Source organism: Diadema setosum, chromosome 9, assembly GCF_964275005.1.
Source record: "Diadema setosum chromosome 9, eeDiaSeto1, whole genome shotgun sequence".
NCBI lineage: Eukaryota > Metazoa > Echinodermata > Echinoidea > Diadematoida > Diadematidae > Diadema > Diadema setosum.
In genome coordinates, this window is record NC_092693.1 from 17,392,560 (window position 1) to 17,680,917 (window position 288,358).

At 37.8% G+C, this 288,358-nt stretch overlaps 6 protein-coding genes across 6 annotated transcripts; 3 read left to right on the forward strand and 3 right to left on the reverse strand.

Annotated features, from left to right (window-relative positions):
• The first annotated feature begins 42,025 nt into the window (after positions 1-42,025).
• On the forward strand, positions 42,026-209,199 carry LOC140232905 (uncharacterized). The gene is made up of 46 exons (XM_072313016.1): positions 42,026-42,288; positions 56,170-56,270; positions 59,130-59,188; positions 81,299-81,366; positions 92,638-92,743; positions 93,032-93,126; positions 108,562-108,673; positions 111,588-111,679; positions 121,788-121,931; positions 131,460-131,722; positions 135,003-135,148; positions 139,448-139,561; positions 141,546-141,656; positions 142,374-142,613; positions 142,929-143,066; positions 144,286-145,823; positions 146,073-146,205; positions 146,462-146,509; positions 147,337-147,375; positions 148,073-148,141; positions 149,931-150,431; positions 150,899-150,991; positions 151,865-152,005; positions 152,752-152,925; positions 156,834-156,908; positions 159,191-159,247; positions 162,514-162,588; positions 165,616-165,675; positions 168,514-168,585; positions 169,464-169,541; positions 170,576-170,638; positions 171,549-171,608; positions 172,435-172,500; positions 180,425-180,661; positions 181,539-181,706; positions 182,241-183,323; positions 189,567-189,733; positions 191,892-192,074; positions 192,939-193,064; positions 195,755-195,916; positions 196,602-196,717; positions 197,510-197,584; positions 198,433-198,625; positions 199,068-199,191; positions 201,168-201,320; positions 204,346-209,199. Exons 1-46 carry the CDS (start codon positions 42,124-42,126, stop codon positions 204,432-204,434), a joined length of 8,172 nt encoding a protein of 2,723 aa, XP_072169117.1. The 5' UTR covers positions 42,026-42,123; the 3' UTR covers positions 204,435-209,199.
• Positions 209,200-237,504: 28,305 nt separating this feature from the next.
• LOC140232906 (vesicular inhibitory amino acid transporter-like) lies at positions 237,505-248,012 on the forward strand. The gene is made up of 4 exons (XM_072313017.1): positions 237,505-237,629; positions 241,124-241,284; positions 241,753-241,907; positions 246,924-248,012. Exons 1-4 carry the CDS (start codon positions 237,505-237,507, stop codon positions 248,010-248,012), a joined length of 1,530 nt encoding a protein of 509 aa, XP_072169118.1.
• Positions 248,013-258,000: 9,988 nt separating this feature from the next.
• Positions 258,001-263,513, forward strand: LOC140232907 (uncharacterized; the record flags this gene model as incomplete). Its single annotated transcript, XM_072313018.1, has 4 exons — positions 258,001-258,319; positions 258,612-261,348; positions 262,508-262,601; positions 263,432-263,513. Coding segments are annotated over 4 exons (3,156 nt in total), but the record flags the coding sequence as incomplete, so codon positions are not given.
• Positions 263,514-269,709: 6,196 nt separating this feature from the next.
• Positions 269,710-270,627, reverse strand: LOC140232908 (muscarinic acetylcholine receptor M1-like). Its single transcript, XM_072313020.1, has one exon. The coding sequence runs from the start codon at positions 270,625-270,627 to the stop codon at positions 269,710-269,712; it is 918 nt and encodes a 305-aa protein (XP_072169121.1).
• A 6,936-nt stretch (positions 270,628-277,563) lies between these two features.
• On the reverse strand, positions 277,564-278,577 carry LOC140232909 (muscarinic acetylcholine receptor M2-like). Its single transcript, XM_072313021.1, has one exon. It carries the CDS (start codon positions 278,575-278,577, stop codon positions 277,564-277,566), a length of 1,014 nt encoding a protein of 337 aa, XP_072169122.1.
• A 5,944-nt stretch (positions 278,578-284,521) lies between these two features.
• Positions 284,522-285,556, reverse strand: LOC140232910 (muscarinic acetylcholine receptor M2-like). Its single transcript, XM_072313022.1, has one exon. It carries the CDS (start codon positions 285,554-285,556, stop codon positions 284,522-284,524), a length of 1,035 nt encoding a protein of 344 aa, XP_072169123.1.
• Between the last annotated feature and the right edge of the window lie 2,802 nt (positions 285,557-288,358).

The window sequence follows — 288,358 nt, forward strand, 5'->3', positions numbered from 1 at the left end:
AATGTCTTCGTCACCAATGTCGAAATGATCATCAGTCTGATGGTCTGGAACTACAAGAACAACAACAACGAACCGACCAACCAACCAACAACTTACAGAATAACAGCTCTGTCCGTAAACAGCTGTGGTTAACAAAACTCACTCAAATATCTGCAGAAAAGAGATCTCCGTCATGAATAGCACACAAGCAGCGGACGCCGAGTTCGATGGGCCAAGGTTTACTTATCAATTTCTGATCAAAATCATGCTAGCTGCCGTGACGACATCCACAAACGTAGTTGTTGTGATGACCTTTGCCTCAGAAAAACGATTGTGGATCTATCCCAATTACTACGTTTTCAACATTACTTTAGCCGACTTGCTGGTGGGCGCCGTGATCATCCCGATTCGCACAACAATCGACCTGTACGATAAATGGGTCCTAGGACGAGAGTTTGGACTCATCTTCTTGACTTCGGAAAACATCAGCCTCGGGGTCTCTGTGCTGGGCGTGGTGGTCATCACCATCGACCGTTTCATAGCAACCATGTTTCCGATGACTCATTACACCAAAAAGAGCAAGCGTGTAGCGATAGTTATCAATGTCTTCACTTGGTTAGTGCCTTTCATCCTCTGGACCTTCCTATGTGCAGTGTGGAATTTTGTCGACCCCACTGGGATTACCACTGGCTCTGGACTTCCCAGAACTCGATACGCGTCAACTTTGACGTGGAGCCTCCTGGTATTTTGCATCCAATTTGCCTGTCCATTTCTGCTTATAACTGTGCTCTACTTTCTGATATACCTGAGGATCCGATCAGTTCCAAAGCGACCGTTATTAAATGTTTCGGCCATGTCTGGTCGAACCGAACTTTCCGATATTGGCGCAGGAGAAAGTGGCACTTTGAATACCAGGCAGTCTAACGCTGTGAAAGGAAACAATTCAGGCGGTTCAGAAGGCCCTACTGTGGTGCCCAGCATATCCTCACTGGTTGTAAAGAAAACAGCCGAAGCTTCTGATCAGTCAGCCAGGTGTGACGGATATGTTACTCGGACTGTGAGACAAAGGAGAGATGCCCCGAGGAAATCGGCAGATCGCAGAGCTTCAAGAAAGATTTCAGTCCATAGACATTCACTGGCCGAGTCGGCTAGGGAAGGCAATAAGGCCATGCGAACTCTGACCTTCATTATTTTAGCCTTCGCGGTCACCTGGATACCGAACGTCACAAACCTCTTGCTGTACAATATTTCGCAAAATTTGTACAACGAATTAGCGAGGAAAATACGATTTAGCGAAGTAGGTAGGTGGACATTGTTCTGCAACAGCATGCTCAATCCAGTCGCTTACGCCATGGCGCAACCGTTAATTCGTCAAACTGCTATCAACATATTTTGTATTAAATGCCGCTGAAACCCTAATCGATGTGACTCCCCATATTCTTACCCCTTCCTCCTTCCCCTCCTCCTCCTCTGATCCTGTTACTTGTCCTCCTCCTTCTCTTCCTCTCTACACTAGGTCTTCTTCTCCTCCCTCTTCCTTTGCACTTTCAAAGATATACAATATACCTGTTTATTTCGGTTTAGTGCACCACCACATTCTTGTATGACAAATCGTGTTCCATGTCAACTGTTTGAACCTTGTTATTAACAATAATGCTATTGTTTAAAACACCAGTCCATACGCTTTACTATAGCGGCTGTTAACAGTAGCCATCAAACTACCACTTTGCTCAGCTATTACTTTACCAGAATCGCTGTGATGCTCGTTGGATCTTCTTCTTTGACTACACGTATTTTCTGTCTTCATGCGCTTTTAACGCACGAGTTTTGCACGACTGCAAAATTATCCGTAGTCGTTGATTTCTGTCCCATATCAATCAATAAGTTGCGATGCTACTATCCTGCAAAGTGTTATTAACGACGTAATAACCAAATTCAATTTAGTATCAATAAATTATTGCTACATCTGTAGCGACTAACGATCCCCTTACATTTATCATGTAGTTAGTTTTGATTATGTAGAATTAAATGTTATACCATAACTTTCTTGACCTTTTCTTGAACACCTTGAATGACCCTTCTATGTATTAAGATATTGGGGTTTTTTTGTCACTTCAGTCGCAACAGCTGAAAGAGTTATGTTCAATTTAGTTTAATTTGGTTTAATTTAGTTTAGTTTAATTCGATTGTATTTATGCATTATTAAAATAAGGTATAGGGCCAAGTGACAGAGTAATTAATTAAGTGCATTAGGTGTAATTCAAGAATGATTGTTACTCTGCAAGTGTTGATATCAGTTCGGTTTTATTTTTGCATTCCCTTGTTAATACAACATAATAAAATAATTATAATGATATGAATTATTTCTATGCATTAATACATAGTATGTAGTACAGTGGTAGGGAAGATGTATAACGAGAGAAATAAGACATAAAGCAATGTCAAATAACCATGTAGAAAACGAAAGGGAACATTTCGAGTAAAGTTTTGAAGTGCTGCGATAGTGATGATGTTGATCTGGAGAAGAACATACTATCTATGTTAATGTGATGTTGAAAATGTATTGTAACATCATTGCTTCAAACTCATTGTTTAGAGTAAACGCTGTGGCATAGTAGATAAGACTCCAGACTCCATATCGGAGGACCAGAGTTCGATTCCCGCCCATGTGCTTACGTACTTAGACAATATGTTTTTACCCACTATGTCCCTCTCGACCCAGGTGTATAAATGGGTACTTCGCAACGCTAGGGTAACAATAATGACAGGGCCCTCTGGTACAGCAGTCGCAACAATAAAGAGGCTACCCTGGGTAAATAAGACATTATTATTATTATCATCATTTTTATTACTAACATTATTGTTATTATCATTGGAACGTAAGGTATGCGTTTATTTGTCAAATTCCAGATATCTTGTGATACTTAAGATATTTTGTGCTATGATAATAATACTGGTGTTTTCAAAATGATAATCAGACGAATGACGCGTTGGGTATGAATAAACTGCAGAGTTTGCAGAAGAAAAAAAAAGCTTTGATTGTGTATTATTATGTATCATTTCATTATATTTCCACGGGGGTCTTGTTTCAGCCACATGGTGTTCTTCCACACGTCCTTGTATCTTTAAAAAAAAAAAAGAGTTACATGATATGATACAACAACATATAAGAACATAATACATAAATCAATCATAAAAAGTGGCATATGCAATATGAAAAATAAAATAGCTTCAAAGGACATCATCAGCTTGCAGGCTACAAATTACAATCCTGTGTACCCCGACCCCCCGCGCACCACCATGCAAACACACTTAAGTGTTTTTAATTGACGAAATGGGAGTCAAAAGGGTTGAATAAGGGGATAAAGTGATTAATCGCACGGTAGCCTTCTGCAGGATAGTAATTGGATTTATTTAAGTTTAGCCACAGTTTCCCAAAACAATATTGCAGTATGCATAATGCACTGGAAAGCATTTCATAGAATAATTAGGAAATTTGTACATACAAAATATTTCAGTCAATGTAAAATTCCATCTTTTATAGAATGTGTGAATATTAATTGTGAATACAATCATTTCATGTTAAATCGGAATCAATTGTAATCTTTAAGAATTTGATGGATATCTCACTTCAGTTAGAGGCAATCAATCAATACAAATATCATAATCCATGTTATATTCAGTTTGTGAAAAATATATGTTTAAAATGTTATTTTAAGATTCGATTTTGAAACGTTTAGAGACGAACTAATGCACGTAAACCAATGGGAGATTTCTTCTGTTTCCATGTATAATATATAATCTAAATTTTAAAAAAAAAGTATTATCAGCAAGTATAGCAGTTAAAATTATGATTTCATATCATTGACATACGAAACAACAAAGGATCAATGTTTGATCCTGAGGATCGCAACAGTATACAATATTAGATTTCCGGGATGTGCAAGATTGGAATAATGGATATTATAAATTTAAAAGCGTTCACAAGAATCTTTTTCCTTTAGACAAAAGAAGTTAAAAGTTTAGACATGTTCGTTTTCTTATCTCATGCTACCTTCTGTACATCAAGTGCATTAGTAATACTGTCTTACATTTTATTGAAATTAATATTTGGATGACATACCAAATCTAATCATTTAGAGTGTGACCACGTTTGATACAGTTATCATCATTGTTTAATCTTAATCAACGGTTTTGGAATTGCAAATGAAGATGTCCCATATCATGATCGCTTTTGTCAATTGAATTAGATGATGATTAAGAACCCTCTGGTAATAAATACAGTTCATAGAAAATTTTGATGAGAAAAGAAAATTTATCTTCATCCGACCTTGGTCCTCAATGCAGTACTTTTACAATCGATTCGAGACTTTTTAAGCTCCATTTCCTTCATGGAGAGAGAGTACAGGCAGAATTCGGATATCGTTCATCACATGTGAATGCTTTCGGAAGAACTTATCATGCGCGCGCGCACACACACACACACACACACACACACAAAGTGTTTGAAAAATCAATTTTCCTCAGATAATTGCTCCAACCTTCAATGCGACACACTCATGAAAAAAAAAAAGAATACACAAAACACCCGTAAAATGAATTAATTTGTGCAGTCGCGGATTCAGAGGGGGCGCACCGGGCGCGCGCCCCTCTTTATTTTTGGTTAAAACAAAACATAAAAAAAGAAAAACAATTTTGTAAAGGCGCCTCCCCTTTACGGAATTCCTGGATCAGCCCCTGAAGTGTGCATCGCAGAATGAAAACGGAAAGTAGAGAGCTCATCAAATTGAAACGCGCTCTCTTGAATTATTATCCCGGGGCTTTGTTTGCCAAATTATTTGAATATCATTCACTCAGCAGCTGACCTATTTATAAATCAATTTGATTCAAACACAGTGAAGATCGAAACACATTCACCAGATATAACTTCTTCTTCTTTTTTTTTTTGTGTAGCATAATACCAGGAATTCACTCTTTTTTTCCTTTTAGCATTAAAATGTCCAACCATTTTCATCGTTGTCTATTTTTACTTTGCCTGTGTTGAAAACAAAGTCAATTTACTTTTGCATGAAAAAAAAAAGAAAAAAAAAGATGTCATGATATCTCTCTACTTGCTGTCGTTTGCGCTGATGTGGACGTATTGCTGCTGTATAAAGATCATTATTGGCGGAAGCGGTATTTATGTCGACAGAGGCACGGCTCAGTCCATGGTGAACCACTTTTCCGCCAAATTAGCTGACACGTGACAACGGGTAAGCATTTCCTTCGAAATGTAATAAATACAATGTTTAAAATCCTTTACATAATTTTTAAATCACATTACATAATAAGTAATAAAAAATAACTGCTATGTAAAACGGTGTCATGCTTATAGTTCATCATCATTCATTGCTCTTTGTTGTAATTTCGTAAATGCCTTTGTCAGTACCATTACCACGATTTCTATTCTTAACACACGATATGTTGTTTTTCTGAATTTCCGTCATTCGATTTTAGGCAGTAGAAGCCTCCCTATCAAGCTGTCTGAATATAAAATGCAGTTATTTTAATCTGTACTGTACATAAACACGTTCACACCATGCCTGCCAACAGTACGACAATACACCAAAGGTGGACTGTACTGAACAGGAAGAAGAAGAATTCCGTTGCTATATTATTTCTATCGAAACGTAGATTTTTTCCTTATTTCACAGTTTGTTGTCATAATTGTAGCTCTTCGTGTATCATGGAATATCAAAACAATGTGTTTAGATTATTAAGAAACATGAGAAGTTTTATGAGTAGTCGCCATAAGATGATTTAAATGTACTATATCTATCTAGTATAATCATGGTATATGATAATTATTCACTAGTAACCCATTAAATCTTCGGCAGTTTTGCTGCGGATGTTATCATTTCTCTTTCAATTTATTGGTACCTTTGAATTGAATTGAATTTATGTCTTTTATTGGAAAAAATATTAAAATGTGATGTTGGTTACATTCTTTAAATTTGCACAAACTTAGAAAGAGACTCGCTAATGAACGTTCTAATCTAAGGGACTCTAACCCAGCCAGAGAAACATGGTAACATCAGCGATTATCATTCTAAATTTGTAACCAAAACAACAGTCGAATACGAAGAGTATGAAAGAGAACTTTCCCCAACTTCCTGAAACAAATTAGGGGTAAAACGTGTGGCAACAACAAGAAAAAAAAAATGCAGCATTGAATCACAGATTCGTGGACTTTAGTTAGGTACCAAAATAAGTTTCGCTTGTGGAATATTTCTATAGTTAACAGGTTAAGTTCACGAATAGCAGCCAAAAATCCTGCAACTTGCACTTTCAATAAAAAGGCTAAATACAGATTCTCTAAAGCTGTGATAATCAGTGCAGTAACTATGACAATATCCAATAATTTACCAATTACTGTGGCTACTGGGGTTATTCACATCTTTCAATAAATGCAAACATTCATACACAACTGGACCATGGTTGGAGAATGACCTTGACTTACGAGTGGTACACAATACACAAGCATTACATTTTAGTGGACCTCTCGGTTCCCCTTTCCCCCTATAGTATAAATATAACCTAGTATTTTGGCGGTATGTATGTATATCTCAATTTCTTAATCATCGTTTCGCATATTCTTATGTATATATGCTTATGATATAATTCCTGTTTCATTCTGTGTTATGTTTTCTTGGAAGAAAAATGAGAATGAACAATAAAGTTAATGAAAAAATGAATGAATATCGTTTGACCTTGTTGCAGAGGTCAAACACAGAAACATTGATGGCATTTCCGGCCCAACTATAGGTTTAGAAGTGCATCAAATCACCTTTGTTTTTAAAGGACCCGTCGCTTTTCCACTCCACGGAAGTCACACTCGACTAAACAGATTCATCTTGTGCAAGATTGTCATACAATAAAAAGCTGTAAATCAAATGAACTGACATATAAGATCCAGAAACGCCGCTAAACAAGGAAGAGAAAAAAAAAGACGGCCCTTTTTGAGAGACTTTCCCATCATTAACCCAAGCAACTGCTCATGCTGTGCGCGTCAATAATACATAATGACTGTTCACTAATTGGCTGGATTTCTGACAAATCATAATCTACTCCGAGGTATTTGAATGAAGGCCTTCAGTAAAAAGGACAATGAGCGAAATTCAAGGAACACTCTTTTTCGGACTCGGTCTACAGCAATTAAACTTATTTTCCGGAACCGATATCAAACCATTCAGAAGATTGGAGGCCAAAAGACTATCCTTGCTATGGCATATAAATCACTTGAGATTATTATACAAGAGTATCAGAGCCAAACTTGCTTCCTATCTGCGAAAGAAAAAAAAAATCAATGGAAGGGCGTCTGCAAATATCTGCCTTGTCAAGCATTGAGCACTGAAACAGCAGAGGCCGATAAGATCAATTTGCATTTGATCTCCATCAGGTACAGATGAGGTGTTGCAATAGTAACTGTTAATTGGATTACGGGTCGGAGAGCGTAATCTGCAATTAAACCACGTTGAAGGTTTTAACACCTTGCCTTCTGGAATAATTTTCCACTTTCGAAACCACATAATGGCTGACTTCATATAAACCTTTCGCGGAAGTGCCCCCGAGGTCCACAAAAGCATTTGATAATCTCCTTTGGAACTTGATATTCTCAATCTCAGAAACAACACACATTCGGAACTGAACTGATGACATGCCAAAATATGAAGTGTATCAGGAAAGTACTTAGTAAAGCATTTTGTTTTTGTTTGTATTTCATTTGCTCTGATAAGTTATCGTATTTGAATATTGTATGGCTGTATTATGTACTGTTTGTGCTGGTTATGTAAGAGCGCCATGAACATCATTCTTGATGGACTTCAGCGCATTATAAGAGGCCACTATTACTATCATTATTATTAGTCGAATACAAATTATTTATCTTGACTTACTGTGACTGAATGTACTGCCGGAGAAGGGAAATGATTGAAAGGTATTTATTGGGTAACATCAATTGCAGCCCGCAGGCTGAGTTGCGGACATTTTACATGAATCAGCATGAATACATTCAAATACATACAAACATAATAATTGAAAATATTAACTATTGCACAATAAAGTTAACCTTTACCATTAACGAAACAAAACAAATATTACAATTACAATTTCAAACACCACTATTCTCCTTTTCATAAATAATTATTATTGCTTGTACAAATAACATTACAAAAATTCAACTTCTTTCTCATCTACTCATCTTCTTCTTCTTCTTCATCTTCTCTTTTCCCCTCCTTATAAACTTTACCATCCTCTTCTTCACTTCCCCTCCTTCAACCTCTTCTTATTCCCTGCAACAATATTCAAATTGTCATTATCATAATCACACATATTTTTCATCATAACAATAAAACTATCATTTACTCTATTACAAAACAACAATCGATATTACATTCATCAAAAATTTATTATTACACAAAACACTGGGTTTATATCAATAAAATTGTTTAAATATATCAAATACATGAAATACAAAACGTTATTTTTCACATGACACAGAGCATAGGAACATGATATGGCAATCAAATTAAGATAAGTAAAGTTTATTTAAGATTAAAAATAAAAATAGACTCTGAAAATCAAAGTTAAATCTGGATTTAGCACACATGAAAATTCTTTTTCGATATTTACAGTAGCAAAAAACAAAACTAAACGAAACAAAACGATCTGAAGCAAATTAATAAGGTGCTACCAGTCCAATGTCCTTGCCTGTACATGTTAAAACCATCTTTTGAAGTACTGTTACGAATGCTCGAATAGCTCCTAGATATTGTTCTAGCACATCAACTTAACAACTGATAGGATACTTAATGTTATTTTTATAATGTAAATTATTGCCAGAATATTGTTGGATTTTGATATGTCCTTGTGAGAGAAACCTTCAATTCAATTCAATATCTATTGATATTCATTCAGCTTAGAATGAAACAAAATACAAAACATACATTACGCTATCATAATATTGTTTAATCATAAGAAAATTCTTCAAGACGTATTGCAAAGTTACTTTCGAGATGTATTGCAAAATTTACACCTGTTCGTCAGTATTGTGAAATTTCTTCTCTATCATATCTTATCTCTTTATCATACCGAGTCATTTATTTTTAGCTTATTTGTTCGCTAAATTTTGTGTACGGTTTTCTTGTAGTTTAATTTGTTCACGAACAAGTAATCACTATAGAATTATTTCACTATATTGGGATATAATTGTATTTCTTACCTAACATACAGTTTAATCCTACATGTACATACAATTTGTTCTCACAATTTGGGTGCCATCCAAACATTCGTGATCGGCGTTTCTTCTTGTCCGCTCAACTGATATTTATTTTCGAGAAACCAAAACAAGTGTAACACTTCCGATACCCCCGCAATATAGATATTCAATGAATGAGCACACAAGACTATGGTGTCACAGGATGATATAATACACATATTGAGTTTCTATTGCTGATTGAATGAATGTCAAAATTATTTACATTACCACCTTTAATACATCGAAACTCTTTTAAAAAGAGACATACACTCGAAATGGGTTTACGCGACCTGATGACGCTACTTGCTGTATTTATATACTGAAAATAGACGAAAAATACATCGAACCTGATTGTTGCATGTTGGATTATTGTCGAATTGCAAACTGAAGTCATTGTTGTTGTTGTTGTGGGGTTTTTTTTTTCACTATTCGTCAAGCATGCAGTACTAAATTAATCCATGGGATCGGTTCATTTATATCACGTGCAGTTGTGACGCATGCAAAATGATGGTCAAATTCTTAGTCAGATCTAATCATTTCAATGTCACCGCGTCATCACATTCCAAAACACGTCCTCTTTTAATGAATCCAGCCTCGAATTCAGCGTTTTAGCGGGATAACAGTGATATAAATCATACGCTCATCCATTATCCTAACTTGCGTAATTGGTGGTCAAGTACCAACAAAGCAATTAAGAGCGCATTGATTTTGTCGTGTAATCGTTTATTTTCAGTCTACATCTTCCGGTGGAGTCCATTAATTCCCTTCTGTTCAGCGTCGGTATCTACTTCTTTGCCACATTGACATTGACGAACTCTAATTAATATACCGCAGATATATATATTTGCCCTATTTCAAGACCAGTGATCTGTTGTATTCCAGTTATTGCTGCTCTTTCTGTTTTTTTTTTTTTTTTCGTCTTCTTCAATTCATTTCCCGTCTCTACTTGAAAGTATAACAACTGTGGCTAGTAATGAAATAACTCTATGCTTTCGATAACACGTGGTCTTCCTCTCTCTCTCTCTCTCTCTCTTCTTCTCTTTTTAAAACAACAACGTGGTCTGTGTGCTCAGACTATATACGGGCCACTATATAATAGCAATCAGACATTCCTCGGGCTCAAGTTCAAATTTACTGAAATGATGTGAGTAGGCCCTCTCTTGTTTGGTATGTGATAGCTTCGACTGAATGGCCTGTAACCAGTAACTTAAACAATGTCTTTAAAAACATGCAGACCATCTCATTTGATATAATTATTGACACTTTGAAGGTGATAACACACACAAACACACGCACACGCACACACACACACACACACACACACAGAGAGAGACAAGTATGCATAATGATATAACATAAACTGTAATTGGTTGAATTGACATTGATGTCACGCTACGTGACATCAATGTTTTCGATACAGTGCAATGTAGGCATTTATGTGAAATCGAGCATGGAGAGACAATGGGCCGAATACATAAACGCTAGCAATTGCTTATGCTAGCCTTTTACTCGAATCCGTATGCATAAAAACAAGCAATTGCTTGCAAGCAGAAGCTTTTGCTAGCAAGCACAAGCTATTGCTTGCTGCCCGCAAGCAATTGCTTAGAGACCAAGCATTTGCTTAAAAACGTATGCATAAAACATACCATTTGCTAGTTCTTGCTAGCAATTGCTTACGATTTTTCAAGCTCCGTAAAATGAGCTTGAGCTTTTGCTTGAACCGGAACGTTCCCTTTTAAGTATCATTTTCATATTTATGAAAAAAAGACCACACTTGTGAATGAGTGGTATAAATCTACAAGAAATTACTCATAAGTAGTGTAAGAAACTTTTTTTTTTCATTTCAACAACGAGAATGTCCGGTGGCTAGCACGCAAAATGTGATGAAAAACAGGTAGGATGTCTGACTTCGGTGGAGAGCGAGGAGACCTCTCTCCACGTGCGATCTGGCAGATCCGGGCTGCTGTAAGCTGCAGTGATGGGAATCAGCCAGTAATACGTGTGTGTGTATAGATGTGTGTATGTGTCTGTGTGTGCATTTCATAGCTCTTCTGCTATGTCAGGAAATGTTTCCACACACACATGCCCTTTCAAATACATGCTGCCGCACTCGTCTTTGTTCTTGTGTTCGCACAGGCGTGACATCCCTTTTGTTGAAAACGCAAGCAATTGCTTGTGCGGGACAAGCAAAAGGTATTGGCATAAGCAAAAGATTATGCATATGGATTTGAGCAATTGCTTGAGCTAGACCTTTTGCTAGACGAGCTTCTGCTTTTGCTTGAAGCAATTGCTTACAAGCAATTGCTTGTTTTATGCATTCGGCCCAATGAGAGAACCACAGGTCATGTACTGAACACTAACAAATTTTGCATGCTTTGTTAGCGCACCATTCTAATTAGCCCAGCGGCCGAGTGAAACATTATTGTTCATATTTGTCTGAAAGCACAAAATTCAGCACACATGTAGACTGACATACTCTAAACATAATTGATATATTGTACTCATCAGAATTCTGACGTTTTCTACCGTTGCCATGTTAATTATTTTTTTATTTGTAAATATATATTATATTCTGACATCCTCTCCCGTTGCCATGGTAACGATTTGTTTTTGGAAAAACCCTCATATTTTCAGTGACATTATATTAAAATGTAATAAAAGTGATTATCTTTTATTTTCAATTTAGAATCGCTCATTCAGTTGCAATTAGATTTCTAGTCATTCCATGAGACATCTTCTCCGTTACCATGGTGGCGATTTTTTTTAAATGACACAGTATTAAATATGACACAAATAATTCAAATTGTAGTCTCAGGATTACCCATTCAAATGCAATCGAAATCTTATGTCATGTATAGGAATGGTAAAACAGAATGCCCGTTGCCATGGTAACACTCGGCATTCCAGAAACTAACATTGATAATGGAATAATATCAAAAGGAAATAATAGAAGTGCCTGAGAATGTCTATTTCAAGTTAAAATCATCTTGATCAGTCACAGCCACATTTTCTCTGGTATCGTCAACGACTATGCAAAAATTGTTGTTGGAGGAATAAAGGCATTTCTGTATCAAAACGAAACACAAATCACTTAATGCACAAAGTTCCAACTATGGCTTTTTACAGATTAGATATTCTACGTTTTTAAAGGTAAAGGTCACGCCTGATAGGACAGTTGTCATGGCAACAGAATGATAGAAAATTTAAAGTAGACAAGGCCTTTATGCTGGGCTTACAGATCAAGTGCTAATGCATTTCTAAACTTAACCACTCTCTTAAAAAAACAAACAAACATTAAATATGCTTTTTGTTAAAACCTAGTTGACTTTACTGTCCTTGTGTGTCTTGTTGCTGATAATTGATGGTAGGTGGAAGTCCAAGAGATGTTGTCATGGTTGCAGATCAATTAGATAATTAAATTATTTCTCTAAAAGGAAATGATTGCGCTTGTGCGAAAATAAACAACACAAAAACATACTGGGATTTACAATGCATATTTACCGTGATTGTCAACATTTCTTTCTTTCAAGTAAAATTGCAATCAGGTTCCTTAAATTTTTACAACACACTGTTGCTTTTATCAAACTATCAATGTCAATGCTGTTGTCAGAGTAATCTAAAAGTTAAGGTATTATCATGGCAACGGCCATTGTTGAGTGTAACTGCGATCTTTGATAACAGATTTTATTCGCATTAAAATGTGTTACTTGAAAGAAATACATTTTGACAACTGCATGCGGCATGTACCGTGTACATGCATTGTAAGTCCCAGTATGTTTGTGTGTGTGTGTGTGTGTGTGTGTGCGTGCGTATGTGAGTGTGAATGTATGTAAGTGTGTGTTGTTGTTGTTCAATCTCACACATGCACAAATATTTCTTTTTTAGAAAATAACTTCATTATCTAATTCATCTGTTACCATAACAACATCTCTCTGTGATTTTCACCTTCCATCAATTTATCAGCAATAAGACAGATAAGCATAGTAAAGTCAGCTAGATTGAAGAACATGCTGAATGATGCTGTATCAGGGATTTGTAAAATACAAAAATACATTAGCACTTGCAATTTTAATTGATTTGTAAGCCAGGCATACGTACCTGAACGTTTCCATCATTGTGTTGCCGTGGCAACTGTCCAATCAGACATGACATTTACCTTTACCTTGAAAACATAAATCTATATTGTGAAAAACCATGATTGGAACTTGTGTGTACTTGATAATTAGTGTTATGTTTTGATATAGAAATGCTTTTATTTTTCCAACAGCATTTTGCACAAGGTCGTTGCCATAGCAACCATAACCTTTTTAGAGGAAATATGACTCTGACTGACCAAGATATCAATGGAAACGAAGTTTTAACTTGAAATAGGCATTCTCAGCCACTTCCATTGTGTTTTCCCATTATTTCATCATGAATATGCTTTCATTTCTGGAATCTCAAGCGTTACCATGGCAATGAACTTTTTTCTTACCATTTCCATGACCTCAAACGACAAAGGTGTCGATTGCATTTAAATGGGAAAATATAATTCCACAAATTTAGCCAGTTTTGGTCATTTTTGATACAGTACTATTAGAAATATAAGCTATTTACAAAAAGTGATTTGTTACCATGGTAAAGGGAGAAGACGTCACAGAATGACTACGACTTTAAAGGGGATGGCTAGTAACCGATCAGTGGGAATCAGTGGGAATGCTCAGGGATGATTGTTCCAATCCTTGTGGGATTTATCTAAGAGTACATTATATATCTACTGTTGTGTGAAAATTATTTGCTTCAGAACGGTCTCATATTCAAGTAATGTGCAGATTAATGCCCCGTCACTGACCAGGGACGCTTACCTGGAAACATTAAACTGCACATTACTTGAATATGAGACCATTCTGAAGCAAATAATTTTCACACAAGAATAGATATATAGTGTACTCTTAAATGAATCCCACAAGGATTGGAACAATCATCCCTCAGCATTCCCACTGATTCCCACTGATCGGTTACTAGCCATCCCCTTTAATTGGAATTGAACAAGTAATTCCAAATCTACAAGTTTAGTTTTCTTACATTTACGTATGACGTGATTGGAAATAATTCTTGTATGCATTAAAAAAAATAATTCGTTATATAAATGAGAAAACATCAGTATTCTGAAGGGCTCAATATCCAAGTCTGCTTAGAATGATAAATCAGTCTATGAAAAATGATGCCAAATGTGGTGCTACCAGACACAATTTGTAACAATATCATTGGTCTGACATTTTGGGCTGTGCCGCTGGACTAATAGACTAATAGACTAATAGAACCCTCGTGCAGTCAACCTGCATCTCCTGCATCTAATCTCTATTAATCTCTTCTACAGCGCTGTACATTCGCAGTCACACATTTTCTTTGAATATAATATTATTAAGATCTATCGATTCAGATAAACCAATTAAAGGCCTGCATGTGCAAAAAACAAAAGAACACTCAATTCACACAAAACCAACAACAGATGCCGCCGAAATGAGTACATGATAATGTGCACGTCTGCCGAAGAAATCAAGACCATCAAATCAGCAGGACTCATGTTTAACAAGAAGACCCAGCAATGGCAAATGGATTGAGATAACCGAGGGTCGGCTAATGCGTGCCAGCATGAAGGGTACCCGAGGTTTGCCACCGGGCAATTCATCAAAGTCAACACAGAAATGCGGCCGTTCTTATTCTGGAAGATACTCGGTATTTACTCTTACCAGTAGCTCCATGCTTTTACTCATATACTTCATCCAAGGTGTGAACGTGATACCGTCCTTGCTTTTCCTTTCGACGGGCTGTCTATTAGAGAAGATGACTTGAACAGGAAGTCAATTCTTTGTTTGAGAGTACGATGGTTGACATACACTACGATATTCATGTGTATTGCATGAAAAGGAGGAATAGAAATCGAGAAAGTGAGCGAGAGATAAAATGTAGAAAGAGAGGTCTACAGAGAGAACAAAATAACAAGTGTGTTATGTGATGATTTAAAAAAAGAATGGTGAACATCCGCACTTCGGTCGTCTTATTGACAGAAACGTACTTGTCAATGGGATACAGCTCCTCTTTGACAAATAAAAAGAGGAAACAGAAAAAACGCCAACTCATCCAAACTGAGTAGTGACATAGATGAATATATGAGATACCTTCTATCGAATCAATCAGACTACTTTTAAGATCTCCTTTTCAAGGTCGGCAATGTCTTAAAGGTACAATAACGACTTCAGCTCTGTAAAAGTACATTTTGATTTCACCTTAGTTTTGGTTCAGATAGGGATGCAGATTTCCAACTTTGTGTGTGTGTGTGTGTGTGTGTGTGTGTGTGTGTCTGTGAGATAATGAGAAGCCTCGAATGAAATATGAAAGAACATACAATTCATAAAGGAATTCACAGTTTATTCGATGATATATGGTCTTGAAATGGCTGAGATATCCCAAAAAGGAATCCTAATAAAATGCGACAGGCCACGACTTTTATTAAGATTGCTTTATTTTACCCTCTTTTTCTTTTGGATATCTCAGTCATTTCAAAACCGATTTTCATCAAATACCAATTTCAATTCCCCTTAGAATTATTGTATGCCCTTTAACATTTTATAGAGTGGTTTTTAAATATCTCGCAAAACGTTCAAAGCTTCAAAGCTAAATCCTCACCTCAACCGACACTATGCAGTCCCTTTAAAAGAAAATTCGTTCAATCATCTAACGTCTGTTCGTGAGTAGTTACTTGTAAATCCATTTCTGAAAGCCTAGTCGTGCGACCTAACCTGATGAGCACGAGATCTAGACCCGCGTAACATAAATCAACTCTTATCTTCTGTTTTGTTTTGTTTTGTTTTATTTATTTTTTTTTTGCTTGTTTGTTTGTGTGTTGTTTTGGGTGTGTGTGTATGTGTGTGTTTTTTGTGTTTTTTGTGTGTTTTTTTTTTTTTTTTTTTTTTTGGGGGGGGGCATTATTCAAACATTAAAGCAGCTTGTTGATCTGAATTAAAAGTTCAGGTTGTTACAACAGTAACGATGAGAAGGCATGAAAATGATATAAGGAAAAAAAAAGCACCTACAGAATGGGGTGACTTGAACCAAGACTAGGAGGGCGACTCCTCTGATTTGATATGATATATCAATTTTGAATTATTTGCAATAAAATGAAAATAATATAGGGTAAAATTTGGAAATTTAAAGAAATTTTATGAATATAGATTTGGCGTAAATATTCTTCGAGGAATGATAAACGCCAAATAAATTCAAATAACAACAACAACAACAACAACAACAACAACAACAACAACAACCACGCCAGTAAAACCAAAACAACAACAACAACAACCATTCAACACTGATCGACTCTTCATAAACCCCTTTGGCGTTAAACTCCAGCAGTTAAACGTATTCCGGCCCTCCTATTGGTTGAGCGAGCACAATCTTAAATACATTGGTCATTGTTATCCACAAGAGTCAATTCCGTCTCCTGAATGCACACAAAGAAAAAGAAATACCGGTGGTTCAATCATACACCGTAACTTTAGTCCTGTTTGCATTTATCTGCATTCTCATTTTTACATAGAGACATTAAAATGGCCGTTAGTTGAATTATTAGATTTCAATTAAGTCTCTCAACCAGCTTGTATAGAACTATTTTCTTGCTCAATTCGTATTCACTTGGCATGAATAACATGTCAGATTCACGACGTATCTTCAATAGATCTTGGCATTTAACGCAGCTGACACAAAGAAATCTATCTGCGGGGTATGACAAAGAACGCTTTCATGGGGAATTTGATGGCATTACTGCCTAATGGCCTTTTCATTCAAAAATTCAAAACTTTTTAAACGACAAAAGGGAACGTGGCTGTTATTAATACAAGTCATGATTTGTCGTTAAAAGTATTGCATTCTTTCTTTCTTTTTTTTTCTTTCCCGCGTTTGTCAAGAAAGACTCGAACTCTCTTTTACACACACATACACACACACACCCTTTATTTCATAGGTATCTTTATTAAAACCGTATTACTCATCACATTCTGAAGAGGGCGAATTATGCCACAGTAATGACGAAGTCATACAACTTTACCTGATAGCGTCCATTGAAAAACTTACTTGGAATGAGACCTTCTGACGCACAAATGGATATCAGAATCTGATAGAAATTGAGAAAAATATCGAACAAGAAAGAAAAACCATCAAGGTTATCTTTAAAGTGTTCTTCAGACGAATATCAATATCACTGAATTTCCTGTTTTTTCCGTTAATAAAGGTATAGGGAGGAAATTATGAAAATATGGGTGGAGGACTGATAATTAAAGTCAAAAATAAAAAGACACTGAAAAGCTCACAAGCTATGGCATAGAATAAGACTGGGAAGAATATCAACTTACGAAAAAGTTAATCAATTCACTACTACACACGCACAAATAATACACGCACACACACACACACACACACACACACACACACACACACACACACACATATATATATATATATATATATATATATATATATATATATATATTATACGTTTGTGTTTGTGTGCATATGTATGCATAGCTTTGCCATCAATAAGGGAAGCTACCTTTAGAATGATGGTTTGGGAAATTTTGATTAGAAAAACAAACAAACGAATAGGCAGACAGTCCAAGTATAACTCTTTCAGTAACATTTTTTCTGTATCTAAATTTTGTTTTTATATATCTCTCGGTAAACTAACATTAGAAATAAATTTTGTTGAAGGAATAGAATGCCTTACGGCCCCAATTCCACATCACAGAGACCTTTGAAAGACCACTGAGAGACCTCATATTGGCAAGATTCATCAGCAGTCTCGAAGACCAGATGAAAATAGTAGTGTGTATACGGAATAGCTCTAAAAGACCGTTGAAGGATCGTGGACAGTAATTTCCAAATCACCAAAAAGTAATTTTACAGCAAATTTCTCAGAGATTTCTGTGGGACCTGGAAGATTGCCGAAAGCTCACGGAATGACCAATAAGACTATATTGCGAGATCACTGAAAGATCAACGTCTAGAATACTCTCTGAGATCTTTGAGAGATCGATCAAGATATCTGAGAAACTAGTCTTCCAATGATCCCTCAGTGATCTCTCAATAATCTTTCCGTGATCTTCCCCAAATATTTGGCAATTCTTGAGAGACTGTCCGAAAGATAATTGAATGACCGTTTTTTTTTTTGAAACAGCGCTGAAAGATTATTTTAAACCATTTCAACATGTTCTGTTTTGTTTGTTTGTTTGTTATTTTTGGACCGCGGAGACCATGAAATTCACTGAAAGACTCTTAGTACTCATGAAATTAAATTTCATTAAGATCATTAAATGTTCATTGAAAGATTATTGAGAGGTCAGTCAAGTTTTACAGTCTTTCAGTGGTATTTCAGTGGTCTTGCCGTATGAGTAATGGAGGTTTATAATTATACCACTTGTTTCTATAGACCATAATGAGATATACGCTTTAATGCACAAATATGAGAAAATTCTCCATTTCCCGGAATGTCCCATTTTCAAGCACATCCAGATACAGGCAGTAGATCTTCCCTTTATGGGATGAATGTGCTAGTTCTGAGGGTACATACTTGTAGTCATACGCATTCTGAAGTAGGGCCTAGTTACTTTGGAACAGTCTTGTGAACCGTCAGGATGATAGTAAGCGATGTAAAGAAGCTGTAAAACCATAGAGGGAATAGATATTTCCCCTGTTAAAAGGATATATATATATATATATATATATATATATATATATATATATATATATAATTTGAAAAATAAAATGGTATATCAATAGTTTAAATGTTGTCATTCCTCCCACCTTCAAGTAAATGTTAAATTTAACACTCAAAATGTTGGACTTTTCTGAAATGGGACGACATTTTAAGTGTGCATATGTAAATCATCTCATTTTAGGTATCATATACATACATACATATATATATATATATATATATATATATATATATGTGTGTGTGTGTGTGTGTGTGTGTGTGTATGTGTGTGTGTGTTGTCCATATATCTAATCATAGCTTAAACTATCATATTAACTTATGTCATTTTAGGTTCTCATTCAGAATTAAGGAACTGGCACAAAATCGATTTGGTTAAACGACATAATGTATAAAAGGAAAACATTAACACTCGTAACAATTTATTTGAACAATTTACTTAACTTGTATAATTCATAAATATACTTTTGCTAAAATTCCATCCTTAGCACTGTAATCTGTAGCTGACGGTAGGCTACAGTACTGACATGTAACTGAACCCGGGATCGTCCATGAATAATCTGACACATTGCTAACAAATTTGAGTGCCACAGCTGTTCTTAATCGATGGTTTAGTCTCACACAGTCAACATATAAACCGGTCTTGGGTATGCTGTTAGACGAGGGTACGTTTTTGTAGACCTCGATTATAGATATTGCGCATGCGCCATCTATCCCAATTACTAAATTTCTTGCGTACGCGCGCCCTCAAATCACCACACACATCCCCACACAATATCATCTCCTTCTAGTTCGTTTTGAAGAAAGTCACCGCATAAATTATAACGAAACCAGACGAAGCTCTTTCAAAATGATATTGCATGATAGTGAACAACGCGTTTTGTAGAAACTGATACAGACTACCGGCATATTTTCAGCTTGCTCCACGATTGCCTGAATCTTTTTGAAGGAACACAACCACCAGGTGAGCTCTGCATGGTATACCATAGAAAATGAAATATTTTTGCACGCACATATGCAGTGTTGTTTTAATCCCAAATAAATTTGTCATCCTATCAGCTAAGACGCTTTCTTTACATGTTCCGATTGTTACAAAACCAACCAGTATATTTTGTAGAATCCGACAAGTCTGTGTTTAAGCGATTTTAATGTGGTGTCTGGATTTCATCTTATTTTCATGTTACCACAAATTTTGATGGTACAGTAACATGATTATCTATATCTTAGTGTTTTCATCAGTGTGTGGTGTTAAGAAAAATAATCACTTCGCACAGCAGTATATGACTTTCAGAATAAGAAAAACAGACTACTAGGTTTTATTATCTAAAGAAACTTAAGTTTGATTCGTAATCGTTATTATCCCCAGTGTCTTGCATACCCAAAGGAAGAGAGAGAGAGAGAGATAGAGAAAGATGGTTATACAAAATAAGAAAACAATTTTATTGTGCAATGTAAAGTGAACATAAAGTGGCACTTTGACAGTGTTTGTTGAGTATGTTTATATAGTTCATTTGTTTGTTCAGTTTCGGATTGAAGCCATAAAAATTTGGCAAATTCAAAGGGTTGAAGGATGAAAAAAAAAAATAACAGTATGCAGATACACAGGAAAACAGCTATTACTCAAACTAAGCTGTGCAAATAAAATCTTGATGTTTCGTCGGAGTACATAATCGCATATTCATTAAAATATATGACTCATAACGGATAACGGCATGAATGACTCCTGCAACTTCTTTTCCATAGCCTAACGCCAGACATCTGAGAAAGTTACCTTTTAACAACATCTTTGGTGAAGTTCTGTATTCCACCTAGTTGAGTTTTGATGATTTGTGATCTTTTTTTTTTCCTGCCAAAAACAAGAAAATAAGAATATGAATTTTCAGTCAGTGACCGCACATTTATACTGCTGACAGGGATTACTGTGAGGAATTAAGAAGATCATAGACATTCAGTATATCAGAGCACATAATCATCATAATTATGTCAATCAATATCTATTGAATTTGTGGATTTTTGAACATGGCAGTAACTGTAATTGAAATTACTTCCTTTTACGATACTGCGTCTCTTCAGACCCATGTGAAATTAGGTTATACAAGATACTTAGTAACGACTGGACGTTAGTGGAGCATATATTTTATTCTGTACCAGATAATGAATATCTACAGGTGTAGATCACGTGTGTTTATGTTCATGCTTTGGCCTTGCCCAACACGATAACATCAATTTTGACGTTTTGATACACATGAAAACAAGAAAATTGAAAAGAGCAGATGAAATGCAGCAGCTCTGTGTACAAAATGTAATATCTCAGTCTTTTTGGGACAAACAGCTACAATGCCAAGTTGTCTAAAGTTAACTTGAACTTTTTAGAAAAGAAATTCACATGAGGCATACAGGGAAAAAAAGAAGGTTAGAAAACCTAAGTTTTGTATATAGAAGTCTTTGGTGGAAGAGTTCACAGCATTCATCCCAGTACACAATTAAAATGTTGATCAAAGAAAGTATTCTTCCCAACGTCACTTATATAAAGGTTTATAAAAGATGTAGTAACCCACAGATCAGAATTTCATATAGAACATCATGTTGTTCGAATTCAAACCTGAGCAAAGCAATGGCAATGTTGAAGGTAAGCTTGATGTTATTTGAATAATCTTTACCAAACCTTCTCATCATTTCTCTGTTCTTACAGATAACATGGATCCGTTCGTCAGCACTACTGATCACGACGAATTTTACGACTTTGAGGAAATTCTGTCACCCAACGTCTCAGAGATCGGAGGACCGAAATTGAGCTCTACATTTTTGGTGAAAATTTGTTTGAGCGTATTGACCATAACAACTAATGTCGTGATCCTTCTGGCCTTTGCCTGTCAGAAAAAGCTCTGGTCTTACAACAATTACTTTATCTTTAACATGACTTTGGCCGACTTGTTTGTCGGTGCAGTGATAATGCCCATTCGTTGTACGATTGACCTGTACGGCACTTGGGTCCTGGGCCATGCATTTGGGGTGATCTTCCTAACAGTGATGAATGCAAGCCTCGGAGTTTCAGTGATGGGCGTGGTCGTCATCACCATCGACCGTTACATAGCAACCCTGCATCCGATAACACATTATACCAAAAAGAGCAAGCATGTAGCAGTGGTCATCAATGTTGTCACGTGGATTACTCCACTCGTCATCTGGGGTTTTCTCAATGCGGTCTGGGACTTCATGGACCCCGTTGAAGGTACGACGGGCTCTGGTCTCCCAAGACCACACTACACGGTCACCTTACCGTTGAGCCTTCTCGTGTTCTGCCTCCGATTCGCCGGTCCATTCTTCATTATAGCCGTTCTGTACCTTCGGATTTACTACCATATCAGACTAACTCGAAAGAATCCCTCCGAATTGAAGAACTTCAGGGTTAGAACAGGAAGCCTCCCAAAGTCAGTCAGCGGACGGCCAAACGGAAGTGGTGAAAGTGACCTCTCCCGTGCCTTTAAAAAGAGATGCAGTGAAGATGCTATCGTTTCAGAAGGGGCAAAGACAGTAGAGAGTATATCTTATCTGGTCTCAAAGTCTACACATGGCAACCCGCGTCGAGGGACAAACACTGACATTGTGCAAAAGCGCCATCGCAAGCATGTACGCGATGTAAAGTCGGACGAGACCTCAACGGGTTACGTACTTTCGGTGAACTCAACAATACCCGATAAGGTGCGGGCTCGGGATCGACCTGAGAGGGAGTCCTCAGTGGAAAGTCGGAAGGCAATGAAGACGCTGACCTTCATTCTCGTTGCCTTTGCCGCCAGCTGGATACCCAATGTCACTAACCTCTTGTTCTACTGCGTGTCACCTTCGTTCTACGACTTTGTCGCCAGAAAAATGGGATTCAACGAAGTTGCTCGATGGATAACTTTTCTCAACAGCCTGTTTAACCCGGTTGCTTACGCAGTGGCACAACCGTTGATACGTCAAACTATTGCCCGGATGTTCTGTTGGGGGTGCCGATGAATCTGTAGTGTATAACTTATACCAGAAGTGGTGCTTGGTCATTTACTTCATTTATCGTAGAAGATCTTATCAAAGTAGCAACGAATTAATTATTTACTGCGTTCATTTGTTATAGTACCACAAATTAAACATGTTGGAAATAAGTATTGAAAGGGCATCGCAAAATGTTCCATGAAATGAATATGAGACGGAATTATCATAAAAAGCGGATTGTTTTACACACATATTTACAGGAAGAATCCCGAAAGGACCAAAGCAAGTATATCCCTCAAAGTGTTGCATATTAAAATGGTGTTGATTAATTTTTACGAATAAAGATATATACACTACGAATTCATCCAAGGTATTCTCTGTCAGAAGATAGCTCTTTCCATGAACATTCTGCTTATTTTTATACAGTTCAAAATTAGGTGAAAATACTAATTTTGTTTAAACTAATGTAAAAGCATTATTTGCCAATTTGCTGTAATTGCATTTTTTAAATGATTTTTATATGAAGAGCTTGCTTCCAAAAGGCGCTAAATCCATCATAAAGGCGCTAAATCCATCATTTTTCAATGGATTTAGCGCCTTTTGGAAGCAGGCTCTTCATATATAGATATTAATATTGTATAATATCACCCATAAAAAGTCAGTTTGTAATGATATTCAATGCGTTCTCTGTACTAACAGAGTCAAGCAGTCAAAATTTCTGCCTGGAATTACTGTTATGGAATTGACGATTACAGACCCCCTATACGGTGTATTCCCGTTATAACTATAAGTCCTCGGGACTGGTGATTTTCTTTCGTTATAACGGAATTTCATCATAACCGAACAGCATAGTATGTAAAGATATAGAGACGATAATTTCAAGACGTGAATTTTGATTTCGTTATGCACTGTAGGATTGCACTGCATAAGCCTACTGTGATAAGCCTCACATGTTTATTTTTAACGATGATGCCTGAAGCTCTGCAAACATTAAACATGGTGATATGTCATTTTATGCATCTTACAGGGAAAAATTACACCCTCAGTGGGTGTGTTATACCAGTCGAAGACCCTATGAAAAGACTTCAATAACGCCGACGGTTAATACCACCGTAATAGTGCGTACGATCATGAGCACAAGGTCTCAACACCATTAGATGTTCGTTTTGTTTTTTTTTTTCTCATCCCGCACATGTACATGCAATAAATGAACATCCAAGAATTCATGGCATCAAGCAGTAATGATTAAGTCAATTCATTATTCAATGAGGCGGCTTACCTTTATTTCGAGGTTTGTAAATCTGTACATTAAATATTGTGAAGTTGTCCCAGAATTATGATTATACTTATACTACAAATATTATACGTACATACGTTTCATAAGTCCAAGCAAAGAGAAAAATTGTAGATCAAGATACATACACAACACCTTTTTTTTTTTTTTTCTGTGACACCAATGCTCAATAATTGTTAACGATATTTAGAGATAATATTGACCTGTTCTTGGAAAACATTAGATGTCTAAAGAAGGCAAGCTAACATAATACTTCGTATCTCGGGAGAAAAAATAATGATATAATGATACTATTGTGACGGAGGTGTTTGCTATATCCAACTAACATGCAACTTTTTCGTAATGATTATGTTCGTTTTATATATTTGTTTTGTTGCATTGACCGTATATTTGCTATCCTCTCTATCCTCCTCTCTATCCTTTCTTTCTCTCTTTATCCACCCTTTTTCTCTCTGTCTTCTCTTATTCTCGATTGACGGTGACTGTCCGACTCTTAAAGAGGAAATCCAGTCCAAAAATAAGTTAGTCTGATAAAAAAAGAGTAAAATCTTACTAATTCACCGGTAAAAATTTGACTGAAATCGGATGAAAAATAAGGAAGTTGTGAAATTTGAAGTTTTGCTAATTTTTGCAAAACAGTTCTTGTACAGTGGATATGGATATGCAAATGAGTGAGCTGACATGTCATACCCTCACAATTTTCCATTGATCGTGTACAAAAAAAAAAAAAAAAATGACGAAAATTCAATGTTTCTGTCATTGAAGTCTGAAACATGGTATTCCTGGTTGAATAACTTCAGAATAGTTATCAGTTAGATATATCAGGATTTTAGCCTCGGGCATAATTGCGTTTGAATGAAAAACTGGGAATTTCAAAATTTTATGTACAAACTATAGGCCTATGGCAAGATGTGAGGGGATGACATGCTCACTTTGCCATTTGCATATTCATATTGACTGTTCGAGAACTGTTTCCTGAAAAATTAGCGAAACTTCAAAATGTTATAACTTCCTTATTTTTCACTCGATTTCGATCAAAATTTTACCGTTGAACTCGTAATATTTTACTCTTTCTTATCAGACTAACTTATATTTGGACTAGATTTCCCCTTTAAAAGACATCGTAACCCTTTTATCATTATTTCCACTATGTTGTTGATGTTGTGTTTTTGTTTTTTGTTTTGTTTTTGCTTTTTTTCTTGGCTTGTTCAAACTACACATGCAATGAGAAATCGACGATTGTAGATTTCAACTTAATAAACAAAGAGCTTTCGAGGTAGAGGTCCAAGATTTATTTTGGTGTTAAAGAACCACACTCTTCCCACTGTACCAACGATCACAGTTATCACGGGACGGAGCTAACTCAATATTCACGCAGCCAACAAGCACTCACTGACTATGCAAAGCTTTAATCGCGTTTTTATTGGTCGTAAGTGCTCGGCGCATGCGCGCCAGTTATGAGCTAAACAAGGGGCGCCCCGTGGATTCCCGACATTTCTGAAATTCCTTAGATTTGTAAACCTCGAGGGGAAAGCCTGCAGCGTCATTTCACGGGGGAATGTGCATTGTTGCGAACATGTGTAAGCAATGTGCAGGTAATCTAGTGTAGCTTGTATTGGCTGTTCGGAGAGCGTTGTGTCAGCAAAACAATATACAGTGTACGTTTGTGTAAGAGTCTCGTAAAGTTGATTAATTACTCGAATGTCTTAGAAATGAATTTGCTTGTAATTTAAAGAAGAAAAAATATGGTAGCGAAAGAAAGAGAGCGAATGAAAAGAAAGAAAGAAAGAGAGAGAGAGTGAGAAAGAAGAAGAAGAAGATGTAGAAGAATCATGTAAGCAGGGTTCTCTATAGAAGAGCAGGCACTATATATCTCTTAAAGATAATGCCATGTTTAAATAAAACTGAAACAAAGCAATGAACAAGAAGTGGAAGAAAAGTTGTTGGCTTGTTCTGGGAAATTAGGGCACAGGTTAATTGTAGTTACAACTTTTAAATGTTTTTAGTAGTTTTTTAAGTTAAATATACAAAACATCAGAGGTCGATTCAGCAAGATGAAAATAAATGTATTAAAAAAGAATCATAAACAGTGACATCAGCGACTGTGACGTAAGGTGTTGTTTTATTTGTCGAAAAGAAGTGCTTCGTAGATTTACATCTTGTGCTGTTGAAGCGTCAATTAAACAGTAAAAAGATATATAATGTCTCATTGCTCTCTCGCTCTCTCTCTCTCTCTTTCCCTTCTGTGAACGTACATTTACTACATGATTCTGGCTTTCCCCTTTATTTCCTCTTATTCCACGGCTCTCATTGTCATTTTGTCGACATGCCTGTTTTCTTCACAGTTAACTTATGTTGCCCTTTACGATGTCCTCCTTATATTAATGTATTCGATGTAATATACCGCTCTTTGTATCACTCTTTTTTTTTTTTGCGGTCCCGCACCCCTCATCTCATTCTAGCACCTTCTATGATGCCCCCCCCCCCACTCTCCTCCCCTTTATTCTTTTTGTGTGTCTCCCCCTATAATCGGTACTCTCACTGACAAGACGTTCGTGTGTGGAGAAAAGATGGCATTGCCGGCGTTGCGCGATTAACGTGCAGTGTGATTGTGTTCCACGCTCTAACTCTGAAACACATGCACCGGGCAACTTTATACAGGACATATCGCCATTATTTGTAGCGACAGGTCAAATAATGTGTTTACTCTAGACCCAGTATACTCCATCACGTGTGTAAAAAGCTGTAATGGAGGTTTGACTTCTATGAGTGATGGGGCTTGGTCAGTCGATCAATCTTGTTGCGTGGGCAATTACCGCGGAGAGTTAAGACATCAAAAGTTCTGACACTTATTTGCCCCGAGAAGCCTGCCCCATATTCTCTCCGCAGCATCCATGGATGATGCATACCGTCCCCAGTTCGTCCACCCTGGAGGAATGCTGTCTCATCGAGATGCCGTGGTGGGTCGCGACATCTTCCAGTGTTTATTGACATCTTCGTGATTATCAGCAATGTGCTTTATCAGGGGTGGCGTGGAATCCGCGGATTACCTAACTTTTGTTTGGATGTTGCCGTGCTCGTGCGGGAGAAATAATGTCCTCGTACAATATTGAAGAAAGGCGCAGAATGAGAGCCGAACGTGAAAAGAAGAGACAGGTAAGAAAATGGTGGGATAAAAGTATCCGTTCGTATGTATGGATGGAATTATCATTTCTTTCGGATCCTTACTACACTTTTAGAGTTTTTTTTTTCTTTGCGTGATTTTTTTTTTTTTTAGCCGAATGAACGCAAAACCCGGATTGATTTATACTTGTACTACTCCATAAAATAATGTATGATTCAGCCTGCAGAAATAAATGAATGCAACCCACAATTATATTTCCATTTATTCAGCAAGAGATTAATTTTCATAAATCATAATCAAGACCATCAAAAGAAGCGCAGTAATAGAAGCCAATAATGGACGTTCCCATGATACTGTTTACACATTGGCAATTACATTGCGGTGCAATGAAAAAAAAAAAGAAGAAAAAGCAAAAACCGTCTTCAGAAGTAATATAAAATAATCAAAATATTCTTATGCCCATCTTATAAATCTAGAGAATAACAAATCCAACGATGATTGGAAGGAAAGCTTCCCATATTGTCTCCATATGAATTCTATTTAACTTTGTAATTGTGTGTGTGTGTATGTGTGTGTGTGTGTACCATGCTTCATAATAAACTTGCAATGTCAACGATACACTGATTCGTTTCGCAGAAACAGAGCTTGTCTCCTATATACAGACACGCTTGGTTCTCTTTTACCGTTGTCACCAACATTCGGGTCACCAGTATTGTTGGGCAAGTTATAGGCCTTAAAGGACAAGTTCACCTTCATAAACATAAGGATTGAGAGAATGTAGCAATATTAGTAGAACATATCATTGAAAGTTTGAGGAAAATCAGACAATCTGTTCAAAAATTATGAATTTTTGAAGTTTTTGTGCAGTCACCGCTGGATGAGAAGACTACTGCAACGTATGATGTCACATGAGTACAGCACTATAAGGAAACTATAAAGAGAATTTAATAAAATTTCATCTTTTGACAAAAGTGCACATTCCCTTGACTCCTTACTGACATATATTATGGGTAATATTATTCCCCCTGCCTTTAGAAAGAGGCAAGTCAAGTGCTCTTTTATTATGTGAAAAAAATGAAAATATGTTGAATTTTCTTTACATTTTCTTTATAATGTTGTACTCATGTGACATCACGAGCCTTAATAGTCTCCTCATCCAGCGGTTCCAATACAAAAATTTTAAAAAATTCATAACTTTTGCATCGATTGTCTAATTTTCCTCAAACTTTCACTGGTATTGTGTTCTACTAATATTGCTGTATTCTCTCAATCCTTATGTTTATGAAGGTATGAAGGTGAACTTGTCCTTTAAGTGATCATTCCGATACACTGCATATTGAGTTTGATGTTTTTGCGTGTGCACGCACTGTTCATAAGCTGTGAGCATGATAGACGTTGTATAGCACACAAACCCTAACACACAGACATGTAAACATGCAGATATAGATGTAAATTAATAGATATATGTAATACGTATGTTGCTCTTACCCTCTTTAAAGAGAATAAATCAATGTAGGCCTACTAATTCGGCATACGTACTAAGCTAGCACCTATCCCAGATATCGAAATGTAACTCGCACAAGAGTCAGGTCGTGGAGTAATTATATCTGGTAGAGATGAACTAGGGTACTTTCCTGCAGGTTTGCTTTTATTTTTTAACTCGTTTCATTACGTTTGGTACATTATGAGCAGAGAATGGCGCAAAAGAAATAGGAAAGGATTGAGGTTGCATGACGAAATCTTTGTGACTTGTTTTGTTCGCTCCATGATACTGCGGCCAACAGGGGGCTGCTTGCGGCGCTGTTTGCAACATCATGTAGTGGTAACATCTATAGGGTTTATTCCTTGGTATATTCCACAGCTATATGTTCAGCTTACCGCCTCCTAAAAAAAAAAACAACCACGACAACCAACAAAAACACACAAAAAACACAAAAACCAATCAATCAAACACACAAACGAAAGTTTTTCTCAATTCTTGAATAAGGCGAATCTCTTTGCCTTCTCACCCTCAATAGTAGTCAGTTTCTTAAAAATGTACGGTAAATATATCCTTTTTCCTTACTTTCTTTTTGGGATATGAAATGTATTTGCCATTGGTTTGAATGATATAAACTGAAATTAAAATACTTCAGTATCACATCATGTCAGTGTTACCCTTGATCATTTCCAATCACATTTACATGTACCCCACGAATGTTATTTCAGACACGCTTTCCATCGTAAAAAGTCCCTTGAAAACATCGATGCATAACGTTCAATCCTCCACAAGATTACAAGGAGGCAACTGCTGTCAATATAGAATGTTCCTCACCATGTGAGAACATTAAAGGGACAATTCATAGTCATGTTCAGGGTGACCTCGATAAATTTATTAAATCCAAACGAGTAGAATGGTAGAGATTTTCATTGGAGTTGGACATGATAACTAGGAAGCTATGAAATTTTTGTAATTTTGGTTGCATCCACACAAATTGAAAATGATGACATAAACTCACAACTCTCCCATTTGTTTGTAAATTTGAAAATAAAAAAAGTTATCGAAATGATGTTTTTGATTTTTTACCCAAAATATTTCACGACTCTTTTCATCGAAACAGTCATGTACATAACTATCCTACGCGACGATCCAACGAATTCCATCTTCCATTCATGAGAACCGTACATGCCCAAAATACATTTCTGTATACCGGACCCAGACTTTAGAATAATCTAGATAATAGCTTAAAAGACTCACCCTCATTCCTCACATTTAAATACAAATTCAGAAAACATTTGTTATCTACTTATAATTCTAGATAATCTGAATTAATTGTTTTAATTTATGCTTGAGGTTTCACCTGTCCTGATGTCGCAGCACTTGGCGTGTTCTGTATGCAGACCTCTCTTCTCTCTTTATTCTTCTTTCCTCTTCCTTCCTGTCTTTGTTCCTCGTAGACTTGTATTGTCACCGTCTTCTCTCTTCTCGGTACTGTCTCGCGTCGTATATGTGTGTGGGTAACTGAATGTCTGTACGAGTGTGTCGTCCTTATATTTTCCAGGTACACCAGTTCAATGAACACCGTCTGGGCATTAGCATTGATACTTATTTCCTATTATTGTCGAAGCCAGCGTATAGCTATATTTTTACAAACGACTTAAGTAATCTATATTTAATATAAATGCTGTAAGAAAATAATAAAACAAACTTGAATAATATATTGCTTACTCATCAATTATCTAGGGATCCACGTCCTACAAGCTTTGCTTTTTTGTGGATCGCTATTTTCCAAAATTGAAGTTATTTTCTGAAAGCTCGCGAAGTATACATGTATACGCATCGTTCCTTCTGATTATTGTACATATGTTGATGTATATAATTTATTTCGTATATTACATGAACCTTTTGTAAAAGTGTAGACAATATCATTTTATGATATGTATACTTTGCATTACGTTTTGATTTTCTCTGATTGGAAATAAACTATGATTGAACTTGAACTTGATTGATTAATGATTAAGTATGTACAACCCCTTTTCGTCCTATAAAAACCGTCCAACAAGGCCATCGAAAGACTACAATGATTTGATCGAAGGGAACGTATTGTTCTCATTGAGATCACCACAAACAAAAAAACGTCTAGCGATGATGTGTAGTTCAATTAGAGGCGTCGTAAGATAATGGCATCGTTACCTCTACAGCTATTTGACTATTATGTAATTATAATTCAAAAGAATAAAACTGCATGGCTTTGTTACTTTAATTATATTTTTTATGAAATATCTATCATGCAGTCTGCTCGTCTGATTTAAAAGAAAATATTAGGCCAGTTTGAGCATGATGTTGGAAGGTACTTTAAAGTCGGTGACGAGCAGTTATTACGCTCTGAGGTCCAACAAGATGTCGGATTAAGTGCACCCCATTAACGTTTAACGACCTACCGCGAGCTAAACGGTGGAGGGGGGGGGGGGTAGGGGAGTGGTAGGGGGAGGGACCCTGAAGTGTCAGAAGAAACGGGGATTGGACTATGTTGTACGATCAATACGGTCCGGCTTCTCTCCTATATGTATACTTCTGCCCTTTCACGGCTTCCTATGCCTTGGGAATATGCAATTATACCGTAAATGAAATGAAAAAAGTGCCTCATGTGGTATAGTATAGTATGTATCATGTATGTTTGTGTGTATGTACGTATTGTGGACATTTGATTAATTATTGCTGACAAATTGACTGTGTCGCTGGAAACTAGTGTAGATATTCAAAGAGAATATCTCTTTTCTTCTCTTCGTATGATGTATATAATAATGATTATGTGCGAAAACCATGTTAACTGAACTATATGCATCAATGTATTATAGTTGAATCCATGAAGAGTATAATAGTGAGCATCAGGAGGAGAAATTTGATCTTTTTGCCAGCTTTGGATACCTGTGTAGTCGTAATGATTCGAACAATATTGGGAATCATCTTTTATTTAAAGATTCATTTTCTATTACACCGTACGTATTTTTTATTCATAATATTCATGTTCTCGTAGCTCCACACACACACACACACACGAATGCACATACACGCACGCACACACACAATCACACACACGCAAACTCACACTCACACACACGCACACACACACAACATCACACGCTGTCATGAATTTTGCTCTCGGTCTCACAGAGTCAAAACTGAATGGTCACGTTGTAATCCGGTATGTCTATATCTACCGTAGACGAAAAATATATCATGAGAAATATTATGTTATTAAAACATTCTTTTTCGTTTTTTATGTCGCTATAGCTCACCGTCATATACTGGAGTACCTCAAGAAGGTTTGTGTGTGTGTGTGTGTGTGTGTGTGGGTGTGTGTTTGTGCGCGCGTATATATACATATATATATATATATATATATATATATATAATGTATATACAGTGTATATATACGTGTATATAATTTTATGTAGGCCTGTATGTGTATATAACCATATATACGTGTATATAAATATGTGTGTGCACAGACTTTTTTCTCGTTGTTGTTGTTGTTGGTATTGTTGTTGAACTTATTTTAAAAGAAATAATTATTAGGAGAGGGCGTGATCGTTCTTCCCCATGACGAGATCTCACACGCGGGGTCCGTCAGGCATGGATGCCGCCTAATGGAAGGAGGTGGGAGACGGGGGTGACAAGACCCAGCTGTTTAGCCGAATGACAACATGTAGTTCTGCAGATGAAAAGGCTGCGCTGATTGATACCGCGAGATAATAGGTGTGACGCCATTAATGAATACTGCCAGGGATGTCAACACAGTAGTCTTGCCTCCCAGTCGTTTCTCGAAAGAAAAAAAAAAAACACAACCAGATACAATGAACAAACGTTATGCGCCTTTAACACGTTTTTATTACTTATAAGCAGGGAATGTGCAAAGTCTGACAAATTGGGTAATTCGCTGGAAATACTTGAAACTGGGAACTTAGAATATCTTTCTTTGATACGATATAGAAAGAAAATTGTAAATGTTTACGGTTGCTTATACGTTTTTCTAGATTCTATTCTGAAATACACATGGTATTATTCCTTTTGTGTTTTAAGATTTGCATGAAGTGTTATTAATTGCCATGAAATTCCATTAATTGTCATATATGATATTACATGGCCATTTTTTCTGTGACGTTTTCCTTGCATCGTATTCATACTTACACGTGAGGTACAGCCTTCATTACTAGAAAATGACATTGATATTTCACACTTACATCATAGTAATGCTGGCACGGAACATTGCACAACGGATTGGTGCAACCTCTGCAATGGAAGTGTTGCCCAACCTTGTCGTCATGGAAACGCCTCGGCACAAAGAAATTAAAAACTTTCTTCATCATATCGCGCTGTTTCTCTGAAAAAAAAACTATAGGCCTACTCTAAAATTGCACAAACTTTAGATACACGTAGCTTGAAAACTAAATGTAAACCAGTCTTGTAAACGCTTTAAAGGGAAACCGCAACCAGTGTGTGTTCAAGATGGCTTTGACAAAAAAGATTTGACTCAAATAAACGGGACAGAAATGTTTTATTGGAATCCCACAGAAAATCAGAAATAAAAATCATGGAGCTTAGAATCATCTGACATGTTTATGCGAACTACAGAGATATCAGTAACAGTCGTGATATTATGTCCCATCATGCTAAAGTTGCGAAATCTAAATCAGGTAAAAATCAAGGGAGTGTCATCAAATATATGATAACTGTTATCAAGGCTCCTATCTTATTGCTAAAAACCATGTACTTACTTTTCTGAAGATTTTTAGGCATAACGACCTGCTCTAATCCATTGAGTAACTTCTTGCAAATCGGAATTTATGGTGGGCACGAGAGTATTTGGATTTTTGTGGACAAGGAAATGATTTGAATCATCTGCAAAGAATATAAATGAGAGGATACCAAGTGGAACTCCACAGTAATGTCTTTTAGGATCATTTGTTTATTCATTTATTTCATATTCAAATCAGCAACTCATGGGTCCCCTCTAATTTACCAAGTCATCATTGTTGAATCTTTCAATTTCTAGTACGATTTGATCTTTCTGAAGGGTATTTCTCTTCTTTGAAGTTGAAATATCGTGAAAAAAGAAAAGATAAGTAAATGTTTGTGCATCTTAGTGCAAGATGACAACGAAAATATAATAGCGCGAACTATTTCCCTGTTCTTACTCAAGGAATTGACTTGACATATCGAATTGAAAATTGGCTCAGTAAGTAGAGCGGCTGCCTCACAATCGGGAGGTCGTGGGTTCGAACCCCGCACTGCAAAAAGTCCGGTGTTAAATAGTGAACACCGAGCTGGTGTTAAATTTCCGGTGCTCATTTATGGTGTTAAATTAACACCTCCGGGTGTCATTTCCAAATTTTAAACTGTTTTTTGAAGAGTTTCTTAGTAACTGCACTTCTTGTTGATTTTTGATTTAAACAAGATGATCAAGAATTTTACATTAAAATACTAGATTTTTGAAAAAATGTGAAAATAAATTTACACCAAAGTAACACCAGCTGGTGTGGTCCTTTATTGAAGCTGGACGGGTGTTAAACCATTGATATTAACACCAACAAATATCAAATCAACACCATGTGGTGTCATTTTTGAATTAACACCAATACAGTGTCAAAATAACACCAGGTACAGTGTCAAATTAACACCACGAAGTGTCAAGTGAACACTTTTCAACACCATCACAGTGCATTTTTAACACCTGTGGGTGTGGTCCTTTATTGAAGTTTGATCGGTGTTGGATTTAACACCCGTGGTGTTAAATCTAACACCCATGTTTTTACAGTGCGGTCGCGTCATACCAAAAGACGTTAAAAGATGGGAGTTGCTGCTACCTTGTTTGCCGTTCAACAGTTGAAAAGGTTAGAGCAACGTCGATCTGGCGCTGCTCAGTGGCTGCCGGGCCCACGATCAATTGGGCAAAAAAGAATTTTCATTTTCGGACAATAAAATTTGGAGTTTATATCCAAAACAATTATTAAAAAAACAAAAACTTAGTGTACAGTAAATAATGATTATTTCATAGAATATGGCCAATATGATACACATGTATATGCAATGATGCAATGTGACCTCTGCACCTTCTACATAATGGTCAGACATTGTGGAGACATTCGTGTACTGGTCCTCACTGACCAAGTAGTCACATCAAATAACAGAATCTGTAAGTGTAGCAAAAATGACAATTGTACATCAAAAAGTACATCATCTCACGCTATAATGGGTAAGCTGTAAGCTGCAAAGTAAACATTCGTCTTTATATATATATATATATATATATATATATATATATATATTTTTTTTTTTTTTTTTTTTTTTTTAAATCGAACAATGTTTTGGTGAGTGACACAGAAAAAAAAAGTGAGATCAGACGCACAATTCCCCCGGTTCTCTTATAGGCCTATACTCTTTCATTTGATTTGTTATTCACGATTTTCTTGATTTCACAGCTCCATCAAGACTCCTGATGATTGTATGACGCATGCTCAGAACACGATGCAATTTCTAATGTAGGTCTACTCTCTCTCCACCAGTAATCAGGCTCGATGCGTAAAGCACAAAATCAACGATATATACAATGTAATGTCAAGGTTTGTTAATGATAATTGTTTTATCCTTGCGGGAAACACTATGATGCTTGTTTTTGGTTTGTTTGTTTTTCATATATTATTATTAGGAATCATGATGAAGAAAATAATTTTGTGCAAGGATGTTCAGATTACGTCGCCACAATAGAACATGGTTGATTGCATTACTCCGGTGAGGTTGTAAGTGCAAGCATCAGATAATAAAATCATTACCTTTCAATGCCTTTGAGCCCGATGAGTGTACGGAATACTGCAGTATACGGATAGTATGCTTCTGGATACGCATGACTGTTTGTAATAGTTATTCTGTTTGTCCGTCACTTAACTGCAATGTGTTGCGAGTTACTCCACATTACATTCAGGATGAAATCTTTCCTTTCGAGAAAAAAAAAATGTATACTGCATTAAGATTACCTTTTCCTGAAAAATCAATATTTGCATGTAATCATCTTAAAGAACCTACATTTAGCCCTATATCACGGGACTTTCTTTTTTCCAAACTCTTTAGCCCTCCATGGACTATTTTATTATCTCCATGTCAACATAACAAAAACTCAGAACATTCAACCATAATCTCCTTTTTTTTCTTAACATTTCTCTCGTAAACATTTACACAAACAAAATGTTGGAATGACTGTCACTTTAAACCGAACTTGTTGAGAGTACCCGATACAGAATAAATATATCTCTCATCTGCATAATATTCGATTTTTTTCTTCCATAGAGTTAAACCTAGGGACTTTATTTTCAAACAGTTGTTGCCTCATCAAAATCACAACACAATTTAGAGCATTGTTTCTCTTTTCTTTAAAACCAAAAATATTTTCCAGACGAAATTTCATCTATGCGCTAGAACCTTCATTTATTCATTTTTCAGTTTCATTCCAGATTGACTTACTAATAACTATTTCACATTCATAAAAGAAATGTACAATATCTTCCAATTTTTCTTTACAAAACGAACATCTATCACGGGACTTTGATTTAAAAAAAAAAAGAACCGCATGGCACATAATCAGTCTCTCAGTTTTAAATTGGGCTATATTTCTTCTTTGAGGCTGGATGATAGGCTGAGACCCGTCTTACCTGGTTATAAATATATATTCCTTGAAGCCGATGTGAATGACGGTTCCATGACATTTGCTCCTGCGACAAATATTGCTCCCATTAAATATCTGCATGCTAAGCCAAACATAGATTATATCCACAATCCCAACCCTTGCATCAAACTAAACCTAAAACCAAATCACAACCCTAACCTTAAGTCCTTGGAGAAACTAGGACGGGGTAATACTGTCGCAGAGCAAATGACATGTGTCACCGTAGAGGACAGACTCGTTTTGCTAATAATTGGTATACACAGAATGTTCAATGTCTCCGCAAATTGCATTCAGTTTTACCGAAGGAGGGCAGCATTGCACCTTCGTGTCGTGAATGAAAAGGTACTGTATCTGAAATTCTGGGCCTTTATCATGCATAGTTGCATGCCTTCATAACTAATTCATAGAACTTTGTTTTGATATGGCTGATACAACGAATATTATGCGTATTGCAGCCAAGCCCTTGGAACCCCAACTCAAGGCATTTAATCTGAAAAAAATAAAAATAATAGTTTAAATTAAAGAATACGAAATGACAGCATGGAAAATAATACACTGCCGTAACAAATAAAAACTTTGTGTGCGGCCAGTGAAAGCAGTCAATACATCAAAGAAAAATTCTCCGAATCTCCACGCGATCCTTATAGGGCTTACATTTTTCGTTTATTTAAGTCATCAGACGGCAAGGAATGGTAGCAAAGGGTTTTCCCATAATTCCCCTTTCCCATTTTAAACCTATTCCATGGATATCGGGTAGAGTGTCAAGTGACTTGTAATTCTTGTTCGTTTGTTTATTCAACTGTACACGAAGAGTATATCTTGTCTGAGATTATGTCTGTACAAAATGCAAATTTACGATAATTCACATTAAGGGGACAGCCATTACACTATGTAAATAATTCATAGTGCAACGGGGACACCCATGACACTATGTATTGCTACGTCAGGGGTGGATCCCGGAATTCCGTAAAGAGGGGCGCCTTTACAAAATTTAAGAGGGAGACAAACGGGGGCGCACGCACCCCTCGCCCAATATTTTTTTTCTCATTCATTTCTTTTGTTTTAACAAAGGGGGCGCGCGCCCGGATCCCCCCTGGATCCGCAACTGTATGTAGTAAATGGACAAGGTGATTCTCACCCCCTCCCCCTTCAATACCGGGTTCATGGCTATTGTGACTATAGATTTCCTATCAAATCACATCAGTTTTTCAATTATGCTGTCAGGTATATAAATCTAAATCCACGCATACTTTCTTCTCTCTACGGTTGACTTATAGTTCGGTTCCCTTGTTCTACACTTTGTTCGTTTCTGTTTAATACCTACATTAGACCAGTTGCTCGTGTAGTTCCAATGTATACTGCCGTCGTTTTATGTGATAAGTGTAAATTCTTGTAGAATAGAGTTGAACAGACCAAAACTTCAAAAGACTTGCATAATCTGATGATAAATGGGGGATAAACAGCCTTGTATTACGAGAACAGTTAAAAAAACAACAACAAACAACAACAACATCCAAAGAATGGACACTCACATTATAATCCAATTGTACATTAGTTTTGAAATAGATTCTAAATGAATAACAAGGAAGAATGCTTATCAAACTACGAATCTCTTTCCCACTGGCATTCTGTTCAAATAATTGATCAGCAGTTATTTTCTCACTTTAGGACAGCGCCACCAGCGGTGATGTGACGTTCCACGTCACTGATCGATGAGCTGTTGAAGAGCTGTTGTGGCTCAGCGGATAAGACAAAGGACTTTCAATCGCGAGGTCCCTGGTTCGAGTGCCCACGGTAGGCAAGGCACCCTATTCTCATTGCCGACTGATAGCGGACTATATAAGCCGTCGCGACGCGTCTTCTACGGGACACGTCAGTCCCGTGGTTGGTTGCCTACTGGCTACATCAAACAATCAATTTCATGCATTCAATTCAACTCAAACGGCCAGCACACACGTATAATGATCTGCTATTCATTCTGCTGAAAGCAATTGTGTTAAAATTTGTGGTACACAATGTCAAGTAATCCTCGATCTAAAATGTTATCACTAATACTGAGCTAAAGTTTTTTTGGGAGATTATCATTTCCCAGAACTTATTTTCGAAAGTATCAAAAACAGACGAACAGAAGGCATTTAGAATAAGACAGAATGATGTAGAGTTCACCCCCCCCCCCCCCCAAAAAAAAAAAAACACACAAAAAACAAAAAACAAACACCAACAAAAAAACAAACAAAAACAAACAAACAAACAAACAAACAAACAAGTATGAGGTGTCTTGCGTTCTGACGTCTACACCAACTTCAAGCGGGTCGTTCATACCAGTGCTGTATACGGCACTGGTTCATACTAATCTCAGCCTGCTCTGGCTGTAGTGTCATTCACAGTGCACAGTGGTGACTGATTTTATAATAGCGCCACCTATAGTTACATGCTTTATAGTTTTATATAGCAGGTGATTCTGAGAGCTGCCAATCACGCAGCGAACATCGGCTGGTCACTTTTCTCGCTCTAGAGTAATCCAATACAAAACAATCTTTGGTGCTGATTATGTAATGATTTTCAATGAGGGGTATGATTGTGGTGGGATGTGGAGGGAGGGAGAGGATAAGCATAATCATCCCTTCATCTTTTGTAGTTTAGTGTTCATGGAGTGCAGGAAAATTAGTGACATAATATCTGCCCCTTTCATGCAGTGAGTATTTTCGAAGAATATCAGCGGCAGCTGACGAGAGATAAACACCTTGTGAAATATCGCACAGCCTCTCTCGTAACTCAATACCTGCAGCTTGTTCTGGCTACTGTTCGCTGTAATTTTGACGTCATATCTAGGTAATCGTAACCTCAGCTGACCCTCTTGGCTATTCTATGGCGTCACAGAAATTCCGACGCCCCCAAACTTTAACGGAGTGTTTACTTTCTCCTATTCAAGTATCCCATGTTGTGACGAGAAAGAGTCCACAATATTCGCCACGCGTAACCACCTAAATTCTCAAACAAAATTGTTCCGAGAAAAACAGGGAAAATTTTGATGTTTTTCTCGATGTCTTTCTATAGGCCCATTCTATCTATCAAATTAAAAACATTTCCATAAAAATTTTATCTCATAGATAAATTCAAATTGTTAAAGGGATGGTACAGTTTTAGTTGAGATGGGGATTCAGGTTTTAACTTTTTGCGAGATAATTAAAAAAAAGACACTTAAATTAAACACTGACGAGAATACAATTTAAAAAGGAATTAAAAGTTGATTTTCTTAATGTGAAAATCGGTTTGAAATGGCTGAGATATCAAAAAACAAAAACAAAAACAAAGCAAAGCAAATTGATCCTAGTAAAAAGAGCGAGCCGCCTTGTACTATAATAGGCCACTTTGTTTTACTTTAGGATATCTTAACCTTTTCAAAACTGATTTCCATCAGTGTTAATGAGTCTCTAATTCCTTTTAGAATCGTATGCTCTTTAATGTTTCATACAAGTGGTGCTTTATCTTGCAAAAAGTTGACAATCTGAATCCCCGTCATCCTCAAGCAAAGCTATGCCATCCCGCGGGATAGTCTGAAAAGAAAGAGTACAATTCAACAAGCACAATACTGGAAAATCAATCAAAATATGATTAATAACTACAGAAGTTCTGAAGTTTTTAATTTCGCTTATTTTCACAGAACATAATATGCAGTTCATGACTCAGTCCACACATGGAAAGGAGTGAGTTAACCAACGAGTGAGCGCGGAGAACTCGAAGAGGAGTACACAATCACGCCCCTCCACCCCCCGAAACACTAATAGGCATGGACATTTGTCTTTGATGTCGTTGTCGTCGCCGTCCTCCTCCTCCTCCTCCTCCTCCTGTTCCTCATGTTTTACATGCTCATGCACAAAGTCATTTCAACTCTGCGTGAGAATGAGTCTCCTTTCTCCCAACCCAAACGATGCTCTCAATGAGGGCGACTCATGTTAATTTTACCCCCTCATAATCAAAGCTTGGATGTATAAACTTGATGTTGAATCGATTTACAGACGAGGAGAATTTTCATGATGTGTTGTGGTTATCTGAGATTTTCTTAACAACAATTGTTCTATATATAGTTCATTGTTTGTATCTTCCTTGGGATTATCTATAACATTTTGTGCCATTAGGCCCTAAAGGGATAGTACAGTTTCGGCTGAGATGGAGTTTTAGATTTCCAACTTTTTGATGATGATGATTTTTTTTTTTTTGAGATAACAAAATAGATGAGAAATCTTCATTGAAATATGAAAAATATGATTCTAAGAGGAATTCGAAGTTTATTTGATGAAAATTGTTTTTGAAAATGGCTGAGATATCCAAAACAAAGCGATTGTAATAAAAGGTGGGGCTCATCTTTTATTGGGATCGCTTTGTTTTACTTTGCTTTTGTGGATGTCTCAGGCATTTCAAAACCGATTTTCCTCTCAGAATTGTACGCTCTTTAACATTTCACACAGTGTTTGGTTTCTAAGTATCTCGCAAAAAAGTTAAAAGATGAATCTTCTTCCTCTAGAGATGTGTAACTCAATTGTAGCTCCAACGAGACACTTACAGCTCTATTATGTGCAACGGGAACGCCACCGATGGGAACCGTGACGAAGTCTCGAGATTCTCGAAGAAAAACAGACTGCAAGACCGAAATCCGAAGCATCAAAGTTTATCCCTAATTTCCTGCTGACGAGCAGGAAAAGGTGTTGCGGTTACAATTCGTTATTATGCCGAAGGTTCGTTTATCCGAAAATGAGAAAAGGCATATGTCATTCCTTATAGCTAACGAAAACGGAATAAATTTGTTTAGCACGCACTTTTTTTTAACGAACCTAATTCATTACGCCTTATAGCCTTATGTTGCTGTAGCAGTGAGGCCTGCTCGATCATTCCTTTTTTTTTTCTTCAGTGATTTCGTATATTAATTTTGTATCACTTTGTTATTATAGCATTGCATTTCTTTTTTAAAAATATGTGAAGGGACATGTTGAAGAACAATTAACCCTGGCTGAAGCTTGTATACCGTGATGAAATGAAAATGAATGAATGAATGAACGCCACAAACTTAGCGTTCGGATTAACAAACCCAGTATTTCATTCTTATATTATTAAGTAACATCTTGGTATATAGAACTTGTGCTTCGGAACAACGAACATTCGAACCTTTCGAAAGAACAAGCATCGTATGCTACACGAAACTGCCTTTCACAAGGCGCGAAAAAACAGTTTGAGTCGTTGTTTACCAAAGCACTCCCCCTATTTTGAAAAAAATACTAGTACCATACTACCAGCTCCTTTTCACCACCACTGCGCACGCTGGCTGTCAGACGTGCATTTGTTTGTAGTCACGGAAAGAGAGAACGGCATGCTGCCGTAAACGCACTCCTGGCAGTCAGTCATCGATCCACAAGTGTCCATTTGGATTGGGGAGTAATAAAGTGCCTAGTGAGAGAGCCAGCCAGCTGAGCCGTAGCATCGCGGCGCAGCTTACAGGCAGCAACTGGCATCATCATGGCGACGTTTACATGCCGGGTGCAATTTATGAACGACACGGATCCTTTCGCTAGTACAGTCTTTGCAGAGCCTACCAGAGCCCCACACTTTCATTTCAACGAATATTTGCCACTTGAGGATCAATTACCAACGCTGCATAGGGTACTTCAGCCGCCACACAAGGTATGAAAGATGGGTAATGCTGTATCATGGCTACGCTCTGTCTTTCGTTTGATGTGTCCTGCTGTTCTCGCAATACGTATACGGCAGCACAGATATTTGAGACCGGTGGCAATTAATATCCACCACCTGTTGTTGTTGCTGCCTCCCGGAACTTACGGCTGGAGTTCAGTAGCAAGACCGCGGGATGGCTTGGTCTGTTGCTGGCGATTTACACTTTACAGGATATTAGTTGTGTATGTGGTCGTTTAGACCCAACTATAATGAAATCGTGTTGAGAACATTGAAAATTACTCTTCGTACAACGTTAGGCTATAAACTAAAGTAATTTAGATATCTATAACTTAGTTAATATAACTTAATGGTTAGACCTCTGTTAGAGTGTTAGGTAGACCTCTTTAACGTTAATATAAAATTACAGTAAACTTATATTAGGTGTTGCTTAACTTTTACAGTTGATGATATTACTGTGTATGCTAAGCCTTTCGGCTAAGTAAGATTTTGGGCAACAAATTTCGATAAAGAAAAGGTACATACAGTATGGCCATGGGTGCATGGTGTTCCTGTTTGTCACTGGTGCAAGTGTTGGTGAGAGTCGAGTTAGAAATTCTAATTCTGTGATTAGTTTATCCAGTCTGTGTACAGAGATCCAAACAACATAACATTAATAGCGCTAACGTACGTATGTGCTTTCGTATCGATCCATATGTGTCTCAAATTCTGGAAACCAAAACGGCACCAAAATCACATGAGTAGTTTTCTTTCTAATTACTTACTCAAATATATAAACGAAATCTGGAAGCATCAATATTGATGTCGAATTTCATATCGTCACTCAAAACAACTTGCTCTTCGCGAGCTACTGTGGTGTGTGCTGCCTGCACAGTCTGAACCTTAAGTTAGCCATCTGATATTATGCAATGAATCTTTCAAGTAATCGAGAGCAAATAATGAATGTTCGATTGAATTACTTCAAGGTGTGGCTAGTTGAATGAAGTTGGATGAAAAATGCGGTTCGTAGATCCTATGAGACCATACATAGACAGATGGAAAACTGTTAGAAACATACATTATACAGACAGACAGACATTTCTCAATAATACCAACTTCTTTCAACTGGCTACAATCATTGCACATTGACTTTTAGCTCCTGTGTTTGGTCCCCATTTGCATAATATTTGACGGCTAACTTCAGGTCAAGACTCTGCAGGCTGTATACGACACAATTTCTTGCTAATAGTAAGAGTGAGTTGCCAATAGTTTTAAGTGACATCTTGAAAGTTGATGCCGAACTTGGCACTTTCTGAAAACTGATTTGCAAAGTTCAAATTCATGTGAGCAATTGGGAATAGCTAGGCTACATTGTATTAAGTAGGAATCCTGTGATTTTGGTGCAGTGGGGTTAAATGTTGAATTTCAGACATCTACTGTACATGTACATGGATGTGAAAGTACATTTCACTTATTTAGCACCACAGTAAGATGTTTGTGGAAGCTGTTTTGATCATTGCACTGGAGACTTTCTATTTTGCCTTTTTAGCAGTGGAAACGGATTAGGAACAGACTCCTTAAAGTACAGTTTTCTAGATTGATCATTCATTTAGATTGAGAGAATCCTGCAAGAATATCATGAGTGGCAAGATTCTGTTAATTGGTAGCTTTTACTTTTAAAACTAAAATGCCTACCATAGGAAATTTTAAAGAACTGATCATTGAGCAAACTCTTCCAGTTTAGTAGAAATGGGATCTTTGAGTCTAAACCCACCTGCATTTGAAACATAGCCCTGATGAATGATACCATGCTATGGCAACAAATTCAGCCCTTTGATTCTTTTCTTTTTTTCTTTTTTTTTTAGGCCAAGTGTAAGGGAATGCAATGTTGTATTGTAAATAGTTCTACTGCATTTAATGGGAGTCATGCATCTTTTGTCTTCTAGCAAAGTGGGCAAACATGAGATTCTGCAATGGATACAGCATGCAATCATGTGGCACCATTTGTGAATGTTCAGGACAATAAACAACTACAGTAGACACAACACATGTGTTGCCCACACATCTGCTTTCAGAAAAGACGTGCACACAAGACTTTGTACATGTCGTATCGTCAGTCATCATGTGGTAATTAGTCCAACTTGCACTTGATATTTCATCAGCAGTTTGTCTGCAGGACTATAGAGCCCCCTAGACAGGCAGCGGGCGGCATTCTGCAAGAAAGCACAGAGGGGGTTAAGCATATTAATCCCCCGGACTTACAGGATACTGTATCAGATGTCATTTTCCAAAAAGAGAAAAATCTTCCAGAAAAGCAGAAATTGTTGGTCTCTTTTGTACGTGTAGCGCCCCATTTATTTTTGCTTCCCTGCGCAAGGCTTCAAAGTTCATATACTGACAGAGAATACTTGTTGACATTCATCCCCAATGCTGTTTTTTTTTGTGTTTTTGCGTCAGTCGTATGGTTGAGAACACCCGCTGTGCACTCAAATACACTCAGGTCAGCACCAGCCATAGCTGTCCTGTCCCTGTGGCATTTTTCCCCATAGTTTCTGGTGAAAGATGCAGGGGAAATTCAATAAATGGCTGAAATTCCATGCAAATTAAATTTCTGTTTATGGCTGAAATTCCATGCAAATTAAATTTCTGTTTGTGGCTGAAGTCTGTAATACATATTTTCCGAGAAAAAAAAAATCAGGAGGTATTAATGACATTTTGCAGATTTGTATTAACACATCCAATGCTTTTATGAACCAAGAAGGTTTAATACCTGAACCGTTTCCAGTGACACTCACTGGACATACATTTGTATTATTGTACACTTGCAGGGCCAGCGCAAGGGGAGTGGAGGGGGCTTGCGCCCCCACTTTTATTTTTGTTGCGTAATACAAAGGAATACAGAGGGTCTACGCTAACCATTTGGGCCCCCATTTATTTTACCCTGGAAGTGGCACCAGAAAAATGTGGTGAAGTTTTTATTTTTTTATTTTTTTTTTATTTGATCGCTTGTCAGCAGAAGTTGTACCAGAAGTTGTACCAGAAAATTGCGATGAAGGCATTTGTTTTTTGTTTTTGCTTGTCAGCCAGTGAAACCCCCTGGAAGTGGCCGAGAGATTACTGCCCCCCCCCCCCCCCCCTTTCCCCCACTTTTAAAAATGTGGCGCTGGCCCTGACTTGTATGGTAACAAAGTGCATGATCTGCTTGGCCCCATTTCATGAAAGATGTTAGGATAGCAAGTCTTGCGTGAATGACAACTTCCCATAGCAACAGCCAATCAGGAAGCTGGATTCTTGTCATTACCATGACAATCGCCATTCCAGCAAGAGTTGCTATCACATCAGCTTTTTATGAAATGGGGCCCTGTAGACAAAATTTCTTTGTTTCTGAACAATCAAGAATTTTGCTAATTCAGAAATACAGTAAATAATAAAATAATTCTCTGCAAGTTGAAGACTTTCTTCGTCGCTGGAGAAGAATAGTACAGACACATAGTACAGGGTATCATAGACTTTGCAGTCTGATGAAAATAAATACATGTAATTGTTTTTTCCTTTTATTTTATAGAGATACTGCAAGTGCCGTAGTTACTCCCACTCTCACGGAGATTTATCCACGAACTTGTTTTTGTTTACTCATTACCTTGATGGCCATTACAGCATGATAGCTGCCATGGAAACGAAATTCTTTGTCTCAAAACATACACCAAGCCCAGTTGTTAACAATGTGCACGTGGAAGTAATAAGGCTGCTTAACTGGCACAAATTGCCAAATTACTTCCTTGGTGCCAGCACTCAAACTGTCTGGATTCTTGCCCCGTCTGTGATGTCACTAAATCTCACACTTCCTCTGCCTCATGATGCGGCGGAGCGCCGCGAGTGATTTGAGTCGGGTAAAAGTGACGATCGGCGTGCCACGAAGCCACAACGTTTGTCCTTCGCAGTATCCAAACTGAGTGTTCAGTGGAGTAAGTAATCTTCCCCGAACTTGATGAAAACAATGCAAATGAATGCCTCTCTCTCTGTCTCTATCTCCCTTGTTTTTTGTTTTGTTTTTCTCGTTCTATTATCTCCGTGTGCTGTTGTCTCCACTTGTTTACTCCCCCGCTTCGAGGCCAGTCTTGAGTTTCCGCAGGTGTCCTGCCAGTTGTAATCCTTGTCTCACCCTTTGTTTGATCATCGGATGTTCGTCTCCATTTTGCACTGCATCATGAGTAGACATTTGATCAAGCTAAAAAAATCTGTGAAAAATCATTGCCTTTGTTTTGTGTCATTTTGTGATAACTCCTTGCTTTCTTCTATAAATGCTAGGTTTTGTAGGAATCCTATCATATTTTTGAAGTAAACCTACTTCTACATGTAATTATCGCATACTAACCAGATCCAAAACAAGTACATGTAAGTGCTAGGCAGTACAATGTATACTGGTACAATCTACCTGTATTTCAGTGAGGCATATTTATTATTAAACTGTCAAGTAGCCATGTTTGGTCTTTACAGGCACCCACTGGCTTGATGAGTACAATTTGAATCTTTTTAAGCATGTATTGTCTCCTAAGATTCTCTTTCTTTGTTTTGTCAATCTGTAAAGAGATTTTGTATGAAGACAGATTTACTTTGCCCCATTTTTCAGGCCATGCTTAGAAGGTATGTACAGTGCTATTGCCTATAAATGACCCACAGAACAGCATTTATGTGGTATGGTCAAATTTTTGTAACTTCACCTTCTACAGGAGCGCTACAAGAGTGTATGTAAATATACACCTGTATACTTTTTTTTTTTTTTTTTACAGAGTGATCCAATCTGTCAGTCCTAAAATTGTAGTAGCCTGAGAAAGTCATTAGCTTGTTAAAGGGATTGCCATTTGAATGGCAAAAATTGATATTTTATCAGTGTGTGCAGTGTACTCAACTAGATCCTGTTCTGGAGGACTGTGAAGGTTATTGCGAGGAAATGCTAACTGTGTGAAATACAGTAGAGGGATTGTTCAGCGCTAGGGATTGAATGCATTGTTAATCGTGGGCGAAGCTATGCCCTTTATACTCTGACACAGTTGCCACAAATGTGTGTGATGCCATTAGTTGTAGTGCTGCTAAGAATGTATGATTTACCAGATATTGATGATACCAGATGTTGATGATGAAGGATTGTGACTGTATGTTTAAAAATATCATACACTGGAGAACCTTTTGTAAAGTTTTAAAGGGTCAAAGAAGAAATGCTTTTCATATCTTTCTCTTACATATAGAAATAGTCCATGATTAAAGTAGATGTGTGGATTTTTGACAACATGAGCCTTGTTCTGACATTAAAGGTACTGTTTATCATTGGGAGCAGTGATTAAAAAACATGTTTGAGTTATCACATTTGATGGGTAAAGCATGTGTAGGTCAGTTGTAACACAAAACATCCAACTATATAGAAACTTTACAATAAAGCCTAAACTGTAGAAGGAGATGTTACCATTTTTCTCAATTAAAGCCATATTAACTGTAGACGGTTTATCCTCGAAACAGTTTTATTATAGCTACTGTTCACATTTTGTATATTTAACAATATTGACATTGATTATACTGAATAACATTTTTACATTGCTTGTTCTATCCCTAACTCGCATTTAAAGAACTATTGTGAAGCTCTAAAGCTGGGTTTTTTATTCATCTGCAAATGGTGAATAATGCCTTTAATTTGAAATTTCTTTCGAGAGTTTGTGAAAGAGGGGATGGCACCATTTAATCAATAGGCAAGAGAGAAACATTGTTCCTCAGGTCGTTGGCCAAGAGGAGTGTCTTGTCTTGTCTTGTCTTGTCAGTACTGCACCAACCGCCGCAGCTGGGCTATACACGTGGAGTGTGAATCAGGTACAGGCACATTTGCTTCCTTTGTTTTGCAAGGGGTGGGGGGGGGGGGGGAGGAAATGGAGGAGAACAGACCAGGAATCACTGGCCAGTCATTGTGAAAATATTTGGTCATTAGGTCTACTCTCTGTGTCTCCCATTGAGTCCTTATTTGATGCAAATTGTAGCAGGCTTTGCTGAGTTCACTTCCTGGTTTGTTTTCCTCATCCTGTCCAACTTCAATACGACCCATTAGTGTTCTGTCATGGGAAGGTCTTTCCTGCACACAGTTTATTTCCAGACTGAAGTTCCCAGGGTCTATTACATGTACTCCTTTGCTGTTAACAATTTTCACTAGCTGTACTTTGCTGTATTGCAAAGAAAATTCGATAAGATTTAGCAGTTCCTGTCAATTATTTGTGCTTCCTTCATCAAACGTGAAGAGAGATGATGCTTGTGTGTGTGGGTGTGTGTGTGTGTGTGTGTGTGTGTGTGTGTGTGTGTGTGTGTGTGAATGACATTACAACATATCAATAAAAAATTCAGAGGTTCAACTGTCAGAGCATTAAGCATGAACTTTAACTTTACATTTTTAACTTGTTGACTTGAACACAATAACTACAAATAATGTATATCTTCAAAAGGATACCAATAATTTGCAAAAGCAGTGAACCTGCTTATTGACTGCATTCAAATGTGGCCGAAATTCTACAATCTTACATGTATTACACTGTACATCTTGTTAAACACCGATATTGGTCCGTTGGTACCAGACTGGTAAAAATTACTGTCGGGCCAGTAACTTTTCAGGAATTGCGGAATTTACTGATCTGACATGACCAGTAAAAAAACCCCAAAACATAAAAAAATAAGAATAACATTGTTAGGGCCAGTCAAAGAAGATCAGGATGAGTAAATTCTTTATTGCAAATGATTGACAAATTGCCCTACATACACTATGTAGATAAGCCCCGAATTTAAATCAGTAGTAATCAACTTGATGCAAGAATTTCATGAATTGGAAGGATTAGTAAATTTTAGACTTAGACCAGTAAAAAAATTGAAAAAGTCTGTATACTGGTCTGACAGGCACAGGTCTGACCAGTTGAAAAAAAATTTTTAGTGTGTAGCCGTATTCTTTGTCATAAACTACAAGATGTTCCCACATCAGATTTTACAAAGTGCAAGCAACTGTGTCTATCTACCCTGCTGTTGGGATATGGATTCATTTTATTTTCTCAGCATTTTGTTCGAAGAAGTTAGTTCCCCCCCCCCCCCCCACACACACACACACCACCACCACCACACACATGTACAAATGTATATGGTAAACTAAACTTAAAAGAAGTGATAAAATGCATGTTTTCATTCATCCTGGTCCTTCTCTGGAAAGTAGGATGGAAGCCATTGAGACACCTATGGGGACCTTTTGTTCCTGTTCTTCACACAGCCGTTCTGCTCGGCGAAATCATGAAGCAGGGTAGCTTCATGGCGAGATGTAGAGGACTTGCTAACACCACGCATGATTGGGCCTGTAATGGGGTGACACATAATCACGTTCTATTGACTGTGGTCTCAATCTCAGACTCAGATTTTCTTTGACCCCCAACTGCGAAGGCTCCAGACTTCTACAATTCTCATGATCTCCTTTTGTTTTGATGTCCCTTTAACTTCCATGATCTCTCCTTCCCCCTCCCACAGTCATTTCTTGTTGATCTCATGGGGATAAATTAAATTAGCTTTCATAATACAAAGCAAGATAGTCCTGGAAAGAAATTAAAACAGTAGATATTCCCATATTGTTGTATCTAGCCAAGGATCATTGTACAAGGATCAGAGGATGATGATGGGAATTAGGTAAAGTTTTTCCAAACATGTTACAGTATATATGCTCGTATAAGATCCATAATTTGTGTCTAGTGTACGAGGCCAGTCAGAAACATATAGTTGCATTGTATTTCTGAATTCAAATACAGTGTATGTTGTGTCATGATTTTGATCTTACATACATGGATTGTACATACATAGTGTACATTATTGAGTTATATCTTCTGCTTACACTGTAAAATGTCTTGGCACAATTGTATGTGTAATACAGATGTATGGTGAAGTATTTGCTGATGTCTGATACAGGACCTACAAAAATTGTGGGTACTTTGTAGATGCTTCAGCATGGATTGCACTATAGAATAAAGCATCAAAGGATGAGACCAAGCAAACACAGACTTTCAAAAACTCCATTTCTACTGCACATGTCACACATCATTGTTTTGGTCATGGGATTCACTCGGTAATCAATCATCTTTTGTTGTTATTCAGCTTAGATTGTTGCCCTTGCAAACAGTACAAAGAGTAGAACGACAAAGCAATGTTTGTGACATTTGCACTCAATACATGTTGTATGTACCGTCGTCGTACAAAGAGAAGTGTTGCGTGGCGTTGATTGTGCGTCCTCTTCTGATTTGTCCGGTTTACATTACTGTACTTGTGAGTAAATCTTCTGGTGTGAAACTGCTTCTCAAATTATCAATCAGAGATGATGACGTGAGTGGTGATGAAGAGTTGACTTTTTTTTTTTTTTTTTTTTTTTTTTTTTTTTTTACTGTGTATGGAGTAGAGAAGACAGATCTATGAGAGAGCAAAAAAAAAAAAAAAAAGGAGAACATTCTTCAGACATTGCTTCAGAGGGCAACACACAAATATCAGCTTGCTCTTACCATTGATGTATTGTAGAAATTGTACAATCAATGTACAGACTGTACATCAATATCTCACAGGAAGGAAGTTTACGAAATGACAAAGACAAGTAAAAATCAAAGTTATAGTAAACTTGGAACACCATTGATCTGTTGGCAAGAAAATAACTTACTTCCAGTGTTAAACTGGCATTCAGATTATGTGCTCTCATTTTGTTTGTCTCCAATTTAAAAGTGCAAAGTTCGTTTACACTTCCTTTGTATTTTAGTTTTGTTGCCTTGACATGCCATAAACCCTTGTTTAAGAAGAGATCCCTCCTAGTGCACTGAACATGAAATAATATATTTGTCATTCAATAAGAACTTTTGAACTTCATATCTTTCTGTCAGAGATCCTAATGCAGTACATTATAATGGATTGTTCACAATATGAAATTTGCATGTCCTCTTATTCATGCAATAACTTGCAACCACTGTTGTTAAAATAGGCGGCAAGCAAACCACAAGCCTTTCCTTTTAGTCCCACATAAGGGAGTCGCCGCTTCGGAAGTTTTTGGGCCCTGGCTGTGGAAATCCGCTCATCCCGGAGGGATTAAGGCGTTTCTTGTAGCTGGCTTCTTCACAGTTTGCTTGAGTAGTCTTGGAAAGCAGAACGCACATGTATCATACAAACAGCGTTCATGTAGGGTTAGGATCACAGATTCATAAATGTGTCAGTTGTCCATGAACTCTAGTAATAATTGTTTAAAAAATGCAGACTGCACACATCTAAAACATATGCTAGTTTCCATGTTGTTGTTTTTTTTTATTTCAGAGGGAGCACAAGATGAAACGTCAGGCAGTGCATTTTAAAAGATTTTGCAGAGACAGGCACATGTACCTGTTCATTTCACCCGCCCAACAGTACTGTACGAGCTGAAATTTTCGCGGTGGTTTTATTTTCGCGAATTTCGCGAATCGCCTTTGAACCGCGAAAATAACAACATGCGAAAATAACAACACGCTAATAGCTAAGTTCAGTTAGACCCTCGCAACCGCGAAATTAACAACACGCGAAAATGTCCTCCAAGTAGCAATTCGCGAAAATATCTGTACGCGAAAATTTCAGCTCGTACAGTATTAAGTTGTACAGTGTAGGTGCTCCGGGCAACTGAGCAAGTCAATTTGTAGTAAAGCATGCTCTGCATAATTGATTACCGCTTTTTTCATGTAAGGAATGCTCTGCCAGACACTACCTGCTCTGACTTTACAACCAGAAATCTTTGTGTTCAATTTAATATTATAAATTTCGTGACAGCCAAGTTTTGTAAAATTAAACTGCACACGAAAGTTCTTAAGTCTACACTAGTGTACAATGCATTGAATGCCAGTGGCAAGTCATGAAAATTTTGTACCGCAAAAAAGACAGTTGGCTCCAATTAGCAAAAATTTCATGCCGCGAATATTTCTTGCTTTACAATACGTAAGAGACTACAGTACCCTGCCCAGGACTGTACCTTACCCTGACTAGAGTTACAGGCTATCACCTTCTCAAATGATATTACTTACTTATGAAAAGGTGATCACATTTATGATTTAAGAGATATATGTATAATCTTCATACCTCAAGAGGTTGAGATTGCAAAATGTTCTATTGTCAAATGTTGTAATGTATATCGTGTGATTTACAGACCTACTCATGAAAACATACAGGCCCGAATTGTCAAAGCTGGAATAACTATTCCGCGGAATAGTTATTCCAGGGAATAAGTTATTCCACCTTTGAGAATAGATTCCGAGGAGTGAATCGCGTCATTTTACGTCACGAGGGCCTGATTTGCATAAGAGGTGTAATAAATCGGCGGAATAAGCGGTGTAATAAAGTTATTCCACCTTTTGGAATTCGGGCCCAAGTGTATTGGTCTTTTGGTAATGGTCATACCAGTCACATTAGACTTGGATGAAGTAGTTTGAAGACTTCAACTACCGGTAGTCATCAGCTATTGATTTGTGTTCAAATTTCTAATCCTAACAGATGAATTATGACTTTGTAACTTTTAGCAAGTTACATTGTCCTATTTTAAAAATTCTTAAGAATCACATTAGTAGTGGAACTGGGCTTATGAAACAAGAAGAGCTGATCATCATCATTTTTGTTTCTTATCATACATGATATTAAAAATGTCAGTGAGGTTATAGAATAATGTTCAAAATGGAATGTTGAAAATGGTGACGGCAGACACTTTCCGCTGTAGAAAGCCAGCTGAGTATTAAGGAATGACACTGGGAGTATGCTTTAGTTACAAGACCTTGAGAAAGCAAAAATTACTGATGTTTACTGGTATACAAATGTAGATGTTACTCTGAGCAGGGTTGTTATACTGTGAGATAAGCATATGAGAGGAATAATTTCCGCATAGGCCTTTGATGAGTTTGCGTTACATTTCTCACATTTCCAAAGAGAGCGTTTTATGCTGGCGTGCCTACCAAGGGTAACACAATACCAACAGCTTGCGAGTGAGCCATGCACAGTGTATGGTAGGATGTTAAACTGTGTAATGGATAGGACCTAATTCATTTGCACATGCAGTTCAGGATCAGGACAACTACATGTAGCGTGCATCATTATAGGTATTCCCAATTAATATTTGTCAAGATGCTGAATATTTAAAAGGTATAAAAGCCCAGCAAAATATCAGAAATGCAAGATGTTAGTTTTTATTAAAAGAGTGATGGAAGCAATTGTAAAGCAGATTTACAGTGTATTTACAGTGTAATTGTAAGACTTTTCAGTGTTACAAACAACAGCTTCGTACATGATGAACAGATCTTTAGACAGTACACGTATGCTGGAGATACACCCCATATATAGCTGGGAATTACAGAGTCAACTCCAGAGAGATTGCAGTACGTATTCAAGTGTATACTGTGAGAAAGGAGACATGGCAGAGTGAAAATTTGAATAAAACAACACCAATTCTCGGAGGTCATGGCTAGTGGAATGTTCAGGAGTCATGTAGCTCATTGCATCCTATGAGTAAGGAATGTGAGCTGATCATGTGACCATTCCTTTTACTGCTGTAGGACTTATTATTTGACTTTGAAGAAAAAAAACAACAACATTTTGCTGGAAATACCTTGGGTCTCACATCGCAGTGTTTCAAGTCAAACTTTGGCTTAATTCTGCTTTGTGTGTTTGCAGTCATCATGTCCATATGACATTCTAGAAAGCCAGGAAATGTCCATTGCTGTGGTCAAAGTGAAAAGTAAATGTACTTTGTCCATATGTGACCGGCGAAGACGGTTTCAGGCAAAAGTTGGGCATTTTGAAAATTCATTTTTTCACTGAATCACATTGCCCATTACCTAAGCTTTGCATTGAAATAAAACACTTGTATTCTTCAGCATCATACAGTAAGTGGGCATGGAAAGCAAAATAAAATGCACTTTTTAAGTTGTTAGCCTAACAAAATTGCGAGAAAACGGGCTTTGAAGATTCACCTCTTACTCAAAGACAATGTCCGAGCGGCGATGCGAGGTGAGAATCACCCATCCGTACGATGGTGCCAATCGATGTTAAACTCCGCCTCTAGCAACCACATCGCCTTCTGATTGGCTCACTGAGAGAGTCAAATTTCCCGGGCACCCTTCCTAGGAGCTCAGCGTATGGAGCCGAAAAACAATGTGGTTCGCTCGGGTTTGTTTTACCAGTACGTCTTTCAAGATGGCGGATACGATAATTGCACTTTTGGTGTACATGACTGTGTATGGTGCACGCATTACGCAATGGCATCCACACGCCATGACCATGTGCATAGGAGCGGGTGGCGAATCCACACATTTACAAATCGCATTTTCATTGTTGTTGATTTGACTTTATCATTGGCGACCCTTTTGAAGGCAGAAAAATGCCAGTGCTGGCAAGGGTCACGCTTCCTCTTTGTTTTACTTTTACAAGCCGTGCATAATGTTGCCTTGTTCGGTGGTGTTGATTATATTAAAACAAACAAACAAACACGTACGACTCGTTAGTTGGTGCGATCTTGATGCGTAGTATTTGAATACACTGTATAACTGGTTACATGTGACCTCTCCTTTCCTCTCATCACCCTTCCCTTGAGTCAGTCTGCTGTCATGATTTTTACTACATGTACAAGTGGACTATTTTTTTTTTTCTTTTCACACCATTATGTCGTGCAGCCGTATCCGGGCAATTACCCCCAGAGGGCAATTACCCCCCGGCTAAATACTGGTTAGTGGTAAGGTTAGAGTTAAGATTAGGGTTAGGGTTAGGTTTAGTGTTAGGAGTTTGGGTCATGGTTAGGATTAGTTTCAGGATTAGGATTAGGATTAGGGACAGGGGAAGGGTCCGGGGTAATTGCCCAGGGGGTAATTGCCCTAGACCCCGTGCAGCTACATGATTTTTGTTTCACTTCCGTTGTCGAACATTGCGGTAGAATAGTTTGGATAGAAAGCCAAACGAAGAGCACGCACTACAGAGCGAGCGTATAAACCACTGTAGCAAGAACAATGGAGCATGTAATCATGCACGCGTGGACAAAGCATTCCCAAAACGCTGCAACTGGTGTCTCCGAAAGCCGAATTATGTACTACATGTGTGCGACGCACCAGCCAATCGCATGGGAGCCCCTGCGCCGTAGCAACGCTGGGGATATTGGCGCGGCGTTCGAAAGAAGCTCGAAACTCACGAGTGCGATCCAACATAGGATGATTAAAATTCCATTTTTGATAGGAAAAACGTAGTCTGATGCTATGAAATTAGTGTAGATGTAGAAAACATATCAAAGATTCGATTTCTGTAAAAAACCCAAATCGACCAAAATAATGGTGAAAATCTTTGTACCCCGCCTAGGAGGGAATTTGCTCTTGCGACTTTTGCCTGAAACTGTTGTCGCGGGTCACATATGTATTACATATCAATCCATAGTTGCACAAATGAGATAGGATTGTTGAATGAAGGCACACCATAGCCTACTCATTTTACTACTGACAGTAGTGAAATGTAAATGTTCATTGGAAACTGTCTATATGGAATGTACAGTGTATGGAATATAGAAGTGTACAGATTTCTTTTTTTCCTCAAATGATTTCCATGAATTGTAGGGGAAATCACCAAGTGGTTGTGAATGAAAAGAACCCAAGTGAAATGCTGCTAAAGTAAATGCCCCTGTTTTTCTGAAGTACTCCTTTCAGTATATTTTTAAGTAGTTCTCTCAGTATTAAAATTCTTAACAACTGCCATGATAGTGATTCTAAGCTTCTGATTAAATACTCATCAGACATTGTGTCAATTATTTGATACCCGTGCCAATCTCTGCTTCTCTGTCTTTATTCTCCTCTCTGTTTGTCTGTCTGTCTCCAGTTGGAAGATTGTGGATTACAACTGTCACACAATGGGACATACCTGGACTTGGAACAGTCCATCGATGACCAGAAGGACGATTTTGAGGGTTTTGATCGCAAGTAAGTCCACGGCTCTGTCTCTCTCGTTTGACCATCAGACAAACATTTATTTGAAAGTGATAGACTTTGTTACTAACATATTTAAACTCTGTTTATGTGAACGCCCAGCTCAAAACCCACAAAAAATTCAAAGATTTAATTCATAAGATTCTTTGTAATGGAGTTAAATATATTTCAATTGGGTTGACCGACTCAAATTTTAAAAGTTTGCCTTACTTGAGAGTATAATCTTTTCTCTACTGACTGCCAAAATTTTGCAGCATGTACAAAGCCAAAATTGAGATATTTCTGGTTATTCCAGACAATATTTTCCTGGGCAGGTGATACTACTGGACAGGTGATACTTCTGCACAGCATCCCTGATTGACCCTATCTTTAAAGAAGAAATCCACCCCAACAACTGCACCTCCCAACTCTCTTTATATTTCAATGACTGTTTGAATGGGTTATGATGGTCCAACTTTAACAGCCTACATGTGTATATCATTTTAAAGCTTAGAGCTTACTCTTTTAATCTATTTAGAAAAGTGAAAATTCATTTTGGCCCACTTTTCATGGGTTTTGAGCTGGGAAGTAACATAAAATATGCAAGCCTGTACATGACAAAAGTTGGTCCTAGCAACCAGAAAGCATGTAACAATCATTCCAAAAGAATGAAGAGAGAATAGTACAAGGTTTTACTGACACAGCAACAGAACATGCAGACAGATTGGATTCCAACCAATGAATATGTATGCAGTTGGCAAGGGGCTAAATTGTATTAAAAATTGCATTAAATGAGCCCTCAAGCAAAATACTGTTGCCTGTTGCCTATTAGTAGAAAGCCTTTATGTGTTTGTATGTTTTGTTTTACAAAATTGTATGTACAGTGTATGTTTTGATTTTTTTAAAACAAAATGATTAGGGCTACAATGTACGTGTGAAATCATAAATCCACTGGTACAATGAGAATCTGTGCAGTGTTTCATAACCTGCATTCAACCATTATATTTGACACCACCCCTCAGCTAGACACCAGATTGGCCAGTGTGATGTCCGCCTATTGTACCTTTCTTTCTTGATGAGTCAAATCAGCATTTTGTGCTGTTTTGTTAGGCATTCTTCTTTTTTTTTCAGAGTCCTTCATCAGTGTTGATTTAGGCTTTTCATGGGTCTATATCCTGAGATGACATCTTGTTTATATGACCCTGCATCATTGTGTGCCGTGTAAAGCAACTGACTGGCACACAAATGAAATGCAAAGTTCAAACTTCGAATTCCATGCTTGGCTAGACATACCAGCAAGAATGTCATTTTGAGCCTTCAGAGTCTAGGTGTCTAGATGGTTTCTATCCTCCCATACCCTTTGCAGGAGAGATCTCAAAATGGGGAGAAAATGATATGATAATGTCCAAAACAAGAGGTACATGTATCTTCTTGTATTACCGAACATGAACCAATGACCATTTTTCACAAATTTTCTGAGGTGCCAAGATTCACAAGTCAAAAGTAAAATGCATGCAAAAAAAAAAAAAAAAAAAATAAATAAAATAATAATAAGATTCTACACGGTGCATTGTATGCCAAGGGCAATTTGTGAAAGTTTCATGCTGCGTAAAAGGCTGTTGGCTCCAATTCTTGAAAGTTTCATTCCACAAATGTTTCTGGTATTACATTTTAATACTATTGTTAGTATGTATTACAGATAGTCATCACACTTTATTCATATATCTCATTACATAGGCCCATTATGACAAACAGATTACTTGAAATACATGTAGGTGTGTCATTTATACCATATGTCCCCCCAAAAAAAATTACAACAGGACCCTCCACAATAAGAACTGTAAAAATTGTGAATCAATCCAAATACAGTTTTAGGATATGAAACTATGATTTATTACCCACTTCTTACACAAAACCCCATCCAATTTGCATCAGTGGTCAAAGAGAAATGAGGATTTTTGTAGAGCATGTCAGGAATCCCTTCCCTCCAATTTCTGTCCATTTTGTTCCAAGTGCATCCAAGTGCTCAACTTGGAAAAATCAGATCCATGACATGCTTTACAAGAATCAACATTTCTCCCTAACCACTTAACCAAATTGAATGGGTTTTCTGCAAAATGTAGCGAAGATGTTATATTTTGAGTCTCTGAAATAACATTCAGACAGTTTATTCATATTGGAAGTTATCAATGCAACAATTTTATTGTAATTTTTTTTGGGACATACTGTAGAGCTCCAATTATCACTTCATGTATGTCTTTCCTTGTTAGGAGGTTCAGAGTATGTTTTCCCCCAAAGTATCCATATGTTTGCAGTATTTTGTTCCCTCTGAAGTGTGACCCCTGACCTCAGCTGTGATTCAGCTGGTCCCAATTAATGGATGGGTGTGTTGGAATTGGAATGTAATGTATTGGATCAGGGTAGTCTCTTCTAAGACTGAAGAAATGTAGTTTGTTATGTGCTTTGGCACATGTACATGTATACCAGGTACACAGTTCTGATATTTCGACACTGCTGAAATAAAAGCCACTCCTTCTACATTTGGCATCTCAAACATTGGCAGAACTTTTTATGAAAACATGAATTTCATTTATATTCTCTATTTTTGTTATACATGTATATGTTATACATTATGATTATTAATATACAGATGTATCCTTGTACCAGACATCACAGCACATGAATGTTGTATACCCTAATACGTTAGTGTCTTGCATGTTGTGTTATCAGTCGTGTTATGCGTAAATGATACTGAACAAAGATCTATGAGACAATGATATGAACTAGAATTTCTTTGAACAATGAAGTACATATGCTGGAGGAATTTAAAATTGATTTTCATTTCTATTTCTGTGTGTGTGTATTTGTGTTTAGGAGCAGAAACTCTGTCATTGTGCGAACACAACTCTCAGTGCGAGTACACGGAATCAAAGGTGAGAAATGTCAATTTGCTGTTAATGTTGCAGTCAGGTTCAATCAACTGGAAGCACCTTTGCACCAGTCCTCTGTAAGATACAATGTGCATTCATTGCTTTGCCCTTGTTATACTGCTTTTTGATCCATTTTCGTGAGAAAGTTATGGTTTTTAAAAGTCATCACTCTGTGATGCCATTTGATTATTCAAATTAATGAATTCTTGCATCGAGTTGTTGAAGTATGCCCATGATTTTTTTTTCTTTATTGTGACCACACTGTGCTACTAAAATACTGCATATTTGATTCTTATTTACGGTGATAAAAGACCATTTGTCAGTCAGTTGCAATAGTATGCCATGATGTTTTGAATTTGTGCAGGGTCACGTTAACCTGTTAGCATGTGGACTGCCTGTGGCCACCTTTCATGAAAATTTTGTTACATAACACTGATGGCAGCCACCACTGTACATTGGTATGGGTATGTGCTTGTGTTGGTATGTTGGCTTTGATGTAAGAAGTGTATGTTTCTTTGTTGCTGTTTTTTTTTTCTATATCATAGGAGTACATCACTACTCTGCAGTTTGTATCTTATTCGTACAGTGTATGTACTTCATCAACTTGTCTAAACTTGTGCAAAATAGTGAGTGATTTACTAGCTCCTTCCCTAAATAAGAGTTTGATGATGCAAGAAACCTCTAGGTGCATAAAGGATTAAAGTGAAAGTTAAGGATATAGATTTAGAGAATGAAGTATTATTTTAATAATAAAGATTTTGCCAAGCATCAGTACTATGCATTGTGCATGCAGGATTGTGTCATACATTGCAAGCTGTGTGTGTGGGTATTTAGACAACCCCAGGTAATTGTTGTACTGTAAGACAATGCACTCTGTTATTCATCATTAATCAACTACACACTATCATGTATTTGGCTGAAACATCATACAAAGTGAAAAAAAAAAAATGTAGGTGTTTCACCTTGAAAATCCCAGTGGCATCCTATTAGAAAGCCTGTTACATCATGAGCTGTGGTGGTACATTTTCCTATCATTAGTCATTGCAGGGTCAGGCAAGCTTCTGGGGAGCAAACTGTAATTGGTAATTTAAAAGTCTGTACAGTCTGTATAAAGAAAAGTCACACACGCACACACACGCAAAAGGATGTGAATCGTCCAATCATAACACTACAGCCAGGGTAATTCGCCAGAGTTCCTGGATGTGCACGTCAGGAAATGTTACAGTCCATGACACGAGAGGAGAGTGGTAGCTTTCTTGAAGAAGTCATCATTGTGCTGGAAATAGATGAGCTGATTTCAAAAGGGAGGGGGGGGGGGGATCATTCAGAGATCACCAAGGCAACAGTGCTTGCGATGGATCCAGCCTAGCCTCTTGATCTGTCTTCATGATTATCCTTGGAGTGTTGTGTTGGTCAAGCTTTTTTACCAGTATAATAATGACAAATATGATCTTTGATCTTGCTTCAAAAAGAGAAAGTGTGTCTAGACGAAATGCCTGTGGCAGTTGTTGTTGTGTTGTTTTTTTTTGTGTGTGTGAGATAAGACACAAATCTCCATGAAGGTCCTCACAGCAACTTGGATGAACTTGCCAGAATTAGAGCTATCTTTATTGGGTCTAATTGCTACAGTGACTAATTTGTTTGTACTGGGTCAGACAGGCACGTACTTACCTGTCGGTAGGGTGAGAAGGTAGATCTGTCCCTTTCCTTTTCTGTCCTATGTCTGGTGTACTGTCAGCCAATGGTGTATTCTCCAAGCTCTCCCACTACCCTTCCCTCCCTTCCCCCCTTTCCCCGCAGCCCTCCCAACTACCTTTGTCTTCTCTTGGTGTGACAATTAGTGGCTTTAGTTGTCAGACATGAATTTCCTCATACTGTTAATGATAGCTGCATTGATAGTTTCTCACCCTGACAACAGGATGATGTCATGTAGCTGGCATTGTGAGTACTAGACGTGGTTTAGTAGGCAACATTATGTAAAGAGTGTTAACACTGTCAGGGAGTTTTCCCCACAAATCGAGCTTTGTATGCTGAGGCATAACCTCACATATTGCATACACTGGTGACATGCTACAAATATTCACAATTCTTCCCGTAATTTCTATGAAATGAGATAATTTCAAGATGTGTTGACGTCAGCAGAGAGTACAAAGGACATTTCCCATATTTTGCAACTACAAGGCTGTATTGTATTTTATATTATTGTGAATTCAGACAGCTGACAAATCATCTTCATCATACAGTAATATCCCATCATATTTTTTCATAGTATAGTATGGTGTTGCTAGCTATTTTTTATTTATTTATTTATTTATTTATTTATTTATTTATTTATTTATTTATTTATTCATTTATTTATTTATTTATTTATTTATTTATTTATTTTTTGTGAGAAAATATTTGAGATATTTGCTTGCATACTGTACAGTGACTGATTCTGAAGCAACATCTTCCGCATTCGAGTTAAATAACATAATAATCCTACCGCTGAAAGCTGGCTAATATCGTTAATTACTGTTCTGTTCAATTTGAATCACATGTCTCAAGGAAAAGTGGATTAGATGCAGTGGGCAAAGTGTTGCCAGTTAGAAGCCTATAATATCAGATTGAGCAATAATATCTACGCACTGAAACTTTACATAATCTCCAAATATATCCAATTTTGATTGGTCAATTGCTATAACTGTCATCTCTTATACATAATGCACAGTTAAAGTAGAAATGATGGAGATGTGTGTGATGGTAGTTAACCCGTTGAGGATGAGTCCCAAGTATACTTGGGCAGTTGTCTATGGGAAATGCGTGTTGTAGCAAAATCAAACAGTCCTCAATGGGTTAATGAAGTGTCAAATGGTTCAAATTGACTCATTCGTTTTATGATGATTACAGAAATGCTGTAATAAGAGTTTGACAAAGACGTAGTCCCTATGGGGGTATGAACGCACCCTGGATTGATACAAGATAATTTGAGGAGCTGGAAGGGTTTCCTTCACTGTGGTTTTGAGGTCAGGGAATTAAAAGGGGGTGAGACCGATTAGCAATGGATTAGTCCTGTGTCCATGATTCAGCAGGGGGGTGTCACTGCTTCCCACCAAGGGGGCGTCTTTTCACCCCCTTCCAGGCAGTTTTCGGCCAGGATCAGCCCCAGTGGATTCTTTATTGATACATTCCTTGTGGTTGAACCAGTGCACGGGGAGTCTGTGAAGACTTTTCCTCATGAGAGATGGCCATCACAAGATATCGCAAGCGGCAAGCCCAGTCACGTTCCTATACCCCTTTCTTGCTTAGCAAATTTCACCAGAGATCACCCGAGATCTCCCGGGAACTAGTGGGCGACGCTGTAGCATAAAAGGCATTGCGGGTAAACTCACAGGTAAAATATGCCGGCTGATTTTTCAGAAATCTTACCCTCTAGCCGTCCCTGGTAAACTCCGGGGTCTTGCAGGCTGTTTCGGGCTTGCACAATAGTTTGTACTCGCACTGCAGAAGAGCGGACAAGACAATGCAATCAGGAGCTCATTCGCCAGTACATTATGAAAGAGATTTGTTTGTGTTTCCCGTTTGATTCACAGTTTAATCTCGCAGGCGATTCCTGAGTGACTAGCGTGATAGAGTTATTAGACAGTTCTATGAAAGGCATTATGTTTTCTTGATACTCCTAAACGGTTTAAAACAATTAAAGAACTTGAAAATAAGTCAAAATTGTGCTTCTTATACTGTAAAATGCCACTACAAGTAAACATGTACACATTAGAAGTACACGTTAACCAATTACTGAATTTGAAAGATTGAACTTTCAAGTGCTAAACCTGGCAAACATTGTTATGCACAAATGGTGAACATTTTTATGCAATACTAATACTCCTTTTTCAGTCTGGGGGTATTAATAACATGCAGATTTGAAGAAAAACTTAAAGTAGTTGTTCCGTATAAGATTACCACCAAGTTCCATACATAATGCAGTATCAATTGACAGTACACAGTGTATACATTGCCTCATTTCTTTGAACCAGCATCAGCTGCTTAAATTTGATAATAAGAAACAGTGATAAAAAATAACACTTTTATGTAGTGCTAATATTTCTGTTTCTAAGTGCCTTAATATGGAAAAATATCAAATCAAAACACAGCATTTAATTACCAATAATGTAGGCCTACATACATGTAATAACAAAAAAATACAATCAACTAAATAGATGTGTTTTAAGCAGTGATTTAAACTTACGTATCTACACTTTCATCATTTCAAATGTAAAGAGGGAGTTTGATGCAAATCAGTTCAGTACAATCAAATCTGCATTTTGTGATGTACAATGTGATGTAGCATAAAGAGGCTTGGATTTTGGCAAGCCAAAAAGAGGTGGATATATTTGACATTTGAAGTTGGTGGACATGAACTTCTCCCCTTTTTGCACCAAATGGGCAGGGTTATATTTAGACGTACAATTTCTGGTTCTCTGTACTCCTCCAAATCACTTCTTCCGAGTAAGCATCCGTGCCCTGTTGGCCCGGGCAATTCAGTCCCCAGTGGAATTACAACTGTCACAGCTAGGCGGCAGAGAAATCAGCAGGAGGTTCCAGTTTAATTTCAGTGTCATTACAGGCTATTATGGTGTTTCTGCATCTGTGTACACTGCATGTTCCAAAATAAATGGTAAAGAATGTGTGTATGATGCTGAGAAAGCACTAATTTTTTATTGCCAAAAGAAAGATGAAAATCATATTGCTTTTCAAAAGCTTGGTATGGGTTCATGGTTCTATTTGATTGGTCAGGCATGTTTCTAATGTACTTGTAGAGCTCTTTAGATTTTAGAATCTTTATTAAGCTCTATGTGTGTATGTTTAGTACATGGTACATACGTTGTACATGTACAGTCTGTACATGTACACTTGTTTTGAAAGCTGAACTGTAGATAGTATGCTTGGAAACAATACCCAAATATTAATTTGTCAATTTGTTACAAACTGTATTATGAGGCTTCATGTAATCTTGTATAATGACATTATTCTGACACCCCCCCCCAAAAAAAAAAAAAAAACCTAAAAAACATACAAACAAACAAACAAACAAACAAACAAAAAAGCCAAAAATGCATAAAGATCAGCATTTCAGTAATCACATGCCTGAATATCAAGTATCAAATGTGTTTTGCAGTGTATCTCATTTTATGCATTTTTTGTCATACTTTAATAGGCCTACATCTTTGATCCCTTTAGAACATTAATGGGGGCCTAGAACTTGCCCATTAAAAAGGTTTGCCCATTGTTTTTTTTAAGAGATCATCATGACATGAATTATGTGTAATGCATTCCAAACAATATTTTGAGTATCACAAATCTGTCATTATACCGATAGCCATTTTAAAGTTTATATTTTGTCATTGATATGAAGTCAGTCCTGAATGGTTTGATAAAATGAAGCAAGCTACAGGTTTTGCCTGAGAAATATTCACTTCACACAAGACCCTGCAAGAGGGTTTTGCTACAAAATGTAGTTTGGACAAAGAGTACAGGTCTGTGATATCCACATTCCCACAATACACAGGTGTGTCAAGAAGGTGGAAAGAAGCTTGGTTTTTATCTCATCCGCCCTCAGTGTATCAATGCTATTACAGTACAGTGTGGGTGTATATTGACTTCATGTGAAGAAAGAGTTCAACATTGGCTATGTATGATAGGATTGATTGTCACCACTTTAATACTGTAAATCCCTGCATTGTGAAACTTGCACCAAGCTTTTCTTCACTATTTGAGAGAAAAGTTATGAGTGAAAAGAGAATTGAAGGAGTTGCATACATGTCAGTTGTATCAAAAAACAAAAACACAAACAAAAATTCCCAAGACAAATCTGATGCACAAGTGTTCTGACACCACGCTAGACCTCTATTCAAATCAGGACTCACAAGCTTTTTTGCTTGCCATGCTGTGTATGATGTACAAAATGTATGCAGTATAATAGGCCTTACATTCGCATTTGGTGACTAAAATGCATCATTTCTCCTAAGCACTGATAATGACCTGTAACTCTGTCAATATCTCATCACATTTGTGGAAGTACAGTGATTTCAAACTCAAACATTTGAAGATGAGTTGTCACTTGTCATCACAGCTGTTTAACTGAATATCAGTCCTGTGCTCTGAAATTTATAAAGAGTCAATTCCCTGACCACAAGTGGACTTTTATTAGTTATCAGTGACTCAATTACTTGTAATAGGATTTCACAATGTATGTCATGGACAAAATATGGCTTTCCACCTCGTCTGGCATTCCCATGTTTCCTCCTAGAGCCATACAAACATATATTTCAGGATCACTTGCGATCAATTGCGCCCAAGGTTTGTCGCTCTACTGCTCTGTCGAGCATGATCAATGGCGTACTCACTCATCACATTGTGGAACAGTAATTTGTTCCCAAACAATGTCCCAAAGAGATGATTTGTGCTGGGTTGTGTCTGTAATCTAGCCGCCAGAGTAAAAGCGTGACACCTATGGGGGGGGGGGGGGGACTGTAGGCTTAGGAGAGGGGGGATGAGACGCCCCTGCTTGTGATTCCCAGGGATAGGGGCGGTGCCTTTTTTTGCAAGGTCTCTGCAGATCCACTAAATATCATCCAAAGTTGACCATAATAGCATGCAAGTGTATGTAAAATTCTAAGCGAGACTACTCATATATTACCTGTAAAATTTAGAAATGAAGAATGAAATATTTATTGAATTATCTTTTGTTTTCTATTAGCACATATATCAAGTCTTCTTTTTTGCTCTTTTTGCAAAAGAACAGACCATGAAACATGCCAGATTCTCATTGTCATACAGTTATGTATTTTATTTCAGAAGAGATCAACTATTTTTGATAGCCTTACAAACAGGTACTGTAAAACACAATATTTTTGCGGCATGAAATTTTCGCAAATGGGAACCGACGGCCTCATTCGCAGCGTGAAATTATCGCGAGTTGCCTCTAACACTCAATGCATATAGTGCAGACAAGATTTTTAGCGTGCATTTTAATTTCGCAGAACTCGGCTCTCGTGTGATTGGCGAAATTAAAATGCACACCAACATTCCTCGTTTTACTGTAGTCATCAAAAGGGCTTTTTACACTTGTGTTTCTTAACCCCGGACTTTCTCTGACCCAGGGCTATCGTTAGTCCCGTACCAATTTTTTCAGCTTTTTACACTCGCCAATTAGTCCCGTACTATCTCTTGTCCGGGGCTAAGGAGAAAACTGACCTTTTTACACTCGTATTTCTTAGCCCCGGACTTTCCAAACCACATGAATATTCATAATTACGCTGTGTACTGTACACGTACACGCACGCACCGGCAGCACTTGATTACCTCGTTTCTGATTGGTCAGTGAGGGTCGGACTTCGTCTCCGTCGCTTAGCCCAGGATTATTTTTTCGTTCTGTTTACACTCACTTGCTTGGCACCGCAATTGCGGTGCTAGCACCGCAATTGCGGTGCTAACCCCTGCTATTTTGCAGGGCCAGATAGTACCGTACTATCGGTGGGGCTAGCCCACTTTGGCAAAAACGAGTGTAAACAGAAAGTGGGCTAAGGATAGTCCCGTACCAACGGTGGGGCTAAGGCCCCCCCTTAGCCCCACCGTTGGTCCGGGGCTAAGCAAAAATTTACAAGTGTAAAAAGCCCTATATAGGGCTACAGCAGGAGAGCATGTGTTCTGTGTCCACAAACTGTTTCGCAAATAATACACAAATTCAGACAGAGATGTGCCACTTGCTTGTACAGTAGTGATGTATTTTGTGGAAACTGAAGGCTGTTTTTGTTGTGAATGATGAAACCAAGAAAGAGGAAACTATCAATACAGAAAGCATACATATGTCTCGTTTTTTCATGTAGAAAGCAAATAAAGAGCTTAACCCATGTGACATCACAATGATGTACGAAGCACCAAGCATCCTTTGATTCAAGAGCACAATGTTACAGTGCGACAAAACAATGAGCTGCCTGAATCCCAAATGAAAAGCTAGTTAATCCCATCAACTGTTTACTGTTACCCTTTCACCTCCAAGATTGACCTTCTCTATGGTCTATAATCCCATTCTTGGTGATTCTCTGAAGTGGGCAGTTATAGGCAGACTACAGCAGATCACCCAGGGAAGAGTGGATTAGGATTGAGGGTAGTAAACATGATCAAGCATGCAAATCCAAACACTCAAGATACAGTCACGCGAGGCTATTGTCGCTGAACATCACTGTCTGGAGGGGAGGTTGTCGATTCAGGGAAGGAATCCTTGCTAGTCAGTAAACTGATCCTTTTTCTTTCTTGGTCTCTCTGTGTTATTGGAATTAAAGAAGTCTTCCATAAAGTCTGTTTGGAGACTTTTACAACTAGGATTCTACTTGTGCAGCATTCCTGTCATACTTAGTAATGGGTGAATGTACAAGAAATCAATGTTTCCTGTTTTATTGTCATGTCTTTTCTTCATTCTTAGTGTGTGTGACCATTCAGCTCTTCTTCCCTGAGGAATTCTTGAGTATCGTGCATTTCATGGAGATTTATGGGACTTTAGAATCTGCGGAAATGGAAACATTACATTCTCTCCCATCTCTGCCATTTACATGCGGTTATTGATGCCCAAACTGTCAGATATGGGAAGAAGAAAATCTGTACTTAAGCCGTGAAGTTTTGAGCGATGTAAGATGCACACACATACATACACACACACACACACACACACACACACACACATACAGTTGAAGGACCAGATGTCATCTGGTACAGTGTCCTTTTGAAGCTATGAGTGTGGTCATCTTTTGCATTGACGGTAGCAATGTTCTAATCAAGACTGCAGTGTATGAAAAAGAAAAAATAAGAGTAGACAAAGACACTAGTAACCAAGTCATAACTCTCTGTAAATCTCCCAGCCATTGTCAAGAAGACCACAGAAAGGAATAGGGTGCATGCAAGCTTGTTCTTGAGTGCAATATCAAACATGCCTTTACATTTGTTGCATGAAATACTTGGTTTTTCTACGTTGTATATCAAGACAAGCTATCACAAGTGGAAAGAAGTGAGAGAAATTTAGGGGCTCTTTAATTAACTGTGCATCCCCCCCCCCCCAGATTTCATTTGTGAAGTTTGTGTGCCTTTTACAGGTTAGAGGTCAAGGTGTAGTGTGCAATGTGTTCAAATGTGTGCACTGTAGGTACAATGTATGAGAGCTGGCCACATTTGCACCCTTGATTATATCCATTGGGTCATCAATGTGAGGATATGTTTACCCATTTGGACAGCACATTGATAACGAAGTGTACAATTGTGTACTCTGTAAAGCATGTATGTTCACTGACAGAAAATGTTGCGTGGATAGTACAATGTGTATGGAGAAAGATACAATGAAGATGGCTTCTCTTTGAATGCATATCTCCCCCTATTTCTGCCATTCTATCTCTCTTCCTCTCCGTGTGTAATATTCAGGGCAGTGTTGCCAATTTATAGCCGTAAGATTTTTTGTGAATTGGCAATGCATTCGAAGGAAGTGCTTGCCTAATTTCTTGAAGGGTGGATCAGCTATTGTCTCCCACCCATGGGCGCTAAGAATGTAAACAGTCGTCTGCACGGCAAATTTTTGTTTCCACTGGGGACAGGATGGCTGCTCAATGCCAAGCTCCCCACCCCTTTTCTGTAGGCCTACATGACCATCTCCGTACCGTGGAGAGAGAGAGACGATTCTTACCTGAGCACATTGTACATGAGGGAAACTTAGTCAACGTTGGTTGACTCCTTTGTAGCTCTTCATTGTGCGGTGTATCCCTTTATCCTCTATAAATGTGAACTTTTATGTAGGGGCTATTGTCCCCTCTGGCAAGCACTTTATTGATTTGTTGAGCTGGTGCTATAGTCTCTTTCAAGCCACTTCAGTTCATAAACATTATCGACAGCAATGTGTGCACAGTGGCATACAAAATCCTAACAGAAATATTGAGATTTAGGAATGTCTCTGACTTTATAAAGAGTCACCTGGTTATTTCAGAGAGGTTTTTTTTTTTTTTCTTTCTTTCTTTTTTAAAGTGTTAAAGCAGAAGCAAATACTCATTGTTACCTGTCTTCAATAACAATTGTACAATGAGACTGGCAGGAGGTAGGGTTTTATGATCACAATGGATGTTCAGGTCCATTTTAGCACATACTTAACATGCAGCAACACTTGTGGCTCAAAATTATTCATTAACCCTTGAAAGGAGACCAGACCAGAAAGGACAACAGATGAAAAAAAGAAAGAAAGAAAGAAAGAAAAGGAAATAGAAAAGAGCAAAATGCTATTGCTGCCACGAACTCATTTTGTGTGTGTGCGCTAGGTGCATGCAATGAATTTGCTTTTTAGCATGTTTGGAATCATTCATAACACATTGTGCTTATTGTACTGTGGTGTTCAGTCAGTTCTAAGTTGAACCCATCATTATTACATTTACACCTGCAAGGTAATGCCTGTAAACCTAGATGTACAAATATGTCTGGTAGGGTTTAGAAGAGGAGACTATCAATGTTGCTATGCATATTTGCTCATGTAGGAGAGAAGGAGAGAGGAAGAGGGAAAAGGAAAGAGATGGGGAGAGAGGGAGAGAGAGAGAGATGAGCTGATACATCCCCCTTTTCATGATATGGAATGTTGGAATCAATAAAGTGCTCAGGCATATCAGGGGTAAAGTCAACTAGCCTGCAGGGATAGACCTCAATTAGGCAATCCAAATAATAACCGCAATGCCAGAGTTCGCATTCGATGACTAGACTTTGATGAGGTTTTGTACCTTGAAATTCAATGTCAATCTCTTTGTTACTACACATAGACTCTTGTACAAAGTTTTTGCATTTCTGTGGTGTAGAAAATTTGACTTTTGGTTGGTTATCATAAATTGTTAAGGTTTGTGGTTTGAGACTAGTACAGTGTAACTGTTTACCCACAGCAATATTTTAGCTGTGCAAATCAATTTGTGCTTCACCTTGTTCTGGTTGTTTTTAGAATAGAAGGGCATGGGCAGGATATCCATTGAGTGGGAAGTGTTAACTGCCATTATTTAGGTCATTATTGTTGCTGATGGAGTCAAATGTATACATGTATATATATATCTAAAAGAACACAATTAAACACAGAGGTTAATACTATCAAGAGACGACAAAAGGCCAACATTTTATGAGAATTATTTGAGTCATTGCATGTATACAGTTGTACAATGACTGCTCCTACACAGTATTTCTTTCTCTTTTTTTTTCACATTATTATTTTTTTCCCAGCATTGAATTGTGTATAATAGCATGAGGTATTTAGAGCATGATATTGGATTTTGTTTGGATGGTGATAAAGATGATATGCCAATGTAACATTCATTCAATATGGCTTGGTTATATTATGGGTACCATATAAAGAGTTCCCTTCTTACTATATTATATTAGGGGCACATTTTGAACAAATGTTGTCAAGCTCCATTCTGTGTGAGTTTTTCTTTTCTTTTTTTTAACCCATATGACATACAAATGATCTCAGTTGAATCCACAGTCTTACAAAATCATTCCCACTTTTGCAAAAGTGACAGCAGTGAAATACAAAGTTTACAAAGTGATAATTTTTGATGAAATTGTTATGCACATGGACATATTTCAATAATTGATCACAGAACTGTCTTAGAATTGAAAGGTCTATGGCTACGTAGAATTATTGGCAATGCAGCGAAGATGAAACTTTTTATAATGTGTACGGTATTCCACCAGAAGGCAAAGAAAGTTAAAATATCGATCATTGAGCCTGCTATTTCATTGCTGTGGTCAGATTTTGTTGGCAACATTTTTTGGTGATGTAAGTCTTGAAATATTTCCACTTTAGATTTACGTGTACTCAAAAGGACCTGAAAATATCCAATATGAAACAGTCCTGTCGGAATTTGAGAATGTGTGTGATAATGAACTTGCAGCACTGCAATTAACAAGATATTCATCTAACATTTTTTTTTTTTTTTTTTTTTTTTTAGCATGGTAGATATGTTTGTGTGTGTTCATGAAAGAAGATCATGTCTTAATCTGTGAGCAAGGCTTAAAAGATTCAAGAGTGATCACATATTTCCTGTGCCCTCTTTGTTGAACATTTTCAGCAAATTAATTTCATCAACATTTCACATATCATTTGTCCTTCTTTCTTGCTGTTGTCACTGTTGTACAGTTCTCTCTTCCTATTAAAAAGAAGAAAATGAAGAGATTAAATAAAAGGGCAAAGGAAAAATAGAAAAAAGATAACATAAAGAAATGAATATAATGTGATGATGATGATTGACATGTGCATTGAAAAAACTCGAATGCCTTTCATGAGCACTCATAATGTGTCATGCAAAATGTTGATGATTGGAACAGGTTTTTTTTTTTCTCTGTTGTGTCAAATCAGGCACTCATGATATATGAGTTTTGAGGAAAGGTATGTGAATATCTTCCGCCATCATATTGCCTCTGTGATATTGATGCATGTATTTGTGCTTAATTGAGGTATCAGAATATCACAATTCACTGTCTTGCATATTAACACTAGAGGGTGCACTTTGCTTTGAATCCCTGAGTAGAATGGAATGGTGAGGGGGGCCGCAGCGATCTGGGGGCGTGTAAGGACAAGAGACTTACATTCTAACCAGCCACGAGCGAGCGCCAGGCAGGACCCGTGTCATTAAACTCTGCTCCTTCAGCGGAAGGATGTAGATGATTTCCTTTAATGACCCGTTAAAAGCGTGCGATGCGATTCAACACCGTGCAGAAAACTCGGCTCAGTCCTTTGATGTCATTCCCCCATTTTTCTCTTCCATCACTTTCCATTTTTCGCTTTCCTCGTCACCTACAGATGGCGATATATCACATAAACTCACTCATGGCAACCAGAAGAGATTTAGAATGAAAAACCTCAGGAAGATTATTTGTGGAAAAAGACATCAGAAAAGAGATGCATCAATTCATTATGATGCTCAGTTTTTTCATTTGATTAGTGATTGTCAATTTGATATTTTCTTTTTCTTCGTATGGTAAAATTTACAGTGATTCGCATGTGATTTATTCTCATGTTTATAGCACATGTCAGTATTACAGATATAAATCGATGTATAAACGTCAATATTTAATCGAACAAAACAAGTTGAAGATTGCAAGGAAAACAATGCACACCTGTAAGCAGTGAGTGTATTTGATGATAAATAAGATATTTGTTGCCCTAATTTTTTATTTTTTATTTTTTGGATGCCCAATCTCAAAGATTTATTGTCGTTTGCTATACAATGTAGGTGACCAATTCTGGAGTATATTTGAGGCATTATTATTGATGAATATGCAGTATACTGCGTAAGAGAGTTTATAGCTGCAGTGAAACAACATTGTATGTACAGTATTGTACATGTATGCATGTATTGTATGTACTGTACAATGTATTGTGTATGGATCATAATGTAAACATGTATCTATCTACAATGTATGTCTGCGTATTCTTTTGAGATAAAAGTAGATAACACTTATCACTTTTAATCTTTCATGAAGAATAGATACTGTATATATCTGGAAAAAAAAGATTTAGAAATGACACATTGAAACATCTGCCATAAGGACTTTATACCACAAATCAAGGGTATTCTCCTATCCATTACAGGGCCATTGCGCATCAAATTGAGGATTGAATTGTGGCATTAATCAACTGGATGACATCTCCAGACCTACCATCTTGAGATGTAGTTCAATTGGTTTGCCAGCTCTTACTAGTCTCAGTTTCCAGACTCAGCTGTTCAAGTTCATTCAGTCATGCAGTCATGCTTGTCTATTTAGATGTGAAAAAAATGTGATAACTATGTGAAAAACTCTCCTATGTTTGCACAGTGAGTGCCTTGCCAAAAAGTGTATTATTCTGCCAACAGGTAAAAATGCAGGGTGTAAGCGACCATTTTTTTTTTTTTTTTTCAGATGATTCTCTCCAGCTAGTGTATTGACAGTCTCATACTTTGGTTAAATCAGGGAGGTGAGAGGACCTCTCACCTCGCTGGTTAAATGCAGATGACCTACTTTTCATGCCTCTATGCTGTGCCATTGCATATCCTACAGGGCTCATTATTAGCAGTGGCCCAGTGGTCTGGGACCACTAGAATTAGACATTGGGCTACCAGATTTTGAAAATGATTACAGCTGTGTCTTTTATTGCCCCGATTGGACAACAAAGATTTAGAGTGGATTGTTATGTTTGTTTAATTGCAGGCCACTTCACTTCTTTTTTTGGCCACCAAAATTTCAGATTTCAAGATTTTAATGACCCCTCGGGGCAACTAGAGGAAAAACATTAGTGCCCAGCTCTGTCCTGTAACCTACAAGTTATTCTCTGCTTATTGGGGTATTACAGGCAAGAATATTTGTACATTAGATTTATCTTTCTTTTACAGGTATGTCTTTTTTGATAAAGGAGTTTAAGGAGTTTGTGCTTTTTGCCCCATTTCGACTAGAAGTTCAGACACTACATGTACAATGTAGAAACATGTAGGCAGACATATAGGCCTATAACACATGATTATAACTTCACTGTTAGCAAACCATGTCTGAAATCGAAGAATAGGTACACATATTTGACTGGTATCAAACTCAAGGTGTCATACCATTGATGTCAGTAGGACAGTAGGACTGTAGAAAATATTGCCACAGCTTTGCAGAAAAAAAAAGGGAAAAAATGGAGGGAGAATCAAAAGCAGAACAAAACAAGAAACATGCCGCAGAAGAAACCTAAGCTAAGGAAACTCAAAGTCAAGTTGTGTGATTGTTTGTTTGCTGTTGTTAATGTTATTATGGTTTTTGCTTTGTTATTGTTTATGTGTGTGTGTAGGGGGGGGGGGGGAGGTGTGGTACCAGAGAGTGGCTACATCATTTGAGCAATTACCATAGGTATGTTAAAGGCTGACAAGTCCTCAGAACTGTGTGCAATAAAGGGCTGAAAGGAAACACTTTGTATATATTGATGCTGCTTCTCACATTTGAAGACATTTTTTGATATCCACATTAATTCAACCTTTGGTCTTGCTGTGCATGTGTATGATCATAAAGATGGCTCTTATTTCAGGCCTTGCTTGATTCATGAATGTCAAATAGTTGTGCAATTACTCAGTAACATTGTATCAATTTACTCTTAGTTGATGAGTTGTTCATCTACATAGAAAAATTACTGGTGACAACTGTAGTGGGCCAAGCCCAATAATGTCAAAGGTTCTTGAACTGTACACATTGGGATATGAGTATCACTATATGGGTTTGTAGCATAATTATGATAGTTACCCAGAAATGTATAATATTGTGTCACATATCAATTGGTTGCAGTGCCTATTTTTTTTTTTTTTATGTGAAAATTTGATTTCCCAATTGAGCGTACATATTATTTGACCATATGTGATTAAACAACATCTATTCTTTTATTGACCTTGCCAGTCCAGGATTTGTAGTACGGAGGTTGTTAGCATTTTGTTGCTTCTAATTAAAGCAAGTTCCCAAGTATGAATGAATGATGCCATGTAGTGATATGGCTGGCATAGGTGATGGGAGTTTGTTTGCATGGTTGACCTGTAGGCATCTCCTCTGAGCTCTTTAGGTGATGTAAAACTGAATGCAAATGAATTAGACTTGGACAAGTAATTTATGATTAATGCCAAAAGGTCATCAGACTTTGCACTCAGCCTGGTATTTAAGCTTGGATGCTACACCTCTCCCATGAACTGTCTTTCATTTAGGGTTTAATATGGAAATACATAGTTCTGCTGGGAAGTAGCAAACCCCTCAGAAATACACCAATAATGCTTGTACAGTTCTTGAAAAGCGTAACTTTCCAAGTCTTTTCAATAGACAATGGAATCTTAACATGGTCCGGCTGTGATGACGCATGTTACACTTTGTCGTTGCCCCATCGCTGGGCGGATGCGTCACAACGTATATTTGGGTGATGCAGAAAGTGGCCTGCATGCCATCAAAGGATCATCGTGGATTCGCACACACACCTCCAGGATACACACAGGGCAAGCTTCTCGGTGCACGCTGGTAGCACAGGCAAGGTGTCCCCTTTCACATTGTATAGATAATCTCGTCATATGATAATACGTGGCACTATGCTGAACTGTGAGGAAACTACCCTATTTATGATTACAGCAAGATGCTACAATTCTCTTAGGATTAATCATAAAGTAGATTTAATACAAATAATGAGAAAATCAGCAAATGACTAACTATCCCAAACAAAGCAATACTAGTTGTCCCTTTTTGTATATTATATTTTTAGTAGTACAGTTGTATGTTGCACAGCTTCAGCAATTTGGGTATCAAGGGGGTAGTTCATGAAACCTTTTGTTGGGTATTTTGTCTGACAAACTGTTATAAGCTACTGAAATCCTTGCATATGATTGGCTGAGAGCTAATTTGTCAGAAAAAATATCTGACAAGATGCTTCATGAAGTGCCATCCAGCTCTTAGTATCTGATCAGTCTCTGTTTTATTATTATTACTATTATTATTATTATTTCTTTTTAGGGGATTGTTTCGTGTGGCTATCTAAGTTTGTTACAATAGATAATCCTCTTGGGCAAATCTTTTAGCCCTTTACTTGTCCAGCATCAAGTTTGGTAGCCCCTGGGAGCAAGAGGCTGCGATGTTGCAGTACCCTGCAAAATTTAATGTGTGTTTTTTTAATTGTCATACAAACATAATTTACTAAACAGCAAGTTAAGAATGATGAAAAGTCAAGTGATGAAATACTTGATGTGATTTCTCATTTTAAAACCAAAGAAGTAGGACTGAAAGAATGTTGACCTCAGGTATTTATTCATTGTGACCCACATTGACTCACTGACATTCAATTATGAAGAAAATTAAAGTAGAATGAGCAGAAATATATATCAATGATTCAGCAGCCGTATTCCCCTATTAAAAGTCAGCTATGGGCAGTCATTGTAAAAGATCTGTACAGCTATGGAGGAACTTGATGTGAATGAGTTCATTTCTTTCGAGAATAATTTTGTGAAGGAAATATACATTTACTGAAGATGTTTGCAGAAGTCAATGGAAGACTCATGAGACATCATGACATCATCCCAGCTAATTTACATATAACATTTGTATTGGATATCACACTTTATTTAGTGTGATATGTGCCATGTCATGCAGGGTATGTCATGCCTGCTGCTTGAAGTTTGGGTTCACCCCAAGGTCAGTGTGTATGATTTTAAAAGTGTAAGACTGTGACATCATTATCTGGAGTGCCAACTGGTGATGAGTTTACTTTGCGATGTGAACAGGGACTGGGATTGATTCCTATGTTATTCTCTGCACTGTCCTCCATCCAACTATCTTTGGAATTCACATTCCTAATGCTGGTCATGCCCCCCCCCCCCCCCCACCACCACCACCACCCCCTCTCCATCCAGAGTGTACAGTTGATGCAGTGAAAGTGCCTAGTCTGGTACATCATACCTTTTCTCTGCTATCCCACTTAATCAATTATGCAGGAGGCCTAACGTGACACATTGTCCACAACATACACAGGATGTTATTTTCTCTTTCAAGCCCAGGTCCTGGGTCTTTGCTCGGTCTTCTCATCCTGATAGAAAATGTTTTTGCTTTTGTTCTCTTTATCACAATTCTGTCTATACAAATGAGAAAGCTGTTGTTCTTCAGGAGCTCACTGTAATACAACTGTTTGAGGGAATGGGATGTTGTGAAAGAATGAATGGAGGAGCCAATTCAGCTAATAAAGTTTTGAATGTACTAGTATGTACTTGACCTCATTTTTTTTTTTTTTTCATTTATGAGAACTATGGGATTCGATAGTCTTGGATTTAGAGAAAATGATACAAGGCCTATATTTGATATGAAGAGGAAGACTAGCAAGCCATTGCTCTCTACTGTGCACCCTAATGCACATGCTCAGTACGGGGGTCGAAACCACAACGCTCACAGCGTGAAATAGGGGCTCATCCTTTCCCTTCTCTTACCCTGTCGGTTCCAACTCTCAGAAAGTTTTTCTGTTGGTAGGGGGTGTAGCAGGGAGGGTGAAACAAAACAGCAACGACAACGGAGAACCGGCTCCCGAATCGCCTCCCGCCCGCCTGAGAAAGAGATTTCTCGACGACGCAATGATTTCGTCACGACAGGATGCAGTGACTTAAGGGGAGTCCGCCGGCCCAGCGAAGCTATCCCCCTGCCAACACAATCGGCATGTCAGTCATTTACTGTGATTTGTGCTACATTGTACATAACTCCTCTCTTCCTCTTTGTACCATCTCTGCCGTACCAGATCAATTTTACCCCCCTCCCCGGTTGTTTTAACGGAGGGAAAGTGGAATATTACCTCCATAGTTTTGTAGATATATTTGCTGGCGGTGAAGGCACCTCGTCTGCCATCGCACTCCCCGTGACTCAGGAAGAATCTGTACTCACCGATTGTCTCGCCCTCGTCTCGTTGGATTATCCGGTGCCGATTAGTTTGAACCTGTGCGTGTGGATACTGGCTGGCCGCGGACCTATCAACACAGTCGCGCTGCGTGTTCCTTGTGGTTCCCTTGTTGCCTATCTGTGTCCTTTTATTGTGGAATATGACTGACTGAAGGAAGGAGAGAGAAAACTAAGGAAAAAAAAATCATGATTGACCATTTCAGAAACGTGAAAGGGAAGGATCTCCCAGGTAGGGTATTTTTTATATGGTTTTGCAGTTCACCAATTTCTTCCAGAGAGTTCTGAAGTGAAATGTCTTTGAATTACTTTCTGAGTATGCGAGCGTACATCATGTATCAAAGTCGATCAGTGTTGTAACCCAGATTTCCAATCTAGCGTAACGATGATCTGCATGCACCCTTGTGTGTGCGTATGGTTTATGCATTCGGTTCCAGTTTCCAATGTATGTAATGTGTTTTGTCAATCTTGAAGTCCACTGTGCATGCCATTTGCAAGGGTAGTGAAATTGATTTGAACGCTGACATTTGATGCAGTTTGCCATTTCCAGGTATGATGTTTATTTGATTTCAAACATCATATTAATACAGAGGGCTGATTTTTTCTTTTCTTTTTTTTTTGGGGGGGGGGGGTGCGTGTGTGTATCCCAAATGAAATACAGTAGAACATTCATCTCCTTGAAGTCAGGTCTTGGTTTTGAAGTAAAGTCAGAATGTACATTTCTGAATTTTCTTTTTTAGTGTCTTTGCGAGTATATATTTAATTTCAATAAACATAAAGTGCATGTTGTAATAAACAGAAGTTGATCTAAAGGTCAATGTAATTATGAATACCCTGCTTGATACATTTCATGACCATGGAGTGGTGGATACCTACAAGTACAATTGTAACTTATACATTTATTATCATTATGTACATTGTCTTTTTTTGATCACATACTTCTATGATATTCAAAGCTTGTGCATTCTCTGAACTATTAAATAGTAGCAAAATCATGTTTGTGTGTGTGTTTGTGTGTGTTGATATCTTTATCAGTATTAATCAGTATTTTGCAAAAAAAAAAAAATATGTAATTACACTTTATGCTAGCAGGTTTGCATGGTTATAACTGTTTGAGTTACTGTGTAACAAACTGAGCATTCCGAACCAACTTTTTTTGTTGTTGTGAAAGTATAGATCTTTATTGCTAATACTAGCTGATGATAAATGTACTTTGACGAATCAAATTAGAATTTTGTCAGGTGTGCATCATACAGGATGTATGATTGAACTTAAAGCAGGTTTCGGGATACTTGAAATACAATATACTGATAAAATTGTTCCATGACGTCTGGGGGCAATCTAGACCAATGTGTGTAAAACTCATGTTTATTTATGCGTTTCTTCCTTATCCAAGTTTTCCTCGCTTCTGCACAATCGCAGGGTGAGGGAGCAAGCAAAATGTCATTCTACAACTTGTATGCAACGCTGGAGATAAAAAGAATTGAGGTCAAAAGTCACTGTTGAGATGTGTGATATGGCATGCAAAGTTTTTCTATAAAGCATGAATGTTTGAATGCCTTTTTTTTTTTAAAGACCAGCCCACACCCCTGTTGATGTCGCAGAAGAAGTGCTCGTAACTGGAGATATTGGTGAAAGTTCCTTTACGAGCATACACTTCACTCTCTACCACCCAGTAGATACATTATATGTACACTGTATGTCTGCATGATTTCCAACCATGTGTACTTTCCATGCTTTTTTACAGCCAAGTTTGGCGTGCCTGTGCAAATTTTCCAAAAACTGAAAGAATTAGGGAGATGCATAAATTATGCATTATTGCAAAAGTAAAGAATATACACTGTATATAACGCATTTCTTCCTCCACAGCCCATATGACATGAAATGAAATAAGTTCTATTAAGATAAAGAACACATGGCAGTTGCATCAGCTGTGGTAGTGTTTAGACATTCTGGAAGCTCAGTGACTAGTGTAATGGCATATATTTTGGTTGTGAGATATAACTGCAATGTCTATAATTTGTATAGTGAAACCAGGTAGCTAGCTCTCAGTTTTAAGTTACTCTACAACAGACAGGTCTATATCCCAAAGACTGCACCCCATCCCACCCCACCACAAGATGCAGAATTCGGTCTTATCCAAACCCACGGATATGTTAGTTTTACTTGGGGTTCACAAAGAGGAAAAGCCTCACAATTGATTGGATAGTTGGAGATCAGTTGCATATAGTACAAGCTGATGTACATTATATAAAAAAAAAAGAATGACATGAATACCGCAAATGTTGATAGATCAGATTTGTGACACTGCAGATGCATTCTCATGTGCCAGATAGAGAGATAGATAGATAGATAGATAGATAGATAGATAGATAGATAGATAGATAGAAAGATAGAAGACAGACCGATAAATACAGTGTAGATAGAGATACATGTATTAATAGATAGATAGATAGATAGAGAGAGGGGAGAGAAAAGAGGATAGTGCCACCTCAGCCATTTGTACACAGGCCTGTATATGATTTTATGATTCATAACATGTGTGTCATGCAATGTTGTCAGTTTGGTGAGGTGAAAACATGAATATTAGCCAGAAATTGATCGCAAAATTGAATTTCCCTTTGACACAGTTTGAAATCAAATTTGTACAAACAGACTAGACAGCGACTAGATATACAGACACATGACAGAATGCAAACTGGAATGCGTCCAGCATGTTGCAGACCTTTTGAATGAAGTGAATATATCTGTTTCAGTTCCTAATAAGCTTTAATTTGATTTTATCTGGCTCATGATTGATATTGTAGTGATTAAATTCCATCATCGGGAGGGGCTCAAGTTAAATGTGTACAGGCTTTGGTTGTATTTCAACCTTTTAAGGTCAGGGAGATAGAGATGTGCAGTGACTTATACAGGAGCTGATCAGTCAGTTTTTATCATGACATATTTGTGTTAATCATTGACCGTTATATGACAATTTCAATAAAGAATGATTCGGATGGAAGTTTCTTTGCTCTCAAATACCATACAGTGTAGATGTCAGAAAATGTTGTCATTTTTTTTTTTTTGAAATCGTTGTGGCCATTACAGGGTGCTCACTTCATTCATTTGTTTTTCAATTCATGAATTTATATTTTTTTTGGTAATTTCAATTATCCTATTTCTAAAGGAGTTTCTCAAAGTAAGAAGGTAAATGTGTACTTGAGATGCAAGTAAACTCTCTAGAGTACAGTGTAGGTACTGTAAAACGAGGAATGTTCGCGTGCATTTTAATTTCGCAAATTTCGCGAGAGCCAAGATACGCAAAATTAAAATGCCTGCGAAGGCTCTTGTCTACACTATATGCATCGAATGCCACAGGCACTTCGCGAAAATTTCATGCCGTGAAAAAAGCCGTCGGCTCCAATTCGCACAAATTTCATGCCATTAAAAAAAATGTTTTACAGTAATTGCAGGCAACAAAAATATGTTTTTTTTTTCATTAAAAGCTAATTGTCATTCTTGTCTCAGTCTGGATGGCACATATCCTGCCAGACATTTTTTTTTTTTTTTTTTTTTTTTTAATAATGAGAGTAAAGTGTACAAGGAGGACAACAAACTCTGTAATATTTTGTTTGCCGGTGATTCTAAATCAACTTGTCAAATTTCTTGTCTTTTCTACAGAAAAGCTGCTGAGTTCCACAGGAAGGGAGCTTCGCAGGGCACTCTTTTCTCTCAAGCAGCTTTTCCAGGTGAGTTGTACTGCTTATGTTCATCCTGAATTTGTACATTTGCAAGTAGCTTCTACATTTTCATAAATTCATGATCATGACGTGAGGAATAGAAAAGTAAGATCTAATCTATCCTATTGAAACTATTAATCAAGTATATGATATGATCTATTCTGATAGAAAACCAATAGAAACTCTTATGCAAAGTCATTAGCAGATATCAACCAAAAGCTTGTATACAACACTTCCCTACAGAAAATACAACAACAACAAAACCAACATTGATTTGTTGAACATAGTCTTTTAACAAGCATCAAAGAGTGATGGATGGAAATTCCCTTCAAAGAAGGATGTCTTTAGTATCATGTGTCATTCAACTTCAACTTTTTGCTGTAATGTGTGGCTCAGTGTCTCTTTGTTGTGCATGATAAGCTCACACTGAGTCTGGATTTTTATATAGATCCAAGCTTGTCTTCCTGACATGAAAGAGGGCAGTATGAATATCCACATTTCCTGTGTTCATTTCAGGCATCAGCAGGGGGAATAGTTTTGTTTTCTTCGTGCAAAAGCCAGTGGGTGAGAATGGTGCTGAGTGTTCTTTAGATATATGCCATTTTTTTTAGATGTTTGAAAAAAAAGCAAGATATTGTAGAAAGCTAGGAAGGGGAAAATTAGGACTCTTAAGGCCAGTTAGCCGGCTGGGAGCTGCTCCAAAGGGGATAGGAAATTCCTCTAATGCTACACTGCAGCGCTGGATGACATTGGCCCAAATATTGGAAGCGGAGAGGGGAAATGTTGCCGAGGGACATCCAGTACGGCTGCCTTATAAATGACCACTTCTCAGGCAGAGAAATATCTGATCACCATCGGGAGATTACAGACAGATTGACATTGAACTCGGAGCCATAAAAAGGCAAGACTTGGCTCAGTTACTGTGAAGTTAGGAGGTGGTCAGTCTATTTTGGTCTTGGTGGATGCTGGGTGTTGGAAGCTCTGGACGGGGGTCAGGATGGATACATGAAAGATCAAGGGCTCGACCTCGGCTCTGAAAGATGGGTAAAAGTCTTAAAAGGAAATATGATGCTGGTCTGCCTGCACTTGTGCTGGGACCAGATTAAATGCTCTTTGGTAGGGAAAAAAATGGCAGAAGAATGACTGAACAAGTGAATTTGACTACGACAGTCATTGTCAAAAAAGTAAAATCCATTTTTGTCCAAAGCCTTCATGATTATGCTCTCTTTCTCTGTAATTAAAGATGTTGACCACTTTTGTGGTTTATTACTGAGGTCACTTGCCCACACCCAGACATACAAGTGACAATCCTGTTGTGTTATTGCATGTGAACTTGGCTGCCTTTGGCGTCATGTTCTGGTTGGGCCACATGGGTGCTCAGGTGTTTGATTGCTCTCAAAATGGAATTGTTTCCCCCTGGGCGCGGAGAAACCGCTTGGATGAATTCCATCAATGAGAGGAACGAAAACATGACAGGTCAGGCAGAAGATTCTAGCACTGCGGGGAGTTGGACTCCAGCATGTCTGTCGTCGAGAGAGAGATAGAAAAAGAGGCAGTCTACCCAGTATATTGCGGCATGTGTCTCGTCAGAGATATATTCATATTATAAAAATGAAAGGGATGGTTGAGGAAGATTCATGGTTCCAATGATCAGTTTGAATGAATACGCTGCAGGCAGACTGCCAGACAGATAGTCAGACAGCTAACCAGACTGAGTGGGTAGCTCATGTTTAGTGATTGGCTTGACTGGAATTGTTCAACCAAGTATCAAACTCACTGTTTAATAGTGTTCAAAATGATGGGTAAATATATCAGTGAATGAGATTTTATTTTTTTTTTTTAAACAGAGCAATGGCAAAAGAAATTTGTTATGGTTCGTAGTCAAAATACAGTTGAAGACATAGAAGTCTTATTTGTGCATACTCATCTACAAAAACTTTTATAATGTGACTTGGAATAACAAACACATTTCATTATATAATAACTGGGTGTGTTGTGTATTATGACTATGAGAATAACCTTTTCTGAGGAACAGAATAAGACAGATATGTTCTTGGAACTAATGAGCATTAATTTCTCTGTATCTTTTGGCTGATTTGAGGATGATGAGGACTACATGTAATTATAGATATTGAAAATAGTTCTTCACTGCTAATCAGTGACTGATAGAAAGAGCTCAAAATGATTGAGGACCAGTAAGTCTCCTTTTTCACCAGATCATATCATATTGATGTTGATATCATACATCCACACTTCATTGTGTGAAAGTTCACAGTCTGATTGTGAAGTCTCCATGAGTGATTCTGTCTATTTCATGTTTATCCCCTGTAGATGCATGATCGCTCTGGCAGAAATATTTTTTTTCCTGGTTTTGTCATGGTGATGCTCACAACATTACATCAGAAATATACATCAAAATCAGCTGTCGGATGTCGATAGGTTGTTGAACTTCAGTTCAATATGAAATGACAAGGACCATCCGGAAGATATGTCCTTGCTAATGCTGCATGCGTGAATACTGACATTTGCCATTGGATTGGAGACTAAACTGGCTTTCTTTTGCCAGTGAGAAATCTAGATCAGGAATGCAACTGAAAAAAAACAATGCATTCCGAAGTTACTGTAAGCGTTCCGTTCTAGACTTTGGAAGCAGATCAGTGATTGGGTAGATTTGTCGCTGACATACTTTGTAGGTCAGCCTCCCCCCATCGCCAGAGATGGGCATTCTCTGCTGTCGTCTCCCATCAAGCCAGCTGCCATTTCACTCACCGTTTTCAGCCTGCCATATTCAGGCTCAGTATGATCAAACATTTTCGTGTATTTTCATCTGGTTCTAGTCTTCGTGAAATCTTTGAAATCAGTAGTACTGCATCCTCTTGCTGTCTCAACTGTGCCGTAAAACCACAGCTTTCCTGGATCTTCATCTTTATCTCATTGCAGAGTGAATATTTAAAGATGGGATTCATTGTCATAGAAATAAACAATGTATTTACGAAACTAATTTTGTTGCATACATTGTAAAAGTGATTGACCTTTTCTACCAAGAGAACAAACATATCAACATGTTAGTAGTCCTTGCCCTTTTTTTTTTAATCAATAGTAGAGAATAGTATGTGATCTTTAATTCTTCAATTATCAGCCTGTATCTACATTGTAGTCATCACCAATCTTTCATCATCATTGTGTGGACTACTCGCGAATAAAACATTAACTGATTTAAATCGACTTAGGCAGATATCATGAATTGGCAAGTGGCAATGACATAATGGAACAAATTTAAAATATATCCCCATATAGGTATAAGGGTAGTTGAGATTCTTTTTTTTTTTTTCTTCGTAAGACATGATATGATGTACGTCTTACTCCTTTGACAGTGTATCTACGGAGTGTGTACCAATGTATTGAAGTGACCCGGTGCCCTGGGTCAGCAGGAGAGTTATGTAGGCTCCTGTGTTTACTTTTTACTTCAGTATCAATTAAGCATCACATGGCCCACAGCTGACCATCCATAATGAAAGCTTGTTTATGGAACAGACAGATGTTTGAGTGTATTATATGATTGCCAATTTATTTTACATCATCTGTTAGGTTACCTACTTCTTCATGGTAAACCCTTGGAGAACCAGGTTACATGTATAATGAAACCAAAACCCTCAGAGGTTATTCAGTCTGAATGGCTTTCCATGCATGAAAGACAGAGATTATTCAACACACCTTTCCACCTGCAGCCCTCCCCCCCCCCCCCAATTTTCACACATACATAAATTATGCAGCTAGGGATGTACCATAAATGGAATACCTTATGTGCATGCCAATTAATTCCAGTATTTCATAATAAAGTACATATTTATTTAAACATTTGTCATTTGTTCCCATATTCTTTTAAGGGATTTGTCTTTTTATTATTCATTCATTTGAATATCAAATTCACCTTTTTTAAATCTAAGATGTATTCAGTGTTGTTCGCTAATATGCAAATACATAAATACATTTAGCCATTTGCTTATTGTACTAGGCTTCAAATACTCTAAAAGTGGATGTTTTTGCACAACTAATTTTTCGCGCTCGGCTGGGTAAGATGAGTTTCGCATGTTTTTGATTCCACGGAATCAAAACATCAACTACTGGAATCCATGGCAAGCAAAAATATTTGCATGACTTTTATTTTTGCCCTAGTTTCTGGTTGCACAAAAATGCGCGAAAATTTCAACCCGGCGAAAATTTCTACTTTTACAGTAATGTTTGGCATAAAACTACATTTCCCCTTTTGCTGTTGATGCATCCAAATGATGATATGGCTTTATTTACATGTGCTATGTTATCTCATTCAATTATTAATTATACAAATAAAATCAGTCACCTTGAATCTACATTTTGCTATACAAGTACCATTTTTAGGGTTGCAATATAAAAAAATACCTAAATAGAGCATTTAAAAAAAATCATCTCTTTGGTGTAGTCCTTTGAAGACTGATATGTTGACTGAATAAGCAGGACTGAGTGGGTTTATATTTGTATCATTGATGAAATACTTGCAACATTTCAGCTCTTGCCATGAAATGCTCAGAAGTGTTTCAAATTTGAAATGTCATATTTCAAATTTCAAATTAATAAAGATATTGGTAAGGGATATCAACCAGCTCTTTAAAGTCTAAACGGATGAGGAGGGGAGCCACTTGTGATGAAAACTATGTAATGAGATGACACCATGGGAGACGGAGTTATGTCACCAGGAGCTGGCATCTGCATCATCCTCATCTCAACCCACTCCTGGCTGCACTTGACACTCCCTCGCTCCTGGTGCCAACCAAGTTTCTTAGAAATCTAGGTCCTATTGGCCTTGGCTCTACCAGGGGGGAATCAGTGTTCAGATAGTCTTCCTCAAGGTGTTTTTATTTTTTGTTAACATTTCCCAGGAGTTGGGGATTAAGGGGCACTTCTAGCAATGCTCACCGAATTTGATTAGCCTGTGAAGTGACAGTTACAAAGTCTTGGTGAAGATATTTCAGGAAAACCTGAAACTTTCATAGACAGATATAATCATTACTGTTCTCCGAAAGGATATGTTATCAAAGTATTGTTATCTAGAAGGACGACCACATCTTTAGACTAGGATCTATGATGATAGGTAGATATACTGTATCATTGAACTGTTCTCTGAAAGGGTATACATTATCATACTGTTGTTCTCCAACAGGAAAACCACATCTCTAGTCTGTTATTCATAAAAACGTACGTGTATAGCTGGAACGCGCATACATCAGTACCGGCGCTTATGGAGCAGAACTTAACACATGGAGCTCAAGTGCCAAATTGTTATAGAGATACAACCTGTACATCTGTACATGTACGATCTGTTTTATCAAAATATGTATACTTTCAGGGGCTATAACAGGTGAATTATAGCTGTTGGTTTTTTTTTTTTTTTTTTTTTTTTTTTTTTTTGCTGTACACAAATTTGATTTCCAGGGTATTGGTACACTTTATCACATTAAAGGGAAGGTAAACCCAAAAAGCAATGTGGATTGAGTGAAAGCAGCAACATTAGTAGAACACATCAGTGAAAGTTTGAGGAAAATCGGACAATCGATGCAAAAGTTATGAATTTTTAAAGTTTTGGTGTTGAAACCGCTGGATGAGGAGACTACTAGAGGATATGACGTATGAGTGGACAACAATACAAAGAAAATATAAAGGAAATTCAACAAAAATTCACTTTTCTAGAATTATGAAAGAGCAAGGGACCAACCTCTTTCAGAAAGCAGGGGGAATAACTGCTACCCCTAACATATGTCAATATCAAGTTGATGGAATTTGTAATTTTAATGAAAAATGGATTTTTGTAGATTTTTCTTTATATTTTCTTAGTATTGTTGTCCACTCATACGTCATAACCTCTAGTAGTCTCCTCGTCCAGCGGTTCCAACACCAAAACTTTAAAAATTCATAACTTTTGCATCGATTGTCCGATTTTCTTCAAACTTTCACTGATGTGTTCTACTAATGTCGCTGCTTTCACTCAATCCACATTGCTCTTGGGGTTTATCTTCCCTTTAAGCCAGGTCTATCTGTCCATCTGAATAACTACCATGGTGCCCTGCTGGTTTGTGATGAGATAATATAGTTCTTTTCATTTTCTTTCAATGGATTTAATCATTTGAATCTGAGCTTACGACTATATCATATCTGATCTGCTGTATGTCAACTTTTCCACTGCCTTTAAATAATGATTTCATTCAGTACTGACAAAGAAAGTGTCTGGTTTCAGTCAAATGGTTTGAAAAACAGAAAGAGAAAGTTGGAAAAAAAAACTCTAAGTACACCTGACAGAATGTCAATTGAGAAGATTCAGAGTTAAATACCTATGATGATAAGCTTCCTGTTTTCCTGGATGGGATGCAATAGCAGTGATATTTCAGGCTGCCTTTGAATGAGGCTAAGGCAGTCATCCACCATGTCTGCAATGCAAGGAGTTGGGCAAGGAGCAATGGTCTTCTTCTGTAAATGTCATCAGCTGATATGGATGTCAGTTTGAGAAGAGACAGGCATACAGTTCAGCATGTTAAAGGACAAGTTCACCTTCATTAACATAAGGATTGAGAGAATGTAGCAATATTAGTAGAACACAGCATTGAAAGTTTGAAGAAAATCGGACAATCTGTTCAAAAGTTATGAATTTTTGAAGTTTTTGTGCAGTCACCGCTGGATGAGAAGACTACTGCAGTGTATGATGTCATATGTGTACAACAATATAAGGACAATATAAAGAGAATTTCACAAAATTTCATCTTTTGAAAAAAGTACACATTCCCTTGACTCGTTACTGACATATGTTGTGGGTAATATTATTCCTTTGCCTTTAGAAAGAGGCAAGTCAAGTGCTCTTTTATTATGCGAAAAAAGTGAAAATATGTTGAATTTTCTTTACATTTTCTTTATACTGTTGTACTTATATGACATCACGAGCCTTAGTAGTCTTCTCATCCAGTGGTTCCAACACAAAAATTTTAAAAATTCATAACTTTTGCATCGATTGTCCAATTTTCCTCAAACTTTGAATGATGTGTTCTACTAATATTGCTGCATTCTCTCAATCCTTATGTTTATGAAGGTGAACTTGTCCTTTAAGGACACCTACTCCTAGCCATATCAGAGAGCATTCCATCATGAGACCCAGCTTCTTTCTTCTCCGTAGAATGTTCCTGTACATCATGCCATCATGGAACATACAAAAGGCCTACAGTATGTAGGCCTACATGTGATCTGTTCCACCTTTTGTTAGGGATGTGCTTCATCGATTAGATCATCTCATAACGGATTAGACAGCTAAGTGAAAATGATACCACTTACAGCATTCTAACAATCTTCATAGCAAGGGAAAAGGGTTACAAATATGCAACTTTTATCATGTTAATAGAGTTTTCCATTGCAAGCAATGCTGGCGTTGCTGTTGTTGTTGTTGTTATTGTTGTTGTTGTTGTTGTTGTTGTTGTTGTTGTTGTTGTTGTTGTTTATGAAGGAGATTAAATGCCATCTACAGTGATTTAACTCAAGTGAACATATCTGTCTTAATATAAGATGCACATAATTATCCTGCTTTTGTTACGTCACATCAACACACCCACGCATACACACTCACACACTATTGTTTAATCCTACTTCCAACCAATGTTGTGAGCTGTTGCCCCCAAAAATCTGATGTAGTCCTATGGAGGTTGTAGAATCTCATTGGGAAAGAGCTTATGTCATTTTGAACAGAGTTGCCTGGCAATCAACAAGTCATATTGTTCGGAAAACAGCATTGTATACAGTGCAAGGGCAGTTCTATCTTGAGTGATCATGAAGGAACAGGGTGTGATTCTAGATCTTTAGAGGATTTCTTTCTTCATTTACCGGTCAAGACACATCTGTCTGACCACAGCCCAAGGAGAATGACCAGTACCTACTATTTGTAGGTACACAAAGGTGCAGCTGTGAATGTCTGTCATGCTAAAGTAGGAGGACATCAAGGAAAACAAAACAACTTCCTCATTGCTCAAATACCACATGCCTTTGACTGCAGACACTTTGGAGTGGGCAGGACCAGAAAAGAAAGGAGAATAAGCATCATTTCAGATACACCCGGTTTCTTTTTCTCTTCTAATCTGATTAGTCACCAAATCCCAGCAACAATAGAACATGATTGCCCACTGTTTTGTCCTAGCAAGGGAATTTTTTTTTCTTTTTTTTGCAAATGTTTTTAAAAAGTCAAGCTTTTTTGTCTATGTGTGTAAAGGCAGAACTCTGGGAACCAGCAGTAATAAAAATCTGATCTGGATGTTACAATGACCTAAAGCCATGTCTCATGGTTATTATTGCTCTTAAAATATTGTTGTTTTTTTTCTCTCTACTTATCATTGTGAGAAAGCTGTAGACGACTCCTCAGAAGTCATGAAATAGTTAAGAAATATGCAGGTAATTTTGATAGTTTGAATGCTAGAAAAAAAAGTAGATGGGAATAAAAATCATGAACAGTTTTTGTGGCATTTTCATTTTTGTGACTTTTTGTGAGTCATAGTCATGAAATTAATGGGATGGTATAGTATTGGTTGTGATGAGGATTCAGCTTTTAACCTTTTTGCGCAGTACTCTGTGTTAAAGAACATACAATTCTAAGAGGAATTCAAAGTTTATTTGATGAAAATCAGTTTTGAAATGGCTGGAATATCGCTTTGTTTCTGATATATTTTTCAATTTTTTTTTCTTTTTAAGTCACGGTACTTCTTTTTTCTTTTAAAGTCACGGTACTTCTTTTTCATTCCAGCAATGTAGTTTTCAGTCATTAAACTAACCACTTGCGAAATATTGTGCTGGTGAAATAAATGCTACATATAGTATAAACTTTTAATTTTGCAGTGGTGATGAAAATGTGATCGTTCATTATAGACACATTGCAACTTGAAAACTGAAAACTGGTCAGTTGAGAGGGTAGAGATATACACCAGGAAATAGTGAAGATCTTCATTACTGTATACAGTATGCCAAATATTTTTGCAAGGTTTTAATTTTCACGAATTTCGTGATTGGTTGCTATTCGTGAATCTGAAATATGCAAAACTATCAACTCTGCTCCCGCCATGATTGTGACGTGCACAGATGCATTTCTCCATTCAGTAATGTAGGCACTCCACAATCGTGAATTTAACCATTCGTGAAATTGTCTGTAAGTCCCGATTTGCAAAAAATTTCACTCGCTATTTATATATGGTGTATACAGTATTTATTTAGTTGATTCTTGCGGGAAATCACCAGGATAGACATATGCAACTACCCAAGCACACTTCTACATCTGAGGCAAGCTTGGAAAATTTAAATCATGTCTTACCACATGACTGTGCATTCCTTGGCTGATAGAAACAAGTTATATCACCCCTACCTTACAGTCAAAACAACAGGCTGACAAGTAGAGATGTCAATTTCGGCAAATGTCTGTGTGTGCACAATAGGTGAGGTTTATTTTAAGTTGGGCAAATACCAGTAACCTTGCACTATTTGTCCAGTTGGAATTCCATACCTCTGGAGCTGAGAGCGGCCCTACGGTGGGACGAAGGGGATATGTGTGGTGATGACAGCATATTTCATAAATCAGTATTGTTGGTGATGTTGGATTTGATTTCTTTACACTTAAATTAGTTCATTTGTCATTTTTATGGTGCTTGTAATATAAGTGGTAGCCTTACGGACAATCAGTCTGGTGTATCAATATCTCACCCTGACAAAACATAGGTGGTGCAAGGTAGTGATATTTGAGACTCATCCCCTCAGAGGAATATAGTCACAATGTCTAGAATAAAGACTAGACAAAATATATTGTGGTGCTAACTCTTTCCTATGAATATAGTCGCAATGACCAGAATCAAGACTAGACCATGTTTAGTGTTGCTGATGTTTTCACAGATTTCTTTCTTCTGCTCAGTAGGAGAAAGTCGTTTAAATTTGCTCTGCTTCTTTGCTGCCAGAAATGTGACCTTTAAAAATATGTGTATATACCATTAATCAAATATACTGTTGACAGCCTGAAACAGCTACTTCTTACAATGAACTTTGCTTTATTTGAACGGCTTTGGGATGCACATAGCAGGTTCTTTACAGTATTGACACTTGAGGTTTTTTTCAGGTCAGTGGGCATGAAACATCAATTTCACATTGAATCACAGACTTTATATATTTGGGTACATGTCAATGAGACTATTTCAGACAGTAATGCTCAATATACTTGGGAAATTATAGGTCAAATTGAGAATAAAAGTGGAATTATAATATGAGGATGATATGATGAGGAACATATGTGCAATAAAGATAAAAAATATGCAAAACTAAATGTAAGTCTCAGCATATACACAGTAAGGTGAGCATTCAGTGTGCCACCTTGCACTTGAAATGTTTTCAGTGAGATGCAAGGTGTGATTCTGTCCTTTGGTAAAAACAAAATAATGATATACCACAAGGGGTTTGAAAAGGTCATAACTTGGCAGATTGAAGCATTCTATATAAGCCTATTGGTTTATATTTCTCTGTTTGAAAAAGCAAAACTATCCATGGATAGCCAGCATAAGAAAGCTCATGATATTTGCAAGTGATATTTCAAAAGTTGCATTGTGTACACGGAACACACATATATCCAATGGTAAGCAACATGAATACAAACATGTTCTACACAATACTTTGAAGCAGATGCAAAAAAAAAAAAAAAAAGCAAACACCTGGAATATTATGAAAAATGTTTAGGAAGATCTTTACTGAGATTAGAAACAAGATGTTTTATTATGTATTGTATGTTATTTTATAGATTAAAGGGATGGTACAGTATTGGTGGAGATGAAAATTGGGCTTTAACTTTTTTGTGAGATATCATTACCAAGAAAACACTTATGAAATAGTACAGAGCATACCATTTTAAAAGGGATTCAAAGTTTATTTGATAAAAATCGGGTTTGGAATAGCTGAAACATCCAATAACAAAGTAAAACAAAACGATCGTAATAAAATGTGGGTCGCACACTTTATTAGGATCGCTCTGTTTTGGATATCTCGGCCATTTCAAAACCAATATTCATCAAATAAACATTGAATCCCTCTTGGAATTACATGCTCTTTCACATTTTATAAGAGGTTTCTCGCTAATTCACCGAAAAATGATAAAAATCTGAAGTTAAGTCTCAACCAAAACTATATGATCCCTTTAAACTGGTATGAGTCTTTATCTATTATATTCCTCTTTGTTGTATTTTTTTCCCCCAGGATGACAAGGACTTGGTGCATGAGTTTGTCAGCTCTGATGGCCTGGACTGCCTCATCCAGCTCGGCATGGATGCCGACCAGAACTATCAGAACTACATACTCAGAGGTAAGACCCCTCGATTAACCAAAGCACTTGGCACGCTCAATCAAAATTTAGTAAAAATGATTGTATGATTTCTTTACACATACTTTACATTCAGCACTATCTGAAATGGAAACTTGAATCACAAGAACAAAGAGCAGTAACCACAAACTGGTCTTGTAAATGTTGAATTACCACTTTTGGGTTGTATTGTTTCTTAGAGACTTTGATCTGTTTTGTATATGATCATATCAAAATCAAAATATATCATATGTTATTATTATTTTTAATGGTGGTGTCTTGCTTTTCCAGCCATTGGTCAGATCATGCTCTACATGGACGGGATGAATGGAGTCATTGAGCACAACAAGACGATCCAATGGCTCTATTCCCTTCTGGATTCACAGGTAAGCAGATTTCTTGTTTTCATGGAAAAAAAAAATCATCCTGTTATCTTTGCTGTGCAAGATGTGCATGCTCCACCCCTCTTCTAATTTGACCTGCCACTAAGTTTCGGTCAGTCGTCCTTGATCCATCAGTTCATTTTCCTGCTGTTCTGTTTAATTTAGCATCCACAAGCCCCAATCCATTTAGCATCTGTAAGCCAAGATGCTTTTATGGTACTTGTCGGTTTGTAAAATGCTTCAAAATAATTTTCTGTGAGGCTCATTGAATTCAGTACACTCAGAATATGCACAATTTGTTATAGAGCAATTTAGATTTTATTTTTTGTCACATTTGTGGGATATGATCAGTGTTGTCAGCAGATGTTTTTAGATGAATGTCTTGTCAATAGTAGTTATTGATTTCACATTTGCTTCATTGATTAGAGAAGACAAATATAATGCATGTAATGCACAAATTCTAGTATTTGTGTTATTGTCATGACATCATTCATCTTTGGTCTGTGGCTGACACTTTTACCAAACAAGGCTTTGGCTCTACAGGAAAGGAAATGAGATATTTGCAATTTCAAGATGATTCCTCAGGTTTGAACGTCTCCATCATTCCTCAAGATTTGAGAGGGATTGTGGGTTGTGTTTGTGTGGGTGTGTGTCTGTGTGTCTGTTTGTGTCTGTTTCTGTGTATGTGTCTGTGTGGGTATTGTTGGTTTTGCAGCCTCAGCTGTGCCTCTGTTGCAAATCTCTATCACTTTTCTTGTGAGAGGTGTTGCAGATTCTTGGCTTCAACATAATTCCTGTCTTCACAAGATCATTGCCTACAATGTAATTCTGCATCAAGAAACTAGATGGGTCCTAATTATTTCTTTGAGAGAGATTGTTCCTATGATCAAAGGAGAAGGGATCCTCGGAGAAGACACTGACTACAAGCAGGTGCTACGCGGGCTTTGAACCCACATCCTCCTGTGACTGAGTGCTTCAGAAGATACTTTTTTCCCAGGCAGGTTCTAATGAGCCAGGTTACCCTCCTGATTAGATGTTAATACATTTGAAGTTATCCATTCATGACAGGACACAACAACATCCCAGGAAAATATCCTTCTTCTTTGGTATATTGTATGTGATAAGCTGACTGGAAAAAAGGCTAATGACGAAGTTTGATAGAATACATTTGAATGATTTGCAATGTTTCTGTAGTGTGTGAAGCATTTTGAGTCTGGTTTGTTTTGTTTTGTTTTGGTTTGGTTTGGCTGCATTTTTCAGCATTCTAGCACAAAATAATGTCATTGATATTAATTTTTCAACATTACTGACAACAGAACACAATGTACACATGTAGACAGGACTTGCAAATTTTTGATCATTGACAATCGATGTCAAATAAAAGGAATATTCATGAAGGGAAAATGCAGCAGACTGCACATCATAAGCCTTTGCTTGAAATGATGGTGGCTTGATGGAAATGGGATATTGAAGAGAGAAGAAACAAACGCTGTGGAAAATATTGTGCCGGTGATCTCTGATATAGTTGATAGTTGCTGTTTTGCCACATGACTTCTTGCCCTGTTTATGAATTCACTTGCTCGATATTACTGTATGTATGTATGATGAGACCAAATTAGATCGACTGTAGTCATGTGACAGATGAAAATTGTGCTCAATATTCCAGCAATAAACAGTGATCTGCTTCTTCATGACTTGCTGGTTGGGGATGATACATGAAAACGAGAGTAGGACATTATGCCTTAAAAGTCTTCCCCCTGGGGCCAAGCAATATTGATTCCAGCGGGGGATTGCAGTGTAGAGCGAATTCTGATCTTGCAGAAATTTGGTGCCTCATATATTGGTGGTTCTGCTGACTGCATGATTTCATATATTTTGTTTAAATGATGGATGTTGTATCCATAGCTGCTGAGGAGGAAAAGTGCAACCAGACTGTGGAATATTTAATTTTACATCATCATGCTTCTTTTTGATACTCAATAGTACAATATTCCTTTAATATATTGAATATTGTTAGGATATATTCTTTCCAATAATGTCTGTGAATTCATGATGGTTCTTCTCTACAAAAAGTGAATGTTCAAATGAAAATATGTATGTGGATTAATGCATCCTACTGCTTGAGCCATATATTTATCCATTTGATGATTATTTACTGATTTTATGCAATTATTGAGCAGCACTGCTATAGCTCTGAATAGGTTTCTAATGTGTTAGAATGCACATTTCTTGTGAGTCATGTCTTGTTTTCAAGTGATAAAACTCTTCACTCATGTGACAAAGTATTGCTCATAATGCTACCTAGCGGTAGAAAAGCAGTTTGAAATAGTATTCAGTATAGATATTATGGCACAGTCCTGTCTCTTTTGAAAAGGTTCATCAAATTTTGATTACCGTACCAATATCTGTCTTCATCCGTCATTCCATTCTCCCTCCTTTTCTCTGTCTGTCTTTCCTTCTTTTATTTTCTCCCCGTCTCGCGGGGTGAGATATTTCAACGTGAGGTCGTAACCAAGCTCATCAGCAGCATAGTTTCAAACTTGTGTGCATGACCGTGATGTCCTAGCTTGTAGTTCCGAGGGATCTATCACCTCCGTCCAGTTCTTGCCAAGTCACACGACAAGCCATGCGGTGACCTCTCCAGGACTCGGGTCCTCCTGTCTCCTCCCTCATCCCTCCCTCTTGCCTCCAGCTAATCCCCCTCAGTCCCCCTCCTAATTCAATGGATCTATCCTCAAGTGAAGGATGTCATTCATTTTCTTTTTGCTGGCCCTAGCCCAGATGCTCATCTCTCTTCCCCTTCTCTACCCCCTCTCCCTTCTCTGGCACCCCAACCCCAACCTCAACTTTTCTCTCCTTTTTCCCCCCTTGCCCAGGTTTGTGTGTACCCAGGTCATGATTGGGATTCTCTATCTTAAAAGGCACTAAATGTAATGGCATACATGAACTTCAAGTAAAAATGGTCTATCATCTTCCAATTCATCCAGCAAGTCACACACTCTATCTGTACCCAAGGACATACCCAGGAAGTCACATGCATGTGCTACAAAATTGTAGTTTTGCAAGTTCATTCTGTGCTTTCCTGGTCTGAGGAAAGGAAGACAAAATAAGAAAGAAATCATCATTCTATTTCCAATTCATATCTCTGTAACTTGTAGTGTAAGAATGGACTCTCTACCCTTTCTTCTCTTTCTCACTAGCTTAGTATCTCATCTCCTCTCTCTACCCCCTTGCTGTTTTCTCATAGTCACAATATTCAATGTGGTCCTCTGAAGCCAGATCTTAGGAAGGTGTCCGATTGCCAGAACAACAGCATCCAAGTGACCAGACACTGTCAATATCAGTCAATATCAGTCAATATCAGTCAATATCAGCGTGGCAGGGTCTGGTAGGATTCAGAGGGAGTTCATAACTCTTCGCGTTATCTGGGTTCTTCGGTTGACCTCAATGTCCAAACTTCCACTTCCAAGTTCCCCGCTTGCAGGCTATCATACTTTTCTGAGGTCGTTTTCCAAGCCTGAACCAATCTTCTCTTTTAGAATCTGTTGAGATTCATGTAAGAATTATTTCAATTTTGGGATTAGCGAACCTTTAGGAATGATGAACCCTGTTTCAGTTTCGAATGAATGAACCTGCAGAATAATGAATGTCACCCAGTAGTTGCAGCAGCAGAATCATCTCCGGATTGGATGGGTTAAGCACTTGTGACTGTAGTAGTCGTAGCAGGACATGTGGTGTCAGGTTGTGCTGAGTGGCTTGCCACCCGCCAAATTGACAGCTCTCGAAATGGCACCTGACAGTGTGCAAAACTGGGAGGGACAGTTGGTATTATGTTGTCATCGCCAGATGATGTAGGGTTGATAGGGGGTAAAAGTGGGCTTTGTTTTGCTGCATTCAACATAACAGGAAGTGGTGTGCAGGTTCCAGTCAGTTTTTAGTCCTAATTTGGCGTTACGGAATACTGATGTGTCTTCCGGCAAGGGTATGTGTGTAAGGGAAGTGAGAGAGAAAAAGTAAGGGAAAAAAAGCCTAAGAAATTGAGGACAACCACTGTGATCATTTCAATTGAATTAATTCAAAGTTTGAAGCCTTGAAAAATTGTCTTTATTGAGAAATATCACTGTTTCCTAACTTATCGCTAGCAAAATTTTACTTTAGGTCAAAAAAATAGTCGCTTCCTAAAGCCATTGTTTTGAATAAGAGGGCAGATAAACATGAGTAAAGACTTTGTTAGCAAATCAAGCAAGCAATCCTTTATAAAGCACCTTTCAACTAGATGATATGATTATGATGGGATATTTGAACTTGAGATTGAACTCATAGAATCTCTTTCCCCTGTTAACCAGGTCAAAAAGGAGTAATTCAATCACTGATATCATTTGACGTGGAAAATGACTCCTGAATAAAGATAGTATCCTTGTCCTCTAGAATGGTATTATGAACATATTGATTGTTACAAACATTCTCAGTCTTTTCATTCTTACTGATGTCAAGCTTTGTTGAGAGAAAAATAAATGTAACCAGACTGCTGAAAAGCTGTTGGGCTGTCACATGCTGTTGAAATTCAACAAAAGAGAGTAATTTCTGTCAGAATGGCTGAATCTTCTATGTGGAACATTTCAGCCTGAATTGATCAGAATGATAAATCCTGATATAGTCATTTAATATCCACTATGCCCTCAACATAAATAGACTGTATGAGGTCAAAACTAGGAGTCAAGCCGCCAGGGGGCTCTGGTTGTTATCATGGGTAGTGGTGGACTACAGGTTCATGTAATTTGTGGAAGGAAATAATCAGTTAAGCAGTACCTGTGCATTTCCTCGTCAAACAGACCGAAGCTACACATCCTGAACAGTGTAGGAGATACTATGCTGTATGTCTAAATGTGGATGGGTCAAGCCACATATGTGTTGCCGTGGGTTTTGATTCTCCACCATGGCTCAAAATTTAAAGTAGATTTTTTCCCCCCACCCTATACATGGATGGAATCAGTCAAATTGTTATAATGGCAAACATGAAAGATCTGCGTGAGTAGTTCAGGTAGATTAAAACAGTTGGACCAGGGTGCCCCTGGCGAGCAATGGAAGGAGTTAAAGTAGGTGAGATCTGTGATGTGAGCTTGATATTGGTATTTAAAGGTAGGGAATCCCATTTGCATGCCTCAAATGAAGAGTTGTATAAATACAGTGGTATGTTGAAGAGAGTATCATTTTAGAAACTCCCATAAAGTATTGAAAGTGGAAGGTAACATTTAGTACATTTTTATTGACCGTTAGATTTTGAATTGAATTTTTTTCGGGGCTCACCGTAAATTACTAGGCTACCTTTTCAGACCCATTCACTGTGATGTGTGTCCATCATGTATATTTTGTGAAGAAAGTTCATCAAAACTTACAAACATTTCTATATACATTCTTGCAACACACTCTATATGTTATTACATCAGCTCTTATACTTTTAGATTTGTGTTTATAGATAAAAGAATACAGAAGACTGCAACAAAAAGGCTTAAGTGTGGCTGACACACAGAACTACCGAGTAGTTGAGTTTTGTGCATTATTCAAATTGTAGATAACTGTTGACTTCCAAATTTCTCAGCAGTGGCCTAAACAGGTCCCCTGAGGTTCATATTGAATGTTTTGCTGCATTTTGGGAGGTCTGTAAAAGGTATCCCCTACCTTTAAGGTCAACAGTTCATGGATGATCATCATAATGTAATCGGATTAAATATCTTCTGTACCATTAGAAGTTTCGACTGGCCATGAAAGTACCTGTATGTTCCTGGATTGAGGGCTACTGTAAGGGAACAAAGAAGACAGCGAATTGTTTTGTGGATGACCACAGAAATATGTGTGGTGCCGTCTGTAAACCTCCAATCTACTGAAGGTGTTCTGAGATCACCATTGATCTGTGAAGGGTGTTCGTAGACCATCAATCATCTACTTTGGGTGCTGGCACTAATTCAGTGCCAATTTACTAAGGGTGCTTCTCTACAGCTAATGCTTGATGGTAGCTGCCAGTAGTGCACTACAAATGCACCGTTGATTTGGCGAGCAGATAGTGTGTAGTCTCACCTGCCTATTTTGCAATAATGTTTTTTTGTTGTTGTTGTTGTTGTTGAATTTACTGAATATTTGCATGCTTTCACATGGGAAATGAGAGATTACTCATAACGTGTCCTTTAATACACCATAGAACAGTTTGTCATCTTGTCCATAGCATATTGATTGGTTCAGACCTTGGCATCAATCAACAGTTTGCCTTGAGGAAACTAGAAAATGATAGAGCTTAGATTTATGCCTCACCTCATGTACAGTGATCATGATTATCATAAAAGCGATGGTATCATAGATGATTATTCTTCTTTCAAGCATTCCTGTGATTGCTTTGATAAACTAAAACTTGAAATAGAGGAAAATGCCCTATGTCATTTTTAGGTGACAGATGATTAGATGTGATGAAGTCTAATGGTGTTAATGATAGGACTGTCATAGGAACTCAACTTTTTAAAAGTTTTTTTTTTTTTTCAGGGAAAAGACAAGATTCACTCGTTTTCAGAGAAAAGCTTGTGATACTAGAGATTATGTAATGATAATCCAAATTTTATATTTGTTATCATTTCGTTGTAATTTGTGATGTGCTCTGAGATTTGGATGTGTAGGCCTAACTATTTTCTTGCTCTCCACTGAATCAGATTCTTAATGGTCTAAGGGAATGAATATGTTATCTTAGGCTAATTGACATTGGTTCTCATGGAGAGTCACAGTGCTGCACCATTCATCTTGCAGTGAGTCAGGGCACCGTGAGCTTCATGTACCTGCTGTATGTCTCTGCCAAGATGGGTGGGGAGGAGGGGGGGGGGGGGGGCATGCAGAGTTGATGTGGTTTGGCAGTGACTGGTTGTAGTCGTCCTATGCCATCATCTTATCAAGAGTTGAATGACAGATAGGTGTGAGACAGTTCAAGTATGACATAATCAGTAACATTCTTCCACTGCTCAACATCAAGGCAGTGCTGAGATCCTGGTAAATGGTGCATACTGTATCAAAAACCAGAAACATTCAATCATGGCATGAAACGATTGCGAATTGCCACTAGCATTCAATGCATTGTGTACACATGAACTGTGGCATGCATTTTACTGTCGCAAATCTTGACTCCTTCCAAAATTTGCGAAAGTTTCATGCATGTGAAAATTTCTGGTTTTACAGTGCACTAAACGGCTGGAGAAGTTGTCCGTTATTTCTGTATTTCATAGCTCTGTAGAATGTCTTAAAGAAGAAACCTCTCCAAAATTTTATCAATTTCATAAGAAAGAAAAAAAAATCCCTGCAGAACAGTGCAAAAATGATCAAGATCGGATAAAAAATAAGGAAGTTGCAACATTTTAAAATTTCAAAAATTTTCGGAAAACACTTACTGACCAGTCGTTATGAATATTTAAATCAGCAAGTTGATGATATCATGCTCTCACAATTTCATATTCATTTCATCTGCAGAAATGACAAAAATCTCACATTTCAGCAGTATAACATAAAACTTATAACCACTCAAAATACAGAAAGAACAATGTGAACTCTGATATATTTTGGTATGGGAATATGCTGTAGGGATTTTTTCTCTTTCTTTTAGAGTTTTTTTTTTTTTCATTTTTGGGGTGGCTTTCCTCTGTAACAGCACTTTTAAGTTAGGATATGTCAGAGTTCTAGACTTTGCCAAGTCTCCCTAATTCTTCAGAAAGCCCCCTGAAAAATTACCAAATTAGATCATTCTTCTTGTCCTGACAAAGGCATTGCAAAAATCTCTCCTATGCGGAAACTATTTTTTCCTCAATGAGATGCATGTGAAGCCTTATAAAAATATCTACCTGAATGCTCTCCGGAACTTTCCTTTATTTTTATGTGGAAATGTTGGCAGCCTCGGAGTTTGTGCAGTGCACTGGCTCAAAGTAGAAATTCACCTGTTGTGCCGGAAATGAGGTACTTTCCTGCAGATGCAATATATACCACATCTCCTTCCCCATAGGTGTGTCTGTGCATAATTTGGTCCAGTTGTTTGTAATACATTCCATGTCATATGTGTTAGAAGTCAACTTCACTGTTAAACCGGGACCTTCTTGTTGTTGTTGGGGTTTTTTTTATTCTAAAAAAAAAGAGTAAATAAATAAAAGCCCCAGCAGTGTTTAAATGACTTTCAAAAATTTGCGAGTTGACTCTGTCATATGGATGTGACTACCTTATTGTTCCCAGCTTGGAATTATGTACTGAAGTCGGTGTTGTCAGTTGAGAATGATAAGGGCATTAAAGGACAAGTTCACCTTCATAAACATAAGGATTGAGAGAATGCAGCAATATTAGTAGAACACATTAGTGAAAGTTTGAGGAAAATTGGACAATCGATGCAAAAGTTAAGAATTTTTAAAATGTTTGTGTTGGAACCGCTGGATGAGGAGACTACTAAGGCTCGTGATGTCATATGAGTACAACAGTATAAAGAAAATGTAAAGAAAATTCAACATATTTTCACATTTTTTGCATAATAAAAGAGCACTTTACTTGCCACTTTCTAAAGTTAATGGGAATAATATATGTTAGTAACGAGTCAAGGGAATGTGTACTTTTTTCAAAAGATGAAATTTTGTGAAATTCTCTTTATATATTTCCTTATATTGTTGTACGCATGTGACATCATACACTGCAGTAGTCTTCTCATCCAGCGGTGACTGCACAAAAACTTCAAAAATTCATAACTTTTGAACGGATTGTCCGATTTTCCTCAAACTTTCAATGATGTGTTCTACAAATATTGCTACATTCTCTCAATCCTTATGTTAATGAAGGTGAACTTGTCCTTTAAGTTGCCACTAAAACCATAGTGTTTGAGGTACCTTAAAGGTAGCCAAACCCAAAGAGCAATGTGGATTGAGTGAAAGCAGCAACATTAGTAGAGCACATCAGTGAAAGTTTGAGGAAAATCGGGCAATCTATGCAGATGAAGTTTTAAGACTGGATAAGGAAACTATTGGAGTTTATGATGTCATGTGTAGATAACGATATAGAGAAAATAAAAGAAAAATTCCTCAAAACTTCATTTTTCATGAAAATCATGCATTCCATCAAATTTTTACTGACATTAATGTTACAGGTGATATTAACCACTCCTCCTGCTTTCTGAAAGAGGTTAGTCAAGTGCTCTTTCATTAAGCTAGGAAAGTGAAAGTATGTTGAATTTTCTTTATTTTCTTTATATTGTTGTCCACACATGATGTCATGAACTGGAATAGTCTCCTTATCCAGTCGTTACAATGCAAAAACTTGAAGAATTCATAACTTCTGCATCGATCGTTCAATTTTCCTCAAACTTTCACTGATGTGTTCTAATAATGTTGCTGCTTTCAGTCAATCCATATTGCTCTTTGGGTTTTGGTTTCCTTTAATGCCCTTGTCATTCTCACCCCGATGGTGTAGTAATGTCAATGGGAGATTTTAATAGGCATTATTTTCTTATCTATAAATTATTTTTGCAAACAGCCGTATGACAGGGGATCTGGTATATAAACTGTCAAAGAGCATGTATACTAAAAATAATCATATCTGGTCTGAAATGAAGGCTGCTATTAATGAACTTGTGTGTTGTCATCATGCCATATATGATGCCCTATTTCACAGAATTTTCCCTTAAGACTGTACAAAAGTGGAACTCCAAAAATAGGCTGATATTTTCACTAAAGGTACCTGAGGGGTATCCTTAAACTTGTGTGCTGAAGTTTGCACAATATTCTTTGTCTTTTGCAGTGGGAAATCATGTCTGAATATATAAAGTTATAAAAAAAATAGTGACCAAATGTCTTTAAGTATGACAGATTACAACAAGAATACAAAACTTTCACATATCTGCTGCCTGCTGTAGCATGTCCAACTAATTTTAGGCACATACCGTATGCAATTGATATCCTCTAAAATGAGGAACATGGAATAAGATGTTGTGATTCGGCTGTGACCACTTTGTTAAGAGTTTGTAATCATTGTAGGGAAGCTACAATGAGCTACAATGATTGATTAATGAAATCATCTACATGAACAAAAGGAAAAAGCTATATCAGGCATTGTGCACACACTATTGATAAAGTGGCCACACCAACTTTGGACAGTTTAAGGGCTAGCTATTTTGGATTTGGAGATGAGGAAACTTTTTAAAGGGAAATCTGACAAACATCAAGAATGTGAGCAAAATTTGAATGCAGCTTCCCACCACGTCCTCAAAATAGCACTCCTTGTCATGTGACTGTGATGATTACTTTGCTAAAATTTTCTCACATTTTGATTCAGGAAGAGCAGAGCGTAATTTTCTGCATTTATAAAAGGGACTTACATACTTTCACTGTGGAATGTGTATGTCAAAATTCCTGACATAACATTAATTAGGTGTATAGAAAATATGAATTAATAAGTCTTATTTATACGAAATGTGAATATATAATGTTTTAACATCTGACTAAACAAGTAACTGACTAAAGTAACAAGTGCAATTTTAGAACTCCTCTTTGATTTAACTTATTCTGTCTGTATTTTACTTATTTACTCGTAAATGTTATGCACATAGTGTGTGCTTCTTATGTTTCCAGTGTTCAAATGATATTTGATTTATGCAGTGTATCATTTTACTCAATGAATCTTTTCTCTTTTTATAGTTATTATCGTGCTATATATCATGTTTCTCGTTTTCATGTAGTTTTTTGGTTTTATCTTTGCAATGTGTCATACTCTGCCATTGTTAAAATTAAATGAGTGCAGGGCCCCTTGGTAGAAGAGTTGGCAAACTGAAAGGGCTGTCCTGCATAAAGAAGATTGGATAAACACAGAAAGAGATAAATAAGAAGAGACAGACAGACATATTTTGAGAAAATATGAATTCTTGATAACCCACAAACAAATACAAGCCACATAAAAGTCAGTCATATGACAAAGATGGTTTTCTTTAAATGCCGGTGGGACAATCTGCCCTAACGATATACCAACAATAATGAACATAATGAACTGTTCATTGAGTATAATATTGTATAAGCTTTTGTAATCTTTTAAACTTTTTTTTTTCTCATTGTGGTCATGCATTGTGAATCTGTCCTTTAGGGTACAAGTGTGATTTTGGTATTGTGATCATATGCTGAGAGAAATTGCTTAACTTTTTCTGATGCTTATACCAATCCCCATATATTCAAGATTTTTGTGGACTGGCAAATGTGGATAAAAGTATTAACAACCTCCCCACCCCTCCTATAAAATTTTCAAGAATCTTAATGACAGCTGTGTAGGTTGTGGCATGAATTATTTTCAGTTTATTAATTTTGTTTCTGTCTTTGGATAATGTGTATGTCAGGTCATGAGTGTCAGAAGTTTGGTCTACATGCCTAATTCCAATTGCAATTTTGCCTGCAGATATGAATGAGTATTCTTCAAGTCTCCCTTGCTATACCGTCAGTCTGTACTGTTTGATATCATTGAACTTCCAAGACCAATAGTGTGATCTTGGAAAGACAGGTCCTACTACAGTTATGTGCAGAAGCCTTGGACCAGCTTTTGGTTATAGAGAAGATTGAGACCAACACCTTATTGGGGCTTTGTTAGTGAAAGGAACAACTGCACGAACAAGTGTGACTTACAACAAGTACAACTGTGCGGCGAGTAAAGAAACCACGACAACAGTTAGATGACATCCAATCAGTTTGGAGTATTTTGGTGTTTGATGTCATTGTTGTATATAAAGTAATATTTACAAATGCTTTGATGTTATAGTCCAGTAGACCACATCTCTTGACATCATTTCGAGTCTTATCGCAATGTCCGCAAATAGTCAACTTGTAGAAAATGGAAAAATTGACAGATTGCCTCGCATGAGCTTGAGCGTTACTACGTTATCATGAGCCTCATATTCATGCATGTAGTTGTACGTATAGCCGGGGCAGTGAAACGTCTTGAAGAAACGCCAACCCATTTCCACAAAGACTCGAAGGGGTAATTTGTCGTGACAGACGGCGGTGAGTCAAAGTCGTCTTGAGGAGTTTCCCCATCCTATTTAGTCTCTGGAGGTGCACCAAGTTTAGAAACAGAAGCAAGCAAGCAACCATCCAGCCCCCCCCCCCCCCCCCACACACACACACTTTCTTTCACTCACAAAGTTACCCCAGACTGAACCTTCCTGTCAAGTTATTACTTCATCAGCAACAACAACAAAAAAAGAGAAAAATATGCAAACTGCCTTTTCTGAAAAATTGAATTTATTTCTCAAATCCTTGCAACAGAGTATTTGATTGGATGTGTATATTTGTAACTATGGGTATTTGATGCTGTCAGTCAAGAACCTTTTACTGTAGGAGCCTATGCACAGATTTATCTATTTATTTTTGTAGAGTAGCCAAGCTTTTGTACAATTCACCACAGGCCCACTCTCAATATCAAAATGGTGAGCTTTTTGAATGGTATGCTGAAATAAGTGTGTAAGTGGAGGAAAAAAAAAAGTTAAAGTGAATAATGTACAAACTAGTGTCATTCATATACAAGAACCTGTCCATGAATGTCATTTAAAAAAAAAAATGAAGAAATGAAATGAAAAATCATATGGTCAGTGTAAAGTGTAACTCAGCTATGTACACAGTGTGGACTGCAAGTTGTGTTGGAGGGTTGTAACACTTTCAGACACACAGAGTTATCATATGGATATACAACATCTTAAAGGGATCGTATAGTTTGGTTGAGACCAAATTTCAGGTTTTTAACATTTTTTGGTGAGATCATGAGAAACCTCATTATGAAATATGAAGGAGCATGTAATTCTATGAGGAATTCAACGTTTATTTGATGAAAATTGGTTTTGAAATGGCTGAGATATCCACAAAAGAGCGATTCTAATAAAGTGTGGGACCCACACTTTACTACGATCGCTTTGTTTTACTTTGTTTTTGGATGTTTCAGTCATTCCAAACCCGATTTTCATCAAATAAACTTTGAATTCCTCTTAAAATGGTATGTTCTGTACTATATCATAAGTGTTTTCTTGGTATTTCGCAAAAAGTTAAAAGCCCAATTCTCATCTCCACCAATACTGTACCATCCCTTTGATATGAGACCATTAAGACACAACATCCCAATATAATTATACAATGTATGATGATTGTAAGGCAGCATCAGACCACGCATACTGTCATACTTCATGAGACACTCATGAATATGTATGTATTAGTCTCTCCTTTCTGCAGTACAAACTTTTTGTGGGCTTTCAGCATTGTGTGGCCTGGCTTTTCATATTGTGTTTTTCCATTGCATGGGATTTGTGGTAATTTGTGAAAAAGCCCTGACTACTTTATAAGACATATATGTGGATATGAGAGCATCCAGACACAAATACATGTCAAATGAATACTGAAAAGCAAGAAATAGTGGTGGCATGATAAGTGCCGCTGGCATCCAATGCATTATAGTATAGACGAGCACTTTTGCATGCATTTTAATGTCCCGAATCTCGGCTCGCGCAAAATTTGCAAAATCAAAATGAGTATGAAAATTTCTTGTTTTACAGTAATACTAATATGCCATTTCAGACTTGCAAAAAAACATTCCATATCCATACATTGCCATATGCAGTTGTATCCATTTAACTGAGAACCTTTTAGTGTGAAAGGGGAGTTTGTGTTTACATTCAGAGTGAGGAAGTTGTTTGGCCATGAAGTTCAGACAGAGAGTAAAACAGCGCAGTGGAAGGGGAAGGACAGCAGTTTGCACAGGTGCTGAAGGATGCCTCAGGAGAGGGTGGGGCGGTCAGAGAGATGTGGCCTTTGACTGCATCTGTTGTGAGATGACCAGGCGGTTCTAGGACAATTACTCCCTGGACATTTATCCCAGACCCTTCCGCTGACCCTTACTTTAACCCTAATCCTAATCCTAATCCTGAACCTAACCCTGACCCATATCCTAACCCTAACCCTAGCACTATTCCTAATCTTGAACCTAGTCCTATATCACTAACCGGTATTTGGGGGGGGGGGGGGGGGGATAATTGTCCATTGGTGGTGATTGTCCTGATATGGATCAGGATATTCTGATCTTTGTTTGAGAGAGAGAAGAGGATAAAGAACTGCTCATGCTTTAGGCCCATTCACAGTTTTTGGATAGTGTTGCAAAAATCAATTTCATTTGCCATTGTTCAGGCATGGCCTCAAAAAAGAAAATCCTGCTGCACTTTAAATCTCTATCCCAAACTGATGCCTTAACAATGATCGGAGGGTAACCCCCAGGCACCCTACTGGTTGGGATCTAGAGTCCTAAATTGAATCATGGTGTCAAAAAAGAGCATTAATTTCAGGTGTGTGTGAACAGACCTGCTGTAGATCTAACCTAGGTTTTGATACAGTGAGAAACGAGTGGGAGTTATGTACTGATCCTGATTCACCGATCTTTTAAGTTAATTCATGGTGCTACATAAACGACAGATGCTGTGATGTGGCCAAATGCCGTCTTTTGTCGAGAAGTTGTTAAAAATCGTAATCCCTATAATAGAGGTCCAATGGCCATAGGTTGAGAGTCCCCAGGGCACTGAGAGGAAGTGAGTGGCCTTGCCGCCATTTTCTTGTCTTTTTTTAAATACAACTTTCCCCCTGCTGTTCATTCTAGAGAGAGTATTGACTGAATGCTGTGAGAAAGATTTGTGTGATTGAGTGTATTCGTGCCAGTTCTGTGTGATTCACGTTTTCAGACATGTGTTGCAATTTGTCTGCGTTTTAACTCTAAAGTTTGACTGAATGGGACTGATATGTACCACTGTGTCATTCATTCCATCACCGAGTCCATGGCATACAATACAGTCATGTGCTGTGGTGTTAACTCATTTTCTTCCATAAATGCCAATTCACATAGATTTGTTACGTGGTTCATTAGATTCCAGCCAACAGGGGCTTAAACACAGCATGTATATCTACTCACATTCAAGTACATTTACACACAAAAATAAAGTGTATTAATAATCTGACTGAGTTGCTGAACCTTGTTAGTGAGCTGTGATAGTAGGTTTGTTGATGATATTTGGTAAAAGAAAAGTTATTATCTGCATTTAAAAACAATGGTTGCCTTTGTTTTTCATGCAATTAGATATCAAGATTCCATCTCATTTCAAAATATTGCATTTAAAAAATGTTGCATTTGTTTTTCATGCAATTAAATGTCCAGATTCCATCTCATTTCAAAACAATAGGAGGTAACCTTTTAAATACGTTTGAAACAATCCATTAGTGAGATTTAGCTCACATTCTTCCTGGTTTGGTATTTGTACTGCTTTTGTGTGTTTTCCAAATGATCATGAGTATATTGCAACTCTCACACTCATGCAGGAAGAACAAATGAGTTAGAGAAACAAATTTCTTTGATGTATTTTGATATATTTCTAAACAGCATCGCCTGGTCACGAAGTCATCTCTGAAGCTTCTCCTTGTCTTCGTGGAATACTCAGAAGCCAACGCTCAGCTGCTACTTCAGGCGATCAAAGAGGTCCACTGCGAAAACGGTAAGTACGGCCAGGTCAAATACAACAACTACCTGTTCATCCAGTGTTGAGAATAAATTTGTCATCATCAAAAAAAAAACAAAAAAACAAAACAAAACCAAAAAAAAAAAAACACCCGGATGTACATGTATGTCGTAAACAATGAGGTGTTAGGAAGAATAGAGTCCTGAAGGCAATAACATGAGCTTACAATAAGATTACATTTTGTGAGTTGAATTTGAATACTGCTTATTGTCTGCATGTTCCCTCTCTTTCCACTGTGCCCCATTCTCCGCTCCCACTTCCGCTCTCCATGGAGGGACATGATGTGAGTAAATGAAGCAGAGTGAATGACGGAGAACAAACAGTGCTCAAAGTTTATTCCTGCTTTGCAGTCTTACAATCCCCAGTTTCCTGCTCCTTTGATATATACCCCTCTCGGCTTCTCCCGTTTGCTTTTGGTTGAGTGGTTGTAAATCTCAAGAGACTGCAGGAAACTGAAAAGCTCACCTGTAAATTTCCTCCTTTCAGCATCTTTGAGCTTGGCTCCTCCTCTACTCTGAAAGTTCATTTACATTCCTCAGTTAAAAACCAAGACCGTCATGACAGTAGTCCTTGAAATATCAAAAAATTGAATAATTATTGTACCCATTTGCTTTTACAAACCAGAAATGTTCGTGTGCATGAAACTTTCGTGAATGTTGCAAGGAGCAAGGATTTGCGAAAGTAAAATGCACGAGAGAGGTTTCGCCTGCACAATCAGCATTGAATGCCAGCTGCAATTTTCGAAACTGTCATGCCGCAGAAAAGGCCATTGGCTCCAATTCTCTAAAGTTTCATGCCACTAATATTTCTGGTTATACAGTATTTGTTGATAATTTCAAATTTATTAGAGACATTCTAGATGTTACAGAAGGAGGCTCGATTCCGGGGAAATGGGGATGCAAAAATATTTTGCATTTCCTTTAAAATGAGGTGTTATGAATATTTTGTATAATGATTTCAGTACAAGATGAGGTCTTACAGACAGCCTGTCTGTGGGAAGACCTTCAGGTTAAGTCTCTCAAGGCAGTCGTGGAGCCTGTTTGGTGGCACTTAAACAGTTGGCCCGAACCAACAAGCACATATGAAAGTTTCACTCCATCAAAACAAACTTGACGTTGCCAAGAAAGCTTCCTCTGCACACTGCCAGCTGACACTCCATTGAGAAACATGAGACTGACTTTTTCTTTGAGGATTCTGTTTTCAACCCCTCTCCCCCCCCCTTTTTTTTTTACAGAGGTATAGATTGGGAGATTGTTTCCTATCAGCTTGTGGTGACTAGAAATTCAAAGAAAATCCCCTTAACCCATTGAGGATGAGTCCCGTGTATACTAGGGCAAGCATCTATGGGAAATGTGTGTTGTAGCAAAATCAAACTGTCCTCGATGGGTTAAGATGTGTTTTCTAATATTACAAAATTAGAGAGCATAATAAAATGTTTGCTTTTGATTGTACAAATCACTTCTACTAACCCGTTGAGGATGAGTCCCGAGGAAACCCAGGCAGGTGTCCATGGGAAATGTATGTTTTAGCAAAATCAGTCCGTCCTCAACGGGTTATAGAAGAAATTGATACTGGACACCTTTCTCTTCATAAAGAAAGAGAGAGAAAAAAAAATAGCAGTTGGCATTAATCTTGTACTATACAGGGACTTGTAATATGTGTCACTCTGAGCAAGTTAATTAATTCCAGCCAATTAGCCTAATTCTTGTGCTTCATGGCAGTCACAACAAACTCATTTTTAAGTTGGCAAGTGTGTTGATTGGCAATTTGACAAATGTATCATTTCCTTTATTTCAGTTGCTCCCCCGACTATCTTATCTCCAGATCAATTTTTGATCACATTGTTTAATCCATTATTTACTGGCAGGTGTCTTTCTGTGATGATTGTACACAAAAAAAAAAAGAAGAAAAAAGTATTATTGCAATTAGATGGCAGTGTGTGTAGAGACACACACACACCTCTTTTTATGTATTTTTTGAAATAAAGTTTAAATGTAAGTGAATGTGACCAGGGCAATCATAATCTAAAGTTTGTTCGTATGTCTCTGTGTGTGGTTACTCAGGAGCAATGCCATTGTGATTAACTAAAAGTCAAATATAATCGAAAGAGGGGTCAAACGTTTGACTTCCCCACACCCCCACCCGAGTTTATCACTTTCTGTTGCAAATTATAAACCTGCCTTTCACTTAAAGTTGGTTTGTAAAAATGTCTACTGGTATCAATACTGCTGCAAGTTTTGTTTCATGTTGACAGCAGTATCTGTTCAGCACTGTAATTCTTGTAATTTGTTTGGAAAAATGTTCTTAGCGCAATTATATTTTCAGTAAAACTGCATAACTGTTTTTACCATTTCAGTCCTAGTACAGACTTTAAAAAGATCTCGAATACAGACCTTGTCAAAAATAAATATACATGTATTGCTACTGAATCATTGTCACTCAGTTGAAAAGAAAAAGACAATGACAAAAACACAAAGTATTAATTTTCTGTCTTTCAGTATAATGCTATTAATCCGCTGAGGACGAGTCGCGAGTATACTCGGCTAGATGTCTATGGGAAATGGGTGTTGTAGCAAAATCAGTCCGTCCTCTACGGGTTAAAATCATGCTATATATTAACATTACAATTTATGTTGCCATGCTTCATGTGTATCGACATGTACAGAAAATAAAAGAGAAAGCTGTAAGTTTGAATTCATGTCCGATATTGAGGCATAGCTGTTTATATGAATATATGTATCCATATAAATTTTTTGATATGTTCAGTGAAACTATTAGTTTTAATTCATCCGATATTGGGCCATATTCGTGAATAGATGTTTGTATGAACATCTGAATGTATCCATCCATAAAGTTTGATAATATGTTTAATGACTTCTCTGCCTTTCAGGGAAGCCACAATGGTACAATCTCATGGAACTGTTGAAGGACGAGGGACAAGATGCAGAAATCATGACGTACGTCATGACGCTCTTCAACAAGGTCAGGTTACTCAATCTGATTGATTCTTTTTATCGGTAATCTTTTTGCCCTCATCTTGAACAATGAGTTAGCGTTTGATATAAGCCGCATTCACACATGCAGAATAACAGGATGACGATTGTGCTCCAAATTTCGAGATTTTTTGCAGCGTTCACAGGCACAAAAATAGCCCGCTAGTTGCTGATAGGTAAATCGATTGTTCTTGCGCCTCACAGTGGTGTGTTGTGCATGCTGTTGTGATGTGCGCTTTGAATGATGGGATATAAAATCTCAAGCTTATTTGATCGAGCATTCACATGTCACAGCGGGGCAAATTAGTGCACTAATTCAGAAATAAAGACAAGATTTCTTGGGTTTAGCATGGCACTGCAGATTGCATTAATTTGTTTGTGCTTTTTGTGTTTTTCTTGGGGGGGGGGGAGGGGGGCAAAAAAATTGAGCTTGCAATCGCAATGCAGATCTTTAGATTTGTAACCCGCTAATTTGTGTATGTGTGAATCCCCCTAATGACATGTGACCTATTAACTTACAGAAACTTGTTTTAACAATCTGTCCGTTGAATTGTGTCACAATGTCCTCGTCTTCAGTGGCTGTGAAATGACTTCTGAATGTGCTTTTTGCGGACCATCAAAGAAAAGGTACAATTGACAAAACTTTGTATATCTCCATGCTGCAACTGGTGTAAACCAGACTAACATTTTGACCAATTCCAAATGTTAACTACAGATAAATGTGATACAGTTCACTGACTCGGTTCAAGTCTCTGTTTATTAATCTGTGTAATCATCAAGAAGTCACTCATAGCTGACATTTTACTATTCATGTGATCTGTTTGTGACATGTGAGCTGGCAGTGATCAAATGATATTAAAGCAAAGTCTGCAAATCTTTCAGCTTCAGGATTTCTTTTTTGAATATCCTGTGAATCCAGGAGGAGAAAAATGTAACGATTGGCTTCTCTTCTGTCACCAAGGTTACAAAGTTGTTTACCCTGTGCGTGATACGCTGGAAAATTGATGACTGGTAATAAAATGTTGAACTCTTTTCCTGAAAATGTACAAGTGCAGTCATCATGATGGTGGTACATCCTTTTGCAATTTTCACAAATATTCACATAAACTTCATGTTTACTGTAGAGCTCAGGTTCAACAAAGAATGTTGATATTTTTTTTCCCCACTACTCAGCCCATCTTATCAAATCACTATCAAACTTTGTGGAAAAAAAAAAAGCTGGCAAAATAGTGTGCACAGATATCAATAGTAGACTGCACATTTGCATTACACAAGTGATGCATAAGCATTGCATGGAGGTGATATCGGGATCTTGAGTCATGAAGCTAGACATTATCCAACGCGATGACAATTGAACGTTTCCTTGTGGAAAGCGACACTGAAAATAGGTGTTGTCAGGGGTAAATCGGCAGAAAACCACAAGACTGTACTCTCCATGTAACAGTTCAAGGGCAAAATCAACCTCCTGCTTCAGTATTTCAGGCAGGAAGTCTAGTATATGATATATTCCCCCTTTTGTAATGGATAGGGAAAGAGGGTAAATATGAACCTCATTGCCTGTTAGAAGTTATTGTTAAACACAAGAAGAGTGCAAGGAGAAAGCAGTAATGCATCTTCGCAGGCAAAAAGCTAGGATATTTTTTGGTATCGATGTATATGTATAGGTGTAAAAAGAGCACTGCCACAGAGTTGAACGCTATGCAAGGTTTTTTTTTTTTTTTTTTTTTTTTTTTTTCTTTAACAGTTCATAATACTGAGTTCGGTCCTACAGTTGTAGGTTTAGTTTTTTTATATGGGTGATTTATATATATATATATATATATATATATATATATATATATATATAAATGATCATGTCATAAAATGATTGTCATCAGGTCATCCAATATGTCATTCGATTGAAACTTTCCAAGATAATTCATGGTCAGATTTATAGTTCAGAATTTAGCCTTGAGAAATATGCTCCTCATTCATGTGTGTTAGAGGTGTCTGTGATTCTACACTGTACTGTGGAATATCACGAACATCAGCATCCTGAAGTACATTGTAATTGCAATGTCTGTGATACAGAATCATTCATTAACCCTTTCTGTGCCATGCACTTTGGACAGTGTGTACAACCCTGTGGGGTTTTCTGTGCAGATCAGCACTCAAAGCACACGAAGGGTTAATTGTAAGATGGATAACTCCAGGCTACAGGTAAATGCCTCCATTAAGTATTCGGTGTTGCATTGAAATGCCAAATTAAAGCATTCTCGTTACGGTCCTCCCAAGGCAATGTACGTGTGGAACACTGCCAGTAGCACTGGATGGTACACTGCCTAAATCATAAATCACCCATACACCAAACCCTGATCAGCCCTTTCATACACCAATATGCTATTCAAATAGATGACAACAAATGAGCTGATATTTTGAGTCAGCTCTGTATGGTTCTATAAGTAGAAGTGATTTAATGGCATTGATATTCCTACCATTCTGTGAATGTTATCATTATTTTCAAACAGTTTTGATTGTATCAAATATGTTACGAAATGATTTTTAAAGCTTGCTGCAAGTCTGCAAAATGTCAAAATGTATGTTTGTTTTAATAATGGGGAATATTTGTCTTCTATCTGAATAGAGTGCCATGACAACCTGCATGTGAGAGACTTTTGCTTGTCTATAATGCAGTAAATCAACTTCTTGGGGCTGTCTGTATGATCTCTTAGAATCTGTAGATTATTTTATTGTGGAATTATTGTGCAGACTTGGGAACAGTTAGAGCACAAGAAGTCGTATTAGTGTTTGTTGAAGGAAATTCTTTTGATCCTGTCCTATGTTAAGGGTGTTGTAAAGTTGTAGAGTTAATTTTCTGAGGAATACATTTAAGTCTCCTTGCTGATAAATATTTGTAGATTATACCATCCATACCAGATTATGTTTTAGATGAAATTTAGATGAAAAATGTTGCAAAAAAAGGATGTGTTTCTCTAAAGTAACCACATACATTCATTGCAGTGGAAAGCTCATCCTACAAATATTGTGGTAGACCAGTAGTCAAAATCTGCATTGTCTTTCAATCAAATTAAAATCAGGTTTTTTAAATCTGTCTCTTTAATAGTGTTTTCATCAGATCTGTATCGCAGACTTACAAGCGTTAAAAAAGGATCCTCATCAACTTCATTATAGGATGCATGCCAGGCACTCCAAGACACACTCCTACCACTCTGCTGTGATCATTACACCTGTTATCTCTCCCATTACTATCAATGTCGTAACGGAAAGATTGACATAAATGAAGGAATAGTTGATAGGCGGTCCCAGACGACCTTCCGTCCACATACACACACATCTACCCACCCCAAGCGGTCATATGTATGTGTGACCGACGTGTAATGCCGTGAGTCATGTGGCGGCTATTCCCCCAGCTCTGGAGTACGGCCAGGATGCATTCCACTCCCAGCATCGGAGCATCTGATACCAGCCCTGGATGCGGGGATTGGGAGATGATGCGAGGGATGCTCTGCTTTCTCCTCCACAATGCATGTCAACTCTTCCACTGACTGCTACTCTAGGCTTGAAAGAACAGACCCTTCCCAACCATCGTTTTGCTTTGGAGGAAAAAATTCCTTACATGCCTCTCCCAAAACAGGGAACTTTTCGCTTTTCATCATCACCCTACAGAGACCAAGGTCTTAACTCGTTGAGAACGAGTCCCGAGTATACTCGGGCAAAGTGTCAATGGGAAATGCATGTTGTATCAAAATCAGCCCGTCTTCTACGGGTTAATAAGAATGAAGCAAAGCAACAACAAAGGCACATGTATGACAAACATCCCAGAGGATTGTTTACATTTGTATTTATCTTTAATTGCCCTTAGATAGTGACTGAAAGCAGGGATGTAGTGGCACATTACTTCCTTTCTAGACAGGAAATAACCTACTTTGTATATCTTACAAATGTTTAGGAATAAAGGGTTGTCGTCACCACAAATTGACTGGATGTGCTGTTCAAGCTGTACCATTATATTCATATTTTGTAAGACGAAGGACAGTTATGTAAAGCCCAGAAAATGTACTTTTGCCACTGAAAGTCATCCTAGCAATTAACCTAAACTTGTCAGGTTCATAAAAAGCTGATGACTGACCAACATATTGTCGCTGGGGTGACAAGACCTTGTATCTGCAATTTTGGTGAAAATGACTTTTTGGGATTAATAGTCAAATAATGGGTTAAGTGATGTCCTGTCCAAATCCCAACTGTCTTGCTCCAAAAATGAAGCCACCTCAGCATGTCAAAGGAAAGGCTGTCCCATTTGATGTAGTGCTTTGGCCGCCATGTTTTTTTGCTCTCCTGAACAATTGACATTTTGTAGATACGAGGTCTTGTCGCCCCAGTGACGATACAATGTATGTTACATTTTATAAAGGAATAAGCCTCGAGAGCAGTAATTTTGCTTGTAAATTCCAAATGTGTCTGTAAATGTTTCATTACTTTAGTTACACTGTGTGTTATTGGTTCTGTATTACTACAAGAGACAGTCAAGAAACATACAAGGTTTTACTGAACAAAATTATTCACTTGCATTGAAAAATCATACTGATCACTTACTTCAATGCAATGTATTTCAAGCACAATGTTGTGTTCAAAGGTTGAATCATGATCACTCAGCTCTCTGTACAAATTGTGGCTCTGCTCGGCAGTGTAATCTGGATTGATTAATGAGTCATTTAAGTCCTTTTGACAACGTGCAAGTTTCCCAATGTTCTGGTATGCACCTGTGGGCAGGCTGCACGTACAATCAACCTACATGTACACGTTTACATTCATAAAACATTTTACTCACAAATGGACCTTCTATTAAAGTAACTAGTGAAGTTTAAGTGAACTATTGTAATCATGGTAACAAAATAGTTTTATCTTTGCAGTTTATCACGGCTTTTGCCATTTTTTTTAAAATGGTGATAATGAAGATTTGTTGTAGAAAGCGATTGCATGCAATTTGCAATCTTGCTTTAGATTGATGCTTTTTGAGATATCTTAGTTCCAAGTTTGAATTTTTCAGCCCAAAGCAACCATACATCTTTTGAATACCGGTATGTTACTTTAAAGTTGATAATGCATCTAACAGGAGGGCATTACTAAGGGTCACTACCAGCCATTACACTTGTGTGGATAAACTTCCACACACTCGCCATCCTGAAATTTCATTAACATTGTAGAAAACTATGCTACCCAAAGAATTGAAGTTCATGAGTATTTCAAACGATCACTCTGTCTTTGAGATGCTGATTATAAAATGACATACCATGGCAATTAACGCATCCTCGCATAATAGCAGAGTGGAGGTGAATAGCTCTTGCTTAAAAGCATCCGAACAGGTGTAAACAAACACTTTGGTATGCCCGTGATGTCATCGCATACCAGGAGTGAATCACTTTGATAGGGAGCCAAAGTTTGAAAGCGAAGGAGCGCCACTGTTAACATTGCACCGACGAGCACCCGTTTGGTAGCGTCCGTGGCCCGACTGTTGACACGAGGCATCTTGTGTGGTGTGTTGACGTGACCATGTTGAAATGCAAAGTGTTCTCACACTGCTGCACACACAGATCATAGATACACTTACAGCTCATGCCTATCCAGCTATGGGTAGATAATTCATGGTAACTATTGTCTCATGATGCAGTCTAGATGAATTAGCTGAAGTATTGATCAGTTATGTTATGTTGGCAGTAAAATCAATCTATCCAATGTTGAAGGGATGGTACAGTTTTGGTTGAGACTGGGCTAAAGGTTTCAAACATTTTTTTCATGATGGTTTTTTGAGATAATGAGAAATCTTTTATTTAAAAAATGATAGAGCATATAATTAAAGGAATTCAAAGTTTATATGATGAAAATTGGTTTGAAATGGCTGAGATATCCAAAATAAAGCAATCCTGATAAGAGGTGGGACCCACTTTTTATAACGATCGCTTTTTTTTACTTTGTTTTAGATATCTCAGTCATTTCAAAACCAATTTTTCTCAGATGAACTTTGAATTCCTCTTAGAGTTGTACACTCTTTGAAATTTCAAAAAGTGATTTCTAAGTATCTTGCCAAAAGTTAAAGGCTGAATCATCACCTCAACAATATTATACCATCCCTTTAATAGGAGGTACATTCATCGTTAGAAATTTTGATTTGCTGAAAATAGTAATTAAATGATTATACCCGATATTTCAACACAAAGTTAACAATACAGAAATGAAGAAGATAACGTCTTCAAAATAAAAATGTGCCCATGAGTAATACACATTGGAGGTCCCATCCCATTCTTGAGCTATCTTTTTGTAGCAAAGTTCACTAAGTCTCAAATATTTGGCAGCATTTTTGCAATAAAATGATTCTGGAACCACGTATTCCAATGAAGTTATCAGTCAAGGCCAATGCATAATTGAAATCTGCCACTGTCATTTTGCCTGAATGAAATTTGTATCAACTATAAAAGGATTTTGTGAACAATCTTATTCCAAGCAATGTGTGACATGTCAGTATAAGTTCCCCAAATTCTACATTTGAACAAAGAAATAATTTAAAGCAGGAGCAGTTCGAGTTCAGTTACAAATTAAAAGAAACAGAAGTGACACTTAAAATATTTCAACCCGACGTGGCCAATTTGTTCATTTCCATCAGGCAGCCAAACCTACTGTTGAATTCTTCGGATGCCCCTTATTAGCAGGCCAGACTTTTAGCTGGGCGTAAATATTTTTCTCAAAAATCTGCAATGTAATCTTGTAGGAAAATGATATACATCAAGGGTCTCCACTGGGCTACCATACGAAATAAAAGGCAAACCAGCAAAAATTAAACTCATTATTTTTTAGATACCTTCCTATCAAACTATATAGTATACATAGTACTGTAACATAACTGTGTAAGAAGAAATTACAAAACAGGTGAAATTATATTTAGGTCAGAAAATATATACTTAAATGTCGTTGTCCTGCCTGTCCATAAACCACACCACTTTCAATGGGCTTCTTTATCCAGAACATTTTTTTTTTAATATTTTGTAATCTATCTCTCTCTGTCTTTATTTGATATCAATCATATCAGTGATTAAATATTTTGCGGATCTGTGTGCCATGAAACATAATTGCGGGAGTTAAAACATTGTAGAGTACTATTTAAGAAAATGAGCACCTTTAATGGTTTTCTTGATTCAGAGTGTAATTTGCATATATATGTGGTGTCTTCAGCAGTCTGGGCCGAAATCTGGTTCATTTCCTGCACAGCAAGGGGGGTTCCCCCATTGTCACAAACATGCTCATTTCATCATCCAGCTTGTGTCCCCCAAACACAAATCAGCTGACTAGAAAAAGGGTCAGATCTCCTTGTCTACACAGAATCATATATATATATATGTTTTGAAACAAGGAAGGAAAAACTGACCAGAAACAATTGTAATAATAAATAGCGAAAACTTTGAGCAAAGAAAATGGGTTTTCATCGGGATTCGAACCCGAGACCTCCGGATTACTAGACCGGTGCTCTACCGACTGAGCTATTGAAAGCCCTAGATCACTGTTCGTCCCAAACCCTTAATTCTCATTGCTTGTGTGGTCAGAAGCTGTAGTGTGTGCATGTGTGCCACACACACACATTCAAACCTGACATAAACCCAAATGATGTAAATCAACTTTGGAATAAATGTGAGGGATCGCCGAAGCGATGCAGCTTTTTGTAATATATTTTGAAACAAGGAAGGAAAAACTGACCAGAAACAATTGTAATAATAAATAGCGAAAACTTTGAGCAAGAAAATGGGTTTTCATCGGGATTCGAACCCGAGACCTCCGGATTACTAGACCGGTGCTCTACCGACTGAGCTATTGAAAGCCCTATATATTTTTTTTTTCTTTTTTTTTTTTTTGCTTAGTCATTTTGGAAAGAGGAGTGCCAGGTACTCAAAGTGGTGTCCACTTAGATTTCATATTTAAATAAGATTTGATTGTGCAACTCCACAAATATCCTCAAGCACCAGTGTGTACACTTTGATATCTATTAAAGGTACATGTATGCCTCTCCTCTGCACTTGAACCTCTCAAACCCTCCCCCCAACACACACACAGCAACAGAACACACAAATCAAAGTGTCAAAACTACTTGTCTTTAATACAGATAGCAGAAGTCAACAATTTAATTCATTTGCACAGTACCATGAAGGTTTGTACAGCAGGCGACAGATCTAAATTCACGGGCAGTTTTGTGAGCATGTAACAGTTAATTGTTGATAGAGTTGATTGTTCATATGAAAAATGTTCTTTTAGTAGCTAATGAGACTTGCCATTCAAAGATTCACAAATAATCTTTTGATGACTTGTTATTTGTAAAAAAAAGTGTTCATGCTGGTGCATTGCAAGTTCATTAAACATTCGTCAGTGGAGATCGACATCTCTCTAGAAACCTGTTTTGACAGCAATTTTAAGTGATGTCCAATTCGTATGTAATGAATCATCAATGGCCAGCTCACTTGAGCCTCCATATTTCAAAATAATGGTGGTTTGCATCCGGAGGCTTGCAGCTTGTAGCTACATAAATAACTAATTCATAAATATATGTAATATACAGTAACATCAGGTTCTACGTCTTTTCTGTATATTACACTTGTCACACCCCCCCCCCCCCATAAAGGGGGATAAAGAAGGAAGAATCATTTGTTGTTTGTTCAGAAGTCGCTTGGTTAAAACACGCGCAATTTTGATCAGTTGTGATGGTATCTTAAACATGCCTCTTCACTTTTATTGCTCACGTTCAGAACCTGTCAGCCATAAATCTCTACCCTTGGGACTGATTCGAGACAGCCCCTAATTGAGAGATGCCATGTTTGTTTTAAATCAATATAAATCTTGATGTCCACATCAATCAAGTCTATCCATATTTATCACAGGATTCTTCCCCCCCCCCCACCCCCAAAAAGATTTACCAACAAGTGGTTACCGGGAAGTCAGCTGAGTGAGCCCCTATGAAATCATTTTTGATGAGTTTAGGCTCAGAATGATTCAGACCTCACCTGATGAAAGTCAGAATTCCTGTCAAGGCTACTGGGTGTGTGAGTTTTGTTCAACCCTTTGAGTGCGTGGAGTGCCGGTTGGCACAAACAACCCCATAGAGTTGTACACTCTGTCCAAAGTCCCTTTCGCAGAAAGGGTTATTTGTAGTGGATCACAGAGCTGACACCCTCCATGCCTCCACTACCCCTACTCTTATTCTTTCCCTTTAAAACAAAAAACAAAACTGTATGAATATTTAGCAACTAAACAGCAAGCAGTTGTTTAATAACAAAAGGAAGTCTAAAAAAAGTTCAAAGAAAATGAAAGTCACCCTCAATTCTTCTCTCAGGTCTCTTTGTTCATAGTAGTTGTAGTAGCAACTTACAATGATCTCACAAGAGAAAGCAATATGAGTCGAATGATTCGTCCTTTCAAGCTATACATGCCATGTTCCCATTGACATGCCCGTGACAGCTTCAGAAGAAGGGTAACGATATTACTCCTGGCAGAAACCCCTACCTGTAAAACATCAACTAGGGTTTCAAACAGGGAAGGGTAATTGCAGCTCTGACCAGAAGAGATGCACAATAGGGAGAGGTCACAACATCCAAGTCATGTGAAAAATTAAACATGTTTGTAACTCTAGAGAACACACTTGATATGTGTATGCTTTATTTATTAACACAGGTCATCATTGTCACCATACATTAAACAACTTCAATAACAAAAACAACAACAACAATAACAAAGATATGCATGTGGCAGTTTAACCTGTAGCACATTGAACTGTAAAAATTTCATGGTTAGAAGTTGTTCATGGTAATAGCCAATTTTGGATGTGATCATTGGTTTAAGGTGGAAAAGTAAGACATGGGAATTTAAAAAAAAAAGCAGTGTGATGCACAGGGATGTGTTACTCTCTGGTATCTTTGGTAGCATTTTTGCCCAAAGAGGATGCAAATGTAGAGATTCTCATAACTTGAGCATCATTGAAATGCACAACATGGCACTGTGGAAGTAATAATCTTGTTGGCATCACATTCAATAATCAACCATCATGTTTTCCTCTTCTCATTCAGACCCTGAATGCCATCCCCGACCAGGACACGTTCTATGACATCACCGATGGGCTGGAACGGCTAGGAATGGAGCAGGTGACCCAGAGGTTGACTGGCCGCTCGGGTACCGATCTGGACCTTGTCGAGCAGATCAGGATATATGAGGTACCATAATTTAGTCGTAGAAGTGCTAGCTAGAGTGAAGAGTGAAGTGCTGTAGAGTTGGCGTGTAGTGGGGTGGGGAACAGACAAAAAGAATTTGGTGGAGGTGGGTGCAGTCAGCTTGGATGTGGTGAGATAACAGGAGGGACTTTTCGATTTCACGTCCTGGATGTGGACGTCGAGGTAATGACATCATTTAAAGGGATTGTACAGTTATGGTTGAGACCTAATTTCAAGTTTCTAACATTTTTTGGTGATATAATGAGAAACCTCTTATAAAATGTGAAAGAGCATGTAATTCTATGAGGAATTCAACGTTTATTTGATGAAAATTGGTTTTGAAATGGCTGAGATATAAAAAAAGAGCAATTCTAATAAAGTGTGGGACCCACACTTTATTACGATCGCTTTGTTTTACTTTGTTTTTTGATGTTTCAGTCATTCCAAACCCGATTTTCATCAAATAAACTTTGAATTCCTCTCAAAATGGTATGTTCTATAATATATCATAAGTGTTTTCTTGGTATCTCGCAAAAAGTTAAAAACCCAATTCTCATCTCCACCAAAACTGTACTTATCCCTTTAAAGGAACCGCACACGCTCTAGGTTCTCCAGCATGTCCAATGCCAGAATCGCGAACATGTCTTTCAAGGATTTCACGTCCTCCTAGATTCAGGATGTGAGTGATGTCATCGCTTGGCGCACCAATCGCCAGCCAGCAGGAGGGGACGTGGCCATGACATCATAATAGCACGTCACGACATGCGATGAAAATCGAAATGTGTGATAACACTGCTGATGTAACGTGTGGACTGCAGCAATTTGGAACCACTCTTGTACAAGAAAGGCGTCCTCATCCACACAATCCAAAAGTCCCTAATATGAGGTGTGGTGAGGTGATAGGCAAGGGAATGGGGTGAAATATATAGATCTAGAGTGGGGTGCAAGTAGAGTTGGGTATGGTAGAGTGAGGTACAGAGGAGTACGGTGTAAATGGGGGTATTCAGTGAAATTGAGTGTGGTAGCGTGGGATGCAGTGGTTAGGTGTGGTAGAGAGGGGTGCAGTAGAATTGGGTGTGATAGAGTGGGGTGCAGTGGAGTTGGGTGAGGTAGAGTGGCATGCAGTGGAATGGGTAGGAACTAGGATAGAGAGAGGTGCAATGGAGTTTGGTGTGGTAGAGAGGGGTGCAGTGGAATTGGGTGTGATAGAGTGGGGTGCAGTGGAGTTGGGTGTGGTAGAGTGGCATGCAGTGGAATGGGGTAGGAACTAGGATAGAGCAGGGTGCAATGAAGTTTGGTGTGGTAGAGAGGGGTGCAGTGGAATTGGGTGTGATAGAGTGGGGTACGGTGGAATAAGGTTTAGTGAGGTGGTACTGTATACGCTATAATTTTCGCGTACATAAATTTTCGCGAATTGCCGCTGTCACACATTTTTCGCGAGTGGTTAAATTCGCGATTGGGGGACCAGAGAAAATATGAAGTGGCAAAGAAAGTGTAAATTTTCAACTTACTAGCAAATCAGAATGATACTAGTTATACACTGCATGAAAAAAACTTACCAAACTATGCGAACTAGTAAGTTAGAATTCAACATTTTTCTGGATTTCTGACGAGTGGTACGAGGGGTTGCGATAATGGATTGGCTCTACAGTATTCGTAAGTAGACGTGGACTACCCCGACCACCCCAGACGCTGTTAATACGCTGTGCTGTGCGAATGTTACTTACAGCGACTGGGCTGTGTATACTGGTTAGTAGTTTGACGTGGACGTGCTATATGTATGTAAACAAGCTTAGCCAATATGGTCTGTTCGGTAAGCCGTGACATGGTATACTAGTACTGAAATGTTTGTATTATCAAGGCAAGGGATTCATTTTGGAAGGTAATATTTTCGCGTGTTGTTAATTTCGCGAATAGCTCCCGACTCGCGAAATTCGCGAAAATAAAACCCACGCGAAATATATAGCGTATACAGTATTCAATTAACCCGTTGTTTACTGGAACTGGGTGCCCCCTGTTTTGAAGCAATGGGAATTCGAGTAATCTCGTAAGCAACGGGTTAAGTTGTGTGTGGTAGAGTGGGGTGCAGTGGAGTAGGGTATTGTGAGGTGGTATTCAATAGAATGAAGTGTGGTAAAGTGGGATGGAGTGGGGTTGGGTGTGGTACTGTAGGATGAGTGGAGTTAGGTGTGTCGTAAATTGGTGTTCAGTAAAATGAGGTGCGGTAGAGTGGGCTGGAGTGGAGGAGGGTGTAGTGAGGTGGTATCCAGTAAAATGAGGCATGGTAGTGTGAGTTACAATGGAATTGGGTGTGGTAGAGTTGGATGTAGTAGAGTTAGGTGTACTGGACCCTGTTTTATCAAAAGGTATAATCGATTTTAAATTTTCTTAGCACACAGGCTGCCATAGACTTATGATAGAAATCAACTTTATAATCAATTTTAACTCTTCATACAACAGGGCCCAGAAATGATACTCAAATAGAGTGAGGCAGTGGGGTAAAGGGGAATGGGACAAGGTGGGAGACGGTATATAGGGCAGAGAGGGTGCGATGGAATAGGTTATGGTGGATCGGGGTGAAAGGAATTGGGTTGATAGATTGGGTATGACGGTTTGGAATATCATTGGAACTGGAGACAGTAGAGTCTGTTCTAGGAAATATCCAGTGCACATTTCTCTTGTGGCTGCAGAGATGCAAGACATCAGATGAAAGTCAAATGACAAGTCCAAAAATCTCACTCCTGGGCATAAATTTATGCCAGTGTTGAGGATGGCTTTAAACTCAGTTGCCTCAATCTTTCACCACAATTTTATGATTGTTCTAATGTAGTATTTCACTCTCCTTTGTGAATAGCCTTAGGAAAGCATTTTCCTTATAGACAGTGCAGTAACATTCCCATAAACTATGCTCATGTGCAATAAAGGCATCGTGATTTTATTGTTGTTGTTATTTTGTGACTGGTATCCCTCATTTTGCGATGTGTACAGGTGGATTGCTGTAGAAGATGGAATTTTCCAAGCATGTTTTGGACATTTGCTCATGAAATCTATTTAATGCCTTCATGAATATTCCCCCCCCCATTAAAAAAAAAAAAAAATCCCAATAACAGACAAACAAACGAACAGCAAGCAAAACACTCCAACAAAAATGATAAAACTACAGTGGAACCCTGTTTTAAGGATGTCAGATACAATCCTGTCTATAGCAGCCACCTGCAATATACGACCACTAAACACAATTCCCTCCAAGGGAAAACTCTTGTGAACGACCCTGTCTACAATGGCCACTTTTTTTGTCTCCCTTGGGTGACTGCTATACTTTACAGTCTGTATATCAAAAACCCCTTTTCAGTATAGCAAGGTGATTTTTGCAGGTGCTAGCTCATTATATTTCTCTATTTTGTACCTTGATATAGTGAGAAGCCCGATATAGCAAGGTCATTGTCACGGTTTTTAGGTCCTTGTTATGACAAGGTTCCTGTGTAAATGGGTCTTGTAGGGTGCACATACAGAGAGCACTGAACAATAATTGTCTGTATTTATGTGATTAGCTCACTACGTGAGGAGAGATATCACAGATACAAGCTGTAAATCCATGCTAACAGGTAAGGGGAGGAAATCCGCTCACATGCGGTTTAAGGCTCTAGAGATCGGACCCGGACTTGTCAGGTGCCTGGATGAGATTCTGAATGTGTGGAACAACCTGTTTTAAAGGGTGTTATCAAGCGGGCATCAGACATTTGTGGCGCTGTCACATTTTCATGATATTTATTCTTCTCTTTGAGGAATGATGTCGGATCTGTCTTCTTTGTGTGTCATCCATCACTCATCTCCTGGCCCCACGTATAATTCAGGACTTCCTCGCATTACTTCCCACCCACCTACACTTGTCCCAATCATAGCTCATTCTCTTGCCCCCCTATGTGCCTACCAACCTCCCCTCCCCTCCTCCCTGTCCCTATTTGTTCTTCCTGAATGTAAGACATTGGGTGTACCTGAGTTTCAATTTGTCCTGACTAATTAACCTTTGGAGCTACATGGGTCGAGTGGGGACAGAGTACCGTTAAAGGAGCCGTATCAAACTGCAAAAGGGTGACTAATTGTGCCTAGTTTGTCAGCAGTCACCCGTCCCAACCCCATCTCTGAACCGTCCCCAGGGACAAAAACTAGAGGAGCTTGGAGCTTGAAGGGAAGAAGGTGAAGGGGTGTACTTCTTTTGGTCATTTACCCCTTTTTACGGCTATATTTGGGAGTGACCCTGAGTTCTTAATTCATGTCAGGGATGAGTCTCAGTAAAGATCTTTCATAACTTGGGTGTGATCCTTTTGCTTTGAGATGTGGAGAGCCTACTGTATGTAATCTGTCATGCAGTGTGATTCTATACATACATGTGTAGATCTCTGGGACCAACTGTTTATCAGAGGGGAATTCACAGGCCTTTGAGACTGTGGTTTATTTTTCATTCACTGCCTTCTTTCCTCTGTGTCTTTTGTTTTTGCTTTTGTTTTTGCTTTTGAGTAAAAGAGAAGCTTAGTGGGAAAATCTATTTCCTAGGTAAAAAAGAAAAAAAAAAAAAAGATTAATGTTACCAGGGCACTGAGTGACTTTAATATCTCTTGAAAGTTGAAAATTAGTACCCCTGTGGCTGAGAAGAATGAGGAAGGCTATGGATTTGTAAATTTGTCAGACTGGCTGTGCTGGAGATTTCCAAGCAGGAGTACCTGTCAAATTGTACCCCTGTTACTACTGTTGAGACGCCTCTGAAATTTGATAACTGAAATAACCTTGAAATTGAAATAGAATTTTTTTTTTTTCGCCTCCTGAAGCTGAGGCTTAAATCTCTGTGAGAATTTCTGGGGAAAAAAAATCACAAAATGTTTGTTAATCATAGAGTCAGATTTATCCAAAATCTTTACAGAGTTGAATAATGATGCTATATTGTTTTTGGCTTGTTTGCTTTTGCTATATACTTCTTTTTTTCTAGTTCATTTTTTTTTTTCAGGGAAAGAAGTTAGATATAGAAATAAAGGCTGTTCTGTAGATATGCATGATATCAGATCATATCTTCTGATGTAGACATTCCATCTGCTCAGAAGGCAAATGATAGATATGTAATTCCCATTTCTTGTCCATTGTAAGATCAATCGTCATTTCTACAAACGGCATAATAAAGTATACTTTGTGAGTTTTAATGGGTTTTGCCAAGAAGGTTGTTGGGCCTGTTTGTGTAGTTTAAAGTTGTCTGGTATCAATTGTCAACACAGCAGTCTCATTTTACTGCTGTCGCTCCAGGCAACGAAATGAATAGGAATGCAAGGGAAAGACAGTAACAGCTGATGAAAAGTCCAAAAGGGTATAACATTCAACTTGACAACAGATGAAACTGCTTGATAACCCAGCCAAGGGGTTGCCCCGGCCAACTGCCTGCCGCCTCTTGCATTCTTATCGACGATGGCTCGTCCTTTGGCTTATCGCAAATACTGGGTTTCATTCCCTGCCGGCCTCGAGTTACCAGATTTGACTACGGTGCCTGTTCCTCTTTGTGACGCGATGATGCCGTGCCTAAATGGACTTGAAATGAATCGCCAAGATGCAGTGGCATGTTGCCACTGGGAATCCTAGTACTGAAGAAATAATAATCATAATAATAAATACCATTTATTAAGTGCTTATTACATAAGTTTCTATTAAAAGAAATTATGGAAAAGCTTGTGATATAGATATACCTACCCAAATACATGTAGAAAGAGATCGAGAATGAGAGAAAGAAAAAAAAATGATTACAGATTGACAAAACAGGTGTCGATTTAAAAAAACAACAACAACACCAACTTGATTTAATGAACACCTTTGCAAGCTAGGCACGGGCAGTGAAAATCCCTTAAAGAGGAGATGTCTGTATTGAGTCATGAGATACATTGTATCTTTGATGTCCAACTATGAATTACAGTTCAGATATATTTAAATATGTGCTGAAATGCTTACCCTTATTTTTGGTCCTGTTTTTGTACAATATTGTTACTTAGAGCTTTCTCATATCATTGGACCTATTTGATGTACATTTGTATGTCATCAGATAACTCAAACCAGTCTTTGTCAAGATGAGTACATATGCAGTTTGAAGTAGAATTGCTGATGCACATGTACATGGTGAGAATTGAATTATCAAAATTTTTCAGTTTATACCAGTATCCACAACAGAAGATTGTTTTCAGTCATAGTTCTAAAAAGACCCCACAATAATGCAAAAAGAAAAAAAGACCCAACAAAACAAACAGTATTGAAACGTCTGTCTATAAGGAAATATTTAATAAGACGGGTCACTTTATCACATCAAGTTCATTCAATAATGTCATATTTTATATCATTATGGTAAGAATGACACAACTGGATTGCAATATTTACGGCCCAAGTTTTGAACCCGGGCTTTGTAATGGAAATAAGGTCAGGGAGCAAATCTCTGTTGAATATAGATGTGTGTTCTTCTGGGAAAAGTGTAGGAAATGCCAGTTTGCTTCAGAGTTTTGTGATTTATGATTTAAATGATTGCAATAATCTTGATGGCAGGAAGTTGTAGTGTGTAGCATTATCTGTGCTGTCACCATAGTCTTCATTCTCAGACTTTTTTCTCTTCTAGCTAACTTTCCTGCAACTTTTCTCATATTCGCTATCACTACAGAGAAAGGTGGGGGGGGGGGGAGGGAGAGTGTTTGTTTGTGTTTTTTTTTTTTGGAAAAGTATTATTCATTCATTTATAATTATGTATTCATTCACTGTGCCATTTTGTATACTCAACCTGTCATTTTACCCACAGACCATTTGCCCACATCAACAGTTTAATACAGTCTCATGCCCATGCATGTAAACCTACATTATATTCACACTTGTAGTCTATTTCAATTGTTCTGCTTTTGTGTCTCATTCTTTCTTCCTGTTCATCCACTCTACATTTGTTTGTTTCCATCTTCATCTATTTACTGATACAAAAAATACTTGTTTCTTAGAGTATTTTTGTTTATTTGTTTGCTGTTTGTTTGTTATGTTTTTGTGTGTTTTGGGGCATGTTGCACTTTTGTTTCACTTAGTCTCTATTCCTTTACTCAATTATATTGACCTTCATTGATTATTTGTCTTTTTTTTATTCGAAACAGATTAGGTGGTCAGATTTGTTGTTGTCGTTTTGTACATGGAGATGTAGATGTTTGTTCGCTGGAACGCAGCTGACCTTTCAGCTACGGTTACACAGCTCTGATGGTTGCCAACCTCCCACTTTGACAGAATGGTGCACCAGGGGAGCATGTGGCATAAATATAGACCTCTACGTGTCCACATGAAAGATCCCAACTCGTACTACAAGTATTTGCCCAACTTGAGACTTCCCTGAGGATACCCTTAGGGGTTAGTGGGAGGCAGAAGAAACCCAGTGCCCCCAAATACTGCGAGTCAATGCACTGGAGGTCCTTCTTGTACTATTATGTAGGTAGAAATAAAATGAAATCATCTTTGAGTTCCAGGGTCTGTATATTTTCCCAGGGTTTTTCCATATCTCAAGTGTTGTATGTTCCACTGACACATTTGTCATGTTTTAGCTTGCCCGTATGTACCAGCAAGGTTCGATAGTTCAGGCTGTCGAAGCTAGTTGAGAGAGGTCAATTAGAGAACTTTGCATGTTGATTTTTGAAATCTGCAACCCGCACTTGGCAAGCATTCTTAAATACCAAGGGGGTTGGTGGAAAGGGTTTCCATGTCCACACAATTAAATTGAAGAAGAAAAAAAAAAGAAGTTTCGATGAATTCCAATTCATGTGCAGGGAATTAGAAATCCCCTGGTACAAAACCAGCCACACCTCGTACAACGTTTCCTCGCACACGGACACACATTCCCCGACTGTCATCTGATCCGGCACTGTTCAAATTGTGCCTTTAGTATCAAGATTGTGTTTGTAGTGCATGAGAACAAACAACAATGTAAAGTTTCATTACCTCTGGCATGTGAACCAAACACCCCCCTTGTTTTCCACCTTTGGTCTAAGTCTGAATGCAAGGTGTATGCAACATATGCTTCGTGACTGGCATTGCTCTGGCTATTGTCTGCATGTGAAAACACAGAGTAGTCTTGTGATCTCTGGTACAACATTGGAAATGCCAGCTCTAAAAGTGACATATTCACGTTAAAGGGGTTTTCCAAATAGCCAAACTGTGCAAAGTGCAAAGGTCAGCAGGAGAACTCTTAATGGAACAGACCATTAAAAAAAAAAAAAAAATGACAGGAATGAAAAAAAAAAGAAAAGAAAGGAGGAACAGAAATGAGTTTGCGTCATGATTGTGATACAATGTGCAGGGGTGATGAATTGATGTGTTTCGATGGAAATAGAAACTGGCAATTTGTGTTTGATGAGTTTGTGAACGATTGAATAGGGTAGATTTTTTTTTTTTTTTCATTCTCCTGCAAGATAAACTGCTCTCCTATGACTTTTCATTTGTTGATTGATTGAAGATATCATAATTGACTGACATTCCTGGGGTATGATTTTTTCTTTCTTTTTTCAAATATGTTCCATGTGGTAGCAATTGTGTGACTGTACACGTAACTGAAGCACATCAAAATGTATTGCAAGTTTACAAGTACAAACAGGAAGGGGAACAGTAATAAAGAATGCAATGATGTTATGCAATTTTTTTTTTTTTAAGTGGAAAGTAGATGCAGAGCAGAGCAGCTTCCCTGCTGGTGGTAAACTTTTGTGTGTGGCTGTTTATGCATTCGTGTGTGTGTGTTTGTATAATGTACCAGTATATGTCTGTACAGTGCATTCCCGTTATAACAAACACGGTTAAAACCAAAATTCTAGTTACAACGAAGTAAAAATTCAGGCAACAACGTTTTCCCCTTTATGTATTTTCATTATTTATTTGTTCGGTTATAACGAAAGAAAACTGTGGGACCCGAGGACTTCGTTATAATGGGAGTCCACTGTACACTCTCCAGTAACAGGTGTAGTGGGGAGGGGGATTGAAGGAATGTTTGAGAATTCAGTGTGCTTGCTAGTGCTATATTATTTAATTTGTGTCTACAGTACAGTATAATTCCATTCTAATGTTCTCGTAAATGCGCTGCAGTGTTCTTCATCAAAATCTATTGTGTTATGGACTTTAGAATTGAAAGGGTACTGTATTATCAATGTTTTACTGACTTCTATCTTGCTTCAACTGATAGTCTGACTCCTTATTTCTTGTTAGTATTCTGATTTCATTGTTAGCAATGCTTACTTTATCCTGCATTGAATTATCTACAAATTCATCATTTGATCTTTCAGTTTTGTTAGCATGGATCATGGATGAAACCTTTAAAGTGGCGCGATTCACATTAGACATTAAACTGTCCAGTGGGAAATGTCCATGTTCTCCGCAAACAGTTGGAGAATCGGGATGAAGATGGAGATGGAAACGCGCATTATTATTATTATCGTTATGATTGTTTGCTGCCCTTTTCTTCGCTTCCTCTGATTCGTCTGCGACTCGCGTCCCCTCCAGTTTGCCCTGAAGCACGAGGACGGCGACGAGGACATCCCACTGGAGCAGAAGCAGAGCCTGCGCAAGGGGCGGCGGAGCGGCGACTTGGACCGCAAGAGCATGCGCTCGATGTCACTGAAGCCCACAGCGGAGTACTGCCAAGACCTCTCCATGAACAAGAGAGTGGTATTGGACTCGACGCTCAGTCCGGTGCAGGAGGATCGGCTGTCGTCCAGCAGTGGCGACGACGTCCTGGGCCCTCAGCGACGCAGGAGAGACATGAGGTATGGTGTTTGTAATGAGACAGAAACCAGAGGGGGGAAAAAATCTAATTTTGCAGATACTTGCAAAAGAAATTAAAACAAAAGGAAAGGAAGGTTTTCTTGTTTTCCCTGCAAATGATGCCTTAATCATGTGCTAACTTTTGCATCGATATGCAAGATACATAGTTTACAATATCCTTGCATCAAAGCCATCGTAAGTATAACTACAAGGCTTGTGTATGATGAGAGGGTGTGGGGGGGGAGGGGAGTTGATCCCAAACTTTTTGTTGATCAGCTCTCGGAACGATCCAGTTTAAAGTACTGATACCACACCGAGACTTTTCTATGCCATTTAATCGATTTACAAATCAAGTCAGGAGTTTTTAGTTGTGCTTTGAAGTACATGAGTGAACATAATACTGTATCTTGTGTAATAAGAGAGTTCTGTTTTTGATATGGCTGTGACTGTGAATGAAGTACGATACCACACTGACACTGGATGAAGTAGTGCACCGTGCATTAAATGTGCTTTTTGGCGTTTTGGCTGTTTGAACCTGTTTAGCAATTACTGGTTCTCAAAACAGGTTGAGGTAATCACTGCCACGTGGGTCGGAAACAGAAACTGTTGATTTCCCTTGCCCAGATGGAAATGCCATTAACTCTGTGCTGCATCCGGGATTGTATAGTAAAGTTAGAAGAAGCAAACAATAGGAATAAAAGTCTGTTCTTTCACATCCATCTGTTTTCACCCATAATGACTTCCACTGAAATTCAACAACAGAAGAACAAACATGGTATAAAGAGGTGTGGCTGTAGAATGCACAGCTGATAGTGTGTGTGTGTGTGTGTGTGTGTGTGTGTGTGTGTAAACAAATTTACATGCATTTTTGGCATGTTTTGATAAGGCACCCCAAATAAATAGAACATAGCAGTCTTCAGTATTATGAAATTCTATATTAAGGCTTGTGTATAGGTTTTGGGTAAAATTGGATGAGATTGTCTTTTTGAGTTCCAAAAGCAGAAAGTGGCTAGGCATGACAGAAGCGCAAGACAGCATTGTGCATGTCATTTTGTCGATGCATCCAAAGGAAGGCAGTGAAGGAAAACGATTTGTTTGCCAGATGCATCATGCCGCATTCCTTTATCTCCAAGATGTCTGTTTTTCTCATTGTAATGATTTCATCTTCAAGAAATAGATGTACCCATCTGTCTCTGTCGTCTCTTTTTTTTTTTTCTATACATTCTGATCAGAGGCAGAGCCACAGAAAGGGAGAGTAGAAAGGATGAAAAGACATAGCAGACAAACTTTCATCTTAGAAATTCACCCAAGTCTCGTTTGCTGGAGTCATCTAGCAACTTTGTGTTTGACATGATTCTCTGCGTGATTTTGAGACTGAAGAATAGAAGATGCCAGATGGCATTTCTTCCATCCTTGTGGAAAATGAGCAGATTATGGTCCTTTGGAGAATTTTATCCACTCTGATCTCGTGCCCTGAAAGTTTGGCTTTCTGTTTGTCCACATTTGCATCTTGTTCTTTGTCTCGGCATTGCACTCGGAGGAGCAACGACTCTGTCTTTAATCAAGTTTGAAAGCTGAAATAGAAGTTTGCAACTTGAAAGTGCATCAGCAAGTTCAGCAGCTTGCAATCGGCTTGAAGTTACCAAGTTACCATTGTGATTGTTTCAGTTTTCATCATAATGTTGGAACGACACGATATTATGATTGCAATGTGATGTGATCAATGGAATACATCTTTGAAATGGATGAAGGAGTGATCATACAGTATTCTTGAATGTCTGAGGTGAAATTCCCAGAGACATCCATTAATACCCTCTCTGTGCCATCAACTTCAAACAGTGTGTAAAGCACTCTGGGATTTTCAATGTCAATTTGCACTCAAAGCACACAAAGGGTTAATTGGAAGAAAAGTGCAACATGTCAAGAGAAAGAGCTCATTTTTGTATACTTTTCGAATACCCTAACACTTAGCATGCAGGCGCAGGATTTGTTTCCCTTATCAGTAAATTCTGGCGCCACATGTCTGAAAGATGATATAGAATAGACTGTAACTCCAGTGAAATTATGCGAGTATGCCAAACTCTGAAAACATGCAACCCTCCATTGCCACAAGCTCTCCATCTGCAAGCACCAACAGGAATACTGACTGAAGATAGCCAATCTTCATAGTATTAAAAAATTTGGACTAAAGATGCAAAACATTGCCACTCGGAGAGCAAGATATTTGTTCATAGTGCTCTTTGACAGCGGATGTTGCCTACCCATGTGAACATTCTATGGAGTTACTCCCTTGGAATATATACCAGAGCATCATCCATTTTTCTGAATAGTGTTTTGTTGCTTGTAATACATGGGAAAAAAAAACACACACAAAAAAAATTAAACAGAACAAAAAGACATGGAAGGTGGAGGTCCAGGGCCCCTCAAATTGAAATGGATGCAGGCTGTTGCCAAATTTATCAGAAGGTGAATCACTGCTTTATTGAAATGGACGTGTTCTGCAGGAGATTTATGTTCGCAGTGCGCCAGCAATTTTGTCTGAGAATGAGAGGATGAGTTATTATTTTTGTTTCTTTGCTTGTTAACATCAGTGTTGTTTTTGTTTGCACTCTTTTTTTCTGTGAACCCTGGAAGTTCATCGAGTTGTCATGAACGAAATTTGCTAGTTGAGTGAGGGCGAATTACTTGCAATATGCTCAATCTCATTGATCTCACAGTGATATTGCCTCGTAAACCTGCAATGCAGTGTGAGAAATGTGTGTCTGACTCTGTGTTGTCTGGAGGAATTTATGATGAGGTCTCCTCCATCCCCTTGACACTTCCTAGAAGAATTGGGATGGTCTCAGTCTGTTTGACCCAGGAGGGTACCACTGGTTCAATCATTCTTCTGATTCTGTGATATTTATAAATATGTCAGTTTGTATCTGTATGGGGACACATCTGCCATCAGTAACAAGAGTGTGGAGCTGCTTTTTTAGGCAGTGAACATTCCATTTCGTAGACAAGACGGGGCAAAAGACACCATTCAGCATGATGCAAGTCGCTCAAATACCTGCTTACCACCAACGATCAAAGTTTAGGTACAGTGTACCTTGATTTGTTAATTGAAAGTATTAATGGGCTAAATCCATGTTTTGTTTTTGTGTTTGTTTTTTTCTTAGGGTGCAGAAGTTGTGCCCTTTTGCTTCCAAGGTAGGGTTGTGGTATATGTATGCCTGCGACATCATGACATATTTCGTGATGCAGAGACTATCTCGCTTTTCTTGGGAATGCCCCCTTCAGGAGAAGCCGGTCGAACCGCGAGGAAGTCAACGAGAACACGACAGATACGTTAGAAGAGCGGCGGCAAAGGATACTGGCGCTCCGGAGGCGAGAAAATGAGTCGGCATTTTCGGACAGCACAAATTCACATGCAAGTACTAACAGTGGTAAGTATTGGGACAGTAATCAAAAGTAAACGCAATTAAGAAAGACTATTTATGAAAGAGCAAGGTTAATGAGCAAATGGGTCACTCCACTCTGTCATTAATCATGCAAATTTATTCTTTATTTTAATGTGCATATTATTTCTTTCAGGGTGTATAAGAAATGTGAAAATAATTGTGTGTATTGACAGACTTCAGAAAACTACATGTTCATTTGCTTCACTATGCACATGCACTATTCAAAATGGTTGTAAAATTGGCACTTCTGCCCAGAAAGACATTCTCCTCCAGAAATGCATGATAGAAAAAATAAGTGAAAGATAATAAAAAAAATCAACAAGACAAAAAAAAAGTGAATCAAGATGAATTCAGGCCTGATGAACAGAACAAATTGTCCACACATCTGAAGGATCATTTTTGTTGTGGTCAGAGTAAAGTGGATTTTGAGGAAGCTTGTGATTCCCGGTATTAAAGTCAAAACACCAGTCACCATGTTTTGGTGTCATCAGCGAATTGGTACAGAATGCTGAAATTCAACTTTTTCCTCTTCCATTTGTATTTTGTGTTTTTTGTTTGTGTTTTTTTTTTTTTCAAACTGAAAGTTACACATTACTGGTCAAATGAGTCCAGGATGTATGATATGATACGACAATGGCTGTTGGATATTGCAGTTTTTTCCATCACCCAAACTTCTTCACTTTGCTTGCAGAGAATTGCTTCTTTGATGGGCAGTGAATGGTAATAATTACACATTATAGTATAATGCCTATCAGTTGCTACCAAAATAGAGTAAAGTTATGTGTACTTTAGCTTTATACACGCACTGTATTTGGGGGAAGGGGGGAGGCAGAAGTAGGACTGATGGAGAAATTCCGCTTATAGTACTCACCATGTAGAACTGATGAGGGAAACAGTCTGATAGCTGGTTTATTCATAGGACATTTGTGGTCCCAAGAGTTGTAAACCTCTTCAGTAAATAGCCCACGTGAATCAAAGGGCTGTGACTTCACACCCTTAAACTGACAAAGTGTTTGCTTGGGCCAGTTTCATTGATGTCTTATCGCGTGTGCTATGAGAGCATTTTTTTTCTTTCTTTTTCGGTTATTCTTGACAAAGTTGAGGTTGATTTACGGCTTTGGGTATACAGCTTCTAGGCTACCGGCAGCAGCAAAGAGTTTCTTTTGTTGATGCCTTGTTGGTATAAAAGTCTAAATGTCACTCAGTGGCTGTTACTACAACTGCTACTACTACAAGTACTGCTCAACTTCTACTACTACTACTACTACTACTATTACTTCTACTACTACTACTGCTACTACTATATGTACTACTACTGTACTTGTAAACCTAATGTTGTTATTGCTTTACATACGTTGTCTACATTGACTTCAAGTTGTGACACCCACACCCACCAATCACATTGCAAGATGTTCTGTTGGAAATATATTTTCTCATTTATGATTTGTGTTCCATTTCTTATGAATTATGAATATCATTGAAATGTGCATTCTGTGCAAACGTGCACACATAATATATGTTAATATATATCATAATATTTGTACTTTAGTTTGTAAGGTACGTGTATCCTAGTCATTGATACTCTGATATTGAAATATTCCACAAGTTCTCGAGCAGCAGTGACAGCTGCTATCACAAGAGTGCGAACTCTGAACTCATTAATGTTGTGCAGGTGACATATAAATTATGTGGTTGTTGTTGGCATCTTACCAGAGAAGGAGAAAAAAAGGGCAGTTTCAGATCCAACCCAGACTAAACCAGGCAGACTTCCTCCTATCGGTAAACATCCTTTGCGAATCTGCTGGACCTCATTCCGATTTTGCGAATGTGTTAGTTCCCCGAGACCTGTCTTGCTCGAAATACCATCTTTCCGGTTTCGAATGGCACACCATCACGCCAACCAAAAGGGACCTGTTCCCAAGGCACAGGCACGCAGTTTCCTTAATGTCACCATGTACCCCATCCACAAACATGGCCTACTTATTCCCATTTCATGTTAAAGGTGTTCATCATTTCTTTTCTTGCCTTTCTTATTTTTTTCTGTCAAATTTTGTCTGTGGATGGTATTTGATATTGAACTACAAATAAAATGATGTGAAAAGCAAGTATTTCCTGAAATCTTTCAAAATGTAGATTTTCTTTGTATGCTGTTAAAGGTGTATTCCCCATGTCATGTTGCAAGAAGTCCACATGTTTCAAATGTTTTATATTGATTATGATGTGAATTCCATGATACAAATTATTCTTTATGCCATAAATCTACTCTCTAGAGTAGTCAGAATTAGCCTACTGTAAGTCTACTTCATGAGAGATCCCAACTTATTTGTCAATTAGTACTACGCGTGTAAACGCCCCCTTTGTCATTTAAGTGTCCCATTCTCCTGACAATTTGTTGTTCTTGATGTGGGAGAGAATGAGTATTGTGTTTAATAACAGAGCTGCCAGGTCTCTGTGGTTCTGTAGGAGGCTTCCTGAAATACTTCAACAGCTCTTCATGTCTAGATAAGAGAAGATAAAAGGTGATAAAAATCTTCTTGATTCAGGTATAAATTTTGCCCATCAAGATGCCTGCATTACATGTACACAAGTACTTTGTATCTCCTTGATTATGCTCTTTGAAGTCTTCCTAATTTTTGATGGGTGAATGTTGGCAGCCCCGTGTGTAGCCCCTAGTGGATGTAATTAACCCACTGAAGACTATAGTCCCGAGTAGACTCGGGCAGGTGTCTGTTTGAAATGCTTGTTGCAGCAAAATCAGCTAGTCCTCAATAAGTTTTAAAAGAAAGAACCACTCATTACAGCTGCGTAGAGATCAACAGGCCTACTATCCTTCAGTCAGCCCCCTCCTTTCAGCCCCCCCCTTGGCCTATTTTTACCTCATCACGTCGCATCTGTTCTTCTTTCCCTCCGTGAGCCCCCCACCTAGCTTCCGCGTTCATTATCGCCCCTCTCTATCTCTTCCTTGTCCCGTCTTTGCTTCTCCCTCTGTTGTTGTGATTCGTGCCCTGAAGTTCTCATTTCCCTTTGTTCTCTTTCCCTTTTTCTCTGTACATCTATCTCTCTAATGTCTTTCTTTCTCTCTTTCTCTCTCTGTTTACTGTAAAACCAGATATTATCTCGCGCATGAAACTTTCACGAATTTTGCGAGAAGCCAAGATTCCCGAAAGTAAAATGCACAAAAAAGTTTTTTGTTAGCACAATGCAATTACTGCCAAATGCCATTCATGAAAATTTTGTGCTGCGAAAAAGGCCATTGGCTCCAATTCCCGAAAGTTTCTTTGCTGCAAATGTTTCTGGTCTTACAGTTTATATATATCTCTCTCTCCCTGTCTCTTTATCTCTTTTTCTCTCCTTCCCGTCATGTGCCATTCCAACAACAACAACAAAAAAGATTAAAAAAAAAAACACTCATGAGGAAGTGGGACAGGAAGTATGAGTTAGTTGTGATGAAGTTGTCAAAGTGCTCTCTCTCTCTCTTTGAGTCATGTCTTTGCCCAACTGGCTTCTTCTTCTCCAAAGGCATCGCAGACGGAGGACTCTCCTCCGACCGCTATCAAACCGTTACTTTTTATCCGATGACCACATCAGGGATGACCCCTGACGACACTCAACATGTGGCGCGACACACTTTCCTGCAATGCACGCAAAGGCGGTCATATTACACTACTGGAATGAGTAGACACCACTGGAAACCAAAAATGATTGCCATGTCAACTGTACACTACATCAAAAGAAGCAAAAAATTGCACATTTTCTGATATTTCAATTTGTAATATGGTATTTAATTGTTCCACAAGTCCTTAAAGGGGACTGTTCATGCTATATGACTGCGTTGTATGTTCAAATACTTGTCTGGCAGGGATATTGTAAATATCTTACTTTTTTTTTTCTTTTTTCTTTTTTCTGCCAGCACAGTAGATGCTAGAGCCAGTGTCATTATGTGGGCAACCTAATGTGCCACTTGATGCGTGCAAAATAATGTTACTTCCTTGACTCTACTATGTACTGACTCCACGTACAATCCACTCTCAACTGTTAAAAATCAAAGTTGATTAAATAGACATGTAATCAGTATGTATTAGCGATTCATATTAGTTTACTACATGTATTATTACTACATTGTATTTGTAGTAACCCTTGACCTACCTGTTCGTTTTTTATTCATTATGTCAAGATTAAATGTCACATTGCTTCTGTCTATTGCGAAAAAAATTAAATTTTGTGTCTGAAGGGAAAAAAAATCAAAAGGGAATGACAGGTGAAAGCTGGGGCTTCATTTTGCAGGTGACCAGAAGCAGGCTCCCAAAAAGCGACACAAGCTGTCCATCAGGGCAGTGGTGAAGGAGGAGAGCACCCCCATCAGCAACACTGACAACACCCCCCAAACACCCCAAGCAGGTACACCGAGTGACCCCCCTCCCAGTAATGCCTGGTCTTCATACATGTGTGTGTGTGTGTGTGTGTGTGCCTGCTACCGCTTGGATTCCTCTCATACCGAAGAGATCCCACCCCCTCCCTGTTCAACTACTGGAATCAAATGTTACGCTTGCTCACTTTCCTCTGGTCCTGAGTAACACCTGTTTAATGTGTCATTTGAACTGTCCCTGTAATGTGACATCCTCATCATAGTTTATGTTCACTCTTTTTTTTCCCCCTTATGTTTACAGACAAGACAGGAAATCGGCATGAGATTGTCAGTGATTAAGTGCAGTGTACCCTCCCCCCCCCCCCCATTGGCTGAATGTTTATTGCTCTTTGTGATTAATGATGATAATATTCCTACTAATACTGATGTTTTATTCCCAGCAGATTTGTTAGCATGTTCCCAAGAAAGGATGGACCAAACAGACCCTTTGCATAGTCAACTGAATTGTCTCATCTACCTAATTCTAGCACTGAGTTGTTGACCAATCTTTAGAATCAGTCTCTCCTATCTTTATCATGTTGTTACTGGCATTGGACAGCTTCTTTTGGACCACTCTGCGCCCACTTTTTCCGTCATGAACGAAAGATGCATTGTGTGTCACTCGTGACACACGCGAAGGGTCAGTCGTCCAAACGGCTTGTGAGCACGAACCTCTATCTCAAGATGCACACCCGGGCAGCAGAACTCTTAGACATCTGGTCAGCACCACTGACTGGATCTATCAGAGCACCTATCCAACACTATGTCTTTAACTTGTGGCTATTTGAGATGATCCCTTTGTGATTTATTTGCAAAGAAAAAAAAGTTCATCTTTGTGTAAGCAGAAGAGGCATTAACCCCATAGGCCAAATGCCAGTGTATTTCTGATGATATTACTCCAAAAGATGAATTGTACCCCTGTAAAGTATGTAACATAATATGTTTCTCAATTACTAATCTCTGATGATCGTTTGTTTGGTTTATCACAGCATGCAGGCTCCGTATTGCATTTCCATCCTTGTTCGTCAGTGTACTGTATGTTACTGATGAATGATTTCAAGTTGTTTTTCTGTGTAAAGTGGTGGATATGTAATTGGAATGTTCCTTGTTGATTGGTATGTGAAACAGTGGCAATGACACAGGCATGTTATGCTTTCACTATAAATGTTGCTGGAAGTTATCTCAAAGCATGGACACATTTGTCAGCAAGTTCCACGATTTGATTGTCGCAATGTCCAGTGTGCTATTGCACCCAGTGTTTGACGAGTTCTGCCTGCGGAGGTACAACGCATGGAGACACCCCGTTCACCAGTTCACAAAATGTATGTAAATTTTCAGTCCTTGTCACTTTTTGGCTGGTCCACTTTTACGTAGCACTGAGTGTTGTATCAATCCTGTCCGTAGTTTCACACTTTGATAAACCATTGCTTGTAAATCCTGTGTTTTGAGTGTATAGAGACTTGGACGTGACCTTTATTACATTGTGTCTATCCAAAATCAATTCCAGTTTGACATATATATTGGTTTAACTTGCAAAATGAAGGTTGTGCAATTTGAATTTATAGGTTCTACCTTGCTTTTAAACATCTGTGTGTTTTTTGCTTATTTAAATTTTTTTTAATTTGACAGAGAAATGAAAAAAAAAAGAACATTCATTGATTTGAAGTACAGTTGTATCAGTGGCACCTGTATGTTGCAGGTTTTATGTAATCATTTCTGATGCTTCTAGGCAAATGAACTGATAAGATAAATGTTCCACCTATTTGGAAGAATTTTTTTTTTTTTTTTTTTTATAATGGTAGTATTTTAGAGGTTATATTATGAATTCAAGGCTCTGTTTTAAAGTTTTTTTGATAGCACCCATTACACCAAGTCTATTGTGAATATGACTTTGTGATCAAATTTCTTCAGTGTGCTTTGACTTTCACTCAATTTTCCCCTTGCTCTGTCGACCCAACATTGTATTTATATGAAAAGACCCCCTCAGGAATGAAACCGACCAATCAGCATCTTCGAAAATCTCAGACGCTCTCCAGCCTAGAGATGCTGCAGCCGCTGACAAGGCTGCGTCAGCTAGTGTCGGCCGCAGTAAGTCTTACTGAATGTCGTTTGCAGTGGACAGAGTAGCAGATGCATGTCAGATACTCAGAGGCACATAAAGACTGATAATATGTGAAATATCTAGCAATGTTTATGACAACACATATTGGAACCTTGATGTACAGATGTAAGACATATTTTGTACATCTGTGTACATGTATATATGTACATGTATGTATATATAGGTCAAGAAAGTTGATTAGCAGAGTGCAACTTTCTTTTATGGTAGTATCTATTGTTGTAGCTGGAAAGGATTTGTAGTTTTTCATGATACAGCAAAGTGGAGGAGAATATAGAATCTTTAAGATTTGAATGCAGTACTTTAGCTCCTAGAGTTCAGTGGTCCTTTGTATGTCATAACCATACTTTATCTACTTTTCAAGGAACACGTGAACTTATCATGTACAGAATAAACTTATAATTGGTAGTAATCTCACACCCAAGACATCATGTGTCACCTTGTGATGTTGCATGACTAGATGAATGAGAAATTATGTCATAAATTGTGACAAATAAACAAATAATATGTCTGTGATTGTTGTATTCACATCTTTCCAGACGGTAAAATATTTGTTGCATTTACTGATACATTTACAAGCATACTCTTAACAAAAATATTTCTTACCCCCTTTGATGAATCATCAAACTCTTATGTTAGAATATAGATTAAAACAGCTTGTTTTGTTAATAAATTGTCATATCTAGGTGCCTGCTCTCTTGAAACATGCGAGTTTATAGACCTGGGACCAATGTCGCCTGCTGTCGTCATGGCAACAGGCCCCACTGCACTGCCAGCATGGTCACATGACCCTCCTGATTCCAGGAATGCTGTAGATTCAGTAGAAAGCATGGAGGGGCACGATCAGGAAAAGGGAAAACCCCAGAGTCATCTTCCTGGTGGTTGCTATGGTGATGGTGATGGGAGGGAAGATGGAAATACGGAAGGTGAGGGGGAGGAAGAAGAAAAGGAGGAGAAAGATGAGGGGAAGGGTGAAGAGGAAGAGGAAAGAGAGCAAGAAGAAGATGAGGAGGAGAAAATAAAGAATGCAGCCGCAACAGCTGAGGACTTGGCTGAAAGATCAGAAGGTGCAAAATGTGATGAAGTGCATAATGATACCTTTCACCATTGGGAAGATGAAATTCTGAACCAAATAAAGTCCAAAGAGCAACAAGATGACAATGATGTCTTTGCAAGTGGTTCTCCTAACCATGTACAGAAGGGTGAATTACCTCTGAGGGAGCAACCTCTTTCTGACGCAGGCGAAACATTTGAAGATGGTGCACATCCAACTGGGGACAGTGGTAGTGATGATGATGAAAGCTTGGTAAAAGAAGGAGGCGCTGCTTATCACAAAAGCCATCACCACGGCAACCACATTGACGATGACTCTGGTGAAAGTATGAAAAGAGACTCTGACAATATACATAATTGGGACATCTGTTGTTGAATGTTAACTAGATGTGAATGTGTATCATTAAACATTGAAATGAAAGATCTTGAGCAATACCACATGGCTGATAGACAATACTGGTATATATCACATTTTATAGCGGAAGACAGGCAGTCATTGTTTTGAAAAAATGCATTAATTTGCATTTGTTTTTGACAACATTTAGAACGTTCATGCAAATTTGATAATAATTTTCACAAATGTCTTGCATTGAAAGCCCTACCTTTCTTTCTAATTTGATGAATACACATTAGTTAATTTACAGCTGTTAATTTAATTGTCAAAATTATTCATATATTCCACATCAAAAATGCATCATATTCATTTTTGCAGAAGAGTCTTCAGCCATTATTATTTTGTTTCACAAATATCCTTAATAAGAGACAGATGTCCCAAATAGTGTGTGCTATTTTGTTATCTCATTAATGTGTAGTCTTGCTAGAGCTACTGACTTAGAATAGAGATGATGTATTATAGTGTATATCCCTAGGTATTCCGCCTTGCCGTTTCATTATCTAGCACTAGGTATAGGACCAATAACATCACTGTTAGTCTAAAGTCTTGATATTTTGCCACCAATCTCTCTCTGTAAGGGTTTGTTGTTGCTTTGAAACGTTATAGCCTGTCATGCTGCTGGAAAAGATAAAACACTTTCCGGAAACAGTGAACTCCTTTTTTTTTTTTCTTCTTTTTGGTAATATTTGCATTGAAGTGGTTTTAGGTGTGAAATATGTAGCGATACAAGGTTGTATGGCTCCTAATTCCTCATGCATGGTAGGTACGACTGACTTTTATCATGGTGTGAGTGAGTAGTAAAATCCCATGGTCATGTCATGCTGCATGTTACACCTGCCCAGTGACATGAAACTGAGCATGCTAAGTCTCAGCTGATAGCGATCAGTTGCTCTCCACATATTCCCCGGCTGAATTTTGTATGATGATTTGTTATTGACTGCTATGAGTAGTGGTACATGGCTGGGTATCGTCTTTTGGAGTTCCTGTTGCTTGACTAATTTCTTTGTTTGCAAAGCCTGCTCATGGATTGATGTGTTGGCCTGCTAGTCCTGTGGTTTTCTCGGGATTTGGAGTGTTGCCTGCTGTGTTTCTCATCCCATTTTTCCACTCGCCATCCTCCGACCATTTCTCATCTGTCATTGTTCTCAAAGCTCGACTGAGACCCGTTGTGAGGGTGGAGGAGGCCGGAAGGGATGGGGCGGAGGATGACGGGACGTACAGGGCGGGAACCTGGCCCTCGCCAGCCAGGAGGAGAAAACAGTCTGCCAAGGCGGCAGAGCGAGTCAGGGATGGTGGGAGGACCAAGCAGCAGAGGGGCAGGGATGATGGGGGCGACATCATGGCGTTGCTTCGCGGTGGTGCCCCTCCTGCGGACAATGGTGCGGAGGTGGACACAGAGAGGAACGAGAGGAGACCCAGACTACCAGCACCAAACCGAGAGGATGGTGCAGGAAGCGATGCAACCACAGGGGAGGGGGATGTTGGCCAAAAGCCTCCAAGAAATGAGACCAAGTTGGAAAATCAGGAGGAAAGAGATCAAACAGCTTTGCACACTGCAGAGGAGAAGCAGGTTGTCAAACTCAAAAGGCCAGTTGCCAAGAGACCAGTAGAAGTGCCCGAGGATGCAGAGCCCAAAGGAGGGACCAAGAAAGAGGATGAGGATGAAGTGAGCGGGTCTCAAGTATCACGGAAACCTCTACAGAGACAGAGGAGCATTAAGGCTCTTGTGAAGGTTACTACCGAAGAAGAAAATGTGGTTGAGGAGGATGCCACAGTACGACTTGGCGAACCCCCAGCTACAGCAGAACCGACAGTAACATCGAACACTGATAAAGGTTCCATCGATGAAGAACAAGTCCGATGTGATGGTGGGGAAAGTAAGGATACTGAAATTGTCAGCAAAGCAGGGGTTGAAGTCAAACAAAAAGGGGAGCTTCAGACCGATGATAAAGGAGGGGATGTCAGCCAGAGTAGGAGGAGAGGAAAGCCACCAAGAAGTGCCAGGAACAAAATATTTGCCAATGACGAGGAGGACGACCTGATGACACTCTTGGGTGGGGGTGTATCATTGCCAAGGAACTTCAAGACCAAAGACCACAAGCACAAGTGTCCCGGGGACAAATATGGGAATGGAACATCGGGCAAGAAGACATGGAAAGATGGTGGGGAAGGGGGGAAGGATGAGCCGGACTTCAGCACGTGGCCGAGGAAAAGGAAAAGCAGTAGAAGCAACCAAATGATAGCTGCGGGAAAGAAGGATGATCCGGAAGACATCATGGCCTTCCTGAAGGGTGGACATGATGCAGGAGCAGAGGAGGAGGAAGAAGAGGAAGATGCAGATGAAGAGGAGGAGAGTACCAAGGGCAAACACATCTGTGAATTCTGTGGGCAGAATCTGGATGAGCTTGATGAGGATGACGTCGATGAGGAACTGGAGGATGCAGGAGAAGATGAAAATGAGGAGGAAGAGGAGGAGGAGAAGAAAAGCACCGAGCTGGACGAATATTCCAAGAAGTGCGAGGACACCCTGGAGGAGGCGGAGAAAGAGCCGGAGTTGTTCCGGCGTCATGACCCCAAGGCGGACAACATTGACGATCTCATGATGATCCTCCGGGGAGGAGGTAGTTTCCAACTGAAGAGTGAGGAAGATGATGATGAAGATGATGATGATGAGGAAGAAGAAGAAGAAGATGAAGATGAGGAAGAAAAAGAGGTTTCACAACCAAAGAGTGAGTGCTCATGCATGTGGTAGATATTTTGGGGAAAATCTCGTCGATAACATTGCAAAATATTTATGTACCGTGAAGTCAGACAAGAGGAATAATCCCTAATGTTGTAAGTAAAATGCCATGCCATTTTCTCATATGTCATTCATTCAGATTCATATCTTCCATTGTTGACCCTGATGTGGTCCTCACTGATCATGAAATTGCCATAGCAAGCTGCATTCAAGGCCATTGCATGCTTCATAAAAGTTTGTGGGATCGGACAAAAGGAGATGCTGACCCTACCAAGAGCATCCTGCCTAAATTCTGTCCAGAACTCCTGGGGAGACTTGCCACAGTGGATCAGTATTGTATCATGTTTGATGTCTCAGAGTTTGTATCACATGGCAGTGCATGCGTTCCTTCTCTGCTGAGATGTGAAAAATCATGTGTTTTTTTTTTCTCAAGAGAACACAGGAGATGGAATTTCAATTCACTGTGCATGCAGTGCATTTGCATTCAAGAAAGCTGATATAAATGTTTCAATCTGTATCATATTCTATATACAGATGTTGTTTCTTCATGTGCCAAAATCCCACTTATTTTTTTCCTTTCAACCAAGGTTTGTGGGGAATGTCTTGTGAAGATGTGAACTCACCTTCCTCAACATGTAAGTCTTATCTGAGTGACAGAGATATATCAATTTGCTTCCCCTCACTACCCCCCCCCCAAAAAAAAAACAACAAAAAAACAAACAAACAAACAAACAAACAAGGAGTGGGTTGGGGATGTATTGGCTGGCACTTATAGAGTGATTCTATTGTTGAAGTCACACGAAATGTATGAGTTATTATGTGCTTCTTCTTGGAGATAGGAAGTCATTCTCCAGTGATTGCCAGTAATTGTGAATTTCAAGTTGTTTACATCATTTTCAGAAGCAGCTTTTATACACCAATATAGACACTTTGCACTGGCAAATCCGCATATGTTTAGTTTTTGATGATTGGCTTTGAAGATTACAATGTATGTACAATGTAGGTGTACTGAACGAGGGGAGATGGACATAATCGTTGCATTGTATATCTGTTTGCATGGCAGAAGTAATGCATTAAAGATATTATGAAGCAGTGGATATATGTGACAAGATGTCTGTTCTACAAAAACACAAGTGTTTGACCATGTGTCCTGCATGACAATCAGTGATTGCACTGGCGCCATCAGCACCAAAAGATGGACCAGTGCACTATACAAGTATCCACTGTCTTTATATAGTTATCATATATGGATAATATCATATATTTATATTTGTTTTGTAATAGTAAAAAATGTTTATGTTTAGCAAAGAAAATGGGCTTCCATTTCTTCGCTCAATTTTTCTCTAAGAAATTACATTCATTACTGGTCAGTTTCCCCGTTTGCATTTATTATATATTTATATTCATACTTGTATATTTCTATTTTCTCATTTCTCACTTTCCCTGATGCTCTTAGCTCAAGCATCCTCATCTATTCTGTATGGCAATGATGCTGCCGACAGTAAGTTGGCCTTTCTTTCTCTATCTCTATCTCATTATCTCTCACTGACACAACTAAAGTTCTACCCAACTATGAGTCCATATGTTTGCACGATATTTTGGCGTAGATATTGGATTATTTAGAATGTTTATATGAGAGACAACGGAAAGAGTTACCCATTTTCTCCTACGGACAAAATGAGTTTCTCGTCACATCCCAACCCTTGTACGGAGTACTTTGATAGCCTGTCAGGATTAGGGACTCTGTATTTATGAGAGATTCCATGCAAAAATATTATCTACCCACATCCCGACTCTCTAGCTTTTTAACAGATGTGCTGACAGACCATTGTCGCTGATAGATCACTGTTGCTGTTGTCGTTTTGGGATGATGGATGGTGTCAGGAGAAAGGCAGAATACAATATTCTCAAGATGTGAAGTACATGATCTGATTTACGTGTTGTCTGAGCTGAAGTACTCCTAAGGCTACACTAATATACACAAGTGTTTTGCAGTATTTTTAGATTAGATTTTATGTTATATCACTATTTCACTTTGTGCATATTTAAAAACTGCAAAGCACTTTTTGCTTCCTGTATTAGATGGTTATTAGATGGTTTGCATTGCTCCCCTGTTGGGTTGTTCTTTTCTCGCAAGGTTGTACCTCACTTTTAAATGGTAAAAAAAAAAATGCAATAATGATGAAACATTTGTGCAGAGTGGTCGCAGCTTGCAAACCCCGAGCCCATCTTGCGGAGAACTTACTGGGGCCTCCTGCCGTCCACATGTGAGTTGCGGAGAAGCCGATGAGCGTGCTGTGCGTGTTTTTAGTCTCAGGTCTTTTGCAGTGATGCCAGTGTTACGACGATTACAACACCCTCTTTTTACCCCTTGGCAACAGTTATGCCATGTCACTTCCCTTGTATGGATTGGTGATTTTTTTTTTTTCATATTTCATATTTGTGCAGTGCGTTCAAAACACAATATGTCATGTGTATATTATGTAGTTGAATGAATACGAGTAGTTGGACATACATACATACTTGTAGGTGTTAGATAGATGCTTGTAGATACACGAAAAAGAGAGAAGTATATTCATATGTTCCCCGATCACATGGAGCCTTCACCGCACCAAAATGTATAGCTCAGTAGATAGATACAAGTTTGGTATGTGGTAGACCTTTTGGTAGTGAGCTGTTCATGTCACTCTCCCTTGCACAGTTTCAAGTTTTTTCTACATTTGACAGTATACAATTTTCATCTCCATTTTCTTGTCACATTTTCTCCTCCCACTGTTATTCTTCCACCTTCTCTATCTTGTTCTTTCCTTATCTTTTTATCTCTCTCTCTCTCTATCTATCTATTTATTTATCTGTCTATCTACAATGTATCTATCTATCTATCAGTCTGCCTGTGTTATCCATGATATACGCTATATACACTATGTATATATCTGCATCTGCACATCTATGTTTCTATCATTCTGTATCTATCTATCTATCTATCTATCTATCTATCTATCATTCACTCTTTCTCTTTCTTTGTTCTGCCCTAGCTCTATTTCATTTCATTTTTACATTCCATATGATACATGAACATTCTGGGTAGTTTATACAACTCTTGTGTTTTCCAACCATGACTTTCGAAGATACCAGAGAGACATATTTGTATGTGTTTGCTCGTAAATATTTAGACCAATCTTCTAAGTTTGTTAGTGTAGAAATTTAGTATTATAGTCAATTCAGAATGACACTAGTTGATGAAATGACCTGCATTTAGCTTACAACATTACTATATTTATGTGCATTTAAAGTGATATGCAGAGAAAGAGTTTTATAACACATAATTTTCCTGTGATTTCATACATATCATAATTATACTTGATCTCATTTAGATTTTGTGTCTTGCTGTGCTATTGTTTCTTTGTGTGACATTTTGAAATTGATGATGATTTAGAGGTGCTGTGATAATTGGAAATCTACACTCAGCATGATAGTATTTTATATTCATATATTGATTGAGATTGTGTGTGATCAGAAAGAGTGAATAAATGAATGAGATTTTAAAAGAAAAAGTAAAAGTGTAAGGTAGATCCATGAACGCTATTCATCAAAGTCATTGTGTAATGTTGCAAATATGTATACGAATGAATCAAATTCATCATATTTTGAGCATTATCATTCGGATGAGATCTTGGATCTACACTAATGCAGGTATCATACATACACGTAGAAAGCATGTTAGTATTGGTATCTGTTGGTTATATTAAGAAGGTTGATCTGTGAGTGTTTGTATAGGCCTACCAGGGACAGGTGAATATAGCTATGCCTTGCTGCTGTTAGTTTCAGGACATCTCTTTCTGTGTGCTTCTCTTGTGAAAGAATAAACAGACAATCTCTGAGACTGACGGTATATATTGAGCGGTCCAAAGCCTACGTATGGAATATTATGTGGATAATTCCGTAACACAAGAGCTTTCTTCCTCTGCCAACCCAATGTCCCTTGCCCCATCCTCTGCATGCCACCATCTCTTCAACCACCAAAACTGGCCACTCGCCCTACCTCCCCTGAAACAGGGACTCCATACTACCCAGAAGAGCTGGCCAAGTCCCCCTACGCCACCTTACCCAGAAAGCAGCGCGATGCCGCCGGGGGCTCGTCGGTCACCTCCAAACCCCCCACTGGAATCGTACCCCCATCACCGACCCCCTCCTCCACCTCTTACCACCCCTACCCCTACTCTTCCTCCTCCACCCCCTCCTCCTCCTACTCCTACTCAACCACCCCTCGTCAGAGTGCTACAGACAGGGCGGCCGAAAGGGCTGCGGAAAGAGCGGCGGAGAGGGCTGCGGAAAGAGCGAAGGAGCGAGCCAGAGAGAGAGCAGAGGAGAGGGCCAGGACGGACCAACGGACCGATAAGGAGACCGAGAGGGCCGCTGAACGGGCTGCTGAACGGGCCGCTGAACGGGCCAGAGAAAGGGCTAGGGAGAGGGCAGCCGAGAGGAATAGGGACACAGACAAAGACAGATCATCAGAGAGAGCCTCATCAGATAGATACGGCAGCAGCTCCACTGGTGGTAGGCGTGGCTGTTTTATCACCTGTGCTGTCTCGTTGTTGATGTGTGTCGGTCGTAGAAACCTTGTTTCAAGTTTTATTGCTCTGCCACAAAGTGGCTTGTCTTTAGTTACGCTCATGGAATGATGACAACTCCACTCACAAATTTTTGTTTCCTTTCACCCAAGAAAATCATATTTCCATGTACATACAATTCTTACAGGTAATCATTCGTTGATTCCAGAAAGAGAGCCTTTAAATTTGGTGGTGGAACTACAGTACAGAATTGTATGTTGATTGGCAATTGTGCCAATATTGATCTATTTATTGCATCTTACTGTCTATTGAAGTTTTATTTTACTAAAAAAGAAATTACTGGATACTGGAATGTTCTCCTAATGTTGAAATTTTGTAAAAAAATTGGTTTGTAAAGCACCACCATACATTGCAGCTGTCTCTCTCTTTGCCACATTCACACGCACCCCCTAGATTCATCATATTCTCGATCAAGTCGGGACTATCGCAGGTCGACATCTTCATCCTACGATTCGCCGAGGAGAAGCAGTGTATCTTCCAGAACCGGTGGGCATCCCAACTGGAATCCCTTATCCCCTATTTTTGTCCTTTAGTCAATTTGTTATCGTAACTTTTTTTAGTGAGTGGTCTCTTGCAAATGATATTTTCATTCATTGTTTTCCTCTGTATGAAGTAAATCAATCAAAAGTGGACTATAAAACTGTGATGCCTAGAAAAGTTTTTATGTCATCTTATTCTACCAGTCTAAGAAAGGTGCAATTACCATTCTTGCAGAGGGTGGCTTTCATAGTCCATCTAATCATGTCTGTCTTTGGTATTAATAGGGATGCCATCCTACAGTTGTCGTCATGGCGATAACCATGCTCAAATTTTGAGAGCAGCAGTCTGTTCGAATGGCACTTTAGTAATCAAGATGAGTCTTTGGGTGGTTTAAGGGCCAGAAGTGTGTGGGATATCTGGTCTTTGACATTCCTCTGATGACGAAAAGGCTTTATTGCTTGGCATTGCTTGATTGTGATATGCGCGGCTTTATGAGCATGTGGTATGTACCTCAAGAATGATAAATGTAGATGTAGTGATTAGTAAGCATGATATCAAAATGAGACCATGCTTGAACGAGGAAGAAAACTGAATGGTAGAACGTTTTTTTTTTCTTCCTTCCTAATTTGCAGTTTATTTGAGTAATGCAAAGATAAAGAAGAATGTGCTTTCTGATGAGTCTTGTGTAGACTAGGAAAAAGCTTCTCTTTTTTGAGTTGTATGCTTTGCAGGGGGCACGACACTATTTTGCCCCTTTGTAGTCGTATCATACAGCTTGACTGTCTTTGATGAAGTGTAGATCAATCAATTGTCAGTGCCATTATGCATCTTGCTCTGCATGATTCTTCTGCTCTCTTTAATACCCGACTTGCCAAAAAGCCGATGCCGCAGTCGAGGGATCCTCCACAAGACGCTATACATCGTCGCCCTCTGGTGGCAGGGAGTCAGTGCGACGCTCCACGTCCACTGACCCCACCCCGTCTTACTCGTCGTATCGAAGCGACAGATTGTCGAGAATGGGTACGCCCTCAGTGTTGCCGCAAGTCTGAATGGCCATGTTTGGATGCAAGACCCGTATATATTACACACCAAATAGACTTGCCTGTGCCCTGCATATCTTTGTCCTGTACCCCTCTTTCAAGTTTGGGCATTTCTTTGTAGAGTACCTCTGTCGTCCTTAACATTCAACTCAACGGTAATCCTTCCTTTGTTTCACTTTTCCTTCTTTTTTTCATACTATATTCTCTCTTTTTCTCCCTATATTCCTTTTATTTTATCTTTCCCTCTGTCTGTCTGTCTGTCTGTCTCTTTTTCTGTCTCCCTTGATTAAAGAAAAAAAAGAGATCTTCTACATCTGTAAGCTTAAAGTTTCTATTCCTTTTGTTTTCATTCAGGCATATGTTATGCAGAATGCTTGTTAAAATGTGCTGTTTCCTCGCCTGCATAGGCCATTATGAAAGCTGTTGCAAGCTTCAGGTTTTCTTGCCTAATGCAATACTGCCTGTTGATGGAATAATGATTTCTTATCACTGGACAGACCTGTAAGATATTGATCAGATTTCTGACAAACTTTATGTTAGAGAAATATATTAGATGTAGTGAAATTTATCAAGTCATTTCTAATCTGCTCATAAGGTTACTCACTTCATAACTATATTCATCTACTAATGTTGTCTCTTTTTTGTCTAAGTGAAACAATGACAGCGTTGATGCATGTGTGGACCAAAAGATATTAATGGTTTTACACTTGACTCCCCATCCCCCAGGAGACTCCACCACCGTGGCCAGCGTGCCACGCTCCCCCCGCTCCCCCACTTCCCCTTCCCCCTCCTCCTCTTCTTCCTCCGCCTACACCCGCAACGTCACGCCGACATCGTACCACCGGACGACGTCCATCGAGTCGGTGAAGTCGCCGAAGTCGCCCACGGAGGCCAATAAGGGTAGGGGAAGCAGTGCATGCCGGCTGGCTTAAGGTCGGGACGTTGTTTCTCGTTTGGTGCAAGAGGTTAACTAGGATGGCAGTACAGTGCACCCGTTTCTTCATGTTGTCCGGAGGGTTTCACTGACGATATTAACCAATTATTTACATTTTCACCCACACTCACATACTGAACACCAAATGTATGTACTAATGAAGTGAACATCAACATTTCGTATCAGGTTTACCAAGAAGAACATGCATGCTGAGTTGGATTTGTCATGTGTCTTGCCTTCTATGTTGATTCGTCAGTGCTTCACAGTAGGATCATTGTTTCTTTTGTAATTGTGTGGATTAAAAAAAAAAATCTGCATCATGATGTCTGTAAGCGATTGATTGACTTACAGCATGCTCAGTACAATCTTTGTGTAATGTTCGGACTGTACATGGTGTATGTACACGTTACTGACACTCATTGACAAAGTCTCTCCACAGATCAACATGTTCTAGACTTTGTACATGTTCCTTGTTTGACCATGTTGTACACAAATATACACATATCACAATGTATATATGTGATTCGCAAATGGAAAGCACCAGAGCATGCTAACTTGAGGGTATATCAATTTGACACTATTCAGCATGCCCTGTGTACAGAGTTGAAAACCTGCACTGTTGGGAATGGTGTTCAGTGTTGTAGCTAATGGTATGCCATTTCAGTTTAAATTGATGTTTCAAGTTTGTTCATACATTGATGTGAAGCTTGGAGGCTGGCCGTGACTGTTTGTATGTATACCATGCTGTCTGCTTGCAATATACTCCTTTACTCCCCCCCCCCCCCTTTTTCAGATTGTTAGCATACAGGTTAACATGCACACAAACATGCTCACTATATATACAGTATATATACATCTACTTGCTGGATACTTTTCTTGCAGACTGAAATCTGCATTTTCCATCTGCTCTTAACCACACTGATAATATTTAAGCCACTGAAAACTAGTTCCAGGTATACTTGGGCAGGTGTTTATGGGAAATGCCTGTAATAGCAAAATCGGCTAGTCCTTAAGGGGTTGAAGAAGTCAACATTTACTAGGATACTGACGATGTTACCATTCATGGGACGATTAAAAACAGAATTAATTTTGTGGTAAGTGAGTATGCAAGGAACCTCCTGATTAATAAATGTATTTTTGGTATCTTTCCTTCCGATTTTGCCTCACAAGACGAGCAGTCAAAGCGAAAGCATTCGAAGGTTTGCTTTGCGATTGACAATGACACAGACTCTAACACTAACTCTGACAATGAAACCGACTATGACGCGGACAATGATGAGGAGACGGACGGTCGCATGACCTTAGGTGTGAGACCATCGTCACCGAAAGTGTGGCACGAAGGCGATAGCGAGTCGGCATTAGTAGAGCATCTGACCGATTTGATTTGCCAGCCACGTAAGTTGACCTGTACCGTGATACATCACAAGGTCATTGTACTGGGCAACATTTGGGGAGATATTGCCATATATATCATTCATTTACTTTCTCGTCTTTTGTGTAATCATCTTTCAATGATCTATTAAAGTCATGGGGATTACAAGGTTCAATCATACCTGGATTTCTTTTTAATCATAATTTTGTAATGAGTTTTGTTTGGTTTAGATGGTGGGTTACTACATTAAAAAAAAAAAAATTGTATTCATATAGTTATACCTTCCACTTTAGGTATCTACCTTGTGGTATAATTAATCTTCTGTTTAAAAATGTCAATAACTGACCAATTTTGAAACCATGTAAAGTGCATATTACACACAGAAACACATCTACTCCTTGTATCATTTATATTTGTGTATTAACCATGTGTGTGACACTGGATAATGCATGAGAATGAATACTAGTAGAGGAAATACGCTATTGATATTTCACATATATACAGGCAGACCTATATCGTACTTTTTTTCTAACATGAATCGTCAGCTGACTGTCTTGTATTGCACTGCAGAATTACATTGAACTGTACTGCCTCAACTCTTGCACACTGATTATTCAATAAAAAGTTAATTTATGTTTTGACTCTATAATTAAGTTATGGATCCAGTTGAGTCCAAGTGGAGCAATCTTGCACCTTACCTTTAACATTATGTTCTTGGATTACATCAAGTGGTATTACACATGGGTTTGTCTGGATTATATTGTATACCGGTATGTAAAGTGCACTCTGTCTGCATGACTGATGCTGAACTGTAAGTTATCTCAGTATTCAGTTCTTTGCCATCATACTCTACTGTCTATGCATGGTTACCTTTTTTTTTCCTTTAGTTAGAACAGACACATTCAAGCCCCAATTCTTGACATAATTTTGGTTTGTTACATTGAAGTCTCAATGTGCAGGTTTCAGAGAACAAAGTCTTTGCATCTTTTGCAATACACATATGACATTCACAATTAATTTCTGTTTTGGCTACAAGACCTGAATCTACTGCTTTTGCAAACTAAGGGTTATGAAATTTGGATCTGAGATGTGATGCATGGTGCCATGTATTCCAAAATACCCATTGATCCTCCTTTTGTATTCTTACTTATATTTTCTTGTTTTATAGCCACATTGACATTTTACACGTTGTAGCTCTTTGTGTCAGAAATTATATTCATTTTGCAAGCTATGATGTGATTTCGGTATAGAATAATGTTTAGCCATTTATATGCAGTATATTTTACTTAATAACACATTTTATCTTTATTGTACATTTGGGCTCATGGCCATACTTTTTTTTGTTTTTGGTTTTATTTCTGGTTTGATCAGTGGGTTTATTAGGGAGTTTTTTTAATCTTTTCTTTTAATTGACACACTTTTTGCACCATCTTGACATACTTTATAAACTATAATTTCTACCTTTATCTGCTTTGCTTTCTGTTTTTAATATTGAAAGCTCTTGCATCCATAGTGAAATATTGCCTCTGTAGATATGACATCCTGAATAAAGCGGGTATAAATACTTTCATATTATGCATAAGTCATGTAATCTTCATGATAATAAAAATAGTAAATCTAATGATTATAATGATAACAGTGATGTGTGCAATAACAATAATGATTATATCGTTGGTATTTATGATAATGATATATTATAATATATAATATATAATTATATAATAATTATATTAATATTGTAATTGATATCATTATAATTGTTATTAAACAATGATACTAATTTGTAATAGTGATGATTATAATGGTTATAACAGTTGGTGGTATATAGTAGCAATTTATTACATCTGCACTGATGAGTAAAAATACAACAATAATTGCAATCATGTTTTCATTTAAGAGCATTTAATGTATTTTTTTCTGAACTTTGCTTGAAAATGGGACATTATAAACATTTGTCAAAGATGGGGGGGGGGGGATCAATGATTATCTATTTTCTGAATATTCCTCCAATTCCTCCAATGTCATATTGAGCCAAATATTTCACAAATTATCTATTTGGGTTTTAGAGTTGTTCAGAGGCACTGATCTTTTTTGTACATTTTATATGAACCATACTTGATAAGTCTGAGGGTCATTGTAGAAGTCATGTTTGTTCTTTATTGTGCATCTTTTGTTTTCTAATTAGTATAAAGGAGAGAGACAAGTCAAATAAGAACCAGACGTGAAAGAGTAAAAAGTGTGAATTTATGGGAACTAATGATGTATTTGTCACACTTGATTTGTGCTGTAGTCTCTGGCTTGTGTGTGCTCAGTTTATTTATTTCTGTATAGTAATAGTTGAAAAGCCTTCTTCCCTTCAATGCCTGCTTTATTCCTTCCTAGAACCTAACTAACTTCTTTTTTTAACACCCTCATTGACTGTTTGCTTCTAATTTCTTCTAATTTCTGCCAATATTTTTCCACTTTCTTCCAATTTCCCTAACTTTCTGCAATCTCTCTCAGAATCTGAAAATGACATCATGTCACTCCTCTCTCAAGGCGACAGCAGAAAGGAACGATCGTCCACCACCAGTAGCAGTAAGTTATTGTACCTCTATGGCAGGGCTAAATAGAAATCATAGAGTGGTCCAGCTTGGTTTTGGTTTTTGGTTTTGTTTTTGTTTTTGTACCTTTATGGTAGGGCTAAAGTGAAAATCTTAGCAAGAACCTCTTTGTTTTTTTCTTGAGTACGTCTGAGTAAGAGGATGTTTGTTTCAGTACATACCTGCCAACTGTTCACATTAAATAGGAATATTTCTATTTCATTGGAAAGAAGAAACTTCATTCAACCTTGTGTTCTGATTTTTGTCAATACCTGCTATTAAATATATATGGGAGATGGGTAGAAATTCCTATTTTTGTATTATTTTCTCTCATTTATTCTTATTTACTGAATTTTAGGATTGGTAGGTGTTTCAAGTGTGATGCAGCTAAGAATGCATATGTCACATAAGTACACATGAAAGAAGTTTTTACCTATGTGTACATATGGGAATATTTTCTTAGAGTACAGTATATCACTTGAATGATCTTTAGATTATTCGAAAGATTGAGCATACATAGTTTGATGAGGTCTAATCTATAGTAGTTATAGGGAAAGTAAAGCTTGATTAATCTGCAACATAGATTGATAAAATGAGTATTTCATGTAATAATGAGAGATATATCACTACATCTGTATATTTCTACATTTATTCCATAGTGTATGCAAAATAATGTTATATGACACTGTAGCTTCAACTTCATACTTAGTACTTCACATTCTATTTAGTATAAGTAATTATCTATACGTTGTATATTATTAAGCTATTATCATGGGCTGTGTTTAAAATCACCTTTTTTGTTGGTTATTTGGCAATACAATTGAAGAAAATATTTTTGTAGTATGATGTCAGTATATTCAGACATCATGGACTGGATACTGATTTTGAATTATTTGTTTTTTAATGTGAGAGTGGGAATATATTTTGTTTTTCTAATACTTTCCTGCAGTGGTTTAGTGTGTTTCAATATGTGCCAATTTAAGTTGTCTTTCAGTGTGTGGTTTGTATAAACATGAAGTCCATGTTGAAAGACTAATCATGATGCTTGTAACAATGATAAAACTCCAGAGCACTTCAATTTGCTATTCAGTGGCTCAGCTCAATATTGTAGTGGTGAGTTATTAATTGGGATACCACATTTCTTACAGCCTCAATGTTTTCACTGATAATAACATTTCACGTGGCCAAACTGAATCAGTGCAAGGTATGGCACTTGGTGCCAGTGTTGTTTGTTTATTAGATAAATTCTATAAATTTTGGAGTAGATAAGTTAGCATTGATTTTGTCAGTGACAGTCACAATGCCGTGACCAAAAGTTGCACATGACGTAAAGTGCTCTGCTCACAACTACTTCGTATGCATGATATGAAAAGTTGAGTTGGGTGTGTTTTGGTTGTAAAGCAGAAGATGCCGTCGTACCTGTGTCTGTAACTAATATTCGTGTAGAACTTTGGCACAGTAGGATGTACTTTCATTCTAGAAACCATTCCAGTCAGTCATATCGCAATGTCATCAGTGCTGCCGAGCAGCGGATTTGTACACATACATCCACACTATAAAAGACCATCATGTACAGTCGTAGATGTTCACTGTACTTTTAGCTGGTTCCCCCTTTTTGTGTCCCAGCACATTTGTGAAGTTAAGATGAGCTTGTAATAAAATTTGTGATAAGTATCATACCTGGGCCACACCCTAAATGATCACTTCATAATCAGCGGTGTCGATCACTAAATGTCGCTGTGTGTGACGAAGTCCTGTCACCTTATTTGGCCTTCCCCTCACACTTTACTTGCTCATCCATTCTCAGAAGAAATCTTTCTCTATCTGTTAGAAGAAAATTTTTTCCCCCTTTCTCTATCTGAAGCTTCCATCTCTCCACATCTATGCATTTGTATCTTTACTCTGTTTTGTGTACATCTCTCACTTTATCTATCTCTTCTTTTCATCTAGTACCATACAAAAGACACCCTACATGCATTTCTAGAAAACTGTCTCCTCTTGCATTTTTACTCACTTTATCCATCCTGCAAGTAGATTTCTGCCATACTTTAAAATCTACTATGCTGTCATCGTATTCATATATTTTTTCATCTGACACTCAAAATATTTTTTTTTGCCTTTAACGGTGAATCTACCCGAATCTGAGAGGTATAGTCTTATTCTGAGTGTCGTCATCTTTGGTGTCTCTGTGTCTCCATGTCTGTTTGTATGTGGGTCTGTCCGTCTGTCACTCGCACCCTCCACATCGTCATCTCTTATGTGTCCCACACTACACAGCCTCATCTTCATCCAAACCACCTGGTACTCCTACCAAGCCCTCCTGGCAGTTCGATGGTAAGGGGGCTTGAAATGAGACTAGTCATGATAGTGGAATGCTTCATACAGTATGTAATGATGAGACAAAAATCCCCACCAGAGAGCCATATATCTAGAGTCTGTGATGGAAAGAAAAACAAGAGAAAACCTGTCATATAATCATGTTTGTAAACTAAAAGACAAGAACAAAAATTTCTGAACAAATATGTGAAGTCTTGTAGATAATGAGCATGGCATAATTTTTATGCTTACCAGATTCAACATTGCATCACAAAAACTGTAGAGGTTCAGTGTTGATGAATGCATATACTTACTTCTGTTCCTAATAGTCTTGACATAGCAACTACACTATTGGTGCTATTGCGAAGTGTGTATGAATGTTTCATATTTGTCAGATTAGTTACAGGTCTGAATGATTACCAGTTTTCGTTAGGATACGGTACATTATATTTGAAAAGACGTTGAACAAAACTGGACTCTTGAGGGCTCTCTTGGAGGGGCGTAACTGTAAAGACTAGCACGTTATAGGGCATGTGTAGCAAGCAATGAATAGAAGCACGGTAGAAAATGGTGAGGGGAAAGGGCAAGGGTAAAAGGTTGTTGTCATGGCAGACACGCCCATGGCATTTGATCAGCTCTGCCCACCTCTGCTGATAGGAATAGTTGTGTTTAATACTAGAAGACACTGTTCATATTTATTCCTTTATTAGAGCACAGAGTAAAGACACCTCAGTTTGGGCAATTTTAGGTATATGACCACTGAAAAAACAAAATCGTCCAGTTATCAACTCTGACACGCCACAACATTAACCACAAAAAGTCCATCAGAACATTGTGCATGAATTACAGACATCTTGACCCAAATTTCACAAAGATGAATTGAATTCAGCCCATGGACAATGCAGAGTTCTTCCACATAAATATGTGAGACAGATCATGTACATGCCAACATGCATTCAGTAATGAGTGCACACTGATGCGCATATATGAAACCACAGAATTGAGTCAGTTAGACAACCTTTGTGAATTTGGGCTTTTGCATGTGTCTTTTCATGAAACAAATACACGATGAACCAGGATATGTATGTACCGTTAGTCACTGTGACATATCCTGTGCTTATGTAAACAGGATTTCTGTGGTTCTTTGTGTCCTAAACATTTAGTTAAACATACCAGAAATATTTCATCAACAGTATATGGTTGGTATATGGTTCGTTCAGTCTTCAAAACTTTTTCCAGAGAGGATACATTGTTTTGGTTTAAAAGTGACAAAGTTGCTATAGATTTTTAAAATTGTTATGTGAAACTTATACTGTTTTGAATATTACTATCAACATCAGTTTCAAGCAAAAAGAACCTATTCTTCTTCACAATGATTAGTGCAAATTATGCTGTGTGCTTCAAGGGTATTCTCACATGAAAAGAAGAAGAAATCAAGATCATTTCATTACTAATTAGACATTGTTTGGCGAGAAAGTCTTCTTGCATGTAGAATTGAGGGGCAATGTCAGTCTGATGGGCAAACATACCATGCAATTTCTATGACAACATGAACAACTATAGATATATTGTTTTGATGCAAATAGCAGTGTGTAGAATGTGTGAATATATACATAGTGTAAATACTACAACTATCAATTATTCAGAGATAGATGTAGTGGGTAGCATGTTTTCTGCCCAACGTGTGGTACCGGTGCTGCATGTTGTCAAGTTGGTGTGCAAAGACAGGATGAAGGTGTTTCATTTGTGGTTTCTGTGCCTGAAGAGGCCATTGATTCTCAGTAGAGTTTACTGCATGGCATGGCACGACAGATTGTGAAAAAGCTTGGGGTTGGAGTTACTGAAATGCAGTGTCTCTGAGGAATTATTCATTTTATATACGTCCAGTATGAAGATATGATTGCTTGCAACTGGTTTTGAAACGTTTGTAATTGTGCCACTTTTTTTTGTGAAATTTATTTTTCCTCCGTCAAAACCAGAGTGACAATTAAGATGCTATAGGGAATATTTTGATCAAAGTTTTCCATGAGTTTAAGATTTATAGAGAGCATGCATATTGGGTGAACACATGGCTCTGTCACAGTATCGAGAGATTTTTATCCAGTGAACTCAAGTCACTGACCCAGCTTTGAGATTACTGTAAAACCAGAAAGTTTTGTGTACATTTGAAGTTTGCGTATTTCATGAGAGCCAAGATTCATGAAATTAGAATGCATGCAAAAGTTCTTGTCTACACTATGCGCCTTGAATGTCAGAGGCAATTAATGAAAATTTAGCGCCAGGAAAAAGGTAGTCGGCTCCAATTCACAAAAATTTCATGCTGCTAATATTTTTGGTTTTTATAGTATATGAAGTACCAAAGTGATGATGTCTCAGTCTTTTGTTAAAGCTTGGGTTAGAACCAGGTGCGAGCATGGTGAACAACAGGTAGTTTTCACAGAAGACGATATTTGGACCAGGTGAGGTCATTTAGAACCAGTTTCCATGGTGATGAATGGCTATGACATCACACTTTGGTACTCTATACTGTAGATGTGCATGTACTGTATATGCCACATATCTGGAGAGTCTAAATTTTTGCGAATGGGGACTTCCTGACGATTTTGCGAAAGGTTAAATTTGCAGTCGTAGAGTGCAGTACCGGACAGAGAAATGTACATGCATATGTGCACGTTTCATTTGTATTGGGATCAGAGTCAATATTTTTGCATGTCTTTAAAATTCACAAATAGCACCTGACTGGCGAAATGTGCAAAAATGAACTTTGCGAAATATGCGGCATATACAACTGTACAGTATACAAGAGGATGTATAATTCCTGGAACAGTTTCCACTGACCCTGCTCTTGTGTGGAGTTTATCTTTTTAATGCCATATGAAATGATTTTGCTGTCTGAAAGCAAAGTGAGGGTTTGTCTTGGCACCCAGCATCGTTCTCATGTCGCAGGCCTGAGATGGCATCTTGAAGAAAGCAGATTCCGTATTTGCCCCATTTCACACTGCTTGCTGTGGTAGGGTTCCGGCATTGACAGCCCATATCCCCTCCTGCCTCAAAATCTGATGGCAATATATGCATCTCGGAACAAATATCTTGACTTGTGTTTTTGCCATTCCTCCTCAATTTTGCACCCATTCTCACCCCGCCTTTGGTCCCTTCCCCCCCCCCCCACACCTTCATGCCCCACCCTCAACTCATACCCCCAAACCTCAATACCCCCAAATTTTCGGCTCTGGTCTTTGCCTGTGTGTGTTGTGACTGCCTGCCTGGCACATGACTGCCTACAGAGGGCTACGACACTCTCCACTCTACGTCCACAAACAAGTCGAGGGGTGAGAGCGACCCGGTGGATAAGTACACCAGTAAGTTGTGCATGGTGCATGAAGGGAAACAAGAAGATATATACCGTACTGTTAGGAAGGTAAAAGTGCATAAAGCTGTAGAATGAGAGCATAGAATCCCAGTGCAAAGCCCCACTTGCCTTTTGGTGATTTCTCTGAAACCTCAAAGGTATCGATTATTTGGATAAGTTTTTTATTCATATATATATATTTTTTTTTTTTTTTTTTGGGGGGGGGGTCAGAATGCTGTATGCACAGAATGTATTATATCTTTTCTTTTTCTTTTTTATTAACGAATTTGCAATTCGATCTATATGCTTTCTAGCAGTCGTGAAAATGTTACTTACTGTAACTCAAAGGCAGTAGATATATTGTATCTATTGTGGGAAATCAAATTTTTCTTACAATTTTTATAATACTTTTTATTTTGTCCCCTCGGTATTGCCTGTTCAACCACATGCAAAAATGAAAAGAGTATCTTCCAAGCCCGTATTAGTGAAATATTTATGAAAAATATGCGCACAGTATTTCATGATTATGTCAGGATAGTATAGCTTGCAGTCACTGGGTATACAGACCTCCCAACCATTCTGAATTTTGACCATTCCCAGCTCTTGTTTCAATAGGAATTTCTTGTTTTTCTTGATAATTTACTATATACTCCCGTGGGAACTGCTCTTTCTTTCCTACTTTCGAGCCCAATCATCCCTATATTTTCAAACTTTCCAACTTTAAAAGCCTGGCAGCCTCCAGATGTAACGATACACCCTTTAAAAAGTCTGCCATCCTCCACTAGAATGTGTACATGTGTGATTAGCCCAGAGATACGATAGGATTTGCAAGTTTTAGAAGAGGAAAGCAGATGGCACAGTAGCAAGCGTGAGAGGACGTGCTCGCGCTCTTGTCAGACACTCCGTTCGTTCGCAGGAACGTGTCAAGATTTGTTTGTTGATGCAGCCAATTCCTCCTTGTTAACTCATTGCCTACTGTGGTAACATGATTGTACACTATGCTGACAGCAATCTATGGTAGTGGGACTAAGAGTTTAAGTGGCATACAAAACCAGCGATGCATCTTTAACATAAATCCTTTGGATATTAGGGATCCCAACGGGGAATCCCACCAAAAGCTGGTAAATCAAAATCAAGTTTAAATCTCCCCCCCCCCCCCAGTCGTAACTTGTTTCCAAACATGGCTGCTAAACAAGTGGATTGTCTCCATCTCATTATCATTGCAGCCAGTGGATTACAGCTTTTATCACTTTACAATTATAGTCTCTTCTTTGTGCTGTAATTCCTTGCAGTAGCTCTCTACTTCTCTTAAAGGTTGTGTACTATCCCTTTTGCAAATGTCATGAAATTTTGCATGGTTGAAGAATAATCTACCTGTACATATAATATGGTGGAGCACTAATTCAGTATTTTGTACGGCTAGATTCACAATGGCAGTTTTGTATTCTAAAATACACACATGCAATCAAAGAACTCACGAAAGGTCATGGAGCATATTGACACCCCATGAAGAAATTGTGATGCATTTACTGTGCATTTTGCCCAATCATCACACACATCTGTAAAATGGTGAGGATGTCTGCTTGTGTTCTGTAGTGAAACACTGAAATTAGATATACAGTGTCAAGCATTCATTGGGAAAGTATGAGTTTGGGACATGCAGTAGTGATGCACGTGTACAGATCTGTACCCTCTGGCGCCTGATGCGAACATGCGTACACACATATTTTATACAGTGGAACCTCGTTATAACAAGTTTGGATACAGCGAGATACCTGATATAAGAAAGTCATTATCCAGGTCCCATTTCTTTTATATTCTTTTGTTTTTATCTCTGATATAACGAGGCACCCGATAATACAAGAAATTTTTTGTGGTTCCAAGCATCTTGTTATTTTTAAGGTTCGCCTGTATTGTGTAGTCCTTCAGAAACATATTATTCAGAGCCATGCATCAGTATGTTTTGAATTCATGCATAATCATGTTTGTGAAGAGCATTATTTCGCATTATGGAATGCAAGAAAGTAGAGCTGTTCTGTGATGTTCTACATGGTACACCATGGGAAGGGTAGAAAATGAATTACAGTATTTGCATGTATGAGTGAGAGTCGATTCACTTACAATACAAGTTGTATACATTCAAGAAATCAGCATTATCACCTTGAGATATTTCATGCTTCTTTTTTTTTTATATAGCTAGGAAGATAGCTCTTGTATTTCATTCCACTATTGATTTGTTTATTTTCAAAATGCTTTACTGATTTTGTGTAAAGTGTTTTTGAGTCATGACTTTCATACACCACAGATAGATATTGTTGAAATGATTGTATCAGCATGGAGCTAGATTATAGCTACATGGTATGACTTACTTCTGGTAATTTCTGTAAAGGGATAACTCTTAAATGTTCATGTGGAATACTATGAGTCATTTTACTGATGCTGTTGTGGTTTTTATAATATCAGTCATCACCTTCATTCATCTTTCCTGAAACAAGACTTATACAATTTGTATTTAGGAAAGGAATTGTCTCTACAGGCAGCCAAACTTATCATAAGAAATGTCCACAACAGGTCTCATGGTGATTTGTATTGTCCTATCTCAAAGTGACCAGGTTGAAGTCATAAAAAGCGAAAAAAACCTTCTACAATGATAATTCCCTAGCAGGATGCATGCATGAGGAAATTCTACTCACTGTCATCTATAATGCCTCCGTAGAGTGCCAAAGCGATGATGTCACAGTCTTTTGTTATAGCTATCAGGGCTGGTTCCAAACAAGAAATCCTTGCACAAGACTTCGGGCAGTGGGTCGGAACCGGGAACGAGCATGGTGTAGCAACCGTTGTGTTCACAGATATTCTGGTTACGTGAGGTTGTTTGGAACCGGTTTCCATGGCGATGAATGGCTATGGCATCACACTTTGGTACTCAATCAAATGTGAAAGGGTCCTCCAAAAAAAAAAAAAAAAGAAGATGGGATCAAGCGCAGTCCTCACAAATTCTACACTGTCCCTCCCCCATCCTCATTCTCTATAAAAGGTGATGCCTATGCAGAAAAGCGGAGACAACGACGAGAACAGTTACGAAAGTACCTGGAAGGTGACAAAGACTCCCCTTGTCTCTGCCTTTTGCTCGCATTTTCCCTCTTTTTTTCCCTCCATTTTCTATTCATTCTTTAAAGTGTTTTGCCGTTTGTGCGGTGCAAGAATATTGATTAAGGCATTGTTTCATTGCATGCCACTCTTTGAATTTTCCTTGCATAGTTGCAATCACAGTGTTCCACCCCCTCAAAAAAAAAAAAATAATAATAGTAACCTGCCTGTGTTATCAATTCCTCTTTCCTCTTTTGTTTCTTGTGCATCATGTTGCTTTAATGTCAGTTGAAATACATAACCATCAGAATACAATAGACACTGACATTCCCACTTCATTGCACCATGTCTGTTTCAGTGACAATTCAAAGTCCTCAGCCTCCCCCCCCCCCCCAACACACACACACACACAAAAGAAGAAAAAAATAGCCTGCTAGCAACATTTTTCTTTTTTTTTCACTACATGGGACTGGCACCGTGAGTTGGCACTTTGGCAGAAGGAGATAGCATATTCTCATCTTTATTTTCACATCACTCCGGCAAAAAAAAGCATTTTTGATGTATCACGCCACTTCTGGGATTTTCCCTTTTATTCCCATAAGAAGCAGTTTTGGATTTACTCACCCACTGCACAATATCAGTCTTTGAAAGTGACAATTTCAGAATCAAAGATCATGTTCCAATCTTAATCGTGTCATGCCAGTGTTGAGCCATTAAGATGTACCTATTTCATGAAAAGGACAGCTGTTCAAAGGCAAGGGCGCAACAAAAGCCGATATATATCTATTGGCATGTTTGATTCATTAAAGCAAGTAATTCATCTGGGAGCACAACACCAATGTGACATTAAAACCAATTCATTCTTCAAGGCTGCCAGTAGTCCACACAGTGTGCTATTAGAGATCATCTTGTTGTCTACTCTCAATCATGACTTTTGCTGTCGTTTGAAATATCACATGTCCCCCTGAGAACTCTGCCACATCACAGATTTTGATGATCCCTTTATCAGGATTTTAGCGTCCTTAACGTAGAAAATTTGACTGTCATTATCACTGTGTCCCTCATCCCTAAGCGTCTTTGCCTTGTAGACAAATTGCATCGGTCTGTGCATGTTTGATTTTTTTTTATTCTGTATGTGTGTAGTGATAAACATTGGAGACCCTAAAACTCTTGGAAATGATCCTATACCATTATCACGCTCTTCCCGGTGATGCTGTTGTGTGAATTCATTGATACCTGCTTGATTACCAGTGTAGTATTAAAAGTCAAGAAGTATAGCACATCGCAACCTGATTGAATTGCTACTGGCTCCTGACTGTCTACATGTCAGCTGCATTTCAGTACTTTTAATACTTTAGTATTTCTAATTCCTCCATTATTATTTTTATCATTATTATTATTATTATTATTATTATTATTATTATTATTATTGTTGTTATTATTATTATTATTATTATTATTATTATTATTATTATTATTATTGTTGTTATTATTATTATTATTATTATTATTATTATTATTACTATTATTATTATTATTATTATTATTATTATTATTATTATTCAAATATAGATCTGATACTTAAAGGCCTAGAATATTGTAGCACCCTTCATGTAGATAAATTTATAGCCTTTATTTTGGTGTGATTACATGAGGCACATAAGTATTAACTGTACTGAAGAAGTCCACAGGAGTGGACAAAAGCTAGCCAGCAAACTAGTAAAGATTGGTAGAAGCCTGAATCTCCTATTTGTATGATCTCCCTAACTGATGAATGTTTTCTGTATTAACCGTACTGTATGGCCTCATGTGCAACTTTAACGAAACTCTCATTGGGCTGGGGAATTGAAATTTCTTTCTGCATACACAGGGAAGGCATCCTTATGTCGTTTGTAGTCATTTCTGACTTCCAAGAACTGTCAGATCGTCTAATCTATGTGTATATCTGTAGCTCACAGTGGGGGGGGGGGGGGGGGCATTTAGTGGCTTTGATCTGTCATGTCGTGGGTTGTTTCCATCCATTTGTATGTCTCGTCTGTGGTAGTCAGTATCATGTTTGTGGCATGTCTCCATTTGAGTCGCTGGTTGTCAAACATCGATTTAGGTACATTTCTGCATTGTCTGTGATGATTATTAAACTTTGAATGTGCATTTTCTGGAATGGTATGCAGTTGTTGTACAAAGGCCTTATATGTCAATCTTGTATATCAAAGAAAGTCAACTTGGCTATAGTCTACTTGTATTCGTTACACATGTACACACTTTTATCATGGATGTTGTATGTAAATACATTGTATTTTATATGTATATAGGTAGATACAGTGTAGATGGAGAGATGGATAGATAGATAGATAGATAGATAGATAGATAGATAGATAGAAAAGAGAGAGAGAGGGAGCAAGAGAGAAAAGGAAGAAAATAGACATTACATCATATACAGTCAAACCTATCTATATAGCGGCCACGCAAGGGAGAGGAAAAAAAGTGGCCATTGTATACAGGTGGCCACAATAGACAGGGTCGTTAACATGGCTTTTCTCTTGGAGGGCATTGTGTTTTATAGTGGTCGCATATGGCAGGTGGCTGCTACAGACGGTGGTCACGATAGACAGGTTTGACTGTAGTCATAAATTATTAGTATTGTGGCACTGTAGATTTGCAGCAGAATTGCTATAGGATGTTACAATGGAAATGAGCAATCATTTACTACAAGTTCAATACACAGTTTGCATTGTTCAAGAGAAAGAATCAGCCAGAATCTCATATCTACTGAGTGTGTCCTGCTGTTGTTGCCAAACTTTAAATCATAATTAACTTTTTTTTTTTTTTTTTTTTTATTCTGCAGAGGACACGCCCCTCATACCCACCACCAGACATGAGAGGTCCTCATCAACTCTGTCTGCAGAATCCAACACAAGTGAGTACTGTTAATAGCCGGGGTTTTGACAAAAAAGTGTCGATGATGCTTGACACCAGAACATAAGTGAATAAATTGTATTTATACATTTATAAACAAAAGCAGAACAAAAGTAAAACAAAAACAAACCTGTCACTTTTCCCACTAAATCATTTAGATTAATACTTCGTTGTGAGGATCAATAATTTTTCATAAATGATTGCACAGATTTGTATTTCTTTTTAACATACCAAATACATTTAATGAGAAGGCAAACGCATTCGAGTCTTGTGATATAAAGGTGTCGAGGCAAATCCCCTGTAACCCTATTCAGAAGGCAAAAGTTTTGTTTCTTGAGATCAAACTTCAAACATATGCAATTTATCTAACAAGGCATAAATATCATGTTTAGGCCTAAGCTTCCCGACTACCATCTGCACAGTACTTACTTTCTCAATTGTTTTATCATATGTCACGTAAAAGTGTACTAATATCACCAGTACAAACCAGGGAACCAAGAGAATAAGATTTCCCCCTCCTTAGCTCTTTACAGTCCACTTCAAAGGTCACAAATGTCATTCGTGATTTCTCATAACAGTGTACATACATGTATATACAGTGAGAATATATTGTATGCTGGTATGTGAAGTCACAATTCATGCATGTTGGCCAGTATAGACTTCCGTCAAGGATTTATGAAAAATTGAAAAAAGTTAAAATCTATATTCAACTTTGTAGAGCCATTTCAAGTACACTTTTGAAGCATTTTTTTTGGGGGGGAACATAGTAATTCATTTGCTGCGAGGTTAGCTGCATAGTTTTGCACATGCTGTAATAGGAAGAAGTACTAGAGCAAGGAATGATGTAATACTGAGACCTTCTCTGTTTCACGAATACAGGTGCCAGGACCAGCTCCTCAGGAAGGTCCTCCGAAAGGTCCTCCGAACCCACCAGCTCAGTGGATATCTCCACCGGAAGTAAGTCTCTCCTCTCCTCCCACATTATCCCGAGCCCTGTGGAGTACCGAAGCATGATGTCATAGCAATTCATCGCCATGGAAACTGTTTCTAAACAACCTCATCACCTGGCCTGAATGTTTACACATGTACAGCAAGTGTATCTGGTTCCAACCCAAGCTATAACAAAAGACTGTGACATCATCACTTCGATACTGTATTCGTTACCACCACAACAATTCATGTAGAACTATATTAAGGTTTAAGACACACAAAAAATTGAAGGCACTGGTTGTTGTTGTTGTTATTTTTTTTTTTTAAGTATGACAAATCAACTTGTTAGTATTGATTTTATGTGACTGTAGATTTGATGAGTTTATTGGTCTGCACATTTCTAGTTGTTCATCAAAAAGAAACAAGTACTGGAAATTAGGTGCTTTGTGGTTGTCGTAATGATGCAGGAGAGAAAATGATTAAAAATGTGATGACTGTGGTAGCACAGAACCCTGCATGGTGGTGTGAAGTGTACATAAGTCTTAGTTGTAGATAAGGAGGAGGAGGCTGACATAAAGGCAATATTTGTGATCATGATATTGATGACAGTTGTGAGGATGATACATAGTTACCATAGCAACTATGGTGGAAGATGCTAATGATGTGAGTTATTCACAGTTCCAATACGATTCAGTGGAGTTATTTGTCTGCTTATCTGTTGTTACTCCTTTTTTTTTTTTTTTTTGGCTTTGATACAGCTTAAAAGAGTTGAAAGTTTCTAGGGTTTTACTGATTTGCAGTCACTAGAGTCGTGGTTTTGCTACTGGGAGTCTTCAGTGTGCTGGTCACATGATGGAAAGCGAAGAAATCTTTGACAAAAAAATGCCCCCAGATAAAGACAGAACGTGACCTGAGTGCATATGCAGCCAAAACCGGGGCGGGTTTGTCCCCTGAGCTATCTCATAATGCATCTAAAATGTTTCTCGCCATTCTTGGTGATACTGAGAATTGGAATTTTTCCATTTGTTTTGTTTTGTTTTGTTTTGTTTTCATCTGTTCAGGTGTTTCATACAGGAGGAGAGAAAGGCAACGGGAGAGGGAAGCTGAGAAGGTTACCTCCACAGGTAAGTTTTTAATTCATTTGACATCATTTACTTGTCCCCTAGCTACAAATACATATCTGTACTAATCAGTGAACATAAAAAGTGGCCAGGACTACTGCACATTGTGCAGGAGTGACTTTTCGAGTGCCCAATCATCGGTATTCATACAGCGCTTTTTAGCATTTCATTGTGTAATAATCATTTTTCATGTCATTGCCAAAAGTGCATTTCACACCAAATTTGAATGAGCGTGCCATGTCAAGTAAGCTAAGATTCAGATATTTCAGCCATTACTTTTCATCTACAAACTGAGCGATGGAGAGATTACCAGAAGTCAGTGGTCCTGAGCCATGTTGCATATTAAAGATACAGTCAAACATAATTCAGAAAATGGAACATAAGTCAGGTATTGGCCAATCTGAATTGAGTGTTCAGAGACTTATGTGTGATCTCAACTTTTGAGGGCCCTGAACAATCGGTCAATCCATACTTTGAGCTCTCATGTATCTTATGTATAAGTTCTGATGTAAATTCTGGTAGCAGAATATTGGAAGTTTTGTTATTTAAATTCTGCTGTCTAAATACTGATGGTACCATTTTTTGATGAACATGAGTGTGTCATGTATTTTTTGTGAAGTATCCCACTCTATTAATGGAGTGATGAGTCACAACTTGATATGTGATTTCTGTTGGCATGGGACTTAATCCACCTGTCTGCATGTCTTGCGAAAGAAGTCAAATGAAACTTGGGTCATCTCTGATGCAAATTGGATGGTTTGTTTTTCAAAGCGGAAAATCAGTGTGGAGTTTCCGCGTATATGTTTCATACGAGACGTGAGATAATTAAGAATTTTTTTTAGGGGGGAGGGGGAGTGTCACTATTCATACTATAAATTTTCATTTGATCTTTTTTTTTTTTTTTTTTTTGCAGAAGACAAGGAGAAGAAGAAGGAGGAGGATAAACCAGCAGAAGAAACTAGACCCACAATGAGTAAGTGTGTTTCTACAATGTCACATCCGGACAGCCTACATGGGCTGCCCTCTGCACTTTCGTGGCATACATGATAAAACAATTTGCAGAAAAATGGTTATAACTTTTTTATTTTTTGGTAATGACAACAGACAAATGCCTTCATTTCCTCACACAAGTGTTGAATAACAACTCAAAGTGGATACTGTTTTGAAATGTAACAAACAAACTATTCTCCAAAGTACCCATTTGTTTTTCTTCTAAAGAAATATATACATACTAAATAATCACCTTGCAAAGATGCAAGTGCATTCTGATCTTAAATCCTAATTAGTGCACTCTTTTTTTCTCTCTCAAACAGAAGATACTCTGTGTTATAGCATGTCAACAGTAAAGAAAACACTTTTTTTTCCTCCTACAATTTATAACTTCATATAAGTGTTACCAACTTTATAAATGTTTTATTGATTGTTGATTATGGCAGCAGAGAATTATGACCAAAAATGAAATGAAAATTTATTAGTATGCAGAATGCAACTTGACCTAATGATGAACTACTGACCTGTTAGAGAACTGATATTTGAAATGTACATGTACAGTGTATGTGAAAGGGACAGCAAAACTTTAGACATCGGCTTTAGGACATGGATTACAAGCAATGTCTTTATTTTTGACTACTCTCCCCCTCCCCCCTCCCCCCCCCCCCCCCAAAAAAAAAAAAATATATATATATATATATATCCACCCCTTGTTTATCATTCCACTGGTCCTATACCCCTTTCACCTGTTCCTCCCCCGTTCCTCTCTACCCTTACCCCTGCCCCACCCTCATCCTTCCCCCACCCAGGTTCATATATGCCAAGATCAAGAAGGAGACCAATAATAACAGAGGAAACAACAACAACAGAAGACAGTATGTATCCCCCCCCCCCCCCCCCCGAGATTATTCCAGTGTGTACACTTATTATTTAGTTTTAACATTCTATCCCTTTGAATATATCTTGGCCACATTGGCATACAAAATCACAGATGACTATGAGTCTTATATTAAAGGCAAGGTACATATTGTAACTTTCAATAAAATCAGAAGCAGGATTCAGAAATATTTCCTTGTTTGCTGTTGCAAACTGATGTGATCCGTCCGGATTGTAGCACAGTATCTATAGATTGCTATCACTGTACATAATTAGATATCATTTACAGTACCTGAGATATTCTCAAGTGTATGTCAATGGAGTCATGGGGAAAAGTTGGTTTCCATTTGCTGTGAAGGCCATTGTTGTTTTTGTTTGTTGCCAGTTTGTTTCTCAGGATAACTTGTTACAGTGACGTGTGAATTGTTTTGAATGTATGCATGCCTACAATTTGTAGTGCAGATATTCCAAGTTCCTCTGTTATAGCTCTCATTGTATTAGTGGACAGTGAGAAGGTTTCATTGGCATCTGTTGATGAACTGCATTTTTGTTTGTGTGTGTTTGTTTTTGTGTGTAGTGTCCCTAACAATAGCTTTGTGGGGGAAAAATGACAGTTTCAGGCTGTAACTACATGTCGTGCAGTTCAATCAGTTTTTGACTGTGGGAATTGATTATCTCCCTCACTCGTGTTCTACCTACAGCAGTGGGAAGGTGGAGAAACCCATGTAGACAAGACGATACAGATGCAGGTACAAGACTTTTTCTCTAATATAAGGGATATTTCCTCGAACAGGAGTAGGTTTTCTCCACTATGAAAAGAGGAGTCAAAATAATCCTGAAGCAAATCAAATTGATCTATGTAGCGTTTGCTTTGGTGTAAGGCCCTGGCTGTACCCAGGGGCTGTGATAGGTTGTGGACATTAGTGATCTTTAATCACTGATAGTGGCAGGGGAAACGAACAGCTTGTCCCTAACACACATCAGTGATGAAGACTTGTTACAGATGAAGACAAGTGCATTGAAAATCTGACTCTTGGCAGGTGTCAACATGTTAGTCGGGGTCAGAGAAAAGAGAGATTGTAGAAGGTGGGCATGTCGTGACAAGCAATGCTGCAACTGTTCTGCAATCACTGTGACATCGATCTTGTCCCAGTTGTGAGTTTTAGGTGCTGCAATCAGTGGTGCCACTGCTCATAGCTGTATGTAAGGACACGGAACAAGTGGCAGCGTGCTGTGCAAGAGATCTTGTCACCACCAGTCACAACCACTTGCCCCGCCCCTTTGCGATAATGCAACATGTTGTGACCACCTGGCCGGTGCGCCATAAGGTGTATGAGTACTATGGCACAGCTACACGTGTATGATCAGCAGCTGTGACTAACAAAGTTGCAGAATCCTCTGTCACTCTGTTCCTTGTCCGCAACCAATCACAGCTCTGATGTGGCAGCAAACTGAACTGAGATATTCTTTATCATCAAATCTTTATCTTACTTACTTACTTACTTACTTACTTACTTACTTACTTACTGCCCATTATGCCATAGGCACGTAGGGCAGCAAATCTTTATCCACTGAGATGTTTTACTGGTACATCTTTATGACTTGTGTCGTAGGTGTTATTGTGAAGACAATTTTTGAGTGCATGATAGATTATCTAGTACTTTTAAGCAAATTGTGGACTGATTCTGATCTTGAATTTAAGCTGCGGGATGCCTAAGATATCTAGGAAGATAGGGAAATTGCCCTCCGTAATACTACCGAGTTCATACAGAGGAGTGCCTGATAATATTAGTCTCAAATCTTTTTTTTTTTTTTCAATCCCATTGAGGAGGAGTCCCGAGTATACTCGGGCAGGTGTGAATGGGAAATGCATATTGTAGCAAAATCAGTCTGTCCTCAACTGGTTAATACCTAAACTGTGAGGAAATGAAGTTCAGGTCTTGCAAATGATTTTTTGGGGGTCAGGGGTTAACTTCCTGTAGTGCGACGTGAGACTCCAGTCCTCCCCTGTGACCCCACGAGTGATTTTGTTCGTTTTAATCTGTGATTTGCCGACGAAAGGGGTGACAGCTAGCCTACTGGGTAGAAGCAGGAGGAGGAGATTACTCGAAGAGGGCGCTATGAAAGTGACCAATCAGGAATGTGAGTGTGGCTGAACCCCTCTGCCTGCAAGATATCCACCCCGCCCCCCTTGCCTGGTGCCCCTCCCACCCCCTGCTCCTCATTGTGATGTGAATGAGCATGCACATTGGCTCAAGAAAGCAGATACAAAAAGAATAAAAATGTTTGGCTGTTTAATGTTTCCTGCTACTTTTATAAGCATGTGCACAGCTCAAGAAAAAAAAAATGTATGTGCGGCTTTTGTATCTTGCAGCCCAGCCATCTTCTTTTTCTTCTTTTTTTCTCTTCTACATTTTTTCTTTGTCTACTTCTTCTTTTGTCCCACAGAGGATGTAGCCCTTACTTGCATGATTTTCTATAAAAAAAAAGTAAAATGCTTACTTTAGCTGTAAAAAAAATCAGCAGTCATCAAAGTGTGATCATGGTCACTGCTTTATATTTGGCATAACCATGTGATTTACTGTATATGTTCAGGGTATGAAGTACTTTTGTGTAAAAAGCAACAACTTTTGCATGCCACAAGTGTACCAGGAAAATGAAGTTTCCTTACTCTGTACCTTTCAGTCAAAGACAGGCAACAGGTTGGTCAATATCCACATGGTTCTTTTCTGTCTATTGCTATTACCAGATGGATTTTTTTTTTAATAGTGAGTGTGTGTTTGAGGGCTACTTCCTCTGTTTAGCTTCCTCATAAATTCAAAGAGAGGGAAACATGGTTCTCATGAGCTCCGCTACAGTCAAGTTCACAACCTGCCCCATGCGCTGATCGGCATGTTCTTGTTTGTCGTGTGCGTCTGTACTCTGATACCTTCTAACAAGTCAAATGGTTTGAGTTACTTGTGTGCTGTCGTTCTTGTAAAGTTGTGGAATTCAGTGTACATGTGCAGTTTGTATAATGTATAATATGTCCGTCCCCTGATGTAGGCCTTGTCAGTGTATGGAGATGCAATTGTAGATATCATGATAATGAAGGGAACGAGTGGTTTGGTTACACCTAGATACTGAAAGTATTATGTATGTTGTCCTACTTCAAGAGTCATGTCTGTTCATAAACAACACCCAAGGGAGACAAAAAAAAAAAATAATAAGAACCACAGCAAAAGCATGTTCTTCATGTGCAGGTGGTCTTTACAGGCAGGTGGTCACTCCGGCAGGTTTTACTATACCTTGGCCCTGTTTTATGAGGAGTTATAATTGATTATATAGTTGATTTCTATCATAAGTCTAAGGCAGCCTGTGTGGTAAGGGAATTTACAATCGATTATATTTTTTGATAAAACGGGGGCCCTGGAGTTTTTGTTTTCTTTCTATGCTCGTCAGTTTGTTTGTCTTTTATATTGAGATCAATGCAATACTTTTCATGTGTGGCCACTTTCCACAAAACCACCACCAAAAAAAGAAAGAAAGAAAGAAAGAAACCCACACAATCATTAGGATACAGAGAATTTTGCCAAGGCACAAAAGGTTAGGTGGAGAATGTGAGATTTGATTTTGTAGCATACATGTTTTTCTGTCAATTGCAGGTTTTTCCACCACCAGTCCTGCCGATACTCTGACGGTTGAATATATTGTTGTGTGAAAAAGAAAGAGGAAATACCTATTTGACGACATGCAATATATAGGAGCATGAATATGATCTGAATATATGTACACTGTAAATATAATATGAATAGATACATGTCTTTATTCAAGGCACTTTTTTCCAGTGGAGGTGCAGGCAAATAATGGAGAGGAAGTTTAATTCAGCAGAGAAAACAGTTATGTACAAGCACATTGCAAGATATAGCTGGATGTAAGCAGCAAAAAAGAAAAAAGAAAAACAAAGAAAAACAAATCCCCCATTGGTTAAGAGCTTACTAATCCATGGACCATGGTGTGCTAATTTTAAAAAAATGTAATATGTGATCGATGCATAGTGTTCAAATGTACAAATAGGTGCATATCAGCTGTATGTAATCATTAAATATCTCAGTCAACAGTGTTCCACCCACCTGTGTCCAAGTACCTCATAAAGTTGTCCCTAAATAGCCCATTATGGCACATCAGATTTTTACTCCTAAATGATGTCACACCTGTAAAGCATACCCTAAATGATGCCACTGGGGGCATCACATAGCCTCAGTGGCATATTTTGTTTTGGTGCAAAGTACAATACACTAGTAAAATGGCAAATTTGAATAAATGCTTCTTATACTAAAGTAAGTAATAACAACAAAATAACTCTTAACTTAAAAAAAAAAAGAATAAGGAAATCAATGAAACAGATGTCAGATTTAATTGCATTTAATCAGCAATACTTGATTGTAATCTTCATGAGTAGTGTTTTAGATTTTAATTCCCGACTGTCGAAGACCCATTTTGTGAAATAGGACCCCTTTTTTACCCCTTTATAAGGGGGGGGGGAACCTTTAATGACACTGTTTGTCTGAAAACAGACATTTTCAGTGCTTTATTGGACACAGGTGCATATAGTAAGTCATATGGAGAGTTGTCCCCTTTGTGTTTCTGTAAAATGAGAAATTTTTGAGCAAAGAACTGTTGGTGTTGATGCAGACTCTACCACCAAGCCAGAGACCGAAATGACCAAGAAAAAGGCGTCAGTGTCAGAAGAGAAGCCATCAGTATCAGTAGAGAAGCCATCGGTGTCGGAAGAGAAGCCATCGGTGTCGGAAGAGAAGCCATCGGTGTCGGAAGAGAAGCCATCGGTGTCGGAAGGGAAGCCATCGGTGTCGGAAAAGAAGCCATCGGTGTCGGAAAAGAAGCCATCGGTGTCGGAAGAGAAGCCATCGGTGTCAGAAGAGAAGCCATCGGTGTCGGAAGAGAAGCCATCGGTATCGGTAGAGAAGCCATCGGTGTCGGAAGAGAAGCCATCGGTGTCAGAAAAGAAGCCATCCGTGTCGGAAGAGAAGCCATCGGTGTCGGAAGAGAAGCCAGAAAAGTCGGAGAAATTGGAGAAATCAGAGAAGACAGAAAGCAAGGAGTTAAAGAACCCGGACTGTGAGTTTGGCATGGAACCCTCATTGCATGCCCACTAACCCTCATATATAGTGCTGGTGGCAACATACTGCTTTGGATGTCGGTGGTATTTAAAGTGCAGTGGTGCTGTAGAGGATTTGCATGGACACAATTCCTCTTTGATTTTAAGTCAGCATATTATGTTTAATAGCCTTCATGTGGCATATATACAGTAAAACTAATTGGCAGTTTGTTTCTTCCGCGTATTCATGGCATGATTGGAGCTTGTAATGGGCAATCAAAAAGAAAAGTTTAGGCCTTTGCTGACATGTCTCATCATTTCTGGATCAAACATCACAATTTCTTTGAAATTTGAATGTTGCGTTTGGAAAAAAATGTGACACGTTTTCACTGGGAAAAAACAAAAAATACATGTACTTCAGTGAATGTTTTCAGTTACTGCCTTGTCACATGATACGAGTGTCGTCTACTGTACCATATATACGCATGTTCCAGAGGTGTACTTAATAAATCACTATCTGTGAAGGATGTTCACATCTCACTGCCCACTTAGAGCATCCTGTTGCCATGGATACGCTGCTGAATGAGGATGAAATGATAACGTGCATGTGGATGCAGAAGTCGGAAGTCTTTTCCTTTCATTTTTGTAGCATGATCTTGACATAAATAGCAGAGATGTTTTCATGAATACACAACATAACATGGATGACTTTCTAAAGTGCGGTGAACCCAGAGTACCTTTTGTACATGAGACCCATATAATTCATGTATGTTTTTGTCATATTTAGCAAGCAAAGCTGCTAAGTAAAATGAGCATAATACGTATCACAAACTTGTGTCAAATACACCTGTCCAGGTGTTTCTAAGTGCACATGCCACATGCAGTCTACCCCGTACATTCATTGATAACACGGTGTCAGTCGTGCTTATGATCAAATGCTTTTCTAACATCTAACATATGCATGGAAATTGTGAATGTGACAGAAATGCTGTTCTGATGTCAGACTGTAGCTTTTCTATTAAACAGTCAGCGCAAGACATTTTTTTTTTCTTCTTCTAGCTGTAAAATCTTTATTGTTTATGATAACAGGTAATAAGATGGGAGGTTTCTTCATTTCATTTTACATACCATCGCAGACTTGTTTGTTTGTTTGTTTTTCTTCTTCTTTTTATCTCTGTATTAGTGCAAAATACATACAGCCTATTCACACACCATATTAATGCATATTAAATGTGCTAGGTGGCAATTGTGTTTTGTGCCATCTCGATCTGACTTTGCATGCTTGACTTCACCACGGCAGGTTGATGCCACTGTGTGTACTGAGCACTTCAAGCCCTTTTACACTTTAAACATGGCCCAGTGACAGTTTCCACTCTGACCAAATGTTTAATGAAATCGATTAGTGAAAATTGTAGGGTACGTGTTATGTGCAACCAGGTCATTACTGTGTAGAAATGATACCATCAGAATCTGTGAAATGGACCATACAGGGTAGGTTTATACATGTAGTTTGTCTTCAATCTTGAGTGTCGGTGTTTGCTTCGTTTGATGTTTTAATATGGTTTATTTTGTTGATGCTGCTATTTCAATTTTGCAAGCTTTGGTCTTACATAATATGATGGTTGGCAAATTCCTTGTAATCGTTCCTGGTAAGGTTTTACAGGTATACTGTATATGCAGGTAAAACATTCTATTAAATGTGATTTACATTATAAGTGGATAGATTCAGTTCTAGTATAAACACACTGAATTGAAAACGATTGCATTATCCATAGTTTTAAAAGGCTATACCACTAGAATTACTGTACAGGGACCTTTTAGTGCCATCCAGAAATTGGTCAAAATAACACTGGTGTTTACAGCTTGTACCTTTTCATCAATCCTTATATATCATAAATCCATGAACTAACCAATTACTGGGTGTTATCCAGTGGCCATAAGATTACTCCTTTCTGTATGACCTCAACTAGAATGTTATGTTATGTGGGAATAGTGTCTGTGTTAGATGACACTATCGAGGAAGTACAATCAGTAGGTGTATGAAAACGGTTAACATGTTTGATTCAGTCATTCAATGCAAGGGTCGTAGCGACCAATAATATCAATACAGACGTGATATCCTAATATCTCCCTTTCTCTAAAGGTTATTGATATATTATTAATAGAACACACTGTGTACACGTAAGAGTGTCATAGATGTCAAAAGAACACAATTTGTTTCAGCTTAATTTTTCATATGCCTTCAAACTGAACACCTATATTCTTTTTTTCCCCTTTGCTTGCTTCATTGCAAACACAGTGCATTGTTTGTTTATTTTTTTAATCAAAATTATGTTTTATTCTTTGCTGGTGTATTTCATGCTTATCATTTACGCTGCAAATCAGGATTTGTATTTCTCGTACCGTATCTATTCAAATGAGAAACAAGGCATAACAAGTTTGTCCCCACACGACCATCCCCTGCCTAAATGTTTCAAGATGTTTGATAAAGTCCCAGTAGTGTGGGGATTTTTGAGTGGTGCAATTCATTCGCTTCCCAGCAGGGTACCTTTGAAAACCACCAATAGCGCAGGTCAGCTAATATGTGCATCAAAGTGCTTCTCATCAATAACGGCCAACTTCATTTGAGTTTCTTCACCTCTGTGTGTACTTATGGAGAGATCAGTGATAAAGGTGTACACAGTGCACTTATAAGGATTCTCAAATATATCCGTACAGGGCCAGCTTACCCACTCCATGATATCCCCACATTAACAGGTTTTCAAATCCTCGTATGTTTACGGTCAAATGTTTGAATGTTCTGCTCTCTGACGACACTCCATCAGATCTTCCAGAAGGCATCGCAAGTCGCAGGAGACAGCGCCAGGCCCAGGATATCGACAGCATTCAAGTCCCTGTCGAGAAAGAGAAGCTGCGATCCAGGGACGTAGAGGATCCTGGCCCATCCATCACGTCCTCAGTGGAGCCATCCAGCAAGCCGACGGAGAACGGCGACATCTCGCCAGCTAGCAAACCGGAAGATGATACGTCCTACAGAAGCAGATTAAGGAGAGAGAGACGTGGTCAGTGATGTCCACATAGGAATCCATTTTCAAAATGATTCAATTGTATTCTGCATTCCTTTCCTTCTTTTTCCATTTGCATACAAGACTAACAATGAAATGCCAGCATATGTTAACATCAACTGATCAGACATAAAATATTGTCCTTCTTGCAAAAAAAAAAGAAAGAAAGAATAGAATTGTATTGATCTTGAATAAAGTCTTTCTCCACTCCGTGCTTAAATTAGCATCAGTAAATAGACTTGAATTGAGTGGAGTAGAAAAAGTTATGAACTTGAGATTTAAAAAAAAAAATGTTGTAGGCTTTCAAAATTATTATTTTTTTCACAAACAGTGAAGAATCACATACTGTAAAAGTGGAAATTTTCCCGGTGTGAAAATTTTCGTGCGATCAGAAACTAGTGCAAAAATGAAAACATGCAAATATTTTTGCTTTTATATGCACCACTATGTAATGTCTTGATTCCGCAGAATCAAACACACAAAAAACATTTTACTCGGCAGAGCGAAAAAAATTACTCGCACAAAAATATCCACTGTTGCAGTGTGCAACTAGAAAAGCACTCAGAGAGCACAGACCTCTAGTCAACACATATGCTGAAAATGGCCCTTTTTCCCAATGACAAAGAGTTTAAAAAAAAACACAAAAACAAAATCCTGGATTCAGGCGGTAATCCAGATCACTACTAAGATTTAATCATCTGTTCCTTTTGATATTATTATTAAAACTTTCCTCGAAAGTTCATTCAAATCTGTTCAAAAATTTTTTTGAGTTATGATGCAAACAGACAAACCAACCAACACCGGCAAAAACAAATGAAATCAAGGACTCGCACGATTCATTATCTGCTCTGTATTCTCAATGCAAATTTTACAGATGCAAAGGAGGCAGAAGAACCAACGGTGAATGGCCACATTACGCCAACAACCAAACCTGAGGAGCCAGAGAAACCAAAAGTTTCCAAGGACACAACACCGACAGAGACCAAAGATGAAGCGGAGGAGAAACCAAAGACAGCAGTAGAAAAGAAACCATTATTCAGAGGTACTGGTATCTGTCTGTCATTTGATGCATCAAAGTCTGAATAGCATCAGAGAAATATCTTGTTCCGTAATATTGCTCCTAGGACAATTGCTCCCATGAAAATTCTGCATGCTAAGTCAAACATAAATTCTACCCATAAACATAACCCTAACCCTAATCCTCACATCAAACTTAACATAAAACCCTATCACAACCCTAACCCTAAGTCCTTGGAGAAAATAACACTAGAGCAATTGTCACAGGAACAAATTTCGTGTCACCCATACTCAAAATTCCATTTTTTGTTAATTTTTTTTATTTTGTTAGGTTGCATTCCCATGTGAAGAAACAATAAATTATTTTCTAGTCTTTTATAAATTGCTCTTATCTATGAGGTTGGGCGAAGCTCCTTTCAAATCCGTAAAAGGAGTTTGTCATTTAGTGGTAGACTCTCTAACTTGCGATATGGGGGGGGGGGGCAGTGTTGAGTGGAAGATTTAGCATTCTTAGTATCCAATGACTTATATCACTTGTCAACATTTGTTTTCTGTGCAGTGAAACCAGTGGCGATTGTTGTGGAAGAACCTGTGGACATTAGGGCAAACAAAGACTCAAAATCTGGGGAAACGGAGGAAGTGGTGGAACCTGTGAAACCCACAGAAAATGACATTACACCGGATGTGTCCATCCAAAGGACAGATGATAGCAAAGAGGACACAACCAGCAAGAGTTTGCAAAACGGAGATGCTGCGTCTGATCGGTCAGATCGTGACAAGTCTTTGCTCACGACGACAAGCGAGGACAACGCAAAGGAAAAGATGGGCCGGAAAATCTCCTCCACCCTCCAGGGTGCTAGGTCCGTGTCAAACCGCATCGCAGACCTGAGGAATGTGGAGGAGAGGTCGAGCGAGGAGAGCAAATCGTCGGAAGAGAAGGACATCCCAAGCACTCAGGGTACTGTACAGTCCATGCAGGAGCAGCTGCAAAAGCAGCAGGAACTGGCAGATCAAGCCAACAAGGAGAAGATGGCTCCAACGGGTGACGTGAGCGGGAAGATCGGCAAGGCCATCGAGGGCATCCAGACCATTCACATGGCCCCCAAGGAGGTGCCCGCTCCCGTCTCCGTGGTGGATGAGATCAAGAAGGAGGAGGAGGAGTGGGAGGAGGTGTTGCGACTGAACGACCGCGAGCTCCGCGTCAACAAGTGGGACTTCACCGACCTGTCGCGGGACGACGACTCCGACGTCCTCAAGATGATCCCCATGATGATGGGTCTCCAGTCCCATGGCACAGTGGCTGATGGTGCTCCTCCTCCCCCTCCACCGCCTGTCCCCGGCATGCCCGGTGCCCCTCCGCCTCCACCACCCCTCATCCCCGGTGCACCCCCTCCACCCCCACCTCCCATGGGGGGCCCTGGTGCCCCGCCCCCACCCCCGCCTGTCATCGGCAACAACACTTTCCCAAAGAAGAAGAAGAAGACAGTTAGACTCTTCTGGAAGGAGACTCAGCCCGAGACCATGACGCTAGGGAGGAACGGCATCCAGAGCACCATCTGGACCCAGCTAGACACGGTCCAGATCGACAACAAGAAGCTAGAGCATCTGTTTGAGTCCAGGGGAAAGGACCTGATTACAAAGGTAGGGACAAGGTGTTCACAACTATCTGTCATATTAACATATCAAATAGGCCAAAATTTGACAGGCAAAAAAAATGAAACAAAATCCTTGTGTGTATATAGGATTGTCCACGTTAAGTGTGTGGGTATTGTATGTTATTCAGTGATGGCAAGACAAGTCATGTCATGTCAAAACATGTCAAGAAAATACTTGACGTTGCTAAACCTTTACATCACCAAACTATGGGAATAACTAGATTATTTCATTTGTCATTTAGTGTTAATCATCATCCATTTCTGGAATAAATTGGAGAATCATTGATATTGTTTTGTAGGAACATCGGTCGCACTATCTTTTGTTCTTTTGCTTGAATGCATTATCATAGTATTAACTTAATTAAGCATGTTATGCAAAACAAATTAATCGCTTATCCTAATTCTGAATGATATATATTGGTTCTTGAGCTGAAAGTGTATTTTAGCATGGTATATACAAACTCTGAAATTAGTATTCAGTGACAGGTTATATTATTTCTTCATTGCATCGAAAGAGATTGAATAAACAACATTGGATGAGACTTTACCACATGTGATGTTATAAACTAACCAATGTATGAATGCCATCAGAATGATAGTAATAACTCCTAACCATGTTTATTTCGTAAATATTCTTTGGACAATGCTTGAACTATTGTAAAGATGAAATTCACAACTACATTGAAGCTTGATTTCAGTTAATATGTAACCGGTGGAGCTCAGTTCAGGTTCTCTGTTTTGAAAAGTGACATGATTAATTTGTCAAGTGTTTGTGTTTATGTGTATGAATGTTGTTAATTAATGTTTTTATTCTCTTCTTTCATGTTATGCACATGTATAGTGAGTTTTGTGATGTTTGTCAATTGTGATAATGATCAGTCAACTATGTGCTGTTGGTATTCCAGAATGAATTTGTGAGATAATTCTGTTCAAAAATATTGTGTAGTACCGTATTCACATTGGCCACATGTCACATGACCACGGCATTTTTTTTTTATTTTTTTTTTGCAACTGACATGAGTCCACTATCAATATGAAGACTGGTTTCCCATCTCAATTTTGAGGCGGCATGGTGGCACCCTAAATCATTTCCCTCTGAGACTAATCCACTTGAGGTGGAGGTTTTTGGGCGGAGCTGTTACCAGACATCTACCACTGTGAATGTGTCTTGCAGAAGGAGCTGCAATAGATACAATTGTATTTAGTTTATAGAGGACACTGAGCGGATGAAACCTTTTATACTGAAAGAGGTATCTTTTTTAATCAGGCTTTATGTTGAATATGATACAAATGTGAAAATATCTGTGACTTCATAGATTTTATCAGATCACAGTGACGTTCAAACCGAAGGGAAGAGGAAATTTGAAATGATGAAGTGTATTAGGTTGGCTGTTCTCACCAGTCCAGCAGCTGCAATGATTGTAGACATTTGACATTCTTCTCCACAGTGTTTCCCTTATGGAGAGACTGCGAAAAAAATCTAAACAGCACCCAGCCATGTATTTTGTTGCTTTGGTTTCATCATTCCACTGTCTCTTCATTTTGTATAAAGCCAGGGATTCGTTTGCACACATCTTGCTTTTGTATGCTATCCGCTGGCTTCAATTTTAAAGGCATAATTTACCATTTGCACATGAAACAAAACCCAGCATTAGTGCTTTAAAATGGTTCTAAAATTTGAGTTAGGGATAGAAACAACCACTGTAAAAATTTGAATCCGTATAATTGATGTTAAGTGTTGCTATATACACAAAATGTGAACAATAGTTATAATAAAAATGTTTCCAGACTAAACCGTCTACAGTTACGGTTTATTGAGAAAAACACTGATATCTCCTTATATTTTAGGCTTTATTGAGAAAATTTTATATGGTAGGATGTTTTGTGATATAACAGACCTACACATATGCATCAAATGTGATATTTTGAAATTTTTTGAAATCACTGCTCCCAAAGGTAAACTGGACCTTTAATGCACCATCCTGCTGCTAGTGCGCGACTAGCTCTAAAGCGTGAACAGGCTCCGAATGTACCTTGTTGTATTCTACGTAAGACTCCAGCCACTGCTAAACCAATGCCATCTCCCATCTGTCTCACATTTAGATTTGAGCACCAATGTGAATACGGTACTACAGTTATGCATTTCTCACCCTGAATATCGAATGCATATTAATTTGAGTACATGTATATGGAGAAGTGGATAATCTGCATTTCTGAGAAGCATGTTAGTTATTGAAAGATGTTGAAAAGGTCTATGATGAGTCATAATCCATCAAATGTTGCCAATGTGGGGATCAGGTATAAAGTTTGTAATCGAGAGTTGTTTTTGTTGTTGTTGTTGTTATTATTATTCTGCAACTGAAATAAACAACAGTATGTGACCAAAATTGGGCTCAAATAAAAGAGGGGTATTTTTTTTTATGAAGAGTAGAATTATTATAAAAAAAGACAGTTCCAACCAACCCCCCCCCCAAAAAAAAAAAAAAAAGTGGGTTATGGGATTTGAGGGAGTCAAGGAAGTATAGACTATTGTGAGATACTGTATGATCCTCACAGTACAATGATTCTGTTATTGCTTTTGTTGATGAATATTTGGGGAGGATGGTAGTATGTTTTGTCTCATGAACAGCTGGTAATTTTGCAAGTTAGTAGTTTATGACTGACAAAATATAATGTTCCTCTTGTAGAGATGGATGAGTTGTTTAGGCCTATAGCACTTGTTGGGGATTGGAAATAGGATAGAAAATGGGGGAAAAAAAGCAATCGAAAAAAATGCAAAGGGAAAAAAAAATCATTGTTCTCCTGTGTTTGCTGGTCAATAATGAGATAAGAATGGTGTCAGAATCTTACATTATCTGTATTGTCCAGCATTTATGTTCTCTCAGATGAATGGATCTAATCGCATTGCTCAAGAAACAATTCATTTCTAGTATGCATGATGGCCTGATATATTCAATGCTCTTACATGAATATATAATAATCTAATAGTGATTATGATATGTTTGCTTGTTGTTGTTGGGGTGGATTTTTTTTTTTGGGGGGGGGGGGGGGTTGTGGGGAAGCTGAGAGAACTTCCGACATTTGCATACTGGCTGATCCCAAAATCCAAATCAATTTAATATGAATATTGGTCAACTCATTGTTCCAGATTTTCTAAGGATTAGGATCTCCAGAACATTTTGTGTTGTTCAGAGAGGCATTTGGCTTATTAAAGTGTTGGAAGAATGGAATTACATTGGTTTAAACATGATTGACACTTGTGACCAATTCTGACATGTATACTGCATCAAAGGCCTTTAATTGCAGAGATTACCTCAGAATGTAGCAACTCCAGAATGATACCAAAATGTGATGTTTTTATTGCATGGATCGTGGTTTAGAATTGGGTTCATAATTGAACCACTCATTACTTCAAGGTCAAAATCTAAATTTCTCAGTTACATGGATGCTGGGATAAGTCTAAATTTTTTGAAATCTGCAGATTGTTGGAAAAAATGAATAACCAACAGATTCTGTATTCCCAGAGATCTAAGTACTGTCTTGCTAACAATTTTTAAGCAGGACAGCAAAAATATATTCCTTTTTTTTTTTCTCTTATATTGGTAGCTACTGTGTGTCACAACCATAACCTCAATTTTTTTTTTTTATTTTGATAATGATATATGCATAACAATAATGCGACAGGTTAAAGTAAATCTCTCCAAATTTGTAGGGAAGATTAAGGAAATACCATCCCATGAGATTTTATTTGCATACCAGTCACTTGCTTTTAAACATGGCATGGGCCAGGGATGCATTGTGCAGGATTGGTCACATGATGCAAAAGTAATGAGTACTGTAAAATGAGGAATGTTCGCGTGCATTTTAATTTCACGAATTTTGCGAGAGCCAAGATTTGCGAAATTAAAATGCACGCGAAAGTTCTCACCTACACTATGTGCATTGAATGCCAGTGACAATTTGCGAAAATGTCATGCCGCGAAAAAGGCTGTCGGCTCCAATTCGCGGAAATTTCATGCCGCGAATATATAGTGTTTTACAGTAATTCAGCATGATGCTATGTTTGCACTAACAGTGGCAAATCCTTGCCACATTTTTTCCCCCCTTCTCTCTTTTGTTTCTGTTATTTTCTATGTTTGTTTTTGCGCACTGGCTGGGGGAAAAATTACCTTTTTGTGTTGGATTTTATTTGACCCCAAACCAAAAATATGAAATCCCTGCTTCATGTCCAACGCACGCACACTCTACTTGTTGTACTACTACTACTACTACTACCACTTCTACCTCTGCTCCAATTTTGCTACGACAGGACCAGGTTTGTGGCTTCTTCTCTTTGATTTGTTATCTTTTCTTATTCAGTACCTCACTCTTTTATTTTTTCTTGTGTGTTATCGTCCTGACTCGGTGTATATGTACAATGTATTATTTTATTTTTCCTTTATTTGTTGTTTTACCTAGCAGTACATAGTGTATGACTATTTGCATTTCAGTTATTTGATTTTTAGTTTTATATTGTTTGCATACCCATCATAACCTTTGAATCCCGCTCTGTAGAGCAGGCTATCTAACATATATTATTACCCATGGCCGTAGAATGCCTTAACGTGATTCTTTCATTTTCAAGAAAAAAAGATAAATGAATGAATAGATGCTTACTTTTGTGAATGCATGAACACTTATACATGATGTCTGAACATCTAGAAATGTAGTATGATGTGATATGAATAACATATCAAATGTTTAACTTCAGTGTGATCACAGCTGTTATTCTGTTTCAATGCTTGACATGATAACAAGTCCAATCAAAGTAGAAGTATATAATAGTCAAGATTCAGTTGCACATAATGATTTTTATTCAATTTCACATTTGTAAACTTTGCTTTTGTACCCCATGAACTTATCCACATGTTATTTTGTACATCTTTGCAGTTTTTATTTTCGTAATGTAACTTAATTTTTTAATCCCCTGAAATTTTTAGAAAGAGAGATTGTTTTGGATTTGAAGTGTGAACCTCACATCTTTGTTACAGAAATATGAGGAACAAGATTATTACATATATACCATGTGATGTAGGTACATGTGCTATATTAGATTCAAAAGTTTGGACAATGCATGAAAGGTCATTGTTTAAAGCCTACCGTATGTCCCCCCCCCAAAAAATACAACCGTAACTTCCGCAATGATAACTTTAAAAACAGTGAATCAATCCAAACACAATTTCAGGGTATGAAACTATAACTCATTGCACACATCTTCAGAAAACCAAGAAATCAATTTGCTTCAGCTGTCAAAGAGAAATGAGGATTTTAGTAGAGCATGTCAGGAATCCCTTCCCTCCAAGTTCTGTCTATTGTGTTTACCCATGAATATGCAGTTCCACGAGCATCCAAGTGCTAAACTTGGAAGAATCAGACTCATGACATGCTTTGTAACAATCCACGTTTCTCTGTGACCACTTAACCAAATTGAATAGGGTTTTCTGCAAAAAAGAGCCAGGATGTTATATTTTAAGACCCTGAAGTAGCATTTAGACAATTAATCATATTGGGTGTTATCAATGCAAAAATCTGATTGTAATTTTTTTGGGGGACATACTGTACAGCAGACTTCCAGAATTGTCAGCTGATCCATGCTATTTAAAGATGTATGTGCTGGAACTCTTGACTTCCTTGTGAGTGGAAGCATAATTTGCAGGAGAACCTCAGGAACTCTGTTTCTTGCACAAAATGTTGTGAAATATTTTTGGAATTATCACTTTGAGTAATGAACTTTATATCAGCAATGCTGGATATATCAATTTTATATTAATTCTGGGCAAAAGATTTGAAACTTCATCTTTTCTTGGGTTCAGGCCTTGTCCCATTTCTCCTGTGTGCCACATACTTCTGAGCAAAACTGGGAAAACCATGACAAAAGTGAGCTGTACTGAGTGTTCTGTTCACGTTCAAGTGCTCAAAACTTATCCCCAGAATTTATCAGTTATGTGTGTTCAACACAGCTTTTGTTTTGAATCGTTGAAAGCAATACGGCAGCATATCTTTGTACCTTTTAGTAGCCAGAGAGTTGTTCGGCAGTTAATATGCAAATGCAAATTACGGACTGATTGATAAACAAATTGAAACTGCAGAATTTATTTTACTGACCTGAGGAATGGACTGTCCGTAGCTTCAGAATGTGCAGATTTTTTACTCTTTTTTTTTAATGCCTCACTGTGGCTTGATTCGGGAATATCTTCAGAAAGCAATGGAGGCCAACAAGAAGAATTTCATCACGGTACTGGACCCAAAGAAGTCCAACGCGATCAACATCGGCCTGACGGTGCTGCCGCAGCCCCGCTCCATCAAACAAGCCATCCTCAACATGGACAGTATGGTCATGAACAAAGAGGGAGTAGAGGTGGGTCTGGCCAATCAAGACTATGACACTTTTTCCTCCAAGCTTTATATACTGTATATTTTAACTTGTGTAGAAGAAAGACTTGCCCATATTTCTCATGTCTCCAGGTCTGTAGGAGGAACAAAACTTTATTATTATGGGTTATGATATGCAGGAGATATAATACAGGCAACTCTCATTCTTACAGAGTCCTTGGGACCGGCATCTTTCATTTTACCAAAATTTCATTATAGCTGAACAATTTATATCAAGATAAATAGATCATAATTTTGAAGCCTTAATTTTTATGCCTCCGCCAACGAAGTGGCCGGAGGCATTATGTTTTCGGGTCGTCCGTCCGTCCGTACGTCCGTACGTCCGTACGTCCGTCCCGTTTTGTTTTTGTCGATATCTCAAGAACAGTGTGGTGGTTTTGCATCAAACTTGGTATGAAGGTATATCCTGGGGGGATGATACTTTGTTTGGATTTTAGGGTCACGGGGTCAAAGGTCAAAGGTCACAGGTTATTTTGTGAAAAAAAGGTGAAATTTCATGTTTTTCTCCATATCTCGCAAATGGTTCAAGGTATCTTCATGGAACTTAGTATATATGCATGTATATATACTAGGGAAGTTGGGGGTCATGGGTCAAAGGTCAGGGGGTCAAAGGTCAAGGTCAACTCCTCAAAATATCACTACTTTCCTTATATTTATGCAATGCCTGAAGGATTTTTTTAACTTGATGTATGCATGTATAACCAAATATATATTCTGTGGGAAGTTTCTTGCCAAAAGGTCAAAGGTCAAAAGGTCAAAGGTCAAGTGAAAGTGCTAAATTGCACTTCTTCCTCCATATCTCAAAAGTAACTCAAGGTATTATCATGAAACTTACATATTTATGCATGTTCTACCTAACAGTGATTCTCTTTGGAACTGTGAGGTCAAAGGTCAAAGGCCATGTTTAGATAATACTATTTTACCATTTGATACTGAAATTATACTTTTTCTCAATACCTTGAAAATTACTCAATGCATAAACTTATAAACGGGTCAAAAGTCAAGTAAAAATCATCAGTTCCCCAAAATACCTGCACTCTGACATTTTAATCATTCATCCAATTGAACCTAGTTCTACGAAAGTGAACATTCTGCACATTTGTGGCAAACCTGTCATTTTGCCAATTGTGTGAAATGTTTTGCCAATTGTGTGAAACTGTCATCACACATTGTCAAGACATTGTACTATAGACCTATTAGGAGAACCATGCATTATGGCGGAGGCATACACCAGTCGCCGTAGCGACATTTCTAGTTACTTTCGTCTTTGTTATAAAGAGAATTTTGCTATAACTGTGTTTGCAAAGGGGAGTGTACTGTACTACACTGAGTACTACTGACTGCTCACACATTGTGTATGGTCTGTATGACCACTCTCACTTGTTGATTCTTTTGTTTTTATGTATACATGGAGAGGATTTAACCTAGACACATATTTCCATATAATGTCTTCATCCTAACGGTAAATTACCCACTGTTATATGAAATCTTGATCAAAGTGTAATTGTACATATTGTGTGAACTTGCTTGTTCCATATTTCTTCTCTGCTATTTTGCAAATAATGAGAAATATAATATAACAGGATTATTTATACATTATAGGGACTGTACAGAGCTGTTTGAGGTTGGGATTCAGCTTATAATGTTTTGCAAGATATTTAGAAACCACTCTATGAAATATTAAAGAGCATACAATTCAAAATCAAAAGGAGAATCAAAAGTTTATTTGATGAAAATCGGCTTTGAAATGACTGAGATATCCAAAAATAAGGTAAAACAAAGAGATCCTAATAAAAGTCGTTGCCTGTCAACTGTCACATCTTATTATGATCGCTTTTTTTTTGTGGATATGTCAGCCCAGCCATTGTAAGACCAATTTTCATCAAATAAATGTTGGATCTCTTACATGCTCTCTCATAATTCATAAGAGGTTTTCTCAATATCTCACCAAGAAAATGTTACAAACCTGATGTTGGGTCTCAACCAAAACTATACGATCCCCTCAGTAGTCGTGGACAAGTAGCATTTCATCTTTTAAAAAGCTAAAACTAAGGAGGAGACAAAGTTTTAATGGTCTTCGCATCTCGTGCATGGTCTTGTGCAAACCTTCATTGCATCTGCAGAAACTGCTGACCATGGTTCCGTCGGAGGAGGAGACCGCCCGCATCCAGGAGGCGATGGCAGCCAACCCTGACATCCCGCTGGGCTCGGCCGAACAGTTCCTCCACATGCTGTCCACCATCAGTGGTCTGGAGGCGAGGCTAAATCTCTGGCTCTTCAAGATGGACTACGACAACATGGAAGAGGTATTAAAGGAAGCGCCCTCACCCTCTCAGTCCCACCAACATGAAATCATGTTGGCAATATACATGGATATGTTACCAACAGGACTGATTAAAGACTTTTAACTTCACTGACATGAATTCTTTCTGTGTCTTCTCAGACATCTCCTCTCCTCTCTTAGTCAGTATCAATTATTGAAATCTGCATTTTGAAATTTGTGACATTTGCATGCACCTTAATATGTTTGTATGTTGACCGCCCACTTATACTGCACCAGATCAGACACTTTTCAAGTTACATTTTTTCTGGCCAAACATGTCAGTGAATGCAGGCTATACCTAATGGATTATCACAAATTCTCCTGTATATGTACACTGTGGGAATTTTCTGTAAAAGAATGCTAGTGAGATAGAATGTGTTAAGATGTCATTGAAATAACAGGGTATGCCATCTTTTAGGATGATTTTGATTTGTTGCAGAGGCTTTGAAGTGTTAAATGGTTCATAAATACTGGTTGGTGATTGGTCATAATACGATCACATGGTTTAATACAGCGAAGATCGAAATTGTGATGTTGAATGCAGTGACATCACATCAGGTAATATGATTCCGGACTGGCTGCTGATGGGGCTTTATTTCTGTAGATGTAAGACCACATAATGTATTGTTGCCTTGCGTATGGTTGTGATATAACACTTCCTCAGGAGTCGCATGGGAATGTCAAGTGTAATATTGCACCTCTATTAAGGCAATATCTGTATACACTTTCTTTAGTGTCAAGTTCAATCAGCTTGAGATATGTACTATGATAAAGTAAGTATCCACTCAGTGGCCATCTGATACCAGATACACACTGGACTCACTCTCTGACCTTTGACCCCTCACAGGAAGTAGCAGAGCCAATGGCCGACCTGAAGAAGGGCATCGAAGATCTCAGGCATTCCAAGACTTTCAAGAACATCCTCTCCACGTTGCTGGCCATTGGAAACTTCCTGAATGGCGGAAGAGTGAGTGTCATTGTCGTCTTCATCGTTAAAGCGATTGACGTCTAAAACTTGTACATGTGCTGCTTGTATACCTTGTCTGCAGCATTCAGATTCCCAAGACCCAGCTTGACTAGAAAATGACTCCAGTAGAAGGGAAATGGACCCTGCGTAAATTGTCAAAACTGCTACAAAGTGTAAAGTGTAAAGTGTCAGGGAAACTTCATTCTGCAAGATGTCACGTGGTATTACATCTAGTAGATCACAGAGGGTTAATTGTCTTGTCACTTACAGTGAGGTGTAGAGAAAGGCTTCGAGCTCAACAATTCTTAGTTTGGAGACAGTGAATTTTGAAAAGATGACTCCAAAAAAAAATATTTACATGCACGGTTCTACGTTGCAATATGTGTCAGTATGGTTTTAATACTGCATATCCTGATTTTTTTTTTTTTTTTTTTTATTACACTAGAACCATATTTGTAGGATCCATGGTATAGATAAATGTATGTAAATTTCATTTGGATGGCTCCCATGGTTTATGCTAGTTTACATAATATTCCCAGAGTAATCTGTGACATTCTATAAAGTGATGTATGCCAAAGATTTCAGCAGATGTGTATTTCATTGAGAAAGCTCAGGCCATGAAGATTAATTTTTTTTCCATAAAAAAAGCAAGAACAACAACTTTCAGCAGGTTTTAGGTAGGAAATCTTTGAAGAGATGTATTCTAATTGAATCTCGTGCCAGATGTTTGCAGTATTGATTGAAGAGGAAATCTAGATTATAGAAATTCTTTCATTCATGGATCAGCTCTCATCTTGTGTTAAGACAGTGACTTCATTTACATCTTTTCTCCCTCTTTAATTTATTCATTACAGACGGTAGGTGCCGAGAACTCACATAAAGTGTATAAACAAAGGTCAAAGGTCATGGAGCATGTCCACTTTCTATTCCTATTTCTGATCCACATTCCAGCGCACCAACCTTTTTACTGAATCAGTGCTTGACTTGTAGGGGTGTAGAATTGATGACTATACACAATGCATGGTGTTCATGCCTTATAATATGCAGTGCTGTGAATTTTAATACCATATCAAGAAACAATACAGAGTGTGAATATGTTGTTTATTAGACATACAAATTATATGGGTTTATGTATACACTGAGAGGAATGATTTCTCAATTGACCTGTCAAATCCTCAAGTCCATATTTATGTGGATAGTTGCTGTATACAATCGTTTAGATTTTTGCTATTCATTTTTAGCATTTCATAAGATACGGTAGAGTAAAAACTTTTCTTTCATTTGGGGTGTATTAGTGTGTACAAGAACTCGTGACAGTATTTTCATAGAGTCTTGCTATTCACTGGAACTTTGTCACTGCATCTGAAAGTGAGCTGCTCTTGTTGGAACATACTGGGTTGGGACAGCAATTTTTGCAGACTTGTGTTTATATTGATATTGTCTTGTTTTGTTTTTGTTTTTAAGGTTATTGGTTTGTTGAGGGGGGTACAGGGAGAAGGTGTGTTGTTGTTGTTGTTGTTGTAATGCTGTATGTGACCATGATTTGAATACCTTTTCTTGAGTTTACAGTATTTACAGTGATTGTGATGGAGAAGGAAAATTCAGGGTGAAAAAAGAGAGAATAGAACCATGAATGTACAAGTAATTTCATGCCAAATAATAAAAACCTCATGATATATTAAGCATATACAGTACTAGAAACTCCCCTCCTGCTTATTTTAAGAAACTGTTATATGGAAGCCTGAAGGCTAATGATTAAAATTTGAAACTTTTTGCTCAACAAAGGACTTGCTTTTTATCTTGTTGATGACAACTTTCTCTTTTAGTCAGCTTTATAATTGATTCCAAGAAACATATCAACACCTAGTGTGGGTTTTGTCCTTGTTCATTGCAGGAAGACGTCTGTATTGCATAATGTTATACATCTTGTGTGATTTTAATCCGATGTGTTTTTTCCCCTTTTCATTTGTTGCATGTTGCAGAAGAGAGTAGTATGACACAAGATTTCATGTGCTACCATATAGACATTATAAATATCCCATTGTAGAATTTTCTCAAAATCTCCTGTAACAAGTAGCTGCACTCAAAGAGGAATTTACCCCAATACAGATGTCGATCCAGTAAAAGCAGAAATATTAGTAGAACACATCTCAGTGAATTTGAAGAAATTAGGACAAGTCATCAATACCACACATCTTCATTTTTCTAGTGTAGAGAAAGAGCACTTGACTTAATATCCTTCGCAAGGCTGGGACTGTTGAATTTTACTATTTACAGTCATTAACAAGGCAAGGGAATGCATACTTTTGATTTTTTTTTTAATGATTTCTTTATTTCATGCTTCTAATGTGACATCACAAATTGTTGTAGTCTTCCTATCAACCGATTGCTCCAAAACTTGAAAAATTCTTAGTGGATTGCCCAAGTTACCTCAAACTCTGCTGATGCTTTCCACTAATATTTCTGCATTTAGTGAACCCATATGTATGTTTGCAGTGTATTCCTGTGAAGACTCGTGTGTGAATTAGCATGAGAAAAAGTACTATCCCTACACTTACGGCCAAGACAAACATTGATATTTTCGTACAGCTGCATGTTTCAATTAATGGCTGACCTGTAACTTTGACTGACCTGTCTTTCTTTTCCCCTCTCTCTCTCATTTCTTGGAACGATATTTGTATTGAATGGCATGATAGGCGGCGGGTTTCAACCTGGAGTACCTGAGTAAAGTGCCGGAGGTCAAGGACACTGTACACAAGCAGTCGCTGCTGCACCATTTGTGCGCCACTGTCATGGAGCAGTTCCCCGACAGCTCAGATCTCTTTTCAGAGGTCGGCACCATAACACGGTGTGCCAAGGTGGGTTCCCATCCAGATATGGGCATTTGTGTGTTTCTTTGTGATTATTACCTCTGCCAAGGGAGGAGGTTATGTTTTCATTGCTGTTTGTTTGTTTGTTTTTCCGTGTGCAAAATAACTCAAAAAGTCGTGAACTTATTTGGATGAAACTTGCAGGAAAGGTTGAGAATGACCCAAGGAACAGATGATTAGATTTTGGTGATGATCTGGAAATTTTAATGAATTTTGCACCCTTTCATATATTTTATTCTGAGAAATACGCAAATGAATTGAATGTAATTGAGTAGAGCTGTGCAAACGGAAGCTGATGATCGCGGTTGTCATACACTCTACACCAGTGCACTTTTTCTATTTCAGTTTCCTTCCAAATATGATTCGGGCAATGTTTGTGTGGCTGTACAATGTAGCTCATTGCATTGTGTTATTATGTAGTATGTTATCTTGGTATGGTCAAGTTGTTAGAGAAAAGTTCAGACCTTTTTTTAGATATCTTTAGTGTTTATTAGTGGGGGGGAGGGGGAGAGGTGACAACGTTTTTATGAAGTGGATGATACTGTAACCATAACGATGTTTCTTTTTTATTCAGTGCATGCTCAATTCAGGTAAATTAAAAAGCCCATCTTTTTTGTGAGTGAAGCAAACACAGTTTCTGTGATGTTCCTTCCATTGTGTGCGTGTTACTCAGGTGGATTTTGACCAGCTGACCATCAATCTGACCAAGCTGGAAGAGCAGTGTAAGACGTCGTGGAACTACCTCCAGGTCATCACCAAACACGAGTCTCATGTGCAGAGCAAAAACAAGTGAGCATCACACCATGTCCAGCGGCTTAGTAACAGACAAATATTACGCATAGTGGGGTTTACGTGAAACTTACTGTAAGTCTTAGAGCAGAAATGCTCATGTGCATTTTGATTTTGTATATTTAGCAAGAGCAAAGTTACACAAAATTAAAATGTACACAGAAGTTCTTGTCTACACTATATGCATTGAATGCCAGAGGCAATTTGCGAAAATTTTATGCCGCGAAAATATCTTGCTGCAGTGCTCCGGGGGCATTGAACTTCAAGTTGGGAACCATGTGCATGGAACAGTTAGCTAACTTTAGGTTGTGTATGTATTACTGTATTGTGAATGGCTGAAAGCCCGCGACCGGTCGTGGAAATTCAACATGTCAAATCTCTACGACTGGCACTAAGACCCAGTCGCACGACTGGAAAATGGCAAGGCTGATGATGTCACACTTCTGGTCTTAAGGTCATACAACTGGTCTGAGCGTACAGTGTGCGGCGGGCTCTATGCAGATCAATAGTAAGGATGTGTGTCTGTAAAATGCAAGACATAGAACTTTGATTTGACATGATGATAATTCAACTTTATTGACCCTTCAAGATGTAAGTTGTTAACTCTTGTTTACTCCCTTTTTTGTATGCTTTGTACTTGGACAAAAATGATCCATGAGAGGATGAATTTTTACTTTAGAAAGTACTGGGAAAACAGAGCTATTCCTCAGTTTCTTTACTTCTCTTTGGGTGCCCTTATTGCCATCTTGTGCTCAGTGTCTTTTATCATCTATATTCCTTTCTCCTCCACAGACTACACGACTTTCTTCAAGACTGTGCAAAAAGAATAATAGTACTCAAGATTGTTCATAGACGAGTTAGCAATAGGTAAGTCGATTTCAGTCGTATTAATACGAATCAAACCAATCCTTTGTTTCATGAGTAGCATTATAGCCACACAGCTTTCGAAATGCATTGTATACCTATTATGAACATAAAGAAACATGACAAGTGATTCCTGGTTCACTTTGTGTTTATGAAACTGATTTTCAAGTGGTGTCTGTTTTCTATAGAGATTACTGCTCTTGGGTTTCCATTTGTTGTGTTTCTAGTGAAAAGATTCTGTACTGATGTGTCATGACCATATTTTTACCTTGTCCTTAGTCAGGGCTTAAAACTAACTTTCTTTCTTCTTTTTTTTTTTTTTTTTGCTGGCAGGCCATTCGGGCCACTAAAATCTTTAAATCCGAGATTTTAATGATCCAAAATAAAGGCAAATGTGACAGTCCATCTTGAATCTTAGTTTGGGATGCTGAAAGATGACCAATTTTCAAACTTTGGTGGCCCAATATCAATTTTTAGTGGCCCTGGGCCACTGATAATTTATATCTTTCAAACTCTAATACAACTTCTGGACCTTGTTTCATGAGAGATGTTCAATAGGATGGCAACTCATGATGGAATAGCAGCTTCCCGTAGCAACAGCCAATCAGGAAGCTGGATTCTTGTAGTTACCATGACAATCGCCATTTCTGTACAAGTTGCTATCAATAGCAACTTTTTACAAAATGGGGCCCTGGTATGTTTGTTTATTTCTTTATTGTTGTTGTTGTGGTGGTTTTTTTTGCAACTTTCACCATTGCTTCTTCTACCTCCTTTTCCACCCATTGTTTCCTCCTCCTATTCCATGCCCCCCTTCCTCCATCTCTTATCTTCCCTACCCCCTAAATCTTCAGATTTAACAAGTTCCTGCTGTACCTGGGCATGAGCACCAGCGCCGCAAGGGACGTCAAAATCAGTGATTTCTGCCGCATCATCAGCGAGTTTGCTCTAGAGTATCGGACCGCCAGGGAGCGCATCATTGAGCAGGAGAAGAAGAAGGCCAACCACCGGAAGCGCAACAAGACGAGGGGCAAGATGATCACAGAGGTCAGCAGAGAGGGCGCCCTACTATTAAAAAGAGGGCCAGGGTTCAAACCACTGTAACTGACACATGTCTAAAAGCAGAATATGAATTAATCTCTCCAGCTAAAAATTATGATATAATGATGATTTCAAGAGTGAAGTGATTTTACAAGAGAGAATACTGAGAGTGTTAAATAGGACAAATAAAGATTATGAAATTTACATGCAGAGATACATTTTCATGACACTCTTCCACAGTTGCTAAATATCTAGAAATGCCACATTCTTATGATTGCAAATTACAGTATTGTATCAAGCCAAGGATTTTACTGCAATTGTCAGAGACTGACAACTTGTCAGGGCTGCCATTTTTCATGAAATCGTGCCCTGGTGAGCTGTTGCTGACCATTTGAAGACTATTAGAAGCTCAAAGGGTTAATACCCCTCTGTTTTCTTCCCCTAACAGAACTTCTCCATTAGTAAAGACAGTGTGGAGGATGCCAAGCTGAAGGAGCTGCTGAGCAGTCAGCAGGGCACGGCGCCAGGCGATGAGGCTCTACAGGGCAGGCAGCGGGCTAGACCCTCGATGAGTGAGTACTGGGATACAGGGCATTGGCTTCTACACGTGGTAGCAGAAAAGTATTTGAGGGGGGTACAGATAAGGGGCACCTGTCTTGAATAAGAGTGATGAGGTAACGAGCAACTGCTTTTTTAATAGGTGTTATAGCTGAGAAATAGTTGGGTGATGGAGATTAGGGGCAGCTGCTCTTAAGGTGTGGTAGAAGAGAAGTAATGGGTGATGGCAATAAGGGGCAACAACGTTTTAGTTTGGTAGCAAAGAAGTATGGGTGATGGGGATAAGGGGTGACTGTCTTTTGGTGTGGTAGCAAAGAAGTATGGGGGATGGTGATAAGGGCCACTGCATTTTATTTTGGTAGCAAAGAAGTATGGGGGATGGGGATAAGGGGCAACTGCATTTTAGTATGGTAGCAAATGAAAGACAGATAGTGGGGATAAGGGTCAATTGTTTCCAGGCATTTGTAAAAGAGAAGTATAAAGTGGTGGCAGTAGACAGAGAAGTATCATGGAGTAGATTTTTGTAACGTCTTTTATTGAAATAGAAGAAGTGCAAGGTGAGGGGAAGGAGAATCTTATTGACAATTTGAGCATGAGCATTAGATGCACAATCTCACCAGCAATGGAAAACATACTGACTTTGCTGAGATTACTTGTTTTATTATATCATATATTCAGAATAACAGGAGACAACAACAACAAAAAAATGCATCAACAGTCCAATTTTCCAAACACTTTATAACTTTTTGGTCCTCAGATATCGAAGTTTTTAATTCTCAACTAGTGTTTTTACCATCCCCAAGATGAAGTTTTCCAAGGAATGCATTTTTCTAACATAACAAATTCTTCTGGATAAATTCAATGCTTGGACAATTTATTCTATTCTGCATCTTGTATAGGAGATTTGACTGGGGAATGCAACCTACTGTACCAATACAATGCCTGATTTTTTTTAAATATATATATACTTCATTGTTCAATAATTATTGATTTGAATGGATTGCATTTTCATTGATTGTTATGTGCCTGAGAATGCAATGAGCTTTCATTGATAAGCATTCATTCTTTAATTTCCTGTTAAGAACATTACTTCACATAATGCATAGAAAGAAAGAAGTTTTAATATCAGCATTTTAACAGAGCTAATCAGGGTCATAACCTGTCTCTGTAGATGGATCCATTAGTGACAGCAGTATTACTTAGTGAAAAGAATTTTAAATGTACTTACTTTTGTGATAACCTATCATTCATTGGTATGTTATCATTATATTTGGCGTGTTTATTCTGCATATTGCAAGACCCTCATGTCCCCTATGCTATTCACTTGTACTGGAAATTAGAACTTGAGCAGGCATGACATACTTATCAAATATCAAAAGTGGTTCTTTTTGGCAGAAAGTTTTAGCAAATTAGTGTTTAAAAAATGCATAGTTATAAACTAGAACAAAGCCCTACATTTTCTCAGCTGGATTCGGAATCAAAAGATCATGATAGGCTGTTCATCAGCAGCCTTTGTAGGAGAATGAAACCCAAAATTTATACTTGTATATATGAATTGAGAGAATGCAGCAATATTATTGCAAGAATACACCAGCAAGGTTTGAGGAAAATCTGACTATATGTTCAAAAGTTAGGAATTTTTGAAGACTGAACAATTCATCAGAGGTGTCCCAATTTTTGTGTATCCAGATATTTCATGTAAGGATTAAAAGTTTGTTTCCATCAAGGTAAGATAATGATAAAAAAACATGTGTGTGTGCATATATGAAGGTATATCTTATGGATATGTATTTAGCATGAGAGGAAACATATAATTGTTCTTTTTGACTTGGTAGCCAGAGGTGCCTATTTCTTACCGCAAACTTTCTGGTTTTCTTTATGCATCCCCCGTCTCGAAAACGTTATGCACGTGTGTGTTTGCATGGTGCCTTGCTATTCTCTTCTGCATCAAACTTGTGCATCGGTCTCGGCATGGCAACGCCCCGATCAGGCCGGCTGAACGCAAGCATGACGGCAGCCGAGGAGGCATCTGATCAGCAAACTGACGAAATGATCCAAATTCTTGTCAACACAGCCAAGAACGCCAGCACACGCTCCGCCCCGCGAGAGCGCAAGCGCACTCGCAACGCAAATCGAAAGTCACGTAAGTAGAGAAACCCAGGGCCGGTGTGACAACGGCGTGCATCTTGGATCTAGATGGTACATGTTGCATTGAAAATGATACAAATCAAGACCACATTTATTCATCTTTATGTTCTCTTTTTCGCAATAGTGGGATTCGCCCCATTTGAATAGAAGTATTCCAAAATGTCACAAAAATGTGAGGAAAATACTGGTGTTTTTGTGCAGTGTCACAAATAATCCCTCTTGAAAAATTGTTTCTGTCAAAGTTTTATACCGGGCTAAAATTCCATGTGGCATCCAGTATTTCATTATTCCCTATATATTGAAAGGGATCGTTTTGGTTGAGACCAAACTTTAGTTTTCTAACTTTTTTGGTGAGATAATGAGAAACCTCTTTTGAAATATGAAAGAGCATGTAAATCCAAGAGGGATTCAATGTGTTTTGTTTGGTTTTTTTTTTTTAATGAAAATTGGTCTTTAAATGGCTGAGATATCCAAAACAGAGCAATTCTGATAAAAGGGGGGACCCACCCTCTATTAGGATTACTATGTTTTGCTTTGTTTTTGGACATCTCAGCTATTCCAAGATCAATTTTCATCTAATAAACTTTTAATTTCTCTTAGAATTGTATGCTCTGTGCTATTTCATAAGTGGTTTCTTGGTATCTTGCAAAAATTAAAAAGTCCAATCCTCATCTCCACCAATACTATATCATCACTTAAAGTGCCATGATTGATTACTTGTCACAAATGCAAAAGGCCTAGGGCTTTGGAGAGAAAGAATGCTGATCCTTTGCAATTTACAAGGAAGGGATTTATGAGTTCACATACTAGATTTTAACATTCATAGATTGAATCTTGCAGCAGGGGTTAATGGTTGCTTGAGTGGCATAGTGCATCTTGGTCCTGCAGCCTTGCATGCTCCTACATGACAGGAATGCAGGTGATTTATACATGTACTTGCCCCCTCCCCCCCCCCCCCCCTCCCCCATAGCATCAATTTAGACTTGGCACCCGGTAAGCCGTGCCATTTTACCGTTGAAAAAGGTTACCTTCAGAGGAGAAAGTCCTCTATGGAAAATAAGATGGATCATTGCACTGTTCTTGTGACGAGTCAGTCATTAATGTCAAAGTCTTTTTAAAAAAACAGCACCCCAAAAATGAAGAAGGAAAAAAAAAAGAAAGTTAAGGAAAGACTTCAGGTCTTGAAATACCCCCAGGATATCTCGCACACCCCAGCACCTTGCCCCATACCCCTCCCTGCAGGTTGGTGGGTTGTGATGGGGTTGTTGGGTTTGAGGGATGTACAAATTGAATGTTGCACAATAATGTGCTGTACTTCTGCAACTCTGGGAGTATTTCTAGATAATCAGTGTTGGCCAGGTCAAAATGGAGGAGGCCATTCAAAGCCGTAGAAGACAAAAAAAAAAAAAAAAAAAAAAAAAAAAAAAAAAAAAAAAAAAAAAAAAGATGTAAATCAAAGCACTCCTGTACTCAAGTTCAAGCATTGTTGGCCCAGTTGTGAAAAGGGAAAGACGAAAGATCAGCAACGGGACAAAAATATTGCTTGGAAACCACACTGCCCTACTTTGGCAAAAGGAAGCAAGTGACATTTCTCGTAAAAGAGCAAAATGTGTCTGTCATTTACACTGACATCAATGGGCTATCATGATGTCTTATCTAACATATATGTTAGTAAGATGAGTGTTTCTGCATGAAATTTGGCCTGGAAGAAGAGCTCATTATGTGAATTATGAAAACATCAATAACTCAAATTTGGATGGTATGTCACTTGCTTCCTTTTGCCAAAGTAGGGCAGCACACCCTGATAGGCATCCATTAGAGCAGCCCTCCTCTGGAGAAACAGACAGAAAAAGGATGTGAACTCATTTAGTGAGCAACACTTTTAGATCTCTAGTCAGGCACCTGCAAAAGATCCTATGTATTTTTGGGTCCCTAAGTATGCTCCTTTGGCATTAGATTCTTCACTGCATTCACTGTAGTTGTATCATGAAAACAACAAACCAGGAATGTGTACTTCAAAGACCTCAGACTGATTGTACAACTGTTATTGAACACTGCTTTTAGATCATAAAGCTACTTGTGCACTGCTGAATTTGCAGTCCTCCCAATCTGGGAATACAAGAACTGCCCTATAAAGTGTACTTGTACCAAGTAAACCTCTCATAAAGGAAACATTGTATTGTTTTTTCTTTATATACATTGGTATTTACATTGGTGATATACTCTCTGCATAAAGAGGTGAAAATTTGCATGTAGGCTAATGGATATATTAAATGTTTTGCATTGCATTGCATACGTTTGCTTGCATTTATTTTTTTATGCCAGACGAATACCATTACGTAGTGCATGAATATGGATATATAGTTTAGAACCTAGATTGTTACAAGTAAGATTCACCAAAGAGAATTAAACTCTGAGCCAAACATGATAGAGGCTTTTTGTTTTCACTTTAGTAAAATATTAATGTAAAACATCAAAGCATTACATAGAGACCTCACAAATGAGAGAAATACATTTTACTATATAGTGCAAAGAACAGCATATTTTATCTTATGGCTGTCACATGAGGGTGAATGCATTGTTCTTTATTCAGTATTGCAGAATCATGAGCAAACATCGTTGCTGTATGTCTGAGCATTCGTAAAATGCTTCATGCAGAAGATTTTGAAATTGTCTCATTCCCTGATCTTAATGAAGAAAGTGCAGTATCTAGATGAATTCATATCAATATTCCATGAGTTTGTGTGGATCTTGTAAAGTGCTGTATTGTTTTATTGAATATAGGTCAACTATTTGTTGGCTTAATGCTCTGAAATCTTTACTATTTCAATGCTTTTAGTTCTGTAGTTATTGATGACTGTTTGTGTAGTATCACACGTATCTAAAGACTACTTTGTATTTCAGACAAAAACGTAATAAGTATTAAACTTTTAAATTAGACAGGAAGAGAAGAGCCTAAAAAATGTTGTCTTTCACAAGTGTAGCTAAGTTCATCTCTATTCTACAATTCACCATTGCAGTCAGGAGAACACTGAAGAGTGGACTAACAGACGCGGAGCGACAAGCCCTGGGCCTCGTAGCTCCCAAGCCATCGGAGGTGCACGTATGATGACAGCTTGTGGCTGGTGTCATGTGACCTTGGGAGTGGACCAATGAGAGCACAGCGTGGTTGGACGGGTCACAGAGTCTTCCAAATCCTTCCGCTTCCCCGTTTTCGCCAAGTTGGTGAGAAATCGCCACATGTTCAAATACAACTAGCTCCAGCATCATCAAGGGGGTCGTGTTACCCCCCTTTGGGGTGCAACTAAGGAATCGGCAGGATTGGAAGGGTTAAACCAGGCTGACCACCTGTTGCTACGTTGGTCCCTGCCAAGCTTCAGCCAGGACTGCTTTCAGTGCTCCCTGCCGTGGATACCACGCCGCATTCTCACAAACCTCTAAGATCAGCTGGAAACAAGGTCGACCGTGTGTGCTAGCAGCAGAAGTGGGTCGGAGGAGAGGGCGTGGCCGAGATTCCACGGAGGTCAGGGGTGTGACATCATCTCAGTTTATATACACGTTCAATCATGACAATAAATTCACAGTGCCATCAGAAAGTGAAGAGATAGATGTGTGATGAGAATGAAAATGTTGATAATATCTGTCCCAAGAGTGTGAAAATTTCATGTTACCTCAGAGTAAATGTATTCTTGTATAAAAAAAGAAAAAAAAGCCAAGGCACAAATTTGCTAGAACCCTCATTGTCACTGCATTGATACTGTACTAATTGAATCAAATTTGCCGGAGACAAACTTCATTCTAGCATTTTGTCAAATCTCACCTCTTTTTTCTCTCTTGAGGAAGAGCATGTTAATGTCTTTGCAGATTTTGACACAACCAGATTGGACTTGCTTCCTAGCTGATCATAGTGGAGTCCATACTTTCTTTACACTCTTATCGTCACACCTCTTCCAAGTTAAGTGATGCGGCAAAGTCTGGGTGCTGAAGCCCTGTGCTCAGTGTCGGCACCCACCAAAATATTGCCCCTTTTTGGTCACACCTCATTACTATGTATGGGGACTCCTCTTTGCAATAATGAAGACACACTGTCGTGTCAATAAGTGTTGATTCAATCTCCCTCACTGCCAGCAGTATAACTCAGTCCCATAATGCACCACTGTTGCATCCTGGGTAATTTACGGATCCAGACATCAAAGGGTATTCTCATGCCATCTCTGCATGATACATAAACCTTTTTTTTTTTCTTCTTGCTCCGCATCTGTACAGGACGCAAACATTGTCGCGCTGTGCACGGGAGGGACCGCGCTGCAATGTTTGATGAGTTTTGAGCTCATGAGCACAAGACAGAAGGGTCTATCATAGTGAAACCCCTTATAAAGTCATGACATTGTCTCTGTATCGGAGTGTTATACTGAATGAATCCAAATCTCTTGTGCATGATATTGCTACTGCTGATCTCCATCTTTGGACAACACTTTTCAGGAGTACATGTCACTATGCAAACTTATCATTTCAATGATATCAAACTCTTGAGAATTGCCATGGAGTAAATCAACAAGAACGGAAACTTAAAAAAAAAAAAAAACAGAAAAAAAAATCACTCTGTGTTGGAACTGTGAGTTCATCGCATTTATTTTTAGACATTTTTAATCATTTCTTTCTTTCTTTCTTTTTTTTTGTGCTTAAAATCTTGTACGGATAAAGGGAGAGTGGACTGGGAAGGGTAAGGAACAATTGTTTGTCACAAGAATATCCGAGAATTGTAGACTAAAAGGAGGCGGGCAAATACATAGGTCTGAAAATTCTGATGAAGTGCCTAAAGTGCATAGAATCAATTGGCCATGGCATGACAGAGTATGTGAATCAGCCAACACTGACACAGCAACAAATACAACAAAAGAAAGAGAAATAAAAAGTGCTCATGGCATACATGTATGTGAGGAAATACTATCATTTTGTAAGTAAGATGTGAAGGAAGTGGTGCGACTGGTGATGGACTGTGGAAAAATGGATGTATGAAACTATTTGGTTTTTCATTTTATGTATATTGTCAGGAGCCATTATACACACGTGTATATGTATTTCTCGAAGAGATCTATATGAGGGCAAGTAGTGGTGTAAGAAAGCTGTAGTGTGCAATGATTTGATTTCCGTGTATAAAACATTTATTAGTGTGTGTCTCATTTCCTTTCATCGTAATGATTATGGTAGACTATGATTGTATCTAGTGATTCACCATTTTCAACAGCAATGATTTTTTTTTTTTTCTTGAGAAGGAGGAATATATGTTTATATCATTTTGTCATTCATCATGGAAGATAAATGCATGTGTTTGTTTCCATAGTCTTGTTTTAGGTGCTTTGATGTCATATAACTGAAATTCTTTTGCCCAATGTGATTTATACTGGTACAAGTCATAGAAAATGAACACTTCTGTCACTGGAACAGTGTTGAATGCAACTTTTGTAGTATTGATTTTTATGAAACATGAAAGATTTCTGCCTCTCAAAATTGGTATGTCACAAAACTGCAAGATCACTAGGGCAGTGCCTGTGTCCATTCTTCCTGGCATTTTTTTTCTTCCCTTCAAAAAATCATGTGAACAGAGAGACCACAATTGGTACCACCGTGTTTTCTATGGAGCTTTTTTTGTGAACAGATTTCGAACAAACAATGAAACTTCTTCCTGATTAAGAGCTGAATTGAATGAGATTTACTTAATTCATGCTCTCTTGGCTTATTTGAATTGAACGTATGACATTTTTATTTTCAGAAATGTGAAGAACTATGTTTGTAATGGTTGCATTTAGCTTCTTTGATATGTCTATACAGGTCTCCAGACTATGCAAATTGTGTCCGAAATGTTATGAATGTTGAATTTTTATATGGACTTATCATGGGACTGTTCAGTATCCACTCACACAGATTTGTTATCATGGTGGTGAGAAATCTAGCATCGACTGAAAGTAGATAGCGGTACAACCATTCATGCAGTCTGTTTCACAGAGAGAATATGGGTTCCAAGCAAAGCAAAGTGCTTAAAGCCAGTATTAGTTACTTGCATTGCCTTGTGGTTAACTCTTTCAGCCCCATTTGCCATTATTGCATTTATATACAAAATCAGTAGGATTTTAGGCTTATGGTGCTGAGAGGGCTAATGTGCAGACTAATGACTTTGGGGAGGAGGTAGATTAGTCTTTGTACAGACTCAACCAAAATATTTATATGTGGATGTGAAATGGAACCGCACAACAAGGAATTGCACAATTATCCAAAACTAAACTGGCTTCTGTCACATTGTTTTTAGTGTTAGCTTGCTTTGTTTCTGCATTTTTATGTGTACACCACCCCACCACATGTGAATCAAACGAAATAAAAGAAAGATTTGAAAAAAAAAAAATGTTTATGATATCCATGCATGGAACATGTCATAGAAAAAGACATTGATTTGGTTCCATTGTAGAATTTTATTTCAAGTTGTTTTATCTTTTGTTTTTGCATTCCATTTCCATCTTACCTCCACATAGTGTAAACACACATTTGTGTTAGGGTGCATGAATGTGCTTGTAACAAGCTGACCGACCGCACATTGTTACCTGTTATCTCTAAGTTTCCCTATCACTCCACAGGAATGTCGGATCAAATTTAAAAAGGGCAAAATGAATTCTTATATATCCTAATCAGTGGTGCAGTGTCACAAAAAAAAAAGAGAGAAAATACTGTTGAGTATAAAAGAGGACAGATATGAATGTTAGATGCTGTAGGTTTTGCAGCACATGACATTTTGATATGTTCTTGGGGTAGGTTTAGGGGATCCGGAATAGATATTACGATGATTTTTAATATTTGAAATGATGTGAGGATACTCTATTGTTGATGAATAGATATGAATGATAGGAAACTCAAGAGTACTGGGTGATGAATTTCGTCTAAATTGTATTAGGATATTATGCAGGATTTGAAGGGAATGGCCTAGAAATGGTAATCAATTGTATTCCCAAATATTGATTTAAATGAAATTTTCCCTTCATCTTATTTGTTTTTATTTTTTTGTCCAGCTTTGTTTTCCCTCATGGTAATAATTTGGGAAAGTCAAGGTATCCGAATATGAAACAGGGGAACTATTAGATTTTTATTTACCACTGATATTGTTCATTTTATTTTCCTTGGACATTTGGCTCTTGAATAATGGGTAAATTGCTTTTGGTATCCGATCTAAAAGGCCTAGATGATCTTTGCAGAATCTGTTTTGTTCCGTGAGTCATTTGATTTGCTCCAGGAGCCTTAAACTGCCAGTGTGTACAAATGATTGTACACGTGACACTCATGTGGCATAGTATGTCAATGAGTGTAATCCAGCTTTGTGATACAATCTGGTGCATTGTATTTATTTATTCTCCATGCGTGTGTAGCCAAGTCTCCTAGATATACTTCTAATGTGTAGAATGTGTGCAATTTTGATGTGCAAAAGGGAAAAATAGAAAAAAAAATGCCTGTTGTCTCTGCTTTTTAGATACTTGCTTGATTCTTGAAAGGCAAAATTGGGTAATCTGTCCTTCATATCATGTTTTCTTGATGCATGTTTGTTTGTTTTTTGTCATACTGTCATACTGAACATTATTATGTAACATAAGAGAAATATTCGTGATGTCATTATCCCATGATTAAAATCGAAGAGTAAAAGAAAAGTCACTAGGAATCATCACATTTTAGAGTAATATTTCAATAAAACCATGCGCTTCCATGATTTTTTTTTCTTGAAAGAGAGAAGATATTTTCCTGTTTGTCATTTGTGAGCTGGAGTTGTTTCTCCTTGTATGTTTGTGACAAGAACAATCAGAGCTGGCAAAGCATCTGCCGTGCAACTGGAAATGTGCGCCTGCCTAAATTTCCATAAAGTATACAGTATTTTTTTACATATGAATTTGTTCTGAATGAGATGAAAAAAGGTGGGCTTCCACTATTTTGTGTCACCCTGACTGCTGATGAAGAGTTTTGCATTGATCACCTGTGTTTGTTTACATAGTACTAGTAATATTCATTTTATCCTTTCAGTGAATACATTCAAGCTTATAACTTTGAGCAAAGAATATATATAAAGATATATATATATATATATATATATATATATATATATATATATATATACACATATTTATTTATGTGTACATATATGTAGACATATAAATATCCTGTATGTATAAATATATGTGTGTGTGTGTGTGTGTCTGTGTGTGTGTGTGCAGGTCATCACAGTAAAGTGGTTAGAGTTTGGGACACTGAGTTTATTTTATTTTGTTTTATTTATTTATTTCAATTCTCACGGTGAATAGCCCATACAGTACAAGACTGATTTTCAAAGGGATCCACATAAAAAATACAATGATGTACAACGTAAAACAATGAATACATATTACATAAATACCTACATACAACAGAACAATACAAAATAAAAGTACTCAACGTAATGAATACATGTATACTTGCTCACTGCAAAAGCATGGAATGCGTCCTTAGATAATGGAATTCTAAGCCAGTGTATGCAAATAATCATAATATTAATCAATAAGTATACATGTAGATGTATAATAACTACTAAGAATATATATTTCAAAACACAACCTCAAACCAAGTTATGTTTTAAGATATTCTGTTTAAATGCGCAAATTGTATCAATCGGTCGAATATCATATGGTAGATTATTAAACGGTATTGCACTAGAATAAAAAAAAAAAAAAAAATAGTACAGTACGTTTGATATTTGTGTTTGGTTGAATACGGCAAACCTATTTAACAGAGTATTTTGAAGAGAATATTGTGGAGTTATTTGCATGCATATTCACTATGCAAGATATTCCGGCGGAATGTGATGAATATATTTAAACATAAAAATAAGATTCGTTCTTTTTCATCTGCTTTGAAGAGGTTCGATTCCTGATTTCTTGTATGATTCATCACTTGGTGCAAACATAGGATTATTCTCAAAGCACTTTTCTGTAAAATGGAAAGCACATTCAGATGGGACTTATTAGCATTGCTCCGTACAGAAGAACCAAAATAATCAAAATGAGATTGAATTTATTGTGTGATATAACAGTTTTGCAGTGTGAGAATTCATAATTATTTTACTTTACGAAGAAGAAATAAACTTCACTTTGTCTCCCTCTACAAATTAAATTTGTTAAGATTGTATTTACTGCTGATCTGTAGATTAACAAACATGTCGGGGAAAAAAGGAACGAGGGAGACAAATTGAAGAAACTCGCACCTGAACCTTCACCCTCTGAATAATATCTTTCTTTCGTTTAATATGCCTTGTCCGCCTTGACTACTTAACATAACATTGTCGGAATTCCGGAGCTTGGGTATTTGTTCAATGTCCATCGTATCACTGCCGGCATGCAGGGCCAGCCTGGTGGTAGTGTCGCTGCAAGAAAAGCAGTAGATGGCAGGTTCGAGTTCCACTGGCTCCTTTTCTCCGACATGTTTGTTAATTTACAGACCAGAAGCTGCGATCTTTAATAACAAATTTAATTTGTAGAAGGGAGATAAGGTGAAGAAACTCGGACCTGAACCTTCACCCCTCCGAATAAAATTTTTCTTTCAAGAAATAAACTCTTAACATTACCATGAATATGGTAAATAATTTTATGATATTTCCAGTTTAAAGTTGAATAAAAATCACTCCAAGATATTTAAATCTTAGAACACGGTGTTACACCTCGCGCGCGAAGCGCGGAATATTTTGGTAATGCTCAATACAACACACATAAATCGCCGCTAAAATGCCACTAAACGACACATTTTCACGGAGATGTTGTGAGCGTTGTGAGGGGCATATTCTCACAGAAACAATGCGGAAACTCCATACCTTATGCGGGTAGCAGTTCGTTAATAATAAATGAAAGAGAGAGAGGTGTCGATGGTGAAGGTTCCGTTTTCTTTTAGGCCTTTCCAGAATCACTGTGATAATACTATCTGTCTCAAGTGACACCACTGCAACCCTTGTCGCGATTACAAGTCTACCGCCGTGTGGTGTTTTTGCTTTTTCGTCGTCCGGTCGACCACGTGGCAGACGTACTGCATGCAGATGCGTGAGAAGCGAATCATATGTAATGCTCAATCATGTTGGTTCTCATCGCTCATGAGTGAGTCGTAGGCCTACTCGAGTATGAATGTTATATTAGCGGAGCGAGTACTTCCGGGTCGTCGTTGCACTTTCCTTTCTGGGTATTGTTTGGCCGTGACATGCGATCAAAGGAATATCATACTGGTATCTCCCTGATTACACGAGTGATGGTCGTTCTTCCGAAGGTTTGTTTAATCCCAAAGTGAAATGATATATTACCGCGTACTCGAACCGAAGGTACATTAATAAAAAAATAATAATAAATAAAAAAACGAAAACATACAAATAAAGGTTCGTACTATAAATGAACGTTCGATATAACAAAACTGATTTCGTTTGGAAATTAACGATTTTTTTTTTCTGAATTATTTTCCGATTAACGAACTCTCAGAATGAAGAATCTGGTATTATTTTATCATCATTTCTTTCGGAGGAACGAACATTCAGAGTAAAAAAAAAAAAAAAAAAAAAAAAAAAAAAAAAAAAAAAAACTGCATCGTTTTGGGGCCGTCGTTTTGTTCCGAAATTTTACTGGTAGGAAGGTTCGAAATAACAAAACTGACTTCGTTTGGAAATTAACGAAATTTTTTTCTTTATTATTTTCCGATTAACGAACCTTCAGAATAAGGAATCTAGTATTATTTTATAATCAGTCTTTCTTTCGGAGGAACGAACCTTCTGGAGTTACAAGACTGTAACCGTTTTTGGGCCGTCTTTTTATTCCGAAATTTCACTGGCAGTAAACTGAACACGAGCTCACCAAACTACCTTGTGTGAATGTGAAAAACATTGTTAACTTTCACTAAATCAAGAACAGATTTGAAAACAGAACAATTTATGTGTTCACGAAAATCAAAACTGCATCATAAATAAACATGTAGGCCGACATTGCTAAAGCAGTATGCGTAAAGAGAATACAATTTCGCTCTCTCCCTCAAAAAAAAAAAAAAAAAAAAATGAAATGAAATGGAAAAAAAAAATGCTCGACAATTAAGCGCATGAAATGTTAAAATCTGAAGACGGAAATTGGGAGGGGGGAACTCCCCTTATAAAGGAAAGGAAAGGAGCACCCGCTATAAATAAATGATATTTTGTTGTTCACTTCAAAATGTGGGCCTCTGCGTGCAGTATCCATGATTAATTTTACGGGGGGGGGGGGGACGTAGCTCCTTGAAGCAAGAGCATGATTTTTAAAAATGAATAAACACCCCCTTCCCCCCCCCCCCCAAAAAAAAAAGAATTAAAAAATTCCGTAATTAACATTAACAATAATACATTATACGCTGAAAACCTGTAAATGAATCCCAACGAATCCACTTTTCACACAACAGTTGCAGTGACTGGGACAGAGAAGGGATGGAAGTACGGAGTGGAAAGGAGAGCAGACGTCATTTCGGTGATGGAGAACAAATATTTCAATAGTAAACTAGAAAAGAGAGGGGAGAGAGAAAGGGCAGAACTCCGCCAATCTACGGATCATTACTTAAATTAGATCATTTATTCCTTATATTATCAAAATTTCCTTTAAAAAATATAATTCAAATCCGTTCATATCTTTTTGAGTTATTTCACCGAAAAAAAAAAAACAGAAAAAAATATGAACCCCTTGGTGGTGAAATTAAGTGATGCTGTAGTGAAAAACAGCTTGCTCAACAGATGCTTCCTTCTTTCAATTTATTTTCTCCCCTGTCATTCTCATCTGTTCTCCTCTGATGAACCCCTGCCATGAACAATGAACAACAACAGAAGGTTTCTGACGCTGCAATAAAAACAAAAACACGTCCTCGCATCAAATAATCTACACTTTGAAGCAAATTAATGTTCATAATGAAGAATAAAAAAAAAAACACGACCGAAGGCAAGCAAAATGAATAGCTCGTGGAAATTTCCACGAAAGCCAGGTTTGTTTAATCCCAAAGTGAAATGATATATTACCGCGTACTCGAACCGAAGGTACATTAATAAAAAAAAAATAATAAATAAAAAAACGAAAACATACAAATAAAGGTTCGTACTATAAATGAACGTTCGATATAACAAAACTGATTTCGTTTGGAAATTAACGATTTTTTTTTCTGAATTATTTTCCGATTAACGAACTCTCAGAATGAAGAATCTGGTATTATTTTATCATCATTTCTTTCGGAGGAACGAACATTCAGAGTAAAAAAAAAAAAAAAAAAAAAAAAAAAAAAAAAACTGCATCGTTTTGGGGCCGTCGTTTTGTTCCGAAATTTTACTGGTAGGAAGGTTCGAAATAACAAAACTGACTTCGTTTGGAAATTAACGAAATTTTTTTCTTTATTATTTTCCGATTAACGAACCTTCAGAATAAGGAATCTAGTATTATTTTATAATCAGTCTTTCTTTCGGAGGAACGAACCTTCTGGAGTTACAAGACTGTAACCGTTTTTGGGCCGTCTTTTTATTCCGAAATTTCACTGGCAGTAAACTGAACACGAGCTCACCAAACTACCTTGTGTGAATGTGAAAAACATTGTTAACTTTCACTAAATCAAGAACAGATTTGAAAACAGAACAATTTATGTGTTCACGAAAATCAAAACTGCATCATAAATAAACATGTAGGCCGACATTGCTAAAGCAGTATGCGTAAAGAGAATACAATTTCGCTCTCTCCCTCAAAAAAAAAAAAAAAAAAAAAAAATGAAATGAAATGGAAAAAAAAAATGCTCGACAATTAAGCGCATGAAATGTTAAAATCTGAAGACGGAAATTGGGAGGGGGGAACTCCCCTTATAAAGGAAAGGAAAGGAGCACCCGCTATAAATAAATGATATTTTGTTGTTCACTTCAAAATGTGGGCCTCTGCGTGCAGTATCCATGATTAATTTTACGGGGGGGGGGACGTAGCTCCTTGAAGCAAGAGCATGATTTTTAAAAATGAATAAACACCCCCTTCCCCCCCCAAAAAAAAAAAAAATTAAAAAATTCCGTAATTAACATTAACAATAATACATTATACGCTGAAAACCTGTAAATGAATCCCAACGAATCCACTTTTCACACAACAGTTGCAGTGACTGGGACAGAGAAGGGATGGAAGTACGGAGTGGAAAGGAGAGCAGACGTCATTTCGGTGATGGAGAACAAATATTTCAATAGTAAACTAGAAAAGAGAGGGGAGAGAGAAAGGGCAGAACTCCGCCAATCTACGGATCATTACTTAAATTAGATCATTTATTCCTTATATTATCAAAATTTCCTTTAAAAAATATAATTCAAATCCGTTCATATCTTTTTGAGTTATTTCACCGAAAAAAAAAACAGAAAAAAATATGAACCCCTTGGTGGTGAAATTAAGTGATGCTGTAGTGAAAAACAGCTTGCTCAACAGATGCTTCCTTCTTTCAATTTATTTTCTCCCCTGTCATTCTCATCTGTTCTCCTCTGATGAACCCCTGCCATGAACAATGAACAACAACAGAAGGTTTCTGACGCTGCAATAAAAACAAAAACACGTCCTCGCATCAAATAATCTACACTTTGAAGCAAATTAATGTTCATAATGAAGAATAAAAAAAAAAACACGACCGAAGGCAAGCAAAATGAATAGCTCGTGGAAATTTCCACGAAAGCCAGGTGCCAAATAAACAGAATGCCGTACGTACACTTACATTACTTCAGTGGTCGTAAATAGCGTGTAAATGGCATGGAAACCAGCTGGGAACAGCGATGAATGATTAGTCATCGATTTTCTGCTCATGCACGCCCCCTAAAACCGTTTATCCTGTCAATAAACCACGCCAGAAGCACGTGGAGCATTACGTACGTTGAACTTGAAAGACCATCATGACAGAATTACTCATTTCGGCCAGGAGAAAGAAACGGAATATTCACGAAAATGGGGGCAGCGGGGGGGGGGGGGGGGGGGGGGTTACCTGTAATCAACGGCAAAATTTTTCTTCTCAAATTTAAATTAAAGTCTATGACTCAATCTGATGTCAAAAACGATGAATGTCTGTCTATCAACAAAGATTGCTAATCGACGTAATGGACGGAACGTCGGCCTACGATACGTCCAAATTGATCATCGCTTATTTTCTCACCCAGAATCACTTGAATCGCATTATATACGCATGATCGAGTCAGAATCGCTGTTTAGACTACAGCCAGCGTGGCGTCCTGTTAGCATGTCAATGTCAACATGCAAAATCTATTGTGTATGTTCAGCGTAATTTTCTATAAGTTGTGCATTTTACAAAACTTTGATTAAATGCTGAGATCTCTGCGCATGCATGTTGTGTGTAGGAGTGCCCTTGGAATGTGCGCTTTATACCAGAACTTGAATAGACATTTCATGCATAGTAAATAAGACAAGTTTATTGAATTTTGTGGCCGGATATATCAAGGGGGTTTAAGGGATGGAGTTCCAACTGGCTGTAATTATTTGTGATCCTGGGAATGAGATCACAATGCCCCCCCCCCCCCATTTTTTTAAATGATTTGCTTTACTTTCTGTACACACTAAGAGGCTTCTTCAATGATGAAGCTACCTGCTTCATCATCTGCACCTCCCCATTACATAATACCCCCCCCCCCTTTGGAGAATGGAGGAGTCCAAAGAGTTTGGGTGAGGGGAAACAGAGGCAGGAAGTCGTAGCAGCTTGTGTGTCATTCTATACATACACGCTGATACCACAACCACCAACCTGTTTCTTCTCATCCTTTTATCATCCTAGGTAAGTCTCTTCTCATCTTTGATTTTATGTATTTCTAAAGGTGTTGCAAAAGGGAATGTAATCATTTACCATTGACATGTGTATTCTTGATAATACACTCACACTCATAAGATATAAATAAGATGTATTTTGAGAGAACATTTCATGCAGTCATAAAGTACTATATGGCTAGATGACCATGCTAGTATGTGTTGAGTTTGAGAGTGTTGTTATGTGTTAACTTTGATTTATTAGTGATAGATGAAAATGCACTGGTGTTGGTATATTGCACATGCTAAAGTATGTAAATGAATGACTATTGTATAATTTGTAGATAACTTGTATATGGGTTGTATTGGTGTCAAGTTGTAGGATACATAGACCTTCAATAAGGTTTGGGATGTGAGTGTATCTTGCAATGCAGGTACATACAATCTGCACATATGCATTCTACATGGTGTATACCATGGGGCACAGGTTTGTAAATTGGTCCTTTGTTTCATGCCTAGATGCAGCTTTTAGAGTACCAGTATGTTTGTCACTGTGCCCGTGGAAGAGGTGTAGGCTTTTGTTTTGTGTGAGGGACTGAATAGATGCAGTCACTGACTAGACAGTCAGTGTGTTGGAACCCCAATCTGTGAAGCTAGTCTGAATTATTCAGACCCCTTACATGTACATAAATGTTTTATCAATGTGAATATATATATTACTGGAATCTTGATCTATAGGTATCATTGAGAATATCAGATACTAGAATATCATTGATTTTGATGCATAGAGAGTAGAGTAGTGTAGGTTATTTCATTAGATGCATTTACGACTGTATATAAAGAGAAGCTAGAGTAGGTCAATAGCCGTAAGGTCTGTGTTATAGACTATCAAGGGGACAGGAAGTGCTGTATGTTAGCACAGTCTCCAGCAAGATGTTGTCCTCCCAGCTCACAGAGTTGAGTAAGTTTGTATGTAGGAGGATAAGGGAAGTTTGATGTCTACATGAAGGCAAGCGCCATGGTTCTCTTTGTTAGGAAAAGAGTTTATAGACTTCCTCCCTCAGTTTATGCTTGCTGGTTTTACACAAGCGAGTGAGTTGGTGTAAGAATATATTACCTGAAGAAAGAATATCAAGTTGAGTTAAGTTAGTTACTTTAAATGTGTCCTTATGGGGAAACTTTAGATAAAATGATTAGGAAAATAACTGGTTACTGGTTGTGGAACAAACATAATTGAGCTGCTGTTTCAGTTTTGCATTTAGTATGAAGATTCATACTAAAAGTCATAATATATGAATAGAAATTATAATGTGAGAGAGCTGGTTAATTGGATAAATTATATGTTTATAATTATTCAATTTATGCAAGGAAAGATAAATGCATTACAATAACACACTTCAAAAATTGATAATTTATATGTTATTTTAGAAGAAAGACTGGAACAGATATAGAATCAGTATGGGAATGGAATTTAGCACAGACAGGAAATTATGTGTAGATAGTAAGATATCATTAAAATATGTGTTGAACATGATTATACACATTGTTGATGGAAAAGAAAGGATAAGTTAAATCAATGAGTTAGAATGATATTTTAATGATAATCAGACAGTTAACTGAGTATTGATAAGAAGTGTTGGTAAACTGACATATTAAATGTAAGTATTGATTATGACAGAATTGAATAGTTATGTAGTCCAGTTTAGTTTATGCGTTAAACTGAGGACTGATGTGTGAATTAACTTTGTGTTAATTTCAATAGTTATTGTACTTTTGTTATACATTATTACTCTAAAGTATTTGATGATGCTTGAGTTTTGTCTGTTGAGACTTAAATGAGAGTAATAAATGTATGTTATTCTATACATACACGCTGATACCACAACCATCAACCTGTTTCTTCTCATCCTTTTATCATCCTAGCACCCCGTACCCCTACAGGGGTGTTACATATTCAAACAGCTGTCATTTTTCTATTGATGCGCAAAAGAATTCCACAGGTGCACTTGTGTCTTTGATGATCAGGGTTCCATGCCGCGTCTTTTTGAGCAATCTGAAGATTCATTTTGAACTCTAACATTATATCGTCTATATATATTCTGCTTATTTATTTGTCAAATACAATGAATGTTCTCTTAATGATAAAGCATATGAAACAAAAGTAAATACCGTTCAAGATTATGTGCAAAAATGTAAACCTGAGCTGTATGTCGTGAAAATATTTGAAACTGTACTCTCACTACAGAACCGATTTTATCATCTTTCCGATCGCTTCCGACAAATGAAACTGATATGGTATAATTTTCGAGTATAGTTCTTTATTCATTTATATGTTAGATTAGTGTAAAGTCATGTAAAAACGAGTAATTTTGATTTTCATTTCATCAATTTTTGTACAATTTTTATTCGCACATCCCCGAGCCTGTACTATTAATGTGCCGCTTTTTTCTAAGAAGGGACGGCGAAAAGCGATTACCATCATAAAGACATGTCTTCCTTTGAGAGTGACGAGTCGTGATGCAATGCCACATTAATCAGATATTGTCTTCCTATCTATGAGGCAGCTCCAGTTTAGCACATACTTCAACTATTTCTGAGTGGCGGCATGAAACATGGGATCAAAGGGAATGAGACTGTTGTTACTCTATTTCTCAAACCTCCTTGGTATTATGAACAGTATACGGCTCCACGAGTCCACGTTTGATTGTGAAAAGGCAAATCATCATCACAGGTCCAAGGTTGTGTACCGTCTTTCACTTGCGTAAACCATTAAAAAGAAGTCCTTGCATTGGCTTGAGAACGAAATGGCATATATTTCTAATTCATACATGAATTCTTGTTTCTTCCTAAGACCGTGACCAGTGCTGTTACATATGACAATGGGCACAATCTCATATATATAATGTATATACATACAGAAGCTCGACACTAACTTTTTTCTGTAATAAAAGCAAACGTAACAATTCATTTTGAAACTTTAGTTCGCCTATCGGGCCATCAAAAGATAACCATTTTGAAATTATTAAGTATATACATATATATATATATATATATATATATATATATGGTTGTGTGTGTATGTGTGTGTATGTGTGTGCGCGCGTGCCCTGGACGCTTTGCAGAACGTATTCATAGGTTTCATTCCCTAGTTTATCAAGTATTGCGTGACGCTATAGTCACATGGTTTGAAATGAAATGAATTAATCTTTTCCAGGGATGTGAATGACTTCAAAAGTGGTTTTGCTTCATTGCTTAATTACACATCATTGCATATCGCTCTACTGAAAACGCAAATCGTATGTATATCTCTCCCTATCTATCAATATTCTGCTTTTTGCTTTTCTTTACCAACAAAAAGGTAATTACATTCCCTCATTCCACTTCACTGCTTTAATGCTTTGTATTATTCTGTTCCATTTACTAATGGATCTAGACAGTTGGTAGAGACCCAGTGTGTATTTATGTAAAAATTTCAAAACTTCTTATAGTCTATTGGGAATTCTGAAAAAGTGCTCTCTAAAAGGGTGTTAGATGCATTTTTTTTTTTTTTTTGGGGGGGGGGGGGTAAAAGTTGGGAACCGGTCTCTTTTACCTAATTTGGGTATGCTGAATCCGAAAAATCCAGTTTCCAAGCGAAATTCATCGACCTTTTCTAATTTGCATAAACAAAATAGCTGCCCAGTCACAGATTATTGTCAATTTTAGAGACAAATTTTCTACAAAATTCTTTGCGAACGATTTGAAATCTCTTTACATAGAATGGAATTAGCGATCTGAGGGATAAATGTTTCTCAATTTTTAGTGGCGAGTATATTTTATTCATAATTATGCAAATTAGTATTGAAATATGCAAATATATGTATGTATATATATATATATATATATTAGAACTGGAAGAGTAATTTTTACAATTTTTTCTTGAGAGGCAAATTAAACACTCGAGGGTTAGATGAAAAGTATAGAATTCTTTCTCAGTGCTATCAAAATAAATGCAAATATTGTAATTGGTATGCAAATCATATGTAGGCTTCATGAGTTTTATATTTAGGAACCCAATTCTTAACCAAAATTGCGTGCGTTAAGGCCATTTTTTTTATTCATAATCAATAATAATAAAATCATTTATTTATAAATTAAAGCAGTTTTTTCCAATTGAAATACTTTTGATGTTATATTCAACTATGATTTTGCCATATTTAGATTATGGAATATTAGCGTGGGGGAAGCTCAGCTAGGATTAATATTGATAAGCTAATTACTGGTTACTCAAAAAGAGATTTAAGATGCATTTATGGATGTAATTTACACGCACATACTGATCCACTTTTCTTAGATAGTAAAATTCAAAAAATAGATGATTTGCATTCAACGAATATTTAGGAATTTTGATGCATAATTTGAATAATTGCGTTTTGCCTGAAGTTTTGGAGTTTTTATTTAAGAAAATTAAGAAATGCATAGATATCCAACACGACAGAGTGATATATTTTATATACCAAAAACTACATTACGAATATTACAAAATACTTTTATTTACAATGGCCCCCAAATTTTGGAATTCTTTAGATAGTGAATTACGACGGTATTCATTCAAACGTAAGCTTAAAAATAAATTTCTTTTGCAATACTCTGGTGATAATGTGAATTAATGTGATTTCGCAGATGATTTGAAATTATTTGCAAAACTCTGGTGATAATCAGATCTATGATTTTAAATCATTAATACTGATATAGATTATTCGGCATGATTGTATAACAGGTCTACATGATTTTATTTTTAATTCTTTTCCTTCATATTTCTATCCTCTTGCAGCTGCAGGTACTGTCATTAATACGGTTACAGCTCGTTATTCCGAAGGCTCTTTATTCCTAAGATTCGTTATTCCGAAGGTTCATTGTTCCGAATTTTATTTTCGGATTAACAAATCTTCGGAGTAACGAACCTTCGGAATAACGCCACAAATTTTCGGATTAACGAACCCTTTTTCATTTTCGGATTAACGAACCTCTATCTAGTATAGGGAATTTACGTGTTTCGGATCAACGACCCTTCGGAATAACGAACCTTCGGAATAGCAAACCTTCGGAATAATGAACCGCACCCATTAATACTGTCCCTATGACGGTGTTGTTGGTGTTTTCTTCCTCTACTTCTTTATCATTCTCTTCTCCTTGCTGTGTGTGTGTGTGTGTGTGTGTGTGTGTGCGTGCACGCAGCTTGTCCAGGTGCACTTGTGTGCGTGCAGAGTGTGTATGTGTGTATGTGTGTATGTGAGTGTAACAGCCTGTGTTTGATTTTCTTTCGGGGAACCTATACTCCCACAAGCATCTGCTTCTATGTAGGTTCCCTCCAAACACAAGTTTATTCATCCGTCATCAATGTGCCCTTGAGAATGATTTCAATTGATTTTGTGCTATGTAAATGCTATTTGTAAATGCTGAACTTGTAACTTGTAACACTGTCATGGATGGATGTTGTAAACACAACACTGTATGATTTGTGTGGAAACTTGATAAATGAAATGAAATGAAGAAATCGGGTTCTTATTCAAGTGAATGAATCTTAACACCTAATTTGCATAATACATACGAATATAGCTGCAATATTGCCATAAACTTGTCATTTCTCGTGAAAAAATATTTTCTAGTACATAGATAAAAGTAAAAGCAAAGCGAATTGATGAAAACTATCTCTACGCGGATCATGACTCAACTTTTTTGGGGTGGGGGTGGAAAATGTCATCGGTCAAAGGCATTTTTGTTCATTATTATGCAACATATCGTTCCAATATGCAAATCTGTAGCATCAGCACGGAAATTCTGTTTCCCAGTGAATTTATTTTTCAAGAGCATGGTAATCATGACACACAGTGTTATATTCATTATTTTGTTCATGTTTTATAACACACACGTGAGCACCACAAGTGTCATTCCAATAAATACCGGTTGTATTGATTACATATATATACACATGTATATATATATATATATATATCGCAAACATTCGTCTATAAGTTGAAATGAGCTATGTGGTTTTATTCTATTTTCTCTCGAGGCATTTTTTTCTTTCTTTCACGTTGAAGAAAAACGCCTTTAATTTCACAACAAACATTACTGATGCCCCAATAAATAAACAAAATTATGTTGTTGGTCCGTTAAATGAAATAATGATATCTTTTAAAGACTGGAGAAGGATCCATTTGGAAGTAAAGCTTGTAGAATAGCCGCGATCACACACTGGCCAAAGATCAATTAAAAAAAAAAAAAGACGAGGATAGACTGGCAAAATATCGAAAAGTTTAAGATCGCAATCTTTAAGATCTCGACGTTTTGCAAGTGCATGTGACTGCAAACTTTCCGCGAAACTTCCCACTACAACTAGGGATATTTCATCCTATGCCATCCCCGCCAAACTTCATGATCTTTTGCCAGTGTGACCGGACAAAAAAAGCTCGCGAAGACTTCGCGATCTTAAACTTTGCGATCTTTTGCCAGTCTGACCGCGCCTTATTATGATAAACTTTAATAACGGCGTTAGAATATCAGTGATCGAGGGAGAAGAAATGGAAAAGAAGACGTATGGCACACATCTATCTAGATTTGATCTTTCTACATCTTTAAAAAAAAAATGTTACTTGGTCAACAGTTTAAACTCTGAAATTGCCTCGGCCAGTGCAATCTGCGAAATAAAGGTTCACACCTTCCTGGTCCTTTTTGTTTTTGTTTCTTAACATACGTGGATAACATGCTACCAGTGATAACCCCCAGGTATGTGATGCATTTCAGTTTTTTCCTAACTGGACGACACAACGTTCCTTTGTCTGTCTGACTTTGTTGAAAAGGTAAATTATCCGGTCCCATTCCTCGAAAAATTGTACTGTTATGAATCTTAACCAGTGAGAAGTGATGTACATTACTTATTAATCTGCTTCCATTCATTAATGTCATTTTCTGTTGATCATTATAATTCGAGATATCGATATCAAGTCCATACTTCATGTTGGTCTAGTAAACACATTTATGACATATCTCACCAGGCGTGAGTCACAGCATAGAAATTACATTCTTAGCAAATGGGCCTCTATTTTATAGCTTTAAGGACCAGTAGTTCATGGTGATTTGTAAGAACTAATGAATACTGAATACTCATAAGGAACCATGTTACATATCAGATTCCAGTTCGTAGAAGAGGGAAATGGTCGCCTTTTTGCCTCTCATTATACACTTCATCAAATATAGTCTTTGAATATCCACGTTGTCACTTGAATTTCTGCCCAAGAATTAGGATATTGATCTTTTTTATGGAGGACCTTTGTTTTCCATCACCTTGCGAACATGAAGTTACTTTTGTTCCCTTGAGAGATAACATCGATCTGATAGCTATCTTAAAGAGGCCTTCTTCCGTAGATATATAGAGTTGCGCGTTTTCTGCCAGACTGATACTGACAGTGTAGCACTCTAAAGCAAGTGATCAAGGACTCACAATCATCAAGGATGCTGCTTGTACGAGAAGAAAACTAAAGGATTCCAAGAACATGGGTGTTATCAGTCGTCTTCAGGATGAACTTATATTCGATTCAAAAGATTCATCACACAAGCTCGATTGGCACAAAAAAGGTATTCCACCCATTTCACCGACAAAAGTAAAACTGAACGCTTGTGGAAGCAGTTCAACGACAATATTCCTGTATTTAAAAGAAAAAAAAAGAAAAACCTGCTTACTCTGCCAGACCTGATCTTTCTTCACCAGTAGAGAATGGGTTGGAACGTTTTGATTTGGCCTACAGCCTGTACTGATGTCTGTAGCTCCAATCCTGCAAAGTTGCATTGAGATGATTTCATGTGCATGCGAAAGCAATGCAGAACGTTTCGATGCAAATGTCATGAATCAGGCCTACAATGTACAGCAGTGTGTGCTTGTCAGCAACAATCTGATGATGCAAACCTTGCATGAATGTCGATTGATTCAGCCCCGATTGAGAAATAGACTTTTCGACTCAGATTATGTTTCTTTAACAGCAAAAATATAAAGGTGTTAAAGGTCCTGTTTACCGTTGGGAGCAGTAATCAAAAAAATGTTCAAGATATCACTTTTGATGCATATTATGTGTAGGTCAGTTGTATCACAAAACACCGTACTATAAAAAAAATTTCTGCAACAAAGCATGAAATATAAGGAGATATCACTGTGTTTCTCATTAAACCATAACTGTAGACGGTTTAATCTGGAAACATTTTCATTATATAAGTATTGTTCACATTTTGTATATTTAACAATACTTAACATCGATAATACTGGTTCAAATAATTTTACATTGGTTGTTTTTATTCCTAACTCACATTTTACAGGTATTTTTGAAGCCTTAATGCTGGGTTTCTGTTTCACCTGCAAATGGTAAATTATGCCTTTAATAACTGAAGTATTACAAAGTCATCCTTCGTTTCTGTGTCCGAGATTCCAGGATTTTTTTTTTTACAATGTTGTTGTTGTTTTTTTGTTGTTGTTGTTGTTTTGGCTTGCGCCTATAAATAGGCTATAATGACAGAGTGGGTGAAGAGATACATTAAAAAAAGACATTTTATGTTTGCAGACGAGATTTATGAAAGTTGCCACTTGATTTTACATTCACCTGCAGACTGAAAATAATTACATACCAACTTATCCAATGAATCCGACAAAGTACAGGGAAAGCTACAGTGACCTTGCACTGATCTATATAGAGCAATGGATAGTGATGTGATTGTCCGATAACTTATCCTTTTTGGTACACTTTGATAGCAAGACTTTGATTTGGTGGAAAATATGCATCGAAAATGGGCAAATATTTGCATAATTTATTATGCAAATGAGATAATAGAGGTGTGTTGTTTAGAAGTTTATCACACCAGGGCCCTGTTTCATAAAGCTGTTTGTAAAGTTACGAACAACTTACGAGCGACTGGTGATCAGTTCTGATGTGCCATACTTATCAGAATTTTCATAATTCAGCACAAGAACTGATCACCAGCCGCTCGTAAGTGGTTCGTAACTTTACGAACAGCTTTATGAAACACCCCCCATGAATCATGAACAAGTCTTGATGTATAACTGTTATGAAACAGATTCATATGTGATCCTGCAATCACAAAACCAACAAAAAGTCGCCAGACATGGATTTTTAGTGAGGGACAGATTCTGAGAAACCAGACTCTAAGCTTTAGAATTATGTATAACTCAATTCAAATGGACTCTCCTGTGCAATGAATGGGACAAAAAATAAGTTGTGAATCTCCGCAGCAACAATGAAGGGACTATCAAATTAAGCTGAGATTCCTCATGCTCTATATAAGCACATTCTTTCCGTGACCTTATCTATTTTTCACTACGCCAAGGTACAGTTTGATAGCAAGACTTTCTTTAAGGGGAAAACATGTCGAGAAAATGGCCAAATATTTGCATAATTACTTATGCAAATATTTTGCCATGTAAAATACGATGCGTGTTGTATAGCTGAAGTTGGTTCTTGTATCTCTTTATCACACTAGGATTCTTGATACAATGATTGCTATTATCAGGATAATGATTCAGATTTATATATTGCGGCAATGCATTGTAGAATCTATAGTAGAAACCTGCCAGTCCTGTATCCTCTTGTATGCCAATTTGCATAAAGATATTTGCATATGTATTATTCAATTCTGTTGAATTGATTGAGATGCAGGACTTAATTTTGATTGGGTTCTGACAACACCATGTACTTTTTGTTTGCCCGATAACTTGTAAATATGATTAAAAACAGAAGTGAACATAAGTATACTATACATGTGCATAATGCATTGCTGTATCAATGGCAACTCCTAATTTGCATATTTCATTTCTTGATTTGCATAGAATTTAATTTGCATAAAATTTTATGAATAATGTTAATGATGTAGCCACTGTCTTGGCACCTTGATTACTGAAATTATTACCCCTTCTGCATTTCTGTGGAGATTTTATGAAAATTAAATCATCGAAACACCTTAAAAAGGCAATGGATTGTTGTTTATGCAAATTAGATGGTCTTAGACTTAAAATTCTGCTTAGAAACCGGAATTCTTTAATTCAGCGTACTTGACTAACACAAAATAGACCGGTTCCCAACTCTTACTAAAAGATGCCTCTAACATTCATATTTTTCCCAAATCCCATTAGACTCTTACGCACTTGCCGTCTTTTAAAGCTGTCTTTTTCTCATTGGGATGACAAAATTAAGAAAAGTATTCGAATTTTAAGTGAGAAGGCAAAAGTAAACCCTCGTTCACTTATAGTTGGTATATCTGAGTTCAAACCAGGTTCAAGCAATGTGTAGAAATAAAAATTATGTTAATCCTAGTCGGCTTTGCACTCATTAGAATTTTTATCAACGAATCAAAATGATTCCAGATGTTTATGGTAACCATCAGTTGTCAAACTCAATACCGACGTTGGAAACAGACAATAATTGTGAAGGACTTTCGATCCATATTTCTCACATTTATCAAAATGTTTTAGAAGATAATAATCCAAATAAAAATCCATTGTTACTCAGGTAGGTTCTCTGGTAAGCTACCGTTTGTATGTCGTACTAGCGAACTGTCGAAGATTCAATCATTACATCCATGCATAATTATAAAGTTTATTAACCCCTTCATTAAACTAGTAGACCTACACTTTTTTTAATGCTGTAATGTGAATTCCTCTTGTGTCTGTATCACAATTATTCCTCATTTGCTTTATCTCTATCTTTTTAAAGAACTAAAAAAAAAATGGCGCCATCTCTCAGAGGCAGTCTGGATCCAAGACCCTCCAGAAAGTTGTTTTGTGGAGCATTCTTTGAGGTACCAAAATTCCCTCCTATCTTAATAACACTGTTTCGGTGATTTCCATAGTTTTGTTTGTTTGTTTGTTGTTTCCAACATTTTCAACAATACAGGAAAAAAAATCCACCAAAAATATTGGGTTCGTTGACATATCGCCAGAATGATTGAATGACTGGTGGTATAATGTTAAACGCTCGTTGACGAGATGGCTAAGCGTCCATTGAAATACTTCTTCCCCGCGAAACCACTGTCCACAAAAGACTGTTTTGAGACAGTTCAAAATATGAATCAGAATTAGATCTCTGAACCATAAAAAGATCCAATTTTACCGTAGAGAGATTCAAAACTCCAGAACTTTAGGGATGGTATTACAGTTTCGGTTGAAATTGGGCTTCAGAAGTTACCAACTTCTTTTGATGATAATTTTTTGGGACAATGAGAAATACATGTATAACCCTTATGAAATATAAATGAGCACATATAAATTTTCCAAGAGGAATTCAAAGATGGTTGAAAAAAAGGTGGTTTTGAAATGGCTGAGAAATCCAAAACAAAGAGATCTTAAGAAAAGGTGGGACCCACTTATTATTACTTTGTTTTCGGATATCTCGGCCATTTCAAATCTCAGTATCTTGCAAAAAGGTAAAAGCTGAATCCTCACCTCAACCAAACTATACCATCTTTTTAAACAAAGTCTTCACTTCTCTCTCTTATCTCCATGATTTTCCAACCTTCAACTTCTCCCTCTTCCCCTTCCCTTCCATTTCATCCTTCTCCTCCTAACGATGTCCGAACATATTACTTGATTCTCATTCTATTCTTCCTTATACCACTCTCTCTGTTCCTTTCTCTACCGTCTCCACTAGTGCAACTTCATCTTCCAGCCCACTACTGTCCCCCACTATACAACCCCCATATGTCGCTTCCCTCTTCAGTTCTCCTCTTTCTAGGCTCTTCTTCTGCCAAACAACGATCCGGATAAGGACTACATACACATGGTGTCACCGCAAATCTTTCTCCCTTATTTACTTCACCATGCAAACCTTCAAGCAACACATCTTTTTAAAATTGTATAAAAATCCCGGGAGTCTCAGTCCTCTGGCTCTCTCTCTCTCTCTCTCTCTCTTTCAGTTTCTCTCCACTCCTCTTTATCAATCAATTATATTCCTCTTTTTCGCCATCTGTTTTACTTTATGCGCAATCTCTGCTCCCTCGCCATGTGTGCTTGGTGTATATCAAAATCATGTTACGTGTATGTGTGCTATATTGAATCAAGGAGCTTCCCAGCTCCTTGTGTGTTTGAAGCTCCTTGCTCTGAGTAGGCTAATTGTATGAAAACAATTTCTTTCACTGATGTGATTACAGATAAGAAAAATGCATTTATTTTTCTTTTCTCACGTCACGACTACAAGCAAGTCGAAGAGGTTTGAACCTCATCTGGTAGCCTACAGGGCATGTTTTAATTGATCACAATCATTATCATGACTAAGCACCCCTTGCCATCAAATTTCCATACGTGGAGACATATACATATCATACACCATCAAGCCAACTCGATGAAGTTCAATTTGTCAGATACATAATCATCCATTAGATTTGTCCACCCCCTCACGGACAGATTTCCATCATTACAGACAATAAAATACACCATCAATTCAACACCGTGTAGCTCAATATGTCCAATACATGTAAATTTTTCATTAGATTTGTCTGGTTCATTAGCGTTCGTGTTTCACTGGATGAGTACAGAAGACTTTGCCGGGTCACAATCGTCGCCTAAGGTGGACGTGCGTCGATTGAAGAAACTGCACTTCCGCGCACATTCCCCTACCTGTGTGATCATACGTAGCTGATCTCTTTGAAAGGTGCGGACGCAAGAGTGAGACCTTGTCTTTTTCTGATGGTATTACCCGACCACAGAAGGACTGTGTCTGAAGCTTTCCACTGATCTGACCGAGCAAATCAGCAAAGCAAAAGTAAGTTGTCTAGAAACGATTTCGTGGTTACTTGTTTCGTGTTTCCATGCAGAAATGTGTGAATGTTTCGCAAAATATGTTATATATCTTGGCAACTGATTAGCCTTTCGTCGACGTAAATTAGGTTCGAATCCTGCCCTAATTCGTATGCAATGATTTGTTTTGTCATGGCTGACACTTATAACACTGATTAATTCAGTGCTTATCAAAGTCGATATGTGGCAATTTGTCACATCCATTGAAATTAAAAAAAAAACAAAAACTCGACGCCAAAAAATCTATCAATTTGAATATCGCGTATATTTTGCCCTCTATTTTGAGCTATTTGATAGCTTGATTTGATTTATTGGTTCCTGTATTATCATTGTACATGAACGTACATGTACATGTGTTATGCATATATTGTTGGTGCCATACATATACATAAACATCAGTTGTTATCAAAATATATTTTGCTCATTGCCTTTACACAACGTACAGCAGAAACCTATCAGCAATACAATGAATATTACAGTAGGGCTACAGCTTGTTCTGATACGTTTAAAGAATATCATGCTTGGCTATTCCAAAACGTAAGCTTTGAAAAAAAAAAATGAAAACCGTCGATAACCTGTCTATTTAAGCCAAGGTTAAAAATCAATGATCCAGATCCATGGCCTCTAGTGTACTCATAGGTCTTTGTACACTTCCCTTTCTTTACCTGAATAGTGCTCACAACGCGATTTGTTTAGTATAGTAATATTAATTCAATGTGCGTCTAGCATCCTTGCCCTTTCTACATCCCAACCCAATTCCAAGAAAAATGAACAGGGAAAACGCCGTTGATGACCTCTCGTGGTTTGCATTTAAAACGTAATACTGAACTGGCTTACATTTATTGGCATCATTTTGAATGCTTGTTGATTCGTTGTTTTACGATACTTGACAAGGCCGGTGGAACGGGGGGGGGGGGGGATGGGCTCGGGCTCCCACTTTTTCTTTTTTTTATTTTTGCACCATACAAAGGAATACATATTACGTGTCACCACTTTGGCCCCAACTTTTGTTACCACGGAAGTGCGTATTAAAAAGTGGCACTAGAGAGAAATAGGACCTTGAAGTGTGAGCGCGGTAAGGTCACGTTTTTGCGTTGAGGACCATTTTTTTTTTTTTTGCTTGTCAGCTGAAGAAACCCGGAAGTGGCACCAGAAGTTGCGCTGAAGACCTTTTTTTTTTTCTTCTTCTTCTTCATCTTTTTTTTTTTAAACGCTCCGCCGGTCCAGTTAAAATTGGACCTTCGATGTGCGACTTTGTGCAACTTACTCACTCGTACGAGACGAAATCGTGCTCGGATTGAAAGCAACAATCATATCTCGCGTTAATCGAGAAACCTTCATCAACCTGCATGCCTGCAAACAATACAATTTATTTCCTTCAAAGGGACGATCGGTAATTTGAAAGTCACTGAGACGTGCATATCGACCTTTTTGTATTTTCCCTTTTTTTTTTCTTAGCCGAGTAATAACGATGATTTTAGGTAGACACATCGATTCCTAGTTCGCTTTTCACCAAATCATCATAAAGTTGCCCCGGGAGATAATACAAGTATTTTAAGCGACCTACACGTAACAAGGGCAGATTCCAGGAATTCCAGGGGGTAGGTCAGGTCCGCTCACCCCTGGATCCGCCACTGCGTAAGGTCTAAATGTGAGTGGCCCGTGTGACTATTTTTTTCTCCTCGTTGTGTTGTTGTTGCTGCTGCGTTTATTGTTGTATTTTTTTACTTTCTAAATGCTTTAATACCAAAATTTTGGAGATAGTGACAATAAAAATGCTGTACATTTTATATTTACTTACATTTACTACTTACTATAAATATACATTGTCCACATGTGTACGCAGAATTGGAACCTATAAATTCCTATTTATGATTCAGGGCCCTATCCACACCAGCACTATTCCCTTTCATGTAGGCTTACTTAAAGTAAATTTGCAGAAGGCAAAAGAAAGCTCAATACAGCGCCTTCCACAATCTAACTGTGTGTGGAGGAGCCGATTATTTTTCGGTGGTACGAGCACATTGGAGACATACTGAGCGCGAGAGAGGAATTTAGGCCATTTTAACAGGATGACTGCGTGCATTATGTGACTTCTTAATAATGTAATCTCGTGATGAGGGCGTCCTAATTCTTGATTGTCAAGGCCAAGTAATGCTGAAGGACAAAATGGTAACAATGCGTTTACTGCACCGTGCATGAAATGTAATACGAGGACAGCAAAAGGGTTGAACCGCCACGTCGAATCCGCCACCATACATCGTCGTCGTTGAAAGAAAGAGGCTTTCGTGATTTTTGGGCGACTTATAACTATATATTAAACATTCATCTGCTTTAAATGACATTTAACAATTAAAAATATGTACCTTAGATATAGACTATATTTGCGATCCCGCATTATAACATGACAACAATAAAAGGTGATATCTATTAAGACTCGTTAGTCCTGGTTTCTCACTAAAACTCAACAGCATTAAAAAAAAAAAAAAAAACATATTGTACAAACCTGCTTTCATTCATTGGCTGTAATAGAGAGCCGACAATATAAGCGAAATGAGTACAAGCGGATTCGGAAAGAAAGGACCTTTATTAACCATTTTATAGAAACAATTTTCTTACCAATGTTGTAGGAATTACCTCACTTTTACACGTTCAGGTTGTCTCATTATAACTACTATTCCTGGAAGTCATCCAGTTTTATTACAACGGTTTATTCTATGATTTTATACAAGAGACTACTGATCTACAACGTTGTGTTGATTTCTATTCAATTTCATACGAAATAAGTCTTGCGAAGATTCTACGTGCAGGTCAATGACAATGTGAACGTCTAATGACAATTATCTTTATGTAAAAAACATATACGGACTTCAGTAAAATCTGGTAACGTCCTTGTCTTACGTCAAATTCCAATGACACAGCAACTCTTTTGTCTATTTGCTATTACTCTTCCAATTGAAGTCAGCTTGAATATGCAGCACGGTGACCATCCAATTATTTTGGATGATTATGATTTTGTCTTTGAGCAGAGTGCAACAAGGACCCCGCGTTTTTGAAATCATAAATTGCTCCGCCGACGCATTATATCCTACACCTGCATTACAAATCACAATGAAGAAAAATTAGCTATTTTGACGTACAGCCGCACGATGGACGGTTGCCGGTGGCAATAGCAAATAAACATGTGGCCAGCTATAACATAACCGCTCGGGTAATGGACAGAGAATTAATAACGGTATAGTTGAATGAACAAATCAAAATGGGACATTCAAGAAAAGAACGGCCAATATCAAGGTCGGAGTTGGGCGAACAAAATGCGGGGCGCAAGAGTGATTTCCGATTGACACACACTTCTCAATGCACGGGACCACTTTACTTGAGTCGGGTGCGTGAGGAATAGCGGAGCTGAAAACGTGATGATAAAACAAATTTGATTAAAAATAAGGATAACATTGACGATAGCACCTATTACGGTATAGAAGTAGTATTAACTTTATACTTGAGATAGTTGTAGTGGTGTGTAGTAGTTGAATAGTAGAAGTCGTAGTACAGTAATAGTAGTAGTAGTAGTAGAAGTGGTAGTAGTAGTAGTAGTATACTAGCAGTACTAGTATATACTAGAAGTAGTAGTAGTAATAGTAGTGTGTGTGTGTGTGTGTGTGTGTGTGGCTTGCAATGACATGTTGCCTTTATTCACTCTTTCTAGAGGCTGCAGCCTGCATTTCTTTGTAGTTTGATGTATAATGAGTAATGGTTTAACTTTTTATGCTTCTCATGACATTTTATGGGGATTGTATGATTTGTATTACGTCATATTTTTCAGTGTAGGACAAATAGTTTATCATCTTCGGAAGATTTCGTCGTATAATGTCGCATACATTTTGTGGAAAATGCATGAAATATGATGAAATATGAACCTCGGTTGGAAAAAAAGAAAGAAAAAAAGAAGAGTTGCGTCTGAATACAACTGCACACACTACAAGAGTCGACAGTCAAGAAAGCATACACGGCTATATAACTATGATAATATCGTTTTCCCCGACAGTCTAGTGCGTTCCTTATTAATTTTACGCACCGCTGGACATCACACTAATGACAGGTATAGGATGGTCCTGCTTACTTGAGGTCAGGCTTTTAATTCTAATCACTGTTTATTTCATGAGTCACAAAACACACACACAGACACAAAATCTTGACATTTCCTATATCTTTTGTTTCGCCTCAGTGCCTGTGTCGCCATTTAAGTATTGTCGATCAAGTGAAAGGAAAAAATGACAGATTCCTCTTCATTTTGACCTATCAATTAAAATCATTACCTGAACAGTTTATTTCTAGTGGCTAGTTTCTTATGCCGTTTCGCTCGCTCTATTGTACGTTTACATGTTTGCCCATTATAATGAAGATGTGAATCTTTTCGTCTGTATTGTTTAGTTCTTATCTTCATACGTGTGTTTTCGTTTGATTTGTGTAAGTATAAAACAGTCAAAATGCAGACAAGTCATAGTGATAAGTGTAGTCGCCATTCCGCACCTGTGTGTAAGTAGATAGGTTAAACTTCTTAGGTAGTGTTCATGTTTGGGGATGGGTGAGCAATACTGTCAACAACAAAAGTCATGCACCAGGGAAATGGGATATTTACTTGGACTCAGTAAGTTAAAAACGACATCACAAGTGATCACGTGCGATATGAAATAAAAGTATGCCGACTATTGATTTGAACTCTGTGCAATCAAACTCAGCTTCAAAGTTATTGACTATGAAGAATAACACTGAATTTCCACTAGAAGGAGATAAGAAAAAAAAACCCACCACAACTCGCCATGGCCTAGAGCAGACATGATATCGATGTCCGTTCACAACCACTATTGATTGCAATAACACACACGTCGATAAGACAAAGCATTATCGTCGGGGCGTTGCTGGCGGGCAATGATCAGTGGCTGTGGATTAGAAGTTTGGCGCGTGCCCCTTAATCATGCTATAATACGATGAAAATGTGCAAAATGAATATGGAAGTCTTTGGGACTGACCGCCTTAGGTGTGTGGTACCAGAAATCTCGCTGGGGCTGGTTGGCCTATCCTGCTTATTTCTTGACGTGATAATCTCATTATTCCATTCATCATTCCTTCCCATCCTCGGCATAATCAAATGTCTGTTTTATATTGCTTTTTGTGTTATCTCATGTCTTAGATTCTAATCTCGCCTCTTCCTCCTTTCAATTTCCGTCTATATTAATCTCCTTTTCTTGGAATGTCCTCCTGTTCTACATTTTCTCTTTCCTCTCCTGGTCTTGATTCATAAGTTTCTACTTCTCCTTGTACCCCATCATCTTTTTCTTCTTCCACCGAGTATCATCCTGTCCCATAACACATCAGTTCATGTTCGTTTTCTCCTTCTTGAATATTTCTATTACCCGAGTACGTTCTCTGTATTCTCGTTTGATTACTGGTGAATGCCCCCTGTGGAGATACGCGCGGGGAGGGCATCACCATTTGCACTCCTGTGGGCTTTTCCTTCTCACAGTCCCATTGTCAGTGACTGTCATTACCATCATTGCTACACATACTCAAACATAGGGAGATTTCAACTATTGGTGTATATATTTCCAATCCGACCTTGGCGGCTTTATTTCTGTAACCAAAGTTACGTATTCACCAGATCAATCAAAGAGTCACAAGATATTTCAGACTTCGAAGATGATACACTCGGACTGACTGATGATGAGCAGCAGCCCATCATCATTTTCAGACAATTTTTAAGTGTAAAAGTGGAGTGTTTGGAAATAAGATCCTCAATCATATTTATGCAGTGAAAGGAAAACAGATTGTTGTAAGGTAGTTACTTTGATCAATTTAGATAGAGATACGTAGCAAACGAATGAAAAAGAAACTGGAGACTTGTACAAATTGCTTAGATGGATCTTTGACAACTTAAGAAAACTAAAATTCGTGGCAAGTGATATGTCAAGGAAAACTAAAGGTGAGGCATGTAATAATTGCATCGAAATCAAAGGATAATAATTCAATGGGTAGAACAGGTGCAATTTGTATACAATTTTAAAGAAATATTTTGAAATATGGAATGGGTGAGAAAACTGATTCGGAATTTCAAATGTCATGAGTTGTCAGAAAAAATAATAAAATAGTATTAACTGGTACGGATTGCATAAATACTTGTTTAAATAGGGTTAAAATCATAAACAAATGACAGAAATTCAATATCAAATTCAAAGAATAAATAAAACAATTGAAAATTAATACTAGGCATGCAATCACAATGTTGAAATGGAAAGAAAAAATTAAGAAAAATGCTATAAAAAACAGTATATCACGTTATATATAACTTCAAGAAAAACAATTGAGACTGAGACTTGAATAACAAGTATGAAATAAATCTAAAAACAGTAAAAATGCATCGAAATCAAAGAATAATAATTCAATGAATAGAACAGGTACAACTTATAAATAGTTATTCAAGAAATATTTTGAAATGTGGAATGGGTGGGAAAACTGATTCGGAATTTCAAATGTCATAAGTTGTGAGAAAAAAATAATAAAATAATATTAACTGGTACGGATTGCATAAATACTCGTTTACATAGGTTTAAAATCATAAACAAATCACAGAAATCAAAGAGCAAAATCAAAGAATAAAAAAAAAACAATTGAAAATAAATACTAGACAAGCGATCGCACTACTGAAATGGAAAGAAAAAAGTTTTAAAAAGATGCTACACCAGAATAGATTATATCTCGTTGTATATAACTTAAAAAAAACACACACACACAATTGAATGAAACTTGAATAACAAGCATGACATAAATCTGAAAACAGTAAAAACGTAATTAGAAAATCAAATACGAGGGATGAATAACAATTGAGTGGGAAATATGAAGTGGTTATGGTCAAGATTTGTACAATAGTAGAATAACTTGAAAGTTTTACCTCATGGGCTGAAAAAGTTTTAAAAAAATCATAAATAAGTTTAAATTTAACGCTATTTTGGATCTAACGCTATTTTGGATTTAAAAACATCAATTGTGGTAGAAGATTTTATATCAAAAGCTAAGGCGTTGTACGCCTTCGCACCTCGGTATTTAAATGACTTTTTTAGAGATTCTGTTCGAGGTTTCGGTAAAAACAGTTTTTCGCCTAGTCGGGAAGAGTGATGTTGGGGAGCAAGGTCGAATTCACTACGTAAGTAAGAGGGAGTCAATTCATGCATTACCTTGTACATAAATATAACAGAATGATAATGTCTTCTCTTTTCGAGGAATTTCCAACCCAGTGCATTATGCATTTCAGCGGTAGATACAGGTGATTCTGGCTTTACTCTGAGTATAATACGAGCCGCTCTATTCTGTAATTTTTGGAGTTTGTCAACATATTTATTATAGGCTGAGCCATAACTTATGTCACCATAATCAAAATATGGTAGAATAAGGGCTTTATATACTGAGTTCACCACCGACTCATTCAACGAACGTCTTAATCGTCCAAGAAATCCTACCATTTTACCAGCTTTCTGAAGTAAAGTTTCAAAGTGGTGATTCCAGCTCAAGGTTTCATCACAAATCAATCCTAGGTACTTAAATTTCCGTACTGGGTTTAGTGGGGATTCATTTAAGGCTACATTTAAAACATTTTGTTTAGCTACCATGTGTTTGCTTCCGATTTTCTTACAATTTCTTACAATTGACAGTTAACTTGTTTTTGTTCATCCAGTTAAATTCTCAAGATCAGAATTAAGAGCTGCCTCAATTTTTTTTTTTTTTTTTGGTCGATGAGTGTGAAAAATAAAGAACAGTGTCATCAGCGTACAACTGGACCTGTCATGATTTAACACAATCTGCTAAATCATGTATATTAATAATAAAAAACAAAGGCCCTAGTAGTGAGCCTTGCGGAACTCCACAAGTAATGCTCGATTCGGTAGAAAGTTCCGAGTTGACAAGTGTCCTACAGACTCTACCCGTTAAGTAGCTTTCCATCCATAGCAATGCTTTACCGTTAATCCCAATGTTTCTAAACTTTCCAAGAAGAATATCCCAATCTAAGGTATCGAAGGCCTTTTTTTTTTTAGATCAACAAACACCGCCCCTGTGTATTCTTTCCTATCAATTGCGTGGAACCCAATTATTCGTTACCTTAATCAGGTTTGTAATCGTTTAGTGTTTTGCACGAAACCCGGACTGTGCTGCATTATGTAAGTATGAAACTATTTGTCGCTGGACGATGCGTTCTAAGATTTTTGATTCACACGGGAGGAGGGAGATGGGCCTGAAATTTGATGGAGTGTCTTTATCACCACTTTTATGTATCGGAATGATTTTAGCAATCTTCCATTGCTTAGGAAATTAGCCACTGGTTTACACGTAATCAAAAATTCCAACTACCAGCAAAATCTCACACTATATCCCTCACAAAGTGTGAATTACTTCACCCCCTCTCTCTTTTATTCTCCCTTTCCATTTCCGTCTCTCCTTCCTTTCCTTCCTCTCCCCCCCCCCCCCCACCTTTTTTCTCCTTCTACCAGGCCTCTGTCATGGAGCAGATGCGGACGGTGGGGGCGTTTATTCTCGACAATATGCGTTCTATCTCTGTGGGGCGGGAGAATGCACTCGGCGAAGACATTGAACTGTGTTCGGAGAAACACATCGTAACAAGAAAGTAAGTTAACAGCTGAATTAATTGGTTTCAGTGACCCAACCGCCCCCGCCCCCTATCTTATTATCCCATCTTACCAAACACGCACTACTTTTCTACATAAAATTTAATGTAATGTCCCTTAATTTTGTCTCTTATTTTCCTTACAGCCCTCAATCTTTGTGGCTTCTGTAAGTTTTTCCTTTCGGGTTTTTATATATGTATATATATATATATATATATATATATATATATATATATATAATATCTGTCTATCTATATAGACCCCTCAAATAGATTATGAGGAAAGTATGTGAATACTTGTTGATTGTTTCTGAAGTTTACATAATCACATTCATATTAAAAGGCATAACGTTATATCATGAAATAGTTCAACTATTATACATACATTTCGGAACTGATTTTCAAGTTGATGTTGCTGGTATACAATAGTGTGAACAGATCACCCCCTCCCCCCCCCCCCCCCAAAAAAAAAGGGACACTCGTAACTGTATACACATATAGTCGCCATTACATAGGTGGCTTTCCACATTCATTTCACCATGGTGGTCTGTAGACCATTAACCATAATGCAAATGAGATATTTGAAACCAAGTTCCGTTGTCAGACACAGTATCATTTCAATTGGTATATTTAGACCATAATTATTTTTTATGGTTGCCCTAAAGGAATAAAATGCTGTTCGTGATTTAAGTGTGAGAGGTAATGAGTTCCATACGTCAGGACCATGATGTCTAATTGATTTATATGCGAACAGAGATCTGGGATTGTTGAGATGAAAGTCGGATGATTGTCGTGTGGGGTAAGAATGGATATCAGTATTGTAGGCAAAGAATGATTCCAATGAAGATGGAAGTAAGTGTGTGACATACTTAAAAATAAAAATAGCTGTTTGGAATGTATGGATATCCTCAACTTTAAGTGCTCTCTTGTCTTTAAAAATGGGAGTGGTACATTCTAATTGCTTTCTTTTGTAATAACGAGATGCTTTGATCTTGGTTTTGCAGCAGTTCCCCCAAACAATGTTGCAATAATTCAGATGCGGAGAAATGAAAGCTTTATACAACACAAAAAGAGACTACAGATAACAGATTTTTAAATTTATATAATAAACCTATATTTCTAGACATTTAACTTGATACATTATTAACATGATCATGCCAGGTCATATTGGCTTTCATAATGACGCCTAAAAATTTAACGGAAAATTTCCTAATAAGAGATGCACCATTAATCATAATATTGAGATTTACAGGTGGAGCATTAATATTTTGAAAATACATAGAATTAGTTTTGGTCATATTCAATGATAACTTATTGCATTCAAACCATAACTCAACTTTCGCTAACTCAGAATTTTACGGTAAGTACATCAATATCTTTGTGTGAAAATAATATAGGTTTTCCCATCCATTTTCGCACTTTTGTCATTCAATTTCAAAGATTTATTATTCAATTTCGTACCGAGAAGCAGATGGAACGCAAATCCTAACTTCAATTTTGTCAATTGTCATTGTAATTCGTTTTTCGTCAAACATTTTCGAAGACATAGCATTCAGAATCGTCAATTGTCATACAGATTCGTCCCTCCCGCTGACGGATCGCATGATATGAAGATCAAATTCGTCTTTGTTCACACAATTTCATGAATTTTTCATTTAAATTAGTCAGATGTTGTCAATTCTTTATTTTGATGGTGAACCAACTTTAAAGCCGACATTATTTTATTATACTTTCTCTCGTAAACTGTATCGTTACACATTATTCCCTAACCATTTTCTTTAACAATACACACGAAAAACAAGACTGCCAACGAAAGTGATTGAAGGATAAACGACAGCCAAAAGTCATAACCCAGGACAGTATGTCAGTGTCACATTTTGAATTTTAACTCGTAATGCTCAGGTTTTCGCATCATAATGCATGAAGCAAAGTTTAAATTTTGTACCCTGGAAAGGAGCAAACATAATTATGTTATCCGTTCTTTGACATTAAAAAGGCGACAATTCTACACTTAAATTTTGTCTTTAATCATGTTTGCCTAGAAATCGTTTGTCAGTGTTTTCGTTTGCGAGACGGTATACGTCTGTTTGTATCAGTGTGTACTCGGATTGCTTGTGTGTGTGTGTCTGTATCTGTGGTTCTGTGTGTGTGGGGGGGGGGGGGCACTTGTGTGTATGTTAACTCCTGAATGTAAAATGTTAACGGTTACAGGAAAAAAAACAACAACAATACATTAATGACTGGAAAATCACACCGGGTAGAGATATGAGACGAATATGAATGAAAATTTAACGAAAATGATTGACAAAAGACGAAATTGATCCTGCTGTTTTGAGAGCTGCGAGTGAGACTGACGAATTTGAACTGTAAATGACGAAAATGTCTGCCAAATGACTAAATTGAATGGACTTTATTTGAAAATGAACGACGAAAGACGAATTTGAAAGTAAGATTGGCCTACTCCCGACATTCCGCGACGAAATTGAAGTAAAAATTTGTGAAATTGAATGAAAAAAGTTTGAAAATGAATGGGAAAACCTGTATGTTAGTTTCTTCTGCGAAGAGGATGAAAGTCAATTTTGGAGAAGAACAAACAATATTGATGTGAGACATTGTGATTAAAGCAGCTGATAAACGAAAAGAAAAAAGGAACTTTAGGATATCTTTAATCATGCAACTTCAAGAATGGTCCTTTTTACGCAACAAGCTACGTAGTTCTGGAAAGGTTTTAATTTCTTCTTTCTGATTATAGACTTACTTTCAAATTTTTGCGATGAAACTCTTCATATACATTATGATTATGTTATATACTGTAGCCAGAGCGCGAGAAGGGGTCCCGACGACCGTGTACAGCACCAATGTAGCTCCTTCATTATTTATTCAGTGCGAGAACTCAGAAGAGCCTTCGTGGACGTAGCTAGTGATCAACGTATGTGTGTATTATGCCGAGCTTTCGGTCTTGTTAAGACTGCACTCGTAACAATGTAAATCTAACTAACGTGAGTCTATAATGACTATGTCATCAGTGAATCCGTAATTGTATAACAGAATACAATAATAAGTATATACATAATTAATCTCATATTATTAAATGCATTTCATAAAAGTATAATCATATCAAACTCTTGTTATTGATTGAAATGAGGGTATACAACAAAAACGCCAATTTAATATCTTCATGTTGTATGTTATATAACATAAGACTATAGTAATATAGAACTAATATGTTCATGTTGTCGACAATGATACAGCATGTGGCAGCAGTGCAAGACGTAAGTGGCTATATATAACGCAGTACAACAGCCATGCGTCGTCTTCTGGCTATCGAATAATAATAACATAAATAATATTAATAACATAACAAAACCATTCGTTTACATAAATAAACTGAATATATTATCATTATATACTGTATATATAAATGTACACATATTACTGTATATGCATACATATTGTAATATGCATAAAACTTCAAAAATCGTCCATGTATAAAGGTACACCTGTGAAAGCTCGTCTCCCGAGGATTCTTCGTCCAGCGAGACGTCGACGTCGACCACGGCAGATAGCTCCCGTCGCTGGCCAACCAGCAGCCAGAAGAACAAACTCGAAAATGCAGATGAGCTTGAAGACCATCACACCGAAGACGGAAATGAAGGTATAGCCTGACCCCATCCCTTCCATTGTCGATTTAAAGGACAAGTTTACTTAAATATACATGTGGACTGTGGGAATGCAGCAATATCAATAAAACACACCAGTGAAAGTTTGAGGAAAATCTGACAATCCGCTCAAAAGTTATCAACTTTTAAAATTTCTGCGTGGAAAATCCGCTCGGAAGTTATGAATTTTGAAAGTTTCTGCGGAGACGACAGCAGTTACAGTTTATGACGTCACATGCGTAGAATGATAAAGGAAAATATAAAGAGAATTCACAGAATATAATTTCTTGAGCAAAAAGTACACATTCCCTGAACTTTTAACTGACGTATGTAACGAGGCAAGCCAAGTGTTGTTTTATCATGTGAGAACAGAACTCGAATTCACGAGTGTGATAACTGACATAATCATCATTTAATGGTTTTGTGTGTTGGCGTGTATTTGTTTTGTATTCGAAATGTAGAAGAGGGAACGAGCAGTGCGTGGCAAGCATGCTGGAATGTTATCAATTGTATGCAAGGTATCGGCACATTGAGTCTACCATATACAGTGAAGGAAGGGGGCGTGGCAGCTTTGGTTACCATGGTAGTGGTTATGTTTCTTGGACATTACACGAGCAAGGTAAGAAGGAATAAGCCAGTCCGGGGTTAGCTCATGTGCACATGGGTACAAATGACCTTTCTTCTTTCTCAGTTGCCACTAGTTGTCAAGCAACAGAATGCATTAGCTCACCCGGCGTGACAATTTTGGAATTAATCAGTCATGTTAAAACAAAGGATGAACTTGCATGGTCAGAATGATGCATCAACTGCCACTTTGGAAAGCATCCATTTCATTGTTTTGCATTGAATGTATTAATAATCATTGTTTTTCAGTTGATATTGCCAAATACTGCTTTTGCTATCAGGTGGATGTGATGGCAAGCGCCATTATTACTTGAAATAAAGATTATATCACATCACAGATGCTTATCTCAGTGAATTTAAAAACCAACACCGCTCTGCTGGTACAAATAACCTGCTCGTGCTTAAAGTGGAACCCCGAACTGGCTTATTTGCCCGACGCAGTATAATGCATGGAGCGTGAGTCTTCACAAGATTTATAACAAGCAGTTTATATAGTATCATATCATGTACATGTGTTGTAGCTTTGTGTTTATCATTGTGAATTACCATTGTAACCTCTCTCTGTTTCGCTCCCGGCCCAAAGTAAATACATTTAGTTAAATATCTATCACAAATTTGAGTCACAAATAAAGTTATTGATTCTCAGCACAAAGATATCCGAGCGTTAATGCATGACGAATTCTATCTTTTGTCGCATGGAGGAAATATGATTTTGACGTACTCGCTTGAGAGCCCGCTTGAGAGTAACTAAATACCTGGTTATGATGAACAATGTATCTCTCTTGCAAAGAATGTCTGGTAGTGTAAAGCAAGTTCATAGGTAATTTCCAAAACATCTGATATCTATGCTTCAGGTCTGTACGAAAGTTTGATTGCACAGATGGTATGCACAGAATATAAACCTTACATTTTCGGCCCCCGCCATGAACTTTTCTGAATGGCGTATTTACATTGAATTCTTCTTTCAATGAAATATGGAAACTGCCATTCCTAGTAACCCCCCCCCCCCCACACACACACACACACACACACGATTAATATTGTAATATTGCTGCATTAGCCTTTTGCATCGAAAGAACTCACAATACAGTGTATGTATCATCCTGCAGTTAAGCTGATGTTGGTAGGCCGTATATCATAGATTATTCTTGTTCGCTCTGACAGACTAAATTCCCCTTATATCAATTAATAATTCCTGCCAGACAGTTCAGTTCAGTTTATTTCATCCATCATAAAATACATAAAAATACAAAGACACATACAACTACAAACTTAGAAAAACTTTAAAGTCTTATGACGCGTTAATCCTGGAAATATAAAATATCACATTAAGGACACAAAACACAAACACAACCGTATGATCATTAAAAAAGTAGACAGTTACAAAAGTAGCCTTCAAATAAATCAGTTACAGGAAGAATACAGACTCATAAGATGATCTTTATATACACGTTTAAAGCCATTAAGGAATGGGATATTTTGAAGAAGGAGCGGTAAACTATTCCAAAGGATTGGACCTTTTAAGAAAAAATGGTGTTTCTATAAGTATTAAGGAAGGTGAAAATGACCGGGGTTTCGCGTCTAATAATCATGAATACTATTATTTAACTTAAACTTTCTTAACATGACGACAGGCATCAAACCTGTGGAACATAAGTACATAGACATGGCAGTGTTCAACATATTAATTTCATATACGTTCAATAATATTCAGGGAAAATTGGCAATGTATCCGCATTAAAAGGAGCATTTTGAATGAATCGGACTGCTTTTTTTCTGTAATACAAATGACCTTTTCATAAAACAATCGGAACAATTAGACCGCGATACATTACAGTAATTGATATGAGAAAATATAGCATAATATATCATGATAAATACGCGTTTTGGAAAATGTCTAAGACGATACAGCACACCAACACATTTCGCTACGCGGTTGCAGACGGCACTAATGTGTTCACGCCATGTTAATTTATTATCAATATACACACCTAAAAACTTTGTAGAGACAACGTGTGAAATATCGTAATCATTGAAATTGATAGTTATACTAACAATATTTATCTTTATATCAGTGAATGACATATATTTCGGGGTTTTTTTTTTTACTATTCAAAACTAATCTGTTATTAACCAACCATTAATTTATTCAATTTTTTCAATTCCTCATTAAATGAATCAATTAAAATTGTTATGTCACTACTTGACATGAACACGCTGGTGTCGTCGGCAAAAAGTATAAAACTAAAAAACTGAGATGATCACAAATATCATTGATGTAAGTCAAAAATAATAAAGGTCCCAATATTGAACCTTGGGGCACTCCGCAACAAATAGGTTTATATAAAGAACATCTTATCAATACACGTAGTTACAAACTGACATCGATTAGATAGATAATTCTCAAACAAATGCCATAAATTTCCACGTATTCCATAATCATATAATTTACTTAACAAAATTGAATGATCTAGCGATTCAAAGGCTTTACCTAAATCAAGAAATAATCCAACAAAATATACTTTATTATTTAAAGCTAAAGAAACTTTATGAATAAAATCAAGAAGGGCCATCGAAACGGAGTGCCCCTTTTTGAAACCGTATTGGTTATCTGACAGAATATTGCACGAAGAAAAAAAAAACATATAATTTATTAGAAAGGCATCTCTCAAAAATCTTAGAAAACAATGACAATACAGAAATCTGGCGATAATTTGTTATATTATCAACTTTCCCACCCTTATGTACAGGAACGACCTTCGCAATTTTTGGTCTATCAGGAAAGACACCATTAGACACACAAAGATTAAAAATAGATGAAAGTGGCGAGGCAATAAGATGAATAATTCGTTTAATAACATTGATGTCAGTACCGTCATATCCTGCGCTCGTTCCACTCTTAAAATCACACAATATCAATAATTTCCCTACTAGTTATGTGAGTAAAATACGCAGTTCGTTCATTTACATTCAGCTGCTGTCATGGCTGTTCATAAACACTGTTAGAACATTTCACATTATAAGTGAGATTAAGACCAATATTTACAAAATAATTATTAAATATATTGGCTGTATCTTTTTTTATCTACAATAATATCACCATTTGAAATAAAATTTGACATTAGACTCATTAATTTGTCTTATATAACAAATATGTTTCATAACTTTAATTTCAAAATTATGATAAATACAAAATATAGGAATATGCTCGCTTATACTTACCACAATAACACCACTAAACACACAGGTGGTATTATTTGTAAAAAATATTATCCAACAACGTTACACCGTGCTGACCCATACGTGCTGGATGGTGAATGAGCGGATACATAGAAAATGACAAACATATCAAAGAATTCATTTGCATATTGACAGGAAGAAATTGATAATAAGTTAATATAAAAATCTCCACAAAAAATATATAATTTTATTCTCATTATTTACAATCTTAAGAATTGAGTTAAGAGACTCAAAGAAATATTGCACTAGTTGGTCAGGTGGCCTATATATAACCCCTACAATAACATTCTTCCCACGGTCATTTTTTATTTCAATAAAAATGCTTTCAAGAAAATCATCATGTGTATCCAAATCCTTTCCCGCATATGAAAATAATTCTCCTATATGAATATTCCTACTCCTCCACTCCTTTTATTCTTTCGGTTACTTTTACGAAATGAATACCCTTTTATATTGCACCTAGTTATATCGTCTTTCAGCCAGGTTTCTGTTACCCCGATCATAGAGAACTGCAACGATAAATACCCTAAAAATGACACAATATTATAATTTTTCAAAATACTTCGACAATACAATGGACCATTGAGAAAGTTTTAGAATCTATGAATTTGTTACAAATATCATTGTTAAATTCATCAGGGGAATAATATGACTCATTAATGCCAACATCATTATGGGTTTCACTCAAAGGAGATAAACAGTGAGAGATTGAATTCAAATCAAGATCATCAATTGCACATTGATACAAATGACAAAGAGACATATCTACATTCATACAACTATCAAAAGGGTAGAAAATCACATAAACATAACCATACACAAAAAAGATATACTATGGATTCAAAATGTAACTGGAGGCTGTTCTTAACAAACATTTAATTAATGAAAATTCCTAGAATTATATTGTACAATATTTTCAGGTAATCAAGTCAGACATTGAGGAAATCAGGTTTTTTTTTCTTTCCCATTTGAGGCCTTGATCATTGCAAATATCTTGTCATCGAGAGACCATGCCGCAGACACCTTGTCTTTTCTTTTCTGTACGTCTGACAGAAGTTTGGCGTTACGTTTGGTGAGGTCCTCGACAGTCACTCGATGAGTTCCCTTCAATTTCCATTTGTTCTTCATCAAAGCCTGTTTGTGCCTATAAGTCGGCGACAGTTTCACAATAAACTGGGCATGGACGGGTATCACTGGATCGCGCGGCTCCTGCGTAAGATTAGTTTCCCTGCGACTGGTCTCCCATTCCAGCAAACCTGCGACAGACGCGATGCGATCGGTCGATATCATGCGGAGCGAGATTTACACCGATGCTCGCAGCAACTTCGAGCACGATGTCTTCAGTGCTTTCGCAGAACGTATATGTCCCACATAGTGTGTTCACAAGGTCGAGTCTGTGAACACACTGTGGACCTACTGTTTTCACAGTGTGTATACAGAGTCGACTCAATGAAGACACTGTGAAGACACTGTGGGACACTGTGTTCACATTATAATATATTATTCAACACTTTGTTTAATCATTGACGAAGGTCCATGGTTGAACTTTGCGTTCTTTCCACCATGGATACCTAGAGAGTGTATAAATTAAAATGGTCAGTATTTTTCCCCCAGCGTGATATGTTATTTTAAATACATGTAGATAAATTGTATATATATATGTTTGAGAAACATTAAATGAAATGAAAGGAAAGGAAATGAAATAAAAAGATGTTTTTATCTTCACAGGCCTAACGCCTAATATTTTTCACATGTACAACTACTTCTGCAGATCCTAGTATACTGCATGTACGAGGAGGTCGATGACGCGCAGGCTCAGAACTCGGCATGCCCCAGAAAGCGACACCCTGGCTTAAAAGTCACCCGTCGTGTTCATAAGACCTATGCTGACATCGCCAGGGCGTACCATGTCTACGGCGATCACGTGGTGAATGTCATGCAAATTATTGACATGACGTCACTGGCCGCACTGTATCTCCAGCTCTGCGGAGCCCTCCTGGTGGACACGTTCCAGCAGGCGGGCCTCAGCCAGCTCGCGTGGACAACAATCGCGGCTGTTGCCCTGCTACCCACTGTTCTCCTAAAGAACCTGACGAAGATATCCTGGCTGAGCCTCGTGGCCTTGCTCTCACTGGTGGTGATGTACGGCAGCGTCGTGTGGTACAGTTTCCGACTTAGCATTCGCTGGGACATCGGCGCCATCGCCAAGTTCGACGCGCAAAGCTTCACCGTGAGCGCGGCTATCATCGTCTTCACTTTCGGCGCGCAGTTTCTCATGCCGAGCGTAGAGGGCAGCATGCGGGAGCGCACCCGCTTCAACATGGTGTTAAACTGTTCCTTCGCCGTGACGGGCATCATCAGCGTCGCATATTCTCTCTTCGCCTTCCTGACTTTTGGCGAAAACACGCAGGAATTCATCACATATAATATGCCTCTAGGCCCGCTGCAGGCCGTCGTCAGCTGCCTCTTCGTCATCAAGTCCCTCCTCACCTACCCTCTATTGATTTTCCTCATCGTTTCCACCGTCGACTCCATGCAGCTAAGCTCGATACCAAAATGCTACCCGGACGAGGGAAGCCTACTTCCGCCAGTCTGGGCGGTTGTCTTCCGCTTACTCCTAGTTGCTCTGACTCTACTTCTAGCCGTGGCTGTCCCTCATTTCTCCCTCCTCATGAGTTTTACCGGAAGCCTCATCGCTCCTTGGCTGGATTTCATATTTCCCTGCATATTTTACCTCAAGCTTCGAAGGAGAAGCATTCGTTTATACGAACAATTTTTTATATGGTTTATTGTAGTCTTCAGTGGAGTAGCTGGTCTCATTGGTATATTTTATTCCCTTAAAGCACTCGTTTCTGTTTAACAGATATTTATGATCTTAAGATTGTAGAATGACAGTTGTCTGAAACAGAGTAATTTGTATCTAAATAATGTATTCGCCATTGCTTGACCGCGCTCAACGTCGTAATTTATTTTAAGGTTGTGATTTCGAGATACCAAACGATTATGGAAAAAGACACAGGAGGCTCTGTACAGTACAGTATACTTCCAAATAACAACCTCTTTGGAAGTAGTGGAATTAATGTGTTGTTTCAAAATCTGTTTTATCATTTCTTGAAAAGCAATCGAGCCCTGAATATATACGCAGGAACTTTGAACTATGAGGCAAGAGAACTACTTTCTCATAACGAGGGTTTGCATATTTATCAGTATTCTTTTCATAACTTGAGTGAACATTATAATTATGAGCAAACTTGCCACTTGATCACAGTGCGACGTCCATCCCTCCAACAAAGTTATATTCTTGGTCAGTTTCTGCATTGGTAGGGCCGGGGGGGGGGGGTGTCACTAAAGCGAATGGGGTTAGCTAAGGGAGGGAAGGGATCACTAAAGCAAATAGGATATCAGTGTTTAGACACCAAGGTGTCTTTGACGCACAGATCTCTGACCTCGAATTCTCCACTCACTAATTATTGCAACTTATTGGTTTAAATTGCTCTTCATCGACGTAAATAAACACCGATAATCCAGTGGTATGAGTAATAACCATGATTCAAATCATGAGCATACTCGGGTGGGATTCGAACAAACGACCTGCTATATAGGCAAGCGTTATATCCACTCGAATATACCGAGTTTGATCCCGCCCATTAGCCAGTGATGGTTCTTATTGATTACTGCAGCGGGTACTGCGTATTCACTTTTCGATTCTTCCGGTTGAGTTATTAAAAAGAGAGATGATATACCTCGTAAACTGTCCCAATATTCCAAACAGTCTCCTTTGTGGAAGTTAACATCATTTTCAAGTTCGCTTTCAGGGGCTAACATGAGATCAAGCATAGAAAGCTGCTCTAATATGCTCTTGTGGAATCAGAGATGAGGAAAAAAAATGTAGCCAGAGTATTGAATTTCAGTGTCATAAACAAACATACAATTTCTCAGTGATTTGGATCACAAGCTCATTTAGACGTTGCCATGAGGATGATGACGTCATTGCCTTCTTTTGTCCATTTAGTTGATGTGCACTTTAGTCTTCACTAAACTGAAGTCTGTTTGTGTTAAAAAAAAAATGATTGACTTCAACATTTTCATCAGTTCTTCCGGATTTGACCTGAAATAGCAATAAAGATCTTCATGAAAATCAAAAGCTGTAGATGTAAGCTTAGTGACCAAAATGATTTATCAGATAATGTCTGCGTGAAAAAATAAAGATTTTTTTTTTTTTTTTTTTTGCGGCAAAAGCATTAACTACTATAGATAGAGGGCTAAATGCAAGGGAGTTACTGAATCAAAATCAGGAACACATGAAAACTATAGTGAGACAATAAAGGATTTGATATTGCTGGCATTGTGAAATATTTTTTTATCTTATCATGGCTATCAATATTTTGTAATATCGAATTAATGTCATCAACAGCAGAGCATTCATTAGGTGAAGTTCAGCCTTTAAAGCCATCTTTAAAGCCACCATGGCTGTGTAAGAGGATTCAGTCCCATCTAATATACATTGACCTTCTAATGCCAAAGTCTGCTATAGAAATATTGTATATAAAATATTTTACATTTAACGCAGTAACACATTCAGTTGGTTTCTTTCAATCAACCTGTCAATTGATCATTTGAGAATGAAATAAAGAGAGAAGATTGAGTAGAATATACCTGCCTTGTACTCCTATGTTATCAACAATATTTAACAGTCAATTCCTAGTTATCTTCTAATTTCGTGAATTCGCGCATCAAGCTACACGCACGCAGTGTCGGAATGAAAGATTAATTATAGATTTACGACCAAAGGAAAAGTTGAATTATCCATGAACTTTATAATCATATCATCAGATTGTGGAGAATAATATACATATTATATATACATATATATACATATATATGTATATATATATATCTATATATATATATATATATATATATATATATCACATGTGCAAAATTATTCAGGAGAAGCCAAAAAAAAAACCCAAAAAAAAACCTGCTGTAGCGGTGACTTCTTTCGCAAAACATTATCCCAATTCATCGCTACGTGAATCTCATTAGAAGATCCAGCTGAGGCACGCGGCTGGTCGTTATTCATAACTCTCTGCCCCAAAAAGGAACATGCGCATAAAGAGTTGAAAGGTTGGTCCGTCGGGTATTCGAGCTTTGGTCTGCCTGAACCGCTATGACGTCTCCGTGGCTGAACGGTTAAGGCGTTGGCGTTCCATGCCAAAGACCCGGTTCGATTCCCGGTGGAGACCGATTTTTCAACTCTTGCGCTTTTCCGAAAAGGAGGAACAGTAAGAGGAATATTTCACCTTCCTTTCTCATATTTCATATATATATATATATATATATATATATATATATATATATATATATATATATATATATGTATGTATGTATATACATACATACACGCATACATAGTACATACAAACAAACATGACTATATTGTACGTGCTTGGAGTTACTGTTGCATAAGCCTGTCGGGAGTTTGAAAATGTCTTACATAATCTTATGCACTGCGAGACTGCCGTTTGGACCACCAATCATCAACCCCATGATGATTACCTACTGCATCCTTTCATCGTACTTCTGTTCTCGATGTTTGTCTGTCTGTCTGTCTCTGTCTCTCTCTCTCTCTCTCTCTCTCTCTCTCTTTTAACCGTCCATGTTCTCGTATTGCGTCTGTTCGTTTGTTTTCATTTCCATCTGAGAAGATGGCTGGATAGCCCGTGTTCAGCTGCAATAGCTGGTCTTCCATGGGCTCCCGTTGGATGGGGTCCCGTTGGCGAGTTCTAAAGTTATTTTAAAATCGTGTACATATAGCAGGCTTAATTCTTCCTTGCGTCAACAATGAAATACTGTACGAGCTGAGTACGCTTTTTAAATTTGTCTTCGTTCTTACAAAGCTCATAGCATAGCCCATTTGATACTACGATCGTGTATGATGTCATGTATGATAATGATAATAATAATGATCGATAATAATAGTGACTAATAATGATAATTAGATTCTGTACGTGTTTGGACGGTTTCATTACTAATATTGACACAAGTGGTATACTCTCCTGCATGAAGTAGCATCAAACAGATGATTAAAAATTAATTGAATTTTATTAGTAAATTATAGAAGAATAAGGCAAAACAGAGACAATGGAGATTCGCAAGTGGTTAATATCTTTATTCTCTCCTTGTATTTTTCTATCTAAAACAACAACAACAACAACAGGTCAATATCAATGCAGGAATTGCAAAGCCTTAGATACTACCGTGTTTTTGATACTTCATTAAAAAAGAACAAAACAAACCACGTAAGTAAACTAAGGCTGTATTCACTGGATTTTTAGATGAAAGGCCCGAATACCCAACAACGTAGAAATATTAAAATATCCTTGGGTAAACAGAAGACAAAAACAAGAAGTGAGACTATCTTTCTGAGAAGGGAAATAAAATCTAATCAAACGACTGTATAGTGAAACTAGAAACTATACCTTCATTCCTAAGTGTCACATCCGCTTTGAAGTTCCTGATATCCGTTAAAGTTGGCTAATGTAGAGTCTACTTCGCCCATTCTAATAACACATATAGAACCCTCCTCTATTTAGCCTTGTAATCATTAATATAGAAGACTGTCAGAGCGCCAAATCAACTTTATCAATATCCTAAGGTGTCAGAGTCGTTTCTGCACACGCTTGCCGAAAGGAGAGATATCACTTTTAGGAGGAATCGAATCATTATTTTCAATCATAATGTTGGATTAGAAATTTGGGATTCACAACTCCGCCTGACTATAGAAGACTTGCATTTAGATAACAGCTGACGGATATACGCCCGCACGTCTGTACTCGGTGAACTGTACTTCATATGTCGCGTGTACTGTCCCGTTCGGCTACGGGCATACCATAGTTTGAGGAAGCAAAAGTGATGGCGATTTCGTACAGAATCCAACATGCTGTAAATCTGTAAGGCTCCGTGAGTGCAGAGACAACGACCAAACATGAAGAAGGCGTGAGTATTAACAGTCAAAATGAATATTGTAAATTAAGTGTTTGTTTGTGTGTTTGTTTGTTTGTGCATGTGTATATGTGTATGCCAGACGTGGTTTGTCGGATACACCCTACTTGAGGGCCCTATATTGGAAGGTACAAATTTTCTAAGGATTTTACTCTAAAAGAAAAAAAAATCAACGAAAACGAAATATGTCTCGAAGTGTTGGATTTTGATAGGCTGTAACTATAGTCGGAAACTATATGAAAACACGCAAATTTATTCGTGGCAGTTGCTGCCGCATTCCCGTCTTGTGCGTGTAACTCTATACAATCATGAATACTTACTGTGAGTGTGCTTGGTAGTAATCGTTAACCTATTCTTAAGAAAAAAAAAAGGGTAAAAGTACCGACTCAAGAAGATAAATCGATTTACTACCGAATGCACAAACAAGAAAAACGTTACAAGTGGGCTGGAATCACTGTGCACAGGGTGTTATATACTTTTGAAATAATCTGTTACTGCATGCACATTCACGGGTGTAGTGTCCACATCGACAAAATGATTCCATGATTATGTAGAATAGTTGTATTGTGAATAATGGAGACATAATGCATTTATCGACGTATAGGTATAGGTCAAAGGTCAGTTATTTTTTGAAATAATGTTGGCGATGTATTAGAATTTAATTTTTTTCCAAACACATTCTGTGTGTGTCTAGTTTCCTTCCTTGCGATGTTCTACTTTGTTATAGAAAGATTAGGTCACTGCTTTACAAGAAAAAAATAAGAAAATGAAAATATGGCTCCCTTTTATACTTAAAATAATAGGATCTCAATTTATTGAACTTGCATGACAAATAATTTATTGTATGTGTCTAAAGATGTGGAATGTCACGATTAATGTAGATTAATATAACACATTGCACGTCGAGAAGCACTTGCGGGTTGACCTAATTGATATTAGGTATAGCAGGGGATAGTAAGGGATCTGAGCACTGAAAGGGTGTATAGGATACAGTGCCCTTTTAGGAGAGGTTAAAAGGTTAAAAAGGTTCATTTTTAAAGGATGTGGCATGATTGCATAAACAAGTGATGTGTTATTTTATGATCGGTTTCATAATGTGTGAGACTCAATTCCTTGAAGAGGTCGGGGTGTTGGCGACATTCAAACATAAAGATAAACAACACAGAAATGCAGGATAGGAAAACTCGTGCAGCGATGTTCATTCAAAAGGATCTGAAGCCATATCCAGTGGTGAATTCCACATACATTTGTATCTTTTTAGCCGCAAGCCGAACGAGGTGTCATCCACCTGAAGTCAAATCTGTCTAGAAAATTAGAATTTGACTATTACCTCTTTTATAAGTGTAAACCAACTTTTTATACTATGTAAGGATAGTATTTTTAGTCGTCCTCTATACCAATGCCAGATGAACAATATTATAGAATGGGGTAGGACCAATTTTCTGGTCAATGCAGATAGAAAAGGATTTTTTCTTTAAAGGACACGTGACTTAACCGGAAGTTACCTACGTCACTACCACTCCAGAGGGGGAAAAAAGGACGGATGACAGATATTTTGTGACTGTCCTTAATTACAAAGGTTCTTTGGTGTACGTAACTGGGTTGTGTCCTCTCTTGTTGGTTGCGAAGCACACGTATAGAGCGTGCTGTGTGCACCTTTAAGGCTACTTCAGAATAGTGCCACTTGGCATACACTTTTCCGGATTTTATTTTTAGTCATCTTCTTTCAAGGACTTTTTTTTTTACAGCCATTGTTTGGTCGAATCAACCACAAGGTATTGTCTTGTATATGGCCCAACTTTATTTCCTTACCGTTCTCGCCACTGCTTGCTCTCTTTCGTTTACGTTATGTAGCCATGACAATTTTCACTACGAATAGAACCGCTGTATTTATATTTCCACCGCACTACTGTGCGCAATGATGTTGACAGTTTTTGAAGGATTGGGTAGTGATGATCGTCTGTTATGTACTACAAACACTTTACACAGTTTATAGCATTGACCAATCTAAAAATAATGCGGATAAACAGTGATTACAATAACAAATCGTTGGGACTAACTATACCTGTTACGTCCATGAGTTAATCTTTTTCTCCCACTTCCACTGCGTGCGAAGCGATACTTAACCAAACCTACTATTTTTTGATTTACACACTCGTCCTGGAAGAGAACCAATAGTATTGAATGATTTCATACAATACTGCCAAACTTGATATTCTCTTGGCCATGATGTTTTAAGACAGCCGCATTTAAATCAAACATCAAGTATACAGAAAATGAAAGGTTCAGTGTATTCTGAACGCAAATGATGATAATGTCTCGTGCGCCAACAATGCGCATCGGTTTCGTTATAACCTTTGCAAATGACTGTAAATTATTATTTTGTTAATTGCATTTCAGTTGCATGTTTACAGTTTAGACTGATAAGCTGTCTTAGAACTTCATAATTATTGTTCATTATAATTCTCTATTACCGGTTTAATATCCTTCAAGTGGATGATATTGAAAGCAGAATATACTCAAGCGCCAGAGGCCGCTCAAGTTTCACGAAGCTCGTATTACTTCCGTGACTGCAAAACCACAATTTGATTGCTGTTAAAGGAAACCTAAACCCAAATATGAATGTGGATTGAGTGAAAGCAGCAGCATTATAGTAGAACACAGCGAAATTTGAGGAAAATCGGACATTTGACGAAAAAGATATGAATTTTTTAATTTCGGTGCCGTCATCGCTGGATATGAAGACTGCTATAGTTCATGACGCCATGTAAGGACAACAACATAAGAAAGGAAAATTCAACATATTTTCACTTTTCTAGCGCAATGAAAACAAAAACACTGGACTTAGTCCGTCCAGAAAGCAGGGGAATGATGGCATACGTACTTTTCATGAGACAATAATTTGTGGAATTCTTCTCTTTCTTGACTGCTGTCCATACATGACGTACATGAACCGAGAGTCCTCGCGCTTATCCAGCAATGACGGCGGCGGAACTTGAAAAATTCATAACTCTTTAATTGATGGTCCGATTTTCCTCAAATTTCGCTGATGTATTCTACTAATATTGCTACTCGCGCTCAAAGTTTCCTTTAAGCCTGCACGTAGAGCATCGAAAGTTGCCATGTGTGTTCGAGTGAATACCATTAAAAAGTATGCTGAAAGTAGCCAATGCATACTTCACACTGTGAATAATACTGAACCTGTATCATAATGATAAACATTAAGTTATACCCATCTTAAACACAAAATAAAATCATCATAAAATGCACTGCTTTCTGCTCACGCGCGCGCACACACACTACACACAATCATGTGACTTTGTGTGTCCGTGTTTGTCCGTGTTTGCTTAATAAGTTGATATACAAAGTCATCTATGTCCTATCACAGCCTCACACGACTACCTCGTGAGGTAAACCCTTCGGTAAAGGGAACACTACAGCACATATACGTTTTTGCAGATGCTCTAATTTAATCTATGATTTGTTAATTCATGTTTGATTGTATATATTGTGTGACCTGCAAAGTAATTTGCTGTTGCAGTGTGTTAGCAAAAGACCATGGACTATATCGCTGCTGAAAGAAACAACAGACTAATGTTTTTAACATCCCAGAAGGTACTTAACTCAGAGATAGGGAAAGCCTAGGACGAAGTGAATTTGAATGGGAAATTATTCAATACAAAATTAGGTTAAGTAATTCTCACATTTTCGTAAACGATATCCCTTATTTGTTAATGTATTCATCATCGCCATCATTGTTATTATCTTATCTCGTTAAATGGGTTGGGGGACATTAAAGGTGAAAATAAAGGAGATCTAATATGGGGGAATAACACTTTCTCTCTGCTCCCCCTCGTCCTCACGTACAACGCAGACTCCAGGTCATATATTTTGACATAATAACAAGCAAGTCCATTAAATCTGTGAGTGTTAACCCTGATGTCAAAATGGCTAAAGCTTGAAGGAGCCTCGCCCTGTTAAAGGAAAATGTCGAATCACGGGATTTTAATATTTCTATCATAAGTTTGGCTTCAAAGAAGGCTTCATGAATGACAATGTTCGCATTCATTCGAACACGGCGGACATATAGGATGTCAGTTCGATAGAGTAGACGGACGTTTACTGTTGTCTCAGGGGGCTGCATTACATCACGTGTACATCCTGTCGCTAGCTTCCATTTTCCGGACAGTCTAAATTCTACCTAACCCGGATATAATATACGAGGCCAGTTCACATCCAAAATCTGTAACACAGTTTTTAGCCAGTCCGTCTACATCTGATTTTGCATTCTCTCGTCAAAAGGAATAAGGCACGGACAGTCACTGTTAAAGAGGAATTCCAGTCCAGTTATAAGTTAGTCTGGTAAGAAAGAGTAAAGCCTTATGAGTTGAATTATAAAATTTGATCAAAAGCAGATGAAAATGAGTGAGGTGACTGATGTCATCATCTCACATTTTTCCATTGTGCAAAAAAAAAAATGATGAAAATTCAAAATTTCTGTTTTATACCAAAATTAAAACATAATATTATTCCAGGTTGAATCACTTTCGAATAATGATCAGTTAGAAATATCGCCATTTGAGACTTGTCGTAATTCAATCCAATTCAATTCAAAGGTTTTATTTTCACTTCTTTCAACAGAATGTACAAAAAGTATAGATTCGACATGCATTTGAAGGAATGATACATAGATAGCAGAGAATAACATGTATTTGCGTTTGAATGAAATTGTGTTTGAATGAAAAACTGGAAATTTCAAAATCAAATGTACAACCTACATATGGCAAGTCGTGAATGGCTAGCATGATCACTAAATTATTTGCATTCTCATATTGACTGTTCAATAATTTTTTTTCCTGAAAATTAGTGAAACGTCAAATTGTCATAGCTTCCTTATTTGTAATCCGATTTTGATCAAATTTTCATTGCTTTGCTAAGGATTTTTTTACGCCTCAGTTCTTTTCAGACCAACTTTCAGGTTCACTGGAATTCCCCTTTCAGGATTTTGTACAAGGTTGTTTATGATATGAAATAAAATGCTCAATGGTAGGTGAGTATACGCTCAGGGTTTGACACGACCCCAATAGAAAAATATCATATACGCCTCCGCCACTTTGTCATATTATAGTATGTGCACTTCGTTATCATGATTTTACCTATTTGCAGTTCAAGGCATGCAACCATCGTTCATAATAAAAAGTAATATTGCTCTCTGTTCTATTTGCGGATATGAATATGTGTTCAAAATTGATAGTGAGAGGGGGACAAAGCTTTGTAATTCCAGCTCCTTGATAATTCAATTGTAATCTCTGCTACATTTAAGCAAAAGTATAATTGGACCATGTACGGATAGAATAAGTCATATCTGAACATTGGGTGGAAAAAAAAAGTTATCTGAATATCTATGTTAAATTGGGAAGTGTACAAAAACGTTTGAAAATTGCATAATCATTTGTGCTTGAGTGATTTGTCAGAGTGATGTAATCATGATGTCTGCAAAGGGCGAACTTCTTCATGAACTTTTGTCTTTCTTCTTTCACTTTCTTAGCAGCTCCTTCTTCATTTACTTTTTGTCTGCTACTTTTCCTTTCCTTCGTCATCATTGCCTTCCCCGTTGTTACATCTATTCTATTTTCTCCTCATTTCATTTACTTCTCTTCCATAAACGTACAAAGTTTAGATCTCAACTGATTTCATATGTAAATGCATGTAGGCCTTAAGATTTTAAAGCATATCATAAGCTACCTGCATTGCACACTATAGCTTCTCCGAAAAACAGAGAACCTTCCTTGAGATAAATTACAATGAGATAAAGATATACACCCTGTCAATGAAATCATACGCCTCTGTCCAATTCAATTTCCAGGTCTGCCAGTATCGACGACGTGGTCTCGTTCACGGCGCCCCTCAGCGAGCTCGAACTGCTGAAGTTGTCCGAGGAGATCAACCCGCACGACTGGCCCAAGCTTTGCTTTCGACTCGGCCTCAGCGAGCAGACCAAGGCTCGGGCCGAGAGGGGGAGCAGCACGAACTTCTCCGAAGCCGTCTACCGAGCGCTGGTGCAGTGGCGAGAGACGAAGGTGGAGAGCGAGGAAAGGGGAGAACTGGTCGCGGCTCTCATCTCGTGCGGTCTTCGACGTCTGGAAGACAGACTATGTCGAGGTGTGTCTGAATGAGGAAATGGATTATTGTTGTTTTGTTTTTGTTGCCATAAAAATGTTCTCTACGACCTGATTAAAATGTGGCATCCGACTACGACAAATGCATTATTGTGGCATGTCAACACTACATTCATTGCTAAGTGAACATAGGCTAGACTTCCCGTGCAGGTTTGCAAAAGCAACACAGATTATCTTTCCCTCGAGTAAAAATTTTGAATCGAGTTAGTTTTCGTTTACAGAAAGTTCTCATGTGTCATTGATTCTTTGTTTTTCATTTAATCTATCTAATACAGGCTTTCCTGATCGATACGCCAGCGTTATGAGCGCCGTGGGTCCATTCTGCACTGCACTCAACGTCGAACGATGTCGGACTGAGCTTGCAACTAAATATCGCACTTCACTGTGCATGATACAACTGGTTCCTTGGGATCCAAAGTCGCATGTAGATATGGATACTATTTTCACAGACGTGTGCTTACTCACCGACGATACAAGTAGTGCAACCAAGGAACGCGTATCGTTGCCCGGTTCTTACAACGACATTTTGTCTGTGAAGGTGAACAACGCAGAACCACGACGAATTCTCGTCGAGGGCAAGGCCGGTAGTGGGAAAACGACGCTGATGTCAAAGCTTGCCTACGATTGGCTGGAAGGTGTTAAAGATTCTCCTATGGTTGATGTGTCACTCCTTTTTTGTTTACAACTCCGGTTCGTGAGTCAACACACTGACTTCGGTGATGCGGTGGTAGAGCAGCTGCTTCCAGAAGACACCGCCATAACTGCGCTTCAGATAGAAGAGTTCGTCAAGAGTCATCCAGATAACGTCGTGATCGTCCTGGATGGATATGATGAGTTCCAGCCTGACATACAAGGTATCAAGGGCACTGGGAACATCTTGAGAATAATCGAGAATAGGCGCTTGACAGGCTGTCGAGTGATAGTGACTTGCAGACCCTGGAAAGCTGCAGATTTTCAGGAAGATCATCTGGCCAACTCCTACGTACACATGGCAATCGAAGGGTTCTCTCCAAAAGGCACAAAGACATTTATCCAAAGGTACTTCCAGCACGATCTCGAACAAGCCCATCATCTCTTCGACTATCTGAGGGAGAATTCTGCTGTTAGAACCGTCACACCTTTCCCTCTCTTCTGTGCAATGCTCTGCCAGGTCTGGAAAGATGCAGATGAAAGCCGCAGAGAAAAAATGCGAGACATCGTGACTCTAAGTAAACTCTTCGATTACATCTTTACCTATCTCTGGGGCCACCAACACAAGAAACTATCATCTTTCGTCAGACGGCCGGCAAAACCGAAGAGACTGAGTCTGAAAAGGAAGAAACAGAACGGCAACGAAGTGGGACTGGATAAGGAAAACTGCCTAAAGCGTCTTGGAAAGATAGCACTTCAAGGGCTAATAAGTCCTGAAAAACGACTTCAGTTCACCGCCCAGGACTTCAAAAAATGTCCAGATGTTCTTCACGCTGCCTGTGCTGTTGGACTTCTCGTCAGACAGAAAGTTTGTGCCACTGGAACCCAAGGTACCGGTCATCCAGAAACAAAATCCACTGAGGCCATCGCTTTCTTTCATAAATTAGCACAGGAGAAATGTGCCGGAATCTATCTCTCTTCCCTGTGCACGAAACAACCGAAGAGATTTGTGCAGACTCTGAAGAATGTGTTTATCTTGGCCAGAGCTGCTGAGTTCAGATACGTGTTGCAGTTTGCCTGTGGTCAGGACCTATACACTGCCAAGAAAATATTGAGACATATGCCCAACATATCACCTTACCAGAAGATATCGCTGGAATGCAACTTTGAAAGCCAATCAAAGATAAAGTCCAACAAGAGACTTTCCAAGTTTTTCACGACAAACAGGCTGTTCTTGACGGGAAGGCCTTCGGGGTACTCTTTTAACGCCCTCGAGTACTTCTTGAGCAACTCTGGGGCTGCACTTCCTGAAACTGAGACTGTGTCTTTCAGGTACCTCACCACAGATGGGGTAGGTCCTTTTGAGATCGAGAAGATAGTCAAAGCCCTAAATGCACCTCACTTTGAGTCTATCTCCAAGATCAACATCGAACATTCGCGGATAATGGGGCCACATGTCAAAGCGTTTGTGGAGTGTCTGTCCAGGAAACAACATCTTGAAGTTCTTGAGATGAATTCCTGTACTGTTAGTCGGCAGTTCGTTGGCAGCCTGTTGAATATACCCGAGAAGGGTTTGGTTGCCATGGAATCGCTATGCCTGCCAGTACTGCACGCGAAATGGTCTGCAGAAGTTTTGCTCAAGCTTCCAGAAATCTGTCCGGCGTTGAGTGCCCTACAGGCAACTTTCAGCCAGGATGACCATGCGGAAGATCACCGGGTGATGGAGGACTCTGATTGGGTGTCGGATCAAGAATCGGAGGAAGAGAAAGTCCGTGATAGTGTAGAAGCGGATATCGATGAAGAACATAGCCACAAAGTGGTTCAGGAATCCAGATCCTTCGCTTTCAGAAATCTGAAAACGCTTGCCATCAGGGGATGTACACTTGATGAAGATGGCTCGCATCAGATTGCTAGAACTCTGTCAGCATCATGCAGTCTCGAGAAGCTGCAGCTGGGGAAACCATCTCTTTTTCCGTCGTTCTACTCGGAGATTAATACCCTTACGAGTCTCCGAGATTTCTCGGTGACGAAATACACCTCCAAGGAATTCCGCTTGGCCGACTTCCTTCGCCATTGTCCGAACCTGGAAGATCTTTACGTCGCCACCGCAGAGAATCAAAACCACGACGTCAGTGGGGTAGTCAGGTCTCTCACTATCTCAATGGGTCATACTCCAATGCTTCGCAATATTACATTGTGGTTTCCCGGTAAGGAGCGTCCAGAAAGTTTCGTGACTAGTGGAATATTTGAGGAATTCTGCAACGCGATGAAGGAATGCACATATCTGTCCAAGTTGTTCTTGTGGCACGTTCCGCTCGGGACACAATCGGCCATCAGCCTTCTCGAGGCGCACAGAGAGCAAAGGAATATCACCGTCATTCGGTTAGTGCGATATGAATAATGTTAAAAAACTATCAAAATGGAAGATGCCTGCTCTTACAGGAAATGTGATTCAGAAGTTATATGATGAACAGTTTTTTACGTTTTTATGCATCCTTTTATGTTTTCTCAATATAATCACAAAGCTACAACAAATGGAGCCATTTCAGCTCCATTTATTGCTGAGTTGTGTAAGTAAATTCACATAATTATCATACAGTTCAAATGTATTTGTTTCTGGTTGCAACCTCAACTGGGTTTTGTCAATTCACTTGTGACGCATATCGACCTCAATGCAAATTTTGGAGACTGGACGTTCCCCAATCACGATTGTAATATTTCTGTAGTCACTGATGCGAATTAGATGTTACATTAAATGCAAACATACAACATTCGGTGTACCGGATGCTACCGGTGTCCCATTTCCCAAAAATACCCCCCCCCCCTTATGAAGCTTAAAGTGAAGTTTTCTCTTCGAAACCCTTGATTAAAGTTATTGAAAGCCTGTGAAATATACACTATATTAATTGAGGAATAACGGCTCTGGAAAAACAAACAAACACTTCATTATCCGTTCGAACTTTACATCACACACAAAATATTAAATTTGCGGTACCGGTATCTACCTGTACGTAGATCTATACACCCCCCCACCTCCCCCACAAACACACGCGCACAACTACTAAGAATGATGATAGAAGTAGAACGTGTAATAGTGGAGTGTAATTCAATGTACATGTCTCATTGTCTTTATAAAAGTCAAGGTGCGTTTATCAATTAGAGAAATGTTTCAGTAATCAATGTTGACGTTTTGAAAAAAAAAAAAAAAACGCTCACTAAACAGCCCTGAGGTTTAGACCTTTGCATTCGGTAGTTTTGCTTTATGAATTCAATACATTTCAGACATAGTGACATCTTTGGGAGCGCATCAGCAACAATGTTTCTCCCGCTAGCAGTAGCAAATTACTATTATTTAGAATATTAATACAATTTTTAGAAGTTCTAAGTTTCCACTCCTTCCAGCGCTACTTGTGCTATCCTATGGGTCAGCAATACTCGGGATTTCTTTTACTATATATTTCTGTTGGGTTTTCATCGTTCGTTTGATTTTTTTTTTTTCGTTTCGTTTTCCGTTACTCCATATTTCCCTTTATGCTTTTAGACTAAGCCGCTGTTACACAAGAGAGTGTGATCAGTTTAATCAAGTCTGCAAAGAGGTCGAGACGACTGGATGTCACGTCTACGTAGCGCATGGGGTGAGTTCTAACGAAAACTTTTTTTGAGTTTTATCAGTGCCTTCATTCAGTTCACGAATGAAAGTATCAAAACAAATTACACATGCAGTTACGTCTATTTGATTTCTAGCGCACTTCGAAGGGCACACTGATGCAAACTCTCCCCCTCTCTCTCTCTCTCTCTCACACACACACACACATGCACAATATCGTTAGCACACATTCATTTTATTTCCGTTTCATTTCCACAATGTCATCGGCGTAACAATGCGATCCTTATAGCATTGCAAATATTATGCTAATATGCATTTTTATTTCTTTTCATATCACATTCGTGCTGAGGCTATTCGCTTCAGAGTCATTTTCTCTCTTGTACGTGTACGGCAATGAGATGTTAGTTTGCAAAGGATGTATGTACTCATGACATAACATTATATTTTGCATCTAATACTATGTTTGTATGATATTTTCTTTCCTTTCTTGTAGTTGGAGAAATATTCAATTAATTCATATGATGAAATAGAAAAGAAATAGAAGGAATGATTCATTAATAATAAAAAGAAAAAGAACATTTATTTCTTAAACAATATCGCATCGCATTCCTAACACCATGCCAGCAATGAAAACAGGACATAATGACATGTTTTCATTATATCATTAAACATCTGGATCTTTGTAACCATCGCTCATTATTTCCAGCTAATTTTTTTCTCTAATGACCACCTGTTACTGGTTCATTTTATATTGACTATACTAAGTAAGTCAAATTTTAATTTTCATCGATAATGTAGCTACCTCTTTCAATACTTCGTTTTGTTTTTGTTGATTCTTTTGTCACGTAATCCATACAGGATTAAGCCGAGGACTCGCAGAGAGGGCGCCCCATTGAGCGAGGAATGAGTGTTGTCATGGCGCCACGACGAGACCGCCGAAGCACCGCATCAAAAACGCGACCAAATTCTGTCTAGTGTGTGCCGTTACCATGGTTACGGCACACGCATGAATCACTTTTCCTCTGCAATCATTTGTTCATCATCTGACTTTTTTGTTCATTTTTTTTCTTTTTACTTTCTTGTTCATACGAGAATAACATCATGGAGGCATTTGAAATGAACGCTTGCAGTCGTGTACAAAGTGACAGAAAATTTGCCGTCTGATTTCATGACATTGAGTGTAAACAGGCGTGACAAGCAGAAAAGTTCAGAACACCCTGCACAAAAAGGGCCTGCGAGTCAAGATCTTCTGCCTTCAAAACGCTCAGTACAATCACCACTGGTATGTTGAACAATGACAACAAAAGTGAAGATACTCTTAACATAATTACTCACAATTAGAGGTACACATTACTTTCTAATCAATATGGCAACTTGCTCTCGATATTGCACATAGCGATAGAAGTGCATTAACTCTGTGACCTTTAAGTCTTTCCTTCCCAGTACTTGGTATTACTCGATGATAAGTAGGGACTGCCATTTTATATGTGAAAGATGCTTTAAAGCTTTCTCTGCTTTGCTTAAGAGAAAACACATCAGCAACAGCACCGTTGCATTTGATACTCATAAAATGTCTGGAATGGATAGTAGCGAATGAAAAGAGATATGAACAGAGTGGCAAGTGATTACGATGACCATGCAAATGCCTTTCCAACCCAACACGAGCAAAACCTTGTCTTTTAAAAGCAGCATTCGTTGTCCCTACCATCTGTTGAGTGACGAAACTTCAAAACTTTGAGTCATTGTTATATTCCCTAGTATCTACATACAAGACAAACTATCTTTTATTTGTTATGGTACATGGACTGTGTAGGTCTACATGGCACTATTAAAATGCAATATCACATATTGTTTTCATTAACTCCAAACTGCAGTAAGTCAATTGCGTTACTTCTCAGGCATGAACAGTCTAAAGTATTTCCGCCCCGTACCTATAGGTAAGCTCATGTTTCTGTTGCTTTTTTGGCGTGAAAAAAACCGCGCAGACTTGCAGTTCATGATCCAAGTTCGTGACCTTTTGGTGTTCCGTCACGAAATTTGAAATACTGCACTGCAAAAAGTCCGGTGTTAGAGACGTAACACCGAGATGGTGTTACATTTCCGATTATGACAGATCATTGTTATCTCTCAAGAAAATTTTATGTGAAGATCATCCTTTCAGAAATGAAGCTTTCACTTTATCTGGTTCAGCTTATCTGAAAACATGGAATAATTATTTGTTTTTGTTTAACTCATTCGTATGCAATTGAGGGTTTTTAGATGCCCATGTGTGGTAACGTCGTAAGGAATGTACTGTAAGAGTGTTAGATTGCAGCATTTCTCGTTGTGTGTGTGTGTGTGTGTGTGTGTGTGTGTGTGTTTTCTTCTATTCGTACAATGCTGCTGGTAATTGTGCGTTGTTAACATAAGTTATGCATCACATAAGTTTGCGTCACGTTTTACCAACTTATAAGTTATCAATGTCAAGCTATCTAGGTATATCATTTCGTATGTCGGGGGATAAACGCGTTACACTTCGTTGGAAGTATCACAAAAGTCCATGGCTCAAAACAGATCTCTAATGCCTATGTATTTTTTCTCTTCATTTTGATTGGATTTCACTGATTCAGATCAATAGATGTGTATGCACTCATTATACAATATATGTTTCTCACTAATGCTCCAACCGTAAGTAGAAAGCATTGTTTCTCCATGAGTAACCAATAAAAACACGAAAGAAAAGAGTGACAAGACAAAAATTCTGATATTTTACTGTTTTTGCGGTATACTCTGGTTATATACAAGAATGTAATTATCTTAAACTTCGGGCACCGCAAAGAGTACGATGTTAGACGTATGTCTTTGATACTATTAGTAGTATCATCAAACGGGCCATTGAATCAGGATCTATTCAACATCCGTGCCCATTTTAATTGTGGTAATATAGACCTATGCTTGTACGTCTCTATTTTCTCATGTGTACATATGATAAAACAAGTGTTGCTGTGTTTTTCTTAACCAGTATTTTTTCATATTTATGTCCACGAATGATTATTTTCAGAGTTTGTATAATCAACATTTCTGGATATGATCCAGCGTGAGAAAGAAAAGTGATGTTGACATATACTAAATCGAAGTAGTAATATCTACCCCAATATTCTGAAGACCCTGTTATTATTACTGAATTCTTAGTACAGTAATGTAACCATAGTAATGGATATCGAGAGCATTACCTCTTTGCCACTCAAGGTCATTTATTTTTCTCCAAGGTCAAAAGTAGTCTTTAACGAATGAAGGAAAATGAAACAAGCAGGCCATACCATTTTCTATTCATATTTTGAAGGTCTCTGTCAAATTAAAGTGAGGTCCAACATGATATGTATACATGAAATCTTAACACTTTACCACACTTTTAAGAAACAGCGTCATTGCTCAAAGTACATTATGCAAACTAAATGATGTAGCCTTGAATGGTAATGGAAATGATACGCCATATCATATTCATGTAGCGCAAATATTATCCAAAAATGAGTTAATGCCTCTATGTACATTGAAGGAAGGAAATACAGTATAGAAATAAAGGAAAATAGACATGGGAGCTAGAGAGAAGTGGAAGCAAGGCCAGATGAAACGTGACAAAACTTCCCCATACAGCGCAATAAGCCACATCCATTGACAAGTTAAAGAAATATACGTTTTCAAAAGAGTCTTTAAACTATTTATCGGTCTGTCGCTAAATTTGGCAAAACCCCACAAACTTGATGTATTTTTATGAAAAAAAAAAGTCATCCAGGTGACGGCAAAGACTAAAGATGGGAGAGTTTTTACATCACACCTCGTCTATATTATGCAAACGTGGTTTCCTTGATGCTGGCCACTGGTGTTTCTGTTTTGTGACAGCATGAGAATTTTTGCCATTCCATAACTTATGTATGTATGTATATATTTGTGCGGAAACTCAATAAATGAAAAATGAATGAAAATGAACATCCATAGACTGATTTCGAAGTAAGATCTGCGTAAGTACATCAAAGGCGGAAGTGCAATTTCTGTGCTTAGCGCCCTCTATGTACAGTATGTTCCCCCCCCCCCAAAAAAAAAAAAAAAAAAAAATTACAATCAGATTTTCGCATTGATAACACCCAATATGATTAAATTGTCTAAATGCTACTTCAGGGTCTTAAAATATAACATCTTAGCTCTATTTTGCATGAAAATCCAATTCAATTTGGTTAAGCGGTCACAGAGAAATGTGGATAGTTGTAAAGCATGTCATGAGTCCGATTCTTTCAAGTTTAGCACTTGGATGCTCTTGTGTGTGAACATAATAGACAGAACTTGGAGGGAAGAGATTCCTGATATGCTCTACAAAATTCCTAATTTCTCTTTAACCACTGAAGCAAATCGAATGGGAATTTTTGTAAGATGTGGGCAATGAATTATAGTTTCGTACCCTGAAGTTGTATTTGGATTGATCTACTATTTTTAAAGTTATCATTTTTTTTTTGACATGCGGTACATTTTGTGCTAAATAAGCCAGTTCGTAATTAGCTCATGTACACCTTGGTACAGATGACCTTTCTTTTTTTCTCAGTTGGTTAGGCACTTCACTCGTTTTCAAAGCGGTATAATGCATAAGCTTGCCCGACATAACAATTTATGGAATTCGTGTTCAAACAAAGTATGAACTTGTGTTTAGACCAGGTGACCAGAATAGTCCATCAGTGGACACTTTAGCAGGCATCTAATTCATTGTTTCGTATTGAATGCAATAACAACCTCTTTCTTTTGATATTGCCACATACCAGGCTTGCTGTCAGGTGGATGTGCTGGCAAGCACTATTTAGATAAGGATCACATGAATAATCATCACATCACAGATGCTTATCTCAGTGAATTAATAAACCAAAATGCCTGTTGGTACAAACGACCTTTTTCTGCTCATGCGCAAAGTGGAATTACGAACTGGTCTATAGTCCCGGAGCCTCAGAATCGGCCGTGCTCTCTCTCAAAATGAGATGTGTGGTCATGACGTCTAACAAATAGACAACAACAACATCAACAACAACAACAACAACAACAAATCAAGCAAATCGATCCGTTACACTTTCATGAGAAGAATTAAACAGGTGCGCAAACAAAGAAAGTGACGGATTTCACAGTTCGACATACTCTAAAGACACAGTGATATAGACCTTTATCACATGGCGATTTATGCCTAGACGACGTAAGAGGTATAGCCTTCTCTTAACTTTTTGTGTGCCACATTAATTTTTTTTTTTGTCTATAGGTATGTGTGTGAAAATTGTGCACTTTTGACTCAAACACCTTCAAAATGTGTGATTTTTTTTTTTTTTTTTTTTTTTTGGCGGGGTATTCTTGCATAAATGATTTTTGAACTGTTTTTGTGTCACCTGCCAAATGAAGCTGTACTTCCTTTTAACAGCACCATGAAGCACTGTTGAACAAGGCCTTAAGGCTCTAACGGAGGAAGCCAGAAACATAATGTATCCACGATTGTGTGGATCTGTCCTTGTGAAAGTTAGCAGAGCATTGCCACATTATTGTAACTACCAGTACTTTTTCATGTATTTGATATTCAATCCTGACGACATATTATTCACACCGAGATGCTTTATTCAAATTTTACACTACATATATTAGCTCTATTTTAACAACATTTTCATGTTTCACATGACCGCATTTTTTTTTAATTCTTGTTCCATATTCTACATTTCATACAAGTTTTAAATTCCACTTGATCTCAGAAAAAAAAAATGTTTAACACAACAGTCGATTTGAAACAAATTTGCACAAATGTATAAAGATGTATAAGTGATGTATGTGTAATATGAAGAACCTACTAAAAAGCAAAGCTTGAAGGAGTACGTTCCAAAGATATAATATAAACGTTTAGTACAATATGTCAATGACGAAAAATGACGAAACATGCAACAATATAATATGTCGAGAATGTAATAAAATTTACAGAATATTCAAATGATGTTCAGAATTAAATTTAAAGTATCAATGCTAAGTAAAGTAACGAATTGATAAAACAAAGTCACCCGAGCGAGGCACCACTGTGAGTACGCAGAAATATTTCAAGTGATCACAGCAAAATCATTAAACGCAGTATTTTAAAATATTGGCTTTAACATTTTGTTTACAGGAACTTAGAGAACTATTTTTTTTCTATCTATTCTATTCATATTATCTATATAGTACTTATAGTATGTCTCATTGCACGATGCCCGACCTTGTAATTTGTACCTATTAAAGATAAATGCCTCGTGTGTGATCTTAAAGCCTTGTCAAACTATAGCGCATCGAACCAACAGATGCAGAACATATTTTATGCGAAATTTTGGAGAAACGTTTGAACGTTTTGCACGTTTCTCCTTCGTCCGCCGTTCGTCTAAATTCATCCATCTGAAACTTTGCCGAAACGAATGCATAATATATGCACAGCGTTAGTGCAACAAATGGCTAACGAATATAAAGTAAGGTAAACTAAACTGAACGAAACTACGGCGGTAAAATAAGCCAGTTGGTCATGAGGAAGCTCAGAGACTTCGGATCCGTCACATCGCTGTCACTGCACGCTATGCATACGTTGCGTATTCGCTGGTCATTCGTTTCGTACGTTGTGTGCTTGATGTATACGCTTTCCTTCGTCACTCTGTACGCTATAGTATGGTTTGCATACGCTCGTCATTCGCTGGGCGTACATCTGTTACTTTCGAAAGGTCACTGAAAACCAGATTGGAGCGTGTTCGAGAGTATCTGGCCTTTGCCAATTTTCACCAAGAAAATTGTAGCTATACGCTAGGCATACGCTGGCTTATATGCTTTAGTCTAACTGGGCATTCATAGAGGTGACTTATGTTCATTGACTGAAGACTGACTCCAAGAAATCAGTAAAGACCGAAAATAGAGTATAGGTGTTGTCACTGATATCAAATATGAGTGCCTCTTTCACAAATTTTATGACCATGATATTTATAGGCTCAGTCTCTAAAATCAGCCCATTTATAAATATATAATTGTTAAAGGGAATCCTTGACCAACCCTAAGATTTCTCGTTAGGACTGTTAGATGGGTGCTTTCGTTATGCCTCCTTGGTGTTGACCCTCATGGCTACTTCCCGACTTCCCCTACAGATTTCTTCTACACCCATTGCAGAACATCCTGGCGACGGTTTGACGAATCAATGGCTGTGCCAGCGCGTAGGCCACCGGGTTGAACAAGCTGTTGCTGTACGTTATCCATCTCGATATCTCATTGAACAATGCAGTGGTGGTAACGGTATCATAACAGCGTGACATGCTGTAGAGGACGATATTGATGACGTTTGGTACCCAGGTGACGGCAAAGACTAAGACAATAAAAGATAACGTTCTCATTGCTTTCAGACTTTTCCCGGAGTCGCCTTCATCGTCTGGTCTCCGTATGTGAGCTAGCACATCGCCTGACTCTAATCTTCGTCCATTCGAAGACAGCGACTTCGTCTGTGGCTTTCTGTCTTCTCCTGGAAACTTATGATTCCGTGTCTTTAATTTGGATAATTCTGAAGAGATATCTAAAATTTCCGGGGAATTAGATTTAACACCGCATCTTTTCCCTACAGAAACTGAAACTTCATTCCCCGCAGGTTTACTAGTTTTTTGCACTCTGATCTTAGTCTTAGCGTCGATGTTGGCGTTACTGATGTAACGCGAGAGGGACAGTCGTTTCCTCACTTTACTGCGGATTCGATAATACACCCGTAGGTAAAGCGGCATTATTATAAAGAAGGGCCCTGCAAATCGGAGGCAAAACACCATGAAGCTTGAAGGTAACGATGCTGCGTAATGTGGTCTTGGTAGGCCGAAACCAATCACGCCATCCATGGGATCCAAAATATCCCATAATGCGTTGAGGAGGAACCACACCGTGAAGGGAAGTATCCACGTGAGCACGTTGATGTTGACCGCTAATCGTCTACTCTTTTTGGTGAAGTGAGTCATAGGATGCACGGTTGCTACGTAACGGTCGATGGTAATGACAACCACACCCATTACAGACACGCCCATACTCGCGTTCTGGATCGTTAGGAAGAGAACCCCGGGTATCCTTCCAAATAACCAATTACCATACAGGGTTATGGTCGCACGAAGCGGCATAACGACGGCACCTACGAGTAAGTCTGCTAAAGTCATGTTCAAAATGTAGTAATTGTAATAAACCAACAGCTTTCTCTCGTAAGAAAATGCCACGAGAATCACACCGTTGGCGACAACGGTTATCAATGCTAAACTCAGCATGATCAGAAATAACCAAATTGTGCTGGATCCGTAAAATTCGCTGCCGACTGTTCTAGTGCAATTCATGGTGATGAAATCGCTCTTGAGAGTCGATGCTGAATGTCCCGATCCGCCGCAGGTTGAATCCTGGACTGATGACTAGAAATAAAAAAAAAAAAGCATCTTTAGGAACTGCAGGGAAGGGCGCTTGTTTGACGCAGACAAATATGAAGAACCTCTAATGCGCAAATTCAGCACGTTCCCAGGCGCTACACTCAATACAACTTATGCCACACAGCAACCTACGTGCGGCGTAGGTTGTTTCAATTTGCATTGAAATGGAAAACACTTTGACATGAAATGCCCAACGAAGAAATTGTTTTCTTGACACATCTAGCTGATAATGGTTTCGCAAAAAGAAATTAATTAGAAATCCTAGAGGCCAAGCGAACCAACTCATCTCAACTCATTTTACTCATTTCAATTATGATAGAGGGAGATACATTACGAGGAAACCATTGTGTGCTCTTTGATTTGTATGACTTTAATGAGTACAATTCCATTCTATATATTTATGAGAATTTTCTACGAAAGCACCCATCGATGTTCGTATTCAACGTAGGTCTACTGATATACTTTCGCTCGTCAATCCGCGTATCCGTTTGAAGACTAGTAATTTTCATCAAGTTAAACCAGAAATAATTTTAATTCAATTCAATTCAATTCAATTCAATTCAATATTTTATTTATTTCCATCATCAAAAAGAAAACAAAAGAAAAAGTTGACATAATCCAAAGTGATACAATTTTTTTTTTCATTTCTCTTATACTCGTCTGATAAAGGATTTTTTTTTTAATACAATATTCCATATACACGAATGATGTAAAAAAGAAACAATGGACTTTGCCATGGCAACAAAAATAGTAAATAATCACAATGATGGAAAACAGTGTTCCACTAAAAAGCCAAGCTTGTAAGACGTGGAACACTGGAACAAAACAACGACAGCACCAATTTGTTATACCAATAAAACATATTCATTTAAAATTCTTCTATATACTATTGTACATTTTACTCATTGATATGTGAGGCTGATACTATGAACAATACTTACTAGGATTTTAGAACGCAAACGTATAAACTATGTAACATATCACATTTGTGGCACAGACACTATGGGGCCAGGTATGCCAGGAAAATTAAACGGAAAGGAAGATATGTAATCGGCCACAAAAAAAAAAACAACACAAAAATACAACGACGACAACAACAACAATAACACAAAACACAGAAATAACAGAACTTGAGGAAATGCACTCAGACAGATACTGGACAACGAAGAACGAGGAAAAAGGAGCAGGGAAGAATAGAGAAGGAAAAGGAGAGGGAAAAGGAGAGGGATGGAAAAGGTCTGTGGACACACTACAAAATCTCAAGGAAAAGTGAAACATGACGGGTTTTTTCATTGAACATAATTAGCTGGTATATTTACACAAAAAGAATACTTTTTTAGTTTATACTTAAATGTAATTAACTTCACAGATTCTTTTAGATCATTATCTAAGCTATTTAAAATGTCCATTTCATCACAAAATAATGCAAAATCCATCTCAATCGGTAGCACAAGAGCTCGCAATACATCAATTTACTGATAGCTTGATTACACTCACCTACCTTTCAAACAGGTGTTGCACATCCAGACGCAGCTCTTTTCCAAATCTGCAAACGAAGGCAATTGATCGCCCTGTCCAGAAGATGTGATGTTAGTGCGAAGAGAAAGTGAAAGTACCTATATTTTCATTCAGATTTATTTCCTCCTGCATGCGTGATCCAGCGAATGCGATTGGTTGAAATTTCCTTGGCAACTTATGTCACGCAAGCAGCAGAAATGTAGTAGCAGCATGAAAAGTTCATGCTCTGAAAACGAACAATCTGCCCTCTGTGGATAAGGACATGCTCTTTGCTTGTTTGTTTGTTTGTTGGTTTGTTTGTTGGTTGGTCAGCTTTTTTTTTGTCCAGTTCGAGTGGGGATGCAAGTGATTGCATGTGAGATTCTGCGTGGATTTGTGTGTGTGTGTGTGTGTGTGTGTGTGTGTGTGTGTGCACGTATTAGTGAGAAAGGAAAGAGACGATGGAGGTGAGTGGCATGATACCTTCTTGAAAAAGACTTTCCGTATTCCTATACAGTGTATCCTTCTTTTTTTTCATTTCTGGATTTTATTGATCAGAACAAAACAATGTCTTTTTCATAAGTCATATGGAATTTTGACATCACAAAAACAAACACTCTTAACAGGAGTCAATGACAGTAAAAATACAAGACGTCTGATCCATTTTCTTAACTATACTAACTAACTATTGATGTTAAAGGGACTGTATAGTTTTGGTTGAGACCTAATTTCAGGTTTCTAAAATTTTTTGGTGAGATGAGGAGAAAACTCATATGAAATATGAAAGAGCATGTCATTTTATGAGGAATTCGGCATTTATTTGATGAAAATTGGTTTTGAAATGGCCGAGATATCCAAAAAGAGCGATTCTTATAAAGTGTGGGACCCACAATTTACTACAATCGCTTTGTTTTACTTTGTTTTTGGATGTTTCAGTCATTCCAAACCCGATTTTCATCAAGTAAACTTTGAATTCCTCCTAAAATGGTATGTTCTGTACTATATCATAAGTGTTTTCTTGGTATTTTGCAAAAAGTTAAAAGCCCAATTCTCATCTCCACCAATACTGTACCATCCCATTAACATATACGTTAACATCAATACACTTCAGAATCATATACAACAAAAAAAAAAAAAAAAAACTAGGGAAATACAAGTCACCATAAAGCAAAACACACACTACAATTTGATAGGGGAAAAAATGAGAAAGATATCATTTAAACTAGCTCATTGGTACACTTTCCGCTACACAGCTTTCGGCTGAAGGTGCATAGTCTCCTGTCTCTCCATCGGACCGAGGGGGGGGGGGGGGAGCGCTCGGCACTGCAATCTGTAATACACAGTCTAATATTACATTGAAGGTTTTATTCTATTTCTTTTTATTCAACATAAGAGTTATGATAGGAAGGGTATTCTTGTCAGCGGTATGTTACGTCAGTTTTCACTATAATTTGTAAAACATTGCTCACGCTACATTTCATGAAATGACAAATATGTTGATAACTAAAATCTCTACACTGATGTTTAAAGATCAACTTTATAACTACTATTATTACTAGTATTATACACGTTGCAATATACAATTAATGAAACCATGAATTGTTTCAGGATCATAAACATTAAGACATTAGCTTACAACTATTATATCAATTACCAAGAGCCTTCTGGGAAGGCATCCACCAACTGGGTGGTAAACTAGGAGCGTTACCATGGTTACTTTCATGTTCTTTGAACTCTGAACTTCACTGAAATCTTGGAACATTACAGCTTTGTTGTTAAACGGTTTGTCTGCTTTATACTTATCTTAGTTTTTGTTTTGTTTTGTTTTGTTTTGTTTTTTGTTTTTGCTTACCGTGCTGAAAGTGACAGAGCTTTTCTCACACTTTTATCTATCTCTTACTATTTTCTAATAGCTTTCTCTCTCTTATTCTTTATCTGCCTCTCTCAATCTTATCTCTTTCTCTCTCTCTCTCACTCTCACTCTCTTATTCTGTCCAACGTGGCAGACGATCCTCAGTATTCACATCGTGTTTTTTCTTCTAACCCTATAGAGTAAAGCCTTCACACCATTTGCCTCGTTACACGTGATCATCAGATAATATTAGGAATCCTGCCATATCATGACATCTCATATATCATTTTTTATTTTTTTTTGCTATGATTTGAATGACAGGCATGTCAATAACTTTGCAATTTGTACCCTGCAACTGTATATAGAGGAGCTAAAGTCACACTCGTTCGGGAGTTTGATTAGAGAGCGCTCTTCTTCCGGTGTAGACTACTACAGGATGATTTCGATTTTTCAGACTGTATTTAGCTCTTTTCTATGTGAATTGAACTGTTTGTACAGCGAATTTAGCTCTTTCACACGGTAAATTTTTGCTTTAAACAGAGCTGTCCCTAATCACACTCTATCTGCGGGAAATAAGCTCCTAAACCGAGTATTCGTAATTCCAAAGGTTCATTGATACGTACGTCTCTTATTTTTCGACTTAATGAACTTTCGAAATAGTGAACCCTCGAAATAACGAATCTTAGGAATAACGTCACGAAATGTGATCGTATTGGCGAACCTTATTTCATATTCGGATAAAAGAAGCATATATAGGTATAGGAAATTTGTGTGTTTCGTTATAATGAACATTCAGAATATAGAACCTTATGCATTTTCGGATTAACGAAGCTTCGAAACAAAAAACATCTCCCGTAGATTTTACCCATCGTGCTACTGACCAGCACGAATCGTTTCTGGTGAAATCGCAGAGTTAAAGGGGATGGCTAGTAACTGATCAGTGGGAATCAGTGGGAATGCTGGGGGATGATTGTTCCAATTCTTGTGGGATTCATTGAAGAGTACATTATATATCTACTGTTGTGTGAAAATTATTTGCTTCAGAATGGTCTCATATTCAAGTAATGTGCAGTTTAATGTTTCCAGGTTAGCATGCCTGTACAGTGACGGGGCATTAATCTGCACATTACTTGAATGTGAGACCGTTCTGAAGCAAATAATTTTCACACAACAATAGATATATAATGTACTCTTAAATGAATCCCACAAGAATTGGAACAATCATCCCTCAGCATTCCTACTGATTTCCACTGATCAGTTACTAGCCATCCCCTTTAAGAGTCACTTTTTCTACTCCCTTGTCGTCTCCACAAAACAGCGAAGCGTAAATCGATTCTAAGACATGCACGATGAAAACGACACCGGTGGAACACAGTTATCTAATGTCCTGCGGAGGAGAGAAAAGGGAGGAAAGAGGGTCATGCCATGTGCTACTGAGTATACTAAGGCATATTGAAGAATAGATCAGTTTGTAATTCCACTTTGCACATGAGCAGAAAAAAGTCATCTGTACCAACGTGCATTTTGGTTTGTTAAATCACTGAGATAAGTATCTGTGGAGTGATGATTATTCGTGTGATCCTTATCTAAATGGTGCTTGCCAACACATCCACCTGCACCACAGGACGCCTGGTATTTGGCAATATCAAAAGAAAAACGTTTCTTATTTCATTCAATACAAAAAAAAAAAAAAACAAACAAACAAACATGAAATAGATGCCTACTAAAGTGTCAACTAACGGACTATTCTGGTCACCTGGTCTAAACGCAAGTTAATTTTTTGTTTGAACACGAATACCATAAATTGCTACGTCGGGAAAGCTTATGCTTTATGCCGCTTTGAAAACGAGTGAAGTGCCTAACCAACTGAGGAAAAAGAAAGGTCATTTGTATCAATGTGTACATGAGCTAATTACGAACCGGCTTATTAATCAGTAAATGAGCCGTCTCGATGATCTTTCTCTCGCTATCTATCTATCTATCTATCTGTCTATCCATCTTATCTATATATCTACTTATCTATCTATCTATCTATCTATCTATCTCTATAAAAGGGTTGATTACGAATCTTTCAGAATATCTTTCTGGCTTCTCGTTGAGCTCTTGATATACTAAAGGGTCCAAACAATCTGACTCTACAGCCACGAAGGCGTATGCAAACATAACTCGTTCTACCTTGCATCACTTCAACTTGTACTTATATCACATTGTGGTTCAGGTTGCATAATCCCTTCTAGTGTTCTCGCTATCTTGTATCCCTTTATAAGGCAGAGAATATACTTAAATTGTCTACTAAAGAGCAAATATGTCGCTTAGATTTGTGAGAAAGCTAAAAGTAAAAGTATACATGTATACGACATGAAAGATATCTAAAGCAATTCTTATATAAATAGAGCTAACAAAACAGCTCGACGTGTGCTGCGAAGTGATATAAAAACGACTTGATATAATTATGGCTGTGCAATATAAGGCAATGTGGTAAAATTATATACAATGATATACACTATTGTATACAAAAAAAAATTGAAAACCAATGATCATTTCGAGTGGATTTTTTGAGCACCATTTTTTTTTTTTACTTCAATAACAATTCGCGTGATGAAAGTTTCAGATTCTTTAAATCCACAGATGAGATTAAGATTTAAGGGAGAGGACTATTAGATAATAGCGTAATATAGGCCTACTCGGTTGAGGTTTTTATTAAAATTCAAAGGTGTGTTTCGGATCTTCTCTGCAGATGGCAATGTGAAAAGAATGTCTTTTAAGTAGTATAAGTTTTTTTTTATATATATATAAAATGGTTTAGTGGATGAAAACAAACATCTGAATTCAGACAAGGCAAAACGAACTGCCTACAGTTTACAATTGGTTTAGCCGAAGCTGCGTCGTTATTGATGGTGCAGAGATCATGGATATGGATGATATACTTCACATAATTTGTACATAATGTTTTCAGTACATATTCAAATGATGAAACATTGGGTCATTATGAAACATTCCAATAAATCCCATTACAGACATTTGTCCAGATCATCAAATTTTCGACCTGTAGAAACAATTAAAATTTGTAAGGAGATTTACTTGCTTTAAAGAAAAAAAGTAAATACATGATAATGTGTCCCCGGTGCATCTCATTTACGATAGTACGGTGTCTTCTGTTACAAATTAAGCACACCCTGTCTGTAAAACATTGAGTGCGTCGGTCAATCACCCAACTTCTGTCGACATATCCTGCACAACAGCAGGGTTAGAGTTCTACGTATCAACGGCTGTGCCAGAGCGTAGGCTGCAGGGTTGAGCAGGCTGTTGCTGTATGTTATCCACCGGGCTATCTCGGTGAAAGCATCACTCGTTGACACACTACTGGAACTCAGAGAAATGCTGTAGATCATGAGGGTTACTCCGTTAGGGAACCAGGTGATGGCAAATGCCAGAACGACGAAACTTAGTGTCCTCATTGCTTTGCGATTTTTCCCTGTAGGTTTGCTTTTCAGAGCTGGACCCTGATAGTTTGCGCCGGAAATACTCGAGATTGCATCCACTCTTTTAGTACCGGCCAGGCGATATTCACTCTCGAAGTTCTTGTTATTAGTGTCGAAATTATCGATGGTTATCTTTAAAGGGGATTCGTGTGACGAAGTGTAGCTTTCAACCTGCCTCTCTCGCTCTTTTGACGATGTTAACTGGGATTCTTTACGGATGACATCAAACTGCTTTACCCCCTCCCTTGATGTGTTCTTCATATCATTGTCTGGCCTGCTTCTTTGAATCGAACGAGGACGTCGTTTTCGCAGTCGTGTTCGAATGTGGAAGTAAATCCGTAGGTACAGTGTCATGATTAAGATCAGAGGCCCGAAAAAACGCAAACAAAGCACAATAGAGCTTGACGCTAGGGACGTCGAAAAATTCGGATTTGGGATTCCATATAAACCGTCGCTAAGGTTGAGAGCCACAAAGTCCCACACTGCGTTGAGAAAGAACCACAACATGAAGGGTAGTACCCACGTGAGAACGTTGATGATTATCGCCATTCTCCTGCTCTTCTTGGTGAAGTGAGTTAACGGATGCAAGGTTGCTATGTAACGGTCGATGGTGATGACGACAACGCCCATCACGGAAATTCCGAGACTTGCGTTTTGAAGTGTCATGAAGAGAACTCCGAATATTCGTCCAAAGATCCAAGTCCCATAGAGCTCAATGCTTGAGCGAAGTGGCATGATTACAGCGCCTACCACTAAATCGGCTAAGGTCATGTTGAAAATGTAGTAGTTTTGATATGTCCACAGCTTTCTTTCATACGCGAATGCCATGAGAATCATGCTGTTGGCAAAAGCAGTCAGTATATAGTGCTAGAGTCAGCTTGACCAGAAAAACAAAACTTATTGTAAGTTCGAGCTGGTGGTTGTTTGTAACATGTGTGGTGTTCGTGGCGTTGAATCCCATGAACTCAACACTGCGTTCTCCTTTTTCCGTCATCTCAATTGAAATTTCTAGTCAGTGAATCAAACAAAATTAATATTAATTGACATAGTATTATATACAGGAGCAAAGGCTGATGGATGGCTTTACGACGCTGTTACGCTCATCGTCATAATCTAAACTGTTCGCTCTTTCATGTATTGTGAACGTTTGTTCCTATTTTAATGTAGATCTCACTTAAGAGTCTTATCTAACAGATTGGGGAGCTTTGAGTAGTGTCTCGTAATAATCAGAATGTCTATTTACAGATTTTAAAAGAATTATAATACCTTCTATATTGAATAATCAACAATTAATCTCAGTGAAATTAAGTTTTATATATAAAATATGTGTACATTATGTATGTATCCTTGAGAGTCTTCTTTTTGAACCTATGCTAAATGCCAAATAACGGAAAGACTAAGCAAATTATGCAAATTTTGATGGTAGCATTCTCTGATATGCACCATTACCATGCATTGAATATTATATGCATATTTCACTATACGTTTTAAATTTAACATGCTCATGGGCTTCATCACTGCGGAATGAGCTGTTTATTGCATAAGTTTTACAGAGATAAATACCATGTTATCTATACCTTTTCCTGTCTAGTCTATCTATCTATAAGTCTTAAACCAGAGAAAATAGTGATTAAAAACAGAACTATTAGGATGTACTTTCGAACAGATTTCACTTACCCAGAAATATTTCGAACAATACTTTGTGCCATGAAGAAACGGTGCGCTTTCGGCGAAGTGGCCTTGTGGTCCGAGAGGAGAGGAGTAAGTGCTATCAGTGCGAGATTGGCAAGATATGATCATTGATGATGTTCTAATGGGGAGTGCTCTAAATTTACAAGATAAACTTATATCAAGCGGATGATTGCTCTATCAATTCGCGTTACACACAGCGCATGCGCTGCCTCATCAATGTTCAATCGAACAACAATGATCGTGTCGAAATGGTAACGTGCATCAGAGACATGTAGCAATGTCGGAGTCTTAATTTGTGTATGTGCGTTTGTGTGTGTGCATGTGTGCGTGCGTGTATGTGTGATTCAGCAACACATATGAGAAGAACAGCTGCTTATTCTTGTTCAAACTAAGTTTATTGTGAAAATGAGCCTGATATTGAATGAAATTCAAAGAAAGACTATCATTAAAAAAGAAAAAGTGTGTATGTGTGTCCCTGTGTCTATGTGTTATGAATGTTTTTATTTGGGTTGACAATAGACACTCCATGAATACTGAATTGCATTTATATGCTGCTGCTTTGGAGAAGAGAACCTTCTCTTAATCAGAAGGTGTACATATATATATATAAATGCTATTCTGACATCACTTAGAGCTCAGGCAAAACAAGACTTTGGAATACATGTATTCCATCTTTAGCTATATTGATCCATCGATTGTCACTCCCATGTAAAATGAAATAAAATGAATGAACTGAACTTGTTTCAGAACCCACATTGTGGACATTTCATAAATACAGGTTATCATGGCTTTTTGCATATAATTATAACAAATGTGGAGGGAACTACCAAGTAGCACCTCTTGTATCATGTACAAGGGCTTAATCATGAGCCCTGAGTATGAATATAAGGTTACAGAGTACATGTTTATGAACAAGGCGCCTGCCCGGTACATTTCCATTTTATTAACTTCATAATGAAAGAAAAGATTACCATCCTAGTATACGTTTTGTGAACGCTACTAGAAAACATTGGTCAAATACACCGACATTTAACTTCCATGAAACTTAGTATTGATACTTTTCAAGAACATTTTTGAAAGCTTGTATTTAACGCTGTTAAAGCTTAGCGCTTGTTTCAATGAATGATTGACAGAATTCCAAAGCTTAGGACCAGTAAACATAATATTCTATTGCCAAAGCTAGTCTATTCTTCGGAAAATTAAAATCATTTGGTTGCCTTGTTGAGTAATCATGTATAACTTTATTCTTTTGGAACAATTTTGTAAACGCAGCGGAAGTAGCGCTGATTTCTACATGAAACATAAATAAGACAACCCAGATGAAGTCGAGACGAAGTCATGATTTTCGGTAAAAATGCGGTTTTCTCTAAATAAGGAACAGAGGAATCTGTATGGGTGATGATCTATAAGCTTGATCGTATATCAATGGCATTGCTCTTTTCTGGAACAAAAGTACTCTTACTCTGCATGCCTATTTTTGTTTGCCCTGCATTCCAGTGCATGTGACGCAACAAGACGATCGAACAACGCGCCCATTACCTTTTTAACAGGATAGATTATCGTAGACAAAGAGGGATTAGATTATAATTCTTAAATAATATTGGTAGAACCAAAGAGAGCCTGTACTAGTTTTTCACTCATAGCAAAATACAAATAAATACAATGACCGTGATCGTCCTGTCTTAAAAAAAAGAAAATGTGATAGCAGTGCAAACAGAGAGCAAAACTGTTTTCATCATCCTTTAAGATATCCACCTGCCTGATAAAGAGAGTGTGGTCGGTTGAAATTTCATTCGCAACTTACGTCACCCAGTAGAAATAAAGTAGTAGTATGAAAAGCTCATACGAAAGCAACAACAACAACCGTCAGCCTTGTGTAGATAAGAAAGACAGTTGGGTTTTTTCAGTTCGGGTGGGTTTCAAGCGACTAATTTTGCATTTTTTTTTGTATTGTGTATATATTAGTGAAAAAGATAAGAGCCTAGAGAGGTGAACATTGATATCTCCCTTTAAAAAGGCTGTGCATATTCCCACACAGGTGTAGAATGTGTTACATTAATAATTAATCAACATCTGAAGATTTTTTTTTTTTATTTTTTTATTTAACATTCGATAAAAAGAGTCTCCTTGTCAGCGTTATGTTGTCTCAGTTTTCACTGTAATTTGTACAAAAAAAAAAATCTCACTCTACATTTAATCAAATGCATAACATGTTAGTGACAATATATATATATATATATATATATATATATATATATATATATATATATATATATATATATATATATAATATATATATATATATATATATATATATATATATACATATATATATATAATATATATATATATATATATATATATATATATATATATATATATATATATATATATAGTGAAGTTAAAAGACCTACATTGCAAATACTGGTACATGTACAATAGATTATTTCATGCATGAAGACATCCGCTTCGTAATATCGCTCACAAAGAGGACTCTAGGAAGGCATCCGCCAGTTGGGTCGTAAACTAGGGGCGCTACCACGGTTATCTTCTCGTTCTTTGGACTCTCTGAATGTATTAAATGACGTCATGAAACGTTACTGCTTTGTCACTGTACGGTATCACTGCTTTGCTTAACTTCATCACTTGTAAGGTTGAAGTGACCGGGCTTTTTTCACTCTCTCTCTCTTTATTTCTCACTCTTTATCTTTCACTCTCCCTCTCACACACACAATGTTATCTCTCTGCCTCCCCCCTCTCTCTCTCTCTCTCTCTTTCACTCTTTATCTGCCTATATTTCTCTCTTTCTTTCTTTCTCTGTCCAACATAACAAACGATCGATTGCATTTTTTTTTCGGCCTAACGTCGTATCTAGGCTACACGTAATCACCGGCTGATATCAGAAATATATAATCACACTATCTGTCATATATTACCTTTTTGGCTATAATTTGGCCGAATGGTTTCATATGGAAATAAAAAATGGCGAGCATGTCAATTACTTTGCTATTTGTACTCTGTAAATGTACAGGAGCTAAAGTCACGCTCGTTTGGGAGTTTGATTAGGAATCAATCCTTTGGGAATGACATCAGTGGATGATTAAAGCTCTTTCGGACTTTATCTTAGCTCTTTTCTATCATGTTTGTGTGATTTTAATCATAGTGTATATTTAGCTCTTTTAACCCGTTAATGTTAAGCTTTAAAAAGAGTTTTCCTTAATCACATTCTGTTAGTAGGAAATTATAATTCCTTAACAGAATAATGAAGGATAATGATAAAATATAGGGCAATATTTGAGAATGAAGGCTTCTTATGTTAATATACGAACTTGACTCCGCAAAACGTGCATATTAATGTACTTTTATACGCTTAATATGTGTGTGTTTATGTGTGCAAGCAATGCGTTCAGTTCATCATAATTCTGACGATACATTTGAAATTTGCAAGGAAAGATAGCAGATACGAGCTAAGAAAATACAAATATCATGATGAGCAACAGGTTCTATTTCTCGAGGACAGATTCAAACAATAAAAACGTGTTACTCCAATATTTCTTTCATCAATACCAAATCAACTGTTTTCTTATATTTCAGAGTACAAAATTAAGTGAAGTACTTACTCGTGAACTCACATATACACACATTCGCACATAGACAAGCTCTCTAAGTTTTCTACCTTTCTTGTTATTTTTCTTCACCAACATGAACAAGCTGAGTACTTTACTAATGTTAAGCAGTAACAATATACTTCGTATACCTAGGATGTGAATGAGACTTAAATCTTTTAACCCAAAGAATGCTGATACATTCAAATTATCAGAGTCCTCTCTGTTTGGAAATTTTGAGAATGAGAGAGCCATATCACATTGTAGTTCGAGTCACATGAAATCCCATCTAGTTTAGCATACTTTGAGATCAAAAAGAAAAATTGTCAATATATGGAAGTAATATTGTTATCAAGCATTCTATCGTTTGATTTTGTTTTACATTTCTTATTTTGTATTCATATCTTTTCTGTTTGAATGTACTGTGACTGCTTTGTGTTATTCGTTTATACGTTGAACTTGTAAATTCTTTGAATTTTATGCACAGAACTGGTGAAAACACAGCTTACGCTGAATGCGTCAACCTTCCCGAGTTGAAATAAATGAATGAATGAACGAATATTTCCACTATTCAGTATCTCTTTATAGGGTAGAAAATATACTTTTCTAAAACTTACGTCGTCAAGTGAAGAGCAAATAAATCACTTAAATTAGCGAGAAACTGTATTTTATGTGAAAGTGCATATTCAGACATGAATGATAACTCAATCGTTTCCAAGATAGTGTCGTTTTAAGATAACCAAACCAAAAAAAGAAAAAGAAAAAGACGTTCACTTCGAAGTTAAACAAATGATTTTAACTTTCATGGCATAAAAGGCATGAACTGAGATAAAATACTTCTAATGGGGATAACGAGAAATAAAAGTATCTTTATTAAACGACTTAGTAATCATGGCTGTGTAATATGGCGATTTTGCCAAATAGAATACAATTTATATTGAATATATCTCTTGCGTGATGAGAGTTTCAAAGTCTTTGTATATATATAGAATGGATGAGCAGATCTTCAAAAATTCTTAGCTGAGAGCCATATAAGCTGATAGTGATATAATCACTTTAGAACAGTGATTGACAGTGCATATATGAATGTGCACAATACATACAGTTAGTTTAAGTATACGAATTTATTCGGCACATGTACTCAAATCGTATACAAAACATTCCAATGCATCCCATAACAGAAATTTGTCTACTGTCCCCCTAAATTTTGTGACTTGAAAACGATTAGAAATTCGTGAAGAGCTTTACTTCCTCTGAAAAAAGGAAGTACATAAAGATGCCTTTCCTAGCTATCCATCTCGTTTTCAATCCCACGTCTTAGGCAACACATTACCCATGTTCTGTCGGTGGAAATTAATGAACGAGTTCCATCCACCCAACTGCTATCGAAATATCCTGCCCAACAGCAGAGTTAGAGTCCTACGAATCAACGGCTGTGCCAGGGCGTAGGCTGCTGGATTGAGCAAGCTGTTGCTGTATGTTATCCACCGGGCTATATCGGCGATAACATCGCTCGGTGAAATACTGGAACTCAGAGAAATGCTGTAGATCATGAGGTTTACTCCGTTAGGGAACCAGGTCATGGCGAATACCAGAACGACGAAACTTAGTGTCCTAATTGCTTTGAGATTTTTACCTGTGAGTTCACCTTGCAGCGCTGGACACTGAGAGTTTTCTCCGAAAATACTCGAGATCAGCTTTACTCGTTTTGTGTCATTTCGGTGAGATTCATTCTCTATGTTCTTGTCATTATTGTCAAAATGAACGATGCTTATCTGTGAAGGGGGTTCGAATGACGAACTGCACCTTTCAACCGGCCTTATTTCCCGCTCTTTCGACGATGTTAATCGGGATTCAGTACGGATGATATCTGCATGATCTGCCAGCTCACTTGATATGCTTTTCGTGTAATTGTCTGGCCTGCTTCTTTCAGTCGAACGAGGGCGTCGTTTTCGCAGTCGAGTTCGAATGTGGAAGTAAATCCGTAGGTACAGGGTCATGATTACCATCAGAGGCCCCCAAAAACGCAAACAAAATACAATCGAGCTTGACGCCAGGAATACCGTATAATTCGGTACTGGGATTCCAAATAAACCATCGATACCGTTAGGATCAACGAAATCCCACACTGCGTTGAGAAAGAACCACAACATGAAGGGTAGTACCCACGTGAGAACGTTGATGATTATTGCCATTCTCCTGCTCTTCTTGGTGAAGTGAGTTAGGGGATGCAAGGTTGCTATGTAACGGTCGATGGTGATGACGACAACGCCCATCACGGAAATTCCGAGACTCGCGTTTTGAAGTGTCATGAAGAGAACTCCGAATATTCGTCCAAAGATCCAAGTCCCATAGAGCTCAATGCTTGAGCGAAGCGGCATGATGACAGCACCTACCACTAAATCGGCTAAAGTCATGTTGAAAATGTAATAATTTTGATAAGTCCACAGCTTTCTTTCGTAAGCGAACGCCATGAGAATCAAACTGTTGGCAAAAGCAGTAAGTGCTGCAAGAGTCAGCTTGACCAGAAAAACAAAACTTATTGTAAGTTTGAGCTGGTGTTCGTTTGTAACATGTTGTGTAGTGTTCGTGGCGTTTGGTCCCATGAACTCAACACCGTGGTCTCCTCTTTCCGTCATCTCAATTGACATTTCTAGTCAGTAAATCAAACAAATATGGAATGAAACATACAGTAGCACCTGTACATATTCAACATGTTAAATGTTTCAATAAATCGAGCAAAATAATGATGTAAAATTAAATCGTTGCAATCTCTGATATACAACATCATGTATCAAGTATATTACAAAAATATTAGGCCTGTACGTTTTACAGTAGGCCTATACATGGGACTCTCATATCGCCTGAATGAGCCTTTCCTTCATACGCAAGTTTTGCAGAGATGGAGACAACCAATCTTATCAATCTATCTCTGAGTCTTACCCTATAATACAAACACAAAATTATGGTCATTATTAGAATGTATACCCTTAGCAGTTTTCACTTACCATGCAGATTTCGGACAATATACTTGCTAAGGAACGAGGCGTTTTCAGCAAAGTGTTCCAGCAGTCAGTCAGAACGGAGAAGTATTAGCTTTCAGGGAGAGATAATGGCAAGATGAAATCATTGGTGCTGTTCTTTTGGAGGCTGCTGTAAATTGACAAGAAAAACTGATATCACAATCACAACCAGATGAGATCTCTGTTTCTCTGTCTGCCATGCGCATGCGCTTTGTCAGCAGTGTTCTATCGAACAATAATCGTGTAAGTTTATATGCGTTGATTTTGTAACCTGAGAGAGCTATAAAATGTCAACGTCATAATGTGCGTGTGCGTGTTTGGGCTTGTGTGTGTGTGTGTGTGTGTTACAAATACATGATATGGGATAAAAATAGAGTCATTCCATGCAATACTGAATTGCATGGAACAGATTCGTCTCACAAGGCTGTGTAAATAAATTTTTCTCTGAAAATAATGCATTACACGTAAAATTAGACTTTGAAATATTCCATCTCAAGGGACAGATAGTCCAGTGGTCATTATTCATATGTAACGAAACGAGAACTATCAACAATGTTCAAATTACTCAACGGAAGTTCAGAAAATATTTAGTGTCGAATAAATCGCGTATCGTACACCCAGTGGGATTGGATTATAACAGGAAAAAAAATCATTAGTTAAATCGAATTAGATTAAAGCATATCGGTCTGTCACACATAATAGAATTATGTTGACTGTACAAGTGTAGTTTACCAACAGTCATTGTCTAGAATGATTTTCTGTTAATGTAAATGAACGTCTTTATTCCTGGTATACGCAGGCTCGACTAATTATCGAGTATTGTGCACATCGATATACCGTGAAAGTATATACACGTTCCATTTCGAAACAGTAAAAGAAAGAAAGAAACAAACAAACAAACCGAGCATACTTTCTTGTTATATTGGTAGCATGTCTTGGCCATACCTCATGTGTCGGGAATTCCCCAACATTATTGACAAGGAGCATCAACCGTCCTGTTTGTTGTCCTGTACCGTCTTTATTTTGTACCTCAAGTTGGATCTGAATTATCTCTGATGCCGCGTTTTGTTGCCCTTGCTTGATTAGCCCGCCACTCTGACAGTTAGATGACGTCAATGGGTTTCAATTTGCTCAGAATCATCAGTGGCGGGTCTCCGGGGTTGGGGCTAGGAGGGGTTGGGGGTGGGAGAGTTGGGAGGTTAACCACCACTCCCATCTTTTTTGTTTTGTTTTGTTTTCTTGGTGTTTTTTTTTTTCTTAGGCTTGATTTGTTCTTTCTTAGGCTGTTTTTTTTTTCTTGTCAGGGGATATGGTGAGAGAATTGGCAGCAAAATATGTTCTATTTTGTGCGTGTGTGTGTGTGTGTGTGTGTTTGCCTTTTTACTTGTCATGACCTATCGTCATTATCGGTTTTCTTTGCAAAAAGCTAGATCCGCCCCTGATCAAAGCCATGGTTAGAAACTCACCACAATGTATACGGTCATTTCAGACACCTGCCATCATGCCTTAGTCGATGGTGAATGCTACCGATCCGTTTAATTCTGAATAGGTGATCCGAGTATCCTCTCGGATCACCTTCTGTATGTGTACTGATTCTTTGTTCTTCTTCTTCTTTTTCTTCTTCTTTCTCCGCAAAAGTTGTGTATCGGTTAGCTCAGAAAGTATTCTTCCTATCAATTTCAAACTTATACCATATATGTATCATGTCCCAAAGACGACGGGTCTAATAAAATCATAGTGATCAGTCGACCGTGACGTCACTATGACGTCATTATATGAAAACACATTCTCAATCATATCTCATCAATGGAATGGAATTTTTCAATGAAATTTACGTCATTTTACGTCATTTCAAGTTAAGCGCATTCTACTCATATTCTCAAAATTCATATTTATCCTTAAAGCGTGCGCGTACGCGCGCGTGGAAATATTTATATGCTCAAATCGAGCTCAAATTTTTTTTGCATACGTTTCAGACGATTTGGAGCATTTTTTGCAAAATTGAAAAAATTGGACGGGCGCGTACGCGCGCGCACATATACGCACGCACAGCTCTTATGCAATGGAAATTTCCCGTTTTTTTTTTTTTTTTTACTTTTATCGGATGCCTGAAATGTCAAGGAATATTTCTACCAAGTTTCAAGTCACTCCGATTCAATATGACGTCATACGGGCCCGTCAAAGTTGAAATTCCGC

Bases quoted from the DNA above. Each gene is read 5' to 3' on its own strand.
- LOC140232909 (XM_072313021.1), bottom strand. From the start codon at position 278,577: ATGCCACTTCGCTCAAGCATTGAGCTCTATGGGACTTGGATCTTTGGA.
- LOC140232905 (XM_072313016.1), top strand. From the start codon at position 42,124: ATGGCGACGTTTACATGCCGGGTGCAATTTATGAACGACACGGATCCT. The intron at 56,271-59,129 runs GTAAGTCCACGG...ATTTGTGTTTAG, and splicing joins TTTGAGGGTTTTGATCGCAA to GAGCAGAAACTCTGTCATTG. The intron at 121,932-131,459 runs GTACCATAATTT...CGTCCCCTCCAG, and splicing joins AGCAGATCAGGATATATGAG to TTTGCCCTGAAGCACGAGGA.
- LOC140232906 (XM_072313017.1), top strand. From the start codon at position 237,505: ATGGAGCAGATGCGGACGGTGGGGGCGTTTATTCTCGACAATATGCGT. The intron at 237,630-241,123 runs GTAAGTTAACAG...CCATGTATAAAG, and splicing joins AAACACATCGTAACAAGAAA to GTACACCTGTGAAAGCTCGT. The intron at 241,908-246,923 runs GTAAGAAGGAAT...CTACTTCTGCAG, and splicing joins TTGGACATTACACGAGCAAG to ATCCTAGTATACTGCATGTA.
- LOC140232908 (XM_072313020.1), bottom strand. From the start codon at position 270,627: ATGGGCGTGTCTGTAATGGGTGTGGTTGTCATTACCATCGACCGTTAC.
- LOC140232910 (XM_072313022.1), bottom strand. From the start codon at position 285,556: ATGACTTTAGCCGATTTAGTGGTAGGTGCTGTCATCATGCCGCTTCGC.